The sequence below is a fragment of the Pseudopipra pipra genome, chromosome Z (assembly GCF_036250125.1).
Source record: "Pseudopipra pipra isolate bDixPip1 chromosome Z, bDixPip1.hap1, whole genome shotgun sequence".
In the NCBI taxonomy this organism is placed as follows: Eukaryota; Metazoa; Chordata; class Aves; order Passeriformes; family Pipridae; genus Pseudopipra; species Pseudopipra pipra.
Genome location: NC_087581.1, coordinates 11,658,308 through 11,946,665, shown reverse-complemented (window position 1 = coordinate 11,946,665; position 288,358 = coordinate 11,658,308). Strand labels below are relative to the sequence as shown.

Genomic DNA, 288,358 nt, shown 5'->3' with positions numbered 1-288,358 from the left:
CTGACTCTCCAACAGAAAATAAATATTGTTTCATATCATCTTCTTTCCTATGCTGGAAAATGTCCTGTGAAGTATTACTGCATTCTCTTTCTCACTTTCCCAGCCCCCCTCTCTTTGCTTCTTCTCCCTTTGTATGATACCAAAACCAGTTTTAATGAAGATGCTGCTGCTAGTAAAATGGTGGCAATATTTGTTTAATGAGCCTGCTCCAATGTCTCATTTAATTGTTCCAGCATTTCCTTTGTCAGTCACTGGATAACAAAGTTATTGGTATCTGACTAATTTTTCATGCTTGAATTAAAATATATCGGTAAATAAAATGTCAGCTGCAAAGAAGAACTATCAGCAAACCATGGGGATTTGGGGACTTCGGGTTTGCGTTGTTTTTTTTTTCCCTTTCCCTAAGCAGTAATTACTGAGGTAAGTGAAACTTCTGGGACTAGTATTTCAAATTGAATTTTAACTACTTGCTTCCTAGAAGGGAAGACATGAGTAAAGCATAAATAAGAATAAATATGGAGGTACTTAGTGGAGGACTCACAGGGAAGGTAGATATTGAGATGTTAATGCTAAATGTTATGCCCTTACATTTAGGTAAGGGGCCGCCTGGTGGTCTAGTGGTTAGGATGCAGTGCTCTCACCGCTGCAGCCTGGGTTCGATTCCCCGTCAGGGAACCCCTCCAGGCAGATGGAGCTCGTCAGCCCTGTAAGGCCATCCATCCAAGAGAAGGTCACTCTAAACATACCTATGTCCTGAGGACCTCACTGCCACCGTCTGAGCTTCACTTGGCCCCGGCAGATGAACCTCAGGATTAAAGGGTGGGCTCAGTTCAGCGCACACTGTGTCTCACCTGAAAAATCCATTGCACAGGCTCAAAGGGTAATGACCTTTCCCAAATCTTCGTGAAGACTGGCCATACTATACTATACATTTAGGTAACAAAAGTGAAATAACTCAAGTGACTGCAACTGATTTAATATTTTTATCTGGATAATCTCCTTGCCTGAGGAGATACACTCAAAGGACATTTCAGACCCGTTTTCTTATTTTCCTTTCTGAAGAGGAAGGTGTTTATAGCATGACCACTGGGAAGTCAGACTACAAGGCTTCAAGGTGAAAATATACTGCAGTCCCTATTGTCAGCGCTGTAAGGGACAGACTACACACAGCTCCTATAGTATGACTATGGGGGGAGAGGGGAGGAGGAAGGGAAGGAGAAGGGAAGGAAAGTCTGATTAAATTCCACCCTGAGCTTTTCATTGCACCTGAAATGAGTAGCTGTGTAAACAGGTAAGGTCAGAGTGTGACCCAGAGTTATGTCAAACTCAGCAATGGTACTCAGAAAATGAATGGATAAAAAGCAGCTGCAAGCTCTGTTGACATTTTGCAAGAAGATACTGTCACATAGGACTGATTCCAAAATAATTTCAAATTACAAAGAGAGAGTTTCTGTAGACTTTTAGGCTGCAGAAAACAGAGGTTTACCTTCTGCGTTGCCATGCAAGCCCAGGCTTCTAAAACCCCTTGAGACATCCTGTCACTGATTAGCATGGAGCATCAGAAAGTGGGAAACTTGAAAACCTATCTGGGACTGCAACACACCTTCATTATAGAACCTGTGATTGTTGCAGGACAGCATCCATTTTAGCTCATTTCATTTAAACACAGGGCAGCAGAATGTGAGATGAGAGCAAGACACTGGAAGTCTTATTGCCAAAATAAACATTGAGTTACAGAGGAGCCATGAGGTGGGGATTGCAGTGTTCTCTGAGTTAATGTTAAGAAGTGGTTAATAAGGTACAGCTGCCACTTGGGGAGTGTGTTCTTGCATCAGATATTCAGGCACTTTCATCGTGGTTGTTCAGACAAGACTGGAATTCAAGCCTGTAAACTGATGCAACAGTGCTTGTGGAGCTGACAGCAAGGGATTAGTTACCTCTGTGATAGAAAGGAACGAAAGAAAAACTCCAAAACATGTAGTTTAGGCTCCAAATTAGAATACAAGGAGGACCTCCAAAATAAATCAATGCAGCAGAAAAATATGTGAGATAGATGAAATTATATTTACTGTCAAAATGATAAATTCATCTTTTAAAAAAAAGATGAAGAAAAGATAAAATCTAGAAAATGCTAGTATTTTACTGAGGCTTCTACTGGGAAAAGCTCTATGTGGAGAGCTTTAGGAGCTCCTTGCAGCACAGGATGGGAGATCTGGGAGCACAACAAGGCTCAGGTCTTCAAAACAAGTCTCCAAGAGCTTGTATTCTAATGATTTTGTATGCCTGCATTTTTATGTCTCCTGAGCATCTCTTTTGATTACTGTATATGGAATCATGGGATCAAAATATCTTCTTTTAAGTGGAATTATACTAAATTTGTGGGCAGGCATTGTTACATGGCTGTTCAACTACTTAAGGCAGAAAATTTCTAGATTTTAATTCCTGCTTCAAGAGGTGTTCATGTGTTAATGTGCATTAATTGACTGTTTAACATAAATATTTCAGTGTGCATTGAAGTAGAGGCCAGAACACAGCTGTGTATCCAAATCAATGAACAACAGAATGATGATATTTCTAGCTCAAGAAATTAAATTCTTTTTCATGCAGTGGTACAAATTACACTAAGGAAGAGACCATACTCTCCCCATCTATCCTCATTTTGAGGGCTTTTTACAAGGCTAGTGTGGCAGAGCAGCAGTAATTTACATGGATCAGTCTCTTCCACAGAGAGCAGGGTACCTTGTGATCAGGCAGGCTGGGTTACCCTGTGATAAGTTCTTGCAGGAAGGCTGGAAGTGGAAAGTTACATATTGAGTGAAATCTTATCTGAATATTCTTTGAATAGTGTTGAATACTGTAGAAGCTAGTAGAAATTTTGTACTGTTCATAAATGTAACGAGTGTATTAGCTGTCTTAGGCGCTGTCTACAAAATGTAGATTTGTGTGGTGTTAATAATAACTCTTTTCAAGTAGTAATCAAAAACAGCAGGCATAGACTCTGGAGTGATTGAATAGACTTAAATTTTTAAGTTTGCAGGATCAGGGTTTCTGAGATGTGAAGGAGAAGAAAAAATTAAATACTTCAGATGGAGAGCAGATGTATGTATTTGACCAATACACACTGAAACATTTGCTCCACTGGTTATCATACTGAGGCACACCTTGTGTATAACTGTTTGTACAGGGACATGTGTCCCTGTATACTTTTTGCACAACAATACTCAATGTACCAGTTACCATATTTCATTCATGCTTGAAACAGGAATTACCTGATTGCAGGGAAATTGTACTGTAAATTGAAATAAATAAATTCAAATTCATAGTAGTGTTAATATTATTAAATAAACTGGAGAAATCCCAGAAAGATGTAAAATCTATATGCACAACCAGGGTTGCCTCATCCCAGGTGCAGAATCTGGCCCTTGTTAAACTTCATATGGTTGGTGATTGCCCATCTCTCTAATTTGTCAAGGTCTCTCTGCAGGGTCTCTCTGCCCTTGAGGGATTCCTGACTTTCTTGAAATGCTTTTTTGCCGTTGCATAGTTTTTGAACTGATGTGGCCAAAGATGAACAGTGAGGAATTGTTATTCAGCCCATTGGAAAAAAAACCCCACAATTTTCTATTTATCCATTCTTGCAGGGTTTGGACTTTTTTGATATTGGTAGTCCTTAGGTTTGTTTTGAAAAGTGTGGTTGAAAGATATATTGATTCCTTAAATCAGAATAATAAAAAGTAACAATTAAGATACATAAAATCCAAGATGAATTTTCACATATTGCTTGTACTGAGTGCCATGTCTAAAGGAAATACAGTTATTTTAGAAAATCTGTATTTTTAGTACTTTTAAAAATGGGACGATTGTGTAGCATAGTACCATTATTTTCGTGGTATAAAAGCTTTTATATTTTCATGTATAAAAGCTGTTCTTCTTCCACAACATGCTTGTGTAAATGGGAAATATCCATGGCAAGTGATTATCTTGAAAATTGATTGACATCTCTATACTTCTATTTAATTTTTTTGCTTCACCTGAAAGGTGAGCAGAATTAAGATCAAAATGCTGATTTAAATAATTTTCAGGGGAAAATTCTAGAAAAGGTCACAGACCCTCCATCCAAATCAGTTAATTTTCACATTATATGCAGGCTGATTGTATACTATCCAAATGGGAAAGTTGGGGGGAAAGTTCTTCAGAATTGCTCAAAATATTTCTGTTTAGGACCACTAGGTGTCAGGAAGAACAAAGATTTCACCCTACCTGATTCAGGGTGAATTATATCCTGATAAGGAATTACTACATAAACTATGAATCCACTTGAGGAAGGGATGAGGAAACAAGATCCCAGTCCTTGGAGCTGCTTTATCTTCAGTCCTGTAAGTCACATCTCTTGCTCAAGCTTTCTCTGCACTTCTCTGTGTAGTGCATCTGGACAAAAGCACCCTGCTGAAAGGACTTTAAACCTCATTGATTTAGCGCAGCTTATGGATGCAAAATCTCTAGCTTCTAGAAGCTAACAAATTCTTGTTTTAGCTGCTTCTTGCCTCTGCTAGTTTCAAGGCTCACTGCACACTCTCTGAGAGGGATTTCAAGGAGCTCTCTTGCTTAACAGGCAACGCACACAGGTGTTGAAACCCCACCAGTCCTGGCTCCAGAGAGCAAGAGGCAGGAGGGAACACCGAGTAAAGGAGGAGAGAGATGAAAAGGGATGAAAGTCAAATAGATGCTATCCTTAGCACTTTGTTATAAATGTGTGCTTCATTCTGTGATGTCAGCTGAATCTTAGCTGATAGGGCCAATGAATGATGTGCTTGTGATTGGGTTAAACTATGTACAGCCCTAAGGGGAGGAAATCACAAGTCTCGTACTCCCACACACTTGGCCTGCTGGTTAGAATAGAAATATCACGTTATATCTGGATCTTAAGGATTTAGAAGAGTTTATAGCACTTGTATGTATTATAAACTCTCCTCAATAAATGTGTTAGAGGGGTTCAAAATCAACTCATAAGTCTGATTTGCCATGTGATACAAACCTTCAACATACTTACTTTCAGAAGTATTGTTCAACACAATAAAAACTTTAAAAAGCTCAGTATCTTGCAGGAGAGAGCAGGAAAACTTATCAACTTCATAGTATGCTATTTCTAATTATCTCACTGCTAGGTTTTCTAAGTAACAAGCTTTTGATGAAATGCTTTCAAAGATTTGCTATCCAAAGATGAAAATCCATAAAACATTTGCATAACATTTAAATAATAATAATTTGTGTTGAAAAATAATAATAATTTTTAAATTAAAAATTAAAATACTTTCTGTTAAAAACATTTTAAATGGAGCTCTTCAGTGATTGGTGCTGACAGTGCTTCCATTAACAGATGATTAATTACTTCATAAAGTTGCTGTCTTTCTTTATCTATTGTTGTTCTCTCCAACCAAAAGAGTGTAATGAATCTGAAGCAAAGGCTGGTTTCTGGTTTTTTTTTCCACAGTTCCAATAATTTCCCAAGTTCTTTAAGAGAATGTTGCATAAAGTGGCAGAAACATCAGAATAATAAAAGCTGCATTTTGGGAAAGAATGAGTCTCTGTGCTTCAGACTCGGAAATTTGCATGAATGGATTCGCTGGAAAAGCAGAGCACAGCTGTATAATGGTGTGTTGGCACTTACCAGGCTGCTCCACTGGCTGGATTTTCTGAAATTAAGGAAGGTAGCATATCATACACATAAGCACACACACAAGTGGGAAGACAGAAAGCAGTTCTTCCTGAAAGATATTAACTATCAGTTTGCAGCTCCAGGGTGACCACTTCATGCAAGAGACATAACTTGAAGGCATGTGTCAGTGAAGAGGAAGGTCACAGAAGGAATTACTGGTGCCATAGGATACTTATTAGCAGATAACAGAATGAGTCGAGTTGTGTTGCCTAAATGTAAAAATCTGCTAGGTCAGACCAATATTCTGTTAAAACCAGTATTTTCTCATTGCCCTGCTGTGGAGACACAGTTTAGTGAAAGCAATGGAGCTGGCCTCTTCTCTGTGTGACTTCTGTAACTTTCAGAGTTGTTGTATTAAGGGTGCTGGAGGATTTGCCTGTTCTTGAACCTTTACAATCTCCTTTTGAACCTGTTGATACTGTTGCCTCCACTTTGATACTGTCTGCACGTCCTGTGACAATCTAGTTTGAGAGCTCACTATCCACTTTGTAATGCTGTACTCCTTAACTAGTTTAAACTCTCTGTTTTAAAGTATTCTCCCAATAGTGTCATCACCTCTGTGACTGGTGGTGTTGGATATGGTGAATAGCAGTTTTACATTTGCCTTACCCATTGCCTTCTTGGTTTTGTTATTTTTCATCATACAATCTCTGCAGTTAAGGAGTCACAGCCTTTTTGTATCACCTCTTGTGATTATTTCATGTTCATTTCTGCATACCTCTCTTAATTCCTGTACATCCTTCTTCAAACATCCTACAGGGTTCGAGGTATGGCTGCACCAAGGCCTTTAAATAGAAGCAAAATTATGTACTTGGTTCTCCTTATTCTAACTCTCAGCATCTTGCTGCCTTTTTTGGCCAATGCATTGATCCAGTGATGTCAGGAAACAGCAGCAAGTCTTAAGATCCTTTCCTCAGTTCATAAGTACCAGTTTTGAGTTCAGCACTATGTAGTTGCCATTTAGATTGTACATACTACATTGTATTTATCTAAAGGGAACCTTTCACCCATTCAGTTTTGTGAGATCCTTCTGGAATCTGATGCCATTGTCAAGGTATTTAAATACCTTAAAGAGCATAATGTTATTTGCACACTTAAAGAGATTTCACTGCAAACTTTCTTCTCTAAGGAATTGATAAAGGTGTTCAATAAAATTAGTCTCTAAATCATTTTCCATGTGGGCTCATTTTGGACATTTCTTATTACTGAGAAACATTAATTAAGGCCTACCATTTTGTTTCTTATCTTGTAACAGGCTTTAAATCCATTAAGGACCTACCCTCAGTCCATGGTATCTTATTTTCTCTATTAACCTCTAGGTTAATAGATGTAGGTCATTATCCACGGCTTTCTGAAAATCCAGATATCTAGTGCAACTAGTTTCCTTACTAGTGCACTTAAAGAGCTCCAGCAGGTCCATGGGGCAGATTTTCCCTTTGTTGAAATCATATCAGCTCGTTAGCAGTATTCTCCTGTGTTTGCCCATGTCCTGAGTGGGTTTGTGCTTGTATCTCGTTACCATGGCAGAAGTCAGAATTGCCGCTCTGTAGTTCCCAATATCTACCCTGCACCCTCCTACCCTTCCAGTTCTCTCTCTCTTGTTTCACAGCTGAGCTTATATCTGGAGAATGCTTTACCCGCCAGATTAAAGCATATTGTGAGAAGTAATGAATTGAAAGGAAAGAAGGAACAAGCAAAGCTTGATTGTATTTTATTGATTACTGAAACAGAAGAGCTGCTTTGTGTTGGCAGTAAACAAAGTCCAGTCCATGCTCCTGGAATTATATTTATGATTTTAACACTCTTTATATTTTTAGCAGATGGTGAACTTTTTGATAGTGATGGAGTTTCATGGTGGTTTGATTGCTGCTGAACTGTCAAAGACCTATTGTTGTTTAACAAAGATAGTAATTGACAGGAAGGTCAGTATTTGCTGGAGTAACTTTTGAGGAATGTTATTTTAGTGGGATTCAGTATTAGAGATGTAGGATGCAGTATTACAGATGTCTAATATTCAAAATCATGAATCAGACCCTTATAAGATTGATTTAAAACTAAAAATTTTCATCTCTTTTTCTTTGCTTTCTAGTCCTTTATGTCACATCATGTTTTTACACATTGATGAGACTGGAAATGGATTTAAAGATAGTGTAAAATTCTCCCAGTTCTGTCTCAAGGAGTTTGCAATACAATATTCAGTACTACAAGTGTTGGCAGCACTGCTGGTTTGCAAAGGAACAGCTCAGGCCCTGGCCAGATGCCACAGCATTTGCTTCATAGAATCATACAAATATTTAGGTTGGAAAAGACCTCTAAAATAATTGAGTCCAACCATTAACCCAGCACTGCCAAGTCCACCACTAAACCATGTCCGCAAGTGCCACATCTACACAGCTCTAAAAACCTCCAGGAGTACTGACTCCCACAGTTCCCTGGAAGGCCGTTCTAGTGCTTGCCAACCCTTTCCATGAATAATTTTCCCCTAGTATCCAATCTAAGCCTCCTCTAGAGCAACTTGAGGTCATTTCATCTTGTTCTGTCATTTGTTACATGGGAGAAGGGAGCAACCCCCACACAGCTACAACCTCCTTTCAGGTAGTTGTAGAGAGTGATAAGGCCTCCCCTGAGCCTCCTTTGCTCCAAACTAAACACCCCCAGCTCCCTCAGCTGCTCTTCACCATTTTGACATGCATTGTATCAAGGTACAATCTGTATGCATCCACAGAAACACAGTTTGGCAAGTACAGATTCCACATGTGCAAATCTAGCATTTTCACAGAACCTTGGGGCACATCAGATTACCAGAGAGAAACAACTGAGACTGGAAGAGACATCACTCCTGGTGAGACCCTGCTCTCTCAGCAATTAGTGTTAGCAAAATAGCCCATACATCACTATTCGCAGAGTATATAAAATAATGCCTTGGGAACTGTGGCACACATTTTCTACAAGACACTTTCATTTTGCCTGAGAGATGCTCAGATAAAACACAGACAAATGAACAGGAGCACGAAAGAATCAGTACAACAGTGTTCACAGCTGAATATCTTAAAGACAGTACCTTAAAGATAAATTAATATATTCTTTATGTGAATAAATAGAATTATTATACTAACAACATTCTGCGGCTGAAGCAAACATTAAACGTTGTGCTCAATTGTTCATCAGAGGATTTAACCTAATCTTTTTAATTGGATGCAAAATGTTACTTGTAAAAAAACAACTGCCACACGATGGCAGCATAATTCAATGGACAAAGAATTTTGGCAGTCATTTCTGGGAAACACTGCATTTTTTAGGAGGCTGATTGTTACAGAGCCACAGTACATCTGAAAATGAAGCGCTGGCAGCAGCTGAATAGCTCCTTTGCACTGTGGAAGCTAAGTGGCACAGTGGGTTAGTACTGTCGGCTTTTTCTTCTGGAGACTCAACCTTACATCCTGGCTTAGCCTGTAAATGAAAGCAAGTTGGGTGGTCTCATCCCAGTCCCCATTTGTGCATATCACAAAAACACCAGGCAATTTGGCATGGCCAGGAGCTGCTGCCTGGGAGAGGAGCGGGATTCAAATGGGAGAGGGACTGCAGGTCATGAGCAAGGTGAACCGGAAGATCTGTGAAGGGAGGTTTGTGTGGCACCAGCTCAAAGGACAGTCACCATCTGCCACCAGTACTAATGTTATTCTGAATATATTTGCAATGTAGTTTATTCTCTGTGTTTGAAATCCAAGTCAGACCTTTATTCTATCCTCCTCACTTTGCTGTTCGTGGGAGTTTTGCCAGTGAAAGAAGCCAGCAAGCGCTACATGATTTGGCCTGTTTTTATGTACTATTATGATGAACAAATTCATTTAATTTCTGTTTTGAAGAGAGGGTAGCACAAATTCTTAAATACACCCTAAGTATCTAGAGCACAGGAGATAGAAGGACAAAAGTGCTATGCACTAGGGGCAAATCCTCAGGGTTTGAGAGATGCCTGAGATGTGGTCCAGGTGTGCATGTCAGCCCCATTGTACAGGCTCTCCACAATCCTAATTTCTCTAGAAACCCTGGTGCTATTGTCCCCATTTTATTGGTTGGGAACCAGAACTCAAAAAGGCTTAGTCATGATGAAGACGAAGAATACTCCTGAGACCTGTACTGGGGTGTGTGAAGACCTGCTGCAGTAGGGTTCTTGGAGGAGCAGCTGTAAAACTAAGGAGAAAAGCCAAGAGAGCTAGTGGGATAGAGGGATGGAGGTACATGGGACTGCTGAAAATAGGAAACTGCTTAAGGAATCAAAAAAAACCATGATGCAGAAAATGAATACAACTTTAGGAGTCAAAGTAATAATAGTGGACAACTATCAGAAGAGATTTGGGTTTTTATCATTTTTATCAAGTATCAAGAGTTTTAAAAAGCTCTTAAAAAGCCAGCAGTCCAACTAAGAAAAAATCTGATTAATCAGGAAAACTAGAAAAATGTGCAATGTCTAAAGAAAGGAAGTTGTAAAGAACAAAGAAAAAGCATTAATACGAAAATATACTGCTGAAAAATGCAGTTTTTGAGGCAAGTACTTGTGAAGCTGTGCCAACTCTTATAAATACAATTGACTTTAAAGTGAGGAGATATTATAGAAAAGTTAGAATATTTCATTTTGACATTTTCCTAGCAAAATTATTCAATGTCTTATTTTCAAGTTCAGTTAATTTTGCAGCTCAGTTTGTTTTAATTTAAAATAGAGGAAAAGCAATCAAGAAGTGAGATGCAATGTTTCAATAAGTGGAGAATGAAACATGTCATTATACTTGAAAAATACTTTTTTTTTTAAGCAATAAAAAATTGTTTTGATGATGCCCTGGAAGAATTATTCTCCCAAGTCTTTCAGTTCTCTCACTGAAGTGAAAAATCAATTATTTGTGCAGTCCTAGTTGTGTAATGAGGCATGTTAAAGAAAAACTTTGGTTAGAGATGCAGGTGCTCGTCTTCGAATTTTGGAATTTTAGATACCTCTGGGTACCTTAGAGACATCTGAGGACCCAGAGGAGAGAAGACAGAAAGGGCTCATCATGCAGGATTGTATTATCTGACTACTGCTCTCTGTTATCAGAAAGAATCTTGCTGCCTCACTGATGTTGCCAGTCTGAGTTTTCTGTTTTGCACAGGGGTGTAAAAGTCTTTCTCCATCTTATTCTGTGCTTCCAGGATAAACTGATCTCTTCAGAAAAAAGGAAATCCAGAGAGGTGGTGATCTATCAGTTCATCTCAGATTTTTTATCCCGTTCTGGGAAATGGCTATCCCACTAGAGCCTAGACGATGACACACCGTTACCACAACTAGGACACTGGTGTTCACAGTAGAAGCAAGATAAGTTCTGTACCATTTCCATTGTAACTTTATTAAAAAACCTCAAAGGTTAGTTGAAATACAGTTCCTTAAATTTCCTGTCAGTTGTGCCTGCACTGGAACACAAATGTCACTTGTGCAAATTCAATCCTTCAGAAGGGAACACAGAAATACTTTGCTGTGCCAGTAGTTGATTTTCCACATGCATGACCACTTTGCTTTAAACTGGCCACACACTGTTATAGAGACACGAATTCTTGCCTAAGAATGGCAAGGCTGTTTTGTACCCCAACTTCCAAATGAAAACACTGCTGAAAAATTATGGGATACCAGAGATTTTTATTCTGCATGGAGGCACAGAAGAGTAAGCAAGGCCACTGTGCCAGGAATTTCTCCAAGTGAGGAGCTGGAGCAAGTCCTGAGAAGAGCAACGGAGCTAGGGAAAGGTCTAGGTGGTAAGTGGTACAGAGAGCAGCTGAGGGACCTGAGGGTGTTTAGCCTCGAGAAAAAAAGGGGGCTCAGGAGAGACCTTATCACTCTCTACAACTACCTGAAAGGAGATTGTAGCCAAGTGGGAGTCAGCCTCTTCTCCCAGGTAACAAGTGTCAGGACAAAAGGAAAAGGCCTCAGGTTGCACCAGGGGAGGTTCAAGTTGGACATCAAGACAAGTTTCTTCATGGAACGGGTTGTCAAGCATTGGATGGGCTGCCCAGGGAGGTGTTGGAGTCATCATCCCTGGAAGTGTTCAAGAAAATACTGGACATGACACTTACTGCCAAGGTCTAGATGACAAGGTGGGATCAGACAAAGGTTGGACTTGATGATCTTGGAGGTCTTTTCCAACCTAAATGATTCTGTGATATACTCACTCTCTTCCTTTAACTATCCTCATCATGATAGTAGTTCTAGAAACACAAAGATATTGTACTGTGAGAACACACACACAGATAACTAGAAAAAACATTTGGAAAAATTATACTCATGTGCTTTGGAACACCATATCTTCTCTGATTTTTTTAACAATACTGTTTGCATTATATAGTATTTACAGTTAAAACACCACAGAAAAATTCAGAGAGGAAATTGTTTGGTGTTTTGCTGGTATATGTTTAAGAAGGTAGGACTTCTCTCTGTTGTCTCCATTTTCTCCAGCCAACAGAACCTTCTAGATGCAGTGATTCAGCTCGTGTCTTTTATACCTTCTCAGAACTTCTCATGATTCAGTCACTTCCATTAGAAGAGAACTGCTAACTGGAGTTGCTGCCAAGTGAACCCTGACAGCATCACAACCCACTTCCATGAGAAAAACAGTGGATTGTTGAGGATGGCTGTGATGTTACAAAGCTGTAATGGGGCTTTACACCATCTATTTATATGCATCCAAAATGAACCAGCAATTTTGCAGCTGCTGCATCATTGAAAATGTAAATACATTTTTTTTCAGTATTTTGCAGATATCGATATGTGAATTTGAATGAACTTCAGTAGGAAAAACATTGGTTCTTTTAATTCTTAGTGTTCCTCCCTACCATGCTTTACTTCTTTATTTTTGATCACAAAACTGTAAGCGCGTATTTAAAGTAAGGAAGCCCTGCTATATCAAAGTCCTGCTGCATAAAATGGCCTGAAATTCCTGAAATCCCATACTATGAGTTTCTCAGCCTTGAGTTTGTGTAAAGCTTCTATTACAGAGCCTTTGAAAGAAATTCTAAATCACAATAAGAGCAGTAATGTAAAACTATTTTTATTGAAAATACATCTACAAAGTAATGTTTCTCAAACCACTCTGGGTGCATACCAATGCAAAACCAGTGGGGAATGGGGAAGGGAATCTTTCTATAATACCTGATTTCCATAAGAAACAACGTTAGTATAAAAAAAGATCACATTCTTTGTGACACAACTAATTTTTCTCAGCTGATGTCATAGAAAGACAGCCTTTTACATTGTCTTTGCAATGTATTTCCAAACAAAATCTTAACAAAAATTTAAAGTGTTATGCCATAAATTCTACAGTTAATGTTTATACACACATTCTGAATACAGTATCTATATAAAAATATCTCTAATTATATATCAGAAAATGCCAGTCTGTATCCTAGATTTGCATTTTGTTAGCCAAAAAAAAAAAAAAAGAACAACCCATAAACCCATATTTTCTTTCTGTCAGAGATTCATTTAGAGTTTGCTTGGTTTGACTGCTCAATACTCTACATTAAACCCTGCTCAATTCATTCACTAGAGAATTCTTGCTCATATTGTTCAGATTACTTAACTGGAGAAGATGGACAGGAGTTTTCAGTCCTAAAAACCAGTCTTGCCTGGGAAAAGATTTGCCTTCAACCAGCATGATGACATTTTCACTAGTTACTTGTATACCATATTATGGAGTTCTACAGAAGCAACATATTCAGTATTTTTTGAATGGCAGCTCGGACAACGCAAGGGAATCCTTCATTTCTATCATCAGAATTTTTTTGATAAGGAGAGGGAGAAAGAAGACAACAATTTTAATAAAACAGATCACTCAACACTATTATGCCTGTCAATATCTTTGTCTTTCTCCCAACTCTAACTGCATTACAAAACTTTCCAGTTTAATCTCTTTAATAATACAAGGTAAAAAAGAAAAAGTACATAATTTATATTTCTAGAAAGTGCTTCTTAAGGGAATAATCTTGAACTGAACAAAAAAGCCACAGGATTACAAATGCACTGTCTCCCTTTTTTCATTCTTTGCTTATCTACTCCCTGAAGGAAACCTACAGTATTGCATTTTAAAATAATTTCTAATTAAAATTTCAACATTTATTATAGTATTTACTATTTTGCAGTTTATATATTTTTCCTAGTAAAATGTATAAAAGCACCCATTAGTTTTACTTCCTAAGGGTTTGTTTGGTTTTTTTCTTGGATGCTACTGATAAACACTCTAGGAATTCAAAATTTCACACTGAGATAGGGAGTCTTCTCCAGATGGAAAAATGTAAATCCAGTTAATTGCTCTATAATTTATTAGTGGTATGATGGAGAATTTGTGAGATTTCAATCTGAAAACCTCCAGTTAGTCTCAGGGATTTATATTTAGAATCCATCTCATTTAGGATCTGAGCATCTCACCCTTCTGCACCTTCTACAGAAGGCTGGCATTGCCTTCTTATCATTGCTTATTAAGTAGATTTTTTTTTCAAACTGAGATGAAGACACATTTTCTGTCCCAGACTAGGCCTTGCCCCTACAAACACTTCCACACATAGATTGTTCAGCTGGGTTGTGATGTTTAAATTATAGGAGCAAATCCAGACTGGAAGTACATACACGCATATTGTAAATGTTTGAGTCAGTGGGAGCCAACTAGGCTAAATTTTTATAAAGAACAGCTGAATCTAATGTGAAAAACAGTCTAGATAAAATAACTTTCTCAGAAATATTTCAACTCAGCTGGTAAAAGTGCTGATTTGGGGGTATTTCTTTTCTTTATTTATATATCTTCCCCCTTTTTATCCCCTCAATTAATCTCCTGCTTTTTTATTGTCCTGCTAGTATTTGAACAATAATATAACACTAGAGAAAAATAATCAGATAAAAAAGTAAAAGTCCTGTTAATTTACTTAGCTGGATGTAGTTATCAAGTTAGAAGTACTGATTGTGTGTTTAAAGATGTTAGGAATTTTGCAACAGGTATTTAAAAAAATAAAACCATTTTCAGGCTCTGTTATCTGTTTTTACTTTCCAGTTCATAAAAAAAAAAAAAAAAAGATTCACAGGACTGAGTAACATATACACAATCTCTTTTTTTATCCCCAGTTAGCATATGTCTAGCAGGACCACTGTTGTTGCCTGTTAATTTTTAAGTGGGAAGCCAACATATACCATGATCACTGCTAGTTTGGAATATATTTCATTAATTCTTTCCAGTGCGAGCATTAAGGGAGAAATCAAGGAATAGATGAACTTGGTGAATTCAAGATATAAACGGCCGGAAAATTGTGTGCTTTTCCACACTTGCAGTGTTGAACTCACGTTTTCTCTACCCTACATCTTGGTTTCGCTATCTAATGGTTTCTCATTCTCATTTTCTTGGGAGATCAGCTGGTAGGGTTTCTTCATTTCATTCTCCTCTATCACAGAATTACCCATTTCAGCATCCCTGTTCTTCAGCTCATGCCGTGATAAATGTTCAACAATTCCTGCTCCAATGGAGTCTCCCAAGACATTTGTTGTGGTACGGAGACGATCCCTAAGGAAAAAGTAGTGAGTTAGTCTTGATTTCATCACTTGTTCAGGGAAGCATGCAGACTAGCTGTTAAAACTGCCTTTAAACAGTTACTAGATGAGCCACCTGTTATATATATATATTTGCTTACCCAAACTGTTAATGCCATTATTTCTTCTACAGAAATTACCAAATATACTGGGATGTGGAGTCACAAAATGTATTACTACTCTTAGTAATCTGACAGCAAGAAACAGCCATGTGATGAGGATGGCAAAGGGACCACATGGCTTCCTGGAGGCATTTTGGGACTTTGGTGGTTTGGGTTTATATGCTCTGAACATGTAAGCCAATAATAATCTACCTTGTTATTTGTCTCGCGACCATAAACTATGATGAGCAATTTAGGGTGGAATTATGCTGAAATGACTCAAATTAAACTACAACAACTCAGCCCCCTTAGAGGGCTCTGCCCAGCAGATGTAGGACACAGCTTGATGAGGAGGGACTGGCACCATTAGTAGATAAGCATCCACCCAATATCAGGCTGTGGGTTTGTGGTTAGATAATCATTTGAAGACCTTATGTTCTGATAACAACACTGGCAACTTCTTACAAGTGATCAAGGGCTCACTTGAAGAGACTGACGGGTAAAAGGCCCTGGAAACCATGGATAATAGGTGTTAGGTGAGATAGAGGTTGGAGGAAACCTTCCTTTGATTTAGTTCCTGGACCTAAGGGAATTTGTACACTTAGAGGTGTCTGTCAGTCTTCTACAGATAGAGGAATGGAAAAATTTAGGGGCAATACTTTGTGGTGGCTGGATAAAAGAGTTACACAACTATTTTTCATTTCTGTGTCCATGGGGCAGACATATGAACCTTTCCCAGATTACATAGTCAGAAGGGCTGCAATTTGTTAGTTGGATTTGATTCAGTTCTGAGCTTCTGATTGAAGAAAAGGTTTTCATTGCATCCTACAAAAAACAGGCTAAAGCAATTCTTTGCTTCTTTAATTACAGTGTGCCTGTTACTACCCTAATGATAAAGGTTTCTAAGTAAACTTTCTGCATGCAAAAGGAATCATTAAGCAATACCCCTCACCATCTGCTCTATGAAAATACCATAAAAGCAAGAAATTGTGATGTGACTCTTTTTAACGCTTGTTTCCAACTGCTTTCCACAGCAAAAAGATTGCAGTACAGTCAGAATGTCCCTGGCTATTTCACTTCTAAATATTGTCTAAGCCTTTAATGACTCCATAAAAATACTTACAAGAACCAGTCCACTGCAATGATAAGAGTGATATCATCTGTAGGCAGACCTACTGATGTCAGCACAATGACCATGGTGACCAGTCCAGCTTGAGGAATGCCTGCAGCCCCAATACTGGCAGCTGTAGCGGTGATGCTGTGCAGAGAGATGGCAACAGCAATTAATTGACTTCCGCAATAAACTCTCTTTATCATCTGGCAAACTTTAAAACCAGATATGAAGCAAGTAGTAAATAAAGATGAGCCCAGTCCCTTATCTGAACACCTCATAGCTGCAGGGGAGTGTGACTTTTGATCCGAAGTGTTTGCACTAAACCTTTATCCAGAAACCTCGCAACATGACTTTTTTAGCGCTAAATTCCCTACTAGATGCCAAGGGCCAGACAAAACATCATAGCCACATGTCCCAACCCACTGAAAAAACTCAGTCCACAAGCTCAAACATGTTAAAAGGAAAGCTGAGGAGATAATTCTGTCCTGGTAGATCTAAGGCAAGAACTTTTATTCTTTGTCCGTCTCACTATAACTTCATGCCAGGTGAAGTCTCTTTCCTCCAGCAGTTGGTGTTCTGCCATCAGAAAAGCTGCCAGAAACCCTGAATCATACAGTCTAGTGACTTAGGAGAAATATGCTTGTTCACACCTGGTTTAGGAAGAATTTGTTTTGTCAGGTGGTTTGCCAGGGAGCAGTCTAGTACTAATGAATGTGAAACTATTGCCACAGAGTGCGAAGGCAGAGTTTTGCCTTATGTTAATGTGTATTGAAATAAACTGGTGGTTTTTGTAGAGAGAACCACTGTAACTGAACTTTCATTCTTCCTGTGTGATAAATACATGTCTCTTTGTCTTACAGCATCCACCTCTCCCCTTGCTGACATTCCTTTAATCTACACATGTGCCCGTCACCCTTTTCTCTTAAACTATGATAAACATAACGAAATTAATGCAGATCAGTTATCATTGAGTGCTAATCAGTGGGTTGTTTGTTGTTCTATTTCAAACAAGACGACTTGTGTGCTTGAAAACATACCTATCTTCTCTGCTTTTATCTATATTACTGCTCCTTACACAGCTTGCCCCTGCTTGTATCCTGAGACCATCAGGACTAGGAAAACACTACCTCTCCCAGCTTTAACACTGTGATGCTTTTATGCTACAGCTTTGTACATGCTCTATAAGTTACCTGGTACTGATTGTAAGTATATAGCTCCCAAGAGCTGCATGAGTTCTTTAGAAAGAAAAACTTGAAAGTAAATAAGACCTTTCTTGTTGACTTCATCGAGTGCAGTGACAGGTGTCCTGTTACAGTTTTTTGAAGGCTTATCTAAAGGAAAATATGTACTGGGGGCCCTTTCCTGTGCAAAAGATGTAAATAATTACAGGTATTCAGTTACTGTAGCAGTTCCTTGTTTTCAGCTCTAGATGCTAATCCCACATAAACCAGCAAGAAGTCCTCACAAAGGTGCTTTTATGAAATGTAAGTAATAATGGCTTCCATACCTGATTGTGATAATCTGCCCGAAGTTCAGCTCAAAGTTGTTAACCTGTGCAATGAAAATTGCAGCCAAAGCCTCATATAAAGCAGTTCCATCCATGTTAATTGTAGCACCAACCGGCAGCACAAATCTTGTAACTCGTTTGTCCACTCCATTTATTTCTTCTAGACACTTAAAAGTAACAGGTAGTGTTGCAGAACTGAATCAAAAATAAAGAAGGTAATATGTCATATAAATTCTATACAGAGGGAAAGAAAAGACTGTCACACATTATGATTGCAAGAAATGCCTTAATTTTTTTTGTGATCTACCAGAATATTTTTGTTTTTCAAATGCAAAGGCTGGATTTAAGCACTGAATCTAAACGAAAAGTCTGAATTTAGGGTGAAGATTCTCTTAATGCTTTTATAAACTTTTCCCAATGGTTAATAACTGTCTTTTTCTATGCAGTCCCTCGTCTGAATGTGTCTAAGTTCAGTGTTTTGTTACAAGAGCCTTCTGCTAGGCAGAGGAATCGATTTAAAAATTCCTGCTCCTCACTTCTATGTCGTGGAGCTGTGACTGAATCATCCTTAAGCACTGTTTTTTTGAAGTTATACAAATTCATTATTCAATTCTTCAGATTATTCAATCCTTCAGTAAAAACCATTCTTTCTCTTATTTACTTGCTGACTCCTCCGGAAAGGGCATTTTGATCAATGGTTGCATTACTTCACCACTTACAGTTTAACACCAGTAGGTAGCTAAGCACCACACAGCCACTCACTTACTTGCTTCCACACCCTAGCAATAGCTGGAACATCAGTGTAGGATCATTGTGGATTTGGACACAAATCTAAAACATGGAGCAGCTATGGAGAAAGTTAACTCTGATCAAGCCAGGCCTTGTATTTCTACATCTGATCACAACAAAGTAAAGAAGTTTTTCAAGACACAACAATTCAGATTACTCTGTCTCTTCTAGACACTCAAAAGTAACAGATAGTGTTGCAGAACTGAATCAAAAATAAAGAAGGTAATATGTGATATAAATTCTATAAAGAGGGAAAGACTGTCACACACATGAAATCTTTTCACAAGTGAAATCTTCATTGCTAACTACTTAACAGACTGTCAAGTCTTAGAAAACTCAATCAATATTGATAAAATACTGACAAAAAGTAAAGTAAAGAAGGGCTATGAAAGATTCCACTCCAGGTGGAATGTCTAACAAAAACTGGAACATACCCTCTTAACACTGTTACTGTTACCCACCAAAGTTGTAGTTTTATTTTATTTTCTCTTAAACTATGTTGACTAGTGTATGTTTTATTTTATTTTTAAAATAATTTTTAATCAACTTCTCTTTTAGGCATTCCACTTTTAGGCATTCCCAGATTTGCAGGGATTGATATCAAAATGTCAAATGTGAAATCAGTAATTGTCCCTCTCTCCCATTACACGATCAGAATTTTTTAGTCATCAAAAGCTTTTTCAGTGATACAAAACTAAATCAGATTCTACATTAATGGTCACACTTGCTTCTCCTCCAGATGTTCAAAATAATACCAAACACCAGGGACTTGAATTTAGCATTACAGAATATCTAACTTAAAACACCTGTCTTTAGGGGAAACTTTCAAAGTCTTTTAAAATAGAAGGTGTTTTATGAAAGGTCATGTGGCACAGAAATGTACATTTCATTATAGTAATGTTTCCTTTCATCATACATGCAAAAAGGTTTTTTTAATTCATATGGTGTACCTATGACCTCACCAACAGAGCAAAAGTGGCATTTCTATTGCAGGTTCTATATCCATTATTGGTTATCAGGATTATCAGACACCAAGACTTATCAAAGTCACAAGGGTTCTGGCCATACAGTCTGCATCACTGAAGAGATTCATTTAACCTCTAGGAAACAGAGTTTGAGTCAGAATCAGAGAGCAGTAGAACTGAAATACAGTACCCACTGTACACTTTGAATACAGAGTTCACTAAACGTGAGGTAAAATTGTTCCTCAAACCAGTAATACTATAATAAAAATACAGCTTTAAAATATTGTGTTTACCTGGAAGATGTTCCCACAGCTGTGACTAATGCCTGGATTAAGCCTCCAATAAATACCCATGGGTTCTTACGAGTGATCACGAAGTACAGAAGAGGTAGGACAATGACAGCGTGAATTAGCAAACCGATGATGACTGTCACAGTGTACATGGCGAGCTGGCCACCGATCACACCCATATCTTCCATCTCAACAATTTTTCCAGCAATCAAGAAGAGAATTCCAAGTGGAGCATACCTGCAAATAAGAAATCAAATCAGCATTACTGAACAAAGTAATTTACTGAGAAAATTCACTCCCCCAGCCACACTGTGTTTATATGCATGCATGAATGTAGAACTGCACTGCTATGATACTCCCATGCAGGAGCAGTTCAAGAGTTTAACTCTTCAACTTTCAACAGTTCAACCCAGAATAAACCGCAACAGTGAATGTTTCTGGTGGGCTTCAGTGGATTCAAGATCTGGTAAGGATTTCAAGACATATAGCATGCCTACAGACATGTAGGGAGATGAATTCTCTTTGGAATTCAAGAGTAATAAAGTTGGTTTAGCCAATTCTGTTCTAGTTCTGTCTCTGTGAACGAAGGCTCAGCCAGTGTGGTTGCAGTCTATGCCAAGCACCAGTTCTATTTCAGTGCTGTTTCCCATGTTGTTCGGGAAGGAACCCACACAGAAGTCTGATAACCTCTGAAGATTTCAAGCTGCCTCTGGCCATGCTATATTTCATCCATCAGGGCACTGAATAAATACATTCTTCAGCATGAAGACATCTGTATGACAAAGGCTGGCTGTATTATGCAACAGCAACAAAGGAGGTATGAACTGCTTTTCTGTATCAGGAAGCACAGCTAGAGGTGAAGAAAGAGCTAGTGCTGAGCATAAAACTTCAACATAATTCTGCTGCAGTGATACTTTTGGTACAGACTTATTTCTATAAATGTCCACTTGTCTTCTCACACTAAGACATCACAGAACAAAATCTATCCACCGTATCACAATTTCTCTTTAAGACATCAAACCCATTTAGAAATTTATCTGATGTAGCAACGCTCATCCTCTGCTTTGTAATTTTAAGCACGCTGTAAAGGAGAAAAGATTTTTGTTTTGTATAAATGTGATCTGGAAGAACAGAATTTTAGATACTGGAGCAAATATACTTATTTTTAGTTTTGTATCAATACTGCAACACATGTGTGCTCTTGGACAGGCTTCTGGAGTTGATTTGGGGTTCTTTCTGTGGTAAAGAAGGCAACAAGACATAATTTCTTTTCATAATTAACTTTCTACCTGGCAAATAATGAATCTTAATTGTTGAAAAGATTTCACACCTTGAGGGAAAATGTATTTGTTTTATTTACTTAGTGAACACTATAAAGAAAGTAGGAACAGTATGTATATGTGTGAGCAGTGCAGCTGTGATGCAAGGACATCCACATCCACTACACAGCTACGGGAATCAGTTGTGTTGGAAACCGATGATAGCAAGGTCTTGCTGCGTAGAAATAAGATTGTGGGGAAGGTTTGTTGGTTTCCTTTAATGAAGTCAGATCAGGGTATAAGGAAACTTCAACAGCACACTGCTGTGATTGTTACCTTTATGAAGACATAAGATACAAGTGTAGCAACTTCTGACACAGACCCTGATTTTTCTCATGTTGAAAGTGAAACCCTATGAAAGAGTTGGTGTGCCTGGGCAAACCACTGATGTAGAGCATTACAGCTCTTGAGCTCACTTGTGAAAAAAGCTACAAGGTAGATACACCTTACTGTCTGACTTTCTGCCAAGCAGACTCCTGCTACCCAGTGCCTGATTGTGATGAAAAAATATTGTTAGTAACTTAAAAAGGAATTTATCAAAGAGGCACTTACCACATGATTAGAGCTACCAATCTCATGATAGCCTCATTAAGGCTATCAAAGAAGTCTTTCAATGCCTGACCTTGCTCCCTCATGCTTCCAATCACCAGGCCAAAGCTTATTGAGAAAACCACCAAGCCAAGGGCATTCACTCCGTTTACAGAACCTGGAACGGGAACTATTTCCTCTCTCATTCGGGTGAGGGCTTCCATTGCTTCTGACACATTGCTTATTATGGAAGTCACTGTGGATGTGTCATTGGGTGGAATAGCTACTTTGAACTTTCTCTTTTCATAGTTAGTTTTGAACTGTTAAAACAAAATAAAAGAAAGACAGAAATTCTGTGAATCACAGCAGACAAAGGTTGAAATCACAAATTAAATTAACATTTACAGTCGTAGGACATTTCAATTCTTTGCATAACATTTCTAGGTAAAATGTACTGTGATGAAAACCTGGCTTTCCTGAAAGTAACAAAAGTCCATATTAACTTCAAGAGCTAAAACTTCACCTTTAGCTACTAGGACTCATTTTCTCATAAATATGTCACAGTCAAAGATGCAGATTTGTCCTGCTCCTGAGTTTTGTGACAAAGTTATTTATTCTTAGTTTGCATTTTTATAAATTGCTATTTTTCCCTACAACAAAATTCCAGCTGTTAGGTAAATGGGTCTTTTTTTGCACAGCTAGAATATTTTCATGTCCTCTGGGGTTTCTTTATTTGTTCATCTTTTTGAATTTATAATTCAAATAATTAGACCAAAGCTGACTTAAATACAACATGCCTCTTTTTTCCTTTACTATGTCAAAGCCATTAGTTTATTTTGCAGTACAAGTCACCACTTCTCTTAATTAAGAAAAGTATTTCTCTTTAAATGGTTCCATTATGGAACAGACAAATCAATTTCAAAATCTCAAACCCCAAATGTCTGCTTTTAAAAACAGTCTTTCACCCCCTAATATTTTTCCAAAGAGAAATATACATCCTGAGTATTTCTATCTGGGCTCAAAAAGCCCTGCAGGTCTGTGCTGATTAAATTCTGTCGAACACAAACAATGTTAAATTTCACTAGTAAAATATTTCTTATGTGACTCAGGATGTTAATTATCCCATTAAAGCAGCTGGTTATTCTGGAAGGTTATTCAACAACTTTGGATTTTTATTCCTTTGCAACTACCAAAAAAAGACAAATATTAAGAGCTGTTGTATCATTAGTGATATCTGGAGATCGCTGCACACTCCAAAAGTATTTGTGTGAAATGAAGTACTTAGCACTAAGATGGGAAACCTGAATCATCACCTTTTAACACTGATCTCATTTTTTTTCTACACTGGAATAGTTTTATGCACTCCTTCCACGTATCTGATGTATCCCCCTGAATGCTCTGTCTTTCAGAATGTCACATAAAACTGCTTAAAAATGATTTATGAAAAGTTTCTGAATAATATGTAGCAGAACACATCTCCTTGAAGGTCAAATATATTTGAGTTTTGAATGAAATTTACTTAAAATCTTTTAAGATTTGGGCTGTAGTTAGAGAAGTCATCTGAGCTGTTTCAATAGTTGGCTGACAAAGAAAAGCCCAGTTTCACTTCCTCACCCACTCACACCCAACCTGTGATAATTCTTGTTTGATGTCTTAGTGAGCTGATTCTACTTTTTAAATTGGCAGAAATGTTACTAAGCAAAAAAGTGGCCACTTTTCAGGTGAAAGCTATGCAGGTGAATCAGCTCTCACTGACTTCTCACAGAGAAGGAAAAATCACTGAGACTGGAACTACACAGCTGGGGAAGGAGGGCTGGGATTGCCTCTTTAGGTGACAGAGAGGTATTAGGAGTGTAAATGGAAATGTAATATAAGTGCTCAACAAAGTGTTTTTTCTTTGGTCTTGTCATGAATATTAAAATACTGGCTAGCATGCTCCTTTTTCTTTTTATCTACAGGTATGGCAATTGTGTTATATGTGTATTTTTATTACTGTTTTCAGTAGGAAAAAAAAACTTAGGTGCAGATTTATTAATGCAAATATCTGAAGGGTGTAACCATGCTGGACTTGCAGGCATACTAGTTTAGACAAACGTAGAAGAGCAAGCTGTTTAATGAGGTCTGGAACAATGAAGCCTGGAATTAAAGCCTAATCTCCTACGAAATTTCCTACTCATTTCCCACTTTCCCTAGCACATCACAACTACTTTGGTCCTGACTCTTCTCTGTTACCCTCAGGTCCTAATCTCATTCCTACCTATTTGACTAGGTCAAAAGTACATGTGGTGCAGCTGTTCAGCAGCGCTGGATGTGCCTGATTGGCTGCTGCCTGTTGGAACAAGCCACCAGCTATGTCATAAACTGCTTTTCCTTCATTGGAAGCACAGTCTTGATTTGCCTGAGAACTGCTCCCCTCATGCCAAATTATGTTGCAATTGGCCATGGTGCTCAACAATTATGGCAGGGGGCTGAGAAAATGTTGGGCTTTACAGGGGAAAAAGCACAATCACATGAAGTTTCTTACCTTTGAAACATAAGTTAGAAATAATTTTAGGTTGTAACAAGCACACTCGTACATTTTGTGCTCATTCTGGAATTCTGTCACAGAAGGAACATGCTTCTAATTCTTTATTAGTTAAGTCTCTTCAGGTATAATACGGATTTTAGGACCTCACTTAGGAAAGTCCTTTTCCATTTCAGCTACTAGACTGGTACACAGAGATGTAGATCTTATCTGTTAACTCACCTTATTCATCAGACTTAAGTATTCAGAAATATTGCTAGGGAGAAGAGTCTTTCTGGAACCCTTTCCAGAGAAGTGGAGAAACGATCTATTTAGCGTGAGATTCAAAATGGTATCCTAAGCAACAGGAACCAGAGCAACTTTATTTGGTCTGGAATATTTCCTTGAGCTGGTCTTTCTTTCATTATAGCTAAATGAGCTCAAGGAGAACTATGTGGATGTGTCTGTCTTCTTGTGCCCAAACCTGTCTATCAAAAGCCATGAGAAGTTTGCTGGTGAAGGAAAATAAATCAAGGAAAACCAAATACAGGAAACGCAAAGGAGGTATCCACTAAGAAAAAAAGTGTAGATTGAGCTTTACTCTTATTACTGCTTTTTAAAATGACAATAAAGGCAAAACACAAGATTGCTTGACCTTCACAAAACATATTTTCTGTATGTGAAATGGTGGAAAGACCAACTGCTTATAGTAAATGACCGGATAAAAGACCACCTTCAAGATGTCAGAAAATGTTTTGAAATAGATGAGGAAATAGCAGTGTTGACTATTACTGCTCTGCAGAGCAGCTGGTAGCAAAAGATAATTTTGTGAGCTTTTATGACATTCCTACATTCAGCAGATCTTGATCTCAGTGGGAATCAGAGTTATTAGCTGTTCATGTAGCTCAAACTGAGAGTTTAATGTCACATTGTGATTCTGCTGATCCTCGTTCCTTTTCAACATTCAGAAATGGAAGAAATTAGACAAAATAAAACTGCTCATTAAGAGTGTCAGAAGAGAGACTAGAGCTCCACACACTGATAGTATGTGATGGGCTAGACAACATCACTGAAGTCCTGTAATTTCTGAGGATATCTGGTGCATCGTGTCTCCAGTCAGAGATATTTTTTCCTGGTAAGATTTTAGACGCAAAATACTCATGATCTTTCCTTAATTTAATGTATATATAACAACTGAAGAGCAAGATAAATATTATATGAACATATTAATTTGAATACCTCTCTACGAACAACCTTATCTGCAAAAAATAATGCATTTCTGGACTTTTTTTTTGTAAGACGTGGTGGTAATGAACAACTAACAAACAACTTTAAAATTAATTTTAATTAAGTTAGCTCATTAAGAAATAGACAATACATTTTTATTGCATAATCTAATGAATCAGTTGTTTACATTTTGATTATTGTGTTGTTTTCATTAGTGATACAATATAGCCACAGTCATTTGAGTTGGATATATCGAGGGACTTTTGAAGAAGCAACATTGTAACATGACAGTAGCACACTCAAGTGGTTAATTTGCAGTGAAGGTAACTGCACAGGTAGCTGTTCTGAAAACTCATAAATCACTGTAGTAATTTACTTTGAAATAATGTAATTAGCACTGTCTGTGCTAAATCTGTATGATGATGCTATGTTTGGTGAAATAAGATTTTAAAAGCAACAAGTTTTCTTAAATGCAGCCCTAAAAAATTAAAAGAAATTAAAAGAAGGCAGTAGTATTCTGTCTTCCTAATTATTTTTTTCTTTGCTTTCCATATGGATATGTGTGAAAACATTCTAAATTTTCTGCAGAAGAGCTGATGACACAAGTCATCAGCCAAACTTATCATGAGGAATAGACAGCATATATCATTTAGTGTTCATTTCTGAATGTGTGATTAATACTTCCAATACCCTTGATGAGGGCAATTTCAGGAAGGAATATGTAATTAGAAATAGCTCAGAAGAAATGCAGTTATCAGGCAAAGTTCTTCAAGCTTATGACGGCATCAAATCCCACCTATTCACAATAGAATGACTCTCTCCAAATTGTTAGACTTTGTTTCTCTTTAGATCCCAAGTTCACTCATTTTTCTTTCATCTTTTAATAGAGCCCAGAGCACAGCAGGAAGAATAAGCAGTTAAGAAACAGTATCTGCTTAATAAGCAGACTTCTGCCCACTGCTCAGCCCCAAGCTAGACAGCATTTTTGAATTTAGCAAAGAAAGAGAAATGAAGAAAGAATGGACAGAGCTGAAAGATAAATCCAAAGATTTCTTTAGATATCCTTAAACTGGGGGTGAATGCAGGGGCACAGAGGAAACTTTGACCAAAGTAGTCTAGTTTCAGGTAAGTGTGGAATACTTACCTGCAGTCAATCTAACTATATTCTCCTGTTACTGATAAAAATCACAAAATCCTTGCATGATCAGTGCATAGTGAAGATCACAACACATCACATGGAAATAAGCAGCATCAGGAAGTGTGCTGTTTGGATTAACAAAGCTGCTGTTTAACAATCAGCCTGAGAAAGCTTTGTTACTCAAAGAGTTCTTTGCCTTAGTCTTCACTGTTTGGCCATCTGGCTTCCCACATCTCTCAAGTGCCTGAATCTCCAGGTGGAATTTGGAGGAGCAAAGTTCCTCCCAGTGTAAGCAAAGAGAAGTTTTGAAACCACCTGATGAAACTGAACGGGAGCCTATGGGATCTCACAACATTCATTCCAGGGTTTGGAGGGAACTGGCTGGTGTTGCCAAACCACTCTCTATCATGTTTGAAAAGTCATGGCAGTCATGTGAAATCCCTGGTGACTGGAAAAAGTGAAAAATCTTCAGGAAAGAAAATGTTCAAAGAAGGAGAAGGAGAAGAAGAAATAGCAAGGGGAGATAGCTTCGCCTCACAGGCTTGTTAGGAAAGTAAAACCAGGAAAGGGAATCCAAAGGATGAGGAACAGTTGAAAATTTAGGAAGATCTTTCCCAGATATATCCTAAGGTCCCAGTCTTCCTTAATGACTACTCTTCTCCAAGCAGCAATCCTATAAAAGCTTTTCCATCTAGAAGCCCTCTCTACCTTGGTTACTCTCTCCGCACAGTTCCATTTAATTTTGCACATTTCAGTGGGTTCCAGTACAAGTCTCTGACAGGAAATAAACCTGCCCTAAGAATGTTGTAAGACAGAATGTGCACATCTGATCTACCAAAAGATGATTTGAATTCTGAGTGCATATTCCAGACATGGTTTCCAGGTGTGTGAAGCTGTGGATCAGTATTACACCTTTGACTGTGGACAACTGTGAGTGTATATGTACAGTGTGTTTTGTGTTTGGGCCAGCCAACATCTGGTTATAGAACCAGATTAGTGCCAGATGGATCATCCTTCTTCATAAGTCTTCTGAGAAAAATATGAAAAAGTGGATGGAAACTTTTGAAAAGAAAGTTATGGGGTCAGATGTACAAAATCATCTGGATACCTAGCAATCTTACACGTACTTGTAAACTACTTTTTTAGTTTAACAAATCTGCTATAACAAAATAACTTTTACCTAAAAATGTAGGATTTGGTACTGAATTCAAATACATAAAAGTATCAGTATGACAGATTTAAAATCCTGATATTTCAGTAAGTGTAGCTGTTGCTGAATGTCAGTAAAAACTTTCACTAAACATATCCTGGTTTTCAAACTACTTTTTAGAAATCTCCTTAAGCTGTAAAGCACATGAGAAATACAATATACTTAATGTAAACAGAATCTGCAGGACATCTTTAATTAAGAACATAGATTTAGAACTGCTAGTCACCGAGTCAAGTTTCCTGTTGCTGTAGGATACTTTATGAAAAGAATTTTTTTAAGCTGTGTGGTAAAACTGTTGAAGAGCTCCTATGACTCCTAATTGAAGACTTTTCCAGGAACTCACCTTTAAGTAACGGAAGGTTAAAAACCTTACCAATTCCTGCTCTAAATTCAGTAACACAGATTTCTCTTTCTTTTTGCATAAACATTTTTCTTTATCTTACTCAGCTCTGTTGCCAGTTTGGTTTTGTACTTGAATAGTTTCTAAATCAGTATCCTCTTTGCTTTATACGTTCTGTTCTTTCAATAATCCCAATAAAATAATATAATAATAACTCCTCTCTCCATTGTGTTAATTCAATCTATGAATGAAAAAGCTGAAGATATTCAGTATTCTAGATGGTCACATTACTCCAGCTTTAGTTTCTGTCTTGGTGTTCTGTCACCTAATATATCCTACAGCTGAATTAGAGGAGGATTAACTTTTTTTCTTTTTTGTCTTTTTGACGGTAACTTGCTATGTCGAAGTAGAAATTACTGTTAATTTCTAAATGTTTATTTCACATGTGATGGAGAGCTACAAGGAGGTAATCAAACATGCCAATGTCTGCAACAGCTGACTCATTTTGTTGCTTTGACTCCACAGTATTGCAGTGTGCCAGTGAAATGCCACCTTTCGTGGCATTTGTCACATATCTCAATACAAAGTGCTTGGACTTTCTTGTCATCTGTAAATTTAATTGTGTGCATCTTATGGCAATGTCATTCACAAAAATATCAACTGAAGTATGCCCAGTCTTCCAGCAACTTCCATTGCTATCTCCACAAATTTTACAATTCTTACAATACTCTCATCCCCTACTCAACTATTTCACTTTCCTCATATCAAAAACTTTTGTCAGAAGTCTGAAGAAATGTGATACATTACCTTTCTCTGCCACAGAAGAACAAAAAACCAAACCAAAACAAAAAAGGTAAAAGAGAAAACCACAATCAACAAAAAAAAACCAACCAAAAAGCCAACCAACCAAGCAAAAAAAACCTAAGTGAAAACCAAAACCAAATCAAAACAAAGAAAAGAAAAGAGAAATGAGTAATATTATGGAAAAAAGATGGTACAATCTCTGTTTCGGATATCAGTGGGGTTTTTTTGTTGGTTGGGGGTTTTTCTGGTTTTTTTTTGTTTTGTTCTGTTTTGTTTTGTTGTTGTTGGTTTTTTTGTTGGTTTCTTTTTTTTATATCCTTCAGCATAACTGAGATCAAGCTAATGGCTTGTTATCTGCTTAAATCAATTCCCAAATCCTTCCGAAACTGAAATCTGAAAGACACTTTGGTTGCTTTCAAGAGCTATAGATAATAACTTCCCAACTTGAGAGATTTACGAAAAATAGTTGCTGCTAGAGCTGTAACTTAATGCCCTAATTATTTCACTGTTTTGAGATACAGATCATATCATTCCTGTACTTTATTACATTAAATTATTTGAATTTCTTTTCTAGTTTAAATATAAACTTTTGTATCTCCATACTGTTCTTCTGCATCACTCTGCTGAGGCCATCAACATCCTGGCTGAAGACAGAGGCATAGCATTTATTAGTTTTGGACTTGGGTCTGGTTTATCTTTAATCTTTAATCTAGAAATCTTTAATGCAGGCATTCACTGCTTTTTATTGATTTCTGTTTATATAGCCAAAGATAATGTTACAATTTCTTTTCAATTCTTCTGCAAGATGTAACTCAGCTGGACTTTGGAAAGTATCTACTTTATCCTCTTACTTCCTGACCTCCACATTTCAGCTTTTCTTTATTGTTACAGCAGTAACTGGCGAATAACAGTTCAAGGTTGTCTGGGAGGTCAATATGAAGCAATTAGAATATAGAAACACACATTACAGGTTTCACTAAATATATAATGTTGACCTTTAAAAAAAAAGAATGTAGCTGGTTACTACTATTTTCTTTGTAGAAGAGCTAAGGTTAAGGCCAGAATAATGGTGGAATTTAGGAAGCAACATAGAAAAAGCACTCCTATGAACTCCCACCATAGGTGACAGGAAGTCCCCCACATTTGCTTTTGTTTTTAATGTCCATTACATGTTTCTTTCTGTTTTGAATGTATGCATGTTCCTTACATGACATTCTTGAACGTCTTCCAGTCTTTGTGCAGATGGTGCATATCTCAGTATCTCCCAGTTTAACATAACACTGTTTTTGAAAAGCAAATTCTGTACTGACTTTAGTGAACCCTTCTGCAGACTTAAAAATTTGACATTTTGAAAAAACCTATTTTCTGATTTGTCAAGCCAGGTGTGTTTTCTTCACTTCTCATAGCAAGTACTATTGTCTCAATATGACTAAAAACAAAGCACAGATTTGGTTGATTTAGTTTGGGGCTTTTTTGACAGCTGACAGCATACATAAGTTGTGTTTCTGCTCTAAGTACAAGTATGTGATATTCCTAAAACAAATCCTATTACATTTCAGTTTCTTACTTTGTTGTGTTTTCTTTGGAAATAACAACACATTTTTACCTGTTTAAAGCAAGCTTCCACCAGATTTGGAGGGAACATATTTCTGTGAAAAAGAAACAAAATAACATGAGAAGTGATAATACTCCAGTAATATTTTAAGTAAGGGTGCAGCTAATAAATGAATTAAAGAATTGACCAGCTAATTTTTGAAGGAATCCTTAGGCAAATATATAATTATTGTATACGATGGGTAGAGCTTTGTATATAGCATTGGCCTGGCTAGCTTTATCAGGACAAAATGCAGCAGGATTGAATAGATCCTGGCAACTGGAATCTCTGTATCCAGTATTGTATAGCAGGTCTGGTTATGGAGCAGTATATTAGCTAAACTACCAAATGTACAAAGCTCTGTGGGACAGTGATGACTTTTAATTTCATATTTATTAATGCTTTATGAATCCATGGTAATAAATAATTTAATAATATTTAATGCATTTCTAGTTCTCAGTTTTTGCAGTCATGTAGCCTAGTACTTCATGACATTTATCATTCTGTTTAGTCTTGCTGCGATTAAAAAATAAATCTCTCTCAAGTTTGAGTATTCCATAATAACAAAACATACACATATAATTACATATGTGTGCGTACATTTTTTACAGATGGGAGTTTGTTTCTTTACTTTCCAGAATGGTGCATTTCTGAGGCAATTAGAAGCAGCCTAACTGAATAAATCTTGAGAAATCTGAGTGCAAACCTCTTCATGGGTCTTTCTAAAGTCCCCCTTCCTGGCAGCATGACTCTTGGAGGCCTTTCTCCATGTCTCTGGCTTCTCCAAATGGGTTAGTGGAACACAAAATTTTGGTGGCTTTACCTGTGGAAAAGCTCCCGAGTTCAAAACCTCAGCTTCCCTCCTCCCTGTGACATATTAGGTCTATAAAAGAGGTATTGCAGAGTCTCTGAGCAAGGAGAAAACATGATTTTACATCTGTGCCCCTCTATTTCAAGCATGTTACTTGCCTGTTCCTGGAACTTGTTTCCCATTCATACAATTTAACAAGTTGATTAGATGCACCCAGATTGGCAGCTACAATTCAAAATTAAAATTAATAACTAGATCAGGGATTCAAGTGAAGTGAGAAAAATGTCGAAAGCTGGAAGTAAAGAAAAGCGGAGGAATTTGGTAATAGGGATTGTGCTACGGAAGGAGGAAAAAAGACCCATGCAGATAGCAGAACAGAAGTCTTTCTTTTGCGCATGAAAGAAAGAATATTTCTTTGAATATTAAAAGCAGCTTCTTCCCCTGCAACAGTTTGATTTGGAATTAAATCTATTTTGTGGCATTGTAGAGTTGTCATGGGTTAAAAAGGGAGATATTAAAAATGGAGATATTGGTATCACACAGCTGAAAGAAATTTGGCAACTTTATGCAGTCACTATCTAAAATGCTCTACTTTTGTTCTCTGTGAATCTAAATATTACTGTCATTGCTATTGGTACAGAAAATGTGCAATATCATAGGCATACCTGATTAAATCAAGAAAGGCATCTGCTGCTGTCACTTGCACAATTTTGCCTTCTCTGTGCATGTTTTCTTTCGTACCTTTCCCAGGGTGGATGATGACCACAATGATTATACCAATCAGTACAGCAATGATCGTAGTGCTCATGTAGTAGACTACTGCTCGGACTCCCATCTTGCCTGATGCTTTACTATCCAGGGCAGCAATTCCTAGTAAATTTAAGCACAGTGAGATTCACCGGACACAGCCGTGAGCAAAGAGTACAAATTAAGCACGATGAAAACTGTTTTGTGGGAAGAGTTTTGATGACCAGTACATTTAAAGCTACCCATGGCAAGCTGTCTCTCTCAACTGCAGCTCATATAGCCACTGTCTTCCCATCCCACCCCTAATGCCTGTTGTTACATAATTTTTTATTACAAGAGTTACAGCTTTCTGTTCTCTTTCTCTTTCCATCAGATGCAGTTAGTATTCTTCTTCTTAGTATTCTTCTTCTTGAAATGCCCCATTGCTCCTTCTCCTTAAAATTTCCAGTAGTCAGCTACTTCCCCATACGTCATCTGGAGGGATGTGCCATCTGTCTCAAAGCAGTTCTGATACTTCTTGTTGGAATCAAGCTTTCAAAGTGCAGAATGAAAAAAGAGGTCCAAAATGGATCTCTTGGCTTTATTATCTCCTACTCTATGGAACTGCCTAACCCATACTTCCGTGGACTGCCCATACATATACGTAGATGCCATCTTTGAACATATAAAATACAGTGAAAACTGGCCACCTTCTGCTCTGGGTGTCTGTCTCAGAGGAGAAAGCATTTAAAATATATCAAGAGGACTGCAGGAATATAAATAATACAAAAATATAAAACTAGAATCATGACCTGGCAAAACTAAATGTTTTCTCAAACAATTGCAGATATACCATACTGTCTGTCTTCTAAAGGAGGAAACACACGTTACTGGAGTAACAGTGAAAGCACTCTAGTCACTCATGTAACTTAGACCAAGACTGTGTTCCAGGCTCTGGCTGAATCTTCAAAGTATAAAACAATCACGTGCTTCATACTTACCCTTTCATTTCAGCTAGTATTTGCCTGCCCTATTGGCAGAAACCATGAGAGTCAGTAAGATCTGTACCCTCAAAAGGAATTGCAAAGGGAGGTCACTGGGTTCACACCCCAAATTGCTTGGTTTATGTGTGCCATTGCAGTGGAAGAACAAAGTACAGTTACTGGTGTACTGGTAACACTGGTACAGTGTTACTGGTACAGTAAGAAACGGAAAATGGGCATCCAACATTTGAATCACTTGATCCTTCATTTCTCTGCTCAGCTTTTCCATCCGTAAAACCGGATAATAATGTTCATGTTAAGTTAATGTATCTGTTTTGAAATTCTGTGAGGAAAATGGTAAATACTAGCAAGTAATTACTAGTTTTCTTATCTTTACAAACAGGAAGTAAGTCCTGTAGCCCTCTTGTTGGTGGATGGAAGATCAGGGTGTTTTTTAGAGTCCTCAAAATAATGTAAATATAAAATAGTGCAAATATTATTAAGCAGTGCAAAAAATAAAATTACTAATTTTTTGAGAACTTCAGATCTGCTACTGAATTGCACAATATTTACCTCAGACACCATTTGTTACAGATTTTTTTTAAGAGTCAAAATTAAAATGAAATGTAATTTGCAAAATGAAAAAATACTGTTTGCATACTAGTCCAGTCAGTTTCATCTTCATATATTGTAATTGCTTTTTTTGTGTTCTTATTTGCTTTTTCTAAAGTAGCAACATTGGCTTATGTATTTTTTCATTTCAGCTCAGACCAGTTTTAAACTTGTTTTAAACATCCTGAGCATGGAAGGTTAACGTACACAGTTTGGAAGGAATGTTTGGAAACGCACAGATGTTGAATCAGTCAGTTCCCAGTATTCTGCCCTTGACAGATAATTGATTAAGGACCAGAGGCTGAGCACTGTCAGTCTTAGAGGATTCACAAGCACACCGAGCCTTATCTTTTTTCTTTTTTACTCCACACTTGATACTAGGTTGAGTCTCCTATACCCCAAAAATCCTTAGGGGTCAGTGTAGGGCATATCTTGCCAATAAAGATTGCTGTGTTGAAGGATTAGAGCTTGTGATCCTCTTTCTGCCTTGGACTGATTCTGGGACTGAGTGGTGAACCACGTGCAAGTGATGTGTCAGGGAGCAAGAGTCATGCTCTGGTCTTTGTAAGCTGCTTTCCAGCCTGGTTTCCTGTTGTGGACTCTGGCTGTGACTACATGGCTTCTTATTTTAGGTTGCTCAGTCTCACTCCTGCTTTTGCTATCATAGAAATTATTTCTCAGCTTGAACATAAGGAACAGCAATTCCTCTCCTCTTGAGCTGTAACTGCTCATGGCATGTATAGCAGAGAGCATTCAAAGCAGAGGGACAACAGGTCTAAGTATGAACAAAAGGTGTATGAGGAAGAAGCAAATGCCCACCTCTGAGAGCCCTTACTGGGGGGCTGCTGGGCAGCCTTCCCTCCCACTGCAGTTAATGGGAACTCAGGGAACTGCAAAAGACTCCAGCATATTAAAAAAAAGAAGAAAAAAAAAGAAAAAGAATTATCTAAAAAATACTTTTAAATTTGTTTTTAAAACACAAAAAAATGAAATGGGTTGTTTTCTTTGCATTTTAAGATGTTGACAAGATTCCTTAGAACTGAATAGGACTCTGGAAGGGTCCCCAAAGCTTTCATGTGTCACAGAGCATTGTATCCTCAGTGTGTCTTTTCACAGTCAGCCAGCAAAACTCCCATTGTCCCGCGGGAGATGTATGTGCCCCTTTCATCCCGCTCGCTCGCTGCCCTCTCCTCCACACGCTGCTGGCTCCAGCACCTCTGCCTCCTCTCTTCCTCTCCCCTCCCCTTCCCCAGGGGGCCTGGGAAACTTTGCTGTGCCACCGGTCCCCACGCACAGGGATGCCTTGAAGTTGTCAAGGTGATCTGGAGCAGAGCCCCCGTAATTTCTCCCAGCGTGTGCGCTCACACAACATGAATGGGAATGATTTTTTAAGTGTGGATGGGGAGGGGGGGAGGCAGGGAGGAAGGAAGGGAAGAAAAGAAAGAAGGGGGCAGGCATAAGTCTGTAAAACTGCAAACAAACGGAAGCCCTCATCCCTGTCCTCTCCCTTCATCTGCTCTTTCCCGCTCTTGAGAGGTAACACTGTGGATGAAATAAAGACATGACAAGGAGTTTTCCAGCGTGTCAGGGCACAAAGCAAAGCACTACTTTGTTCTCTAACAAAGACGTTAGAGAAGAAATGAAAATACTTTAGGAGGTAGAAAAGGCGAGGAGAAAATAAGTATGTAATTTTAAAAGAAGGAGAAAGAGAGAGAAAGGATGCAGGGAAAAGGAGAAAAAATCTAGTGAAGGCAATGTTAAAAATTCTGAATTGTTAATCTGGTAGTTCTGATTGCTCACCTGACTTGATCACAGTTCTGAAAATTAGTATGAATTAATTATTCTATGAACCTTCATGAATAGCAATTATGACTAGTTTTACCAATCCAGTATTGCTGCTATTGTTTTTAACTTTCCTTACTTTGGATGCATGCTGCACGTCACCTATGTGTGATCTTGGATTATACTAGACCGCACTAACGCAAAGGGATGGTACTGTACTCCTCAGAAAGATCAAAGGCAAAATATACTGAGTATGTTTTCTTTAGATAAAAATTAAGCCAATAACATCTTTGAATTGGCTTGCTCAAGAATAAATTCAAAGGAGTTGTTTTAAAAGCTGAAATGCAGAACCTACCCTAAAAGTCCTGCAACTTCAGAATACTTTCTCCCATTGATCAGCACTACGTCAACTGATTTTTTTGCAGAACAGTCCAACCTCCTCAAGCCAGGAGCTATTTCAGTCTGAGATTTGAGTTTATTCACATGCTTACTTTTGCTGCTGCAGTAGTTAAGAGTTTCTGAGTGTGTTATTTTCTAAAAAAAAAAAAAAAAAAAAAAAGGAGTATACATATTTACACAATTAGATCTAACGGGCTTATTTACCACAACAGTAACTGGTCAGCAGCTGGTATGACTGAGGCTCTATTTCTGTGTGTAAACTCCTATTCAGCAAAGCATTCTTGGGCTTATATTTGGCCAAAACATCAATCACTAACTAACATAGTTTGACAGATGAGAGCCCATAACTAGCAGTTTTTAGATAGGATCCAAAGTAAATAGTATCCCACTGAAGGACTGGGAAAGTAGCAAAATTCATTTTCTTTTGCTTGTCCTAGAAAAACAGTCACTACTTAGGATTGATCCTAGTACCTTCCAAGATTTTTTTATTTCTCGGAGCAAACAAGACTGTCACTGGGGGAAGGGGTGTGGATATCTTACATATGTGTAAGATGTGCATGTGTACAATTTCAGATTGAAAACAGCTGAAATGCTCAGCCACCATTTTTCGTATTTCATTTTCATATTTCCCTGTTTCTGAAATATTTTTGTTGCCCTTTAAAAACTTTTAGAAAAACTAAGTAGCTGATGTGTTTTTTGCCTTCCTGCACTAAAATTCTTGTGTTTGTAACAGAATCTAACATTTTGCCCACAATGTTTTTAACTTTTGGTTTCCTTAAAATTACTTCTGATGCAATGAATGATGAAAATTTTAAATACAGAATAGTTCAGGGGGAAGGGGGAAGAGAAATGCTGATTTCTTCTCCCTAGTATCCAGTGACAGGGCAAGTAGAAACAGTTGAAACTGTACCAGAGGAGGTCCAGTCTGCATCTTTAGAAACATTTCTTTCCAGAGAGGGTGGTTGCACACCTTCCCTAAAACAGGCTTCCTGGAGAGGTGGCTGATGACCCCAGCCTGTCAGTGTTTAAGAGGCCAATGCCCTTAGTAACTTTAATTTTTGATCAGCTCTGAATTGATCAGGCAATTGGACTGGATGGTCTTTGTAGGCACCTTCCCCCTGAACTATTCTGTATTTAAAATTCCTCAGGAAGCTACAGAGAGCAATGAGGTCACCCCTCAGTCTCCTTCTCCTTTGGACAAGCCCAAATTCCCCCCTTACTCCTCACAGGACAGTAGTAATCCTGCTCAGTAGAGAAGGGACTGTGGGTTCAGAACCCTGGTGTACGCACTTGGCTGAGGAGTCACTGCTGCAAGGGTTCCATCTGTGGGCACAGGACTGAACACCTCTAAGTCAGAATTCTGCCAACTTGTGGCATTACATTGATGAAAATGCATATAATGATGAACAGTTCTGAATGTGTCCATTCTTGCCTAGTCATACATATTGACTACCAGAAATAAAACAGAGAGGATTTCTATGATGATGAATTCTTTTCTTATTCAGCTTATTAGAAATGAATTGATGGCACTTCCTTGCCAATGTAGATTTTTATATAAATTCCCTTTAGATGTTTTGTACTAAGTCTTTAAAAACAAGACATCATGAACAGAGCATCTTTTTATTCCTAATTATTTCCCTGTTTACTTTTTATGGTCTCTTCATTAGGAAATTGCAGTTGCTTGTTAAGGACTCCTATGGTGGAACAGCAATAATGGCAACTGTTGACTCAGGAGTGTTGCCCTAATTTTGTTTCTTTAAGGTTGTCTTTCACTCTCCTAATGAAGCAGTCTCAAATGGGCTACTCCCACCCCCTACACCCGCTAAGCACTGTGTGATGAGTAAACTCTCAGTGTGAGACCGTGAGAACAATCCCTTTTGTGTATGTTGATGAGGATTTGTGGAAATGAATAACACTGTGCAAGGTCACGGTAAAATATGCTGACAGAAAATTTGTAAGGAAAAGCAATAGTTAGGTAAAGACAGTGGAAGTATTGCCTAAGATTAATTAGCATGATTAAGCTCTAAAGTTTTATTCTCAGAGCAGCTGAGCATGTCCTGTGTGGTGCTTGGCAATCCCAGAAAACAAAAGTTAAATTTAAGCTTTGACAACTGTGCCCTTCACAATATTAGGTACAAATTTAATCCAAACTCTAGACCACTATTTTTAATAGCACTAGAAGTAAAGTAGTAAAATTACAAAGAAAAAAAGATAATAACATTTTCAAAGGACTATATAAATTGGTGAAGTTAATTAATATTAAATCAATACAGCTAATGACTTCCTGAAGCCACACAAAATACACGTCTGAAATACAGCTCTGTATGCCTTTTTACATGAACTGATGAGACAAGCTGCTCCCAAATCTCAATGTAACTTATCTTTATATGAATAGGAATATTTAGATAATTAATTTTTTTTCTGGTTCCATTAAGAACAATGGTCAAATCTCTCACAGGAAAATTAGCAGTTGTATTTGATCCAAAATTACATGACCGTGAATAAGCCAAGCTGACTAATGAAACCCACGGCTGAGATATAGTAATGCAATTCAAAGAGCCAATTAAATGGCTAAGAATGGCTCCTAAATGACTAGTCTTGCCCCCACAGCTTAATAGTCCTGCCCATCCTTGCTACAAAAAAACTATTACCTTTGGGTTTTGTACGGTTAATTCTTCTGTTTCTCATTTTCAATCATTTCAAAATTCTGTCATGTGAACACCAGAACTTTTACAGGGGAAGCAGAAGGAAACAGTGTCTGGGGCAGAAAACAAACATTTTGGCATTAGTCTGTCATTACTTAAAGTTGGCTGTATTGGTTAAGTCCATCCTCTGCTCTTTGTCAGGAGCACTGCTAAAGCAAGTTAGCATTCTTTAATTCCTCCTGCTTATCTTTAAGCTGCCTTTATTCTCAAATGGTAGCTGAGCAAACATCATCCAGCATCTGATGACAAGAATTTGGTGATGCAAACTGACAATTGGTGGGTGAGAGGCTGGACAAGCGCGAGTAAAAGAGGCATGACCAGCACACTGAGAGAGATGATTTTCCCCTTCTACTCTGCCCTCATGACACCCCACCTGGAGCACTGCATCCAGCTCTGAGGTCCTCAGCACAAGAAAGATGTGAACCTGTCACAGCACATCCAGACAAGGCCACAAAGATATCAGGGGATGGAGCACCTCCCCTATGAGGACAAGCTAAGAGAGTTGGGGTTCTTCAGACTGAAGAAGAGAAGGCTCTGGAGAGACCTTATAGCACCTTCCAGTGTTTAAAGGAGGCCTGTAAGAAAGATAGGGACAGACTTGACTTTAGTAGAGTCTGCTGATTTAGGACAAGGGGTTGTGGTTTTAAAGTAAAAGAGGGTGGATTGAGACTGAATATGAAGAGGAACTTTTTTACAGTGAGGGAGTTGAAACATTGGAACATGTTGGCCAGAGAGGTAGAGGCTGCCCCTCCCTGGAAATATTCAAGGTCAGGCTGAAGGGGGCTCTGAGCAACCTCATCTAGCTGAAGATGTCCCAGCTGACTGCAGGGGGTTGGAAAAGATGACCTTTAAAAGTCCCTTCCAACCCAAACCATTCTATGATTCTTCCCTTAAAATTCTTCTGCTGCTGTGAGTCAGTGAGGGCAGCGAAGAATTTGATAAACCTCCCCAGACTTGAAAGCTCAAAGCTAAAACATTTATAGAAAACAAAGTATAACATTTTCTGGTAAAATGAAATAAGTAAATATTGTACACTTGGATGGTGCATCTACTGAATGTTAGTGATGTTTATGTTACTACATGAAAACTCCTGCACGATTACATTCTACTGTTCTGAGAAGTATAGTTAACGTGCTGTTCAGGTTGGCAATATAACAGGATACATTTGAAGAAACAGTAGAAAGTACATTTCCTGAAACTCACATCTGCCTGAGAAGGACCCTGCTGTGGGGCTGTTGAGATACTCATTTAACTCTTCACATTATTCCATCTTTTGCTCACAGTATTGGAATGTGACAAACAATATGCTTTTTGAAGGGAAACTAGGGAGTAATTTATCTTCTTTATGTGTGCTAAGCAGAGCAGGAGGGAGAGGAAAGCAGGGATTCACAGCAAGCCATGGAGCAATGATTAGTAACAGCTGACAGTCTCAAACCAAGACTCTCTTTCTTTGGTTACCTCATTGTAATAACAGAGTACAAAGAACCGACTGTCTTCAAGCCAAGAATCAGAGACCTAGGGACACAGAAAATAGCAGCTCACAATTTTTTTTGGTAACAAAACACTGCTGCTACCTGCATAGGGCAATTCTAAAAAGACATCCTTTTATGTCCAGACACTTCGACTAAGCTTTCCTGGAAATGGGATTCTTCTGTTGGGCATAAAGCTGATTAGTTTCTGTATAAAGAGTGAAAAAAATAAGTACTTTTGCTTAAGAAAAAGCATAATGTAACATGGTAAATTATTTCAGTTTAACTAGGAAAAAAATTTGGTAGCTGATAAACCAAAGCACATCAAATTAGTTTAAATACTAAAGGATATATTACAAGACTGAAATAAATATGCTTGTAGTTATAAGACTTCAATCCTATTCCCTGAGGATGAAAATATTAATTTTGACTTATTCTGAACATATTGCCAAAAATATCTACTTTAAACATGAAATGTACTGCATCCTATCAATACTCAAGGGCTAAAGATACCTTTGCCTTCTGGATGGTGCTAAGGACATTACTCAGTGCTCCATTAAAAATTTCTTAAAATACATGTGGAAGCTTTTAATCTGCTAAAATGCTGGTCTAAGTTTTGGCAAACTGTGTCTGGAGTTTTTCACAGGCTTGTTTTTGTATGTGCAGCACTTATTAAACAACATTCCACAAACGTACAGTGCTTCTGTTATCTTACTGGCTCTACACCATGTGACAAACATGTAAGCTATTTACTGTGCCAAATCACTCCTTAGGTACTCTTTAGTTGCTACTGAAAAAATAATGTTACATCCCTGAGAATACAGATGTGAGATTGGAGGTATTCATAAGGGAACAGTAGCTAGTAATGCAGTCTAATGTAAAACATAATTTGCTTTTTATCTTGAGTATGTAACACATGCCTGAAGAGACACTTCTACTGAATTGCTAGAAAAATAGATACAATTCTCGTCAGAGAGGTGCAACATTTAAATAATGGAAAATTAAGGTTTCCCCTCTAAAAAAAGACAGACAAAAATATCTATGAGTGTGCAAAAAAAAAAAAAGGGATTTGGGATACGGGACTGTACTGGTTGGTAACTTGTCACAGCTCTACACTGGAAGAATCACTTTCTCACCAAAATGTGATTCACTATTATTGGCAAGCCTGTTTCTTGGCTTCTTCACTACAACTTCCCATAATAGACTTTATTGCGGTGATAGTGTCTTATTTGGATGTTTGTCCACTAGGATCTGATGGTAGTTAAGTTAATTTTATAGAGATCATGCAGCAGCCACCATTTGGAAAGAAGCTTTGCCCAGTTGGATGTGATTCAACACAAGATTTGAACTAATGGTTGAGTGTGACTAATGTATCTGATAACAACCTGGCCTTTGGACTTCTGTTTGGAATTTTAGTTCTAGCACAATTTTTAAAACCTTGAGATCATTCTTCTTTGCTAATTCAGGAATATTAAAGTAATCTAGAAAAGAATGATGTCATATTGCCTTTAGATATGTTCAACAGGACTTGATTTTTTTGAGTAATCTGAAGTTACACTAATAACTAGAATCCTAGTTATTAGTGTAATCCTACATGGGTTTTGTTGTTGCAGTAGCTACTATCTATTCTTGCATCAGGTTTGCTAACAATCAAAATATCTCTGCTTTGTGTTTTGTTGTTTTTGGGTTTTTTTTCAGAAATCTTGTCACAACAGTGTTGTCTTGAGACAACACTGCTTTGTGCATGTGTCCATCTTAGAAGTGCTCAGTGTTCATTTTGCTTTCAAGCTAGCAGTTCATTCAGCTGTTGCTGTTTTATCCATTGATCTTTCAGAGAATTTATCTGAGTTGCTCATGGATCTAGTGCTTTCCTTTTTATCTGTGTTGCACACGTGTGTTTACATGTTCTGGTAATCCTTTTAGTTTATTACATTCCTTCCTATGTGCCATGTGTTTTTTCAGTTGGTAGTGTTTTGCAACAGTGTGTGTGCCTCCATGGGACGTTCTTGATGGACTCACACACTGTTCGGTGACTTCTGTTCTCTCACACTTCAAGTATAATTCTAGCTTCCACCAAGTTGGGGTGCTAACTGCATTCACATGAAGCAATATAAATCACTTTGAATGGAGCTCCACGGTGCTGTTGCTATCCTGCTCCCCATAGTGATATAAAATTAGCTCAGTTATTCACCACAACAGAGTGAAGTCAGCAGTGTTGATATAACATCTTCTCAGATTGGGGAGGTTTATCCTGAAAGACATTATGCCCAAGACTGTACTGACTTTTGTGCACTAATATAGTGGAGTCTCAGTCCCTCTGACAGTTCAGGCACAAATAAGATATATCACTACATTACATCTATTCATGTCAAAAGGAAATGCACAGAGCTCTTTCATGTCTCTAAGTCATTATTTGTACTAAAAACTGCAGAACAGTAACTAGTTTGACAATATAGAGTACTTCTGGATTCTCATTTTTAAAGAATCACACGAACTTGGATTTGATAAGAGAAATTCTGCACATAAAGCTTTATGTGGCAGCAAAAATGAGTCTTGTATTGATAAAGAATCTAGAAACAATCTGAGTCTTCATTTATCTCATATAGTCAAGTCTGTTTAAAGAGTATGGGATCCAAGGAACACATAATTTGAAAAAAAATTTTGTAAGCATTCATAAATTTATGAACTAGTAGGATTTACAAAACAGTACTTACAATCCATAAGTTAATATCTTGATAATAAATTAATAACATGATAGCATTTTTCCTTCTTTTTTTATAGCAGTAAATCGGAACTTAATTACACCCTAAATCCCCCAAGAACTTAATGGGTAACAATCAAATGAAGTTTAGGGGAAAAAATACTTTCTATTTGTGAATTTAAGGTCCTCTGGTAATATGCCATATGAATACTAAGGAGTCATTACTTTAGCTGCAATTAGTCTATTATGGTTTAAATTGTCATTATAATTTGGTGGGTTTTTTTCACAATTCAGTAATGATGTTAAGGTTCTTCTGAGAACTCATTAAGAAAGTGTGGAACTGGAGTTTCATGTGAACAGGCTTTTGTTTTCCTTCTTTTCTCTCTTTTGTTTCAGTGACCTCTTGAACTTCGGGTCAGCCTTGCAACATCAAAGCCGCACATTTTTTTCTTTGTATTTCTTCACCTTACAGACTTGTAGGAGGCAGTGGAAGAAGTTAAGATTTTCTCTGGAATGCCTGACAGTAGCAATCAGTGCTTTTTAATAATATTATTAAGCTCTTTTTCAAGATGTTACAGTGCTAAGTACAGTTGAAATAGGAGTTCTGGCTTCCACAATTCAAATGCTATACTGTTGCCATCTGGGCATCATCTGCTTGCAGGCAGGATTCAGAATATGAATTTCTATGAGAGGTCTCAGGTACCAAAGAAAATACCAGCTGATTTTAAACTAAATGGATGTAAGAGAAGAGGAGGCTTTTAGGTCACTGTTATTACTGGACTGTGATGTTCTGCAGAACAGAAAAGTAGCATATTTACTTTTTAACAAACTATTAATCACCCTATCTTGAATTTGAAAGATTTATTTTCTTAATGGATGTGGGTCCTTTGCACAGGTTCATTAGCCAGGAGACAGATGTTAGCCAGGCTTAGTAAGCACATGTTCTCTGTTTTCAGAGTTCAGGGAGTTAAGGCCTACTGAAACTGTAAATACTGCACAAAGCTGATTTTCAGTGCAAGAATGTATTCACTAATGAAATAGCCATTCATTAGGTGAACTCTTGACCAAATCCTACTTTCTCTCTAGCTCTGAAAAGAAACTATATTCATTGGAGAAGCTCTGATATTATCTAAGTATTCAGAAGTAAGTTAGAAGTGGGTGGTGAAATATCAGAATAAAGTAAGTATTTAGCTTTGCATATAAGTAAAGAGAAAATAAGAGAGCTGTTTATGGAGGAAAGAATCAGCATCAGAATCAGAATCAGCATTTGTGGTGCAAATAATGTACTTCTAGTACTATGCTGAACTTTTTCTAATCAACCACCAATAAGGAGCTAGTGGTATAAATGCCTGTGGAGGAAAAGATGCAATTATCCGAATAAAACATTAATCCTGTTTAAGTATATAATTATAACAAAGTCTGATTCTGAGAATGTGATGAACTGAAGCATCTAAATAAATGTTTGTGTTAAAGTCCAAAAAACTTTTCAAAACTTGTCATACACTTAAAGCCCTTCAAGCTTTTCAGTTAAGTACAGAAGATGAATATTGCTGAAAGATTACTACTAGATTTGATACAGCAGAAACTGCAACTCATGCTCTCCAAATACTGGAATACCATAAACCCCAACATTTTTTCAAACAAGTGCTCTTTGTTGTGCGACTCTTGAGTTTTCAGAATGCAGTTAGGATCTATTTGTGAGCTTTTTTTCACAACCAGGGGGCCAGGAATTTAGTTTGCTTTTATACTGGACTTCAAGATATGGTAGATCATTAAGAACAACAATAAGATCTGAAAGCTTCTGCTGCCACGGAAGTTGAGGTTTGAGTTTTCTTTATTTTCATGTTTCTTCTTCAGTATTAGAATTGAATTAGAATTGCTATTCATTTGTGTGAAACTGTGAAGTAATTTACCTTTTCCTTCCTTGATAGTACTTTTTTTTTCCTCCCAAGACCCTTTGTATCCTAGTAGTTTTTACTTGTCTTTGTAGATCATCATTAGTATATATGTTTTTGACAGACTCCTGCAGAGGAAAAGATACTACTGACAGAAGGAATACACAGAACTTCTGTGTCTGGTGAGCCCAGGAACGAAAATTTAAGAGCTTTCCAACCCAGATGCTTTCCTTGCTAGTTTTCTACATATATCTGTGCTCACAGTAGCAGGAATTGAAGGTTTGGGGTGCACTAAACTGCTTTTTTATTTGCTAAGTGTACAAACCTCCGAGGAATCTGTGTTTGTACTTATTGGACATGTCCCTCCTTCATAGAGAAATGCTATGCTTTACACTTATCCAAGATCAAAAATGGTACCTTACAGAGATACACAGATGGCCTTTTAGGTAAAGAGAATTAGCTTTGTTGTAGTGTCTATTAAGCCAAACCTGGGAAGATCAATTTCTAGAGAGAATCAAAGGAAAAAAGTCTTGTGAAAGGGAAAAATGGGCCATCAGGGAGGCCCAAGCAAAACGCAAAACATCTGATGCAGTGCATAGAAGTGACAGAGCACACCTAGACTTAGCCCAAACTGATGCTTTCTAGAATAAGTCATCACTACAAACCTCCACTCATTTCTGGGACTGGTGTTATGTCACAAGAGTTCTGCTTCAAACTTCAGCAGTGTAACAGCACCCTAGACCCATCTGTGTGAAAAAAAAAGAGAGCTGACCGTGTGAGTCTGAAAAAGTACACACCAAGAGACTTTCAGAGTTCTTAACTCCACCCAGTTAAGAAAGACTGGCAACTCTGTAAGGAGATTCTCAGTTACAGCGACATTTTGACGTGTTCACTCATCTGGAGACAACGTTGCAACAAAAGGAATAAGGAAAAAGCATTTTACCCTGTGCCAGCCACGTCTCTGCAAAGTTATCAACGGTGAAGAGGAGTATGGAAAACAATTTCTATCAATGAGGCCAGCTCTTGTATATTTGCCATAATTATCTTTTGAGAAATTCTCCACACCATCAACAACAGCATTGTTTACATTTTGTTGAATTCATTGCTCAAGGTCTGAACTGGAAGATATAGAATATATTCAGAAACAACCTGTAAGCAAAGAAAAAATGTGCACCAACAGGGGTATCTGGATGAAAGAAGTTGTAGCACACGCAGGAACTGCTTTGTGACTCTCTAACATTCAACATAACATACTGCTGGCCCTTAATTATATCTGTAGTCTCAACAAATTATTAGAGATTTCTGACCTGAGTGTCTCTGTTTTCTCCTTCTTATCCTCCATCACCAGTAAGAGAGTTGTGACATGTGGCTGGATACCGGGATGAACAATTAGCTGGCCAGCTTTCCTGCTTTTCCAGACTATCCAACATCTTACTGGAACCCAGACCCAAGGCTTGAGTCTTGTAGGTCTTGTGGTGGTGCACAGTGGCTCTCCTCCTTCTCCACTGCTCAGAACTCAGGTGGGACCTCCAGCAATGGTACCAAGAGGCTGGGTTTCAGTACCTCTGCTCCAGTAATAATGACAATGATGGATCTGCCTTACAGAAGTTTATAATCCAAACACCTGTCTGAAGGACAGTATGTAGGAGATCCAGCAATTAGCTTTGAGAATTAAATGGAAATAATATGTTATAGGCCAACAGGTGTCCATTAGCAAAAAATGGAAAAAAGAATCAGAGTGAAAGCAGGAGTAGAGCACCTAATGATGGCATTGAAGACCCCTGTTTCTGAAAGAAGACAGCCTTCTGCATGTAGTTTGATTTGCAGTCAGTCCCTCTACAATGATCTGCTTAGCTGATGCAGTCATTCAGAAAGTACTTTGGATCTTGTCACATTTTACAGAATTGATGAAATGACGATGTCTTAGCTCTGCTAGTGTGCAAGTATTCCCTGTATTGTTCCATATGTTCCCAGAATCCAGCCTCAAGAATTTTTCTCATTAGATTCTTCCAGTCTTCACAGACAGCTATTGCAAAAACAAACTGACAAGGAAGCAAATACAATGGGGTTGTGCTATATTCTCATGTAGGAAAAGAGGTTGTGGATCACGACATTCAGGCTAGAGCTAAAGAGGTGAAAGGAGCAGAAAAGAGACGGCATACAAAGCCTGAATGAAACCTTTGTGTACCTAACTATGCTATGCGTTCACAAGTTTTCAGGCTCGTTTTTGTCATATTTTGATAATGCCTAAGGGCACTGTTGTTATCTGTCAACCTCCCAAAGTGGGATGTTTAAGAGCCTCCTATATAGTTGTGCACACTTCTTTCCCTCTTTCTCGACATATGGCTGGCCTTAGCTCCTTTATTTTTAAGTCTAATTTCATGCCAATGGAGTGAGTTTACATCTGTTGAAGGTGAGATGATTTTTAGATCCTGGAACAGTTTTCCCTTCATTTTGAACTGGTTCTTGAAGACCTATGCGTGTTGGAAAGCTGAAACTGTAGATAGTGGTCATTGTCTACAAGCAAATGGTAGGTGAAATCTTAACAAGTGAAAACAGAGACTCCTTCAATCTGATATGAAATTCCATGGAGTGCAAAATCAACATAAACCTGTGGGAAATTAGTTAGTTCAATGGTCAGCCAACCTACTTCTTTGTCTTCACCTTTACCTGATAACAGATTCTTACTGAAAGACTATGAGAAACAGAAAGAGATAGAGTTAATTGCCCTTGCTTGCCCTCCCTACATCTAGGGAGCACTGGCGACCAGAGTCATCCTAAATTGCTCGTCACCAGAATTTAATAGTGAATAATGACTGTATCTGTGAATTTTATTTCATTTTGAAATTATTAACTTCTGGTTTGTGGTGCTGTACAACACAATTTAATTGTGTGCTGTGTGAAATAGTGCTTCCTTTTCTTTATCATAAATGTACTTCCTAGTTATTTCATTGGATACCCTGTATTTCCTTTATTAGGAAAAATTGTTAGGAGATACAATAATAAACAGTTACTTCACCTAAGCCTCTACAAATGTCGTATCTTTTTCAAACCAAGAGGGTGCAGTCCGTTTAATCCCTCCCTGCATTTCACTAGAACTCCATTCCACTAGTAAGCCCTGTCACCCTCTCTGTACTGTTCACTGAGTCTGAGAACTCTTGCCTGTGTTCTAATGCCCATTTGAGAACTTGTGATTAAGTGTGGTACAGGTGTAGCACGTTCCCCTTTCCCAGGTGTATTACTTTGCACTTGGCACCATTCTAGTTCACCCGTCATGTTACCACAGACTCATTCATTATTGAAAACATCACATTGGAGTTTCAGTCTCCAATATCCTGAACAAAATACTTGCTCTCAGTGTCCTAATTCCCAAAATGCTGAGGCTTGGTTTTGCATTTTGGGCATTTTACTGTACAAAATACAAACCCAAGTATTTTCTATTTATGATCTAATGAAGGTGAATTTACACTTTGTAATATTTTTGAGTTTTTAATTTTCAGGTTTGCTGTTTTTCTGTAACCAACTCATAATTGTTTGTATTAAACTCAAAAAGTGTTTTGAGCTTTCTCTAAGACATTTTTAGTCCTTCTGTCCTTGGCTAAAATAGAAATGTTAAGAAAGAGGCAGTGTGGTTTTACAGTGGTCCATCAGTGCTCAGGCATGATGCTTCAACTCCTACATGTTCTTCCAAATAGCTTTTGCTTTTTTGTTTTGACTGTGACTTGCCTGTCAGGAAGCAAAGTCTTGGTGTTATGCATTTGAACTAAAACATAAAATCAAAACCAAGTCTTTGTGGATGGGAGATTGCTCCCTATTATTAATTCAGCTGGAATCCCATACTGAACGCAAACTGAATAAAAGCATAACAACCTGTTATTCAATACTTTGTGAAACAACTAAAAAGTAATGGTCCACTAACAAAAACTATATTTTGCAATGGAATTTCAATCAGCCTTTAATTAAGGGCTACTAGCAAAACTGAATTATTTTAGAGGAGGTTTTTTTGTTTTGCTGTCTTTAATTATTGCAGATTTTGTTCTTGAACACTCTTGGTGTTTGTGCATTGCTGCCTGCAGAGACTTAGACTTCAAAAACCGCAGTGCTGCATACTTTCTGCTTTTGCATGCTCTATATCCTCCTTAGGTTTCCTTTTTCTGTGGTGTAATCAAATTTTATTTTGTACAGATTTTATGCAGGAATTTAATCTCTGCTGCTACTGCATTCTAATTTTTAGTCAGATATGGGTTTATTTAGTTATTCTGTCAGATAGATTTCTGTGTACTGCCTATTGCAAAAATTGTGTCAGAAATGAGTTATAAATTAATTTTATGAACCTTTCTGTAGCTCCTTGCTTTTAGTATTTGCACAGATTAAGAGGTATAGCACTTTTTGAGGAAGGGGTTCCACGCAAGGGTGTATTTGTTGTACAGATATGTATGACATTTCATTATGATTTTCTAAAATCCATGCCTTGCACAAAGCTTTCTGATTTCCAGCTGGGTATGGTTTATTTCCTACTGGATCAACTTCTGTGCAAAAACTTGTTCAGGAAATCATAGTCTGATGGCCAACACACTCTGAATCTGCACACGGTTTGTTCTGTATTTTGACAAGAAAGTCAGTGTTTCTAGGTGCTGAATATTTTCTAAGCTACTTTTTTTTTCCTTATTGATTTTTTTTGAATGTAGCTACTTGCTATTTAAACTCAGTTTTTTAACTTTTAAAATCTTTGTCCAAAATATTTCAGAATTATATGACATCATTATGAAACTTATCTTGCCCACATTCCCTTAAAGACTGTGGAAGGGAACAGTATAAGAAGGTTCCAATTTCTCCATCTTTGAGTGCCTATCTAAATAATGACTAATAAAGACTATGTGCCAGACTTGATAGATTTTTGTTGTTATACATAAATACAAATGTTGAAAAGGTCTTTAAAGTAGTAAGTTGTGTAGTTTCATGGTTGTATATTTTTAGCTGCTACAAGCCTGAATCTTCCATAAAGATGCTCGTTTGAGATGAAATTGTTTCTTAACATGGATCAACATTTGTAGTGTTTCTTCAGTTGTTTCTCTAACTCTACAATATTCCATTTACATGATGAACTGAATCTTTATACACTTAGAACTTGCATACCAGTCTTGGTTTTGGACACACACAAATCAAAGCACAAGTTTTCCTTTACTTGTGGAAAAAAGTATGTGGATGTTCAAATTAAACAGCACTGTCATCCAGTTATGTAAATTGCATATGTAAATACCTATATGAATGCATGAACTGGTGTGTGCATGAAATGCACAAGTGCATAAGATTTATGCTGCCACGCAATTCAGTTTTTACAATGCTGACATGGTTATAAATGTGGGTGTGGGAGAAAGAGGAAAGAGTTGCCTTAAAAAGGAGGTAAGTTACTTTTTAAATAACCTTTTATGCATTAGAAGAAAGGCATAAATGAAAAAGTAACACACTCCTAGGATGTCCATGATTGGTTACTCACAGAAGGCTTACTACTACAGGAGATATCAACAGGATTCCTCTGTAGAAAGATTCCCATACAAACATATAGGCAGGTCAAATGCACTGACAATCCGAAAAGCGCTTCACTCAGAGAGGATCTGCCAATTCTCTTCTTTTCCATATAACCAGAGTCAACTGAGATCAGTGTAAAACTTTTCATTGATTTGGTGGGCATTGATTATTCCGACTTCTAAAATAATTTCTCTAGGACTTGCAAAAATCAGGGAATTTTGGGAAAATCAGAAAATTTCCCAATTTTTAGAATTTGGAAAATGGACTCATTGCTCTGGTGGTCAGTTAAACTGACAAAACACTGCCTAACTGCTTCTCAGTTTTCATGTATGAACTATATGAACTGAATCAGGAATTCTGTACTTTTTTAAACTGAAACACTGAAGTGTTAAGACTGACTTTTGTTAATGCTTTTACCTTTCAGCTTAACTGTGAGTACCCAAGATGTTTCACAGGCACAGGTCTGTTCTGTCACAATGAATTAAAGGGAATTACTGCTGGGCCCCTGGGAGAATGATAATTCTGGCTCCACAGGTCTGTTCTGCCTGAATGAGAGACTTTCCATATGTTGAAACTACCACAAATATTGTGGGTGATATGAGACAGCACCTGGGACCTTGTAGAGGGTGACACATTTTTTTCCACAATACAATTTTCAGCAAGCAGACAGGAGAGCATTGGAACTACTTCAAGGAGTTAGGATGAGCAAATTCAAAATTCTGGCCCTTTATGTTTGCTGCTATTAATTTAATGTGTTAGGAAAGGACACGACAACTGTCAAACGAAAAATGCTGATACTTTACTGGAGGATAGGTGTTTTGATATGATTTAATAACAATTGTACCAGTTACACCTGATGGGCCATTTACTGCCTCATTCCAGTGTTGGAAAGGCAGATATAAAACATAATTTTTTAAATTTAATAACATTGAACTATTTTCTAGAATTATGTCTTTACAGAAGGCTATGTACAGCTGCTATCTGGATGTGGGAGGCTGTGCCATTGTATCACAGTTCCCCGTCATGCAACCTAGTTTGGGTCTATCACACCACATGCTAACTGAATTCAGGAGAACATTTTTTAGCTTCCTGGCTAACACATTCCTGGTAAAGAGTTGTAATCAGTGAAAAAATACGCTTTGCTTATGCATATTTGATTATTGGTGATAGTATCACAGTTAGCTGCAAGCAGTCATGAGGTAACTTGGTTTCTACAGCAGCTCTCAGTGATGGCCCTTATACCATCTTGATGCAGCTACTTGAAGTCTATTGCAATCTCTGCAGCATTACCACTAAAATAGCTACCAAAATACTTTGCATCTGCTGAGCTATGGCAACTTAATCCACATATCTCCATCTTCTTTTCTGCCCCAGTAGCTAATAAAAAACTCCACCAGCCCTATGTCTAGAAAGAAAAAGGAGAGATACAAATGGAAAACATCATTTGCCTAAGGTTATACAATATGTAACAGCATTGATTTTCCACATTTTACATCCGCAAGTTGCTTTGGGCAAAATCTGACTTTTCTGCAGTTGAATCTGTTCATATCCAGATGCTGCAATTTTCTTGACTTATGTAAGGGAGTGGCTTGGAGATTGTGTCAAGTTCAGTTGTTTCTTTGAATATTACCGTTTTTTCACTGTAGTAATTTTAAGCAACTGCAACTACGCTTGGCTGTTACCTGCCAACTCTGTGTGTGCTTTATTACTTGAGTCACTTTGTATACCTTTCTTTTATCTCAATGGAGGGATAGACCATGCTCCTTACTACTTGTTTTTATCAATCACCTTTCATTGCAGTTCTCTGATAGCTGAAATCAAAAGCATCATAGGTATATCTGAAGTTAGCTAAGAAGCATCCACACATGGAAATTCCGGCCTTCTGCTCTTTGTCAACACTTTCTATAGTTTTTTTGTAGTGATAAATACTATGAACATTTTCAAAGTGTGGGGGCAAAACCTTGTGTCTCTGAATCTGTCCAAAAGAAAGTAATTTGTGCCTCCTGCAATAGTCAGTGTTGTAGTCTGTTATTGAAATGCTACATCAGAGGCAGGGAAGTTTCTGTATCTTCCAGAATCCATTAACAACAGTTATGTCATTATTTGAATTAGGGGAGCAAATATAAACAAAGATATATACAAACTAAGTATTAAGATGTTTCTCTTCTTTGATGTATACCTTCTGTACTTGTTCTTTTGAACTGTTTTTCCATACAACCTTCCTTTGTGGAAGTAGATTCACGGTCTTTGTGTTTGTACAGGATCTTGCACACAAAATCCTGGTTTGTGATTAAGATTCATTTGTACCGCACTAGTGTTCCTCCCATTAACAGTTTGGACAAGTGTTATTGTCTCAGGCACAGTGAGTTGTACTCATATTGGGATCTTTGCTTGATTCTGTAATTGCTGACCTGCTGTATCATCTTTGGTGAGCCAGTGGACCTCAATTTCACTGTTTCTACGTTCCCTTTCTTCTTACCCACCTTGACTTATGTTAGTAAATAAACTGTTCTCTTACTGTTGCTGCAATGTGCAGCAAAAATTAGTCTCAGGTCTTGAATTGGGTTTTTATCCCTTGTTATGTTTTACCAGACAATGATATTTGAAAGAACTGTACAGAATTTTAATCCCAGTTCATCTGCATTTAAAAGCAGCGGTCCCTGTATAACTATTCCAAGCTTTCAAAATTTTGGGAGAGGAGAAGCAACCTCTCTATTAAACTGAACTATAATTGAGCAAAATATTTGCAAATAAGCCCTATAAAATTTCTCTAGCTTTAAGATTTGTCACAAATATTATGCTCAAATTACGCTTTTATAAAGACTGGTTATGAATCGTTTTTGTGAAAGACATTTCAGAAATACATATTTTTGTTAAGCAAAGGTACTTCACTCTGACGTCCTTATATTCAGTGAATAACTGAAACATGCATTATGATCTTGCCATATCAGCTTAAAAAAACATTAAGGTATAAAGCTCTTAATGCTCGTGCAATTTTTCCAATCCTTGTCTATTTCATGATGAATTGTTATCATACATATATATTTATTTTATATATATCCTAGTTGTATTAAACCTGTTTCAGAGCCAACAGGAGCACCACAGACATGGTATTTGTTCTCAGACAACTACAAGAGAAGTGTAGGGAACAGAACAAAGGTCTCTAAAGGTCTCTTTGTTGATCTCACCAAGGCTTTCGATACCGTGAGCAGAAAAGGTCTATGGCAGATTTTGGAATGTTTAGGTTGTCCCCCCAAGTTCCTCAAAATGATCATCTTACTTCATGAGGATCAGTATGGCCAAGTCAGATATGGCAATGCACTTTCTGAGCCCTTTCTAATAACCAATGGTGTGAAACAAGGCTGTGTTCTTGCAGCAACCCTATTCACAATCTTTTTCAGCATGATGCTCCAAAGGGCCACGGCAGACTTCGATGATCAGGACGGTATCTACATTCGATATTGTACTGATGGAAGCCTATTCAACCTAAGGCGACTGAAGGCCCACACCAAGACCTTAAACCATCTTGTCCAGGAGCTGCTTTATGCTGACGATGACGCCCTCATCACCCACACAGAAGCAGCTCTGCAGCATTTAACATCCTGCTTTGCAGACGCTGCTGAGCTCTTTGGGCTGGAAATCAGCTTAAAGAAGACAGAAGTTTTCTATCAACCTGCACCTCAGGAAGTCTTCCTTCATCCCCATATGACCACTGGCAAATCAGAGCTCAAATCAGTCCAGCAGTTTAATTACCTAGGTAGCCTCATCTCCTCGGACGGTAAGATTGATGGAGAGATAGACAACAGGTTAGCAAAGGCATATAGAGCTTTTGGAAAATTCCATAAAAGAGTTTGGCAATATAAACACCTGAAGAAAAGCACAAAGATCAGTGTTTACAGAGCCACAGTGCTGTCTACTCTTTTATATGGGTCCGAACTGTGAGTCCTCTACTGCCACCACCTGCGACTCCTAGAACACTTCCATCAACGCTGTCTCCGTACAATCCTAAACATCCACTGGTCAGATTTTGTGACCAATACGTCTGTTCTAGAACAAGCAGCAGTCACAAGTATTGAGGCCATGTTACTGAGAACACAGCTGCACTGGGCAGGGCACGTCTCCAGGATGAAGGACCACCGCCTCCCTAAGATCTTGCTTTATGGTGAACTTGCCACCGGCTGCTGCAAGAAAGGAGCCCTGAAGAGAAGATACAAGGACTCCCTGAAACAACATCTCAGCCTTGGCCATATTGATCAACATAACTGGTCTACTCTGGCCTCCAATTGGGAGGTCTGGAGACACACCATCTATAACGCTGCTGCTTCCTTTGAGAACGCACGCAGGATCACTCTTCAGAAGAAAAGACAACGCAGAAAGAATCGTGCCTTGCAGAATATATCACCTAAGGAGTCTTTCTGCTGTGCCTTTTGCAACCAGATGTGCCTGTCTTGTATTGGCCTTTTTAGCCACCAGCGTGTTCGCAGCAAATGTGGGTAGAGCCCTTCCCAAATCTTCATTCGTAAAGCCTAGCCATGATATATCTTAGGGACAATGCATATTTTAAAATAATTGTGTCAAGCAATTTTCAGGTTGCTTTATGTTGTAACAAAATGAGAGAGTATAAAATATTCTGAACTCCCAAAACTGCAGCAAATTCGAAACAGAAATGGACCAAAGTTGTCAGCTCTGTGTTTCTATAAGAATTCAGGTCAGATTTGGCTGTAATATAAACCAAATGAGAATTTAATTTATTTCTTTGGTTATTTATGCTTCTTCTCATATCCCGTGTTTTAATTTTGCCCTTGACTTTATAAGAGAAACTGACTGGGTATGATGACTTAGGAGTTCTTTCATTTTAAAGACTGTAGACAATAAAGACTAACACATAGTATGCAGTTGAATTTATGTCTAGACCACAAGAGATAAATAATATAGATAAGCACATAATCATATTTTCCTATAAACATGAAAAGATGGTGAATGGTATGCAAATAACCTCTATTTTCTCCCAAGCATATGTTTGTACATGCCTGGTAACATGTACGTCAGAAGATAGAATCTCACGGAGAAAACTGCATACCTGCTTGAACCACGTGCAATAATAGTAAGTCATAAGGCAAATGTGTCTAAAAACCTCTGTATGTGATTCTGCATTGTTTCTTTCATGACAGTACCAAAACATGGGACAGAGAAATATGACTGGGTTGACTTCACCACTGAAAGTTTATTTTTCTGAGGTCTGTGAATAACCATCAGAACTGTTTACCTGTGCAGCAAAAGTCTTGAGTTTCTCAATTTACCTTTTATTTATGGAACATAAATAAAAGCCCATGGCTTCTATAACTATTGCTTTGATTTTATTGTTCTAATTTCTTTGACATTCACAACACTTGCAAAGGAATATAATCATCCCCAGCCTATTTCTAATGTCTCAGAGACTCTATGTTCTGATATTGCCATACAGTTATATTCAGCACATTTTGCATAATTACAAGTGGAAACACAGAACACTATATCTAGGAGACACTGTAATACCTGCAAACATAAAACTATTTATTCAAATAATTGACATTTGGAAAAAGCAAGTATGTTATCAGCGTGAAGACCCTGGAGCAATCTTTTGAGGTTAGTTAAAAGGCATCCACTTTGCTCTGCCAAACAAAACACGGGAAATAAGAGATCTGTTTCATGGATACTGAGTGGTCTTAAGACTGACTTGAGAACCATACGACTTTTATCCAATGAATTATCCTATAGTGTATAAAAAAAGAATTCAAGTGTACTTAAAATTGCACAGTAGCACACTTGTAATGGTTATCATTAATTATGATTTAGATATCCACTAATACCTGTATATTTACTTGTGTATGAGAGTTCTGCAATAAATATGTAAAAGCATCTTTAAAAAAAAACCAAACTTGTATGCTAAAGGAGGTATTGTTCAGTGTAGAAAACAGCTTTTTCCACAGTTTTCAGCAAAAAACTGCGAAATATCTTTAATGTCCATAAAAAAGGACATAGTCTTGCTGTATTGAATGATTTTTAAAAAGAATTAAATCTGTAACTTGTGAGTTGAGTTTTCTTGGATTGCTCCTTGTGCCACTAAAAAAGTTTAAAATGTTGTTATTCACCTTGAAAATTACTGCCTGAACTTCAAAGGGAAGCTCTAAGAATAATCCATTTAACATTGCAAAGCACTTGTATGATAATAGGACAAATCTGCCAGATAGACAAGATTTCTCTTTGCTGAATGCCTTTCTATAATAGAGGAAGTGATTGTTATGAAAAAAGGGCACAAAAAGGATAAAGGCCTCCAGAGATTTTAAAGGTAAAAAAAAACAAACCATCAAAAAGAAGGATATTGTTTGAATCCAGAGAATGAAATGCTTTTCAGAACAGGATTAGTTAGAAACTCATTGTTCTGATATTTCACAAAATCTCTACTGAGACCTGGTGATACAGCCAATGAACTTGTTTTATCAAAAAGCCAGCTCCTTGTGACACTCATGACTCTCTAAGGTGGATTTTCTGATCTTCACTTGAACCAAGTGTTTCTGCTTAGAACACTGAAAATCGATTCAAATCCTTGTATAGGATGATCTGCCTAATTTCTTGTTTTACCTTGAGCTCATTCAGAGAACCAATATGAATGCAGATTAGGAGGACCTGAGAACTGGACAGATAAATCCTCCTGCAATAACTCATCCTGCAAAATAGAGCAGCAGTGCCAGTCTCAGCTAACACTGGAAAAGGGTAAAAGGTAAATCCTTTTCTGCTTTTAATGGTTCTTCTATCAATGTCCCGCCAACCTGGGGAGTTCTACATGTGAAAGGGACAAGAAGACAGGAAGAAGATATGACACGTAACAGGATAAGACACTGGTGGGGAATAAAACCTACCACCATTCCCCTACAAAATTTATAAATTTCTCCCTAGTTTTAGTATTCATTTAATTTTCAGTATCCATATAATATGTGTGTATAGAAACAAGTTTCACTTTCTCCTTGAAATATGAGAAGGTAAATGATTTTGTAACTGTGAAATTGTGGTTTCTGTGAAGATGTGAGTCTGTGTTCATTTGTGTTTGTAAGAGGAGATCTTAATATATTTGAAAATCAATGAAATAGAGAACTTATAGTCTCTGGATCCTCTGACAATCAAGGTAGTGTATTAGGTATTTTAGAGCCTAGGACTGCACAGTGGGTGTTTTTGATTAAGTTCTCCAAGATGTACCACTATTTGTTGATAGCATGAAGTCTACACTTTCTTTTCTTTGAATAATTGGTACAATAAATACATCACAGGTACATCCTGAACATTATTAACAAATTTGAAAGGTCCTTCATGAAACTTAAGAGGAATGTCAAGGCACAAGGCACACATCATCATAAGAAATAAGATATTATATCACTAGGTAAAGGAACAACTTGGAAAGGAGCTTTCAAAGCTTAATACAGTTGCTGACAAGAAACAGAACTGATGGAATGAAGTTTCTTACAAACTATCCAGTCTATTCCATCTATCACCTATGGACACAGACCTATTGGAACAAGTCCAGAGGAAGTCATGAAAATGATCAGAGGACTGCAACACCTCTCCTGTGAGGACAGGCTGAGAGATTTGGGTTTACTCAGTGTGGAGAAGAGAAGGCTTTGGGGAGAACTTAAAGCACCTTCCAGTATCTAAAGGGCCTACAAGAAAGCTGCAGAGTGACTTTTAACATGGGTTTGTAGTGATAGGAGAAGGGAGAATGGCTTAAACTAAAAAAAGGTAGGTTTAGATTAGATATTAGGAAGAAATTCTTGACTGTGAGGGTGGTGAGGCACTGGAACAAGTTGACCAGAGAAACTGTGGATGTCCCATCCCTGGAAGTGTTCGAGGCCAGGTTGGATATGATTCTGAGCAACTTGGTCTAGTGGAAGGTGTCCCTGTCCATGGCAGGAGGTTTGGAATGAGATGCCCTTTTAGGTCCCTTCCAACCCAGGATGGTCCTTTACAGGGTTAAGAGTCGGACTCCATGATCCTTGTGTGTCCCTTCCAATTCAACATATTCTGTGATTCTATGATATGATTCTATTTTTTTCTAATCTGATGCCAAAAGATTACAAGTTAGACAGATGTTTTACATATCCAGGGTTACAAGCATGTGTTACTGCCTACTATCAATGGTTTCAACTTTCTTGGGTTTTGGAACTAGTTTTTTGAGATGCATTATCTTTGATAACAATAGGACATTCTGGAAGAAGTATCTGTTCAGAAAGTAGGATTAGAGTGGAGTAGAGAGTCAGTTTCATAGCACCTACATAGAGTAGCTCATACAGTTAGACTGTCTTGGAATTGAGAAAAGCATCTTTCAGTTTCTCTGTGTATTAATTCAAACCTCTTATTACATTGCCTCTAAAACAGCAATACCAGTGATATCTCTTTCTGCAGGTTATAACACTGCTAGGAGATGGAATGTTCACTTTTTTTGTGTTTTGATGTGTGCATCTTTATGTAACTATTTAAAAGAACAGAAAAAGTGTAGTGTGTTTTGTTTTTACAAGTTTACCTGTGACTAAACTGGAAACAATTAGAGGCAGAACCAGCATTTGCAGCATTCTCATGAGTAGCTCTCCAGGAAACGAAAAGTACTTCACTTCCCGATAGCTCATCTTATATGATCGGAGAGAAAATCCAAGGATTACACCTGAAGAGAGGGAAAAGATATCATTACATACTCTTTTAAAGGAGTAGTAACATCTAAACATGAATATTTATAGAGTACTTACTCAACATATCTGATTGTAACATGCAGTTGTTATTACGCCCCAGATTGCAGTCCCGATTTTCTTTCTCCAGTATCATAGCTACTAATATGAGTAGTCCTACCGAAGCCAGGAAGTTATTGTCATAGTTTAGGAGCGGTATTCCCCAATTTAGTGTTCCCAGCAAAACACTCCAAACCATATGTCTTCACTCACACCCCTGTCCCCTCCCTGCCCCTCCTCTGTGGCGGGATGGAGAGGAGAATCCGAGGCACAAAAAGTAAAGATCACCAGTTGAGATAAGAACAATTTACTGGAGACAGCAACGAAATAAGAAAACGAACAATTTTAATAACGAAGTGTACAAGAGTCAAACAATTCACAAATGATTGCTCACCACCTAGAAACCCCACTGTGCTGCCACACTCTGCAACCCTGCAGAAACCCCTCCTCCTGACCCCAGAAAATGAGGTGGGTGGATACAGAATAATCCCTGGGTCCTGGCCAAGCCCCCTCCTGGATACTGGAAAAATTACCCCTGTTCTGGCCAGAACCAGGACAGGTATTCAGAAGGTTATTTGTGCTGCTGTTTTTTGAAATCTGGGTTACTGTCAAAGGTACATCTTGAGCACTAATGAAAAGGAAACAACTCCTGCTACTACAGCCAAGTGCCTCGAATTCTGGGATTTTGAGTGTAATCACATATGCAATGCGTATACGCACTAGCTACCAGTCTTCAGAAGTCTTGTCCATGCCTGTTTACTCTGTGGGGCCTGATCCTGCAGATGTGTTTCAGATGGGAGGAGATAACCAGGACAGACGTATTTGAGAATTCCCTTGTGGTTTGGTCTTTTCACAGTCAAACATCAGCAGGAGGTAAGTGGTTTTACACACTCCTACCTTCAGAAACACTGGCATTTGCAAAGAAGCAGCTAATCAGGGTTGGAAGGTCCTACTAGAGGATTAAGTGGTAGGTCTCAATGCCTGAGGGACAGGGAATGGGAAAGCCTGGATCCATCTTTCTGTGAACAGATAAATGACACTTGAGATACACTTACAAATGGAAGCCAAAGATGGGCTGATGTGTGGCAACATAAACGTCTCACCTACAACTTTGTAGATTTTGTCCTATACTTGGCTTTATTTGCATATTAGTTAGTTATTTGGTTAATTGATATAACCAATTGCAGTTTGCAATTGTTAAATGGCTTGGTGCCTATCTGATGTACATCTTCTTCCTCCAGTCTAACAACATATGGCTTTATCTGGAACACATTAACCATACAGAGGGTGAAACTCAACTATCCATCCCATTCATGACTCCATGACTCCATGTTATACCCCACCGTCTAGTACTTGTGTTTGGGCTAACTGTGACTGTATAGAAAGCTGGATCAGAAGGTTGGTCCTGCTGCATAAAGAATTTATTTTTACTGGGTTAATTTTTAGCCAGGTCAATTCCCTGAGGCAATTTTTTTGTACAGCTACACAAATGTTGGTAGCCTTACAGAGAGAAATGTGCCTTGAAGAAGAGTGGGATTGCCTTTTCTGGCAGATAGCCAGACTTTAGTTTCCTAAAACTTCCCATGAAACTGCCTCCTCAGTGACATTAGGCAGCAGAGCATTCAAACTCCCTTCTAGATCCTGTTAGAACTTGAGTGCAACCTTAAAATTCGGTACCGCTGAACACTTCTGGAAACTGATAGTTCCAATTCTTAATCACTTCGTGGTTTTGCCCTTCTTTAAAATCAGATTTTTGATTGGTACATCCAGAGAACAGATAATATCTTCATGCCAAATTTTGCTGGTTAAAATATGCTGTTATACCTCCTACTCTAGCTTATTGACATCTGCTGACATAAGGAAACAGCTGTATCTCTCAATTTAGTGACTTCTATCTATCTGATCATGATTTAGGGACTTCAGCAGGTTGTTTAAGCTAGACGAATCCAGAAATATCTTGCATAAAACAGAAAATCTGAATTACAAAATGAGAGAAAAGTGATTAGAGTGCAATTGGCACCAAGCATGGAGATCATGCTATGGAAGAGAGCAGCAGGACTAGAAGGCATCTGTTTTAGTCTCATTCATGTTCTAGTCTCAGGTAGACAAAGTGCATTTTGCATAAATGGTTCTTTTTTAGGTAAAATTACATCATAAAATGCACAGAGGAAAGGCCTCTGAATTAGTCTTTTTTAAAAGACCTGCCTAAGAGTTTCCCTTCTTTTCAATAAGGTTTTAAATTCCACTGCAGCGTTACTCATTATTTTCTTTTCATATGGGAAACACATTTCTCAGATATAAAGAATCCATCTGGACCTTTTGTTTCTGCACTTAATGAGCACTACATTTTGACAACTGGATAACAAGCAAATAGAGCTAGACTAGTTTCTTACTTAGGCCACAGTTCTGCAATTAGTTCCACATGAATTAATCCCTGCACTAGTACAAAGCCTCGCTGAGGTTGGTAAGGGTTTCTGAGGCTGCTATAAGAACTAGTCCTTATGCTATGCTATAAGGGCTTGATTATCTGTTCCACTACTATCCAAGCAGTACGAAATTACCTAAGAGAGAACCAGATGGCCGTCTGAATGAATATTATTGGTAGTGAGAGTGAGATTCTGAACTTTCTATGCAAACCTGTTGAGCCAAAAATTATCGGGTTCTTTTGTGCGTAACTACAGGGTTGCCCAGCGCTACAGTTTACAGAAAGAATTTCTGCAATGTGAAAAAAATGTGCCCTGGTAGTGTATTCTGTTGAAATGGATAAACACCCAATAGTTACTAATTCTTCAGCCTTAATCTTAGCACTGCTATTAATTTGTATGCAATCATGCCTAAGACATGGGAACCTTTCTCTGACTCAGTTTCCCTGCTTGTAACGTATATATGGTAACAGTTATTTCACAGATATTTCTAAAAATTAATTGTGTTCACACAGTGATCTTAGCAGTTCAAGAAGAAATTCAAGCAAATTATTTCCTCATTTTAGCATGTGCTGCTAAAAGCAGAACAGCATGATTTTACCAGTCTCTCTTGATTTTAGATTAAACGAAGATTGGACATTATTTTCTGTTCTGATTTTAAATACCTAGATACTGGGTATTACATCCTGTCTGACAAAGTTTTGTTAACGAAAACTGTGTTCTTGAAACAGAGAAGTCAAACTTGGCAAGGTAGCTTTGTCTTCTTTGAGATAACTTCTTAGAATCAACATTCACAGGCTTAGATAGCAGCACACAATGATGATTTAAAGACAGACACAATGACAAAGCATCAAAATAAAGCCATGAAACAAGACCTGCTAGGAGGTACTAAACCTTTGGAAGGTGTGCAGTATTCCAACAACCATCCCATACTTTGTGTGCAGTAAGAGTTTTACTGCTTAGCACTGTCCATAATCAAGACAGGGAAGATTAAATATTAGAACTGGCCTTTCTCAGTAAAAGTTTCAAATTTCAGGTTAATTCTGAAAATTGTAATGAAACAAAGCCTTGTGTGAAACAAGCTCCCACAACTTGTTGTGCAGGTTTCTGTCTACCCTTTGTAACACAAAGGAACAACTAATCAGCGCTATCAGAGCCTGACTTCTCAAATGGTAAATGGTGTACCATTTCTGCACTGCAGGAAAGAGCAGATTTCTCAACAGAATTTGTTAGGCTTTTTCTGGACAAAAATGAGTAGTGCCTGTTAAAGCTAACAAGCTGAACTGTATAGATGTCTATAGTTTGTATAATAGAACCATACTGCTAAATAATTTATACACTTCATAATGATGAACCAAATCAGATTAAAGTTGTAAAAAGATTCTTGAGGTATTCTTGTCAGTGATACAGTCAAGTTTATGGAAAAATTTATTTGCAGATAATCCTGATGACAATCAGAACAATCCTTAAACTAAACAATTTTATTATATTTTTATACCAGTATACATGTTCAAAGTAAAATCCAATCTGTATGAATACAGTGAAGATTTAAAACTTGAAAGGAGAAGAAGGTGAAAATAATTCTGGAAGTGATGGTAAAGGGATGAAAATGACAAAAATGGTAGATATGATTTGGAATTCCTTATTCCAAAAATAGAATGACTTTAATGAATGGCTTAGGGTCTTCACTTCTAGATGCAGGGTACCAGGAAGGAAACAATAAAGACTTCATATCAGACTTTCAAAACTATGGATATACCTGTAATGGCTAAGAAACATGAAGCCTTCTATATAAAATTTCTTAAATGGATTAACATCAAAATGTGATGAAGTGAGCAATAAAATCAGGATTTGAAGTAGCAAGACAAAAATACTTTTGTAATATTAAGTTTTTAGGAACATGCGTTATGGAGATGGTTTAAAAAAAGAATTATGTAATTTCCTAAATTGAATTTGAAAATGAACTTCAAAATCCTCCGTGGAGAAAATTAAGTTCTTGTGTACAAAAATGCCTTGGTCCCACAATAGTAGTGAGCTGTTTCACATGATTCTTTCTGTTGCATAGATGAAATGGGTTGCACACCTACATGAGTTTAAAACACCACATCAATTAAAAATTAAAAAAAAAGGAATCATAACTCTTAGAAGATGAGAGATGGGGCTTTACCCACATCTAAATGCTCATTCAGGAACTTTAGGGAAGCTTACGTCTATCCTCCTCCTTGGCCCACTCAGAAGAATTAGATAGGAAAATTTAATAAAGAGAGACAATTGCTTTTTCCATTGCTTCGAGTAATTAATTATTTTAAAGTCTAAGTTATTAAAATGAATTCTTACGAGCTTCTGGTCTCTATCTTATTTCAGAATCACACAGGAATTAATACCACACAATTATCTGGAGCTAATATTTTTTACTATGTCCATGCTCTCTGCTGTATTTTCACAAAGAAACTAGGAAAATCTAGCAGTTTTACTTTTTAATTGATCAAACATCACTCGAATATATTTCAAGAGGAAATTACTAGGTGTTATATCAGTGATGGTGCAAGAGGTGCCTTTTCTTTATCAGTGCTTGCCAGTTCAATCAGAACACACTACTGAGAGTTATACACACTTCTTCTTTTTACCGTGAATCTCAAAATACTGATAAATAAGGTACAAAATAATTTTTTCTTTTACAGCAGGAAATAGAAAACTTAAAAAATAACTGGAAAATACCTTAAACTAGGTAGAATAGTGCACTAAAGTAACAGCTGTTAATAGTCCAGTTCCAGAAAACCTTGTAATCAGCAAGCAAGTAACATTTTGTTCTATAACAGAAATTGGGCTACAGCCATCGAGAGAATCAGGCTTGTACCAGTTTAATGGGACATTGTATATTTTTGTTAGCTGCACAGCCATTTCATTCCTATGTTCCTGCAGAGCTCTGGAATGACTGGTTTTGTTCTTTGGGTCATTTTTTTCTGCTTAATTTACCATTTTATTCTGACACCTTTTCTTTTAGCAACCAATTTCAGATAAGTCCACAACTGTATTTACTTGAGACAAAAAGGTAAATGACTTCTCTAGTGATAAGAATTACTTTAAGTTGCCGACAAAACCCCAGTCTTTCCTGATCTTTTTCTTTGCTTGCCACAAGAACCACACAATGCTTAATTTTGATTTTCATAATTTTTGTTCCGTATTTTATATTGAATCCTCACCCTCTAGTGAGGGTTTTAACTGCATGATGCAACTGCAACAGAGAGCTTAAGGAACTGTGCTCCAAGTTGTTCCATTAGACGTCTATGCTGAAGTGGAACATGGGTTAATTTGGACATAAGCAGCTAATTCTCCTTTGCCTGAGAGATATTGCAAGGAGAGTCATGGGAGAAGTACTCTAGAAGAACTAGATATCCTAGCCATGACTTCAATACAGAAAAGATCTGGGACCCGTAAAAAAAAAAATGTATCCAGAGAAAAGCAAAAGTATAGTGAAGTAAGAGTCACATTGATGTCAAAGAGCTGTTGACTGCATTGAAGGAGTCAGTTTGTCACCTCTGTGTAGGGGTCACAAGAGTGCCACGGTGCTCATAGTTCTGCAGAGGAGATACAGAGCCACAGTTAGACTGTGAGTGCAGTCACAGCCCATCAGGAACAACTGCCCCTTGGAACCTGACCCCGAAGGCTTGTTTTGTCCTGCGAGAGATAATTGCCTTCCAAAAAAAACCACACCAGAATTCTAACATCACTATTCCATGACAATCTGCAAAGATCCAGAGGTGTTTTAGAATAAACATTTTTTACAGGCCTTTAGAGCTAGATTAACACTGATAAAGACATACTCAGCTCACAGCTCAAAATTAAGACACTCAAACCCTCTGCCTATCTCTGGAGGAGCCTGAATACCTGAAACACCTTTATAGCTTCACTTGCATATTGCCTTAATTTGCAGACACGGCAGTTCCTCCTTGGATTTTTGTGGACAGAGGGCATACAATTGGAATGGGGAGTCTAAAGCTGTGAGGAAGGACAGATAACTAGAAAATTATTAAAATCATTGTTTTATCAGGTACTGCCTAAACTGGACAGTTCTTACACCAAATCTGAGGATATAACAGCATCTGAGTGGTGCTAAAAAGTTTTGAAAGAAATCATTGAAATCTGTCCCTCACTACTTGTTTGCTCCAATGTTAGACTCATACGCTTTTTTCCTTCATCTCTAGTTGTTTGGCTCAGTCGCCCTTCTTCCCCAATTAGGAAGTAATTTTCTTTTTTTGAGAACATGTCCAAAAGATTATTCCCTTTTTATCCAACTTCTAGTTCTGTTTGCCTTCAAATTTTTTTCTATTTTTTCCCTTGATGTCCTTGAATGGTTTCTGTATTTATTTCTAATTTCTCATCTTTTATTTCCCTCTCACTCTCTTTTTTTTTAATTTTTTTTTTTTTAAGACAAGCAATAGCAGGGCATTTGTAGAGGATTTGGAATGAAGAAGCACTTTCACTGCTGGCACTGAAGCAGACTGTTCTTAATGGAATAGGAACGTTATTCCCAATTGCACCCTGAGATAAGAGACTTCATTGAAAGACAAACTATGCCTAGTTTACGCACTCCTATTAGTCTCTGACCTATAGAAAGAATGGAGTTTTAATGCAAAAAATAGCAAATAATGCCATGAAAATATATGAATAATGTCAGGCATTTATAATATATGTCAGATTATGTTTTATGAAGTATTACTTAGAATTAAGGTACTATTCAGTGCTTTACAAAAGGTACTATTCAGTAATAACTCTTTCTTTCCTGTCTGGCTTTACTTTGCTACTTCACATGCTTGACTAATGTTAATGTATCTACTCCCATAAAATATAGATCCCAACAGATAAGAAAGCTGCTCTCTGAAAGTTTACACAATTCCCTTCCTGCCTTTACATTTCTTTTGTTCCTGTTTTAACTCAACTGGAAACTGACATATTCCTTAACAGCACTGAATTCTGCTTTTCCCTACTACAGTTACAGCTGCCCATCCATATTATTTTGTCTTTTTTACATTATAATATCACAGAGGAATTGTAGTCAATGAGACTGAGATCCCTCAGGGCCAAGAACTTTGTGCAAACATGCACAGAAAACAGAGCTCTACTCTGAGGAACTTCTGCTGTAGAGTAACCGAGAGCCTGAATTTAGACACTGAGATCTGCCTTTGTTTTTTTAAATTCCAGCTTAGACATACACTACAAACAGTTCATTGTAGGCTAGGCTGTCGGATCACGCAGTTTTACACCATCGTTAGCAGGACATTCAAATTATGCATTCTTATCTCTACCGAGCTAGCCCAGCTTTTAATTCCTACAAAAACACCTGTTAATTTAGCTTAGTACTGATATTCCAAATCAGTAACTGACATGTTTGCCACTGAGGATTAAGTATTTTGTTGAATCAAGATATGCCTATGCCAGATCTCTTTGGTTCACAGAACATAACACGTGGCAGACTTTGTTAAAAGATTTTAAAGAATCTTTTCTATCCAGTGTTTTGCTGAGACATGCAAGCAACCTGGGTAGACTGAGAAGCAGCAATTCCTGTTGTAGAACACACGACTTTTGCCATATCAGGTAAAAGCATTACCATAATCCTTTATTTATGTTTGATTTGTTGTTCAGTGAATTCTCTCCACAAGGAAATCAGGCTGAAATTTCATGGCTGAAATTCCTGGAATCATGTTAGCATCTTCTGAAAAGGACAGCTAGGATGCTTCCAACCCCTAGCTATTTGACTTTGCTACTTGAGCCACTTCATCCTAGTATGACACAGAAACTATTCATAACTAGAACCTTCCATATATTTAGTTTATTAGCCAACAGCCTCTTTCAACACATGAATTTCCAGAATTGTTTTATTTCAGTTGATTAAAAAACAGGTATCATGCCTAATTTCTTGTGAGTTAACTCATGACAATTAATTTAGATGTAGCCTCCATGCAGGTAATGGCACCTCTCTTCTTGCTGTTAGATGTTATTCAGAATGGTAGAATTTCCCCGTCTTAAAGGTCACAAAACCAGCACAGGGAAACTTGCACCTGGAACAATACTTAATTACACAGTAAGTGCCTGAGTCCAAACTGCGACCTTTAAAATCCCTCCAGATAAAAAAGCTTAGATCTGGAAATCTATAAAGTTAATGGGCACTTCTCTGTTTGGTTTGGAAGACTCCTCACTTCTCACCATTCTGCTTGTGTTTTTCTCAGAACTGCCATGACCTAAACATCTACTTGCCTAATTCCCAGTTCTGAGGGACTAAAAATTGAACAAAACAGACACACACAGAATCATCTGGACTCAGGATGCCCTGCGTTCCTGTTCTTGCTCAAAGGTTCACTTCACAGCCTGGGGGCTCCCTGTTATTTTAGCCGTCAGGTTAAAACACGATGCTGCCTTTTGCTCTCTTGGCATATGTATTTGTCTTTAGAAGTCTTGAATTTCCTCCTGCCTGACAAAACAGCTTTTAAAGAAATGGTAGAAGTGCATCCTCCTGTAACTTGCCTTTAGGAAGGAAAAGAATAACCCAACTCATCAAGTGCTGCTGACACTATTCTCAAGGTGATGGCTCTTGTGCTTCTGGATCTTCACTGGGTGAAAATATCTGGCATGGTCCTGACTCACTCAGAAAGGTGTGGGAGTAGAAATGCAAGCCTGTTTGTTTGTTTGTCTGTCTGTTTTTCTCCTGGCAAGTTTTAGGCAGTTACATGCTTAGGCTGTGGACTTGTGGAATCACCTTTTAAGTCTTCCAGCTCTAGATCATGCGCTAAAAAGACACACAGCTCTGAGATCTGGATTCCATGTGCAGCTTCCTTTCCTTATATTTTAGGCTTTGAAGGACTAAACTGCACATCCATGTCTGTATGATGTATATATTCCCAAGTCAAAATTATTGTAAAAGACATCAAAATATATGCAGTAGCCTTATTTACCAACTACCTTTGGTTAGTACTCCCAGGAATTCCCTGAGTAACGCCACTGTAATACAAAGGCAATTTTACTCTTTTTCTACATTTAGTCCTTGTGCCTGGTAAAACCAAAGCATTTACTAGAGCCAGTTGGAGGGATCAGATTATGTTCCAGTGTAAATAATGCGTAACATTTGAGCCCAATCTTTCATACATTTTCTTTTAATAAATCAATTTTCAGTTATGGCAAGTTACAGTAAATGGTAAAAAACAAGCACACACTTTGTAACTCTCAAGATGAATTTCATTTATGATCATCTATCCATGCTAATAGAAAATGCATATGCATGTCAAATTTCAAGCAAGATAATGCATTTTTTTCAATGTAGAGAATTGAATGAGAATTCAAAATATAAATATAACTGGTGTTAAAGGAAAGGAGAACAACCATAATATGAGTAGTAGTAACATTTTGTTACGATCCTGATTCTCATGTTATCCTTCTGGTTTTCTTTGCCTCTTTTATGGCTTTTAATTATTTTCCTATTGTACAGTTCACCAGACCTATTATTTCACTCTTTTATTGTAAACAGTCTTATAAAACCTATCATCAAAATAAATTTCTCTTGTATGGATTTTAAAAGGTTACACACCCCGTGGTTTCACTGTGTTGATTGAAAGCACAAACAGTATCTCTACAGCTTCAAGTCTGATGAGTTAACAAAATTAATGGAATAATCCAGCTCTTAGTAAAATTTCTCTGGAATAAATTCCATTTATTCTTTCACTATTTTCCATAGTTTCTTCCCTACTTCATACCATATATTTTCATTGTATCCATGAATAATTTAAAATTTCTTGATGAGGAGCTTAGTTGTTCTCCAAAACACAATGCAGACACCATAGCATATTCTTTCAACAATACAATCACAGGCATTGGTTTGGGAGAAAGAAATCTCTTGGCTTCTTACTGATTTTTTTTTTAATTATCACTTGTATTGCCTTATTGCTCCAAAGCTCCACATTAAACTGAATTGTGGGACAAATATATTACAAAATATGCTAAATCCCAAAGAATCATAGAACCTTAAGGTTGGAAAAGACCTGCAAGATCATCAAGTCCAACCATTAACTCAACACTGCTAACTCGACCACTAAACCATGTCCCCAAGTGCCACATCTACGCATCTTTTAAATACCTCCAGGGATGGTGACTCCACCAGTTCCCTGGGCAGCCTGTTCCAGCGCTTGACAACCCTTTCAGTGAAGCAATTTTTCCTAATATCTAAACCTCCTCTCATGCAACTTGAGGCCTGTTTTCTTGTTCTATTGCTTGTTACCTGGGAGAAGAGGCCGATCCCCACCTGGCTACAACCTCCTCTCGGGTGGTTGTAGGGAGTGATAAGGTCCCCCTGAGCCTCCTTTTCTCTGGACTAAACACACTCAGCTCCGTCAGCTGTGCCTTGTCAGACTTGTGCTCCAGACCCTTCCCCAGCTACATTATCTGACTCTGGACATGCTCCAGCACCTCAATGTCTGGCTTGTTTTAAATTTACTTACTATAAGATTATTGAACTGTAATCTAAAATGGAATTAAATACAAAACCTGAAGGAAATGCACAGTAAAAGAAAAGAATTGGGAGGATGGACAGAGGATATATAACAACTAATGTGACTAAAGGATTATTTTATACAGTTGGTAGTTCCAAAACATCTGATTTTCTTTTAATGAAAATATAAAGAAGTCAGTATGTCTCAGCTACAGCTCTAGAAGTCTATGCTGCAGTATGAATTATGACAATCCTAGCATTTATATCTCACTTTTTTATAGCAATCTTATTAACATCTAGAAGATCTAATGCATTTGTTTAGCTCTTTTTAATTTTGGATTTCTTGTATAGTTTTTTAAATGCCCTTTATCTTGATTCACCTAAAGTATTTTACAAAACCTTTTTTTTAATTTGGTATCATATAATCCCTGGAAACTTTCAGATGCCAGGTTATTTCAAGAAATTGTGTGAGAAGTTTAAGCCAAATGAATGAAAGTTTCAGGAATTCATAAACAACTGAAAATGCCGTCTTCAACCACACCTTCATTGTGGCCAACCCAAAAGCATTTCAGTGCTGATGACAGGTCATGCCAGCTTTACAATAGCTTAAGTGCAGGTGAGAATCTAACAATGTTAAACATTCACTCAGCATACAAACCACTGGCACCTTGCTTATGATTTTGTGCTGCTTTGCAGTCACCATAGCGATTACAGTCCATGCCTACTGAAAAAATGGAAAGGATTGATAAGCCCTAATACTAGTTTATTTCATGATGAAATGTTTTTCTCAGTCCCCTTTGGTGCTCAACACCAAAGTTTTTCTGAGTCTTTGACATGACCACTGTTTCAGCCGTATCATATTTTCTGGCAACAGGATGGCCATACTCTACTGGCATTCAGAGAATTTTCTTGTAAAATCTCTGAGAAACCACATCCTAAGTGTCTTATGCAGTTACTACCCTGCATTTCACCCAGGACAGCCTTCAAACATGATTTGTAAGAAGCAGTATTAAAATAAATAAATTCTAGACAGAATTTCAAGAATCTCCACTGCCTGTTTGCAAGCTGTAAGAAGAGTGCAGTGAATGGATGTTTCTCTGGACCGTTTTATGACCACTCAGACATACTACTTTCGAGCACCACTTAGCAATTTGATAACTTAGAGCAAACGAAAGTACGTCTATACTCAGCACACTTTGCATCTTTTACTGTGCATATATGCACAGCTGCTCTCTCCAGAACACTTAATTGTGATTCTCAAGATAGCCAAGTTTATTGTTGCTATTCTCTGCCATGTATGGCAGTCGAACAATCAGTGCCGTTTCATTTCAGTAACACCAGAGTGAATGGTAAGAAATGTGGATTGTGATAATATATTAACATAATTTAATTTTGCAAGTAACTGTTAAACCAGAGTACTGCTCGTATTTACAGTCTGACTTTTATTACTGGGTTCTTAATAACAGAATTACAGTTCTTTGTATTTCTATGGTTTTTTCCTCCCTTCTGAAAAGAATAATCTCTTTTGAAGTTTTAAGTGTCACTCTGAATTATACAGTGGCTGTTTATGAGGTTTTTCACCCAAATTATAACTACTTTATATTTCAAAAATAAATTAAGGTTTTGATTAGCAACTTTTTCGGAATATTACTTAGGAAGGTTTTGTCACTCAGTGAAAAATCAGTTGTGCTGGGCAGGTTCCTTAGGAGAACATTGGGGCAGAGTCAGCCTCTGAGTTCAGCAAAAAAGAATTAATTTCTCCTTAGCTGTATCCAAACTATCTTGATTTTCTTGCATATATCTCATTGAGTTTTTTTGGTATCACATTTCTCTCTTCATGTTTTAACATACTCTCTCACCCCAAACTCAAGTCCCACAGTTGTTTCTCCTGCAGTGATGGATTTTTGCTTTTTTCTCATGCAAATTTTACCAAGGCTGCCTTAGGCATTATCTCAGTGTTCAATGTCAATGTATAATGGGATCAAATACCTTTCTCTGAGAATGTCAGCTTCAGCCTTCAGTGGATACAGAAGATCTGTCAACAGCAGAAAAGATGTTGCTTCAACACACCAGAGACTGTCCTTTCTGTGGCTGTTATCCAGGATTTTGCCTATCTGTGTATTACAGACTTCTACCTCTTAGGTCCCATTTTAAACTATTGCTCAGACCAGGACTGCTGCTGAGATAGGCTTTATTTAACATTTTACATTTTTCAGGGACAAGGGCAAATGGCAATGCCTTCATATCTCCTGTCTTCTCTCCGTACTTTTAACTAGTTTTTTTTATACAGCCATTGGAAAGCTTTGGACTCTTCCATATGGTTCATGCTATTGCAGAACAGATGTTGTATGGGCCTATCTAATTTCACACGTATTCTGAGATTGCTGGCAATTACAGAAGCCTGGTTTCCATGACACAGCCAGTCCTGCCTTCCCTTCAGTGGACAGGTAGTCAGAAAACAGAACTGGAACCACTTCCATCCCCCTTGAATGTTCCAGCAGACAACTGCGACATAAAACTCTGGCAGTGTAAAGGGTTTTAGCTAACAAATTGGAGCTATAATGGCTTAATAACTGTGCAGAAACTGCTTTTTATAATACTTGCTTCACAGCCTGCCTCTACTTCACTGAGCCCCTCAATTAAAACAGTATTTCTCTGTGAGCAACTTCTGAGGATCTTTGCTCAGCAGCTCTCTGTGTCTCGGTCTTTCCTTCAGTACAAGTTCAGAATCCACAGGAGATTCTTTGGCATTTAGGAGTCCTGCCAGAGTAAAGTCTGGACTCTTGTGGCATTTTTCGGAAAATGGGAGGTAAGTAGCAGAGAATCAACATACTCTGATAATGGAAGGGTATCTGAAAGGAAGGCATTTTGGGGACAGGATGATGATTCTAAGTAGCGTGGGAGAGAGGGCACTGCCTGAGATTTTGCCAGTAATTTGGCTAGCACTTCAAAGACTTCCTGCAGATTTTCCATGAGCCACCATGTTCCCTAGCCTACCTTAAATTGCTGCTGGTCATCGTGATGTTCTGAATTTACCAGTGGCCCACTTCCCAAACATGCCTCACATAATTGTTCTCAACTACCGGGTCTTGACAAGATTGACTGCAGAAAACTAATATCTCTTAAGTGTACCAGAAGAATCTGAAAAATTGCATCATAACTCATTTATTGACTCTACTTTCCTCAAAAGTTTCTCAAAGGTCTTGAAAGAACTTAAATTTCACTAAAAAGGGTAACACTGATTATGACGATGCGCTAGACAGACCCTGCCTATGAAGAAGGTGAAGTCAGAAGGACCTTTTATGAGGTTTTTGGGAAATAGAGACTAGTGCTAAGCAATTCTCAAAATGAATAATAACTCCTCGCATCTTCATCAATAGGTTTTTAAATGACTAATTGACTTGGTACTGTAGCAGGTTAGAATTCAGTTTAGAATCAGAGTAACAGCAGAAATTAGTGTAAATAGCTGTATTTCATCTTATTATGTGAATGCCAGAATAACTCTACTATGTCTGCAAAATATATGTATGTAACACAAAGAACTCCATGTTGTATCTACCCACTTCCTACCAAAGTGCAAGTTTCCACAGATACAAACTCAAGTGCCTATTACAAATTACAGTCCTGAAACTAATCTTATGAACTTAACCTCCACCAGCATCAATCCTGTCCAGCAAAGAAATAGGAAATGCTCTATTAAAAAAGGCTTTTCCATATCAATCACTTGATAAAAGAGATGTGAAAGAAATGTCTTTGAAGAAATGTTGCTCCCTTTAAACTAAAATTTTGCATTTTTTGAGTTCGGTCTCTATGAAAACTCCTAGACTGACAGCCCCAAAAACTGTCATCTGTCTGTTTAGGTTACACAGCATCAAGCATAATTTCTTGTAAATCATTCAACACAGGCCTGAATACAGTTTGATTTCCACCTAGACTCACATCCAGGCATGTCTAATGAGACAGCCAGTAGTGCTAATTGGTAGGTTAATTCTGCAATGTTGATTACTGTCTGCTAGGAAAGGGATCAAGCCCACCATCTGATTTTCCACAGACCACCAAACAACTGAGTGATGATAACAACTTAGTCCTTGCCAAACTAGACAGATGGAGTTCAACCACCGAGTGTTTTCCAAGCTCTTTAGCCAACTGTTCCCTACTTCCGAATATTTTCACAACAGCAAAAAACTCTCAAAAGCCCCAAATCTTACCTTTTAAGAACTATTTATAGTGAACTTACTGTTCTAATCATACACAAGTACTGCAAAACTACACCACAAATAACAAATGTGAGAAAAATTTTGAGCATTCCATCAGAGTAATGAGAAGGCTTTTTTGCCTTGTGTTATGCTGGATATGTCTATAGGTTAATGAGCAGAATTGGAGCAGCTGTCTCATCCTAGGCTGCATGTTTTCTTTAGTTCTCCAATTTGTCTTCCAGCCCTACTGATACTCTGCCATTGCTGTAGGTGGTAGGGGAGCTGTGGGCAGGTTGTCGCTGATCTTCTAAAGCTAATTGGAACATGTAATAACAAGAAAAACACTTGTACAATCTACATTTCATTTCACACATTGACAAATTTATGGGAGCCATACTGAAGGCAGAGTACAGTGAAAAAATTGCAAAAGCATGTTGGGCATATGCAGTATGGAAAGGTGACAATCAAAGGACTGACTTCTTTGAGTTTGGACAGTGTTTCAAAACATGCTTTATTTGCTCTGCCTTTCCTGACCATTGTAGATAAAACAGCTAATTTTTTAAGCCCTGACATTAATAGGCTTTTACATTGAGAAAATTCTCGGGAATTAAAAACACTTATGATCAAATACTGCTGATAAGTATGAAAGACTGACATTACTGTTATAGAAACAAAGTACTTTATTTTTACCAATAGGCACATTAATATAAATGTCTCCCAGAAAAAGACCATCAAATCTGAAATTAATTTAAAATAACACTGCAGATGTGCCATCAAACAACAATAATGGTACAGCCCCAGAATTTGAATTCCTAAAAGAGTCGAAGAAACACAGCAAGATCTATATAGAACAGCATTATGAAGACCTACCTAGGCATATGATATATACCCTTATATTTAGGTGCTAACATTTGCTTTTTCATTATCAGGAGCAGATTCACACTTTTATATTTTAAACTAATGAGAAAATAAAAGTTAATGTAGTACAGTAAAGTCATAAAGTTCTTGTTCACCCTGTAAAGAATGAAACATATGGTGCCATTTAGAAAATCTGTAGTTGGAGAAAAATTCTCAAAAGTGATCATGTTATCATATAAAGGAAAGTAGTTTTAAAAACTGCATGTTTTTCTCAGAAGATTCTCTTTCTAATGTTAGTTGAAAGGATGTAGCAATATTTTAAATTTACATTTTGGTGCATTCCAAATCTAAGTGCTGCTTGATGTTCTGGATTCCTCTCCATATACTCTTAAAAGGCATTTAATCAGATGCTATCTTTCGGTCCTTTGAATAAGTAACATTGCCATTGTTGCCCCAATTACACCTGAAAGACACCTGTGTAAGATTGTGAGTGGCTGAGAGAGAATAAACTTGTACTGAGGTTTAATTCCTTTGCATTTAGTACTTAAGTTTACATTTATCAAGGGAAAACTGAAAAGACTGAAACTCTATCATATTCCTTTGCTTAGAAATGTCTCTTCATTTCATTAATTGAGAATTTTTGTTTGTCATTGCAAAGTGTTAATTCTTTGATAGGTTAGGTAAATAAGTTATATTTTGAGCTTTTTTCTGTAAATGGCTTTGGTAAAAGATACAATTGAAAACGTTCAATTCAGCTTTTGTATCTAATTCTTTAAGAGAAGTATCCATAAAACAGCTGGGGTTTTGTTTTTTCACCAAAATTCTTCATAGGAATAACTAGAATAACTAAATGGCTCTTCCTTAAAACTTCAACATGCAGCTGTCAAAGCCAAAACTCTCCAAGCCAGAACATTCTTATCAGTGAAGAATTTGGGAACTAATTTGTAATGAAAATCGCCCAGGCACATCATCATTGTCAAACGCATTGGAGAACAGAATATTCCTACTGAACAAATTACTCACCAAGAATCACAGCAACAACGGTGAAGAGCACAAAGGCATTCCTCATTAAATAACTTTTAACATCGTCCTTTGTTATGCTCTGCACTTTTTTTTTTGCCAAAAGTGTACGTTTCCTGACTCCTTGCTGAATGCGTTCCATCCTACTTCCAGGTTTTGGATCTTCTCCGTTACCTTTAGTCATCTATCTTGCTGAAAGTTTTCTTTTGCAATTAACTTCTATCAATATCCTTTCAGGAAAGTGGAAGACTCTTTGAAGTGGGAGGTACTGGAGAAACCTGCAAGACAAGAAATATCAAACACTGCAGTAAGACTTTAGAGGAATGATAAGCCATATGTTTACATGGAAGCAAATATTCCTCATGTTTCAGTAAAAGTTGAATTGTTTGTAACATCTAAGCTGTTGATTTGCAGTTTTTGATACAACCAGATAGGTGTCCTGTGTCTTCAGACATTGACATGAATTGCTGCTATGCTGCAAAACCCAGGATTAGCTTCTTTTTCTTGCCATTTTCTAGTGATATACTAATATAAAATCAGTACAATTCAAGAAAACTTAATGTGTTACAGTGTTTAAAACTGTCTTTCAGGCTTGTTTTTAAACTGTTTATCAGGTTTTTTTGAAAAAAATCGAGCTCACCTTCACATTAACCATTGGAGAAAGAAATATTTTGCTCAAATTGGTACATTTAAAATATTCTGCATTTCAGATATTTTTAAATGATTGAATGAATTGGCTCAGTTCCTCTTTTTCACATGGCAAAAGGCAGCAGGAACAGTTTATTTATCCCTCAACCACTATTTAAAAGATAGGACTTTGACAGTTTTATGTTAATAACTTTCATCTTTTAACTCTATTATAAACTACCCCGAGCGCATCTGTAGAACATCAGAGGTAACATACTACTTAACTTGTCGCTTCAGATTCACACTGCAGAGTAAAGTAATGCTTAGCTTGGCCTGACAGCAATTATGGACATATATCACAGAATCAGAGAACAGACTGAGTTGGAAGGGACCCATCAGGATTATCGAATCCAAATACTGGCCCTGTGCAGGACAACCCAAAATTCACACCACGTCTGATTTTAAGAAATCACACACTGAATCAACCTTAAAATGGTTTAATAATAGAAGTTTTTCACTAAGACATTATTTTCTATTTTAAATTGTGCGAGTTTTGGTGGCTGATGGGTATGAATTTGCTTAATAATGGAGCCTGCTCAACAGTATTTTCCACACAGAGAATTCCATTTTCTGAAGTCTTAGTTAATACACTGACACGTTTCTATGAAGAAATTAGAAATTAATAAATGCATTAAGTTAGGTGCTTTTGCTGAAGTCTCTCATCTCTCTCCATGTACAAGCAGTTCCACATCTTACTTTTAATAAATCAATTGCCTAAATACCTTTTTTTTTTTTTAAGGAAGCATTTAAAATATAAATACACAGAGATTTCAATCCGCATGTTTTAAAGAAATTTCATGTCGTAACAAGTTTATTTTGGTGGTATTTGAGCGTTCCTTCTACCATATGTTTCAAGATTGGCACTTCAGTGCAATATTCCTCCCCGAATTTTAACAGAACACTATAAGCTTTGCTTCTTTAGAGAGTGGAAACATTCTGAGAATGAGCTACATATTTAAATCAGTGAGTATTCTACCTTGGACACGACTACTGTGTACAAGCAGGATTTTCTTTTTTTGTTCAGAACAATTACTGTAAATATTTCGTAAATGAGAACAATACAAAAAAAAAATTTAATAATTCCCCAGTCCCTTTTCTTTCCAGGACGTTTAACGCAAGCTAACCTGTCCTGTGTAACTTACACCGAAACCAAGAAAGAACACGGGTACAGCCCAAAGGACCGCTGCATTAAGTAAGATACAAAGGCAGAGAGCGGACTTCCCCCTCAAACCCGCGATGGAGGACGGGGTGGGCTCACCTTCTCGGACCTGCCCGTGCTCCAAGGGCGCGGTGGTGACGGATAAAGCGGGGGCTTCCCAGCGGAGACCACGGAGCTGCGGCGCCCGGCGAGCAGGACAAACAATCTGCACGTGTTGGGGAATACGACAGCTTACTATCACTGTAACTTAAGGAAGGGGAGGAGACTGTGAGCGCAGCGCTTGGGGAGGGGGGGAGGAGGAAAAAAAACCCCACCAACCCAACCCGCACCAAACCACACATCAGCAGAGAGGGGAAAGCGGAGCTCCTGGAATATTGATTAGTCTTGGCACAGTGAAAGCAGGGTCACTTTCTTTGTTTTTCCGTTTAGACCACTTTCACGCTTTGTCGGTTCAGCTTCGTTAGAAATGCAAAATCAGGATCCGGGAAGAATTGAACGATCCCACACACACAGAGCAGGGGAGGCTGGAGCGCTTCTTTATTAGACATTCCAGACTGGATATCTGAAAAGCCTAAACATAATTATATAACACTATTCCTGTGGGGTTTTTTTTAAAAAAAATGGTAAAATATCTAAGCATGCTACTTTGGTCTAGAAAGAGGCACAGTATGAGGTTATCACGTATTTTGTAATTCTTAAAGACAGTTACTCAAGATCTACTCTTCCCAAGGTGGTGAACCAGACCTATCTTTCAGAAGCAAGTGGAGCATTATCAAGGACAGAGAAAAACATGATCTACTATAATTCTTTGTATGTTTCTTGTAGATACTCAAAACACACGATAAGACTTGCCTCCTGTTTGGCAATTTAAACTCACTGATAGCAAGCCCCCATTCAGCCTGTTTCAATGCTAGAGAATGAATGACAAAGGGAAAAGCATAAAACATCCACTTTTGAGAAAGAAATGGCCTTCAGTTTTTCTAGCATTTCAAAGTCCATGGTGTTGAGAAGATATTTGCTGGGGGGAGCCAGGGGAATTCCAAAAGAACTTTACTTTTTAGAGGAACATTTCCCTTTTAAACATTGGTAAAGTCAGGTTAAAATGTTCCATAATTATATTTCAGTGGATCTTTCATGAGATTTTAAGTGTATTTCCTTATAAGAGAAATACTGTAAATCTAAATTTATATAAATTTATGCTAAATATATAATTAATCTATATATATCAATCTATAAAGGTTTGTTTATAGATGATGTTGACTTTTAGCTTCGCTTCCTGAAAAGTCATTTTAAGCGTACAGAAAACCACTTCTGTACTAGACACACAAAGTACAGTTAGACACAAAATAAAATTAAGAGCAGATTTACTTCCACACAGCTACAGTAATGGTTTTGCTAAAGTGTATCCTAATTTGAATATGATTCAAATAATGATGTTGAGTAAAATAATCTTACAATTATTCCAAGCTTTCTCGTGATTAACGTAGTTTTGAGATTTAACTGTGTACCATGGAATCTTGATCTTTGGTATCTAACTTCAGAAAGAAAGTAAACATCTAAATTAAGTTATTAATTAACTTTTAAAAAAAAATCAAGAAAATATGTTGACAGCTTGTGTTGCAAAGACAGAAACACATGCTGTATTTTCTTGCACCTGGCAGCTTAAGTGTCTATCTCCTTTTTTTTTTTTTTGTGGTGCAGTTTTTAAATACTTTCACCATTTTGTCTGTAGATGGGAAATGACCTTTTAACTAACCTTTGGCCTTTAGTGATCTGCTCATTTGATCTTTCTTTTTGGAGTATGGCATGCTTTCTGCAAAGCCTCCCAGATAGGCTCTGCCCTCTGTTCCTATGAATGGTAATGATCCACTTGCCTTAATGGGACAGGGGTCAGGCCCCAAATGAGGTGATCCAAAAGTCTTTCATCATTTAATACTCTCATTAATAAAGGAGTCTATGAGAAATGAGGATAATCTTGTAAGAAGATTACCTATGCAGTGAGGCAAAATGAAAATAGACAATAATCAGTCATACAGCTCTTCTGAATTTCAGTAGTGATACTTTTATCAGCTCTCAGTGAACAACAGGTATTATTACACAGCACTTAGAAAAATAGAATATTAAGAGCTTTAATGGCAATATATTAATTTTTTTCTGCCTTTTTTCCTCCCTTCTTCCTCTCCTCACATTGATTTCTTTTATTGATTATAACTTTGATGGTGATATAGGGAAATTATGCTGTAGGAAAAGTATTATCCCTTATATTATAAAACCCCATGTATTTTAGATATCCCTGGGTAGCGAAAAAAATTAGTCAAATGAGTTCATAGTACAGTGTCACCCTGCAACACATGTAATTAAAATGCACTGGAATTTTCTTTTACATATACAATAGATTTAACTGATTTAGTATGCAGCATTTAATACTAGGACAAAGACACATTTAAAATGTTATTGGTTAAGTACTTCTATCTGTAGTATTTTCAGTAGTATTAATTTCTAGGAAGAGCAACTTAAATGTTACTAGACATATTGTAGACTTTAGTTTGGATCTGCCAACCTTAAAAATATACAAAAACACTGATGGTTTTGTAAGTAACACAGAGCAGCAGTCATTGGTGCAACCACCACTTTTACACAGATAAAATAATTTCTACATTCCTCAGAGTGTTAGGTGTTTTGTTTTTTTTTTTCTCCGTAAAAATTGGCAAGGAATGACCTAAGGCCTGGATGAGTCTGTGATGTCATACTAGCTCAGCACCCTAACCTATGCTTTGGGTTCCAGTTTCAGCACTTCTTTGACAATGCACCAGATGGCTTGCAAAGCAGGGAAATGCAGATATAGGGCAAGGGCTGGTACTAGCTTGAACCTCATCCTCCCAGGCAGCATGGGTTCAGCCAGCTGAAATCACGTGTTGTGGCAAACCCAAGCCCTGTTTGGTTGTGGCTGACAAAGTCAGTCAGTAAATGTACTTTGCATGTCGGCACAGTATCTGAGTGCCTTTGTAAAATAAGTAAAGGTATTAGTGTGGAAGCTGCTGTTCAAACATAAACTATTGTTATTTTCAGCTGACAAGAGCTATCAAACAAAACCCCAGGGAAGTCAGCTGTAGCAAATGGAAGAAGTGGAAATGAAGTAACAAACTGTACAACCATTTAATTTCCCAGATAGCCATAAAGACTGTATGAGAGTGCATGGATCCCAACTGAAAGAAGCTTTTACCATTTGAAGTAACCCAGGTTTCACATTAATAAATCAGCACTATAAATTAATACTGGCTGAATATTGGAAGTTCAGGAGCTCTAGGCAGGAGCTTAGTGAAGTATTGTTGATATCATGGTTGTGAAACAGGAATAAAATTCTTATGAAAGAACATGTTTATTCACAGTAAATGGCATGTCATTATGTCCCCAGACTTAAATGAAGTTGGACAAAATAAGAACATATATGATTCCCTTGCAAGCTCCAATTCAGCTTAGAACTATTTATTACTGTTATACGCTCTTGTATCAGTGAAGAAACTGAGTCTCTAAGAGATCAAAATGAAACCACACCAGTTAGCAAATATTTGTCAGAGCTAAGACACAGCCTTAGGCACCTAAATTCCACAGAACCACGGCATCTTTTTTTTTGTGAGATACTTGCTTGGCTCTTGCTCTTTCCAGCATGCTAAAAGGAGTATGAGAAATTGAGGTTTGTTTTCTGTTTCTTTTCAGATATGTTTCTTAGAGGGGGATTTGATGAATACCTTCATTTTGGCCAGCCGAATATGAAAAATATACTTTATTTTTTATTAAGATTTAATGTCAAGAAAATTCTTATATTGCTCTATTGAAGACACTGGGAGGAAATAATGTGCTGTAATTTATGTACTTCAAAAAAGACATAGGCTATGTTCTGTTAGCAAACATGAAAAGCTGCGGGAAAAGATCTGCAGAACCCTAACTGTTTCTGAATACATGACATTTGCAGAATTTGCACTGCAGCAGTGTTACATTGGGTTACTTCTAATCGTGTTTTGTGGCCCAAACACCTTTTTGCGCTTGGACTGTATGATCTGGTTTTGTTTCTTCTAAAGGAATCCAGTTCACACCTTCTAGGACCACTCCATGAAATTAATCAAAGCATCTTGCTCATGATCGCTCTTAGGAGGAAGCTTCCTCTACTGGGTATGCTGAACCTCAGTTTATCTTTGATAAGTTGCAAATCATTGGTCAAGCTCAGTTATTAAAAAAATAAATAAATGTTTTTAGAAAATGCTACTATTCCATTCAAAGAACATTTCAACAGCAAAGTGTTTTGCCTAAGATTAGGCTGAATGACTAGTAGCACTGGCCAATCTAATCAGCAGGATTTAGATTTTCAGTGATCTTTTTCTACTTTTCTATTTAATGTCCCATTACAGTCCCATTGCTCACTCAAACCAGCCAACAAATCCAGTTGGTCATTTTTATTCCTACATTTTGAGGCCCTGAGCTGTGAGAATAAATGTGATTTTATGCTTTTGAACTCTGTCAGTTGGCAGTCGGAAGTTACTCACAAAAACGTGGCATTCCTTTTCTGCTCTGTGAAAATTCCCAGCAGAGAAACACGAACCTCTAGTATCTCCACTCAGCATCATGGGCTGTCTGGGCCTTAACACACACTGTATGTTTGACTGCAGCTGAATAGACAACCTTGTTTCCTTTCAACGCAGGGAGTCAGATTGCCACTCACTCTTGGGAGAAGGGGGAAGGGAAATGAAGTTATACCAGCAGAGGATGTGGCTCGTGAACTTTTCCCCTAACTGTCTTATCAAGGATGTGAATGTCTGTACGTACAATGGGGCGATTCTCACCGAAGAATAGGCAAGGTTGTCTAGGAAGGATGGGGAATAGGATGGGATTGTGTCATTGTAAGAAATCGAATGGGATCGCCTCGGCAGCTGATAGCATTTCAGATGCAAACGGCTGTATAGTGTGGCTTCACTGGCTTTCCCACAGCCAGTGGCAACCACTTAAATGGGCGCCGAGGGAGAGACAGGTTCATTTGAAAAGTTAATACAGTATTGTGGCCAGTTACAAAAGAGTGTAACATTGGAGCCAGAAATTTGCTACCCCCTGTCGCTCAGGTCCCTCTTGGTTTCCTCTTCCTGATTTCTTTTTTTTTTTTTTTTAAAAAGCCTTTTCTCTGATCAGCTGCTAAACTTCAGTAGCTTGTGAATCAACAGAACTACTGAGAGTGCCCTGTGGAAGCTCTGGCTGAGACTACACATTGTCATAGGTACTTTAAACTATAACCTCCAATCCCTGCCTGTCACGGTGACAACACAACAGTGATCCCACATAGGTCCTGTTTCGGGATAATAGCACCATTTGCGGGTTTTCCACTGACTGAACTGTTCTCTCTCTTAGTTCCCAGACCAGTTGTTGAAGAAGCCCATTTCTTGAATCATTTGTTGTTGTTTATGCTGGCTATTCTGTAACATTTCATAAAACATTGCTTTCATTTGACATCTTTGTCCATAGTTATTTTTATGATGAAACAATGGTTTATCAGCTGTTTAATACATCCTAGTTTGTTGTTAGCATAGCAAGTAAAATAAATACAAAGAAAACCACTCATTTGTATGAAGTTCATTTAAGGAAACTAATTTATTTGGAGCAGTAAGCTAACGTGACTCTTTAAATAGACATTTACTACTATGGAATCATAATTACTGCAATCAAGACACACAAAAATCTTTTGTAAAAATAATTATAATTGAAAAGCATGCAGCTCAAAGTTGCTGCTATAATAACGACTATAATAGCAACTGTTTAGCATTTGGACATTTTTTTGGCAGGAAGGCTTTGCATTGTTTATTGTGAGAAAGAAACAGGCTCTGAGAAAACATGCAAATTTTCAGCAAAGGAAAAAGCAGCATCAGGTCTGCAAAACAGAGTGGCAGAAGGTCGTTTTTGCTCCTATCTCTGTATCCACATAGGATAGGATGATTTAACATAATTAGACTCTTTTGGAGCTTCTCTGTTTGATATACCAAGGAAGATCTCAAAATATCTGTTTCAGAGTATCCCTGGCATCCAGACACTCAGGCTGTGTGGTGGTCAGCATTTATTTTCTTGCTGTGTTTTTCATTCTGAAATTCCATTCTCTGTTAGGATCCATAGTTCACGGAACTCATTGGTAACCGGCAATTTGCTTAAAATAGGAACTGTCCTTTGATATTTATTACTCATTGTTCTTCTTGAAATATGTTCAAATGCCTGTCGTCATATCTATAGAAAAATAAAGCATTAGATAGGGTGAACAAGTGTGTTTCAAAGGAAAGATGGCGTATCACTGATATGATATATTGCTGCAATTTGTTCTGTTCAGGACTGATTTCTTCCCTCAGTTTCTGAGAGGATATGAATATTAATGTTGTACAAAAGAAATTCAGATAATTGTTAAAATTTTTTAAAAATTCAGAAAAAAATATGTTGAATCCATATTTTAAAACTGTCTTTCTGTAAAAAGGCAAAGGATTGATACACTGTACATTGTTTTTATTTAAATCTCTGTGTTGTACAGTCAAAGCTCTTCTGACATACATTATAAATGCATCTGTAGAAAGAAAACAAACAGTAGTCTTTTCATTCAGATGAAAAAGATCTGTAAATCAAATGTTTCATCCACAATTTAGTATCCTATCCCTCATTTATTGATTCATACCGTATATATCAGGTTTGCTTTTTCATGCAGTCACTCCATCCATTCTACTCCTTCTACCCTGAGGGAAGTTAGTTGAATGTCCTTGTCCCCCCTTGTCCTCTTTTCCTTGGTAGACCAACTACTCCCCGTGCTTTTGCAGGTTCACTGCCTCCTTCTCCCTTTATTTCCATTAACTTTATCTCCATTTTCGCTCCTTAGCCCACCACTGCTTTCCTTTGAGTCAGAGAAAAATTATTCGGGACAAGTCTTGTTTTCGTATGAATCAGTGAATCCAGGTTTTGAGGGAAGCTTAGACTTTGGCCCTATTTGATTCTTAGACACCTATTCCAAAACATCCCTTATTTTATGTGCTTTTTCTGGGTCTGTAATACTCTTTTTTCTCTTTGTTTTCTCATGTTGTCTTCTCCCTTCTCTTGTCCTGTTATCTTGTTCTTTTTCTTTAGATCACTCTACCTTCTTTTTCACCCCTAGCTTTTATATTTGTTCTTCTTATACCAACTCTCGGTGATTTGAGAAATGAGATTGAAGGTCTCACTCATGCTGACATGTGTCCATAGAAGAGTTTGTATCACAAATGAGTAGCCGAGAACGTCTCTATCGATACTGAATGTGTACTTGCATATTTATGCTGCAAACTGGTCAGAAATCCCTCCCTCCTTCAACTAAGAAATGCTAGAGTATGGATAATGGAAAAGATTTCCCTTTTAAACTGCAAGGATGTCAGGTTCTTCTGACATAACCCTTCTTGGGGTGTATGTGTGGAGATTCCTCCCTTGGCTGGGGACGCCCTCCAAGGTTACTCCTGGAGGTTGAGAGAAAGAGATCTCCCCACGAGCGTTGGTATGGGTAAGTTATATCAGATCTCTACTTAATAATGATTTCTTTTTGCTAACTTTAATCTAACTGCTTCAATAATTGCTTTGTTACAGTGCACTTTACTACTTTATGCTATATGATAGTCTACTAATAGATTTTAAGTGTTTATATTGTGTAGTAAATAGTTCTGATTAAGATCTTTTGTCTGATCATTTGTATAAAATGAATTATTCATTTTATATAGAGATTCTCATTTAGACAATCATTAAAACCTGCGGGACAAAAGGTGTTCAATCATACGTCTATAATTCCTTAAATTTAAACTATTAACATAATCCGAGACTAAGACTGAGTTTAGCCGCACCTAGACTCCTCTGTGAGAAGGGGTTTAGAAAGCAAGGGAGTCCTTTCTGCACCTCGAAATTCACCAGCAAGGCTTTGCTTTTTAACAACTTTGTCTAAGCCTTCCACTCCCACCCTCAACAATTGATGTAGTTGAAACAGAATGATGGCAATTTTGAGAGACAAAAAGCTTAACAGAATTTTTACCGAGGCACAATATTACTGAAAAAATCAGAAACCTGGTAAAAGAAAAAAAGTCTGGTAAGGAAAAAGCTTCTGCAACTGACTTGCCAGAGGCTACGGCTGAAGCCTTAAAGAAAGGTGATAACGAGCTCGTTAAGTCTTTTGTCCAGTTGGCTAAACCTTTGACTGAAAACTTGAGAAGCCGGTTCAACAGGTTTTTCAAAAGAGAAAGCAAATTGCATTTGCAAACTGCCTGTCTCATCGGGGAGACAGGGAGAGAAACAGTGTGTGAGATGGAGTTTTCCAGCCTCTCACAAAATCTGGAGAGGGAGACAGACTCCCGACCTGATCTCGTTTTATGACCAGGTGACTCACCTGGTGGATGAGGGGTAGGCTGAGGATGTGTCTACCTGGACTTCAGCAAAGCCTTTGACACCGTCTCCCACAGCATTCTCCTGGAAAAGCTGGCAGCCCATGGCTTGGACAGGGGCACTCTGTGCTGGGTTAGGAACTGGCTGGAGGGCCGGGCCCAGAGAGTGGTGGTGAACGGTGCTGCATCCAGTTGGCAGCTGGTCACTAGTGGTGTCCCCCAGGGATCAGTGTTGGGCCCAGTTCTGTTTAATATCTTTATTGATGATCTGGATGAGGGGATTGAGTCCACCATCAGCAAATTTGTAGATGACACCAAGTTGGGAGGAGGGTTGGTCTGCTGGAAGGCAGGAGGGCTCTGCAGAGGGACTCGGACAAGCTGGAGAGATGGTCTGATTCCAACGGGATGAGGTTCAACAAGGCCCAGTTCCGGATCCTGCACTTTGGCCACAGCAACCTCATGAAGTGCTAGAGGCTGGGGACAGAGTGGCTGGAGAGCAGCCAGGCAGAAAGGGACCTGGGAGTTTGGATTGACAGGAAGCTGAACATGAGCCAGCAGTGTGCCCAGGTGGCCAAGAAGGCCAATGGCATCCTGGCCTGGATCAGGAACAGTGTGGCCAGCAGGTCCAGGGAAGTGATTCTTGCCCTGTAATCAGCACTGGTGAGGCCACACTTCGAGTGCTGTGTCCAGTTCTGGGCCCCTCAGTTCAGGAAGGACATTGAGGTGCTGGAGCAGGTCCAGAGAAGAGCAATGAGGCTGGTGAAGGGACTGGAGCACAAGTCCTATAAGGAGAGGCTGAGGGAGCTGGGATTGTTTAGTCTGGAGAAGAGGAGGTTCAGGGGAGACCTCATCACTCTCTACAACTACCTGAAAAGAGGTTGTAGCCAGGTGGGGGTTGGTCTCTTCTCCCAGGCAAGCAGCAGTAGGACAAGAGGGCATGCCTTAAGCTGTGCCAGGGGAGGTTTAGGTTGGATATTAGGAAGAAATTTTTTACAGAGAGGGTAATCAGCCATTGGAATGGGCTGCCCAGGGAGGATGGGTTCTCCGTCCCTGGAGGATTTTAAGATGCAACTGGATGTGGCACTTAGTGCCATGGTCTAGTAACCACGGTGGTGTTGGATCAAGGGTTGGACTTGATGATCTTAGAGGTCTTTTCCAACCTGTTTGATTCTATGATTCTATGAGCATGATGTAAAAACACACTCTGAACTCTGCCTGCTTGTAAAAGCTGACCAGGGAGAGCAGGGGGAGCCCTTCTCTACTCCTCTGGTGTTAACTGGTTTCACCGAGGGGGTGCAGAAGGCAGCTTGCCTCCAGTTTTTACACTGGAAGCATCTTGTACTCTCTCAGCTCTCTCCTGTGTTGTTTGCTAATCCAGATAGAGTGAACCCCCTAATTAGAGGAATGCAGTTGCAAGATCAGTTTAGAGCTGCTTGCATGGGTGAAACACAAGTAAGATCCGGTCTTGCATAGTGAGAAATAGCAGAGCAGTTGGTAACTCATGACAAATGGGTAGTATTTCTTATGAATGAAGTGAAACACCAAATAGCCATCAGAAGAATTGCCTGGAGAGACAAACCTCTCCCGTTCAAAGACTGGAACCAACTAAGTAAACTCCTGGCACTGCTCCCAAATATGCGAGCTGGAGATGACGAATGGAAATATCTTAAAAGGCTTGCTAGAGATATAGTAGAAACTTTTCTTCTTGGTCCCTTGCAGTCACAAGCCACCTTTTCAGTCAACACAGGGTTCCAGATATCTCCTCTGAATCAGGAAACTGCAAAAGGATGTGGGATAATACCTGACAAAAAATGGATATATGTTGCTGGATGCTCTAAGCTGCTGTGTTTAGCTTGAGTAATATGTTGATTGCCTGGTAATAATCACCCTACCAAGGCCATGATGATGTTGGAGTCTTTCCCTTTGAATGTTATGGGTTTGGACCTCCTGAAAGCAAAAGCCTAAGTGAATTCTAAGGGGAATGAATTGAAATCCAGTTCCCATGTGTTCTCAGTAAGGCTTTACAAACTGCCCCTGCAGTACCACCTACTGGGGCTAGTGAATATGGAGCCTTGCCCTTTGCTACTGGTGATCAGAGATGGAATGGGAGAAGTCATCTACCATTGTATAACTTTGCTGTTTTAGCCTTGCTAATAACCTTGAATGTCCAAGTTTATCTGGACAGGAAATGATGAGCCACTCGAACTGGAAAGGACTGCTTCCAGTTCTTGTGATTACCCACACTGCTGCAAAAATCACAAGCAGAAACTCCTAGACCCACTATATGTGAATAAAGACAGCTCCAGACACAGAAGAACAGTACCATAACCAGTAAATCTATAGTAAGCCCACTGCAGATAAAACTGCAATGGAATAAAAAATTAACATTAAATGGTTTATCTTTTTGTGTTTGCAGAATTTGGTTTCTGGTATTACAACATGGTTATTTGTACCTGGGTTAGTCAACCATCCTCTCAGGACCTTGCAACTAGCAATCATAATAGCAAATATGGCTTCAAATACCCAAGGGGTAAGTAGGCAAAAAGGAAAAGAGAGTGATGTCCTTTTCCCTACAAACCACTCTAACATGCCCAAAACCCCATGGATCCACAAATAACAGAATGTGTGAGTCTGACAAAAACCATTTTATCTAATATTGAAAAGGTCCCAAAAGGGTGAGTGACTGCTCTAACTTGAGTTTGTTTACATAGTTAAAAATATTGAGAAATATTGTTAAGGTACTAGACAATTTGAAATAAGTTTTATTAATAATGATTATTGCATTTTAGTGTCTTCTAAGTTTCGTTTCACAAATTGCTACTGTTAGTTTTATTATTAGATCATCGTCAGATGGATAGTTCCCTCTTTTTAAAACAGGTCCAAGTGGGACTGAGTTTTCCCCTTCCGCAGGTGTTCCATAAGAAGATGAAGTAGCAACAAAACTGAAAACTTGCACTGTTCTTTGCTGCATCAATTGTTTGTATTCGTTTTTATCTTGCTAATTTTTCAGTGTTTATATTTGTGTATGTTTTGTCTTAATAGCTTTGCAGTATGTATGTGAGTTTTCTCCAAGCACTGCTTTGGAACGTTTGTGTCTTCTCTTGCCACAGTAAGTTAAAGAAAAAAAGATTTCTCCCTGAATTTAGCTTGGGAGTTCACACAGAGTTTCATATGGTTATGAAATCAAATTTGTATACCTCTCTGTACCTCCTCAGAGCAAAGTATAAAATGACTATACTGAAGGAAATTTATGTAGTAATAGTAAGAAATGTATGAAGTGTGACTGTGCAAAAGAAGGGAATGTTAAACTTTTGGTAGCCCTTAGAGAGAAGGGAGAAAAAGAATGACAGAGAAGCTGATGCAGCAGCTAGGAAGTTTTCTTCAGCTCTAGGCAAAGAAGGCATAAGTGGTTAAACTGACAGAAAGAATAAAAAAAAGATTTTGGGTTTGGAAGCCAATGAAAGGTTTAGTAAAGATAGAAGGTATTTAGTCCAAACTTAAGACCATGACTGGGATAATATGCTGAGTAGGTAAGAATTGCTTGAGTTTCATTATACCTTTGATTCTCTTGAAGCAACCTGATTATATGTAGTAAAATTTTTACTGAATGTTACTCTCCCATGATGCACCCTGACCATTCCCCTGAAGCCTGGTTGGTGGGAGGGATAAGAGTGGTAATCTGGGACATGTATGTTTGTTTGGGTTATGTATTTGTTTGGGTTGTGTATTTGTTTGTGTTACAACAGTATCTGGAACTGTAAAATTGCCAACTCTGAAATGTAAGGTGGCCTAGCTGCTGAAAATTGGCCTATCCTAAAAGTTGTACAAGGAGTGCAATTGCACTGGAATATCAATGGGCAATAGAGAATCTTAAATTAAGCTCACTATGCCATTTTGGAGTTCAGTTTACTAGTCCAATAAGTATCAAAAATGTTATATAAAATTGACTAATGCTTGATATGTTGATCAAGGTATATGTGAAATGCTGAACTGCACCAAAGAAGAATGCTGTATTAAGAAGCACGAGTGAAAGTGAAAGAAGTTACTGACTAAACTGTGGAACTCTTTAAATCACTGCAACTGAATGACTGGTTTTATGATCTCTTCCCCCACGATCCTGGTTTGCATCGCAACTTTCCTGCTATTTTTGAGACTCAGGGGGTAGAGAACATCCTGACCTATTCAAACTGGTAACATCACTGGTGGAATGATTTGTTTGAAATGCTCCCAACTGCCATAACACTCTGCCTTTAATGTTATATCTTGTTATTATAATACTGTTATTTTTTTGATATTCATTATGTACACATGTATGTATATGACTGTAATACCTAACCCAACATGAGAACACTAGCCACTCCAAAAAATGCATACATTGAAATAATAACACTGTTTTCTTCCTAAAATCGACAGTTAATTCCATATTAACTAATTTTTATAACAATTTTATATATAATGGTATAATGTGTCATTATAACATAACCAACAACTTTTAAACTACATGAGTTAAATAAAACAGTAAAACTTTAGAGACTGATGTATCTCAATATACTGAACAATAATATACACAAATATAGTAGTAGCTTTTATGGCGTGGAGACAAGAGGTACCTGCTCCACCACTTCATGAAAGTAATGATTGACTGTAGTCAAGGGGTGGACTGTGGCAGGAGAGCCTACCCCTGATAAGACCTAAAATCCAACACCATGCAAGCTATGAACTGCTGGGCCAGGGTGCTGTCGTGGTGATAAAGTGTGCTAAGACCATCCTGTGCTAAGACCATCCTGGCTCACCCAACTTCAAATATACATCCTGCTATTGAAACAGGATTTGACAGATAAGCTAGTGTGCTGGCTTGTAGGTCTGTGACTAGCAGTCAGTCACTTTATACTATAAAAGTTCAGTCCCCTCGCATACAGGCAGGTTCCTCTGACATAACCCTTCTTGGGGTGTATGTGTGGAGATTCCTCCCTTGGCTGGGGACGCCCTCCAAGGTTACTCCTGGAGGTTGAGAGAAAGAGATCTCCCCACGAGCGTTGATATGGATGAGTTACATCAGATCTCTACTTAATAATGATTTCTTTTTGCTAGCTTTAATCTAACTGCTTCGATAATTGCTTTGTTACAGTGCACTTTACTACTTTATGCTATATGATAGATTACTAATAGATTTTTAGTGTTTATATTGTGTAGTAAATAGTTCTGATTAAGATCTTTTGTCTGATCATTTGTATAAAATGAATTATTCATTTTATATAGAGATTCTCATTTAGACAATCATTAAAACCTGCGGGACAAAAGTTGTTCAATCATACGTCTATAATTCCTTAAATTTAAACCATTAAGATAATCCGAGACTAAGACTGAGTTTAGCCGCACCTAGACTCCTCTGTGAGAAGGGGTTTAGAAAGCAAGGGAGTCCTTTCTGTACCTCAAAACTCACCAGCAAGGCTTTGCTTTTTAATAACTTCGTCTAAGCCTTCCACTCCCAGCTGCGACAGCCTCCAAATTATTCTTCTTTGTCATTGTTATTATGTAGATTACAGTAAAAAGCCCTGTTTGACTAGGCACACAGGAGATCTTTTAACTTCCTCTTGAATTTTCTATTTTTAAAAAATTTATTTCTAAACTGCTTTCCAGAGGAAAGTTGCAGCTCTGGATTCCCAAGCACTGTTAGAATCATTCATAGTTCTATTCATTTTCCAGGTGCTTCAGGTAAGAGTTCTGGACAAGGAACATATTTAATTCCTGCAATAGGGCATCAGGTCATGATAATACAGATAAGAGTTCTGGAGAAGGAACATACTAAGTTCCTGCGGTACGGCATTAGGTCATGATAATACCTTGTCCCAGTCTCACTATCTCAGAACTGTTCTCTTAATTCTGGTGCTTTTAACACAGTACAATATAATAGGATACTCATACATCACAGATGAGGTCTCTGAGAATAAATAGCAATCTTCAAGCAGCAAGATAATCTCTGCTACAACCTGTCTCTTTTTTTTTATTTTTTTTAAATAAAAAATGAACATAAACTTTCAGTTATTTTTAATTATTTAATTATGACTTCCACCAGATGCCAAACTAACTCTGAGAGTTGGAATGTTCTGAGGTAATTTTTAGTCACCATAAAAAATAGCAGAAACTGACCATTCTTTTAGTATACATGAATCAACATCTTTCTACATTCTAATGTGTAGATTCCTTGTAGATAAAAGCTTATGACTTTAGTTGGCATTAGTACAAGTCAGCTATGTTGAAAGCTAGGTGTTTTTAAAAGGTGTCATTGTGGAGGCTTTTGTGAAAATTCTGCCTAGTAGCTGATTTTTATCTTGTTCAGAAGATATTCTTCAATCTGAGATAACATGTTAAGGTATCCACCAATTGCTTTGGATATTTCTTAAGAAAAGATCCTTTAAAAAGACTTCTACCTTCATGAATATTCTATAGATGGCCATTTGATCACATTATTTGCCAGGAACAGTTCATAGAAGAGGGGTCTTTCCTGACATCTGTATTCGCCTTTTATAAGCCTGCAAAACATTCAATTTTGTATTAAGAGTTATATGTGGCTTTTGAATGAATCCTTGACCAACAAGTGAGATTACTGGAATATAAATTGGGCTACAAAGTCATCTACAAATTGTTTAGGAACTTTCTGATTTCAAAACTCCTTGTTCCTTCGTAATTTCGACCAAATCACGAAAGGAACCAATAAGTCTCAGGTAACAATAAAAGACAAGAAGGTGCAGCTGGTAGTAGAAAGGTGGTTAGAGTTGAAGGAAGATGACCCTTTGGAAGAGCTGTGGTCTTTGGTGGTCTAAGTCATAGGATATACGAATATATCCAGAGAAGCAAAGGAGGGCTCTGCATGTTTACTTGCCCCTCTTTACCATTATCAACAGATCAAATACCTCCCGAGAAATATCTGTAAAATGCTGACACTGAGTGAGCAAAAACATGATTCTAAAACTCGACTTGAATATTCAAATAGGCTATATGTTCTAATCTTAAAACTATTCTCCTCATGGTGAGATCTTTGAAGTCTTTCACTCTCTGGACAAAAATGTTAGTTCTACCACGGGGCAGAGAAAGCAGACGCAGTTTTACTTGGAATTAATGAGAGCAGCCAGACCGGAGGAGTTTACATCCTGTCCACCTTGCTATACTAATAATATCCTTCTGTTCCTGAATTTGTTCACAAATAGCCTGGCCTTGCAGACATGAAAACATTAACTTCTCCCTGTAGGTATGCCTGCATTTTGGCACTGTAAATTCTAGTAAGACTGAAACAATAATGTTATTAGAAAAGCTTAATATTGAAATATTTTTGCCATAGATACACTAAGAAAATTTTGGGAGAGACTGTCCAAATAGCTACAGCACCACTTTTAGACCAGGTGTTCTCCTGAGTTCAGAAAAGATTTCAAACCTTTCACTTCCAGTGTGTTAATCTGTCACTGATTATATTACACATTTGAAACTTGTGGGAAAAATCTCTCAACTGCATTTTTGCAATCTCATTAATGTCATTCTGCCTTTCCTCTTTGTGCTTGCCTTTCCCTTTTGTTCACAAACATGATAATGAGTGAAATCTTCTTGGTATGAATGTACAATGACTTTTCATAGTTAAATAGTTTTGTTTTCCTATTATTCATTGTTTTCTTGATAAATATGCGCTTTGATCTTGAAGCTGCCACTCGTTCTGGTGGTGCCTGTGGATTCCTTGTGAATGAAGAGTAAAAAGTTGAGTCTCTAAGCACATGAAAATGTGAGAGTTCTGATTCAGATGAAGTATAGAAATTTGCTTTTTTTTATACTCAGAAAAACATGCATCCTCTGGGCAAATTCAGAGAAAAAAGATTACATTTCACACAGCTTGCAGTAAGAGGTATGAATTCCTTCCAAGGGCTATTGTGAAGAAATTTCATATAAAATTTAGGTGCAGGTTAACTGAAAGATTGAAACTGGATTAAAACAGTTGTCCCAGTGTTTTTCATCATTTTGATATCTTCTATAAAAATTTTTAAATGAGGCAATAAAAACAACTTTAGAAAAATATTTTTTTCCTCATATCCGTTCAAATTAAAATTCTAATTAAATTATAACAGTGAAAACAGACAGTTCAAATTATTACAATGTCTTTTGTCACAGATGTTTTATGTGAAATTTTATTCCTATAGAATGCACCTTGTCTGTAAACCACTCAATGGCAGAGAGTTGGTGATTGGAGTCTGGGAGAGCTGTTTTCCATAAATACTGCATTATAAGGGTATGCTTTGGGTTCACTTTGATAATGTACAGTGATTTGAAATACACCATAATAAGAAAAATAAAAACTGAAAAGGCACTAAGGAAAAAGTAGACATTCTTAAACTGGATTTCTCCTCATAGGATCTTTTTCAACTTGAAAAAATAGTCCCGTCAGCTGTTGTGGATTTAGAAATGTCTAATTTTTGAGGGAAAAGGCAGTAGAACCCCCACAAAGACTCTTTTATTCAGAGCATTTGCACTAGAATAATAAATATGACACGTACCTATGGCATGATATGGTCATGCTGCTTCTTATTTTTCATTCCATATTTGTGTTTACAAAGGTTGATATGTTGGCACAGTGGGAATCTTATGTTTGCCCTCCAGCCATATATACTTCTGTGTCATACAGGCAGCCACACTGGGAGCTCCCTGGTACCCTGCCAAAAACCTCAACCCTGCGATCAAAAGCAATATTTTCTTCACGGACAAGAGGTAATTCAGTCTCTGCGCGTGTTTGGTTTGCTCCTAGTGTGATGAGCAATTCAGAAAACGCTCTTTGTATTTGCATGGTGATTTCGTGGAGTCAAAAAGCTCACAGGGATTTGTGTTCCAGGTACTTGTCACTCTGACCATGGTATCTGCAAGTTCTGCATGTTCAAAAATCTATATTTGACTGTGTATATTGGGAGGTTTGGTTTCTGACTATAGGGCCAGCTTATATTAGCAGGCAACTACAGAGTTCTGGGTGTGGTGAATTGTGTGCACAAATTCAGATAGTGTAAGGGATGGATTCATTGTGCTTAGACTGACACACAGAGAGACTAAGGACAAGGAGGTTTTTTTAAAAGAAAAAAAAGAAAGGTACCTTCATTTGTATATGGATTTAATGTCTGATGACAAATGTTGAAGAGCCTCAGTAAACTAAGCCCAGCCTGATGAAGCCTTGTTGGGATAGCCTAATAATGGTGGGAGATAAAGCATTTCTGAGAATCCAGACAGCACATAGGTCCCCAGGGAGGGTTGGGCCTTTTGTGTCTTCTAAGCACAGAAAAGAGACAGACTGTGCCCTGAAGGGCTTTCTGTCTGAAGACACAGAATAAGGTAGGTTTTACCAAGCAAATAATTTTTTGGGGGAATTGGCTCTGCTGTCGCATTTGTAAGGAATGCACTCTCTTTCTTTTCCTCTGAGCCTGGAGATGGGGAGGAAGCAACTATAAAAGGAATACAGGGATGGGAAACGGCCACAAAATCTTTATAGCTGGAAATTTGCCAGGAGCTTGAGGCCTTACGAAGGGATTTGGTGGAAGATAAAGATATGTCTGATTATTTATTGCAGTTTTAAGAGACAGATTCTTCAAACCACAGTATCATGATAGAAGGAATTTTAATTGTGTTTAGGATTTTGGTGATAAAAGGAAAAAAGAAGAGAATATAAAGTTCTTATAGCAACAGGTATTATTTATGATGTCATTACTTTCTCATTTTCTTTTACTGCAAATTAGCCTGGGCGCACACTGCTTTGAACTGTCAGAATTTATTCAGGAACCAGATACACATGTAAGTTTCCCACTGAATCCTGTGAATTTGACTCAGTTTGACTGACATATTTTAGGAGGTGCTTGTAGAAAAGCTCTGCTGGCAGGAAAGAAAGTGTGGTAAACACCACAAGGGGTGCACCAGTGAGTAGCCAAAGATGAACAGCAGTTGCAGGGATTTGAACTGGCACAGCTGCAGCCAGAAAGGATGCATAGCCCATGTGTGCCCTAAAATATATTCTGCTACTATAGGGGCAGGCACCTCTGGTGGAGCATGCCAGGTCAGCAGGGAACATGAGCAAAAAGAAACAGCAAAAGAGCAGAACAATCTCATCGCCTGCCCAGTGGTTCAAATGACAAAGCTTGGCTCAGATGTAAACTGATCCTGTCCCTTTCTCTTCCAGGTAGGGTTCAGTATCTTCGTATAGTCATATAGTCTAAAAAGCTGGGGGGATCTGGCTGGCATTTGTACTGTGCAAGAATTTAAGATCATGTGGTAAATGATCTTTTCTGGATTCTGCTATGTTAAACAAGTAGAATAAAGTACACCCTCCCTGTTTTTTGGAGAGATATATTTCAAGTACAGTTTACCAATCTATGAGACTCAACAGGGTTGGAGATAAATGGAGTGCTAATAACTTTTTTTTAACTCTTTGGATTTTTGATGTCTTTTTTATATGATGGAGAAAGTACTTTTCTGCAGTATTTGCGACATTGTCTTTTATTTTTAGTATTAAAAATAATTTCATTTTCTTTTGCTTGGCTCCTGCTCTACAAATACAGTAACTTTTACGTTTTATGATGGTGATTGTAAAAAATGCATGTAAAGTGTCCTCATCTTTGTTAAGCAGTCACAGTTGAGTGTCATCATTCTTTCTTTTTTCACAGCTGTGACTTTTGGACAGCTGCAGACCATTTTTTGGTTCTATGATAGGTTTGCACACCATCTCCACCTGCATTAGCCTCCAGGGCTGACTGTAAAATGCTTATATACAGCAATTAAGCAGGCAGGGCATGCAAAAGCCTCAATAATAAACTCTGCTGACCTTTCTGGATGGTGCATCTTTGATCATTTTATCTTGATTTTCTCAACAGCTCTTTTTCTCAGGGTTGTTTTTTCTTGGCTTTTCTCTTGGCAGAACAGCTGCTTCTCTCTGACCATTGGGTATAGCCTTATTTTATTTATTCTTGCCTTTAACTTTTGTAAGGCAGCCAGATACATGGGGATGGGTGTTATATAACAAATACAATAAATAAATAAAGCCCAATTTGCAACGTTTTTGCTGTGCACAGTGAAAGCTGTGGTCATGGAGAAAGGAGTTCGTTACACAAAAATGCCCTGTTTGATCCTGTTGGGGCAAATGGCTAAAAAAAATAGGAGGGGTAGTTTGAACACTAAATGTGAAAGCTGAAAAGCAAAATTAACAGAAAATCAATTGGTTTAGGAACAACTGCTAGACTTGTTGAGTGATTTTGTTAAAAAAATAAATTCGAAACCTAGAATGTCTCTTTAGGACAAACAAGTCACTGAATTTAGATTTAAATTCTTAATCCTTCCAAAATTTAAAATGGTTGAAACTCAGGTTGCTGCTGGCACTGGCCACTGAGAAGCAATGCCAGAGTCTCAGTGTTCTGTGGAAAGTTGATTATGCAGAGCCAAAAGACTGATCAAGGATTCACGCACTGCAAGCAGTCACTGAGTTTATTGAAACACTAGGATAGATTTTATAGTGTTTAGAACTTTAAAAGGGTTTGAAAGAGGAGGTCAGCAGGGTCTGTTTTTGCAGTAGGCTCTAGGGCTTGAGAAGAGGCCTTTGCTAGTGTTGCCAGACTTTCCAGATGCTTTTAAAGACTAAAGGCTATTTCTTCCCAGCTTTCACCTCTACAATAATTCTCTTGCCCTTTCCCCTACCATTTCCCATTTTGCCCTTTCATTAGTCCCTCTTTCTTTCTTCCCATGTCATTACTCCTCCTTGCTCCTTCTCATTACATCTTGTCCCTTGAACCATTTCTTCCTATTGCACTGTTTAGTCTTTAGGATCAAATACCATTTGTATTATTTTTCCCTTAGGAACTAAGAACTAAGTTGCCATCTTGAACAGAGGATGTTTCCTAAGGTGGAAGGTAAACTATAAGGGACGCATAATTGTTTTGTTTGAAATTGAAATAAGGGAGGCCCGATGATACATTTAAGCATACAGACCAAACAGAGCCTTTGTTGTTGATGGCCTTGTAACTCAGTGTCAGTGCATAGATATCTTTGTCTCTGTTAGGAGTAGTATATTTTCACAGATATGTTACTGGGCCCTTGCAGAAGGCAAACCACATTAGCACGATAACTTTAGAGTGTAGCCAGTAGGCTGAGGGAGCCTATTTTTCTCCTTTTCTTGGCACTCGTTGTACCTCAGTTTGACTACTGTGTCAAGTCTTGGACTTCCAAGTACAAGAAAGACATTGACTGGAACTAGTCAGGGAGCTGTGAAACTGATCATGGGGCTGGAGCATATGGGACAGATGAAGAGGAAACTGAGGTTGTTCTGCCTTTAAAAGAGAAGACAAAAAGAGGCAGATCTTACTGCCGTCCTGGGGGGAGGGGGGGAACAGTTTTCCCCCTGCAGTTATAAAATGGTAAAATCCCAGGAGGCGGTGACCCTTGAAGTTTTGAAATTTTACCCAATGAGCGCTTCTGCAAAATATAAACATATCACACTCAGAACGGAAGAGAAGGTAGTTGTAGTTTGGTTGTAGAAGAAGTAGCCATGTTGTGAAAGCCACAAGGAGTGAGGACAGGAGCCCCCTGGGGGGCTCTGGCCCCCCAGCCCCCAGCTGGGGCTGCAGGGACTTGGAACAGTGTTAAGCTGGACTATGTATCTGTAGCTATAAGCCGGGGGATGTTTCTCCACTGTGAGCCGCAGCAAGAGATACGGAAAAGCGGCGTCAGAACTGCACTGACCGAAGAAATGATGGCAGAGAGCCAGGAGAGATAAGACCAGGCAGCAACAACCGGCAGGCAGCACACAGAGAGAACTCCTGGAAGGAGAGAGAGAGAGAGCCGAGAGAGAGAGAGCAGCAGAGAGAGTAAACCTAAGCTCTACAGACAGAGTTTTGGGGTAAGAACTGAAACTAAAACCCCCAAACTCCTTGGAGACCCTTCACGTCCTAGAAGGGAGGGGTGAAGTGCAGGATGCACTACAGAGAGGAGCTGGAAAGCTCCGAGAAGAATGCGGAGAGGGTGACTTTGGCCCCCTCGCTGCTTGAGACAGAGCACAGGAGTTCTGGTAGAACTCTTGAGGCAAAGGCTTCCAACTGAAAGCTGCCTGAGATGTTCTGACTCAGGGATGAATCCCCTGAGGAAGGGACCTTCATGGGGGTCTTACACCCCATGATATGACCGTAGTGAAGCGAGTTTTGTCCCTGCTATGCAGTACATGGAAGAGAAGACCCTTGCTTGAAGACGACGGGCCACGAGGTCTTGGTACCCCCTCGTGTGTACTGGCAGAGATCCAGTCACAGCTGCTGCATGCATGAGAAGAAGAAAGCCTGCTACCTTAGAAACTGCTGCTCTGAGAGTGAAAAGGATCTTTCCTTCTTCCCTCCTGGACTTTTATTTGGAGGGGAGAAGAGATTTGATCCATTGTAAATACTTATGTCATGGTAGAGATAGCTAAGATTGTGTATAATGTATTGTAGTATTTATTTGTACAGTCATTATAATATATATTCCCTTTCCACCATTTTGAGTCTCGTGTGGTTGTCTGGAAACCATCTCACATTGGGTTGAGATGTGGGAGGGGGCTTAGACTAGGGAATTGGATTTTGGGGCTCTCAAACCATGACACGTCTTCAAACATTTCAGATGTGGGAGGATGTAGAAGATGGACACAGACTCTTCTCAGAGGTGCACAGTGGAAGAACAAGAGGGCAGTGGACACAAGTTGGAAGAAGGGACTTCACATGAGAGTATTTTTTATAACTCAAGGGTGATAGACTTTGGAAGGGAAGACTAGAGAGGTTGCGGACTCCTCATCAGTGGAGGAGATATTCAAAATTTAACTGTATGAGGTCCTGTGTAGCAAGGCCTTTAATCACACAAATCTGTAACTCTCTTGACATACTGTTGACCTTGCACAATGTCATTGTGTTGAGTGCATTACCTTGAAAGACATAGTAAGATGTAATTTTGGCAACAGGATGCTGCAGATAAAAACCACGAGCCAGCTAATAGTAAAAGGGATCAAAACTGTCTTGAACTACTGAATTTGTTTATGTTTTGCTGAAGTGAATGTAATGCTATTTAAACTTGGCCTGAGATGTGCATTGTCATAAAACAGACTCTGTCTTGAATTACAGTGGGGCAGACTGAGACATTAGGGTGTACCCCACAGGAAATGTGTTTGTGCTGGAAGTCAATTTCTTGCACAGCCACGCAGTCCTTTTGGGAAATATGAAAAGCAACAATACAAGGAATATATGAAGCAAAGCCTTCATTGCTAAGACAGGGAGTAAACATACTGAGATCATCCAGGACACTGGTGTGTTAGTTCTTGCATTCCAGATGTTCATTTCTCCACCAATATAACTGTAAGTCAGTCACTATAACAGTATTTCTTCACTGTGTTAGTAAATTTAAACCAATGCAAGTATATGATGAAGAAAATTAGTAAGTGAGTTTGGATATGAGGTATCAAAGAAGAGGTTTGGAGTAGGACATGTAATTCATAAACATCAGAATTGGGTTTGCATAATTAAAAATGTATACAGAGACAAATCTAAATATACACTGAACTGATGCTCTGAACAAGACGAGTTTCAACAGGATTTAATTAGAAAACTTTTGTGACCGTATTTCCTTTATGGTTCCTGTAAAATATTTATCTTTAGGAGATGGAATTAGAGAGAGTGTTCTATTCTGGTTTTGTAATTGTATAAACTTATACTTTATTATGGAACAACTCAAGAATTCTTAAGTCTGATCTTATGAATAAAAGCTAGGAAACTAGTCATGCCAGCTACAGGAATAATTTGGTGTTAAGATATCATAATTCAGTGGGTTAGAAGGAATTCAAATTACTGGGTAAATACGAGATAAGAATGAGGTTTATGCTACATAAACCCTCAGGACAAATTCTTCTCTTCACTCAGAATTTCCATCTCAGAGCAAATATTAGCTCCACTTTCTCTACTGCAGAGCACACCTCTTTTCCCCTCTCCCCCAACCTTTTTCCCTTTCTTTGGATGTAAGGCACAGGGATGCCTTGCTGTGGGTTCCAAGCGGCCTTAGGTGAGAGGTGAACAGCTGACAGTGCATCTGGAATGCAGAGCATGTCAAGTTTAGACAGGGAAATAATTTTGGTTTAAAATGTTTGATACTACAGATGTTACTTATCACAAGTATAAGCCTTCAAATTCTGCATAAATTAGTCTTTGAGTGCCTAAATTCTACTTTTGATTTTGCCAAAGATGGTGACTAAGAACAGAAGAGATTTAAATATGTTTTACTAGCCTTGCCCCAACATTATTAAGGCTACAATTCTTTTCCTGCAGCCACACTTAGAGTCATGACAGATGCAAAAAAGAAAACAGGGCTTATTTAATTAAGCTCATCCTACTATGCTGCTTCTTCTTCTGAAGGGGTAATATGTGAAGTCATAGATACTGTGACTTTTGTATTTGCATAACATGATTAAAATATTAAGTCTCTACACACTGTAATTCTACTTAGACATAAATTGTTTCAGTTGAGGGATGTGTGAAAAAGCAGGAAATGCCCTTACTAGAAATCATATTCTCAGTGAAATTTGGAGAATCTTGAACAAATAATTCTTTTCCTGTTTTTCCTTTGGTCAGAAGTTTTCCTCTAGCAACATGAAAAACAGGTTCTTTTATCTTGCATTTGTTAGCACTTGGATGTCTCTAAAGGCTCCTAACAATAAGTAGGCAATGGACTGAATGCCTTAAAACCCGGAGAAACTTTTTAGGACTGACTAACGTTGCATATTAAGTTCAGAAATGGAGGGAAAATGAAAAAGATGATGCTATTGTGTACTATCAAGGCATTCGTGTATCCAAATTAAAGTAAGAGCCCAAAGAACAGGAAGATAAGATCATAGCTATACTGCATGGAGTGGACAGAGCCTAAAAAAAAATCCATTTAAATATATCTTGCATTTAGACAGACTGTATCTCTAGACAGAACAAACATTAAAACATTATGGAAAGCAATGCAAAGTGAATTCATTTTATAGAAGGAGCTTTTATCTTTGCAAGATTAACTGCATATACATTTAAAAACGTCTGATTTCTTGTTTCCACATGATTTTGTCATTACCTCATTTACCTTCTGATGAACAGCAGAATGCTTTATGCAGATATCTTTACTGACTCTGTGAAGACCAAAATACTCCAAAATAAATGTTTCATTTGCTTTTGTTTCACAATTGTCTTTCATGTGTGATGTAAGACCAAAACTAAAAAAAAAAAAAAACCACCAAAAATCTCACAGACATAGAACACAATCAGCATTTTCCAATGACAAGGAAAGTGTTCAAACCACTGGACTGCCATGCCAAAAATAAAACTACCAGTCCTTACTTACTTTATTTTACACTATTAGGAGAAAACAATGACCTGTGTGTCAGCACTCAAATTCATGACTTTGTTTTTTCTGTTAACAGCTGATGTGATCTAGCCTCTTCATCAAACAGTTCTGACCATTCAGCAGCTAGTCCAACCTGTCTCTGCTTTGTTCCCCATGTCCTGCCCTCCCCTCACTTCTCTGACTCCCATTGTACTCCACGTGCTTTGCATAAGTGAGTGGATGCAGAGACAGTGGTAAGATCTAATGGGAATGCAGCTTTTCTCTCCTCATGATGTTAGTTTAAGTTAGCTTAGCTTCATGGCCCAGATCACTGAAGTGCCAAAGAAGAACCATGGCAAATGCAAGGGAAGCAGCAAACACTGACAGGGCCAAGGAGAGAGCTGTTCTGCCTGTTAGCAGCATTCAGCTATTAGGTGCTCTTAGCTGTACCATTATACCATATCCTTAAGCTGCAGCTCCTTGATTTCTGTAAGCTTTTGCTCAAGTTGCTGCCCAGAGTCTTATTTGCCAGAATGAATTCTAGCCAAGCTAAACAGTTGGCCAGTCCGAGAGACAGATCTGACTGAGAATTAACTCGTGACATCAAAAACAAAATTGCAAATTTTCAGCTCAGTCACCTCCTTGATTGGGAAGTGTCTCCTCAGGCAAAGCTAAAGTATCAGTGGTAAGTGAGGTCTGGGCTCTGAAGTTTCACAACTGCAGCTCTTGGACAGGCAAGGGACAGAATTCTGGGATTTTTTACTTTAGTATTTCTGACCACCTGGATTAAATATTGCCTTCTTAGTAGACTGGCTGCTACCCAGATGTAACTCCCTCCAATTCACTGTATAGGGAATTTATCAGCACCTTGGATTTTTACGTATAGGCACTGACGCATTAAGCATCTCAATACCAAGCTCATTTTTTGGATCTCGTCTGCTGAATAAGATTAGAATACAACTCAGCAAAGATTGCAGAAAGTATCTCAAAGATTTAGTGACTTACTTTATTGAGGGCAAAGCAGTGGAGAAAAGGAATGGAATATTTCTGTTTCATTACTTTTGTCTGTAAAGAAATTCAGATAACTTGTATCATGTCAGCTCAGACCTGATGCCACTTAAAGATGTTTTTCAGACTACAGTTCTTGAAATAAGCCTACGTTTTGGAACAATGCTAACTGATACCAGAATGTGGCATCATCTGATACAATACAGTCTTTATACATAATATATTAAAAAAACTATTTGATTTTCCTTGCTAAATATATTATTTACTCAATTAGATTTTTTTGGTTGATTTGTTTACTAACAGCATTTTATAATTCTATGTGGAATAAATTGCTTCCATGAGTCTTGGACATAAATCCTGAATTTAGACTCCTATTTACAAAGATACTAATATAAAAATTACCAAATTTGGTGTAATTAACTTTCACCTGCATTGTATGTAAATTAAGCATTCCAAAAACCTGGATATAAAGAGATGGATTTTCCCTTTCATACCAGCACTCCTTGGAAAGTTATCTTACTGATGTGAAGATGAAAGATATGCTACTGTATTTGCCACTGGTAGTTATTGATAGGAAACAATATGGGCATAACAACTGTTCAGAGGCAGAAGGTGGACAGTAACAACTGTCTTCTCTGTCTGCCTTTTGCACCATGATGGAATCAATTCTGTCACAGGTACTTTCCCAATTTCAGTTATTATTTTGCCCACTGATGTCTTGTCTTCCTGGGGTTAATGTCAAGTATTACAAAACAACAGGTTCTTTTATTTTATGAGAGTTTCTAAAAGGCGGAAAGACACAAACTTTCTTTTGAGAGCATTGCAATGTGTGTATTTAGGGGTGGTGGTTATCTTACTAATGCAACTAAAATATATCAAAGTAGTAGATGGGGGTTGAACCATGAAAATAATATATTAACAAAACAGGCATTCTTCATAGTTGCATACAGTACTTCTAGAAACAGCTCTGTGATACTCCTGTGCTGCTTGTTCTGCAAGCCAGAGAGAGATTTACTGAAAATGGTTATGAGAAGAAAATAAGTTGCCACTTCTTGGTTTTCTGTTTGGCAGATCAAAAAACCTCCACTGTATTTGTATCAAAGAGAGATCATAAATTGCTAACTCTCTGGGAGAGAGTTTCAGAGTTTATGTGGTATCCCTGCTGTCACACTGATGTTTAAGAACCTCTGGTCTACTCACCTAAAGGTCTCCCTTTCATGTATTACAGCCTACCTTTTAAGCATTACAAAAGACTTGCCCATGCAGGCAGCTGAAGTATCTCATTACCTCAGGACACCCTTAAGATGTTCACAGAGATACTGTGTGCTCTCAGAAGCCTTCCAGTTATCGTGTGGTGCCCTGTCCTCAAACTGTCTTCTTACTCAGACTTAATCTGCACCCTTCACTTCTTCAGTTAGGATTTCTGCAAAGATAACTTAGTAAGGGTGTTGACCACCTTTGGGAAAGTTCACCACTTCTACCTAATGTATAAAAATCTAAAGCCAGCAATACCTATTTCGGTTGAAAAATCTTCATTACAAGCAACAGACAGAGCCCACTAAGAGCTGTCAATTTTTTAAATGAGGAGAATAGCATTTTCCACCCTGTGAGCTGGAATTTAATTTGAAACTTAAATTGAAACTTAGAACATTTATAAATTTGGTCATGCTGGTAACTGTTCATTATATGAACAAAAATAACATATACAGGTTGTTTTGAGCCTTCTGAGACTGAATGCAGTAGTGATGAAATATTCCTGTGATAGATTAGGTTTCTATGACTTTTAAATTAGGATTTAAGATAGCATGATGTGTCTCATAGAGCATTTCTGAACTAAAAGGCCATGCTTTTAATTCACACTTGCCATGGCTAGGAGCAAGCATAAGGTGATATCATGCTTTTGCTCTCAACTGCAGTTCGTTACACTATATGCACTAAGTCAAGTGTCTGATATTTTACTTTTTCTGTATCTCAGTCTTCCCTCTTCAAAATGTTTGCCCAGCTCATTAGAGTGCTTGTACAAGAGTTCTTTGAAACTAAATACACTAAGAATTATCTGGTACTTATGACTTGAATGATTCATATAACTTGTAAAAACAGTGATGGTGGCTGATTTTAAATTAAGGTCTATTAAAAGAAGCTTTCTTTTGTCATAAATATGGTGAGAATTAAGAAGAGCTCTGCAAAAGTGGGAAACTTAACCTCATGGGGTAAATTAGGATAGTCTGATTCTTTCTGTTAGCTTTCTTCTGCTTAATCAGTGTTGTGCCTTAACTCATTGAGTGAGAAAGGGGAATGGAATCTGGTCCTGCAACAAGTGAGATGAAGTAAAAATGTTTTATCTTCCTGCAGTTTCATGCAAGATGTGCTTTCTTTGATTCCTTTTCTCTTCTCTTTTCTTTTCATTTCTTTTATCTTTTCTTTTCTAGTGTCAGTTTATTAAGTGTTGCTGTAGCTGTCAGTGTTGTCATAGTAATGGTAAACAAATTAATTATGTGACCAAAAGTTGAAAGAGGTAGAGCATACAAACAGCAACCTTCTGGATAGTTCCTGTCACTACCAGAGAGTGAAGAAAGCATTTTAAAAAACCCCCAAAACCAGGAGTGTTTATGTGCCTTAAGTGGCACATAAAAATGATAAATAGAGGTTTCCATTAAAGTATCAGGATTCAGTTACAAGTGATGGGTCTCGGTCATTGTGGTACAGTCAAAACTGCCATCATTGCACAGATCCCCCATGCTTTTTGCTATTGCCTTTTTCTGGGATTACATTCAGGTTTGTAATGTGTCAGTGCACAGGGAAAAATAATATTTATTAGAACCTACTTCATGGTTTTGCTCTTCATTTTTGCTCTGTGACAGGGTAGCATAGGCCCTTGAATGATATTGCTTTCATGAATGATATTTCCAAATTTTTTATCTCTTCCTAGGCATTCTGAAGTTCACATTTAGAAGCTGCAATTTTTATTAATACAAAAACCTGTTAAAAAGGTCTAGCATTTTCTTGGTCGTTTAGCTGCACTTCACACCTGGTGTTTTATTATATGAAAGACATAATGTGCTATAATAACTTTTAGCATGAAACAAGCAGTGTTCAGCTGAATCAAAAAAAAAAACCTAACCCAATCAATTACAAGAGATCACCTTAAAACATTCAGACACAATGCATCCTCTCACAGCTTCCTGACCTGCTGGGGCTGGAGGAGATCTGCACTCACTTTGGATAGCCTTTGTGGAATGGAAGAGCTGTGTGATCCGGGCAATCCTCCTTGTGGATTCTTGCACTTGCTTTACCAGCAAAAATGCAAAGTATGTCTGCATGGTAATGTGTTTTAAAAGGAACCACAAATCATTGTACTATGCCAGGAACAAGAGCTACCACTTTCAGAATTAAATGCCATCAATAACAGGGAAGCTACCTCTAACATTTTCACAAATCTGAATATTAAGATCAAATGCTAGTGCTACATATGGACATTGGTTCTGTCTCAGATTTTTTCCTACTGCTTAAATGAAGATCTTAAATATGAAGTTTTTAAGGGGAAAAGCCATATGGCTGACGTTGCACAGAAATTTGCAGAATACTACAGTGAAGTTACAGTTGAAAAAGTCAGGACTTAAATGGGAGGCATGCTCTGACTTGTCAGTACTAATAGTTTTATGAAGAGAAATTTGGAGAATTCAAATGCAGGTAAAACTTTCCACAGCTAGTTCTATCTGAGAGACTTTTGAAACCTTAATGAATTTAATTTTGAAACCAAGATCTCAGAAAAAGCCCAGTTATTTAAAAGAGAAACTGCCACATGAAAATCATCAGTTTTAATAAGGTGAAACAGATGTAGTTCTATAAAAATAATGTCAAAAAAAGTAAACACAAGGATAAGACTTATCTGTTTTTTTCAACTCTATTTTTTGGTCTAATAAAGACCAACTTCCTCTTTTTACATACCTTGCTTGCTCATTTTTTCATCCATTTATAGCCAAGCTTTCAAGGCCTCTTACAAGAATATAAAATTCTGTAAAACTTTCGCATCAAAGTGGTGCCCAAAATGCACACCTGTGACTTACTTATACTCAATACAACACATAAAAGTATAATCTCTGACTACTTACGTAAACTAATAGTCAGTAGGTGTAAATTATTGATTTTCTATTGCTGGAGGACACAAATTCTGCTAACTCTTGTCACTATTGTTCATTTCCTAAAATGTTAGTGAAGCAAAGTTTACTGGAGGATATCCCCACCCTTCTGTTGGTATTTGTTGTACTTCAGAGCATAAAAGGAAGATACATACTTTTCTTATTTTTCTCTTTACTTCTGCCTGACTTTTATGGGTTTCCAGTTGTGTTTAGAAGCTGTAGGCAACCCTGCTTTATTGGCTGAATTCCTGCAGTAATTTTATATAATATGTTAGTCTGTCGTAGAGGAGCTTTGACTGTATGTTTAGGTTTGTTCTCAAACTTCACAGTCCACTACTAAATTAGATGGCAGAGGAATGCAGCCTTGCACGAAAAAAATATAACAAAATGTGAAGCAGATAATAATATTGAAGGTGGTTTTTATATTTTTCATGAAGCACTGCTTGCTTGGACAGGCACATGAAACATATTTTTGATCTTTCATCACAAAAATTCTGAAAAAAAGACAGTAATGAGAGGATTCATATCAGTTTATTTTTTTCCCAGTATATGTCCCAGAATAGCCATGAAGCTTGCTAAAATCATTTGTGTAGAGCAGATATCCATCCAGAAATGATTCCACGTGAGTTTGTCTACCGACCAATAATAAAACCATTCTAGTGAAGAAATATTAGAAGGATGTGGAATATCAGTGAAATCTGTAATTTTATAAACACCTAAGCAGTTAATATCTGAAACCACAAACAAGTCTGTTACTATCTTATCATTCATAGGTAATTCTTACAGGAAATGCTTGAATTGTGTTGTGTTTTTTGCTGTAGGTTCTTCATGTACCTGGTCAGAAATATTGTGTTCTCAAATGGAAAAAAGTCTTCTTGATCTGCAGAAAGAACACAGCATGTTAATCATGTTAATCCAAAGCATTTCATGAAATAAATCTAAATTTAACTGTAATCTGAATCTGCAATTGAATCTGAATCTGGAATGAGGTTTAATGTTATTTGTAGTTTCTCATTTGATTTAAAGGAACAGTTTATGTGCGTTCAGACGAAAGTACATTCGGCGAATTTATAGAATGGCATGAAAAATGCTTAAGGCAAGGGTGGTGGTTTTGACATCTTTTAAGAGATGGAATGGAGGAAACCTAGTGATTGAATTACAATATTTTGATTTATATTTTGGTTTCAGATGTGATCCTGAGGGAGCATACCTGCACAGTAGCCAACTACTTGAAACCTGCAACAAAGCCACAGCTGTGTCTTTATAGAATTTATAGCTTCCAGTTGCAGTAAAGGGTATGGAATGTTTCTGTTTTATTCACTGATTTGTTGGGCCACACTTTCACGTACACTGTCCATGGATTAGTGTCAACCTGGTGGAAAGAATTAGGCAAGAGAATGGACTGCAAATTACTTATAACCAAAGTGATACTTCATTTCTTTTGTCCAGATTAGGTAAAATCAAGACACCAAAGCAAAATGCTAAAACTAAAAATAGTAAGAAAATGTATTATGGAAGATGTTCACAACCTGAAGAATGACAATATGCTAAAATGAATAAATATTCATAAATTAACATTCATACAAAGAGATAATACAGCTTTGTTTTATATTCTGCTATAGAGGTTAATATTACTCATTTCACTGCTGAAGCATGCAGTGTTTTATTCTACAAGTCAGACATGAAAGCAGATTACTTCTAGAAAAAGGTACGTGGAACTAAATAAAGAGTTTTGACATCTCAACAGTGGAAAAACATATAAAAAGAGTTTTCCTGGAATGTTAGGAAGTTAAGTTCAGTTAAACCCAGGTCTACTAGAAGGCAACATTATCTATGGAAATCTGGAAATTTTTTTTTGGGCCCTCATTTTCAATTCTTAAGGCCAAGAGTGATGTCAGGGAACACGAGTACAGTGAAAAAGTATATGTGTGTTGCAGGCATTATCCAGATTATCATAAACATTTTCCTAAGGTTTCAAATTTTTAGGCATGTCTTTTCAGACTGTCTAATGTTTTTCATCCCCCATCCAGAATCCTCTCTCCTATTAGAGTCTGAAAAGAAGGTGCTGTCACCTCAGTTTGTCGAATACTCACTTACTGTACAGCTGCTTGGATGGACTGTACTGTAAAAGGATATATTAAAGCAAATGTTTATTTACACTTACCTGCATCTCTATAAGGGTGTCTAAATTAGCAAGAGTTTTGTGTGTAAGCTGGTTCTCCAAAACTTAGATTTTACTCTCTATTACTAATATCAGTTACAATAACAAATACCTTGTTCCTGTATAGAGATTCCCATCTGCAGATTTGAAAGTATTTCACAAAGTAACTCAATATCTTTTCCTTATTTTACAGGTGGAGAAACCATAGTGATGACGTGAGGTAGGACCTAGGGTTGATTATTTCTTAGCATTTCTGTATGTTATCTACCATAGGTGGCTTCAGTTATTTTATGTCACAAATATTTTGCTGTGCAAACTGAAGAACAACTTTCAACTTAGCAAATATTACAAATAGTATTTATACAGAGCGGAGAATTATGGAAACAAGGCATTCCTCTTTTAAAATTATTATATCAGTAAATAGAGAGTAAGAGGGTGTGTATGCTTACAGTGCTGGTGAGCTACCTTTGGTGCTAAATTGAGTAAAAATTTAGATGTATGTGTGGGGTAGTGAAAGGATGGGACTGAAACAGAGATCTCTAGAGAGCTTAGCTCCCTTCCTGTTTCTTTGTAACGTGTGTTTATCCAAGTTACACTGCATTTTTGGGATCTCTGGAATGATAATGAACAGATTTTAAATCATATGTCAGTTAATACTTTGAATACACAGCATAACCAAAATTTAAATTTGAATTTTTGTTAAATAAAGATGCTTTGTTTGAGTTGAGCCTTTCAAACCGAATAATCAAAGAACCACACAGATACAGAAAGGACTAGATATCTATGGAATTGTTAACCTCTAAAACTCTCATAACCCAGAAGTTAATGGAATTCTTTGAAACTTCTTAAGTTGCTACCCCCTGATTAAAGACATCCCTACAGAATTTCAGATGTCTAGTATGGAGGTACAGGCTTTTCAATAAGAAAAATTGAGTATTACATAGCTTTTAAGCTATAACATTCTTGTATGTCTATAAATAGCTTGTTTTTTTCTGAAATAGAAGCTATACCTATAATACAAATAATTATATAGTTTAAGAACCAACAGGACCCTTATAAGGGGGAACAGTTTTAAACTAAAAGAGGAGAGATTTAGATGTTAGGAAGAAATTCTTGACTGTCAGGATGGTGAGACACTGGCATAGGTTACCCAGCCTTGCGAGTGTTCAAGGCCTGGTTGGATGGGGCTCTGAGCACCTGATCTCATGTGTGGCATCCCTGCCTATGGTAAGGGGATTGGAACTAGATAGTCTTTTAGGTCCCTTCCAACCCAAACCATTTGGTAATTCAATGATTTTGTGATATGACTCCAGAGTTCTATTTAGATAACCAATGCCTGCATATTTATTTGTACTTAGATAGACAAAGACACATATAGAGTCAGTGTTTATATTTCTGGACTTTCTTCTCTATGTGCATCTTCCATATGTATTCCAGGATGAATACATGATACCCCCTGAAATCTACCAGTGTTGGTTGGGTAAGTTAGAGAGTCAATTTTCCATTGTAAAATTCTCTTACTCACAGAGAATCTTTTTTATTTCTTTCTATGACATATGGACTCATGCCATCATCACTTGGTGCGCTAACATAAATAGGAGCCAGATGCCTTCCTGTTAATGTTATTTCAGACCACTTTCAAATGCATTATTAAAAGTACCATATTCATAGACTTGGCTTTATCTCTGGCTTGAAAAAAGAGATATGAAAGTTTATCCTTTAGTAAATGTCTGGTAAGAAGTAGCAGTGTAAGATAATTCTAGGGCAGGAATCATACTCAGAAGAGTTATGTCCTTACACTGAGCACTTCACAGAACTCCTGTGTATTTTTTGAGACACCGTTTAGCTCAAATTTTCCAAAAGTACCTACCATTTTTATACATCATTTGAGAGAGGTGCTTCTTTGATTTCCAAGAGGACCAACAGTCTACTGTTACCACTCAGAAAAAGCAAAGAGATAGAGGCTCTGAATTAGGTTCTCACTATAAACATATCAAGTGATTTTTTTTTCTGAAAAATGAAACATTCACATCTATTTGGGAAGGTTTTAAAAATGCAGTCTTTCTGTGCCTTATTGTTCAACAAAATAGAAGTGAAAAGTCTTCTTCACCTCAGTTCAGAGTTTTTTGAATAGCACTTAGTTTTCCTCCACTGAGAAGTGACAGATAAATGTATATTATTCTAGATTAAAAAGACAGAAATCTCTTTCACGTAACTTAGACACATGAATTATTAGCAAGTAATCCAAACAGTAGCTTAATTACCTCAAAGGTTTTCCGACTAAAGGTAAGAAACACTGAACAGAAAAAGTGACAACACCATCAAAATATAAATACATATATGTATATGTACCAGAGCAATAATCTAACCTTTTGTTCTTGAATCTGCAGAACAGGCTTACAAAGGGTACAATTCTTGACAGACGATGTACAATATGATACACAGATATGACCTTTAAAACTAAGCACTCATATACAAAAATCTGTCTTTCAATCGGGTTGAATAACTGTATCCCTATTCCAGGCTTTTTTCCTCGCTTTTAGTTACACACAATACACATTAAACATAGGGAAAGAATCATAGGTCAGTGTTTACAATTCAGTTCAGCTCTAGCTATATGCATAAAGCCTCTGTCACATGACAGTATCACATTTCTGAAGACAAATAACCAAGGATCTTGAAAACTTAAAGTTCAGTAAAGTTTAAATACTCTGTTTATATTTGTCAGGGTTCATAAATAATGATGGTTTAATTGTTTGTGTTTTGAAAGAAGAGTAGTAGGAAGAATGATTAATACATTTTTTCAAGCCTGATACTGATTTCCCAATACCACAATTTAAAGTTGTCCTCTTGCAGCTGCTCAGACTTTTCTAACTGAAGAAAATACTGTAGATGTTACACAGACTAACCACATTATATGTCAGTCTGTAATCTAAACAGGCCTCTCAAATTATTCTGATCGGTTCAACAGTAGTATGCCACAGCCTGAAAAAAGCGTTTGCTGGTGCCACGTTAGCATTTCAGCTCACAGTAGTTTCTCTGCACTCCAGATTATCTTACATACAATCTCAGCAATGTGATGGAACACTGGCTGCTGGTACTACTTGAATGAAATAAGACATCAAGTCTTTGCCCTCATCTGAATAGTGAAAATATTTACGTCAGTATTCTTAAAAATAGGGTTATTACCTTTGTGTCTTTGCCAAGGTTAAAAGGGAAAAAAATGAAAAGACAATCCAGACTGGTTACTATCTGTTGAAACAACCCTGCCATTTTTTTGCACTCTTCATTGGGTTGTTGCATCTCATGAATCAACTGCAGCATGCCTCTTTGCAGGGCAGGGGGCTGAGGAGGAGGTCTGCCCTTCTGCAGTGGGAACTTTCATTCAAGAAAACAGCAGCGATTTTGACATGTTTGGGGAGGATTTCTGTTCTCGGAGTTAAAAAGCAGAGTGTACTTCAGCTTACATATTCCACAGAGAATTTTAAATCAACTGCTTATCACATATTAAAACTGCATCAAAGAATTTTGTTAAAATAGCCTCCTAAAATATTTTGTAATAAATTTTTAACTGTACAAGTGGCACTTGCAACCAGGATTTTACTTTTATGATCTGAGTTTGAGATACAATTTTGTTGTTTTGGTTTGGTTTTGTTTGTTGTTTTTTTTTCCCCCAGCATTATATTTTGTGTCTATGTTTTCATTTTGTTCATTTGTTTATTCCAAGCACTTTAAACTACTTCATTACTGTTACGATATTCCATGGCTGAGGACTGTACTCCATGGGATGGAAACATAACTGTTTGACATTCTGAGAAGAACTCAAGCTTACTTGGCAAGGTTGATTACTAAGAAGCCCGAATAATTACTCACGCATAACCAAAAGTTGACTGTATGGCTGCCATAGTTCTCACTGCATTTTTCTGACCTTGCTGTCCCACAGCATTAGAAATTATACTTTCATTATGGGCAACTGCACATCTGGTAAATGTATTGAAAGGGAAGAACTCTGTCAACTCTGCCTGGTCAGTATTTTGAAGTGGAAAAATGAAGCCAGACTCTGGAAGAGTAGACATGCAGTCCTGTGGGCTGTAGAAGAGATCTTGTTTCTGAGTTATGTGCCAACTCCTGTATTTTGTGTAGGTCAAGATGATCTTCAATTTTTACTGAAAAAAAATATGGTCTTGTTATTGGACCACAGAATAGAAATGACTGATAGAGTGTTTGCTCCCAGTTTTGTAAGCGGGGCTTAGCGTGACCCAGGATATGTTACCTATAATCTTTAAATCTGAGGTTTTCTTCACCTACAAATATTGGCTAAGGAGAGACATTTCTTTCTAGATCTGTAAAATGCTCTGAGATCCAGGAACAGAAGCTAGCTATTATTATTTCAGTGTCTTTCAGTAAGACATATCCCAAAATAATTAGCAAGCCATGTAGTTTGAATTCACTTCCTCCAAGTCGAAATGACTTCATAGAAGATATGGACTAGACTGTACCAGAGGAACATCCACATCTGTGGTTAGGCATGGTGGACTCCATATTCCTTGCCAGCCCTCAGCTCTGCTCCACAGCCACCATGACAAGATATGCTTTAAAATACCAACTGAAGCCATGTGATGAATTTTGCTAAATAAGTCAGATTTTCCAAAATGGAATTTGTCAGAATACTTGGGCCTATTTTTTCAAGAAGTGCTAAAAGAGGAGATTCTCAAATGCCCAAGGCAATGACAGAGATATGCCTGTGATTAAATTCTGGCAGCTTTTGAAAATGCTTTCTTCGACCACCACTCCATTTCTAGTACATACTATAAAGCTTTCCTAGGAAAATAATGATAAGCTTAAGCCATTAAAATAACTAAAATGCCAAAAGACAATTTTCTGTGAGAAAGCCTTACTTCTCTGAGCATAAATCTAATTCTCTGATAAAATAAACAGTTTTTTAAAATAACCATACTTCATGGAAGTGCGTGTTTAGAGTCCTAAGTGCTGTTTGATTTTGTACTAGCAATTTAAAGTACAATTAGGAGTAAAATAGCCAGTTGTTAAGGCCACCAATAAATTAAAGCCAGAAAACAATGGTGACTTGTGCTTAGTATGCAGATCATATAAACCCCAACTGCAGAGCCCAGCATTAGGATTCTGGACACCTGGTCTGCTCTGGCGGGGAATAAAGAGCAGGGCTGAATGTTGGGCTTCAGTTGTACACTTCTAGTACTTAATCCTCTTTGTAATGGTCGATTTACATGTTAGAAGATCTAAAAGACAGGAAGTACAGTGTCTGGCTTTGAATCTTGGTTCAAGAGCTTTCTGTTCATCTTCCTATGGCAGGAATTGCAATTTATTACCCACTATTTTGTAGCTCGCTTTGAAAAATTTTCATACGTTGCACAGTGATTTAGCAATCAACAACCATGAATACAGTTCAGATTGTTTGTGTGTTGTGCTTTCTACAACTGAAAATAAGGTTGTTCATAGTATATTTTAGAAACTGAATATTATCTATAAAGTGTAACAGCATTATTGAATGTGACTCATATGTGGAAAAAAAGTGTTTAGGTGGATGAGTGTTCAGGGGGATCACAAGCCACTTCATCCATAATACACTTCATGCCTGAATGAAGTTATTCCCTTTTTCATATTTTTGTAAATATTACTAAACCATTTATAAAACCTGCTTGAAATACAACAGTCAGTCACCATGGGTCAGACGACAGCCAAGAATTCATTAGGGTAACACAAACCCGTGAACGTACCTCCATGTCTCAGAGGGTCCACACTCCTGAAATGAAGCCTGTTGACAAAAAAAGTATAAACCTCGGTGTCCCCATGATCAGCAAATGCCTCCCTGGGACCCCGTGCTGTCCTGACCGGCCTTTACAGCAGGGGGGTTGAAACTAGATGATCACATGGTTCTGTGATCTGTGATTCTTAGAGTTTTCTTCTGGATCACACTCTGCCCTGATGAAAGACAGGGAGGTTGTCTGAGAAACCATCATGCTGATCAGCCCACTCCTCTCTCGTGCTGTGCCATGGCTTCTGCACAATGGGCAAGTAGTGACACTTGCTAATATTCAACAACATGTCTATGGCTGAACATGCTGTAGTATGTGAGCCCATTTCAAATGTCAATTTGGTCTCAGACAGACAAACAAACTGGTGCTTAAATCTTGATGGTCATTCTTTTTCTCCCCAGATGCTCTGTGACCCTCTGGGTCTCTCTTTCTCATAGCAGGTTCCTTGGCAAGCACTTTAATTACTTACATCATTAATTACAGCATTTCTGTCAGGTATTTCCTGTGACTCCTATCTTTTCCAATACAGCCAAATACATGGTTGGGATTTTGTTTGTAGTTCATTAGTGACAAAATATGGCATGTTATGCTAGATGTTTAATGGCTGCTAGTAAGTGCATTTTTGATCCGGGGAGTCTTCAGACTGCACTCAAGCTGATAGGTATGTTAGCTGCTGCCCACCCAGTCAAAAATGTGGAAACAAGTACCTTTATTGTTCTTTGACTGATGGCTAAAACAGTGAGACATCATCCAAACACAAAACCTGGGGAATGATTTGGATTCATCTGTAAACAAGGCCACTCTGTTTTCCCCAATTAGGAAAGAAACCTTTGCCAGAAATTTTTGAAGCATAAATGCTGCTAACATATGATACAGACTCCAGCTTCCCTTGCTTTTCCTCAGTGATACTGAACTTTGCAGTGTGAGCAGATGAAGGATGATGACCGAGTGCCTTTTTAGTATCTAAAGGCTAAGTTGTTTGTAGATCACTGTCTGAGATTTTGGGTACTTGCTTTGTCTTGTAGATTATCTATGAAAGGGAGGATAAGGACATAGGTGTGTATATGTATTAAAAATATCTAAAGAGCAAAGGGAAGGTGGAAACATTCACACACTGTGATACAAGCAAGCAGAGAACATAAGAGGTTTTTTTTTTCTGTGTGCTGGTTGGGGCGACAATCTTGGGCTTATGAGCAAAGAATTGCTTGATGTAGTTTGATCTTGCCACGGTCAATAAAATGAGACTTCTTATCAGCTCTGTTTAAAAAAAAATATAAGAACCAAACAAGCCAGCAACATTAGAGGTATCTCATTCCATCATGTTTTTTTTTTTTTTTAATAGGAATTCAAAAGAATCTGGACAGTGTTTATATTCTGGCCACAATGGCTAATGCTATTTTTCCCTGTTAATGAAGTGTAGAGCACACAAATACTTCTGTAATTTTCACAGGAAAAAGATAAGATTGTTTATATCTGCTTATTTTCTGATCAAATTAGTGACCAACAACATTGCAGGGATACAAGTTTTGGTTTTATCACCAAAAAAAATCGAATTCAGCCAAAATAGTGCTGTCTACTTTTCAGAACCAATGTCTACTGCTGTTGATCTTTGCTAACTTTCTTCTTTCATCATGTATTTTTTGAGAGATATTCAGAACTAAGGTAATCAATGTAAGAAAAGTTTTAACAGTAATTTTGTGTATTTGGGGATTTTCTTGTTTTTGTTTGCTATTTTGGACTACATCTACTGTGAAAAAATAATCTCAGGTAAAACTTGTCCAACCCAATAAATAATTTCAGGGATTTTGAAAACAAAATACAGATTTTTATAAGTGCATTTCATATATTTGTTATTGCTTCAAAATCTCTCACTTTTCTACATTTAATGGAAAAAAGCAAACTATCTGAAAGCAAGGAGTAGCCTTTTATTTTAGCCAACAAATTATCCAGTTCTTTATCCAGTGAACTGGGGGATCAGTCGTTCACTCAGTTCCAGAGACTGACTTCATGCCATGCTGGTGTACAGCTCTACCAGAGTGGTAAGGGAAAAATCATTCAGGAGTGAAAACAATTTGGCACAGATTTTCAAAATTAGTCAGTATTGGCCTTAACTAATATTGCTTCCACTTGTGTCATCCAAAGCTGTAGAGATCTGTCAGTGGAATCCTCCTTTCATTTATGCTCATTTATGCAAAAAACATTGTCATTGGTGTCTAGGTTCCATGAACTCCATCTACAAGGATGAACAAACTTTATTAACAACATGTTCAAAAGTGAGGTAACCATTCTCATAGCTAGGCTGGTTTTCTAAGTCATATTGAAGGCCAGCTATTAAAAATTGGAGGAAGGTCTGATTTTCAGGAAGTATAAACTCCTTTAGACTAGATTTCTTTAGCAGAAAATGAGCCTTTTGAGTACATATATTATAGACCCTTATAGTTTCCAAAGCAGTTAATGAAATATTTCTAGTTCACTGTCTGACTGCACTACTTACCTTTTGGAATAACATCATTAGCTAACTTCCCCTCATCTACAGTTCTTTTCCTTGCATTTCAGACCCTTGATAATTTCATAATCACAACAACTCCCTATGTGTCTGCACATCTATATCATATTGTCCTGTTAAAAGGACTGAGGATCTTGACTGAATTTAATTGTTTCTTAAAACATCATGACTGTTGTTTGGGTTATGGGTTTTTTTGGTGTTTCTGTTGCTTTTTTTTATACTTTGTGCGAATGTAGAATCATAGAATCAGATGGGTTGAAAAGGACCTCTGAGATCATCAAGTCCAACCCTTGATCCACTACCACCACAGTTGCTAGACCACGGCACTAAGTGCCACGTCCAGCCTCATCTTAAAAACGTCCAGGGACGGAGAATCCACCACTTCCCTGGACAGCCCATTCCAATGGCTGATTACCCTCTCTGTAAAGAATTTCTTTCTAATATCTAACCTAAACCTCTCCTGGCACAGCTTAAGGCATGCCCTCTTGTCCTACTGCTGCTTGCCTGGGAGAAGAGACCAACCCCCACCTGGCTACAACCTCTTTTCAGGTAGTTGTAGAGAGCGATGAGGTCTCCCCTGAGCCTCATCTTCTCCAGGCTAAACAACTCCAGCTCCCTCAGCCTCTCCTCATAGGACTTGTGTTCAAGTCCCTTCACCAGCCTCATTGCCCTTCTCTGGACCTGCTCCAGCACCTCAATATCCTTCCTGAACTGAGGGGCCCAGAACTGGACGCAGTACTCCAGGTGAGGCCTCACCAGCGCTGAGTACTGCTTAAACTAATTCCTATGGAATTATTTTCTCCTATCTGATAATTCCACTAGACCCACTTCCTTGAACTTGCAAGAAATAGGCTGTAACTTGCATAAACTTGCAGGAAAACACACAGACCTGTAGCTGTAATGTATACAACAATAATTATAGGTAGGGCTGGTAGCCCTTTCTTTTATGAAAGTGAACTGATATTTTTATTAAGAATCTGCTATTGGTTGCTTATAACTTTTCCAAGCTTTTACTCACATTTCAGACTGAATGTCTGTCATAAATTGAACATTTGGAGAAATGCTTTTGTATGCAATGCTGCCATTCAGATAGAAGAAATCTTTTATCTTTCAACTTAAGAAAGATATCCATCAACCTCTTCTTTGAAAAGTTCTGCCATCCCTTTACTATGGTATTTGCAGTTTGGCAGAGTGCTTATAGCTATTCCAATGGAGCACCACCCACACAAGCCAAGTTACAGCTTTGAATTAGCTCACTTGGAATGTGCTGCAAGACCTATGAAGAGTTCAACACCTTAATATCAAGACTGATGGAGAGGCCTCTCATGCTGGCCAGGCTGTACACGTCACTCTGAAAACACAGCTGTGCATGCTGTGTAGTAGCCAAGACACAAAACCTCTCTCTGCACAGTTACTCCCAGCTGCCTGTGGGCCAGTTCCAGGCAAGCAGATGATGGGAACAGCAGGGTCCAGCCTGCACCTTGCTGTGCAGATAGTGCTGGCACAGGAGATACTTGGCTGGAATGCCATAGAGATAAGGACTGACCCAGGGAACAGTGTGGGGACCTGAGTGTTGGCTTGCAGGGTGCAGATGGGCAAGGGGAATGGAGTACAGAATTGGGAGTTGGGGGGTGGGACACACACACGGCACAGCATTATGGCAGGGAGATAACAAGAGGTGAGACTGGAAAATACTTAAGTAGACAGATATGAAGAAGATTTAGGCTGCAGTTCCTTATGAGGGTGAGGAAATCAAGATGGAGATCATCTTTGCTACATTGCTTAATGCACACTCCCTTCCTGCTCCTCCCCCTTCCCCTTCCTACACTGGGTATGTTATCCTATTCCTTGCCTTGACACTGATAATGCTGTCCTTAGCTGCCTCAAGTAACAAAGTTGCTTAAGGAAACTGAAGGGACCGTTCGAGGAGTCCAACAGGTGCCAATTCCAACATGAAGTGGATGGGAGGAGGATGTAGCCCATAGCACTGAAGGGAGAAGAATAAATTTCAGTCATGGAGAAAGTCTCTCTTTTCAAGGCAGTTCATTCAGTGTAATTTGCGGAACTGAGTTCCCAGAGGGAATTGATGGATGCCTAAAATGGCAGATAATGATGGGGGCATGGGTTGCAGGTCCAGGGATAGAAATCTGACAAGATTCAATATGGAAGCAACAGGGGTTTGACGGGAACAAGATGAGTGATAATGTCTGAAAATGGATTTGATCGATACACAGGAATGTTGCTGGTAATGGTTAAGTAAATGATAAACCAAGAGGATGAATTTACTTCCTTTTAGTTTTTATCACTGTATATTTACTGACTGTGAATCAAAACATGGATAAAGTGAAAAGGGGAGAACAAGAGATAACCCCACTCATTTTGTGGTAGACTGAGTAGGCAAAAGGAATGGGACTGGAATTAAGAACTGTAGCCCCCCACAAGAGGTGGATGCAACGTAGATTAATTAACAGTGTTAAACAGTGTAGGAAGACTGGTGAATGTCAATAGATAACAGCATTCAGTTTGCACCCTTAAAACATATGGTGAAAACAGGAGAAGATGTGAAAAAGAGTACATTAAAGAACATTCATGTCCCAGTTTTCTGTGTTTCACTGCTCCTCTCTGAACTAGTATCTAGGTGTTTGGCCAAGTAGCAATTCATCCTCCTACCTCTCAGGCCTTGCTAAGGACAGCAATTGCTAACTCCTTTAGTTGCTGTACTGTAAGTCTAAAATTCTTCTTTTCTTGGTTTAAAAAACATAAAAGAACAAGTTAACTAACAACGACAACAAAAAACAAACAAACAAAAACCAAAGATAGGATGGAGAGAAAAAAAGGGGGAACCCCATGACAAAACGTGGGGGGTTTTTTTGTTGTTTGGTTGTTTCTCATTTGCTTTCAGAGAAAGCGTAGGAAATAATGCACACTTCAGAGTAATTGCCTAGAATTAGTAAGCAACAACTAATATAGATACAACTGTTCTATCTGTAAGGTGCTATGTTGCCCCTTCATTTCATGAGTGTCATAGAAGTCAAAGTAGAAGAACGAACAACTTATATACTATATTAACAAATGTCAGAGAAAAACACACAAGGAAAGCAAAATCTTTTTGTTGTTGGACAGGATTTTAATAGTATGTAGTGAATTTTTAGAGCTACTTCTAGGTAAGCAACTTTCCCATTATCATTTGAAGGAACATAATTTTTTTGTGATATGTAAACAATGTATGTGAGAAATGCTTGTTGCAAATAAAATTGTTACCATTAATATCATTAAGAGGAAGGAAAAAATGCCAAGTTTGTCATATCAGTGATGGCATTAGGGACTTGTTGGCTTAACATTATTCCCTCCCACAAAGCACTGTTTTGCAGTTTAGGCAATAGCCTGAGATCCTGGTGATCTGGGATCACATCTTGGCTAAGTTGCAGACGTTATATGAGACTACAGTTAATTCACATAGACTTAGTGCCCTTAGTTTCATCTACTTTATTTTCTCTTTTACATAGTAATTTCAGACTATGAACTCAAGACAAGAACCTCTATAATGCCTGTATGCACTGCCATGAGGTTGGAAGGCACTGGTGTTAATTATGGTCATAGAGATTTGAATGATCTTGAGACTGGAGTAATAGAAATGTGATAGTATGAAGCGTAAGGCAATGTTTTTCCAGATAATTGAAAACATTCCTAGGATCTTAAACCGTTGGTAAAGATGTTTCCAAGAGATGAAAAAGGATTTAATGTGCTACTCTGACAGATGTGGTGAATCCAGAATTACAGGCATGGTTGCAATAGAACTGTACAGAATGTAGATGGGCCTTTTTTGCTTAACGTGAGCTTACTTGGGTATATGCACTTCAAAATGTATTGGGTTTTTAGCCATATTTCTTTGCACACTCACGGCTTATTGGTTGTGATGCCAAAATATTGGCACTTTTATATTTGTTGCCACTGTTTCTCAGTCCTCTTTAAGTTTTTCCTGCATTTGTGTGTATAGGACTATGTTTACATGTATTTCTGTGTGTTTGTATAGATGGTATGTAACAATGCTATGTGTATGAGATGCTGAATCGCTTCCACAGTGCATTAGATTTTATTTTCCCCAAGTAGATCTTGTTTTGCTGTTTCATGTTTATACTTCTGTTTTTTCAGTGTTCCTGCCCTTTGTTTGTTTGCCACCTTTGATATTTGAATATCTTGCAAAATACAATATCCCAGTTCATTCTCTTCCTCTGTGAGTTAATAAAGTTTGGTGAGGGGCACTTTGCTCCACTCTTTACATGAGACTGGGTGGGGCATTTAAGCTTCAAAATATTAGTTTTATAGCACAGGGATTGCTTTCTACTCTAGCTTTGGACACAAATAAGATTTGCCATTGTTCAATAAAAACTCTAATAAGGATATGTTTTAGAAATTAATGGAATTATTATATTGTACAGGAAAATGCAGAAATGGGGTACTGATCAGTTATTGTCCCTATTTAACAAATGTACGTATTCAAGTATACATTTGTGCAATCAATGCACAGATAAAATAAGCAGAAATCCTACTGTCTAGATAAAGGGGTCATTTTGACTATACTAGTTCAGTTTCATGTTAACATTAAGCAAAAAGAAAGTATAGTCCACTGACATATCAATTACCAAATTAGCCAAACCCACTCACTAATTAACTTCAAATTCTGCTGTTTAGTCTTCATGTTTTATATCCCTGTTTTTCACTCCACAATGTTGTTAAAGACAAGTACTTTCATTACCATAGCAACCACAGAAATGTGGTACTGTACATATGACACATCTTTTAAAGTACACAGCACCATGGGAACCAAGCTCTGGACTCTTTGGGAGCAGCAAATGTTTGCAATGAAAGCAATTCAAATACATCATTCAAAGAAATGGTAGGTGTCTCACACTAGAGATGCAGGACAAAGACTGAGGATCTGTGCTGCTGATATTTCCTTTTATTGCTTGTGGGCTGGAAATTTTAGGCATTCTAGTCAGGAGATGGAAGACTATGATCCTTTTGCACTCAAAAATAATTTTCTAAATCTGCCAGTAATCCAGGCTTTGTGACGATATTCCTTTTACAATACTTGCCTTTCTAAAGCTTCCTGTAGTCTTCTGTTTCCAACGTTATGCTCTTTAATTTATTTTTATTACACATCTCTGATTTGGACATTATGTAGTATGTTAATGCAGATAGCTTTGTATATCTATCTGCAGATACATCTCATGTTTATTCCAATGACTATGTAGATGAAGAGAGCAAATGTTTCAGAAGCCTCTGCAGAAGAAAGTCGGTATGTAATCCACGTGTTTGGGAACTATTGAGATCTTTTTACTTAGGATTAATTTGTAGTTCACCCTTCTTTAATTATAGCTATTTTTCTATCTTATGCTCAGTTTGTAGAAGCCTAGAATAAGGGAGCAAATGTGTATGTCTCAAACACAGATAGCCAGAGAGTTGTTGGTAATACCAGGCAAGGATTGTTTATAAGAACACACTGTGAGAAAGAACAGGATTGGTTGGAGAAGGGGCCATACAAAGGTAGGGCAGCACTTTTCTGGGATAAACGTACTTGTTCTGGCTCCTGGAGGGAGGCACAACACAGCACAGTAAGTACACACAAGTGCAAGATTGAGGTTGAGAAGTGGGCATGGACTGCAGCCCCCCAGCCCAATTCCAGAAAAGCCTGAAAGAATGGACTGCTCATGAAAACTAATTTGCATAGAAAGCAAGAAGCTTATCTCCAGGGCAGGCAAAACTTATCTTTGAAAAGGTACCTGCATGAACCCCAGATACACACGGACACCAGGGCCCTGGACACCTCATAAGCTGGATCAGTGCTGGAGCCAGGACTAGTGATCTCTTTTTCTCTCTCTTTCTTCATCTCTCTCTCGCTGTCTAATTCATCTCCCTTTATCCAAAACCCACCTCTGTATAGGAGATCGGGGACTAACTTGTACCAATTTCTGTGCCAAGCATGTAATTTACTAATAAAACTGTGTAAGATTTTGCAGACTCTTGCACTTTTGTTGTTCCTTTTGGCCACAAACATCTATGGATATTGGGTGCTCCCTTTCCTTGAAGGGTGGTATGCCACACTGCTGTGCAGCAAAAGTATGTTGCTGAAATGACACCACAGATAAAATAACAATCCTCTGTGCAGCGCAGACTTTTTAGCTTGTTGCCATAACAAGTTAGGTTTGAAAGGCGAAAATACAGTAGAAGCAAACACTAGCTGAACATCTGTTTTTGTCATAATGCCATGAAGTGATTTAAGTCTCCCAGAGATGTATTCTGATATTTTTTACAGACTGGGATTTGAGACTACTCAAAGTTAACACAGCTAAGGCAACATCAAATGTCTCAGAGTCCATCTGACAAACTGAACTTAGTCACATCAATCATTCCTTGTTCCTGAACGGAAGGAATCCCCACATCAGAATATGAGAATGGCCGTTCTGTGCCACACCAAAAGTGTCTGTCAAGCTCTTGTCTCTGGTCATAAAATAAATCCAGGAGAAGGGAAAGAGCAGGCAAATGTTACCTCTACCATCATTCAGCCCTTTTCATCTCTGAGACCGTTGCTCAGAGACTTGTTGTGTCTGTTGGGGTGTTATGAGGACAGTTGAAGGGAAATATTTGTGTATAAGAATTCTATCAATAAAATGAAGTGTTTCTTTTCCCCAAAAATATGCTCAGTGGGTAAAGTAAGATCTGTGGACTAAGGAAATAGTGTGTGTATTCATTCACCAAAACAGGGGGAAAATTCTAAATAGAATATGAACTCCAACTGTACTTTTTCAATCAGTAAATGCACACTAGAGCTACCTTCACAAACAACTGAAATTACCTTACCAGCATGAATAGCTGGTCTCACTGAATCAATCGACCTCACAGGAACTGTGATTTGACCTCAAAAAAGCTATTTCCTTCCTTTTTAGATGAATTGCTTAAACTGCCTGCTTTCATTGCCAGCCTTATCATCTGATGTTTTGTAAGGCCTTTTGAATCATAGAAATGTAACACTGCAACATCCTAGTTACCTGTAAATAAATCTTACATCTATTATTTAATCCTTCTAGCCTCCTGAAGGTGGCTTAAGGGGTGTCCTTCTTCAGGGGACTGCCTGCATTGATGCTGAGACAGGGAATAGGAGCCCTGCAGGGTCACTCTGAGGACAGAAATATGACCAGCTCACTGGAACTAGTGCTGCTACTGTGATCCTCCTGAATTAAACTTCAAATGAGCCCTGCTTTCTCTGCAATTACTGTTGATGAGAAATAGCTACTGTTTGTTCTCATGTCTGAAGGAAAACATGATCTTTTTTATCAGGACCTGCTTCATAGCAGGTATGTGATTTTACCCTTTTCTTAGACTATCAATAAATATGTTCTTAAAAAAAAGCAGTTGAGCATACAGTAACTGCCTTCACATTTAAACCAAATGCTAATTAGAGACCACCCAAATTAGAAATCTCCAAAACAAGGGAGAAAGCATAAGCCTTCAGTCATTTGCAAGTTGTAGCATTGCTAGGGCACTTCCGAGTGACTCACCATGAAAGAGAGAGCAGTACTCTGAGAAAGGAAGCACTTTGAAATGAAGAAGAAAAGATAGTACAATCCCTCACAAAAAAAAAAAAAGTGAACACTGCATTATGCAGATTGCAGCGTGATAAAAGTCCCACTGGTCTAAATTGAACAAAAACAACAAAAAAGATTATATCATATGCAGTAAGAATATAAGTGTCACCACAAAAATCAAGTTGTCTGGATGAAACTTACAGTACAAGTTTATGTTAGGGATTGTTCACAAATATTTTTAAAATTGCAAATTATACCTTCGCATATTTTAACAGTATTGTAACTGCTAGAATGGCACAAAGTTTCTCTACTATTTCTGCCAGTCTGGAAAAGTTGTATATGTCTGTCTGTGCCTGCAGCTCTGTGTATGTTACATAATTGTTATTCTGCTAAAATTTTATAAAATCTTCTGCTCAGAATTTTTTCACAACTTTAAGTGTCCTAGACTGGAATTTCCTGTAGGAGTATCAGCTTGGCTGTTGATAGAAGAAGCTATCTTTTTCTCACATTGCATTACAAAAACTCAAAACCTTTTGGGTTCGGAAGGTGCCATTTGTTGGAGCAGAATATTCAGTGTGTAAATACTGTGAACTTGTGAAAGCCGATGTTGCAAAAATTAGGGGATCTCCTAATTTTTCAGTGCTTGATTTTTGCAATGTCAGTGAAGTTTTCATAGCTGTTTTCTAAATACAGAACTATCTAACCAGTTGGCTTATTGTTTAGGTATTGTCTGCAAGTATTGGAAGCCCCTTGTCCTCAAGAACACAGGATATGCACTCGTGAAATAAACAGGGCTCTCTCATGGCCTTGTACCTGTAGAATTGCACTCGTACTTGCCCTTATATGCGCTCTCACACTTCTATCTTGTGAAAGGCTGAGTTTTTACTATCTGCTGGTAACAACAGAAAGAGTAGCAGTTTATATAACATTTGAAAACTTAGATTCTTCTCTAACACCTGGTTGAACATCTGTTAACTAAATCTTCAAAATGTGGTAGCAGTGGAGACTAATGAGTCTTGGTTTCTTATCATGACAATAAATGAGTAACACTTTAAAAAACAGATATAAAAAAATCATTTACACAGTTTGCAAATCCATGTCAGATTCTAGGATTGGCATTTTAAGGAGGAAAGAATTTAGCCTTAGTGGGCAAAACACAGTTTTCATTCTGTATTTTTTTTTCTGAAATAGGAACCATTTTTTGATTTATGAAATATGAACCATTTCTGACCATAGTATTTCAAAGGAGAAATTAATCTGCTTCTTTCCAAGAATTTTTTTCTATGCATCCAGCATGTAATGTACAACTGTTTCACAGTCAGTCCAGCAGTTTTGGAAACCAAAGTAATCCAGCTTTTAAGATTGCAAGAGTGTTATCTTTCTGATACAGATTTTTCTCTCATTCCTTTGTGGAAAAAAAACAAAACCTGACACTTAGACTTATTCCTATCAAGAAATTCAGTGGTATTTGCACACTGAGATACAAAAGGGCCTTCAACCTTAAGATGCATTCTGTTTTGCACAGGTGATCTACTTGACTAGGTGTTTTATTGAATTTATTTTATTGTTGTGAATTTTCTCCATTTTTCACTTCTGTTTTAGTTGATCAGATTTATTTAAGAAAGTGGATCTTAGGCAGTGACCAAGAAACCCTCACTCTTAATTTTTTATGGGATGTTTCAAGAGAACTTTCCGAGTGTGTGTAAGAGAGGTTATTTAAGCTATCCAGCTGGCATTTTTGGTCACTGTTGTGGAGAAGAGAGGAATATGAGATGAAGCTAGAAAGAAGAGCATTAATAAGTTTTGGGTGATGTGCTGCCTTAAAAGGAAAGTGAAGAAGCATTAAATAACCACAAGGAATTTGGGAACAATATTTGTATATGTATTACATTTTGCTTCAGCTGGGGAAGGCAACAGTTCTGAGTTGGAGCTGAGCATGAAGGTATGAGTATATGTAGCATGGTATGTTCGCTACAGTAATGAAAGCTTACTTGCAACTTCAATTTGTCTTTTGCAACATTTTTTTAAAATGTCTGATCAGAACCACAGGAATGTGCCTAAGATTTTAGTGCATACGTACACAGAAAAATGAGTCCATCAGCTGATGCAGTCACATGCAGGTAGAGAAAACCAATCTATTTTTCTTTACAGAAACATTTACGTTCTTGACTATTATGACATTTCTTTTCAGTCTTCTTTTGTTTATGCTTAAGTTATGCTTTCAAGATGTCTGAAAATCCTATGGTTCTATTAGAGCCTGCCCAGAGGATCTAAGTCTTTCTTGAGGGGCAGTGCCTCACACTGGATGCCCTATTCTCTGTACTCTCTGGTTTTATCAGTGCTGATCAGACTAAACAGACTACGTCACTTGTTCTGTGGTATATATTCTGTTTATATAACCTAGTCTGAGTTTTTTCTTCTTCTGTAACAGAAAACCAGTCCTGGCTCACATTCAGCTTGTGATTTACCCCTAGTTCCTCCTTAGCCAGCTGTTCTGTCTATGGTACAGTTGGTTGATTACTTCTGCTTTCATATAGTACTTTCATGCATGCGTGCTGAGCTTCATTCAGATCATGGCACCACTCAATACTTCCTTCCATTTTGACAGCTAAATATAAATAAGTACACTCTGGGTATGGATTCCCAACAAATTATGCATCCATTCTATGTCAGGAGAGTCAAAAAAACTTCAATAAAATGGTCATGAGGATGTCTTAAGCAACAGTCATCTAAAGCCTCAGTACTGTTTGGAGACATGCTATTTATCTTCTACATCCTCAGGTGCAAGTGCTGTTACTTTATAAAAAAAGATTTGACATGATTTCATAGAATATCTTGAGTTGGAAACCTTATTGAGTTGGAAACATTATTCTTGACAATGTTTGCAAGTTGTTTATTTGTTAGTGGCATTTTCCTGGTAATTGAACACTTGATCCTTCTTTCTATCTCCCTCCTCTCCTATTAAAGTTATGTATTGTATTTTCCCTCTGCAGAGGCTTCTTATCTCTGTTTTCTTTCACAAGTACTCAGAGGATCGCTTAGGCCCCGAGGTTATACCGGACATTATGCTAAATAAATTCTGATGGTGGGTTAAACCAATATGAAAGTTATTTTGAGTTGTTTTCACATAGGACATATTATAAAATTGCCCATCTTGTTCTTGCCTTATTTTAAGGTCAAGCCATATGTTTTATCACTCAATGAAGTGTGCTAACCTCCTGTTCTCAAGTGTTCTCTATAGTGATTTCTGAAGCCTATAACTTTGCCTCTGTCCTACAGAGCAGAGCTCTATTGTTCTTACCTTGCTTATTGTTACTAATGTAATTATTACTTATATATTTCTTACTTGTTCCTCTTTGTCTTCCTTGCTAATTGCAGCTGTTTGTGTCTTGGCCTGAGTTTTGTGTCTTCTGAAAAATACTTGTCCCCAGCAGTCTAGCCTAATTTCTACTTTCTCTGTGCTCTCTTCCTGTGTTTAGGGCTAATAACAAGCTCATGACTTAGCCAGGCCGGTCTCTTTCTACGCTTTCCATCCTTCCTCTGTATTGGGCCAGTTTGTACTTGTGCCTCAATACCATTTCTTTGAGGAATTGCCAGGTCTCTTTAAATCCTTTCCCCCATGAACTTGCTTGCCATAAATTCTTAACTAATGTTTCCCTGAGTTTACTGGAATCTACCTTCCTGAAGTTTATTGTTTTTATTTTGCCTTCCTCTCTTTGGTTTCACCGCTCTTCACTGTTATTCTCATAACAGATTTTTCTGTGGTAAGAAGCCTTGATACTCTGGGGAAGCAGTGCAAGGCTTCTGAATGTTTAGAAGTGCACAAAATCACATCCAGAATCCAAGATTTGTCCAAGAACCCTTCCCATGCTCTTACAGCACTGCGTGGTTCCTTCAGTTTTATTTGCTGAGACCATTAATGGGAAAGTATTTAATACATCTTTTTAGTGTCTTTTATTTCTGTTTACGAGGTTACAGCCAGCACCATGTGACAAGCCAGCTCTCCGTGGATGACTGCAAACAATAGTTTGAGAACTACTGATTTAGAGTACAGCAGTTGCTCTATTGGAGCAGGCCCTTGGCCCATTCAAAACAAGGTGGAAAAAAACACTTAATGACTTAGAATGCAATGCACGCATGTGAAAATTACTAAGGATAAAGTTCAAGAAAGAATTAGAGGGAAAGCATAATTGCACAAAATATTCTAAAGATTGACTCAGCCCTTAAAATTCAAGCACTTCATTTGCCAGTCTAATCCAAGTTTTATAACCAAAAGAAAATGAACATTCCCACTGAGCACTTAATGTTATTAGAATAGGCAGGTTTTCTTTTCTCAGCTCAACTTTTCTTTGAATTAGCTTTGTTTCATTTTCTCCTCAAGCACATGAATTCCCTGAAAGTCCTTTCCTCCTCAAAGAAGTCTCCTGCATCAAACGGTCTGTTTTTGAAAGGTTAATCCATTTTGTCTGAGCTCAAGTTGTAATTTCAGAAAAACTTATGATTTTGCCTGTCCTGATTAACCAGTCCTTTCTCTCTTTTAACTCTTTGTTCATCTTTCTTACCGCCTCAATACTTGTTGTGTTAATAGAGCAAGCAGCTGTCCGGGCAGTGACCATGCAGGCCACACTTCCTAGGAAATTTTTGGAAAGAAATACCTACGATTTGGTTATTGAAGGATTTTCAGGCACCATATGGAAGCGTGGGATGAGAGGCAGAGGTACCTCCCTGACAGAGATATTGGACTGACTGCTTGGAACAAGAAGTATTTCAGTGAGTGCTGGACCTAGTGAAGCCTGGTTTCCTGTATGCACTGGTTGAGCAAATCATCATGGCCAGTCTTCGCAAGCAAAGATTTGGGAAAGGTCATAACCCTTCGAGCCTGCGCAGTGGATTTTTTAGGTGAGACACAGTGTGCGCTGAACTGAGCCCACCCTTTAATCCTAAGGTTCATCTACCGGGGCCGAGCGAGCTTGGATGGTGGCAGCGAGGTCCTCAGGACGTAGGTTTGTTTAGAGTGACCTTCTCTTAGATGGATGGCCTTACAGGGCTGACGAGCTCCATCTGCCTGGAGGGGTTCCCTGACCGGGAATCGAACCCGAGCTGTGGCGGTGAGAGCGCCGCATCCTAACCACTAGACCACCAGGGGGCCCCGGTTGAGTAAAAGTGTTTAATAAAAACATGGTGAGATGATGCTTTCAGCCCAGTCTTACCAGAGATCTGAAAAATGAGAGGAAAATACTAGGAATGTCTGTTCTGTGGTAAAAGGTTCAACTGAAATTTTTATTGTGTGAGGTTCTAGAGAGCCAAAACAGAAGAGAACCCTTGGGTCACAAAGACTTCTATAAAGAGAGTTGAGATCTCTTTGGAGCCTTGTTTTCTCAAGAGTTCAGGCCAAAAAATCTAGAGCAGCTATTGAGACTGGGTTCTTCTGTAGGGAGCCTCATGTCATTCTTCTGAGGAGGGCAAACACCGTGCAGTTGCAACTGCGCAAGATATCATGTTTCTGAACTCCACAGAGAACAGATGAAAGGGAAGGAAAAGAATATCCTACTGAGGAAGGGGCAAAGTCTAGAGACATGTAATTCAGACTTTATGTGATTTAAGCTCTACCAAAAGAAATAAAGTTAATTCCAGGAAACAAACCAAAGTGAGGACAGCTCCGATAGATTCAATTTTCCTTCTTCAGCAGCATACTCTTTTCTCCTTTGCTCTTCTACCAAACTAGATTTGAAAATAACTCCCTCATTGCTCATGCATTTACAACGAATAATATAGGGCTGAAAACCCTATTTATTTTGCACACTCAGTCTTTTTCCAGTTCAAAGATTGGAGTCCACTGCCACATAATGCCCAGTTCCTCTCAATAGGATCAATGCCTACTCAGCTGGTAACCAAGCAGTGGAAATAAGTAGCAGAACAGTGCTGTCTGTGGTTGTTGTTTTCTGCTTCCCTGCCACAGATTAGGATAGCACATTTGAATTGTTTGAGGATATTTTTCTTTTCTTATTTTTTCCTGTAAGGGACCAAATGTGGTCCAGCTGTCAGCACCCTGAGTGAAAATATTGCATCCACAGTCACTGGATGTGCATGCAAATGAAATGGAGGTGACATCCTGCTTTTCCCTTGGCCTAGGGCAGAATTTACTATCTCTGGCTGTTGGTCACCTTCAGCAGCAAGTCAAAGTATCTTCTAACGGTAAAATTTTCAAAATAGGCACAGAATGTACTTAAACGGGAGGCAAATGTGAATCTGAGGAGAGGGATAGAGGTTCATGAACACACACTTGTCAGGATAATGGATTGGGCAGTTTCTGACTGAAGAATCAACCCATAGCTGGTTTAAGTATCTTCAAGAAAACAGAACTTCAGTTCCATTTTGTTTAAAGTAGCTCTGGAGACAACCTGACTCAGATTCCCCATCCCTGATCCTAACGGAGATAAGCCTCAAGGGCCCTGAATTTTGGCTAACTTTTGGACTCAATAGTGTGACAACACGTAGTGGTGTGACACTGATGGTCTCTGTCAAAAAAGAAGATAGTGTAATGAACATTCAAATCTGAATACTGAAATTGATCGTCCATTTCCCTTTAGTAGTAATTCTGATTTTTAATTTTTTTTAACTGTTAGATTAGTTCAGGTTCACATATCATATCATAGAGCATATGTCATATCATAGAGCATAAGATACAGACAGACACTACTCTAACAAGATTCTCCAGTCAAGTAACTGCCTGGTTCATCACAGAGTTACCAATCAACCTATAGACTCTAAATTAAATGCCTTTATCCAGTAGAGAACTTGAGCAAGGCACAGAGGTCTGTATTGAAGGCTACATGCTTATGGAGCATTAACCAAGTCATAGGGCCAGGAAAAACCATGGTGGCTGTAGCACTGCTGTGCATCACGGTGTTTTAGATACCAGAATAGTTTGTGTTTCACCATGGATGCTGTGCTCTGGGCTAGCAGAGAACCTCTGGAGGCACAGACAGAACAGAAGAGCAGTTTCTGGTCTCTTGTGCCTTCAGTCCTCTGTGAAAGAGATTGTGTGTTTCCAACGGTCTAAGCAAAGTTTCAGACCAAGACGGGTAAGTTTTCAACTACTTACAAGCAACTGATAACAGAAGGAAAAAGGATACAATCCTCACCTCTCCAAATTACCTTTCTAACTAGAACTTCTGAAAATCTAAATATTATGTACCAAAGCCTCTAAAATAATTTCTGTGTTCCTGTTGGATGAAAGGTACTGCGTAAATGAAAATGGTGGTTTTTTTAAAAGAAAGTGGTTTCTTCATAGATTCTTTTCACACCCAAACACTTCACGGTTTACTCAAAGAAACCCTTTTGAGCTTGTTTTTGAGAACATATTTTAATCTTCTTTTTTTTGGCTTTAAAAAACATTTTCTTAATCCATAATAGTAAAAATCAGTTATCAAAACTGCAGCTTCTCAATAGGAATTTATTAGTACAAAATTAAATCATTCATACTTAAAACACCTTACATGTTCTTGCCTTGTAAAAGGAAATATAAATTATTTCTCATTGTTTTGGGCATAGGCCAATGCTTGACAGCAGCAAAAACCTATTTCTCTGTCAGTCTCCATGTAAAATGAAATGAGAGCACATTTTAGAGAACTTGGAAAAGTCATTCCTGTGAAGAAATACACCGGTTCCTTATCTTGACGGTTCAGTCAAGTCTTCAAAACGAAGCACAGAAATCATGAATGATTGTTTATTTTCTGTTCTACCGTGTAGGAAACTTGCCTGAAATAGAACTGCTTTGTCGTTTTCATTTAGTGGCACATAAGCACCATCTTCTGGAGAAAGCCAGTATTTCCCAGAGTTTATGGGGATAAAGCACATCCCGTTTGTTTATTATTGAAAGGATGTATAATTCATTGCTCTATGATATTGTCAGTTTTTACACTGTAGCAAGATGAATAGCATAAAGAAATGTATTTATATTAATAATAATAATAAAAATCTTTGTAATAACTACTGTTATCTAGTTACTCACATTACCTCAGAGAACAATAACAGCATTACTTTAGTTCCAATAAACCTAATTCATGGACCATTCATTTGGGTCAAAAATCTAGTAGTGACACTAGAAACCATCATATAAGCACAAGGGGACATTAAGATAGCATTGGTCTGCATGATAAGCAAACCACAAACTGAATTATCATGCTTTTGTAGGCAGTCTAATGAAGAGTGATTTAGAGTGTTGTTTATAAGCAACCGGGATATTTCAGAAGAAGGAATTTGATGGAATATTGAAGTCAGTATCTCAGTAAAAATGGGAAATAGTTAGAGCTGTGGGCCCAAAAGTCTTCGAGATGAGGAAGGTCAGTGGCTTGTGTTTTCTAGAGAAAAAGAAAAAAGTGTCAGTTAAAAAACTGCCTGGAAGATTGTATCAGGACCAAAATAACAGGTTGAAAAACATTTTCTTCTTCATAAGTATTAGCAGAAGAACATATCTGTCAAAGACAGAAAAGCCCTAATAGAAATGTGAAAATAAAGCTCAAAGATTTTGTTATGCAACTGAATAGGGACCTCTGCTTCTCAGAAAAAAAGTGGCAACCAAGTATAACATCAGTGTGAGACTGTGAAACCTTCCTGAACAAAGTGTGAATTCAGTGCAATGCCCGGGTAACACAGTAATTCAGATGTGCTGAACTTGCCACCAGACAGGGGCTAGAGGGGGAGGAATGAATGGGCTTTTCAACCTTGTCTGTTGTTTCATCCCAGGGAAGGGGCAAAATCACTGTTCATGATATTGCTCCAGTCTATAGCTCTGTGTGCAGGTGGCAATTGCTTCTGGGAAAAAGCTACACTGATCCTGAGTTTAGAAAACTCAGATAAGGGAAATGTTTTAATGTACACAACAAGAACATGCTGTTTCTGCACTGCCAAATACCCAACACCGCAAAAAGGAAACAGGTCATATTAGACATGAAGACTATCAATGAGATAAAGGCAAACCCGTGTGTTTCTGGGATACATTTTCTGAGAAATATCTGGCATACTCAGGGCAAGATAAAATAATAAACAATTATAATTGCTAGTGTGATAAAAATGCTGTGTTTTGCATGGCATGTGTTTGAACCATGAGCAAGGAGAGTAGCACTGGCAAGACAAAACAGACTTCAGAACTTCAGCAAAGAACTGCGCAACAGGGAGTAGTTTTTAAAGGCACCAGCCATGAAAGAATTGGGCAACTTGTCAGACTGCTTCAAGATTATACTGTTAGACAGCATTTTTATTACAAAGCTTTTAATTTGTTTTTTTTTTTTTTCAGATTTGCTCACTAAGAGCAGATGTTTTAAATTATTGGGTGTTGTTTATTCAGTTAATATTTTGCAGGTGGTAATAATTCTTCAGCCTTTGAAAAGAAGCATATCAGAGAAAGTAGAAAACCCTCCTTTTCCAAGTGTACCACTAGGGGAACATGCGAGAAAGCCTCTAGATCAGTTCAGGGTGTAATTGAATCAATCATTGGAATTCTCTGTAGATTGTTACGTTATGCTTTATTAACACACAAGATAGTAAGGTCCCTGTTTAGAGGAATATATGATGTGAATTAAATAATAGAATTGTTGAATAGCGCGGGTTGGAAGGGACCTCTAGAAACTTTCTAGCCCAACCTCCCTGCTCAGAGCAGGGGCAGCTGGGGCAGGCTGCCCTGTACTGGGTCCATTCATGTTTTGGATGTTGCCATGGATGGAGACTCTATAACTTCTCCAGGTAATCCGTTTGTGTTCAATCACTTTTACATTAGAAAGATTTCTCCTTCTGTGTAAACAGTGTTTACTGTATTTTGGTTTCTTCACATTACCCCTTGTCCTGCCACTGGGCACCACTGAGCAGAGTCTGACTCCATCCATTGTTTTGAGCCTGGCAGTACAGCCAGGTTTCCCTCCATCTCTCTGTCTGCTTACCTGGTCTGTACTTCACCAGTTTGCCTATAAGGATGTTTTGGATCAAAAGCCTTATTGAAATTGAAATAAACACCACTCACTGCTTTCCCCTCATCTGCCAAGCCCTCTAGTTGTGTAGTAAACAACAAAACATATAAAGTGAGTAGTTTATGAGAGGTGGTTGCAGTCACTTCATATGTTAAATTAACCAAAAGATTATACTATGTGGCCGCCATTCTTTTATAGAAAGGTTTGAAACATGTTTAGTTTGAAGGTGTGTGATCATATCAGAAATTTAAGGATATCAATGCTATAGAAACAAACCTTGAACAATCACCACAGTGAGGACAGGGCCAGATTCTAAAGTATTTAAGCAACTTTTGTAATTGTTTGAGGTAAATCAGATGCTTGTATCCCTACAAAAATGATGAATCTAAGGTGTAGTCTTTAAAGGCTTTTTTGTATTGACTTATTTTAAGTCTATCGATTCAAAAAGTCTAATCCAAAGTAACCATATTGGTCAGTATATCCAAGCATATCTTTCTCATTACCACAAGCAGTGTAATGCTTCTAATATGCCCTAGCTCCAGATATCCTGTTGCTTCTGGTTTTTCAATAACCCCGAATCTTTCACTGCACATCTAAGATCTGCATTTTTACAATTAATTCAAATCTTTGTTTCTGAGAGGGACTTTTTTTTTTTTCTGATTGTTAACTGCATAGTTCTTACAAACATTTTCCACGTCCTTAGTTATATTTATTACAGTAGGAGCTGTTTTTTAAAAAACTCAGTTCAGAAGAAGATACTGTAAAAGGCTGACTGCCTCACATTCACATTCAAGGTGAAAGGTGCAATGTGTCTAAAGCTTCCAGACACCAGCAACTTATAACAAATTCTTGGTTCTTGTCTCAATTTCAGAAATATTTAAGTATCATTTTTATGTAACTGTAACTGATATCAGCAATGTTACTTTTCAAATAATTCTGTGTTTCTTCATCTGACATCTGAAATATGATGTGAAATCCAGTGCTGTCTTCCGACTTCCGTTTTCATCAGTTCAGAAAAGTTTTTATGATTTAATAGTAGCATTCACCACTAAAACATATTTTTTACTTTTTGCTGCATTTCTGCCTTGTTTTTCTTAACATAACTGATACTCAAGTGACTGGAAGAGGGGTTGAAATCTCATTAGTAGAAGCAGAAGGCTTAATGTGTTACTTTATAAAAAGTTCACTAAACTCTAGAAAAGCTGCAGGACCACAGTTTTCTTAAGAAATCCAATGGTGGCATTGCTGTCTCTCAGCAGAAACCTTGTTGTGCCTGGGTGGTTCTGTTTGCAAAAGTAGGGTGGTGTGGGAATTTTGATGCAGTACTTCCAAGGGGAATAACTTGCGTGTGTCATGGAGTAACAGCACTTAGAAGGTCCCCTTTACCTGCTGCTTTATTTCTTCATTGTGGCAATGCAGTCCTTACCGTCTGGCTAAGCAAGATTGCTACCAACTCTATTAAAGAAATATGTTTCCCTATCTCCTGTTAGAAGAACTAAAGCCAAGCAGAAGATTTATACCCTTTCCAAGTTAAATAGTTGTCCGCCCAATTTCCTTTGAAATTTGACTTCAGCAGAGGTCATTTGGTCTGTTTATGTCCTGACTGTGTGTCTTGGGTGTGACTGTTGCATAATTTTAATTTCTTCCAGGCTAAATTATAGGCTTCCTGTGTCTTACTGTGCTCTTCTACCCATATTGATGTGTGTCATCTGGGATGACATGTCACAGCAGGGACATATCAGACTACACAGGGAACACCTCTCCACCACTTGTGAACATTTAATTTCAACCCCAGCAGTATGATCTTTTGTTCACTGAGCTATGGCAGCTTCATGATCCCATAATGTGTTGGGATTTTGTATGCTCTTCCTCTTGAACCCCACTTTGATTATAGTAAGCTTTCTATTTCTTAGCTTACATTTAAATCATAAGGGGACAAAACAGATTTCACTTATGCTGTCCTTTATTTAACAGTATTAAGGATGCATAACTACTCACCATTAATGAGTAGTTATTTATCATTTTAACATTGTTTTTAGTAGCCATCAACAGCTTCAACACACCCACTTAGATGGAACCAAAAGTCATTTAGTTTGAAATTAGTGAAAGTTGTTTAAAGACATATCCATGAACGTTTTGTTAGATACAGCATATAGATATTCTGGCATGTTGATCAAGACTTCATAATTTGTTGCTATTGACACAAAGCTGGTTTAAAATATTTCTCACTATTCCATTAGATTTGATTCCAAATGAAATTTATTGCTCCCCTTAACATATTAGGCACCTTCAGGTAGCATGGGGAATCACTGCTGCCTACAAACATAATTTCACGGAGGAATGATATTTTCCCCTCAAACGCATACTTGGAGCCTTATCCACTTGACATTCTGAATTACTGCTTTACCTATTGCAGTCCAGGCTTCTTCTATGACCAAACTGGATTTTTACCAAGATATCATGTAGCTGTGGACTTTGCTTCTCTTTATTTTTGCACTGACTTATCTCCTTAAAGAAGCAAAAAAAATTCATTGGCAGACATTAAGTTTCAAATTTAAAGAATAATAATAAAAAGCTTCAAAAGAAAAAAATCAAACCTTTTTTTTAATTATTATTAAACAAGCTACTCTGCCTGCTGCCATTTTGCCTTATTACATTTTGCAATTTCTTTTCCCTAAAATAATTTAGATGTGTAAATGTATATCCTGAGAGTGAATTAGAGATGTACATATGGTCAGGTCTTTATGTTTTTTTTTATCTTGAGAAATGAGCTTACGCCTATTGAATAGATGTTCATTCTACAAACTGCATGACCAAATGCTGTACGAAGATCTGAGATAATTACCTTTATATTGCTCTAGGTCAGTTCAAAAGTCCATCTAGTCCAAGAATCTGCCCTTGCCAATGGCCAAAAGTAGGTGCTCAGGGGAAGAGTTTGCAAGCAACACAGGAACATAGCGGTGTTTCCTTTGATGTATCCTTCTAGCCTGAGGCAATATGTGACTTGTGAATAGAATTTTTAAATGTGGGTTTGTGTTTAGAGGCTTTTACTCGATTTCTTCCATTATTTTGTCTAATTGATTTTCAGATTCCATTTATAGTGTTTATATTCAGAGAATACTGTGACAGTGAGTTCCACCATTCGATTATTCACTAAATGGAAAATTTTCACCAGGTACACTTCTGCCTGACAATGTAGTTTGATCCCTTGCAATTTTTAATTTTTTTTTGTTTTGTAATAGATGAAATTTGGAGCAGTCATTCAAAGTCATTACACTTTGAAGCTTTATGGTGACAATAGGATTGAGCTTTTGTAGATAAGAAGTGGGGTAATGCCAACAAGGCAGGTATCCTGGTGGAAGTGAAGAGGCAGATGAAATATTCTATAAGAAGTGAGAGGTAGTCTCGTGATCACCAGCCTTTGTTCTTGAGGGCGACTTCAGCTTACCAGATATCTGCTGGAAATACAATACAGTGGTGAGGAAACAGTCTAGGAGTTTCCTGGAGTGTGTGAAAGTGCTACAAGTGCCATTGCCAGGTCATGTTAAGATTCTCATCTGCCAACATCCCCAAGTCCTTCTCCTCAGGACTGCCCTCAATCCATTTGGGCCAGCCAGAAGTGACCACAGCACTTTGAGCCCTGTTGTTCATTCACTTATATTAAAACTCTCTTGGTTTCACAGATTTTAGGTGTTGGTATTAGGTTATTGTTAAATGTAGTGTTGGATGTTTAGAGTAAGGAACATTTATTTGTCATGCTTGGACACCCCAATGTTTTGTCTCATCTCAGAGTTTTGATTCTAATGTGGCTCCACAGTAGGTCCTTGTGGAAGGCTCAGTGAGAGAAAACTTGCACTCTGCTTGGGCATCCTTTGCCTACTTATTTCCTGAGTCAGCAGCAGAAGAGCTTCACTACTAGTCATTGAATTCACTGCACTTTGTCACTTTTCTTTTGAATCTCTTAAAATACTGATTACCACAACACTTTACAGCAAGAAATACCTCAGTGAACTGTGTTACTCTGAAAAAATATTTTGTCTTGATATTATCAGATCTTCTGATGGGTGATTTCATTGGTGCCCTCTAGTGTTTAAGGTGAGATAAATATTTAATAAGTATTTTCTTAGAAGGGGTAGTAGACAGCCAGTCTGGCCTGTCAGTCATCAATGTAAGTGAGCTAATTGGTGACATTAAGAGTGGAAGCTGCTTGGGCTGCAGTGGTCATGCACTGGTGAAGTTTGCAGTCCTTCAGTTTGGAAATTTGGAGTCCTTCCTTTAGTTTGCAGGGCTATGGGTCAGGTGAAGAGTAGAGTCAGGACCCCAAATTTTAAGAAAGCAATCTTTGAGCTGTTCCAGGAGTTTGCCAACAGTGCCCCCTGGGAAACTTCCTTTAGAGACAAAGGAGTGAAGAAGAGCTGGCAGATCTTTAGGGTGCGTTACACAGAACACAAGAGCTCTTTATCCCCATGAGTAAGAAATCAAGAAAGGGAAGAGCATGGCTGAGCCATGACCTGCTGGTCAAACTAAAATGCAAGAAGGAAATGCACAGGAAGTGGAAGCAGGGGTAGGTATCCTGGGAAGACTATAGGGACACTACCCAGTTGTGTATGGAGGAGTCAGGATGGCCAAGAATTAATTGCAGTTTAACTTGACAACGGATGCAAAGAATAAGAGGAAGGGCTTCTGTGAAAGGGAAGGTCAAAGAAAGTATACACCCCAACGAACGTGACTGGCAAATTGGTAACAGTGAATGAGGAGATAGCTGAGGTACCCAACAATTTTTTCCTCAGTCTTCATGGGTGGTCTCCCCACACCTCTTGAGTGGATGGAACCCAAGGCAGGGATTAGGGGAGCAAAGTCCCTCCCACTGTAAGAGAAAATCAGTTTCAAGGCTTCTGAAGAACCTGAACATATGGAATTCTATGGGACCTGACAAAATGCATCCCAGAGTCCTGAGGGAATTGGCTGATGTAGTTCCCAAGCCACTCTCCACAATATTTGAAAAGTCAGAGCAGTCACGTGAAGTCTCAGGTGACTAGAAAAAGGGAAACATTGTACCTATCTTTAAAAAGTGAAGAAAAGAGGATCCTGTGAACTATGGACCTGTCAGCCTCACCTCTGGGCCTGAGAAGATCATGGAAAAGATCCTCCTAGAAGATGTGCTAAGACACATGGAGGAGAGGGAAGTGATTTGGGACAGCCAGCACGGCTTCACCAAGGGCAAGTCCTGCCTGACCAACCCAGTGACCTTCTGTGATGGAGTGACTGCATCAGTGGACAAGGGAAGGGCTACAGATGTCATTTATCTCAGGTCCTGTAAAGCCTTTGCCATGGTCCCCCACAGCAGCCTTGTCTCTAAATTGGAGAGATGGATTTGATGGGTGGACTGTTCAATGGATAAAGAATTGGTTGGATGGTCATATCTAGAGGGTAGTGGTCAACAGTTCAGAGTCCCATTGGACATCAGTGACAAGTGGTGTCCCTCAGGGGTCCATACTGGGACCAGTGTATTTAGTATCTTCATTAATGACACAGGTTAAGGGATTGAATGCACCCTTAGCAAATTTGCAGATGACACCAAGGTTAGTGGTGAGTGTGACATGCCTGAGGGATGGGATGCCATCCAGAGGGACCTGGACAAACTTAAGGAGTGGGCCCATGGAAACCCCATGAGCTTCAGCAAGGCCAAATGCCAGGTACTGCATGAGGGTCAGGTCAACCCCTGACATCAACACAAGCTGGGGGATGAACAGATTGGAAGCAGCCCTGCTGAGGACTTGGGGGTGCTGGTGGATGAGAGACTGGACATGACCTGGCCATGTGCACTCACAGCCCAAAAAGCCAAGTGTATCCTTGGCTGCATCCAAAGCAGTGTGGGTAGCAGGTGAGGGAGGGGATTCTCCCCATCTACTACACTCTCTGAAGACCCCACCTGGAGTGCTGCATTCAGCTCTGGGGTCCTCAGCAGAGGAAGGACATGGACCTGTTGGACCAGGTCCAGAGGAGCATCACAAAGATGATCAGGAGCACCTCTCCTACAAAGCAAGGCTGGGAGAGCTGGGGTTGTTCAGGCTGAAGAAGGCTACGGGGACACCTTATTGTGGCCTTTCAGTACTTAAAAGGGGCCTATAAGAAAGACAACGACAGGCTTTTTATCAGAGCATGTTGCAATAGGACAAGGGGTAAGGGTTTTAGACTGAAAGAGGGTATATTGAGACTAGAGGTAGGGAACAATTTTTTTACTGTGAGGGTGGCGAGATACTGGAACAAGTAGCCTCAAGAGGTGATGGAAACACTCAAGATCAGGCTAGACAGGGCTCTGAGCAACCTGATCTACTTGAGGATGTTGCTTCTCATTGGGTCATATATTAGCTGGACATGACCTACACAAACCCCCTCCCCATTCTCCCCCAAGTCATTAGCAGAATAAGCACATCCAGCCTTTGCAAGGCTTTCAGATCAAAACCAAAGAAATCTATATTTCTGATCACCTTTCATTTGCTATAGGGGAAATGCTTTAATATTTTTTTTCTTTAGAAAGGTATATGTTAACATATGGTCCAAGTGATGGGAATGACTGGAGGGTTCTTCATGAGTTCTAAACTTTCATCTAGTTACAAGATCAAAGAATCACAGAATATTCTGAGCTGGAAGGGACCTTGGGAGATGCTGCTTCATTATACAAGGCCTTTTACAAATAACTAGTAAATAAATCAAATATCTCAGGTTCCAATACTAAGCTTCTTTTGACTTTCTAGGTAACTTCTCTCCAAGTATTCCTAATTTCCTTCTTGTATCCTCTAACCAACTACTAGTTTAGAAGTACAGTAACTACCATTTTACAGACAGAACAGTTTTTGTCCCCCAAACCTTATACTTTTCCCCATATCCATATTTATGTCTTTGTTTGCTGTAGAGAATTTTTTAAAAGGCAGAGTTATATTCAATAATAAAAAAGGGTGACTGAGGGAATGGGTGACAGAGATTGGAGAATATTACGAAGTACAATCTGTCATTATGAGAAAACAGTAGAGCAGGCTAAAATACGATCCTGCAGTTTATCCTTAAGGAAATGTCCCACAGATTTTAGTGGATCTGTGTGCATTGTGATCCCACAAAACTCAGGAGAACCAAAACCAGAAACTGGTCAGAAAGCTGGAAGGAAGAGTAGCGTGACAAAGCATTCTGATATGTTTATGAAGAGACCACACCCCCAGCCCCCCTTAGCATGGGTATGGCTCATTCCTCTCTCAATAAAGCATGCAGTGGAAATTTCCACTGCAAGTTACAGCACATTTCCACCCTTTAACCCTACACACACTGAAGTTTTGCAATTCTTTATGGTAGTTGAAATGTATAACCTTTACTTTACTGAAGATAACCAATCTGCTTTTTTTAACCTAACCTAATCTTATCTTTCTTGTTTAATGCTAAAAATGCATTTTTACAATGCTAGTGAGAAATACAAGGATAAAGTAATTCAAACGATGAGCAGACATGTTACCAAAATCATAAATATTTGTTTGAATTTTAAATAATTTCATGTGGGTCAGCATTTTTGTAGATGAAAACAGTATTTATATGTATGGCAAATAAGGTGGTTTTTTTGTTTTAATATTTAATAGTTACCAATATGTAAAAAGAGATTTGTTTTATTGACAGCAAATCATTTCCATCCTGAGCATGCTGACTAGCAGGATGCTTTGTGATCAGAAGCCAGCTCCTTTGCTGCTTGATGAGCACAGCTTTTTTTTAAGCCTGTGCAGTTCAGTAGTGCCATCTAAATGAATGCCCATATACCTAAATGTGCATTTGTGAACCATTCAATAAGATCATTTTCTTATCCTAAAAAGCTTATTATTTAAAGCATGTAGAATGAAAAGAATGTAGCAGATGAGCACAGAAGAGGCAAGGAGAAATAACCAGTAAAACAGCAGGAAATGTTTCCAGGAAAATGTTTTTTAAGGCAAAATTTTGAGAAATAAGAGAACAAAAGACCTAGAAATGAGAGTAATAAGGAAAATAATGGTATCCTGAAGTTGCTAAGCACAAAGAAAAAAATTATATATAGTTTGGACATATGAGACAAGGGAAAAGGAAAGAAGGGCTTGTTTTCAAGATACAGTGGATGAGTGACAAAATTTCCCCAAATTCCTTCAGTTACACTGTGCATTACCTACTGCAACATCATTTGCTTGAGTTGGTCCTTTAAAAATGCTGACTCTGAAACACATATTCCTGTCCCTCTATTTGACCATGGTCTTCCCATATTTGCAAACTTTCCACCTGCCATCTCATTCAATTCAAGCTTCCTATCCTTTATTATTTCTTACATTTCTTCATTCTTTTTTCTAGTGTGAAGAGCTTTCCCTATTTCCCCATGTCAGGAAGAACATTCAGGCACAAGGAATTGAATGACCCATTTGAATCTCAACTCTTGCAGAGTTTTAGTGGATCTGTGTGCATTGTGATTAAAATCTCTCTGAACCTAGCGAGATTGTTCCTGTTCTTTTTGAGCATATAGAGAATAAGGGGACTTTTTGTGTACCACTGTTACTATCAGGCTGCAATAATCTGTGTTACTGTTTGCAGGTTTCTATATTAAATGTCAGATGGCATAATACCAAAATTGTAATGCAAGGCTGTGTCTGGAATTGATCTGTGCTGATTAGTTTTCCAATGCCCAGCAGCTGAAAGAATGATTTTCACTAGATGACTTAATGTATAGATTGTAAGATGAGAAAGTGCCCATTGTGGTAACGTAATTTGATATAGAATCTCATGATTGGATGTCTTGAATGCTGTTTGAGCATATCCATTTTAGTAAACAACCTCATTATGTACCAGTGACCCGTCTGTATCACTGCTTACCAGTTCTCCAAACTGTGTCATCTACACATTTTAGCAATGATAATTTTACCTTTTCTTCCAGATAACTGATAAGAGGTAACAGTACAGAGTCAGTTGTCGTACAGAAGAGTGAGAAAGAGTACTCCTGTCTTGGCATCTTAGCAAAAAAGGGTCAGTTGGGTTGTCAGGCCCTATTTCCATTATCTTTATATTGATGGATGTAGTTTTAGTACCATTTTGAAATTCTCAATTTATCTGTATTAGTGATTGAGTTTGTTATAATCAATCTCAAGTGGATAAATATGGAGTTATCTGGACTGCCCACCTTTTAAATACATGTTCTCAGCATTAGTTTTCTTTCCAGCTTTCTGGAATTTTTCAGTGTTCCAACAGTTACTGAAAATCAACAGTTATGGTTCAAATAACTGAACTCTCTGGCTTGCTAAAACTTTAAATGCAAATTACATTGACCTACTGACTTCCCCCAAACCCTCCAGTACTTATATGATATCCTCGCTCAGTTTTTGCATGGAAATTGTGCAATTATCTTCCTGGAATAAATAAATAATCTGCCTTTTTTTTTCTTCTGCAGATACAGACCAGAAATAATAGTAGTATGCTGCCTTTTACTAATGTTTTACCATATCTGTGTGGCCATGGTCTTTATCCAATATTAGCAACCTCTTAATTGGTCCTAATATATGGAAAATCTTGTTACTGTCCTTATCCTTACAGGTTTCTTAAAATTTCTTCTTAAAGCCATTAATTTCTTTACTAGTTTTCTAAACTTCTCAGATTTAAGTTTATTTTTCTTGCTGACAGTATCCTGCTTTTTCCATTTGAGTATATATTTTTGTATATAGATAGTTGTACATACAGAATCTTGCTGCTGCCACATTCATCAGAAAATTGTTTTGTTTTCCAAATTTTTCATGATATCCTTAAAATGCTTTCTACTACCAGTCACATTTTTCTCTCAGGTAGCTGATTCATTGATTTTTGGCAATATAAACTTAGCCTCTAAAAAATACTGATAGATGTATAAATACATGCATATTACTAATTTCAGTTTTCTTCTGTTTGCCTACAAGATCCGCTCCAATTACAGTTCATTGCTACTTAACCAAAGCTACTTTTTCTTTAAATGTCCACATCTTCTTTACCTGTGCAGTGGCTTTAGAGTTACAAATTTGTAGTTGATAATTATTGTTACCACTATTTCATTAATGATACTTTGAAATTAAAAAGTTGAAAGAATGAGCATAGACACATTCTGTTCACATGATGAATGATTATACTCCATTACCTGTTTTTAGATTTCATGCCATTATTTATATGTTTGTCAGGTTGAGAGACCTATAATAATACAGCTTTCTAGCCTATACATTATACATCACTGGTTCTTACAGTGATGATCTCATGTTCATTAGTGTGATAGGTATCAAGCCCCACACAATATTTTGCTTTGTTCATTCTTTAGGACACTGATTTGTAAACATTCAAGAACTCCATTTCTAACTTCTCAGTGACTTGTAAAAAGGCAATGCCATTTTTGATATAGACTGAGACTCTCCTTTCATATTTTGCCCACTCAATTCTTCCCAAGTAGTTGAGACTGAGTGTGAAGTGGAAAGTTACAGGTATGCCTGAGAGTAAATCTTCCAAATTACAGGCTGAGGTCAGGCAAACTGTGAGCAGTATCCTAACAGTTCTTTCAAATGAGAGCAAACAAAGCTTCAGACCTTGTAAAATATTTAAAGCTGTGTGAAACTCAGCAGTTTTTGCTGGCAAGAGTTCTGACTTTGGTCTGGCTGCAGTTTGCATAAGGTTTGCATACACTGATAATTCAAACAAAAATGTAAGAAGAAACTCAGCTAAAACCATCACGTTTTTGATAAAAACTTCAAAGCAAATAATCTTAATGACTTTCACTAAAAATCCAATTATGGTATAAAAGTTATTCACACCTTGGTTCAGGTTTATCAGAAAGGTTAGAGTTTTGTTTTCCCTGTCACAGATGTAATGTCAAAATTCAAGTTATAAGGAAAACAGATGAATCCTATTGAATTGTATTAATATAGAAAATTTGACACCTCTGAAAATACTGTTGTTATTTCCTTTGAAAACTGGCATTTCCTGATCATCCTCTGTACCATTTTGGAGATTCTTCAGTCTCATATTAGCTCTTTGTTTGGTCTGTAGGAAACAGAATCATAATATTAAATTATTCTAAAAGTGAATACATCTGGCTGTGCAAAGGAATAGAGAAAAGAATACCACCTTCCTCCAACTCCTCAGCACAACAGAATAATGATTATCACCTTCATAATGACAAGTCTAGGAGCAATACAGATTACCTACTCTGCCTGTTCCAGTTGATGTCACAGTCGAAATCCCACTGACTTCAGTGGGACATAACCATAGATTCATAGAAAGGTTTGCGATGAAAGGAACTTTAAAGATCATCTAATTCAAACCCCCCTCCCATGAGCAGGGCCACCTTCCACTAAACCAGGTTGCTCAAAGCCCAATCCAACCTGTGCAAGTGGCCTCTGACGCTTCCAGGGATGGGGCATCCATACTTCTCTGGGCAACCTGTTCCAGTGGCTCACCACCATCACAGTCAAGAATTTCTTCCTAATATCTAGTCTAAACCTGCCCTATTTCAGTTCAAGGCCATTCCCCCCTTGGTTTATCACTTTACACCGTTGTAAAACATCCCTCTCCAGCTTTCTTGTAGGCCCCATTTTGGTACTGAAAAGCAGCTCTAAGGCTCTCCCCAGAGCCTTCTCTTCTCCACGCTGAACAACCTCAACACCATACCTGTCTCCATACCAGAGGTGCTCCAGTGCCCTGACCATCTTCATGGCTTCTTCTGGAGTCATTCCAAGTCCCCCATATGTTGGGAGCCTCAGAGCTGAACACAGTGCTCCAGGTGAGGTCTCAGAATAGTGGAGAAGAGGGGGGAAATATAAATCTTTAAACTAAAAAAATAAATGTCTTGGAATCTTTCAGCAAAACTTTTGAATGCTCAGACATTTTATAACATATGAGTATATTACTAGGAGGAAAAATTTAAAGGAATTTAAATAACGGTTATGGAGTGGATATGGTGCCATTGTTTTTTCAAGTTGGTGAGGGGATGGATACCAATCTCTTTTCTGTTTTGTAATTAAATTATTGTTAAGGCTGATTAGAAAAGCTCCAATGTGACTGTATAACAGCAAAATGTCCCTTCCTGTATGGCAGATAAATTCTTCATTATTAAAAAAGTTTTCATATAAATTAGGAAAATGTCCACAACTTTGAGATTAAAAGAGTGTTCTGTTTATAAACCACTGCATCCTCAACTTCCTGAAAGAAAACTGAATGGGAAATCCAGGATGTTTTTCATACAAGATTGACTTCTTAATGTCAAGTGAAAGACCCTTAATATTACGTTTGTCCCTTCTGGAACCTGTTAACATTAAAACAAACCAGTTTCTGTCATCAAACAGTTAAAATTCCAATAGTCCCTCGCTTCATTTATGGTTTTTCTGCCCAGTTTACATTCTGTAAGTAACCTGGACTTCATCTGTAAATTTTAGGAAATATATGTAGAAGTTAAAGTAACATCTGTTAAAAGAATACTGTAAAAACCTGAACTTTCTCTAAAAAGTGAAGCTTACAGTTTTCTAGCAGCTTGTAATTTCTTCTTTAAAACACTTTAAGATTTTACAGGACAAGATTATTGTTAGATAAGCATGGAAAATCAGATGGATTAAAGTATTGTAATTAGAAAAGCTGTTAAGAATCTTGCAGTAATTACAAAAGAGTTTAATTTTTGTAAGGCTTGAAATAGTATATAAAGGGAGTATTTTATAAATGTTCTTGAGCTTTTTCATTTTTAAGTATTTTTTTAAAAAATTGTAATTAGTGATGCTGTAAAATCCCAGAAGATAAGTGGGTTAATGTGTATGTATTAAACACTGATATTTGGAAAGCTGTGGAGCCAACCAAAGACTGCTAGTAATAATACATTGTGAGAAAGTCGCTGAGACTAACTTCATGAAGTATGGTTTCATCCGAAAATACTCAGTTAGGAGGTTTATACTTAAAAACTGTGGTTCTGGTGCAAAGTTGACTTCATTCTGACTTCTTATTTTACACTTATCAGAAATTCTCCTTGAAGGTATGAAGTACTGACTGTCTTCTGAATACTGGCTGCATGTTATCTACTTCTCTCCTTTCTCAGCTTTAAAGGACAAAGGCACCAGAGAACTGGTCTTTTTTACAGAGCCATGTTGAGATTTCTGTATTTATCATAGTTACTGTAGAAAGGTTCTCCCTTCTCTTCTCCATAAAAGTGCAGCTGATCTTCACCAGATTTTTCTTGCTTCTGGCATCATCTCCTGTGTAGATGTGAGGTTTCCCTTGGGTATGTGCTCAATTGTACCCTCTCACTGTATCTGTCCATGGTTCAGGAGTCCTAGGTCCCATGATTGCATCTTGAAGTCTTTTGTCACCCCTTTTGTAACTCTCTTGCCTACTGCTCAGCGACCACAGATTTCTTGCACATTTCTCGTTTCCACACCTTCAGTCTGTTGAAACCACTCTTCCCTCCATCCAGAGCGTTCAAGTCCCTTTTCTTCTCTTTTCCTGATGCCAATGTATGGTTTGTTTTCCAAATTGCTTTAGCTGATTTAAGCTGGGTTTTAGGCTCAAAGTTGATTTTCTGCTCATTTCTGTATTTGAATAAGTACGAATGGTATCAATCCAAGCAGTTAAGCTGTGTATTCTCCATGCAGGGCTTCGAAAGAAGAATTTAGCTTTCATCTAAGCAGAGATCAAACTTTTTAAATGTTCTTCTGGTCTGAGTGGAATTTTTAGGCAAATATTAATTTACAACCATCTATATAAGAGAATCACAGAGTCATAGAATCAACCAGGTTGGAAAAGACCTCCAAGATCATTAAGTCCAACCCTTGATCCCACACTGCTGCAGTTACTAGGAGCTATATAGAACTATTGTTTTAAATTGTTTAGACAAATTATTTCACAAATCTTGTTGGAGCGCATAGTGTGTTTTGAAATTTGTGGAAAGGAAAAATGTACAAAAAGAAAACCAATTGTGCATATTTCTGACAGCTGGTGGTGTCAGTCATAAGCTGAAGTTGAAAGTTCTGACTGTATTGAAAGTGGAGATTTATTGGAAGTCTGATTTTTTTAAATTCCATTTAAAATGAATCTAATTAAAGAGCAGACAGGAAATATCCAAGCTGATAAATACAAATTCACTTTTGAATTTTAAATATCAAATACAACAGGCTGTAGAAGATCAAAATAAACAACTTGACCCCATTGTAGCATTAGATTAGATTAGCAAGTATATTTTTGGAAAATATTTTTCAAAGTTTCTATGTGAATGTGATGAGGTCAATTTCCCTGTATTTCAAATTCTTCCCTGTTTAAGGGGATGTAATATTGGGTTCTTGCTTCTTTGTGTCCTTTACTTTCAGATCCCCACCTGAAAGAACTTAGGTGAATTGAAGCAATGGAATAAAAATCACAATTCTGAACGATTAAAGTAGAAAAAAACGCACTTATCAGTAACACATAGGGAAGATGTAGAAAATAAGTATGCATGTGTACTCTGAGCTTTGAACTTTCTATTTACATGATTTGCACTGGGTATATAATAAACAAGAAGCTCAGTTTTTAGATGGATTAATGGATGTGACTTTATTAATTTACAGGAGAATTCCCCCAGCAACATACATAACATGTGAGGTATGAGTATTAGAAAATACAGCTGGATCAAAAAAACTTGCACCATTACTGTCTATCTTGCACATTGTAGCAGAGTACGAAGAGTACTTTGAAACTTTGTACCAAAGAAACTTCGGTTGAAAATTCTCAACTAATATTGGGGATTTAACAGAAAGAAATTAGATTTCTATCCAGTCACTCAGGACCTCATGGTTTGTAATTTTATAAAGTTTTTTGATCAGTTAGAATTGTTAACTTTTTTCCTTATGTCATTATTCTCTATATTGCTGTTAGCAACAAACCCTCTCACAACTTAGTCACAAGTGTCAGCACAAAATTATGTGACTACTACCTTTAAGGATGAACTTTGGAACTCAAATTGATGAGGAAAGCTGAAATTATAATGTCAATTACTTTATATCATCCTAGTTTTTGGCCTTACACATCAGCTATCCTGGGGCTGTAATTCAGTAAAGAACTTAAGCATATGTTTAAGTCTTATTCAAATAAATGTGATTTAAGCATGAGTTTATGCTATGTATATAGATACATATGCATTGAAAAGCTTTGTCACATAGAGATGATTTGCTGAACTAGAACTAAATCAGCATTCTTTATCTCATGTTTTCCAAGTTTTCCTTTAAACTACATTTTTTTCTGACTTACATTGTAGAAATTATTTTTATGACGGACATTCTGCTAGCAATAAGAGTTAGAATCTGATGTCTTTACTTGCACTGAATAGTATCTTTCCTGTGTTGTTTATTTTACATATTTAAGATGAAAAATTGAAAGTCTGCCCGGATTAGAAATACTTTTGTATGGTTTAAGGATGCTGTATATATATCCAAATTAACTGTATGATTGTCTTTCAAAAAAACCCTGTACAGCCTATGCAAAATGATATGTCATATTAACATATTACATGCAGAGTAAGAATTCATATTTCCCATTTTGTTAGGAAAAAAATACGAATGCTTGTAAGAGTGGAAATACATGGCAATTAATCTTCAGTAATTTAGTAATGCAGACTGCTTCCATCTGTGTTCAGAAGGCATTTCATGAGGGCATGGACATATCTTGTTTAGGTCTATGACTTTTGCTGATGTTAACAGATCGTGTAAACTTACATATTTGAGGGTGAGAAGGGGAGTAAGCATCAAATATTTACACATATAAGATTTCCTGTGTTTAGTATTATTTGTGTAAGAAAGGTTTCTGATTCTGTATACCCTGAAGCTGGATTTTAAGAACAGAATACAGTCCCGATAAATGAGAAACCTCTTTTCATTCCACAATGACATTAGAGCTCTGATTGTTAATATTAAAACTGATATTTGTAACACATCAGACTAAATTTTTGCATTAGTCTGTATAAATAAAATGTTTTCATCAAATTTGCATTTGCCTGCATGGTAGATGTGCTGAGTATTATGCACCTGTCTGGAAAAAAACTTCAGAAATTTGATATGGAGCCAAAATATGCATGGAGACAAGTAAATTGCCAATTGTAACATTTTTTGCCAGCAGCTTCCTTAGTCAAGCAAATCAAGTACCATTCTATCAGCACTAAAATCAGACAGCTTGAGACTGCTACCATTTTAAAACTTTCCCTTAGCAAAGATAGTGTAGTGGAAAATCCCCAGCTCGGAGGTGGGGATAGAGAAAATGTAATCATTTACCTGTCACTATGTGTGCCTGTAAGCAGGACCAACTTTCCAGGTATTCCAGTCCCCTGTTACAGGACTCAAGCATGGAAAAGGATCAGAAATACATGAAATAGATTAGAAATGAGAATGTTTTTCATAAAAGCACCCTCAATAAACAAGATTGGTTAATTTTTGTGCAAGCAGGGAACGATGATGTTACTGCGTGTTTTCCTTTCATTCTCCTCTCTAATGGAGCCTTCGGGCCCTCTGAAGCAGTTGAGACAGAGAGAAAAAACTTTCAGACAAAAGTCATAGGGTACAGTCAGGGCAGATCTCTGTGGTGCATTACTGTGACTTTGTACTCTCAATACTTTAAAGACACATATGTCGTACAGATAGCCACCCCATGTTCCCAAGTATGTAGTTTCCACCTGGTGATATACCTCAGGTCAATTAGTCTCTATGCTCTACTAAAAAATGATAATAGACAACAAAAAGGGATCCTTGAGGGAAATTTTTTTGTATCATCATGGTCTTCATTATTTCCAGAAGCTAAATCCCGACGTGTATTTTTTGAGTGACATTTTGCCTCACTGGGTTTATCTTCACTGCACAGTTCATTTGACTCATAACGTGCGTCATTCCTGCCTTAAAATCGTTCACCCAGAAATCCCAACTCTTCTTTCAACTCAGATTGGCTTTTTACTGTGGAGTGAACTGGCCTATAGCTCAAACCAGCACAACTCAGCAGCAGCTAAGATGGCCATTCTGAGGAAGAGCCACTGCCTCATTCCATTGACCATTGCTAGAACACGTGAGATCTTCCATGGCTCTCCAGGAAGGATTGTGATGAGTGATTTGGTTAGCTGTGGTGACATATTGGGAGTTGTTTCTAGAAGGGTAATTTCTATACAACAAACATTAGTACCGGCCCAGATAGAGCAGCTCAAGGCTTCCAACAAGAGTCACACTCGGATCTGGCAGCTGAAGTGATTGGGATTGGAACTGTTTCATTTGTTTCTTAGCTACACCACTCCATAGGCCACTGCATTAAAACCAACTATCAGTGACAATTCTGCATTAATGTGAGAGCTCTAGGCTGTGGTTGCCATGTTCAAATACCTGTTGGTGGCTTCCTGCACAAGAACTGGGCTGCTAGAAGCGAGTGTTAACCATGCCTGCTAAATCCATCTGCAGTTTCCTGCAGCACACCTGAGGTAAATCTGTCATTGATTTTAATTTGTTGTAGAGCACTGTTCTGATAAGTCAGCTGTTTTATGGAACAGCTGTTTCATGAACAAGTTCAGCCACCACTGTATCAGGAATGGGCCAAACTGAAGACAGAGATAACTTTGTCAGCTGTCTTTGTTTATTGATTTGGGACCCAAGGTAGACAAGCTAACATGAGAAGATAATCTCATTCTTTTAATCACCCTTAGTAAAACAGACATAGCGATTGTGTCTGTAATTGACCTTCTAAAAATATGGCCCCTATTAGCTGCATGAATTTGCAGACTTGATTACAATGCTGAAGACGGCAAAAATTTCCCAAGTTTCTCAGGCACAACCAACAGAGTGGTCCTGTGATAAAAAAAAAAGGCATACAGAAATCATACAGAAAAAGAGAAGCTTTAGGAGCTTTAGGAATGTTTTGTCAGTTTAGCAGTACACAGTAGAATAGCATGCATTTGAATTATGTATGCCCCCTGGAATCCCTGTTACTCTAGTAAAGACTGTGTTGGTATGGGAAACATGTCTAAGGCAAGTTGACAATAGAAGATTGCACATGAGAAGCATGAATATATAAAAAATAAAATTGTTACAGAATTAATATTAGATTTTTTTCAATTGCTTTTAAGTTTTAGTTAGAACTGGGCACATTTCTATGGCTCTCGTGTAGTTCAAGCAAATGTTTAAGTTTTGGTGCAGAAATTGGCAAGTGCCATAATAATTTTTATGGCCATTTTACAGCATGGCTGGCTATATTATTATAATCATACTGTAAGCATTATGATTCTGTGAAGCTAACAAAGACTTTCCACCCTTTCTTAAAATGGCAGTTTGACTATGAAATTATATAAAGAAGGTACATCAGCATTTTAAGCTATATATTGCTATTTCAGATATATAGGTTGTGAATTATCTTGTGTCAGCATCATACATACCCTCTCCTTTGTGGAAATCTCCATGAAAACATTGTTTATAGCTTTAAACAGCATTATAAAACTCTATTTCCACCTGGTCCTGGCTCTTATTCTGGAGACAAATGAAGACTTCAGCGGGCAGAATGAAGTGCTGAAGTAGACATCATTTTTCTAAAGATACCGAATGACAAAAACGTCCACAAAAGCAAGACATTCAGCATTTTCAAGATGCTAAGATTTCAGATGGGAGTGCCAAACCCGCACAATCTACTATGATGTCTTCAGCACGACATGCAGGTGACACAACCATAAGTATATTAGAATGAAACAGCACAAATAATCCATTGTTCCTAGTAGTGTATATTTTACAATTTAGATGTATCAAGAGTCTTGTATTTCTTTGCTTCTCTGTCTTTGACCACATGATTTATTAAAGGAAAACATGGTAGAAGCTAGAAAGAGAATTGAGCCTGCCAATTCTCAGTTCTTTGCAAAATAGTAGTAAAAGAACATTATTTTAAAATGCTTTAAAAATATACTTTTTGAGTTGAATACATTAGGATATCATGTACCCACAGTTATGTAATAATCTTGTTGTGAAACAGTGGATCATCCTGAATTCAAATAAGACTTGCAAGAAGCAGAAGAAAGTAAATCTGGCATCAGTTTCTCTCTGTCACTCAAGCATCTATACTTGCGAAAATGAGCAGCAGCCCAGAAGGAAATAGGAAAACCTTGAAGATCTTTCCTTGGCTTTCTTTATGACTGACATTCTCTGGAGTATACAAAGACACTGGAACCACTGATATGAATAATATATATATATACATATATAAAATTCACATTTATTAAGCAGTCCAGGACTGAAATCTCTTTGGTCAAAAAAGTGAGATATTCTTGGTAAATTTCTAATTGATAATTTATATTCGGCCTTATAATTAAACTTGAGCAATACTGACAGGCAACATTGATGCCCTTTAGAAAGAAAGCATAAAGAGAAGGAGAATGTATCCTAAGGTGGCTTGGTCTATCTGTGAGAGTTGCTACTGAAGAACCTAAATGGTCTGGTAATGATTATAACTTGACTGCTATAAACACTCAGGAACAACCACAAACCCACAGATGAAACACAAAGAGTAAATTTAATTTTGTTACTTCACCAATGAGGGTATCTCCAACACAGCCCCTGTGCAGAGGCACACAAGCTGGAACAGAGGCTGTTTTCACCTGTATTTCAGGGACTCATGCAGATGTAGTTTACCACTCAGCTTGGCTCTTTCCCATAGTAGGGTAGAATTCTTGAGCATGTTTGATAGGCTGCCTCCAGCTCTACCACAGGCTTATGTTATCGAAACACGGATGTTCTACTAGAAAGAAAGAGAAAAAGAGAGAGAAAGAAAGAGAGAAAAAGAGAAAGAGAGAAAGATAGAGAGGAGAAAGAGAGAAAGTGGGACGTCCAGCAGAAGATCATTTCCTTTTATTAGCTAATAGATTTTGATTCAGGACCAAAGCTCCAAGAAATATATTTTTTAGATTTTATTTAATGAAGTTTACATTAAGATGAACAAACTATCAGTTACTTTAAGAACACTAGAGGAAAGATGTCTCATGCTTGTATATTCGTCACTGGCATAAGCATAATCTCATTTCCAATTCCCAGAAGTAAAATACATGCCCGTTATAAGCCAAGTTGTAACTATGTCTGAATTCAAGACTAGGGAACTCCTGAGAAGAATAAAACTCACGAAGATTTAATTACCAATTAGCTTTAATTACCAATTATTATTAGCTTTAGTTACCAATAAATATCTTTTCACCTTGGGTCTCCTTAGACTTTGTATCAGCTTACTACAAACTCCAAGACTGAGCAGTAGATGGTTAAGTATTTCTGCAAAGAGCAGTTTTAGTCAGCCTTTCAGAATGTAAGGCTAGGATTTCAAAGGAGCCTAACCTACTTAAGTACTCATCACCCAGTGGATGTCAAAGGGTCCTAAATCCCTTAAGAATTCCTGAAGCAAAGTAGGAACAGTAGGTTTTTTTGATACAGTAGAAACAAGAAGAGTCTTATTCCAGGCAGATTTACAAACACAAAATATTTACTTGTCACCAGTGGCAGGTTTTCTGCTAAAACTGCAAGAGTAATGAATCTGATTCTTTTGATATTTTACTGGGGAGCTAGGAAATTGCTTGCAGGCAACAAAGAGCTGTCTATCCATCCTTAAAAACATCCATGTGAAAACAGTTTGAAATCTTTTAACTCAATAAATAAGCAAAACAAAATGCACAACACTCCAGAAAATTAAATTAGATCTTTCCTGACCTTTCAGAGAAAAGGACAACAGAGATTATAAAATACAGCACAGAACTGAATAAATATTTGTTTCTCTGCTTATCAGAAATTCTTAACCTGAACTAAAATAAATTAATTCAGAAAAAACCACACAATTTTAAACCAAAGATTCAAAAGAGTGTAAGCCTTTTGTTTCTTCTGCTGAAATTCTGTTTTGCCTGGGTTATGTAGCAGAGTTTCTGGTCTCCTTTGGCAGCATTCTGCTTTTGTGCAGTGTTGAATTTTCTCATGGAAAGACTATGCACTTCTGGAAGGCTGCAATACGCTTCTGTCATACCATAAACGAAGACCACCTTTCCAGATTTACTCTTCTACTTCCCCTTTTGATCCACAGAGGTGTACAAATTTTTTTAAAGCTAAGACCAGAAAAAGCTAAAAGAGAAAGGATGCTGAGGGCACTTTCAAAAATCTCAGATTATTTTAAGAGTTCCTTTTGGTTTTGGCAGTGAAGTTGGCAATACTAATTTGACTTTCCCAGCTCACAGCAATTGGAAGAAAGATACAAGAAATGCTAGTTTATTGCCTGTCTGGGAAACTGCCAGTTCTTCTTCCCTTTTCTTGTGTTCCTGACTGTCCAGTTATTTGTGCTAGGACAAAAACTGTATAATTTATATTTATAGGCAATTAATTTTCAATGGAAAGAAGATAGCAGTTGATTAGATTACAGCATGGGAGAAGTTGGTAATTTTGAATGAAAATGCTTCTCTTGCTATGGAAATGTTTTGTATCATTAACATTGATAGAATGAATGAAGTAAGACACTCTAGAGATACCAAAGCAAATTCTAAGCTAGGACATCTCTGTAATAAAAGCAGTTCAGCCATATTATAGATCCTTGCTCTTATGGCCCTCTCACTGGAATATATGGCAATATACTCCAAATTTCCATGTAGAGACTCTCACAGAAGGTTCACAAAGCCAGTGGTTGGCTGTTACCTTGAAGAAGATGAATCTTGATGAAGATTCCTACAGTAACAGCAGTTACTTTTTTTCTATTAAAAAATCCTAAACACAAATTATGATGTTGAAAGGACAGTCAACAATGTGGCATAAAGAATAGTACAAAAGATACTTCTTGGAATATAGGTTTTTAATATCCTAAAGGAGGTGGCTTGAATGATTCCATGTCTGTAAGTACTACAAGCCATTTTGCTTTCCATTATACAGCTGGTTCTGCTTCAACACCTGTGACTTTGCACATGTTGCCTTTGGTTAGCATTCCCTTGGACTGCCTTAGGTGTTGGCCAGCTTTTGACTAGCGCTGTGACAGATTGTGAGATACCAAATCCCTGTTTTTCTTAGAACTCATTACACTGCTGACTTTAGTCTTCTGTTGATAAATATTTCCATGGGCTCATCCTTGCTGCATAGCATGTGTCATATTTGTTCTGAACAGTCTTCCAGACTAACAGCTGTGACTTTTCCATAATGTAGCTATGAACAGACAGTGCACATTTACAGCACGTGCAACACTACAGAGTGAGCTCTTTATTTAACCTAGGTTTGTAATCTCTGGTCCAGATGTGAAATTGAAAGTCAATCTTACTTTCTTTGAGGAAGTAAGCCTTTGAGCTCTGAGTACATGTCTACTTCTGCCTCGGAGGAGACGTGAAAAATGACAGAGAGGGACCCAGGCAAGAATTAAGTTCATATTCTAGTCCCAGTGAGGAACCAAAGTTGTAGCCTCAAAAGAGGAAGAGGGTGCACACCTAAAGAGACATAGTAAAAGAGTACAATTTATTTGAACAACAGAGATGAAGAAAGTACCTGCCTGTGTTATTATCAGGGTTGTGTATGTACTCTTTTCAAAGGGTTAGATGTGATTGCTACATAAACCCCTGGAAATCCTAAAGTCCCATTTATTTCTCTGGAAATCTTGCCAGTTGATGGAGTACAAAATTCAGGGCTTTTACATTATGGGACACTGTTCCTTAATGTAGCAAAGAAGAAGTGACCCCTAGTAGTTGAGATTTCCATCCCTGCCCTTGACCTGGATCCTTTGCCTTATAAACCTCTAGTTTTCATTGTTATGTCTTGAATTGGGGATTTTTATTTCCTCGAAATCCTTTATTTATTTAAGTACCCTCTTCCTTTTTCCCGGCCCACATGTGTGAATCACTTTTAAGAAGGAATGTATGTGCAGATGTGAACTGATGATTTCATCAGTTGTTTGGCTTCTCCCTTCTCTTCCCAAACTACCTTCTTATTTTATCTTTTTACCTAATTACTATCAGAGTATACTCAGGTCTTTAGTAAAAGTCACCTGATAAATCAAGTCAGGAAATAAATATTAACAAAATCATGGTATCAGAAGATTCATTATTTGATAGGAAGCAGAAACAGTTTCTTTGAGGAAAGACACTGTGTGACTAAGAAGTTACAGTTCTTAACAACCTGTAGGGAAGTGACACAGCTCTCCAAATCAAAAGAAGCCCAACGTTTCACAGAAGGCTTCACACCAATCTAAATGCAAGACTTCAGAAAGACAGATCCTGCTTTAAGGCTATCATGTTTAGACATATTTGAGATAAATGGTTTGTCATTCTGTCCATGAAAGTAGCTTGAGTGAACTTCAGAGGAATGTGCAATTCCATAGTACCTCAATTGGATATTTCTTTCCACCTCTTGTAAATACACTGGTGGTTCATGCCTTGGGTCATGAGAATTTATCCCTTACTCATCTATTTGTCTATATAATTGCTATCCTACATATTCGTTTTACACTCTTGCTAAAAGGATGTCTTGCAGAAGAGAGTTCAAAGTTCTGTTTAACCAATTTGTAAAAAATGGGTTTTCTCAGTTTTAGCGTTTTTATTGTGCAGTTTCAGGATAAGCAGCTGTTATCTGAGCTAGGGCTTGGCGCAGGAACACTCAGCTCTCTATTATACACAGATGTAGTTATTCTCAGGACACATATCCCTTTGGTTGGACAGTAAATGGTTCGCTGAATTGCTTTAATTGTTGTGCAATAGGGTATAACATTGGCTGGTTCTGATTTCTCAGCAATTTTACACAACTAAAGTGTCTCAAACTTAATTTTCAATGAAGCTGTGTACAGTTATGGAGAAGCAAAGGCATTTTAATTACTTATGCTCTGATGGTATGGAAACATGTTTTATTTTATAGGCCAGACACAAAGGGATATATCTGTCATTACATTTCCTGAGGGAAAACCCCCACAATAATATACTTTACAATGCTGTCTTTTACCTTTTATTATTTATCCTCAATTGCTAGGGGTTCTCTAATTTTCATTTCCCTGGCAATTTGTGTCCAGTCACATTGAGGAGCTCTGCAATCACTATTAAAGGATGAAACCTTTCTGGACTATAATGAAATCTATCATTATCCATTATTCTTGTTATTATTACCTCCAGGTAACAAAGGAGGAAACTGACAAAGCATCTGTGACAAAACTGCTTGAGTTTACATGCTGGATTTGTTCTGTCTGGTTTCCTCCCAAAAGAACATAAATGCTTCTCTTTCTCTCTGATTTTCTTTTCACTTGCTGATCTATTACACAAAATCACAATCTCTCAATCTTTACATTTGCCACAGTCCCAGTAACTCATATCAGGCTTTCAACTTTAACCTTGAAGAGTGGTTTTCGGTTCCAGCCCTTCCTTTTTGTATTAGCCTGCTTGGCTTTCTGATTTTCTTGGAATAAAGTATAATAAAAAGCCAGCATTTGTTGTGTAGTTCCTGTTTATGTTTTTCTAATGATGAGAAACTGATCTGATAATAAGTTGATACTTTCCACCGTAGCAATGTTAATTATAATAACTTTAATTTACTGTATAACAAGCTATCACAGTTAGCTACTTGATCAACTATGCATATGTACACACAAAGGTAAAGTAACATAAAGATGTTGACACTAAAAACCAAAACAAATTACTCATGGATTGGGAGATTATATCAGCACAGTAGCTTTTGTGGGGCTTGATGAATTTTCCCTGCCCAGTTAAAGTTAGTTTATCAAGAGGAAGTTCAGAACAACAAAATGCAGCTTTGCCAGATCCATGCCAGCAAGTCCTCCAGCCATTGCAGGATGTGGAAAGTGCCCTTCTTTCTCTCCTTTGTGCTGAACATCGAGAAATCATTCACAGACAGGCAGAGGAGCCGGGCTTGAAAACCGACAGCCCTGCAGTACACCAGGCAGCCGCATGAGAGGGTCTGCAAAGGAAGGAAGCCTTCTCGTGTCAAAGGAAGGAAGCCAGCGTGGTGCGGCAGTGGCTGAAATCCAGTTTTCTTTTTCTGGGACCTGCCTATGAGTTTACTGTACAAACTCCCCTAGCACACAACATGCTCTTGAAATTGAGCCAAAGCAGGAGGCAAATGAAGGAGATTTCAGTGTTTATCAGAGATGTGCAAAACATGACACTTGCATTCCATGAGGCTTTTTCAGGCTCTTTTTAGAATTTCACTCGATGCAGGCTTAAACAACCAAAGTTTTGCTTTGAGTATCAACTTCAAATGAACTCCTAAGGGTTCAGAGTCCAAAAGCATTAAAATATGAATTCCATATATGGAAATCTAGTTCACAGGATAAGCCTAGGGAATTTAATGCCACAGGAACTCACCAAAAATCAGTGTCTGGATTATGTATATATGTTTTACTTTAAAAGGACTAGACAATTAATCTCTATTTAAGCAAGGTGAAAGACTGATATAAATAAAACCTCGTGTTTCATATCACATGGTTGCCTGCCGCAAGGAAGTAGAGTTTAGTAAGTTTAATAGGATTTAATAAAGGTTTGAACTGACTCTTGCTGAAATTGAAAGTGTTTCCCTGACTTTCATACAACTTATATGGTTCTGGCTCTTGGGGGCCTCAGGTTTGAGCCAAAATTTCTGTGAAACATCAGCTGTTGACCATGGCCAGCTACCTGATTTCATATACTGTGTTATTGACAGACAATTCCTATGCTTTAAAAAAATTACTAAGGAATCACCTTGGAAGTGGGGATGTGTTTTGCCAGCACTCTTAGAGAAATACTGTTTCATTTATTTGTCTGTTTCATTGTATTGTAGAACTCAGGCTCTGTTTATAGCCAGGTTTTGTAACAAAGCATCACATTTGGTCAAGAACACTGTATACTTTTGATCATATCCAAGTTTGACTTCTTCCAGAAGAAAGGTACCTTAGAGTTTTATTCCTCTTCCCGTTCTAAGGTAAATGAGAATTCAGTTGAAGAATGTGATTTCCTTCCCACCAGGGGAAAACCACTACTTTTAGCTATTTGAATAGTTATAGTAATAAACTTTTGCACTCAGAAAACAACTAAGGGATTTCCTCTGCATGTCTCCAGAAGCAAAAGAAGTGAGAAGAGATTGTTCTGCATATGCTAAAATACTAATGAATCCTAAAACCTGAAGCAGCTTTTGCTGTTCATTGATTTACAGATTAATATGTGATATTGCTAAAAGGAATCATTCTGAACATTTCATGACCTCCTGCACAGTGCAGGCAAAAATTTCAGTTATTCTTGCCCAGTGCTCCAGGAGGTCACTTTGTACGTGCAAGTAACCAAAAGAAAACATATAAAAATGCACAAAGGAATGAAATTATTCTTGCATTTCAGTCATTTAATTTGCAATTTTTCAAAATAAAAAAACCAAAACAACTGGTAATAAAACCTAGCTTTGCCTGAAGTCTGAAGGGATCATCAGAAGTGTCTGTTCCATTGCATGATAACCTGCTGATGGTTCTTGGTAGCTGAATTGACATGTAGAAACCCTTCCAGGCCTACAAAGGGCTCCAGCCCACTTTTTTTTTTCCAACAAACACGAAGAGTGTACTTGTCTTCCAGTTCATGGATAGGATTCTTTGGGGAAAATGCTCTTCTGACATAACAAGATAGCAGAGTGGAAAACAATATTTTAATCAAATTCATCCATTTGCTCATGTCCTGACAGATAATGGAGGTAATAGGGATCCTACTCTCCACATTCTTTTACATAAAATATCTACATTTCAAGGCATAAGTTTATTAGTAGCAAATCTTCATCAATTATTAACCAGCATTGTTTTATGTGATGCTAAACTAAGTTTAAAATTAGTAAATGCTAAGTTGCCATTTAGCATTTACTCAAATGGACATCCATACTTTAAAGACGTTCATGGAAGCCAGGCATCCAGCTGCCTTTCACTTTACTCCTGAATTCTTTCAATCAGCTCTGGAAATAATTTTTTTCTAGAGTTAGGTTATACAAATAGCAATACAATCACTCACTAGCTTGAAAGAAAAATCTCCCAGCTGAGTGAAGTGTACAAAAATACTCGAGGAAGCTTTAACCTTTAGAGGAGTAGTATATATTTGCCTATATAGAAATATGTATTCTTGGAACTGAAATACTTCCCTACAGCTGAACTATTAAGAACTAGTTGTGTTTATTTGCATCATACTACAGAATACAATGCATGCAATTGTTATTGTTCAGTAGTAACACTCCTGAAGTTACACATGATCCGATGTGCTCCTTACATCAGTAAACTGTAGCACAGGCATTGCATTTCATTAAAAATTAAACTTTCCATTTATAACTGATTTTCAGAAGCAGTAACAGTTAGATATGGATTACCTGTGAAACTTTCCATTTGCAGAGAAATGAGTAACAAACACATCTTATACAACCCTCCAAAACGTGGAGAGATATGGATTTGATGAATGGGCTCTTTAGTGTACAAGGAATTGGATGGATGGTCATACCCAGAGATGCCTCAGTTTCCAGGTGGTGATTGTCCCTTGGGGATTCATATGTGACCTAGCACTGTTTAGTATCTTCATCAATGACACAGACAGCGGGATCAAGTGCACCCTCAACAACTTTGCAGATGACACTAAGCACAGTCTTTTACAGTAAGTTGGAAGGACTTAAGCTTCTGTGCACTACTAGACTTAATGGCATATTTATTTAGATTTAATCCTTTTTAATCAGTATTCTCTTGGATTCCTAGATGTTTCTTCTTCATTTCTTTTGATTCTTTCAGTTCCATCTCTGGACTAGCTTGTACAGAAATCTTTGAGGTGGCTGTTAACATGTCTTGGAGTCAGCTGACAGAGCAGAGAGAGGACTTTTTCCAGTCCTGTTCTTCCCTGGAAGAGCAAACAAGACAGGCTATGGTCTGATCCTGTCCTGTTGAGCACAGCAGGAGTTTTATCTTCTAATTCTCCTTGACTTTTCTTTCAATAATTGCTGGAGGTATGTTGATTAAAACCAAACCTGTTGTACATAGCATTAAGTAATGTTAACAATGTCCCATAATGTTCATTACAGAAAGACTGGAAATTCGCCAGGATGTTGAATCAAGTTAATTTTCTGTGTCCCTTAGAGCAGAACAAGCAGTATTGAAAGAGCAACAATGCAGCACAGTATCAGACAGTCTGATTTTACATTTGGTAATGCCATAATGCTGTTAATATAATGTGAAATATGTCAGTTGGATGAGGTAGGTAGCCGAAGAATAGTGAGAAATTATTTTTTATAACTTATCTTTGCACACAAAGCTATTCCAGTGGTAAATGACTAACAAATAAAATAAAACTCTAAAAAGAAGGCTTATCTAGTATCATCTACCTTATTTTATAGTAAATGATAGTAAGTATGGTAATGCATATAAAAAGGATGTATGATTCTACACATATTTAAAACTCTTGGCTTTTTGTTTATGTTGTCTTTATGTTTATGCATAAGCTATAGTAAAATGTTCCACAGAGTTCAGAGGGACAGTTGCTTCAGTGTGGACTAATCAAGAAACTCTTCATCTCCCTTTGAACCTGTTTGAAGGAAAACCTTGAGAGTCTATGCTTCTTCCACAGTTAGTGGATTGACAGTGTCTATCCAGAGGCAGTTCAGATCACTGAAATAAATCACTGTAGTGAAACATTTGGACCTTGCAGTTAAGTTTACTCAGACACTTTGTTCAGAAACTTTCTCCAGGCACACCCGGACACACACACACACTCATCCCTCCCCAGCTTGATGCTGCCAAACTTCTGGAATCCTCCAGAAAACAGAGTGCACATGCTCAGAACTCCTGGAGGAGGTATTGGGGCGTTTACTGGAAGAACAAGGGTTACAAAAACTCAATTTTCAATGTGTACATGGGCCCCACCCCCAACAGGTCAGGACTACGTATCCCAACCACAGACCATGGTCACTCAGGCATTGCTGGAGCCACGGGTGGTGGTATCTTTCTATCTCTTCTCCTGTCTATCTTTCTCTATTTTTCTCTTCCAAATTTTCCTCTCTTAGGGTGATCATATACTCCAGAATGGCTATACACTCCTTTTCTAATGTGTTATGGGTTTTTCCACTTACAGTTTCAAAGCAGTTATTCTAATAAAATCAGTTTATTAGATATCAGTTATATCAGTTATTTAGTGTCATTTCTCTTTAATCCACCCCTAAATACCTGTTAACAATGAACATGCTTGCCCTGCCTCAGGGGTGGGTCCCAATAATCACCTTCTGTGAGGTACAGTGTAGATGTAGAGTAATGTGGCTCTTAGTTTAGATGCCTTACTTAAGTTCCTACTATTAGATAGGTGTAACTTCAGGCAATAGGGATTTGGATACAGAGAACTGGAATGTGCTTTCCTCAAGGCATTAACATATCTTACAGTATTAGTCAACAATTCTTTTCTTGATTCCCATTTGAAACCCAGAAATGCCTGAAGTATTTTGCTAGGTTTTCTACTGTACTGAGTCATTTGTTGGATACTTACTCATGACACACTCTAAAATGTTAGATCAAAGTAATTATTGTTGTCTTGCAAGTTGTCATGAGTGATTTAAAATAAAGGTCCAAATATTTCAACTTTATTCATAAAAATAGGCTCTGGAGTAAAAGTTGTTCCATACATCTGTGCCTAGATTAATGATATTGCCCTTATATATTTTCAAATAAAGTTTTGCAAGACTTGATTTAGTACTGCATCATGTCCTTATTAGAAAGCTTTACTCTACAATTCATTCACATTGAATGAATTAAAAATTGACTGGTGTTGCTCAAAAAGTAGCTGTCTTTGTGGAATGACCATTGAAATGTTTGGGTTTTTCTAAAGATTGGAAGCGTGCAGCTGTTCTACATTTACATCAACACTGTATGGATGGCTTCATGATTTTGGAGTGGATTGTCTAGTTGGCTTTGTAACTTGGGCTTATTTAAAGAACAAATGCTTTAATATTGCAAAATATGAAGTTAGAACTCTAGCAGTGGGGATGTGTGCATCTGCACAGAGGAGAGAAACATACTGGGAACAGCTCTGTCTCTGGGAGGTCTAGGTCTGCACTTGTGCGTGGTATTAAAGCAGCCCTGCCCTCCTGCCCTGCATTCAGAAGATGTCCTGGAGGGAGCTACAGGTCTGTGTCTGCTTAGATTTTCCTGGTATGAAAATAGAGCATATAGGAGGTAGAGAGCGGGAAGAAAGGCATTTAAAACAATCAAGCATGGTCAACATGAGTTCACGAAGGGAAAGTCATGTTCAACTAATTTGATATCTTTCTATGATAAGGTCACCTATGAGGTGGGTGAAGGGAAGGCATTTTTTCTGGGCTTTAGTAGTACTTTTGATACTGTCCCTCACAGCATCCTCCTGGGCAAGTTGTCCAGCTGTGGGATGAGCAGGTTCACGGTGCACTGGGTGAAGAACTGGTTCAAATGGGGCTACATCTGACTCGTGATCATATACCAGCAGTGTTCCTTAGGGGTCAATTCTAGGGTCAATTCTGTTCCATGTAGTAACAATCTGGATGCAGGAGGTGAATGCACTGTTAGAAAATTTGCTAATGATCCAAACTGGAAGGTGCCATGGACTCTCTTGAGGCACAAGAGGCCTTGCAGAGCTATCTAGATAGATTGAAGCATTGGACGATCATTAATAGGATGGAATTTAACAAATCCAAATGCTGGATTCTGCACCTGCAACTGAGTAACACCGGGCACAGGTGTAAAGTGGGAGAGGGATGTGAGGGCCCGGCTGGTGCTGAGCTCAGTGTGGGTCAGCAGAGTGTGGCCCGGCAGCCCAGGGGGAAAACACATCCTGAGATCCTTCGAACACAGCACAACCACCCGGCCCAGAGAGGGGATGATCCCGCTGTGCTCAGCCTTGTGCGGCCTCACCGTATGTAGTGCTGGGCCCTGCAGGTGGAGCAGGATGTGAAGGTCTCACAGAGGCCAACAAATCTGATGGAGCACCTGAGGACTTTGGGTTTGTCCAGTTTGGAGAAAAGGAGACTTTTTTGAATGTCCTTCCTATTTAAAGACCAAACATATTGCAACCCCAGCTCTTGGCCGTGCCTTTGGTACAGGTGAAAGGAGAACATGCTGTGAGCATTAATAGGGATGTACTCAGCTACCTCACTGAGCTCCCCTCTGTTCAGCTGTACCACAGAGCTGAACAGACAGGCAGACCAGAAAGTCTGTCACACAGACAGCATTTGAAATGGTCTGAGAAAAGAAGTGTGGGAAGGGGTTAAAATGACAGCAGGACACATGCAGGCATTTTCAGGACTTTTAGTGAATGCTAATTGCAAACACTTGCTTTTGTTTTTTACAATTGAGTGTTCACAAAACTGCTAGACTCATAATTAGATTATAATGACTTTGGTCTAGGGTTCATTGTTACTTTGCCTACAAAAGAACCTTGCACCATATGGAGGCCTGAAGAAATAAAGAATTTATCTTGTGACTAATCAAGAATAGACCCAGCCAACTCCTCTGCTTTTTACTGTTCTCTCTCTTAATCCAAAATTAATTTCACCATGATGTGATGAAAAACTACTTATGGAGAAGCTAACTCTTGGTTAATTTCCATTTTCATAAATGAAATGCTAAAAGTAAGGATATATGTCAATTATTTAGACACTTCTTAAGTCTAAAGAAGAGTGTTCTTGAATTTGAGGCTTGAAAACTGTAACAGAAGCAGAAGCAATTCTCAGAGCAATAATGATCAAAAAATTTTAAAGAGTTTATCCTAGAAGGTGACTAGAATATGTGATATAAGTATAAAACATTAAAATGTTGTTCAGAAGCTAGAATAGGACTGTTGTAGATAATACTAATCTGTTGCAGATAATACTAATCTGTTGAAGATAATACTAATCAGGCAGCATTCAACTTAAGTTGGAAATTTGGAAAATAAAAACTGGCAAACTTCATGCAGTACGATGACTGTGGAATGTTCTGACAGAATGCACACATCAAGTCAAAGGCTTAGTAGGGTTTAGATAGAGGCTGCACATATAATTGAAGTTCCCCAAAATACCCAATACTAACATTTAAGGCTGATGGTTCTGCACCTCAAATGCTATATTTTGGAACCCTTCCTACAAGAAAGACATTGAGGGGCTGGAATGTGTCCATACAAGGGCAATGAAGCCGGGGAAGGGTCTAAAGCACAAGTCTGATGAGTGGGGATGTTTAACCTGGAGAAAAGGAAGATCAGGGGAGACCTTATCACTCTCCACAACTACCTGAAAGGAAGTAGTAGCCAGCTGGGGGTCAGCCTCTTCTATCAGGTAACAAGCAATAGGACAAGAGAAAGTGGCTTCAAGTTGATCTAGGAGATTGAATATTAGGAAAAATTGCTTCACCGAAAGGGTCGTCACCACAGGCTGCTGAGGAAAGTGGTGGAGTCACCATTCCTGGGGGAATTTGAAAGATGTGTAGTTGTGGCACTTGGGGACATGGTTTAGTGGCGGACTTGTCAGTGATGGGTTAAGGGTTGGACTTGATGATCTTAGAGGTCTTTTTCACGTAAAAGTTTTTACGTGATCCTTTTGCAGCGGGGGTAAAATGGCACACTTCAGAGCAATAATGATCAAAAAATTTTAAAGAGTTTATCCTAGGTGACTAGAATATGTGATATAAGTATAAAACATCAAAACTTCAGAAGTTATGACACACACTGGGTATCATAATTATGGAAAATCACTGAGCATCTGCCTGTTCTAGGACTTCTTACATCTTTTTCTGTGAAACATCTGATAGTGGCTGTGTGGAGAACCTAGATTTGACTGTACATATGATTCTGATGAACTTTTAGCAAATGCCTACCTTTTTTTCTTTAACTGTTACGATTACAGACAGTTTGACACCAGGCCTGCAAAATAAAATGGCCTGAAATTGCTCCCACATGAAGAATTTGGGGCTGTTGTCATTTAAGAGAGCAGCAGGAGGCACGGGTGAGGCTTTGAACTCGCAGGACATGTGGAAGGAGGGGACCGCAACACCTATTTCTGCTGACGCTGCACTTGGTTCACGTCAGCACGGGAACAATCACAGCGCTCGGCTGCCTTGCTTGATATTTCATCTCCTTTTGGAAAACAAAGAGCCCAGTAAAATCAATACCAGGCACAGCACCCGTTGGGAGCCTCTCACGCCCCGCTCCGCGGCTGAACCCCGGCGCCCTCAGCATCTCCCGGCAAACGCCGTTCGCGCCGCTCCCCATCCCGCCCTCTCTCCCTCCCCACGTCCATGTGCCTGGCTTTACATGTCCCCTCCCAGGGCCCGCCCCGTGGGCGAGGAGCCGGCCCCGAGCCCGAGCTGTCACCGCTCTCCGGCCGCAGCGCCCGCAGTCCCCGCCGGCCGCCGCCGCCGCTCCTTCCATCCCTCCTTCCCTCCCGGGAAGTGCTTGCCCGGAATGCGCGTCCGGGGCCTCGCTGACTAGTTTGAAGGGTGGCTGGCCTGGGGAACAGCTGATGAGGGCAAATACAGATTTCTAGACCCAACTACGGCTTATATACAGATATATATATATATATATAAAATATACACGATTACGTGTATCCGTAAAAGGATATTTATGCTGACCTCACAATGAGAAATGAGCCCATTCCTGCTTGCAAAGGCAAGCGACATTCCTGTGCTAGCTGTGACTTCTCAGTCAGACCTGGGCAGACTGAGAAGGCTAAGCCTGACCCACCCGAAAGAATAGACCGGCCCGGTGGTCCCCGGGCTCTGCACCAAGCTGCTCACTTGAAAGAAGAGACCGTCCCCAGGCCCTGCCGTGGCTCCTGCAGCAGCACGTTGGATCCCCAGGAGGAATGCTGTACAGGTAGGTTTTGTCAACTAACGTCTTTTGCATGTCTCTCATTTTCCTCCAGAGTTTTCTGGGGAATGGGATAAACACAAAGAATGTGCCTGGTTGGTAACAGTGTTGTGCATAACAGAAAATAAGAGCTTGGCTGGCTGTGCTTTCTTTATTGCAAGTTTCTAGTGATAATCTGTCAGAAATCTCCAATTTGTATTTTAGTTGAGGAAAGGACACTACTAGATAGTGTGTGTGGCCTTTCCATGCTTCTGACAGTGTTGGCTCCCCCGCCATTTAAGCTTTCTGCAGCTTTCCAAAATACTGGGCCTGGCAATGGGTGGGAACAGCACTTGCATCCCGGCCATACCTGAGAGCAGTGCTTGTTTTCCTGGCCATTCCTGCCCTGACCTGCCATGCACAGCGAGAACAAAACTCTCCTGTTCTAGTTCCTCAGACAGATGTCTGACTACAGAGGTAAGCAGCAAAATCTTTTGTCATTGAGGTAGTGAGGAAGGCCATGAATTGAGAATGGTTTACCTGAAATTTTAGTAGTATCAGTTTTTAAGAGGATGCATAAAGAAACGGGCACTAATATTAAGGATTTTTTGCAGATGATGCCACCAACCATTTTTTACCACACAGGTTGATGAATGAACCCAAATTAGGAAGAGGAAGTGGGCACTTTCAAAGTCTAAACCTGGTGCTACAACTGACATAGTTTAGAGCGCTTGAGCTAATTTATCAGTTGATCAGCCTTTCAGTTTTTGCTTAATGTTGAGCACACCGTCCAATTTACTAACTGAAATTTAAGGATGTGCGAGTGTTGTTCAGTCATGGCCTTATTACCTGTATAGTTCAATTTCTGCACAAAACCCCTGAGTGTTACTTCTATGCTACTTCGTAGGGATGTACAAAATTTAATGTTGGTACAATGCCCTGAAATTGGTAACACTTTATATGCCTATGAATTTTATTGCCCTTGCATTGAGTATTTTACAGGCTTTTATGATAGATTAAAAATGCTGAGCGCTTGGATGTCAGAAATTTCAGTGTTTCTAAAACAATTTTTGGTTACATGCTTTGGCGCAGTCTCACTGGTCTAGTGACACAGTTACTTCTGGCATTGCATCACTGCTAGAATTTCTCCGTAGTGGTGAGACTCCCAAAAATGTTTTCTTCACTCTAATGTTTTGAAATAAAGCCAACTGGATTTCATTTATCTCAGAAATTACATTAAAGTATTGCTGAAATAGGGTGAATTTTATTGGTTTTTTAATGCCTGTTTATGTTTTGCCCATATAAAGATGAGGACTGTGCTCTACAGAGATGAGTGGGTGTGACATATGCTGTATTTATAAACACTTTTGCAAGCTGTCATCTGAGTTTTCATGGCTGAAGAGAACTATGTTAATTTTAAATCTCGTATTGTATGTTATAAACCACAGTGGGAGCTAGGAGTATTAGATGGAATTGTTTGAATAAAAGAACCCTTTCCACCCTGATCCATATCTATGTTTAGAATCTGTAGCATTGAGAAGAGCAACTTAAGAGAGGATGAATATGTCCTCAAAAGTTGAGTCTGACTATGCACAACTGTGCCTGTATGAAGAATCCTTGCTCTCATAACTGGTGTCACTGATGACAGGGAAATTATTTATGTGGGTTATGAACTATTTCTACAACAAAGAGTGTGCAAGATTGGAGTCCTAACAATGCAGTAAAGTTGTCCCAGGAAAAATTCTTTCAGAAATTTTATTTTGCAATAGTCAGTTGGATGAACTTTCCCTTTCTTCTTTCTGAGTGGTGGAAACAGAAACTGACTTCTTTGATGATGTACCCTCTGTTGATCCAAACAGGGATGTGTGAAGTTATTTATCAGTTCCCCAAACTGTATTTTGAGGATGATGTCTGAACCCAAGATAAGCAATGTGCACTTCATATTTAACACTGAGCGAACAGCACACAGTGCTGTATTCAGCAGTCTCTTTGTGGGCCACTGCAGTACAGTCACTTCTATAGCAAGGCCAAATATCTCTGGTATATGTTTAAGTTCTCTAGAAATAAAATTCTCAGCAACGTTCTTTTTAAAATAGTAAAAGACTTTGTCCAAAATTTCATCCCAATATGTTTGAAGTACTTTATTTTAACAATACTGAGACTACTTTTTCACATAAAACATTTCAACGTGGTTTTGGACCAATTAATTAGAACAATTTCTATTGAATATTTTTGGAAAATTGGGATTCATGAGAAATTGTTCCAAATTTATTACTTCACTGACACTCAGAAGGGTATTATAGAAGAAAAAAATTCCATTAGCATACAAGTCTGGAATTATGAGTAAGATACTGAACCTGGATGTTACTCTATAGCAACATGCAATCTCTGGTACCTTTGTGTATGGAAAATTCTTCTGATTAGCATTGGAGATTTGACCAGATTAGAATTTCATTTGATTTATGACCCTGTTTTATTTTCCCATTTTGGTTTTAGTGTTTACAGATTAAATAAAGCCCATTATGTACATGGAATGGATAAATGTAATAGATAGATTATAGGTGTAGTTTTCTATATTTTTGCAGCATATTGAACAAAAATTAGTTGTATAAGTACACAGTTTAACTCTGATACTCTTGAGGCCAAGTGTTAATGGACAGATGATTGTCTAGAATAGATAAAATAATTTCTTTTTTTGAGTGGAACTATATAAATTTCTGGATCCATGTCTCCCCCTTAAATGCTAGTAGATAGTTGCTTTTTCTTCATGTATATTGCCACAAAATACCACCAATTTTGTCTGAGTGTTTTTTCAAGTAACAGTTTTAAACAACGTATATTCATAAGTGACAGAGTCAGAGCTTTTCCTTGTGGTTTTTATTTAGTATTTTAGTAATACAAAACTATCTCTGGGGCTGTAGAAACTAAAGTCACAGTAAATCTACTTGTCTTCCCAACATCTTCCCAAATTACATGATCCCATTGACCTAATTTATATGTGAAACCAGGAAAGTGGCAATGTTATGTGCAAGAATTTGTTATTATTGATTAACTGTTCTTGGTTTGAGTTCTGTGACTTGGGTACCAGCAGTCTAAGCTATAACATCAAAACACAGTAGTGTTTCTGCTTTTAATTTTGCGAATTATCGCAGTAATGCGCAAAGCTATTAAAATTCATGCTATAGCATATCAGAGCACAGAAACTTGTTAACACTACGTCAGAGTCATCATATGATAGGATAAAATTATAATCTGATTATAAATTTTCGTGTCGTAGTTTTTGCATGTTGTGTAATGCTTACTAGGATGTTGTGAAGGAAAGCTGAATGCAGGTAAAGGTTTTGTAGGTCAGTGCCATTATTTAAAGATTTTACAATTTTCCAGTGTCATATGCCATTTGAGAAAAATGATTTTTCATCAGGAGGGGTGGATTTTTTGTTTTGATTTGTTTTGTTATTTACTGTTGTGGTATGTTGATGCTGGCTGGATGCCAGATACTCGCCAAAGCCACTCTATCACTCCCCTTCTCAGCTGGACAGGGGGAAGAACATAACAGAAGGTTTGTGGGTCAAGATAGGAGAGATCACTCAGCATTTACTGTCACAGGTGAAACAGACTAGACTTTGGGAAATTAATTTAGTTTATTACCAATCAAATCAGAGTAGGGTAATGAGAAATAAACCCAAATCTTAAAAAACCCCAAACATTCCCACTCACTCTTCCCCCCTTCACAGCACTAACCTCACTCCTGATTTCTCTATCTGCTCTCACTGAGTGGAGCAGGGGGATGGGGAATGGGGGTTTTGTTCAGTTCATCACACGTTGTCTCTGCTTCTCCTTCTTCATCATGGGGAGGGCTTCTCACACTCTTCCCCTGTTCCAGCGTGGGGCCCTGCCCAAAGGAGACAGTCTTCCAAGAACTTCTCCAACAGGAGTCCCTCCAAAAGGTTGTGGTTCTTCACAAACTGCTCCAGTGTGTGTGTCCCTCCCACAGGGTGCAGTCCTTAGGAACAGGCTGTTCCAGTGTGACTCCCCCATGGGCTCCTGGGGGTCCTGTCAGCAAACCTGCTCCAGTAGGCTCCTCTCTCCATGGGACCACGTGTTCTGGCAGGAGACTGCTCAAGCGTGGGCTTCCCATGTGGTCACAACCTCCTCTGGACATCCACCTGGTCCTGTGTGGGGTCCTCCATGGGCTGCAGGTGGATCTCTGCTCCCCTGTGGATCCCCATGGGCTGCATGGGCACAGCTGCCTCACCATGCTCTGCACCTCTGCTCCAGTGCCTGGAGCACCTCCTTGCCTTCCTTCTTCGCTGACCTTGTGTCTGCAGGGCTGCTCCTCTCATGCATTCCCACTCCTCTCTCCCAGCTGCATTTGCTCTTGTGTAGTAATTTTTCCCCCTTCTTAAATCCATTATTCCAGAGGCGCTGTCACTGTTGGCTGGTGGGCTTGGCCTTGGCCAGCAGCAGGTCCATCTTTAGACATAAAAATGTGGAAGTATGTGGTATGAATATGAATTAAAATATTTTCAGACTTCTGTCAAGTTTGGTAATGGTGAAGATGCAACTGATTTTTAAAAATTTTTTCCTTTAATCTGAAAATGTAAAAACATAAAAATTAATGGTTTCAAAGTCAGAAATTAAAAACCTTTATTGAGATAACAATTGCCATCTTAGCTTCTTAAAGATTTTAGGGGTTTTTTGCATTTCTTTGGGAGGAATAGAATTCTCACCACTTTTCACATATGATTTCAGGCATAGGACTGTCTGAAAATTAAACAGATATGGCCTTATATTCTCTCCACTATGTCCTTAGCCCTCAAAAATTAAGGATCATTTATCTGTGTTTAGGGCAAGATGGAACAATAATAATAACTCTAAAAATTTTAAACCCATCAGTGTCCTACCTACTTTAATGTATATATTTTGTGAAGTCTCAAGAGCTTTAGAAAAAGCAATAGCAGTGGAAGTGAGGAGTAGAATGTCACAGCTAAAACGGAGATACCCTTACATCTCATGGACAATTCTGGCTTTTGGGATACAAGCAAAGCTGGTAAAAGCAATTTTACATTATTTCTTATATGTCATTCTGGCAGTGCTTCTTAGGCAGCAGTCAACAACTTTTCCCAAAATGACTCTTTCAAATGGAACTTTATAAATGCAGGCTCCATCCTGTGACCTGGGTGACTTCCATGTCACCAGTAGCTCAGGTTGGAGCACACTTGACAGTGCTTCTGTGCAGGACAGGAGGCTTGAGCCAGGAGGCCATCCAGGTGAGATTTTAAGCAGAGGGATTGGACACTTTAATGCATCTTACAGGCAAGGGCCTATGTTGAACTTTGAATACAGGAAACGTTAGGCCAAGACCTTTCTAATTCAACAGCTTCAGGGAACCTGTAGCAAGGGAAAGAGAGCCCAGTCTGTGGTGATTATACATGGGCAAACAGATAGGTTCTGTGTCTGGGCTGTTGGCTGAGGCTGGTGGATTATTCCGGTCCCTGCAGCCAAAGGCAGCTCATTTGGCATGTTCTTCTGGTAACTTTTCCATCAGGCTCTTCTATGCGCAAGTGCCGAGCTGCTGAGGACCAGAGTGGCCCAGTCCTAACCTGGCACTAGCCAGTCTGTGTCTGTCTGTGTCTTGTTGGTGATGACGAGTGGGATGGCTCCAGCCCACCCCATCCCTGTTCCTCTGCATCTGCTTGTACCCAGCCTTTGCTGCTGCCTATTCCCTGGGGCAGAGTCTGGCACTGTCTGGCTGGGTGCCCCCAGTGCTGCCAAGAGCAGAGGGTGCAGAAAGACTTTTCTTCCTCCCGGCACAGCCATCCACCTTGGCAGCATCAGACTTAGTGCAGAAAATGAAGGGGAGAAGTGCAGATGTACTCACCAGTGTTAAAATTATCATGTGGACACAATTCTGGTAACTCCTTGATGCCCTCATGTTACATCCACAAGAAATTCTGCCTCTCTTTTTCTGTGGGGGTCAGCTGCAAATATTTCATGCTTGAATATCTAAGAAGTTGAAAATGTAATTGGAAATTTATGCTTTGTAGGCATACATGGTTAACACAAATGTATGTTTAAAACCCTGTTATGAATAGCCTGATTGAAGAGTGAAGGTCTTACTGATGAGTAAAATCGGTAGAGTACTCTTCTTGTGGAGTACTCTTCAGGAATTATGAAAAGGTTTTCTTGATTTGTGTAGAAGCAATATAGAACTGTAACAACTACAAATAACTGTGGCAACCCCAGCATCCTCTGACTAAATCTACAGGCAACCCTTTGGCTCAAGAGCAGTTGATGGGACATATCCTTTATATTTACTTCAACATTAAAATATGTCTATTTATCTTATGAGATACCATTATTTGGTAGCTTCACATGATTTTGTTGGTAATCAACCAGTTATAATTTTCTCTTCAGGAACTTCTGGGTTTTAAACTACTATTGGAATGTTGTTGTTTAAAACGTAATGAACTTTCCTGATTCCTTCAAACTCCCTACAGCCTTTTAGCTCCATCAAAAGTTCACTCTGTGATAGAAAGTCAATTCCTTTTTCACAGTAATTCACTCTTTGCTAACTCTGTTATTTGGAGTAGAAAATGTACCTTTAAAAATATTGCAAGCTTTTGAGCTTTGAGAAGTAAAGTGGAGAATATGAAAGTTTCTATAGTCAAGCTTTAATTTTTGTATTTTCCCTTAATTCAATAAGAATACCAGCGTTGCTTGTTTGTTTGCTTGTTTCTTTTTTAAGGGGACAGGAAAAAGCCTATTTTCTTTTAAAAAAATCATATTTCAGTGAAATACTGTTGTTTATGTATGCCACTCCCCTCTAGTGAATAAAAGTGGAATTGCTCCATCTCATGCCGTGCCGTGGACCCCAGATACAACTGGATTATGGAATTTTTCTTCAACTTTGAGTGACAGAGAGTTATCTTTTTTTCAGAGGAACAGTGTGAACTTTTTTCTGCTTTTTCTTTAAGGACCAACTAGACCTGCATTGCTAAGCATGTCAAGTTTGCTAAAATCTGTCTTTTACACACACATAATGCCCCAGTAAATATAAAATGAACTTTAACAACAGCAAAACTGTATTAGTTATTACTCCTGTGTCTGTATATCTTTGGTTTAGAGTAATAGTTTCATGCTTCTTGCCCCTGTTTACATAAATGAAGCATTTATTTTAACAATGTTTACTTTTTTCTTGATTATTGAAAATATTTTTATGTAGTAATATTAACTCCTCCATGATAGGTTGATTTTTGCTTTATTAAACCCTTAAGTAATTGATATCAATGCTAGAGTGGTTTCGTCACAGATGGGTGTGCAAGCCAAGATAAAAATATGTTTTCACTTGGACATTTTTGATGAAGAGGTAACAGAGGAAGCTAGTGTTATAAATATGTGGTGTACATGATAAATATTCTGTCAAATGTCACTTAAAAAGGTAACAAGTGTGGAATTTCTCTGGCCAGAAGCCAGTCAAATAGTTCAGTGGTCATACAAGTCTGTCTTTATCAGCCATGGAGAGAAATGCACGCACTTACGTTCCAATTAAACATCTGAAGTACACAGCTAAAACATGCTCATACTCAGAAGCTGATTGTTCCTATTGACTGCACATTACAGATACCTCAGGCTAGCATGAGATAAATCCTGAATGTGGTAGTCTCTAAAAAATCTATTTGTGTCTGCTTCTTTGCTCATTATTTATTCAATTTATTTGAATAATAAATGTGCCACTAATCAGTGGTGCTGGTGAAAACCCCTTCTTCTTTTAACCTGACAACCAAATTTAGTCCACTAGGGTTGCACAGGCTGTGCAGATCACAAGCCTAGAAAAGTAAGTAGCCTCAAGAAGTTGTATAAGATGTAGAAGTGGTGAACCCTGAATCAACACAAAATCTGATGTGAGGCAAATGTGTGGTGAAAAATGTTTCATAGGAAAAAAGAACATGGGTCCAAAATTTTTTTCAGTCATGATTAAGAAATGCAGAGGTATGCTGAGAGTAGAATTTGCTTTACAGAGCTTCCTATGTTTATATATCATACCCACACATTAAAACTAACACCAAGCATTCACCTCTCTGAAGCCTAAAGAGTGGGATGTGTGAATATAGCTGAGAGGCCAAGTGTAACACATTTCCTTGTTTTCTTTCCTTTAGGGATATTTTACATGTCACATCTTTGCACTTTTCTGACACCCAAAGATGCAGTTCACTCTAGTTCTTAAAGGATGGCAGATGTTGTTTGTAAAGGCTACAAGCACATTTTTTTTCTTTTTCATTAAAAGAATTGTTAAAATATATGAGGTCAAATCCCACGGCATCTGGTTAGGCAAAACTCACACTCAGATTTGAGGACTATAGCTTTTTTAAAAAAATTGATGTACTGTGCTGTACATCACTGCAGCTCTGTATTTTCTTCCTTTGTCTCAAAAGGATAAACTGCTGTTTGTTATTGCACAGCATTTTCAAAACTGTGGTTGAGAAGTACTATTACAGAACTATTATTAAAAATGATCTCTTTTCCAGAGAAATCAGTGCTTGCCCAGCCAACATTTGTTTTTGAAAAGAAGGATCGTCTTTTGAAGGTGAAAAGCTTTTTTTTTACTTTATTGATAAAAATTGCTAAGAAATGGGGTTTCTATAGAAATTATCCTAGTAGTAGTAAAAGATTTTAGCCCAGGCTAAGACTTGTAATAAGTGATCTCAAAATAGAATAGGGAAGAGTAGAAAGTACAAACAAGGCTGGTTTTAATGCATATGTGCTGAATTGGTATATTTTGTGTCTTGGTCTAGAAAATGACTGTTCTTTTTTCCTTGACCTTTCCATACCTTTTTTTTTTCCCCCAGCGTCCTGCAGAAGACCCAGTTTGCAAAGCTGAAAATGGTAATAAACTCTTTATACACTTCATGTATAATACACAATGGGTTATTCATAGGTCTGACTGTTGCCTGGGAAAACAGTGTTTGCACCCGTACTTTGTAGGAGCAGGGGCAAATGCCTGTCAGTGGACTAAGACCCTGTGGGTTGTAAAGCAACCTATGTCCTTATATACATGTCCCTGTCTTACCTCAAGAATTCCTCCGTCCTAACTCTCATATTTACCAGAAAGACCAACTCCAGAAGCCCTGAAAATTGACCAAACATATTCATGAGCTTCTCACTGCCTTTTCTATTTGTTTAGGCAGCATTATAGGATAACTTCTCATTCTTAATGTCTTCTGGGCTATGAACTGATTCTGAGGGCTTGCTTTGAGTTCCCTGAACTTAGTAGAAATAAAGAAGACTCCCTAGGGCTTTGTGGCAGGTGTTGACTGAGATTCCAAAGACCTCTTGCTCTTAGGTATTGCCTTAAAGCTGTTCTGTAACTCAGTCCTAGAATTTATTGTGTTCAGGTTTTAATTCTATATCATAAGATTGTGCTGAAATCTCCTACCAACCTGTCTCTGCATAACATTATATTTCCTGTTCTCTAGATTTCATTAGTTGTTCCAGAAAACGTGCAAGATCATCATCTTTTACTTTCCAAAAGTCTGGCACTCAGCCTAACATTGGTATGACATTTAGCTCCTGTCATGTTCTAATTCCTGTAGTTCCGTATTCTTATCTGGTGAAGAAGAGAATAAATTTTTCTGTCTAAGAAATGTTTTTGCACTATAGGCATACTGAAAGTCATGAAAATTAAACACTGATATACTCACTGGTAATTTCCAATAAATACCTTTTTAAGTAAAAATATGTTCTTTTTCCATACTTATATAATATTACACAAAGTTGAAAAATCTATATATTTCATATAATTTTCTAGAGTTGCTCACACAGTCAAGGGAGGAGGAAAGCTGGAAAGGAGCGATATTCCCTGGCTTCTGAAAGAGATCAGCATTTTTTCCCTGGGCAATCCTTAAAAATGTAAAGCAGTTTCCAAAAGGGCTCCTCCTTCTGTCCAGCAAACAGCTAACTGGCAAGGCCCTTTAAGGACTGTATGTTGCTTCCATGGGAAATGCAGACAAATCACTGAGTGCAGAAGGACTGATCTGTTTTTTACAATGTTTATGTAACATATGGATGGGACCAGAAAGGTACTTCTGAATTTAGGCGTTAATATGTTCTAATTATTAATATAAATTAATAATTCATTAATACACATAGTGTACACTAAATGTATTAATACATTATAGTGTACACTATTTTTTGTTTTATATAGTTCTGTGACACACCCGAATGTAGCTCAGAGGATTTAAGATATGCTAAGCTTGGTTTAGTCTGAAAATTATACCGAGATCATACAAAAAAAAAAAAATCACATATATGGTAGAAATTGTAGGGTATTCCTACGATAACATGGGGTGCAGAAGGAAACTTGAGTATTTGACCTCTTGATTGCCCACACTGTTAAAGTAATAGCTCACTCCTTGGTTCTGTTTTGGATCTCTCCAGCTGGAGGTCTCCAGGACAGAATTCCAGTTACAGAGGGGATTAGCTGTGTGCCTGAGCCAGGCTGTGCCCTCAGCCTCAGAGACCTCCCCGAATAAGCAGTATAGACATTACCTAACAGTTTACTTCATAAAGCTTGTAGATAGCAGATAATAATTTACTCTACCGCCACTGAAGGCATGACATCAACCTGGCTAATTGATCTTTCTGATCTTTCCTGTTCTCCAAACAGATGATAATTTCAGTCTCTTATTCTTTCAGATACAGCTCTCACACAGAAAAGAGGGAGATCATCTTCCTTTACCATCCCTCCTACTTTCCCTCCCTCCCAGACAGGTAATTAAAAATAAACATTTATGTAGAAAAGCAGGTATTAGCTACAATAAAGAGGTTTACAGAAATGCTTTTTCAGCAGGAGATAGCTGAAGTGCATTGGACTAGTCTGGTATTTAGACAGAAAAAAGGAATGTTTTAGGAGGAGGACTGGCACTTCAATAGAAGACATGTTTTTTGCATCCTGCAGGGTTGGGGTGGAATCTTTGAATAATTTGCAAATAGGCAATTACAGACTGTGGTACAAATTATATTTGAAAAAAACTAGAATGTACTTACAGTAATTACATCAATAGTTTGCTTGCAATTTAATGGTGATGGAATATAGGAATATAATTTTCTATTCAGTCTTCCACCTAACCAGTGACCCAGGGAGTATTCTCCCACTTAGCACTAACAGGAACAATGAAGTGGTCTTGAATCCTAGTTTATGTCTCTTACCAGAGTCAGGTCCTTGACAGACAGTGGCATAAAGGATTTCTAAACAATTATAAAAGGACACAGCACTGCAAAAGCAACAAACCACACTGTTTCTGCAATGAAAAAGTAGTGATTGTATTTAGTGTATCAGTTGTGCCATTTGAGGACAAGTATGATGTCCTTAAGGGGAAGGGAGCACCTAAGATTCAGAGATGCTTGTGGTGGAAAAGAAAGACGGTCCAAAAAAGGTTACAAGTTTTATTAGTAAATAACATACTTGGCATGGAAATTGGTACAAGTTAGTCCCTGATCTCCTAGTATGAGCAGTGGGTTTTGGATAAAGGGGTAGGGTGAAAGGAAAGAGAGAGATGAATTAGACAGTGAGAGAGAGAGATAAAGAAAGAGAGAAAAAGAGATCACTAGTCCTAGCTTCAGCTGATGGGGTGTCCAGGGCCCTGGTGTGCACATGCACCTGGTACCTTTTTATAGAGAAGTTTTTCCCACCCTGTTATAAGTTTCTCACTTTCTATGCAAATCATTTACCATTAGCAGTCTGTTCTTCAAGTCTTTCTGGAAATGAGTTGGAGGCTTTGGGTGTCTTGGGTGGTCTTGATCCCCCCTACAGTCCATCCCCACTTCTCAGCCTCATTCCTGTGATTGCACTGTGCTGTGTTGTGCTTATCTCCAGGAGCCAGAACAAGGACTTTCGTCCCCCAAAAATGCTGCCCTACCTCCATATGGCCACTTCTCCAGGCATATCCTGTACTTTCACACAGCATGTTATTACCAACAATCCTTGGCTGGCTCCACAGCTATCCACATGTTGGTGACAGACACAATAACCTGCTTATCTTCTAGGCTTTGACAACATAGTTGTCATCACTTTTTTTACTGGCGTTTCATATCTTTATTAAAACAGTGAAAGCATCAATAGTGCATTGCAATCATTATTACAGTAATTCTGAAGCTCTTTTTAGCAGAATAGGACAGGGTACATTTACTTATGCCGAAATGCTTGGGCCTCGTTTATTCATCTGAATAATGCCCAAAACTCAACTAGATGGCATTGCCATTTCAAAGACTTATACAAAACAGCAGCACCCAGTCTCCAAAGCTGAAAAAAAATCTGAGTTTAAAACATTCAATAATATCCAAAACACTTCTGTCTCTGACATAGCCAGGAAAGCTATGGTGCTTTCTGTGCCTAAGTCTACCCACTTGTAAAACTGAGATAGAAAACTTCATTAGATGGATAGGTTAGAATATTGTTCAGATACCTCCAAAACAGGGAGGGGTTACAGAAACATGAATTAATGATTAAAATTTGTTATTATTAATTATTGAAGTTTAATTTCCTTTTCTGTAGTAAAGAAGAATAACATATTCATGACTGCAGCTCTTCTTCGAAGAAACCCTGACTCCATAAAAAGTACAAAAGAAGGTAACTGTCGTTGTAAGAGTTTCTCATTGTAGTTGCACAAAGACATTCTTAACAGATCTAGAAGACATAAAAATATCAGCTATTTTCCATAATGAGTGATAGGCTAAGTGTCTTTATGCAATTTATAGGTTATTCATTTGACAGTGCAAATGTCCTATGAACTCTGGTCTGAGTATCGCTCTGACTACTTATTTCCTGAGTGGACTGAATATAACTGAATAGAATTGAATATACCCTTGAATAGTGAAATTCCATGTTTCTGAGTACTTCTACTCCCAGAGAAGGCAATGAAAAACCCTATTGGTATCTGCAGAGGAGGGATTAAATCTGAAATGCCAGAAGACAGATCTAAAACAAAGCAGTAAATACAAGTATGAATATAAATATATATTTAAATATATAAATAGAAATATATTTTATAAACACAAATATATATGTTTATGTATATAACAAATTACTTTTTTATCCTGATAGGGTAACAGGGGTTGGTTTCACTGCAGAGTCATGTGTTTCAGAAAGCATTACAATTTTTCAGAATATGTAGCAAGTAAACAACAATAAATATTATTTTGAAATGTTTTGAAACTTTCAGTTAAAGAGGCAAGACATACAGGTATAGATTAGGTGTGAAGAAAAAGTTTCTGTTTAAATATTTTGTGTTTGTATTTTGCAAGGATCCTTGTCACCAAGTCAATTGCGGAATGTCATTAGACCTGCCATTTTACAACCCCCACAAGCCATGACCTGTCCTGAAAATCCTGTAGTATCTCTAGTGACTAAGAAAGAAGCATGTGTTCAGGTAAAAAGAAAAATAATTTTCCTGGCTAATGTATGTTTGGAGCTCAAATTAAAAACACACACACACACCCCAAACAAATAAAAAAACCCCACCAAACAAAACAGTGCTGTTTTAAAACAAGTTATTTCACTTTATGATTTTCAAGAAAGTTCCCATACAAGTCTCAGTGGAATTGTTGGATTACTGACTTGATATGGTGTTAAGCTCATGGTGAATGTCTTTGATCCCCATATCACCATTGGCCAATCAGAGCTCAAATCAGTCCAGCAGTTTAATTACCTAGGTAGCCTCATCTCCTCGGACAGTAAGATTGATGGAGAGATAGACAACAGGTTAGCAAAGGCATACAGTGCCTTTGGAAAGCTTCATAAAAGAGTTTGGTGAAATAAACACTTGAAGTACCAAGATCAGTGTTTACAGAGCCACTGTGCTGTCTACTCTCTTATATGGATCCGAATCATGGGTCATCTACCGCCACCACCTGCGACTCCTAGAACGCTTCCATCAATGCTGCCTCTGTACAATCCTAAACATCCACTGGTCAGATTATGTGACCAATACATCTGTTCTAGAACAAGCAGCAGTCACAAGTATTGAGGCCATGTTGCTGAGAACACAGCTGCGCTGGGCAGGGCACGTCTCCAGGATGAAGGACCACCACCTCCTTAAGATCTTGCTTTATGGTGAACTTGCCACCGGCTGTCGCAAGAGAGGAGCCCCAAAGAGAAGATACAAGGACTCCCTGAAACAACATCTCAGCCTTGACGATATTGATCATCATAACTTGTCTATTCTGGCCTCCAGTCAGGAGGTCTGGAGACACACCATCTATAACGCAGCTGATGCTTTTGAGAACACACGCAGGATCACTCTCGAGGAGAAAAGACAATGCAGAAAGAATCGTGCCTTGCAGAATTTACCACCTAAGGAGTCTTTCTGCTGTGCCTTTTGCAACCGGACGTGCCTGTCTCGTACTGGCCTTTTTAGCCACCAGTGCGCTTGTAACAAACGTGGGTAGAGCCCTTCCCAAAGACATGATGAATGTCTTTGAAAAACCATGTCTTCTCTGCGGGCTGTCCCACCTTTCTGATGTGAGGGTTCTGTGGGCAAATCAGCTTTGGGTCTTCTGGATTTTGTTTTTTTAGAAAGTGAGATTTTAACATTTTAATTCAGGGCACTGGCTGGAGGAAGCTCTGCCAACTACCACATATCTACCTGTAACTACCTGTATCTATAGTTGTCTGTCTATCTATATATCAGTGCCTGGATTCTAGAAAATCTGTTTAAGCAGAAAATACACAAGGTCTAATTACTCCATTTGGTTTTATTATTCCTAGCTATCTGAAGACAGCTCTTATTCCTCAGCTGAGTATTCAGCAAGTTCCAAAACAGCAGCGAGGTCATCTACTACCAGAAATCTTTCTATCTCTCAAACAACACAGTAAGTTTTTATTTATTATAATTCTACATAATTTTATCACTTGGCTGATGGCATGCCCTTTCATCCTTCATGTCTAACATAGTACTAAACCAATGTTATCCACACCCACACAGAGTTCAGTGGTGTTTGTGTGTGGTGCCAATGTTTGCATGTGCTAACATGAGCTTCACATGCCATAAAAATGGACTCCAGACTGGAATTAACCTCTGTGGGACAGTTTGCTTCTCACTAGCAACCACCAAGCCAGAGACTATTCGGTTTGCCATCTCTCTTCTGATTGCATATCTGCTACATCTCATAAAAAGGTGTAAAGAAACTCAGGAAGTTTCAGTCTTTTGAGAAACTACTAAAATATGTCAGCATATTGGACCCAAGAGGCATAGAGAAAAACATATAAGATTGATTTGGAAGACCAAATTCAATTGACGCTCTACTTCTGCTCACAGAATATTGTGCTTCTGGCACAAATAGCAAGCTGTGATGACTGTGATAGGCTGGCGTTTCTGTGAAGCGCAGACTTTACAATTTCTGTGTGGGGAAGATGACTTCCTTGGACTAGGATGTTACCCCACCCTCTTGACACTGTATGGGAACGAAAAAGCTCATACTGTTGCAAAAGTGGGCTATTGCCTCTTTCTGAAGACTGGCTTGTGAGAATATTAGGTCTGTGGTTAGCCAGTTTAGTGTCAGCAGGTGATCTTGTGAGTATTAATACTGCTTGCTGATGGTTGATGAGGGTTAATTTACATGGAAGCTGTGAGCATCAGGAATCCCTCTGATATCAGTTGTGATGACAGAATGACTTTTTAAAATTCCTAGGGCCACAGATAACAGATTTGTGATGTTGCCTAATTGTCCTTCCCACCTAAAGAAGGGGGAAAATATGTTAATTGCAAAGGAGGCTGTGCCAGTCTTCTACAGGGCTGGATGGGCCACAGATAAAAGGTTGAGATGCACAATGCCAGGGTTCTAAGGAGAAAAGGGATTTTTAGATGTACAAACAACTTTCATTCTTAATGCTTATCCATGAAAAGAACATCATGAGAGGGCGGATGCTCACTGTGATTTTGGAAGAGCCAGCCTGTCCCTTTTTATTATAATTAACGCTGTGATGATGCCCTGTGAGGACAACATGGAGCCACAGAGTACACTGGATTTTTAGCAGATTCAGAATGATGGTAATGCACATATTGGAAAAGATAAATCAGTTTGTATTGATACTTTTGATCTACTTACCTTCTGTCACCTGCACATTACCTAGGTAAAGATAGGTAACTTTCTCTTCTGAAGTAGATAGAGAAATGCAGTGCAGTGTTTCAGTGTTGACAAGTTAAAGGTGCTTTTCTTTTTTTTAAAAGAGAAATTGGTAATCTGTGGTGTTTGAGCCTCATTAATTCTGTATATCGCCATTGGGGTAAATGTCAGTTTATTTGACAGTTGAAAACTAATTTAATTACAACCAGTGCTTACTGCTCTTCTGAGATTGCAGGAGGGTGTAAATGCCATTCTTCTGATTTGTATTAAGTCACTAATGCTTTAAAATTCTTAAGTAAAATCTTTCTAGCAGAGCTGTTTTCTCATAAATAACAAACAATTTTATTAAACTCCACATGCTAAACTCCACTTTACATGCTAAACAGTAGTGAACACTGCAAGCAGATCATTGCTAAGAAAATATCTTTTTAGGTTTGTTTTTGATTTTCAATCAAGGCGTAACTACTGACATTTGTTTACAAAATAAAACGCAGAGACATATAACAGCAGGGATTGCTGCTGCCTGCAGACATCTCTCTCACTTTCTCTCCTCTTCCGCTTGTTCTCTATATGATATGGTTCTGTGGAGAGACAGAAATGGCTTGTAAGCCCTCTGCAGTTGCTGCAGCTGTCCAGGTCCCAGGAAACCACCACCAGTTTTATTTCCTGGGCTGGCTGTAGTAATGAGCTGAAAAAGAGAAATTTGCAGTTGCTTGATTCGGATTAAAAGTTTGGAAATCTTGTGTCACAAGTGACAGAAATACAGTGCTGGGAAAACAGCCTTCTGGTCATGTATTCAGCTTTGCACAAGGATTTGCTTGGAAAATGAGAGGGTTCAAGGCTAGCACTGTACATTGTTCCTTGTTAGTGATCATGCCTTGAATTCAGTGACTTTATTTTGCATCTCCATGGTAATGTCATCCCTGGTACACTTAGTTCTTGGTATGCAGCAGCATAAGGGTATTGAGCTTTTAATAACATTTTAAGGCTGGTCCTTCCAGTTAACTGTCTCAAAAAATAAAGATTCTGCACTGATTAATTTTTTCTTACATTTCTGAAAATAATCAAGATCCATTTCCCGCATTATTTCTTTGAAACAAGCCTCTAGTTCCTGTTTTTTGGCTCCTTTGGTGTGCTGTCCTTAAGAAGTTGCTACCGGAGCAGCACAGAAGTAGCAGATGAAACTTCAGGATGGAAACCGATCAAAATTCACTGAATTTTAGAGAGGGGTGTGTTTAAGGATAAGAAACTCATTAATTTAAGTACACTTCAGATTCCCTCTTCATGGCCCAAAACATGTATAGGACACTTCAAGGACGAAAAGAGATGTATTTTCTGATTTCTCTCTTTAATTTTTGCTCTTAGTCTTAGTCATGCTCACATCAAGCATGAGAGTATTAAGGAACATTTTTTTCATTAAGTGTAAAATGGAGATAGGTAGTGTTTGGTAAGCCCTTTATACTTGAAGAGATTTCAAGCACACTGCAGTCGTGAACACAGAAACTATGTTTTAGAGGTAATTGTCAAAGTTCTATCAACAAAGCCCAGCTTATTAACAGGAATATCCTCTGAATGACATATGTGCTGTTAAATCCTGCCAAGAATTATAAACAGTGTGAAAGAGAAGTAAGTGGTGCTGAAGTATGTGGTTTGTGACGCAATATCAGATTGTCTTCCTGCCAAGTCATCCTTCTGGAACAGAATGTGACCAAAAAACAAAAAAGCAAAAGCAAAAGCAAACCAGCATCAGAGACAACTTCTACATAAAGAAGTTTACAAGGACTTTTCTAGTGACTTTTACAAAAAATGGACCATGTTAATGTTAAAGTGGGTTTGTAATTAGCAGGTCAAATCACATCTCCATTTATATTAGAATATTCTTGAATTTAATCTCAAAACTACAGTTGTCCAGTACCAAAGGATTGCAAGTATTCTCTTCCCTTTCCTTCCCTTCCCTTCCCTTCCCTGCTCTGCCCTGCCCTGCCCTGCCCCCCCCCCCTCCCATCCGCTTCCCTAACCTTCCCAAACCTTCCCTTCCCTAACCTTCCCAAACCCTCCCAAACCTTCCCACAAAGGGAAAGCTGGAAGCAAAAGTAACTCATTAAAGTTTCTGGGGTAAGACACTTCCCTGAGGAGGAAAAGGCATGTTGTTTTGCTTTTTGTTCTTTGCTTTTAAGGAACATCCTCAATAATCTTCATGAAATGCAGCGGATACTCTCTGTTCCTTTTGTGAAGTGTTACCTAGAGAATATTCTCAGATTCTCTTAACGAATCTCATTGCTTACACAGTCATTTTTTGTCTTTAATGTTAGGTGTGGGAAATCTTTAAAAAGCTTTAAATTATCCTAAATAGCATTCTTATGCTATTTTGTTCCCACAGAAGTCAGTTGCTTGAAGAAAGAAGTGTAAAAACCAGCAGCAGTTCTGATTTTGTGTTTGGGGAAAACATGGTCGAAAGAGTTTTGGTAAGATCTGTAAATGCCAGCAGACTTTTTATCAAGCTTAATGTAATTAAGCGTATAAATTTTTCAGATATTGATTATTTTTAGCTGCTCCTGTTCTTTTAAAGATGGACCAATATGCATTTCTATTTTGCTCGGTTTTTGACCTGAAAAGGATTTTTATAGATATTTAGGTTTTTAGATATTCCATGTAAAACACACACAACATGAAATAAAGGAATGTGGTCCCTACCACTGTATAATTAATTTGCATCATAACTCTGAAGAGATAGGATACCTGAAGGGAACCTGCAAGAGAGATGGAGAGAGGCTATTTACAAGGGCTTGTAGTGACAGGACAAGGAGGGATGGTTTATATTAGATATTAGGAAAAAATTCTTTACTCTGAGGATGGTCAGGCCGTGGCACAGGTTGCCCAGAGAAGCTGTGGCTTCCCCATCCCTGGAAGTGTTCAAGACCAGGTTGGATGGGGCTTTGAGCAACCTGTTCTTGTAAAAGGTGCCCCTGTCCATGGCAGGGGGTTGGAATGAAATGATCTTTAAGGTCCCTTCCAACTCAGACCATTCTATGATCCTGTGATAAATAAGTATGAGCGAAAAATTGGACACCCATCCTAGACAGTGTCATTGCTAAAGCATATTGGGCACACTTGTGAGACAGCTTAATGGATCGAGTCCTGAAGGGCACTAGGACTAAAAGGTGGTTCCCAAGCTGAAGACTGCACCATTGAAAATGGAATTGAAATTCAGTTTCCAATAGAAGTAGAATGAAAACAGTATGCATATCTGCCAGTGCAAAATGTTGGCAACCATAGGTCTGGGTCATGACTTCTGAAATGATAGGAATAGTAGGAATCGAACCACTGAGCACTGTCAGGAGACAGAAGTATTTATTTAGACATGCCTAAGAACCTTTATCTGCAAAACCTGAAAGTGATGGAAAAGTTAAGTTTGTCTGGGAGTTTTAAACTACTCTTTTGGGACTTAAGTGCTTGAACTGGAAATTAGGTGGTACTTCAACATTCTAGTTCTTCAGTGAATTTAAATCCTAGTCCAGGATCCATAGAGAAAGGCCATTCTTCTTGGTAGAGGTACTGATTTTATGATAATAAAATTACTTCCTCTAGAGACTGAAATTGTATCATCTCCATCAGTTTTTACTCTGATGATATTAAAAGTGCAGTTTAGCATGCATTAAATGATTCAATGTTCTATTTGGTATAAAGTAACATACCCATTTTATTTAAATAGGAATTCTTATTTCCACCATGTTTTTCCAGAGTCCTGGGAAGCATCCCAAGCTGTGTAATGAAGCTGATTTATACAAAGGAGAAATAACATCCATGTACATAGGATCTTCTTATGTTAGTCCACAAACAAGTAAGCATACTCAGCAAACAAGTACAGTTAGTTTTATTCTCATGTTTCACTGTATTTTAGAGGATGTCAAATGAGCAGTGGTCAATAATGTTCATCTATTCTCCAGCTTGCAGTATGTGCCAAAATCTGTGTTCAGAAAGCAGCTATATTTTATGTCATGCAAACTGGCCTAAGTTCAGAATGCATGATCTAAGTTACTTAGAAAATTATAGAGTTTTACAGATTATCATTATTTAGTACAGATTATTATTTATTTTTTGAAAAAAAAATGCAGTGAACTTTAAGAATACCTTATGGACCACCTTTTTGAACTTCAGTTTTAAGCTGTCTCCTGCTTGTATTTTGCAACTGCTCACATAAATTACCTCATTATGTTGGATTCTACTTTTAGGACTGAAAGTCCTGTACAGACAGATTTCAGGGGTTGTTTGTGACTCTGATGTGAGATTTTCTACTAGGGAAGCCATGTAAATCTAGGCTGTGAGGGAATCCCAAGGAGACCCTATCTTGAGCCCTCTTGCAAATTTTTGTACCCCTCTTTACTAATGGTTGCACTGGATCCTCTGGTTTCATGTATTCTTACAAGTTAAAAAAAATCCTATGGAAAATGTGTATAGATTATGCAAACAGACAAAATTTTTCAACAATGTTGTTCCTGTCAAATCTTGTCCTTCTGTGTTCCTGTCAAATATTTGTTGCATACATATTACTATTCTGAATATTGGGATGTGTCTTTCCTTCTGTATTAATCTGCAAAGCAATATAACAGATACAATATTTCCAATATTTTGGAAAATCATCTTCTCGTTATTTAGGCCTTGTTTCTGCTTGTTTCCCTATGGACAAACTTCTGCAATTGCAGACAGCCCTGTTCAATTGAGAAAGAGCCTGTTTTGTGAGGCATTTTGTATTCCAGCCTTCTTCTTTTTCTCTTCTGTTTATTGCTTTGGCCAAAAACTTATTAGTAACACTAAATAATGTCCGACAACACAGGTATTATGGAGGTCACAGGGCATCCTGTGTGCTAGTTTTGTTATCCTAAAATATTCCCCGTACAGAAAGGATTTCCTTTTTTTTTTCCCCCTACAGAAAGAGCTTTGTTGAGAAATGCAACACTAATTGAATCAGCAGCTGCTTTTATTTCCAAGCCAATGGAGAAAATCCTGTTAGATAAAGTTGAAGTTATAACTGGAGAAGAAGCAGAACACAATGTATTGCAGGTGTGTATTACATAAAGCCTTGATGGTGAGCAGTTTCGTTGTTCAAAAGAACATCTAGATCTATTACAGATTGAAACAATCTGAAAATAACTTCATCTTATATTTTAATTTTTCACCTTTTCTGAGGTATGCCTCAGGTTATCCATTTTCCTGTAGGCTGGTATTTTCATTTTCATATTATATTTCTTCATTTTATAGTCCCTTTCAGTAAGTGACTTCTTCAGAATTTCATTCTATAGTGGTATTTTACAAGCATCCACACAGTATACCAACAGTAACTAAAGCTTCAAAATTGGAAGTGATTTGAGTAAAGATGAGTTCTATAACAAAACTTTTTTTGGGAAAAAAAGCAATGTGTTTTTAAACTAATTTGTTTTATAGTTCATCTAAAATATCAATTATTTTTCCAACCTGGCAGGACATATCTTCCTAATCTTCAAAATGGTATTTTCTCAAAAAAGAGCAATGGTGCATATGATTTAAAAAATCTTAGCATCATTTTATCTTTGGATAATTCTTCTGTCTTGCCAGAATATGAAAGTTTTACTCTCTTTGGAACAGTATGCTTCTAGTAGTGGTACTGGTATTCCAGGTCGCATAATGTTTGTATTGATTGAGGGAATCAGACTGTAGAACACCTGCACCAAATTCAGCTGTGTTGGTGGATATTACAGATGAAAAATTAATGAAGATGAAATAATTGAAAAAGTAAACTGGAATTCATGCTGAATGCTTTCCATGGTGAGCAAAGTATTTAGCACAGATTTAGGAGACATTTCATTTTAGGTAACAATCGTGATATATCTATTTGTTTATCTTTGTATACATGCATATGGATGTATCAAAAGCCATATCAAAAGTTTAAAACCATAAAGTTTTGGAACCAATAAAACCAGTATTGGCTGGCAATTTTCATCAAGTATTTCTCTTTCAGATCAACTGCAAACTGTTTGTATTTAATAAGCTTTCTTTAACCTGGACTGAAAGAGGCAGGGGATCCCTGAGGCTTAATGACACTTCAAGCAGCAAACATGGAATGTTGCAGTCAAGGCTAAGTAAGAATGAAATAACAAGTACCCCGTACACAAAACACCAAGTAACTTGTACTAATGTTGGCCAGAATATGCTTATTTCAGATCATTTAAAACTGAGAAGCTAGTTTTATTTAAGTCAAGTTGCTGAGAATCTTTTTACCTGATAATGTTTGCTGTGTTGCAGACTGAGGCACTGGGCATTTTTCACTTGGTTTACACAACCACACTCACATATGTTGTTAGGTTGTGTGCACTTCTGCTGCAATGTGTCTTCAGCTCAGTCACCAGTCTGACAGTTTGCTCTTTGTTGATTCTGCTTTTCCAGGAACACTTTTCAAGACACTTCTGGATTGTTGTTTTTACTGCACTGTCATTACACAGTTTCAGCAGATTATTTATTTCCTTTGTGTGGCAGTGTATTGAAAGAAACTGATATATCTGGGTATTTAAAAAAATAAAAAAAATAAATCTCACCAGGGTTTTAGACCAAATTAAAAAGAATAATAGATGAAAATATTACTTGTACACAAGTGTTAGAAAAAAGTGCTGCAGTAAAATTTAAGATTGTTCCAATATCTTATCATATAAACCTTCTTATTTCAGTTATGCGAAATCAAGGCAGCTTGAGACTGATTCTCAACACCCGACTCTGGGAACAAATGGTTATAAAAAGAGCAAACAGAAAAAGCCTGTGCTTCACTGCAACAGACCAAGAGGACCACTCTGTTCAAGTGTTTCTAACTCAGGTAAGTAGGACATAAAAACTCCACCCAAATCCACTGTTCATCTAGGATTCTGAAGTCTTGCTGAAGGCTGGTTTTAACAAATGGCCTTCATGCTGTGCTTAGGTTAGCTATTACATGGCTTTTATTACGGAATGTGTTAGAAGTGCTCTCCTTTGGTATTTTGAAAAACTAGGTGTGCTGATGGGATATGGCCTTAGGACAGACATGTCCAGACTAGCTCACATAGCAACTAATGCAATGGATATCATTCCAGTAATATGCATCAATTACTCTTTTATACGAAAGCAATACTGTAAGAATTTCGACACAAGTAGTTACTTGTTTCTAAGTTACTCTGGTAAAAGGCAGCAGTTTTCTGCCATGGTTCTCAGCACAGTGCTTGCAATAATCCATCTGGTGTAGGACCTCCATTTCTTAACTGAGAAGAACACAGAGTTTGCAAGTCACCTTATGTAAGACAGTAGTCTTGGGAACCCTGGTTTTGTTCAGCAAGGGCTAAGCTGGGGATGGAAATGTGGTGGACTTATTTACAAATAAATAGCATATATGTCCTAGATTGGAAAGTGAGAACATCCACATGATTTCAGTGCTTTCTTACTTCTAGAATCATACTCAGGAATCATTTGGAATATCAAGTACTCCATGCAAACTGAGCCATTTTTCAGGGAAAATAATTTTTAAACTTATTTTTCTTGTAACTATAGAGAAAATAATCAACAGCTACATATTATAAAACTCAGGCTATTTACAGAAACTTGACGTTATCTGTATTGAAATTTATATCTGGATATTAATTATTAGTGTGAATCTAAAATGGATGGTTGATTAAAAAGGACAAAATACAACTCTTTCATTATTTTTTTAAACTTCTCAGTCAGATCTTCTGTGAAAAATAGAGATTTTTCTCAGTTAGTTTGGACTGTATGCATTTTATATTCTGCAGGCAGGCTCAAAAGATACTGAAGACCTGTATGCAGCAATACATCATCGCCTTGTGGCATTGAGAAGCTTTGCTGAGCAAGAGCCAGATGCTAATCAAGCAGATGCAGAGTCAGAAATAGCTTTTCAGCCATTAAATTGTGATAGTGATGATGAAGATGATGAAAAAATAAATCCAGTGAGCAGCAGTGGATCTGGTAAGCAGAAGTTTTCCTGGAGATGCTGTAATCCTTTCAGGGTATTTCCTTAAAAGAATGAAAATCAGGCCTTTTGTTTTTCATGCTGACTATAACTTTCATCTGTTACAGATAACCCTTTTTCAGTTAGAATGGGATAATTCCTTTTGGTATTTTGACTTACTGTTATTAGAATGACAGCTCAAGTATCCACATATTTATAGCAGTGGAATACTCTTTTAACAAAAGGCTGAGGTTTATGAAATTTAATATTATCAAATTTTACCTAAATGTTTCTTCAGTATAGTTCAGTAGAAATGACTAGAGATATTGAGTATCAGTTTTGCCTTGAGTAAGTGAAGGGTGAGTCCATTCACATCAGTGCTTAGATTGTTACTTATAGCCTGAAGCACAATATATTTTTTAAGGTATTTATTATGTAGTGATTAACTTCATTTAAAACACTGATTATTGATCAGCTGAAACAACCACCTCCCTAGGAAATTTGCAGGATTTACACACTAGTTTTGCTGGCTTTCTTCAACATGACAAAAATGTAGGTTCCTCAAAAGGAAAAATAACAATAAAACAAGATATAAAAGATAAGATATAAGATATTAATGACTTAATCCTTCTGTTAATACAGCTCACAACAGAGCTGGGGTCACATTTGCAGAAAGCAAGGCAGAAACAGCTGTTAGACTTAAAAGCTCTTCTATTTTAGCAAAAGACAGGTCACGTTTCTGGAGCAAATTCACTTGCTTGTGTCAAATTGCTACAGTGGATACAGGAAGCTGCCAATTATGTTTTATTTTCTAACAGATGGGCTACATCAGGCATGTTTGAGCTGTAGGTCACAGCTTAGTTTCCCTCTGCACCTAGGTAACATATTGTCCTTATATTTGAAACCTTCCTTTCAACAGCTATTCAACAACAATCAGGTCATGGACAGTAATGGCTATAAGTACTGTTTTCCTCAAGGAAATTAATTTTTTTTCCTTTATCATAGAATCATGGAATGTCCTGAGTTGGAAGGGACCCCCTAAATATTATTGAGTCCAACTGCTGTCCCTGCATAGAACAACCAAAGAGTCCCACCATGTGCATGTGAGCATTGGTGAGCGTCCAAATGCTTCTTGAACTCTGTCAGGCTTGGTGCTGTGACCGCTGCCCTGGGGAGCCTGTTCCAGTGCCCGAACATCCTCTGGGGGAAGAACCTTTTCCTGATATCCAACCTAAACCTCCCCTGACACAACTTCATACTATTCCCTCAGGTCCTGTCACTAGTCACGAGAGAGAAGAGATCAGTGCCTGCCTCTCCTCTTCCCCTCAAAGGAAGTCGTAACTGTAATGACGTCTCCCCTCAGCATCCTCTTCTCCAGGCTGAACAGACCAAGTGGCCTCAGCTGCTTCTCATAAGGCTTTTCCTCAAGACCTTTCTTCACCTTGGTTGGCCTCCTCCTGATACACTCTCTAATATTTTTATATGTTTTTTATATTGTGGTGCCCCAAACTGCACACAATATTCCAGATGAGGCCTCCCCAGGACAGAGCAGAGCAGGACAATCCCCTCCCTCGCCCAGCTGGTGATGCTTTGCCTGATGCCCCCCAGGACATGGTTGGCCCTCCTGGCTGCCAGGGCACTGCTCACTCATATTCAACTTGCCATTGACCAGGACCCCCGGGTCCCTTTCTGCAATCTATTTCGTCAAATAGACTGCAGTTTACTGTGCTTGTTCCCATTATTGATTGTTGTCTAACTACATTTCAGTAGCATTCAGTGCTCTAAACAAAGCATGATGCTCTTACACACACCATTCTCTCAAAAATACCTTTTCTCTGTTTAGGAAATGGGAAAATTGTTGGCTCAGAGAACTCCTTGGATTGCTCCCAGATAATCAGGCATTCCCTCTGTAATTTCTAAATAGCCTGTACCGCCTTTTTACAAAGAGTTTCTGGTAACTTGGAAACTCTGGAGTGAGCTTGATTCCTTTCCAGGATTATTGATGATAAGAACTCTTTGTTCTTTTAGGGGAAAAAAAAAAGAGGGGAAAGGGAATGTCAAAGCAGTGTAGGAACACAGATTTACAAGTTAAATATTTATTTTGATTTGCAGAGACTTCTGATAGGAATATTCAGATCACAGCTAGCAAACAGGTTCTGAAATGTGTGGGGTACTGTTTATTCTTGACCTTTTAGTTTAAGCATCTGTCTTTCATTTATGTTCTGTTACTGACAGAAGTTCTAGCAATCCCTTTCAAGTGCTTTTTTAATGGCTTCTAGCATTTCCTGCTTATCTTAATCTCTTCTATTATTTTCAGAGCCACAAGGTTTTAATTTTGCATACATTTCAGTTACTAGTACCCAAGACACTTTACCTTCAGACATTCACATCTTACATATGCCTGTCCCTGGAACTCTCATTTCCAAAAGAAACATAAGAAGGAAAATAAGCCTCATGGGTTTTGGACAGGATGAGGTCAGTTTTAAATATCAGCATAGAAATGTCCATTTAGGTGCAAGAGATCAGATCCTGTATATTTAAGAGCACTTGCTTAAATCTTTAGTTTTCATGCTTTGATTTTCATTGAAGGGTGTTATGAATAAGTAATTTTTTTATTGATATAACTCAGTTCAGAGATTACTTCTCCTTAACAGTATATGTCGTAAGAAGAATAAGTCCTCAGTGATTGTTTCTTTGCATATTTCTTACAAATACAAGAATTCAGAAAGAATGTCTGCATTTTATTTCATTCCATTCTATCTTTGTCTCAAAATCCCCAATGACAGTTTTCTTAATATAGCAATTTCTTTTTTATTAAACTGAACTCAGAGTACCCTAGATGATGCTATGTATTTCAGGACACTATAAAAGACATGAAAAATTAGATAATTATATTATCTTTATAATAATTAGCGCTTGAGAGTGAAGAAGAAAGCAAATATGATGTACATAATAAGTGAAGCACTGTAGACATTGAAGTGATTCTGTATGTTTGCAAGACTTTGCTGTAAGATTTTTTTACACAGAATTCTTTAACATCTACAAGATGTTAATGTTAGAGCAATGTGTAAGATAGTAGAGATATTTCTATGATTTAACAAATTCAGTATAGATATTTATTCCAGTATTTTTTAAATTCTTAGTTGAATTGCTTTACTTTCAAGTAGAGATACTAATTTCATGAAGTTCATAAAGAATAAGTTGCCGTGCCTGATATTTTTATACATTCAGTTGCAGCTTGAATATTTTTGCGAACAAATTGCTCTGTAAATCTAAGTGGAGAGAAACGGAACAATTAATCTTTAAATAGATTTTGAGAGTGGATGGGATCAATAACTCTGGAAAGTATTTGTCTTTTCCCTCTGACTACAAAGTGAGTGGAAATGAATTTAGACTAGACAGTAAACTTCTAGGCTGACCAAAGTCAAGTAAATCTCTTCTTGTTCTATTTCTTTCATTGTTAACTAGTTTCTTTGCTAGTTAGTGTAACTATGTTTGCCTCCAGTAGTCTTCATAATATCTCGCTGAGGAGAAATCAGCAGAATTCTTTATTCCATGTTTGAATTTTTTTTCACTATTTAATTTAACAAATAAAACTATGAAAAATGCTGACATGACAATGTGTGAATGACTGGACCAAGAGTGGTCCCTTCCCTTCTGAGGGAAATGCCAGAAAGGAAATCTCCCCTTTAGTTTTTTCTGGTTTTGGACACTCTTTGCTGTCTGGAAGATCCACTTCAACAAACAAAATAGAGAAATACCCTTAGCCAGACATATGGAATAACCTAGTAAGGGAGCATGTTCTCCTCGTAGGCAAGCAGTGGTACCTACACCTGTGGATAAAGAGGACCTACCAGCTCTGTGTCCCGGGTGTGTTCTGCAACGAGGAGCATAATGTCAGACTTGTCACTGCTTCCGCCAGCTTTGTTACTGTATCTGAACCATCAATGTGGGTCTTCTCTGTACGTTGGCAGACTCCTGTCAGTGAGCTGTACAAAATCTTCTGACTCCTGTTTTCTAAGCACCATGACTTCAGGCAGCTACACATTCAGTCTGTAGGACCACTGAGTTGCACTGTTAACATGTGTAAATTCCTTATACAGTTACTGGATAGACAGCTCTGCAATGCAGACACTGTGCAACCCTCACAGGGTGCTCATCTCTTTCCACTGGCAGCACAAAAAAACAAGGAACCTATGTCAGGCTCCAAAAATCATCCTGTCAGAACACGGATCTGTTAGGGCCACAACATCTAAGCTTGCCAGAGATCAGAAGCTACACCTAAGTAGCAGGGATCAGAAGTCAATACTTAGATCCATAAGTGACTAAGATGTCTCTGAAACTCTTACTCATTGCTTCTGACACTCTGACACATTTTTTCCATGTTCTCTTCACAAACATGAGGAGATTCTGTCCTTGCTACAAAGGAATGCACTTTGTTTACATTTAGAAACAGGTCCATGGTGTTCATCAAAATTAGCAGAAGGCCCTTAAAGTCTAACTACATTAGTATTTAGAAAGAAAAATTACTACTTGAGAGACATAAGGCATTTCTTTTGTAGGGGAGTATGAAATGTCACTCACAGCAGTAGAATAGCGTGGGGCTATAGGTAGGAGTGGTTCCTATGTTTTCCGTTCTTTTTATTTTCTGATTATGTACAAATTTGATTGTATCCCAGAGTGGGAACAAAGAAATAGGGAAAGTACACGTGAGGCACAAGGATGACAGTGTCACTAGGCAAACAAAAGTTTTATGCATTACTCCTTATACTGCACCTCACCAATCCTAAATCTTCTCCTGACTTAATTCTGATTGAGGGATCCTCTCTTAGAAACTATTAGACTGAATTCAAAGACTGTGGAATCTAGGACTAGGTAAGTCCCAAGATGTCCCTCCATATGTAGCCAGAGACCTTGAGAGAAAATCACAGTGTGCAAAGACATAGAGCATGTCCCAAGTGCATCCACAAAGAATTGCATGGATTTTGGAGACTAGTGGTGTTGAGAGCCTGTAGTCTCTCAACACCAGTAGTGTCTTGGTCTGAGAGCCAGACAGTATCGTACCATAGAAATGCAAATGCATTTGCAGAAATGCAAAATGTTTTTTTAGAGACATTTTCTAGTCCACTATACATGCACTTCCCAATCTCAGCTTCATTAGGACTCTGCTGGGTTATCTGCTGGGGTTTAACAAGATTTAAAATGTTACAAGATCTTTCTTTTTATTTTTGAGTAAAACACTTGTAGAGTTCTTAAGGGAAAAGTGTTCAACACCACAGTAACTCCTGGAAAACGGCTATCTTTGACATTTCTTGTCAATTTAATTTAAATTCTTTTTGATTGCTAAGGTTTCCAGATCATAAATCTAACACACACAAACCTGATAATGATTAAAACTGAGGAAAAGTTAAGAATTAACTTCTTTGTTGGAGTTTCTATTTTCTTTTCAGCAGGTATCAGTAACACCTAAAGCAGAGAAGAAAAGACAACTCTGTGATTGGTTTTAAATACTGCCATATCAGGAGAGAGAAGGGAGGAAATCAGATGCAATGTTCTGACAAACATAGGCTTTCATTTCACCTATAAGAGGTTTAAAGCTCTTAGTAAATATTTAGGGGTGGCCAGATGGCAGCAGCAATTTTTAAAAAGATACTGGGATAGTGATGTTAAGTGTCTGCATTAGTCAGCTCTATCTACTTTCTGCAGATGCAAAACAAGTTTGGTGATAAATCATAGAGATCAGGCACCAATACCACTTGGTCATAACCAATGAGTTATTTTAAGATATATTGTATTTCTCACAGTTTTCTGAGCATCTGTAATGAAGTCTTAAGACAGTGTTCCCTGTACAGAGCGAGATGATTTGCATGCCAGGCACACTGCCCTACCTAGACATCAGATTTCTTAGTCCTTATGTGCTTGTCTTTATTGATGTGGAGGGTCACAGGTTTCATTCACTATTCACATGGTCAAATATTTGTGAATAATCCTGTGTTATCTAGTTAGCTATTTACCTAAACCAGGAACTGATCATATCCAAACTTTAACCTACTGCTTTGGTATTATGAAATGCTGGATTGTTTCAAAACATGAATATGCTCAAATAAGCAAGATCTTTTTTTTTTAATTCTTTTTCAGATCATTCTGGATGGAACCGCAGGCAGCCCGTTGTCTGCTCATGACATCTCCCAGAGGTTACAACAGCTCAGCTGGGAATTCATCTTCCCATGATGTCTAAGCTGACTCATCAGCCCCTGGAGGGAGGAACTCAGATGTGTTCTACTTTATGGCTTTTAAGTAAGGATTAATTTTAGGCACAGCTTAAGTTAACATATTAAGAAAGAACTTGAGATGCACTATTGGGGATTATAAACAGCCTGCTTTGCACTGGGATGTGAATGGCTTCCGGTAGTCAAGAACGGTTATAAATACTTCTGATTTTAGAATTAAATATATTTAGATGCATTATTAAAGTAAGGAATTTTATAGGGAATAAATGTTTATTCATCATATTGATGGATAATATCATATAAGCATGAACTAATAATATATGTGAACTGCTTCTTACTTTTCATCTGCTATTTAAAAGATACATTTGGAAAGCTTTAAATTGGGCTTCACTGAAAACATTTATTTAAAATTGTATGGGAACATTCAGTATCCCATTTGTAAGCACATACAAGCAAAACTGGGAGTGGCAGTTTAGCATGACCAAGGCCTATAGAAACCAGTCTTCATATAAGAGGTTTTTTTCAATGTGTGTTTTGAAGATATCTGGAATTGTATATTGGCTGTAGAATTTTGTCTAAGGGCAAAAACCACGATCTGCCTTTACAGCCATAAGCACCAGAAAAATTCACCATGAAGAACTGCAAGCCAGTTCTAGGGGGCATGTGAACTTTAAAATGTAACAGTGTATGTGCTTGCACTCATGAACACCTTTCTAGTTGCACAAAACAAGCACTTGCACTATTAATTGTGAATTTGATATACACAAATAAATTCATGCACAGTACAACTGAGTATCTGCAAAAAAAAATAAATTCCCTTAAACGAGTAAGATTATGTGAGATTACTTCTGCCTTAGCTGTAGCTATCCCTAAACATCATCATTCATTGATATAGATGAGTATGTTACACATCCTAATGTGTGCAATTATCCCAACAGTGCTCAATACACAGTTGCTCTGTAAAAGTGATTCCACAAACTACTGCCTTCTACCTAACCATTCACATGAGGAATTAGATAAAAACAGTTCCCCCTAATGTCATCTGTGAATTAAGATTTACAGGATCATTCATAAGCCTGTGCACAGTAAGAGACAACACTTATGCTCTGTGTTTTCATTCTGTTAAAAGATAAAGAAAATATGTCTATAATGTCTCTGCTGCAGCTCCCTGATGCCTTTTGTATTGTTTGTCATCCTCAGAGCTAAAACAGTGCTCTGAAGTATCTCAAGTCCTTTTAATTAAGGTAATTGTAAGGATTTCTACATCTAAAAAGCTTCATCACACTTGAAGAGTCAAATTACAATTTAGTCTTCTCATCTGAACATATGAATGTATGAAGCTGGAACAATACTAATTTCTTTCTGAATTCTCAGTGCTCTGTCAAGATTGGCATCCAGATGAAACCAAACTAGCATCTGGATTACACCGAATCCTAAATGTCCTGCCAAAATTAGCACTTGTTTGACATTGATTTAGCATCTGGATGACAGTAAACTTAAATGGAACTTGATTTTTGCCTTCAGGAACAGGGGAGTGCTTCACAACAGAGCACCTGTGTCTAATAGTGAAGCTCAGTCTGCCAATAACAAAACCGGTTTTTTCCATAACTAGCTGTACATTGTGTCCTTTTTTATCAGCCTCACTCCTGACCATGACAATATTTACATCACTGACCTTCATATTTCATTGCTGCAACTCATCCTCAGGAACAAAGCTCTGTTATAAAAACTCATGCAGTTGTAAAACACTGCAGTCCTATGTATTTAGCAACAGGTCACAGTGATAACTTTGCCCTGGAGTTCAGCTGGCTGTGCACAGAATGCAGAGTTTGATTTCAAAGTCTGTCCTGATAATCAAAGCCGCCTGTGAAACAGGATTTAAGCATGTGAATGTTATGATATCCAAGTTCTACTACAGCTGTAAAATCCTTGGCAAATGAAGGAGTGGCCCAAGGCAGGCATAACAGAACTTCTGCAGACATGGGAGTTAAACTTTGTAATATGCTCCCGCAGGACTTATAAATAAACTCTCTTTAGATCTGCCTCTTCCCAAGATCATTCCATATATACACAAGCATACACGCAAACACACACGCTCATGTGCACACACACTCAAACACAAAGCTACATCTCCTAAAAGCTGAGAAGGAAGAGATGTCTAACTATTTTTAAAAGATTGGATACTTAATAGAGAACAAATTTTTGCTCTAGACATCCTAATAATTTATTCTCTTTAGTGTCACTGCACTAAAATTCATTGTTTCTCAAAACTGAAGGTGTGCTATTATGTAATATATTAACTTGGTTTTAAAAATGTAAATTTGTCACTTTGTGACAGCTGGAGCAGTTTCTATGACTGACAAATAAACAATTTTCTTACTGCTTTAATTTCCATGTAACTAGTAGTCTTATTTACAGCCCAATTAGAGCTTCCTACAGACAGTTCCTTCCATGCTGCAGAATCTCTAGCCTGCTTTCCTAAGGAAGCAAGATTTAAGCATGTGTCAGACCCACATTGAGCACATAGTTCAGTTTCAGAAAAATTGGACAGGAGCTAGAAAGCTCTATGACAATTTAACTCCTTAATGAAAATTGGGAGTTGCTGAGTGACAGAAATCAGAGAAAGGCACTCTTTGAGGAAAAAGTTTCAGAGTATTTTCTGTGATGCTTGTGAGGCTGAGTGGTGCATTCCTGCTTCTGAACAAGCTGCAGCATATTCTGGGAAGGAGGAGAAATAAACCATGGACGGATGGGACCTGGGATTACTGTGGCCTGAAGAGGGGTGTAGGGATTTGACCCAAATCCATATGAAACTAGATATCATTAATTTTTTTTCCCTAGATAAATGTTATTTATTTATTTCTAACAGACCCTAGGGATTAATTTATATACGTAAGGTATGCAGAGCTGGAAGATATTATGTATTCATGCAATAATAATTTTCAAAGGAAGGAAAAACTAACAATTCCCAATAATAATTATACATATGCAGATATTTGCTACTAAGATTATGAATTTCTAGCAAAATCTGCTCTAATGGAATAGCCCGAATGTCTTACTTTGTGTTCTGGAGGCATTTGTATCTCTTGATAAATCTTGTCCCTCAAGTTTATATGTCATGCTCTTTAGTGACCTCTGAACTAGTTTTGGCAAAGTGTATGAAGTCAAGAGTTTTGCAATGTGTCTACTGAATGAATGAGTACAGGGAAAATCTTTAGCACATTTGATATCGTTTTCAGTGCTAGTGACAGCTGGTACAACGTGGACAGGGAGGGAAAGAGCATCCTCTTTTTCCTAGCTGGGTTTTAGAGCGCTTACCACTGGGGAATGCTGGCAGGAAAATCTAGAAAGGCTCACTCTACAGCAGTTGTCTGTCTAAAAAGTGGAGATTCCTGAGCTGTCTTTTACAAACACTAAAGTTATTCTTACAAAACAATGTTTTTGCAGCACTTTGAGCATATTCAAATTGCTTTTGAAATGTTGAAGTCAATTGTATTAGTCCAATTCAGCGATGGAGTAGTTTGTTTTGCATAAGCAAAGAGTGGGAAGAAAAGCAGGAAAGTAAATCTATGCTAATTAAAACATCTTCTAATGAAAGTGTGGACAAGAAAACTTGCTCCTCTCATTGGTTTTGTGTAAAAAAATTCTGTAATTTGAATTAATAATAATAGCTGCATTTACGTTGTTTTTTTGCTTTTTCTGAAGCTTCTTTGTTGATTTTGTAATTTCGAATTTATGAACCAAATTACATAACTCAACTATGTAATCACTGATGAGGGTATACACGTTGCAAGCAAAATGCAAGTGCACATAGATAGAATCTGGGATCAGAAATTCAGTCAGACTACACCTGCTAATGTGTTCATCTACATGCCTTGTAAGGCTCTGACGTGTCACGAGTGACATGTTCTCTAAGCATTAGTCTGGACTTTTTCTCTGGATTATTAGAATTAACAGCTGTTGTCAGCTGGGCTCAAAATCTGAGGACTGGTTTTATGAAACATTATGGTGATGGTGTGTTTACCTCCTCCTGTATGAATGCAGCTGATAGCATTGCCATTTTAAACACAAAGGCACTAGTATCATTTTCAGGTACCAGTAGCACTTAGGGTCGGATAAAGAAAGTCTAGAAAATGTAAATAATTGGATCAGTTAAGTCTATACTGCTTATTAATTAAACTCTCACAAGAAGGCATTATTCATAGCCTTCAATAAGGAGTGAATATGTTCAACAAAATGAACAGTTGTCCTAGACTGCAAGTGCACTATAAACAATATGTACATCCTTTTGGGTAGAAAAAGGCTACTTTATAAAACTGCTAGTACAGTTGTGCATTGCCAGTTTTGCAACTAGTGAAATAACTTAAGGAATCATTTAGTGTTTATGTAGAAATTTTCCCAGTTACTTTGTAACACAGAATATTTTAAGTGTATTACATAGGAGTTTTTTAAAGTCCTCTATATAACTTAAAAAATGTAGAGCTAAGGATGCCTGGTTTTCTACGGATTTGCATCTTGAAATTTACCTCATGTATTATATAACTCCTTCCTGTCTGAAATGGGCATTACTCCACAACATTTTTTTCTAACTGCAGGCATATGTTTCTATGAAGAATTTTTAAGTGCCCTGCGCCCAAATCAAAATTGGTTGTGGTGGGCCAGGGATTTAAAAAGTTATTACAGTGGAAATTCAATTCTACTACATACTTGTATCCTATAAGGATACCAGGCTAAAATGTCTGTATTTATTAATTTAATTTTGTATGAATGAATCTGTACCTTAATCCCCTGGATATACTGTTCTGAAGTCACTAAAAATGGGGCTTGAAGACATGTCATATGCCACAAACTGAATATATGTCAAAATAAGCAAAGTGTCATTTGACAGATATTTGTGTCTTCCTGTATATCAGGTAAAAATTCAAATCAAGAATTGTAGTAAGGGTGGGGTTAGTGTCTAATGACTATTTTCTAAGTAGATCCATTTACAAAGTAAGATGCAAACTGTAAGTAACGCTCCACAAACTTTATTTTATATGTTACAAAAGTTTAAACCCTTTTCCATGTAGACAATGGGGTATCAGACAATCTGACAGCTAGTCTGTCAGACACTTCCTTCTGGGAACCGTGGATGAATCACTTCATGCTCTGTGCCTCAGCATTGTTTCCAGAACTTTAGGATATCATCTACTGATTTGAATTCACATTTTAAAATACATATATCATATTTTATGCTTATAAGCTTGCTGTGGGCATTAATTCAAATGACCATAACATGATAACTGCATGATCTCAGCGTCGAATACTGTTCCATATTCAAGCGTGCCTTAGTAGTTTAAGTTGATTTGTTTTTCAAAGATCAAAACAGTGAAATATAAATAGATAATACATGAAGTACAGAATCCTAGAGGAGCAGCTCAATGGTCAAAGAAGTTATAAAATAGATACCATTCAGATCAGAGTAATAAATTTTCAAAACCTCCTATATCCTTTGAGCCTCCAGGATCTTGTATTACTTACGGCTTTGTACAATCCAAAAGTTAATTGTTATACTGAATGAGGTATTTTTTGGTTAGCAAAGGAATTAGTTATGTTTAATTACTCTCCTGGCAATCTGGTTTGTGATAGTTTCCTTCAAGGCTAAGCTAATCAGTAGATAGAAAATCCTCGTACCCATCAGTAAAGACTGAAGAGAGCCTTTGTATTGTTACACAAGAGCAGGGAAAGGCTGACTGGCTCTGGCTACTCTCATTTCCTAATATCTCTGTATAGATAGTGATAGTGTATAGAAGAGTGCTGCACTGACAGGCAAGAGCTCCTGCTTCAATCTCTACCTGCAGCCAGAGGCTGTGACTTCCCCAGGGGAAGATCACGAACAAGGTGAGTAATGAGAAATACGTGCCTAAGTGAGGCCTCCCTCCGGTGCAGAAGTACTGGCTGCCTGTGGCAGTCGATGCCTGGGCAGGCAGTTACTAATAATGATACAAACCCCTAACAGCATTTCTGGAGCACCTGCTTACAATATTAAAAAGTAACTCAGGATCAATCATTTAATTTCTTTTTTTTTTTTTTACGTGGCACTCACAGCGAGCGCTGCTCTCAGATCCTCCCCCGTGGGAGCTGCGTCTGCCTCTTCCTGCCCTTCCTCACACACTGTGATCAAACACCAGAACAGTCAGAGATAAGAGTCAGAGGTTTCAAACTACGTGTTTCTCGCCAGATTCTCACCAGATGTGCTATTTAGTTCTTTAAAACAAAACACCTGTTGTGTTTTTCCAACTTTCGGAGACCTCTTCCTCAGGCAAGTTTCACAGGGAAGCAGGCTGGTCTCCCAGGCAGGCAATCCCACTTCGGGATTTCCACAGACTGCTTGGCACCGACCTCTGAAGCCACCTGCTGAAACAGGGGACACCACAGTCATTGTTTCACAAATAATGGGGGCACTGTCGCCGTCCCGCGTGTGGGAGATCGGGGGGGGGGGGGCGCACTGTTTTTTAATCTCAGAATTCCTGTATATTGCCCCAGCCTATCTTAAGTTTCGCTGAAATCCTACTACTGGTTCGTATGCACCTTTCTGCCGTACTGTAATACCATCATAAAAACAGAGAATCGGAGCAGCAACACGAGAACGTGAGGTTTCCGCGCACGCGGTTCAAGACCACGTAATTGTTTTCCTCTTTGACATCTCTTTAACAATGTCACCGGGGGGGCTGTCGCTGTGCCTCGTGAGCACTAGGGGCACTGGAGGCACTGTCGCCATCCCCCGGGGGTACTGGAGGCACTGGGGACACTGGAGGCAATGGAAGCACTGGAAGTCCTGTCGCCGTCCCCTCAGGATGCCCCGCGCGCCGCGTACGTGCCTCTCGCCCCGTCCCGCGCGCCAGGGGCCCCCAGCAGGCGGGGCGGTGCCACGGCGGGGGCGGGCAGGGGAGCGGCCGCGCCCTCGGGGCGCATGCGCAGCCCGCGCTCCCCAGGGGCGCGGGGGCGGGGCGCTCTCCCGCCGCGCGCTGAGCCCCGGTTGGCCGGGAAGGGCGCACGCGCTGGGGCGCGCCCTCGGCCCCGCCCCCGCGCGGGGCGGGTGCCCGGCGGCGCCGCCCGCGATTGGCGGGGGCGGTGGGTGCGCGCGCGGTGGGCGGTGCGGTGGGCGTGGCCAGGCCATGTGTGCCGGGCGCCGCCGCAGAGCGGCCGCAGCCGCCGCCGGCAGCGCCGTGCCCGCCCCGCCTGCCCGCCCCGGGGAGCGGCGCAGCGAGCCCGGGCGATGTTCGCCGCACGGGGCTTCCCCTGCGCCCGCCTCCGTCTCGCCGGCCGGCCGGCCGCTCGCCGCTCCGCCCTGCTCTGCCACGGGGCGGCGGCGGCGGCTCCCCCCGCCCCGCCGGGGCTGCCGCTGCTCGGCGGCGCCCGCCGACGCCTGCTCGCCCTCGGCGGGCTGAGCCCCTCCGCGGCGGCGGCGGGGCGGGGGGCGGCGGGAGCCGCGCCATGCGAGCCGCGGCGGCGGGAGCGCGGCGGGCCGGGGGCGGCGGGCGGCGGGTTCCGGCCGTCGCGGGTGGCCGTAGTGGTGAAGACGACGCGGTACGAGTTCGAGCAGCAGCGGTACCGCTACGCCGGGCTCTCCGAGGAGGACCTCAAGCAGCTGGTGAGCGGCGGGGGGGATGCAGTCACGGCCTCCGCGGGCGCTGCCGCTGGGGCCGCGGCAGGGTCGGGGGGCGGGAGGGTCACCAGGGGGATGCGCGGCCCAGGGGGTCACTGGGCCTCTGTGTTCGAGTGTTCCCGGGGTTTCCCCGGGGCGGTTCGCTATTCCCTCACTGTACCTCTCCCCCTGCTGCCTCCCCGGGCCCCCGATCCCGATGGACAGAGCGGTGCGAGCCGCGCCGCTGGACCGCCCTTCATTCATCGCTCGCAACCTGTCGAGGGATTTGTGTAGTAAGCGTGTTTGGGTTTTACCCTCGGAGGGATTCCAGCAGCCCTCAGCAAGCTGCAGGTTTTTCCTTGCAGCGTGTAAAGATTAGAGAAGTGCATACTGAGGAAAGCACAGTGTTGCAAAAAATCTCCTCTGAGGCTTAGAGAGGACTCATTCACATTTCCTCCTTTCCTTGCTCCGCATCTTTGCTTCATCCTTATGTATTTTCCTAAGAACTCCTCCCAGACAGCCAAATCTCACCTTTGCATATGTTCTTCTTGTTAAAGTTTTTAGAAAACCCTTTTTCTTTAGTCTCTAAGAAACATTCAGTATAAAGGTCCATTCCTGAAGTTGTACTAAGGAAAGCAGGTGTCTCTAAGAGTTCATATGTGCACCCAGCAGCTTGTGTCTTCATCTCCCCGAAGCTCAGTTCTCCATTTACCCTGTGTCTGTCTCCTTCCATTGTTCATCTGCCACTGGTGGGCCAGAGAATGGTACCTGCTGGAGTTGGTGTGGCTGCCAGCAGGCCAGGTCATGAGCTCATATTACTGTCTTTATTTCACATAAGACCATTAATTTGTGTCTGTCTTGTCTTTGGTCTCTTACATATTTTAGACCTCTGTTAATTTGTAGTGTTTGGATTAAACTTGTACATATGCTTAACTTATTGTGCAGGGACAAATGGTATGGTTGCATAGCCTTGCGTCATAGAGAACTGGGATAAAAAGTACACTATCTAAAGCAAGATAGTTCTAACATCTTTCTGCATGCTTCAGTTGTTCATCCATCTCCTGTGGAATTCCCATCCAAACATTTTTACATGTTTTGTGTACCTCTCTAGTCATATTTCATATATCAACAGGTTTAATGTGGAAACATCATTCTGTGTTGATTCCCATGTGGGTTCCTGTTGCTAAGATGTCCTTGTACTTCCTTTCAAATGGTGGTTATGGAAAAAAAATGGCTCTCACAGCTCATCTGTAAGACTGTTTTTCTTTTCATTTAAGCTTCTGTTGAGGAGGCATTTCTTGTTTAGTATAGAGGTTGTCCTCAGCGTGGAGCTAAAACCAAGAAAAACAAAAGGGTGTTTGGTTACTTTTCCTTAACCACTGTGTACAGGTAGGAATGGGACAGTGAATCAGTTAGTGAGCAGTGTCATTAGTGTTGCACATCCCTTGACTAAATGTAGTGGTAGCTGCAGTTTCTTTTCTCACAGGAATTCATGTTTTGTGTGATTGGTAACCTGTGTCATTCTGAAGATTCATTTTAAAAAAAGTAATTGTGAACTCAGTGACTGATTGTAGTAGTTGGAGAAACACCTTAGGATTTGTCCTTTTGGAGAAACTTACATGTATAAGACAATTTTGCACATTTGGGAGAATTCTAGAATTTTAGTTGTAAGACTGGTGCTTTTTTTTAAAAACCTTTCCCCTGAAAATACCTCCTTGTGAGCAATTGCAGCAATAAATCACAGTGTCGCCAGGTAGACAAAGCCTAACTTGCCTAACTCTGTGTGTAGCAATACTGAGTTAAGCTCTTGTTGTATGGGCAGGAATACAAAGATTTGTGCAAGAACACACTGAAAAGCTCTTCTAGAATTGAAAAGCTCTTCTAGAATTCTATTTTTGAAATAGAAAATAAGAGAGTGAAAGAATTATCTTTACTGCTAGTTTCTTAAATTTTTTAGCTGACCTGTAAAAATTTCTGTATTTGCATTTTGCTGTGACTCTGGTCTCAGATTGTTTTTCCTCCAGCTGAGTTAATGGCAGCCTTAGTGAAAATGTTAGCTGAAGTTCAGGAGACTCTTAGCCTCTCTGTTGTGGAAAGAGACCACTTCATAGCAGAGTGATTGCTGCAAAGTGTCCTTCCCTGCAGTGCCATGTCCTTTGTGGGCAGCATGGCAATATGATGCATTTTGCTTCCTGAAGCTAGCTGCACTCTGCTCTCCCTGTTTCTCCTGGGGAGGCTTCAGAAGCTGCTCCCAAGGCAACTGATCTCAGAAATGAGCCCAGACCTACTTCCTTCGGATTTGCAGCTCAGTGGTGCTGAAGGGCCAAATAGAGGGTAGGGTGAGAGCTGAGGCTCATATGAAAGCCTCACGTTGGGTAGAGACAAAGAGTGAAAGCAAAGGAGCGTAGGAGAGGTTTGGTTTACCTGGTGCTTGGAGCTGTTGGCTAACCCAGACATGTTGGTGGTGGGGATTGTGTTACATTGCAGGGCCTCAAGCTTGAGTGACCCCGGACCTGGCTTGTGGTGTGGCAGCATCACGGTGTGAGGGAGTCTAAGGAGGAAGCACAATGCTGTCATCATCTGTCACAGACCTTCAGTTGTCCAGGTGCTGACTATCTGAAGTACAGAAATTCAACTTCAAGGCATTGTTCCAGGGTTAGATTTGACCAACTGCACCTCGGCTCGTTGGCCTACCAGTTGTGGGCAGAAGAAATGTTTGCAAGTTTCTAGAAGATAACCTATGTCTCTACTTGGAAGCTTCAGATTTTCGTATAGCACAAGTAATGATAATTGTGGGCTTAAACAGTTCTACCTGATCACTGAGAAAGGAGAGGAGTCCTGAATTTAGCTGTTGCAGTCAGTGCATTTATGTATTAAGACTGAAGCTGCAGTCACTTAATGCAGAAATGGTGGTGCATTTGGGCACACGTCCTAATGAGGTGGGATTTGTTCCATATTTAAGGAGGCTGAAGATGAATCATTGACATATACAAATACATATTAAAATATGATACAGATCATAGTATGTATCATTTATATGATATATCCAGTAAAAATCACAGTATACTTCAAGAAGCAGAGTATGGGTATCAAGGCAGACTGGCTGACACTTCTGATAACCCATAGAGGCCCTGAGCACCTGTGGCTTAAATCCTTCTGTGGCCTTTCCTTTGGACCCCAAGTGAGTTGTATTATACAAACACTATAAAATGTTGCAAAGTCAAAGCTGCAAGGTCGCAATTCCTGAATTCTTTCTTTGTGTAAACAGAGATAGGAGAGGTGAAGAAGCAGTCCAGACAGCAGAAAAACAAAACAGATGCCGGAGAGATGGAGAGCAAGGGCAAGCACTCTTTGGAGTGTTTAGCAGATCTGTGAAAGATTAATTCTTCCATTGCATTTCTGCATGCATGCTGTGCATGCCTGCTCCAGGCAATTGTTTTTACCTGTCTTGTGGCAGATACTATTACATGCTTACAAACAAGTCTTTTACATCTATTTATAGGTGTACACAAACACACCTGACTATCATAATTAGTAGTCTAATTCTGAGGATTATGTAAAGTATAATTAAATGTTTTGGATGCTGTTTTACTGGAGAGGTTTTCAGAGTCTTTACTTCCGAAGAGAGATTAGAGATCTATAAAAGTGAGATTTCTCTTCTAATACCACAAAAGGAAAATGCCTCCAAATGATCCAGCACTTAAAAAAAAGTGCTGCATCAGTAAATTTTGTGCATCATATCATGCAAGGAATATTTTTCTTTGCCTTCATGAAATTTGAAGGGGCTACTGGATTTCTAAAACTTGCAGTTACCATCTTTAAGTTAGATGAAAATACTAATATTTTTCCCAAGTCCCTACAGACAGTTTGCTTACCAGGAGTGACAGCAGTTTGCATTTCTTCTGACCTGTTTATTTGGATTAGCATCTAAATATGACTGGTTACAAAAGTAAATGATCCAGTCAACTAATACTGAAGGCTACTGTATATCCTGGCTGTTTATTTCATTCTCAGTAAATCCATGCAGAACAAGCACTGCTGTTGTCCTTATGTAAACTAAGAGAATTTAATACCCCAGTAATAGAGAAAACTAATTTCCTGAGTTCTGTTCTTTGTTTTGTTTGATAGTGCAGATGCGATGTAGCTGCTGACTTCTCATGCCTGGAAGGTATTTAGGAAAGATGAACAATTTAGCTGTCCAAACACAGTTCATATACAGTTTTAATCACCTTTGAAAATGTCATATGAAAAGTTAGGTTTGTTTTGGTCTTAATTGGAAGGGAATGGTTCAGTGTGGACCACAGCTGATACTCTGCTGTGGCTGGTTTACAGTCATCATTTGGAGCAGGGAGGGAGAGCACAGACTTAGAGCTGTTTGGAACAAGTTTTGGCTCATTTGGACCACTGCAACAGATTGGTAGGGGTGCTCATCTCAGTGATGTGAAGTTCATAGGGCTTTATTGAGAACTGGTTTTTCGTTAGAGAAGAGGTAGCGTGTTAGCAGGATATTTCCTCCCCTGAAAGAGGCACATAAGTGATGCATAGGGCACCACCAATAACATATAGAGCTGGGGTAGTCAGGAAGGAAGAAAGGAGTGTTGCCCAGCAGGTAGGAGAGCTTCAGTTGAAGCTCCTGTGTTGTGCACTAGAACAGCCCCACAGAAGTGTGGAGGGTGTGTGTGTGTGTGTAGAAGAACACTACCCTGCCATTCTCCTGAATTCCTAATTAAGATGTGATAGCACCAGTTGTTACCAGCCTGCACGTTTTCATGTCTCTTAAGAAAATTCTCTCTTGGGGGAAATGTACTGTTTTACTTATAACTTGATAGCTGATTGATTTTTGGTTTTAATTACGGAAATTAAAATATCTTTTACATTAAATGGTGAAAGTATCACTTTAGTATCACTTTTTAATTACCTTTTCTGGGTACTAGTGTTACAGGTGTGTAAATCTCACATTGCCACCTGAAGATAGGCTTTTGGAAACCAGTCAGGTATTTCATTCTTAGATTTCTGATTTAGAGGACTGCACTTCAATACAGATGCCTGTGATCCACTGCAATTATTTAGTACGTAAATATTTTCAAAACACTGGAATTTTTACAGATGCGAGGAAGGTAGCAGAAGGAAAAAGTAATGTGCAAACTTCAAAGTTCAACTGAGTTCTAATTTTAAAATGAAATGAGATAATTTAGCAAGTAATTAAAAAAAAAGTTGCTCCTCTAAAAAGCACTAAGTATTCAGACATTTATGTTTGTGTCCTCTTGTAGATCCAGATATACAGGGGTACATTTGAAGTCGTATCTTTAAATAGAAACTTACCGAATGATGTCATAGTTTGAAGCTTTTCATTGTTTTGTCGCGTTCAGACTACCCATCTCTGCTTATTTTGTAATGTGAATTATTTCAGTAGCTGTTTTTTCAGGGAGCAGTTTAAAAACTGCTAGGACTGTACTATGTACTTTACCTTGCCTTAAAAAGAGGGGGGAAATATCAACTCAGTTTAGTGAATTTCAAGCATACAGAATTCAAGACACAGGTTATAGTGCACCAGGACTGTATAAAGCTAAAACCAGGGTTTTTTTCAGAAATAAAATTTTCGAGCTAGTCCACTGGAAACTGAGATGGGTGTAGATGTTTTTCAAATTACACAACCATAGCGTACATTTGTTTATCTTTACCTTTGCAATTTGATATACTTGCATCAGTGTTAAGTAACTTCAGCTTGCATCTGCTTTATTAAAAAGTTCCTTCCATATTGTTGCTCTGTCATAAGAAGAGTCTGGAAAATGACGGAAACAATTAAATAGGATATAGTAATTATTTTTTTCCATAGCATTTGTTTTTCCCGTACACCATTCAAGTATACTTAGTCATATATAACAAATACATATAAAATAGAGAGCATTTCAGTGTACCTAAATTAAACTTCATGGATTATATCACCAAGCATCTGATACTGTATACAGCTGAAAAAGGCTGCTTTTTGGAAGTTACTTTAATATTGGTTTTAAGTACTTCAGTAGTTGTGATTTACGATGTTATGTTGGTGTTGTGCTGAATTAATGAGAACTGAGTGATTGTATTGCATGCATTGCACAGGATTCTAGAAACCTGTCAGTGCAGAAAGCAGTTACTCTTCTGTTTATAGTTAACACAACAATTTGCTCTGCATTAGCCTTTGAATTGCAAAAAACTCTGTGTATTCCTCAGATGTGGTTAAAATGACAATAATGCTTTAATGTGGTGGATGATGAAAAATTAGAAAATAGTTTATGGCATTTTTACTTTTGTTTATGTATGGATCAAACTCTTGCCCTAAAGCAGCATTTCTATAAAGCTTCAGGAACATAATGTTGCTAGTGAAGTCAGCTACTACAGAAGTAAAGGCATATAAAATGCTACAATATGCAAAACACTTCATAATCATCAGTCTGTAGCAGATACAAAGGCATCATTTGAAAAGCTGTTGTGACGATGTTAATAAAAGTAAGTAGTCTAAGTGATTGAAGAAAAACTAAGGAAAGTATAGGGGAAAAAAAATTCCTACCTAAAGCAGCCTACTGAACTTCTACAGTATGAGGGGCATGTAGCAAAACAGTAGAAACCTAACAGGTTTACAGGAACAATATTAGGAACAATTCTGAGCAACTGACAGCTAGTCAGTACATCAGTCAGTAGTGCTGGTCAGGTAACACCAGCCTTCTTATCTTTCTAGTGTGGTAAGTACTGCATCAGTTAACCTAGCACACTTTTATAAAAGCAAACAGCCTGTATAATAAATAATAACCCAGACTGGGAAGTGGGGGAAACTGGGCTTAATGCCTATGGCTTGCAACTCAGCAGTAGTTTTGAATGGAAAACTTAATTCATATTTAAAGCTTTATAGAGAACTTAAACCCGAGCCTGGCTACTGCTGATTCTGAGTAGGAGTTTGTTTTAGGAGTCTGTGTGGTTTCTCTGCTACTTTCAGCTAAGGCAGATACTCACTATTAAAGCCATGCTGTAAACAATGCATTGACTTTGTGGATTGGATTCTTAGCTGTTACATTAGCAGAAGCCAGTGCATTTTAAGTTCACCCAGGACCTGCAGCTGCTTACTGCCACTGGTTCTCAGGTTCACTTCAGAGTGCTTGTGCTAGTCTGAATGAGCTGGAGTGCAGGTCCTTGAAAGAGCTGGGTGTCCCAAAATGGGTCAATCCATTAGTACCACAAACATGATCCTGCTGAAACCCTCCCTATTGTTAGCAACAGGTTGAATGTATTGGATTTGCGTGGCCAGAGTTTGGTAGCAGGGGGAATACAGGAGGTGGCTTCTGTGAGAAACTACCAGAAGCTTCCCCCATATCTGACAGAGCCAGTGCCAGATGGATCCAAGACAGTCTGGCTGCTGGCCAAGGCCGAGCCAATTGGAGGTGGTAGTAACACCTCTGTGATAACATATTTAAGAAGGAAAAAAAAAAATTACTGTGTGGATGTAATTGCTTGCAGAGAAGAAAGGAGTGAGAATGTGTGAGAGGAACAGCTCTGCAGATACCAAGGTCAGTGAAGGAGGAGGGGGAGGAGTTGCTTCAGGTGTCAGAGCTGAAGTTCCACTGCACCCTGTGGTGCAGACTGTGGGAAGGCAGCTATGCCCCCAGTCCATTGTGGTTCATGGGGATGCAGAGATCCACTTGCAGCCTGTAGGGGAGATCCACACTGGAGCAGGTGGATGCCCAAAGGAGGCTGTGAACCCATGGGAAGCCTGTGCTGGGGCAGACTCCTGGCAGGACCTGTGGCCCACGGAGAGAGGAGCCCACGCTGGAGCGTGTTTGCTGGCAGGACTTTTGACCCTGTGGGAGACCTGTGCTGGAGCAGCCTGTTCCTGAAGGACTGCACCCTGTGGAAGGGACCCAAGCTGCAGTCTGGGCTGTGGTTGTCTTTCTGGGCTGTGAGCACACATTGCTGAGCTATGTCCAGCTGTTATCCACCAACACCTTCAAGTCCTTCTCCACACAGCTACTCTCAATCCATTCATCCCCTAGCTGGTATTAAGACTGGGGCTTGCCCCAACCTGGGTGCAGCACCTTGCACTTGATCTTGTTGAACTTCATGAGATTTGCACAGGCTGCCCCTCTCGAGCCTGTCCAGGTCCCTCTGGATGACATCTCCGCCCTCCAGTGTTGCCCACACTGCACAGCTTGGTGGTGTCAGCAAACTTATTGTCATTAGTGTGAATACAGCACTTGAAGCTCCCAACTGATACTTGTCTTCTGCTATAATTAGAAGAAACTGAGGATCGGTGTGCTGTCCTGTATTTACTGTGAAAGTGGGTGTCATATCCAAACCTGCTATCTGTTGTCTACAGCCACCAAGTTCAGCTCCCCCATCAGTGCCAGTTAATGCTGGAAAAAACATTAAAGTTTCAGAGTTGTGATTCCATCTTGCTATGGCTGTCCTCTAGCAGAGTCTTTTTTGTGGGGCACTTAAATGTGTCTCCAAGGTACAGATTTCTACTGGGCAAGTTCTGCCATGGCTAACTGCTCAGTTTATATTTATCTATTTCATCTTTGGCATTTTATTATCTAAGATTCAGAAGCTGACTCGTGATTTAATCACAAGTATTTGTATGCGGATTATTCTTACATTATGAAATAGGAAAGCTTAATATGTGATTGGAGCTCATAAGAAATCCAAAAGTTCAGTGTGTACTGGCCTCTGAGGAAAACTGTTTTTGGCATGACAGATGGAGATTTGCACTAACTAGTAGTTAACACTAGAACGTGGGAACATTACTTGCACGCAGCTATACATTGCCAGTCTTTGACTTTGGTACTTTAGGAAGTTTTGAGTCAGAGTCAAGTTTTGTCAGGAAAGCTAAAAGAAGTGTAGGGTTTGAAGCATGTGCTATATTCAAAGGTATTTGTAGTTCAAAATGTAATGTATTTAGAAAATTTTTTTTTTCTATATGCCCATCAAAAGATTGTTTCTTTTAAAACTGAGAAAAAAACTGAGGGCACTAAGGTCTATACTTAGGATGTATGGTTAAATCTTGAGAGACAATTTCTGAAAATACTGAACTTTTAAAAGTCCTGTACTTTGCTTAGAAACAGTTAGATTATTTTACCTATAATGTTAATAGCATTTTCTTCTCTAGGTTAAAACTCAAATTTCTGTGTTTAGCTGTTGCTCTTTAAATCCATTTGGATTGTTTGGTGCTTCTTTCTGTAGAACAGAAAGGTAGGTAGATTTGAAAGCAGTGATCTGTTCTTGTTTTCCTGCTTGAGTGCATGTGTGGGCAAGTTCATTGTAGAAATTTGAAAGAGAGCAATTGTTTCTAGATCTGTGCTTTTTTTCTCTCTCTTTTTTTTCCTCCCTTTTTTTTTTTTTTTCTTCTTTGTTGTCAGACATTTAGTTTAACTCTTGACTGAACAACAGTCATAAAACAAGTGACTGGTACACTGAGGCATTAACTCCACCCTGATGCAGTGGCAGTTTAAGGGTATGTGAAGGTTAGTCCAGTTTGGGTAGGGCTTTGAGCAACCTGGTCTGGTAGAAGGTGTCACTATCTGGGGCAGGACTGCCTGGGGCAGGGTAGTTGTAACTAGATGACCAAATAATGTCCCTTGCAACCCAAATAATTCTATGATTCTCTGATCTCAGTGTGCTGGGGTGAGATGTAGAAAGTGCTCAATTGACTGTTTTACTCTGGACAATATTCACGTTACTGTTGAGAGAACATACACTTTTATCCTAATGCTTAGGTTAGCAATGTCGGTAAGACTCACCTATGGCTCTTCTTTCCCTATTCTCTAAATCAAAGGTCATAATCTGCATATGTAGACAACATGAGTATTCACAAGTTGCTTGGCTTCGTGTTGCTTCTGTATTTGTGTCTAGAAGCCACGTCCTTGTGTTGCAGCATTTTCCTGGAGGACCAGCATTACTCAAGGACAACAGACCCACAGTTTAAACTGAGTAAGGTGAGACTTGCCAGAGGTAAGAGCTAAGATTCCAGAAGGAAGACAGTCAAGCAAATGTCCTTTGCCTAAGTGACTGTTTAAGGAACCCTGTGAAAAATTATCCTTTCCTTAAAGAAGGATCAGGCCAGAATATACAAGAAGAGGTATATTTAGACATTCCATCTAGATCCTTTCTCTTTCAGTCTTCCAAGGAAAAGTATCTCCATCATAGAACATGTTCTGTTCCCCTGAGTGTGTTTTCCAGTGCAAGCTCTACTGGAAGCCTGCTTTGCATTGCATTTCTGCTGTGAGGTTTAAGACAACTACTGAAGTTATGCGTGAATGTATTTGTGTCCAGTTTGTCTCTGTTTTTCATGCACGTTTCGCTGTAACAGCTCTCATATTATTATGCATGTTTATAATGCATTTTATTTTGCAATCTTGCAGGGTATTGAGGTCACATTAATAGGCCTAATTGTAAATCAAAGCTTCCTCCAAAGGAAGAAGAATTTGCAAGTTATCTTCATGCAGAAGCTAACACCTTTTGTGCCTTTTTGAGGAGTCAGTTGGTAAGACCCAAGCCTGTCATGGGTTTGGGGGTCTGTCTGATCAGGGGGCTCAGGAGCCAGGCTGTCCTGCAGTCTTGGGTTTTCTGTACATCCCCAGTTCCTGCCAGGCTCTTCGGGGAGATGATCACGCACACAGTAACTGGACTGCCTGATCTTTGCCTTCAGCTCTTTCAAAGTAAAAACTATATGGTGGTCTCAATTTATCTTACTCTTTATCCTCAGTGGGAAGCTCTTTTGAGAAGCAGTATTTGTCACAGTTTTAGTGTGTTATTCATGTTGTGGATATGAGGCAGGAGCAGAGGCAGCGAGCACAGGCTGAAATACAAGTATATCTGTCTGAACACTGGGAGATGCTTTTTCACTGTGAGGATGACTGAGCACTGGCACAGTTTGCCCAGTGATGTGATAGAGGCTCCATCTGTGAAGAAGATCTTCTAAAGCCATCTGGACATGGTTCTGGAAAGGCAGCTCCGGGTGGCCCTGCTTAAGCTAGGGTTGGACCAGTTGACCTCCAGAGGTCCCTTCCAGTTCAACCACTCTGATTCTGTGGCCTCTGACCACAAGAACTGTAGGCACTTCTCCAGTTCTTGGGAGTAGTTAAGTGAGAGGCAGCTGACAATTAGCACTCCTATTTGATATACTTGACTGTGGTTAGGCTCAGACAGGCTGTCCCTTTGTGAGTTCTTAGATGAATGAACTTGTGAGTTAGTTATCTGTGAACTAGAGGGATGAATCTGGAGATGAATGGACTGTTGTAATCTCTGTAGCTTTTTGCAAATTAGGTCAATTTGTTAGCTCCATAGATGTAGTTTAGCCATTTAAACTCCGGGCCCTAATGTTTCATTTATCTTGTTGCTTAGTGATACTTGCTTATTTGTTCTAGAGCTAAATTCAAAGAGGAGACCTACATATTCTGTACCTGTTCTGCAGTGCTGCTGAAATTGTTCATCCAATTGTCAAGATACTGGTAGCTTATTTGCTGAGCAGCCTCTTCTGCTTTCTGAAGCTGTTGATGAAATAATTTAACACAGCTCTGGTAGATGTAAGTTACAGAACAGACTCTCTTCCATAGCACTGGCACTACCTGTACCTTTCCTTGCTGGTGTTGCAATGAAATGTTAGCTGTAGGCTCACCACTGATGTTGGTGGCTCAAAAATACTACAGTGATCACACAGAGATTTATTACACTGTCATTCTGAAATAAAAGCTCTTTTCCAGCAAGTTAAAAGATAGCATGCTGACAAATAAGCCAAATAAACGAGGTACATAAAATTGCAAGATGCAGTTTGTGGTTTCTGTGTTGTGTGGAACTAACAAAAGCCTGGAAAACGTGTGCTGCTGCAGCAGTCTGCTTGTCAGGTGCTTGTGTTTCATTTGCAGCAGATATTTCTAAAGGAAGCATGAATGGGGACCCTGATTTTAGTAACACAGTTGGTGTTTTCTAGAGATTATTTGCTTGTGGATTTCTTCTTCCTTTGGTGATAAAGCAAGATCAGTTTGTGCTTCAAACATGCAATTGAAAGTTCTTCTAACAAATTAGACCTATGGTGCTCAGCAGCTGATGTCTGTGGGAGGCAAATACCTTATTTTCTCCTTTCCACTTTCTCCTTTCCCCTCCCAGTGGATCATGAGAGTCTGGCAGCAGACCCAGCAATGAGCAGTGCTGTAACTACTGTAACTTGTGTACTCGTGTACTCTTTCCGTCCCCAGAGCCCACAGTGGCACCATTCAAGTTCCGATGGACCCTGGAGGAGCAAGAGGTGTATGGAGTGCACAAGCATTATAGTTCAGGAGTAGAAACAAAGGGTTTAAGTGTGTGACGCAATTAATGGGACATAACACCCTGTACCCCAGTAAGCCAGTACCAGCAAGCTTTATGAAGATGACTTGAAATATTTAGCTGGCTATTTTCTGATCATCCACATTATGATCATGTCTGTGTGTGATCATGTTGATGGCATCCAGGCAGCCTGGGAGTCTCTGTTGGAAGTGGTTTCCTGATCCCAGCTGTAAGACCGCCTGAAGATTCTGTTCCTGCAAGTTAATCGCCAGTTGTAAACACACTGAGGGGGACAGCAATGCAGTTCTGGAGCAGCTAGTTCCATTATTTTCTGTAATTTCTTCAGTGCTGAGTCTGTCTTTGTGCTTAGCTCGTGGTTGGATTTCTTGACAACAACGGGTGTCCGATGAATAAAGATTGCATTTTTGGGTATTGGATTGCAGTTGACTTTGGTTGTCATATCCTGCTGGTCCTGTCCCCTTCACTGGGGAGTTCTGTAGAGTGTGAGTCTGTGAAAATGGGATTAGGCGAGGCTGTCTGGCATCACTTTCTCTTGGAATGTTATAAAACTTTGAGTAAAGGCACTTGAATAAATTGCTGGAAGTGCCTGTTCAGAGCTTCTGGCGCAGATAAATTTCTTTACACAAACTCTAGAAGAAGTTCTGTTTCTGTGCTGATAAATTGGTTTTAACTGGTCAGGGAAAAGGAAGCAGTGACAGTATAATTGGAGATTAATTCAGGCTAGAAGGAGCCTCAGGAGCCTGCTGCTCGAAGTAGGATCACTTTCATTATGAATGTATTTATAAACACCTTTTTCTTAACATCCTTTTCATTCTCTCTCTTTCACTTGCTTAATCTCCATTCAAAGGCAAATTTGGCAGTACCAGCCCCAAATGAGCACTCTAAATAAGGTGAAAAACGAATGCAAACAGATAGTGACTGAATTACTCGCACAGAAACCTGTTGCAAAACTAATCTTCAGTTAGCAGTCTCACCTGCCTGCTTGTAAGAATCTGTCTGTATAAACTGCAAAGTGTTTCCATGGTCTAAAAAGTGTGTCAACATTAAGTATTCCAATTCTCCAGCTTCCAAGAAGGATGAGGCTAGAATGCACCTGCACTGTCTGTCTTGTTATTGATATCAACTTGTTTGAAAAACTGGGATATAATCCAGGGAACAGTACCAAAGGCAGTAGGTAGATTGTCCTTAAGGTTTTTTTCATGCAGAGAAAATGTCACCTTTGTGAGCACTTGGCAGTCTTCCATCTTAGCTCAAATACAATTTAAAGGGTAATGCTCTAGGTATTTCAGACTCCCCTTTTCTTAATTATCATTCCTATTGCTTTTTCTATTGTCTGCTTTCTCTACAGCACAATGATTCTAATTTTTATGGTAATAACCTAACTGTCTGGGTGCTTTTAGGACATGATAGAACTATACCTAGTATAACTATGCATTTATGTAGAGCAAAGTGTCTGAAGTTGCATGGAAGTCAGTGTAGTATGCTTGTTTGCATATTTGTGTAGAGTCTGTGATTCTTGGCTGCTGTGGCCATGGGATTCATTTAATGAACTAGTCAATATAAGCTGACTGCTGTGTATATAGAGATGTAATTAATGGAATGCTTATAAAAGCACGTGTCTGTGCTGAGATAAAATACATGCTTTTTTTATAGCTGCTATTTGCATTACTCAAGTGCACTTACTGTAGTGATTAACTTCTGCAAAAACAATTTGTGTCTTACAGCTTGCCTTGAAAGGATCTAACTATGCTGGTCTGCTGGAGCGGCATCGCATCCATACAAAAAATGTGGAGCATGTTGTAGACAGTTTAAGGTAAGAATGTATGGATGCTGAGCATTTCAGACACAGTGAAATACCCATAGATAGTGTAAAATAACAAAGGGAAGCTTTGTGCTACAAGCTCTAATAAAATAGAAGTACTCAAAAGAGTGCAGATGAGCAGTTGTTCCTGAAAAAATCATAATGTGAACTAGCTCAGTTCAGTTAACTAACACGCTGTTATCATCTTGAAAACAAATGAGCAAGGTGTAAAGGATTTGTATGTCAGGTGATTATAATCTAAATATGCCTGTAATTACTCCTTAGTTACTACTATTACTCCTTAGTTAGTGTCAGCTTTTCAGAAGGATGTGACAATGAGCAATATAGGACAGAATTCAGGCTTTTTTTGAACTTTATAGGAATGAGAGGATCGAAGTTCGCCTTGTTAAACGTCGAGAATATAATGAAGAGACAGTTCGGTGGGCAGATGCTGTTATATCTGCAGGAGGTATGACTATTGAAGGGAAGCGTTTGTTTCAGTATGTTTTCATGGATACGTTTTTCAAAAATACTTTGCAACATGTGAAACAACTTGAGGTATGCACATTTTGAAAGCAAATTGCTAATTCAATTGTCAGAAAATATTACCAAATGCAGTGGTTGCGTCCATCTTGTCTACCTCTGGTATCTAAAACTGTAGCACCAGGAAGTGAATCCCAGTGTATGGCCACGTTGAAAAAGTTTAATTGTCCTGTGTAAAACAGTATAAACTGTGAAATTTACTATAGTTTTCAAATAAATAGGATAAATTCCTTGCTGTCAGGTGATTATATGTAGCCCTAAACCCAGCTCTTTTTTTGGTGGATGTGAGATGTAGACTAACATACTACCACTTGGTCCCCTTGTTCAAACTGTCTTTCTTGATTTCACACTTAATTCCAGTGACTGGCATATCAGGTTGGATGGTACAGGCAAAAATATGCAAATGCTGAGAAGCTCGTGCCACTGATTAGTGGTTTTTAGATGAACGAACAGAACAACTATCCTGATTGTGTATTTTTAATATGGGATTGCATCAGTTCATTCAGTGTTGTTCTTTGGGGATTTGCTGCAGTGTATTGCTGGGCTCTAACATAATGTTCAATCATCTGTGGAAATTAGACTTGACTGTGGCTTTGTCTCTTCTTAGTAGTCCACTTTGCCCTTAGCTACTGATCACCATGCAGAGTGGGGAGAAAGGGATATCTGTACACTCGTGAAGCATCCTAATACACTCTTGTAGATTTCAAAGAACTACTCTAGGCTGGAGACTAAAGTGCCAGTTTAGGGCAAAATTTGTCATAGTCAAGGCAAGCAGCTGGGAAGTGATACCTCATCTAAGGTTTTCAGAGCTTATATCTAGCTGCAAAGACTGACTGAGGTTATAGTTGCCTTGCTGTTTAACAGCCAGGAAAAAATACTAATATCTGGAAAAACGAGTACATTTAAGGATTTCTGCTTTCAAGATTTCTACTTACCTAAGACTTCTTTTCCAAGTGTGCCTATTTGGGGCCAAATAAGGTCTTTAAATTGTGCCTTCTAGGAGGACAACTGGAATGAAACTAAAGTAATGGTTTTTATTTGATTTGCAGTAAAATTTTGGTTTTGTTTCCTGTCTCCTGTGGCTTTGTTTAGCAATACTTTCTAAATTTACTTTCATTAAAGAATTTCTCTTACCTGCTGATAAACATAGAGAAATTTCAATAAATCCTTTAAAGCTTGCTTCTGTCAAATTCAGTTGCCTGGGCATGTATAGCTGTCAGATAACTTGTGCTTTTTCCAGTCACATTTGCCATCTTGAACTCAGTTGTCACTGCTCTGCTTTGAATGATGTCAGTAGTTTTGCAGTCCCATTTTATTTTTGTCCAGCTTACGTAATTGGTTGTTGATATAAAAGCACAGAGTGGTAATGCTGAAGTACCTATGGGGACTGTTTTGTTTGGGTACTAGAATGTGAAGTGATACTAACTTTTGGTTTGCTTTTTCTGTAGGTGATGGTACAATGTTGTTGGCAGCCAGTAAGGTTTTTGATAAATTTAAACCAGTCATTGGAGTAAATACTGATCCTGAAAGGTAAAAACATATTTGGGAAAAAGTGCTTTATTTAATATCAGGCACAGTGTGCATTTGAGGCATGCCTGTAGTATTTGGCAGTGTAAATGTCTGTTTTAGTGGGCTCTAGATTTCAGGCTAACATGTTATTTTTTTAGAAAAGTTTCCACGATGAGTTACCCTGTCTCATCTGAGAAGACATTAAGCAGTATTGGATAAGCATGACTGTGTTAAGCTGAACTGTTTTCATGCACCAGTGTAACAGCACTTGCAGCTGGTTTACTTGTATTACTAACCAGAAGTTTGAGTCCAGGGATGGCAGTATAGAACCCAGACAGGAAGAGGGACTTCATAAAAGCAGCTAAGTGTGGTGCCTGAACAGAAGCTTTGTCTCTTTATGAAGCAGGTGGATCTGGTAGAGCCTCAGATGAAGAAGTTTGCTGTAGTTTCTTCATGTAAACCATGTCATACCTCAGAGGACACAGTCTCCTCAGCCAATTATTGGCACTTAGTTGTCCTATTATAAACTCCACACAAGTTGCATCCACCTGCCCAAATCAGTCTTACAGTTAGGTGGATGCAGTGTGTTAGTAATGACTGGTTGGTATAAGCTTCAAATGAATGGCAAATAAAACTCAGAATTCTCCAAGGGTCTGTCTGCTGGGAAGTCCAGATTTAGATTTCTACTTTTGATATTAACAGTTAATTTATTCTGCATTATCAAGCCTGAATAGCAGGGTTCAAATAACAAGTGCCTTCAAGTTATCAAATATCACTCATGAAAGGGGAGCAGTGGTTAGTCTTCTGGTTTTGACCAGAGAGATTCTTTTGATCTTAGGCATGTTGCTTACCTGTTTCGTATCAACTAAGTTGTGTAAAGGGAGGAAATTTACTTTCTCACTTGCCAGGTTTATTAAGCTTGAATTTCTTGCCCAGAGTGATGACAGGAACTATACATGTATTTATATATTCCTGCAGGATTACTAGATGAACAGACAGTTTTTAGGGGAAATGTAGGAGAAACAACCTTATTTTTAAAAGGTACCAAATCTTAACCGATATACTGTGTCGTTTTTTGTTACTAGATCTGAGGGTCACTTGTGCTTGCCTGTGAGATACACACGTTCATTTCCCGAAGCACTACAGAAGCTTTATCGTGGTGAGTTCAGGTAGGATTCACTGATCTTTGGTTTTCAAAAGCATAGTGGGATTGGAATAAAATACTTAATGAAGCATGTGCAATGCCTAAGGAGTAGGTGAAGCTTAGTAAAATCTTAATGCTTCAAATTGTGAATTTGGTGTACGTGTTTATTTACCATGTTGAAAATGAGTTTGTGGTCAAGACTGAGACTAGAATACAAAGGATATTGTATTCTCCAGCGAAAAGCGAAAAGTCTTCTGTTATGGCCTGCGGTAATTGATTTTCTTTTCTGACTTAGCAAATTCATAAATGAGGAACTGCATGCCTGTAAAGGGTACATTAGTTTACATGTTTTAAGACTGAAAAGCATATGTAGTACAGTGATGGTCATTAGAAGCTAATGAAACATATGCACTTAGGAAATGGTCAGTGTGTTGCATCTGGAGTTTTGGTGACTGAGGTAGAGTGGCTAAACTTTTGTTAACAGATGAGTGTAAGCCAAAGCTTTTCTTCATGCTGAAGAGAGCTTGATGTTTTCAATACTAGATATTCTTCAAATAGAAGAATCTCACTGGAATTAGGAAGAAACAAGCTGGATTTTAAAGGACAGACTAGGGAAGAGTTTTTTAATAATTATTTTAAGAGAGACATTGTTCTGTGGGGTAATAACTTTCCGGAATACTTTTAGGATGACAAACCATCAAACAGAAATCAGTCACCTGAAAATATATAGCAGTTGAGTTTTGCTTATACTTCTATCATATTAAATTTGTAGCTTGAAGTGTAACTATATTTTTTTTCATTGAAAAGTCTGAAATGAGGTGAATGCAGTCACCAGGACTGACAAATAACTGAAGAGGTTTCAATAGGTATTGCTAAATGAAAAGATACTTTCAAATAGCATATTCTGAGACTTAGAATACAGAAGCTTTTTACTCTCCATTATTCTAAGTCGCTTAAGTAAAACTCGTGCTCATGCAGATAACCCCCCCGATAATCTAGGCAATTTTGATGTTTTCTTGGAAGCAAAGTTATATTTTTATTGCCGACACTCCTGGTTTTGCCCATTATGGAGCTGAAGCCGCACCAATGTGAAAGAGAAAGGACCTTCCTAGTTCTTTTTCTGAAATAATATGAACTGTTATTCCTAAGAAAGAACCCAAGCAGGGGTTTCATTTGACGGCTCTCAGATTTATTTGGCCCCAGGAAAGTCTGGGTAGGTTACCAGGTGGGTAACTGAATCAGCTTGTCTGGAAGGACTTTTGGTGGCTTACAGTTGTATATGGATGGTGAAGTGCCAGAGACTGGAAAAGGGCAATTGTCTTTTCTTCTTACCCTTGAGGTGTCAGTCAGTGTAACAATCCATGTAAGCACTGACCTTGTAGTCCCATTAAAAAAGCAACATTATTGATTTATAAAGGACAAACCATATCAGATCACCCATGTTTCTTTTCTTGATGGTCAGTGGTGTAATAGGTTCTCAGAATAGGGGTGTAATAGGAATACAGTCCCATTTTCTAATTTTGTAGGGGATGTGACGTGTTCTAGTGTGAGCATTTTAAGGAGGCCAGTATAGTGATACTTACTGCAAGCTATCTGCCTGACTGCCTAAAACCGTTGATGCCTTAAGCCCCTAATGTTGTTTATTTTTCTAATATTTGTAAGACTTGTAAGTTTTATAAGTAACGGAAGTAGATTTTAAAAGCAGCAACCCCCCCCTCCTTTGTCCCTTGTCCCTTTCCCTTTCTCTAGCACCCTTGTTTACACATTCCTTAACCCTCTTACCCCATTCTATGCTCCCTATATCAATCCTACCCCTGAATATAGCAGAAATGTTTAGTCTTTTGTCAAGGCAAGGCCTAGATTGTTGGCAGAACAGCATATCAGGGCCTAAACCACAGAATACGGTCAAGAATTAGGTAACTATGTACCCTTTGTGCTCTGATGAAGAGGAAGGTGGGATGAACACGGGGTCCCAAAACCCCCAGACCCATTTCTCAGGGGGTGGACCCGGGGCAGACCAGAGTAAAGGCCACAGGGTGGACACATCTGGGATTGGATGGATGGTATTATAAAATGTAACATCTCAGGCACGGCCTGCGGGCCTCTTGTAACATCTTAGCCTTGGCAAAATAAACCCTTTCTTATCTCACCCCTAATTAACTGCTCTGGAGATTTTTTCAGCACCAAAATTTCACAGCAACACCATGCTTGGAATTTAAGGGCAGATAGGATGTGTTGAGTGAGGCTTTACAAAGATGACAGTGAGGAAAAACTACTCGTGTAGTCATATAAAGCATAAGTCTTCCATGTTGTAATTTCAGGAAAAGCTGGTGACTGTCCCCTGGATATCAAAAGTATGAATGGGGAAAAGATGTGCTCATAAAAATTCTTCTTGATTTGCTTTCTTAATCAAAACTATTACTATTTTGTTTTATGAAATCTCTAAACTGTAAGAGGAAAAAGGAATTGATATCTCTAAGGAAAAATAAAAAGATCTGAATGTTGTATCATGACTTTTATACTCTTCTCTTGCTTCAACTATATTCCTCTGAAGCATCCTAAATTCCTAGGCTAGGGGAGATAGTTAAAATAGCTTGTGGCCCTTATGTATAAAGGGGTGGATAGAGCTGCTTTTCTGGACATCTACAAACAAAATACATTAAAAATATGGCACATATTACTCTATACTTGAGAGCTATTTTATTCTCAAAATCCATGTGTCAGTCAGTCATTCAATCACAGGTTAGAATCACATGCCTAAAAAGATTTGTCATGTATATGTTTTTTTAGACTACTTTTGACCAATGTCCTTTTTACACATGCAAAAAACATTAGGTAGCAACTCGGGAAGTGTAAAGTGTTTACAGTTTAGTATGATTAACTTTCTAAATTTAGGAGTCGTGGTGGAAGCTATAAAATTTGAAATGTGACTGAATAATTCTCATTCTGTAATGAATTTTTCAGCTATTGATACCAACTTCTTTCTCCTGTCATAGGTGGCAGTGGCGGCAAAGAATCCGATTGTATCTCGAAGGAACTGGTATTAACCCAACCCCTGTAGATTTACATGAACAGCAGCTGAGCCAAGAGCAACACAGCAGGGCTCACATAAATGAAAGATTCCAGGATCAAGGTAGGTTAAAATCTTACAAGAATATAATCACTTTGCTATGATAACTTGAAAATACAGATTTGTAAGAGTTCAAGTATTTGAAATCTGGGTGCTGCATTTGAGAGACAGCTCTGATTAGCTGAAGACCCAGATTAATGTTTTTTAGAAGGGAGTATTTTTTTTGTAGATTCTGGACTGTACAATTAGAACCAGTTTTCAGTACCCACAGTTAATTTATGTAATGTCAAAATACCTGATCTTTTTTAAAATGCTGTCTCTTAGAATTACTATAACCACTTGAGTGTGTGTGTGTTTGTACACATGTACTCTTAACTTATTACTTCACAATAGAAAAAGCTGGTCTCAGTCTATCAGCAAGCAAATGAGAAGTTAGAAGTGAGATTCTTTTCCTGGGTAATTCCTTGGTTGTCAAACACCTTCAACTGTTTTTTTCATGATGGTTTGAGATGCATAATTGTCTGATTAACCTGTGTCCAGTACTGCATTTGCTCACTTAGAAGTCCTTGTCAACACAAAAATTTGTTAATCCCCCTTAATTAACTTACGATATGAAGTCTAATTCTTTGAACTTTATCAGAAATAGCTGTTAAGTCACTGTAACTTCTTGGCTGGAAGAGTAACTGACAGAAGAGAAGAATTCATTCTGTCTGGTTGCCCATGAGTTTTCAGGGAAAGCAATGTCTGAACCTAAAAGTCATTGCCTCACTGACCTTGGTTCAAATATTTGTTGTATCCAGTAAAGGACAGTGACTGGCTACAGCCTAAATCAATGAAAAATTGAGTCCTTGAAGACAGTGGAGCATTAGGTCTACAATACAAACCCATGCAGCAGAGTCTGTCCTCCAATGAGATGTGAATTTTTTCTAAAAATTTGGGTTGTAAACCTGTGATCCAAACTGTATTCAATATCTGCAGGATCTGACATTTCTGGTCCACATCTTTTACCCGTGAGAGCACTCAATGAAGTCTTCATTGGGGAATCTCTTTCATCCAGGTATGTTTAATTGTTTGTTGTTACAGCAAGGCACAATTGACTTAATTTCTTTTTATGAAATTGCACTGGACAACCAGTGATGGGATTTTACTGTCAAATTTCAGTTCTAGTCTATAGATATTTAACACTGATTGTATTATTGCAGATTACGAAGTGTATTTTCAGAGATGTAAATGCAGTGATGTTAATTTCTGGTTTTCTACCTCCTGTCTGGACATTCTTTAATTTTTCCTGGCTGTTTTCTTTCCCCTTTATTGAAGATTTAAATACCTATCCTTAAACTGCCTCCTCTCCCACATCTCTTGTAAAATATCTTTTGGTAAGCTTTTAGCATGACTAAGCAGAAATAGCTTTTAGCATGACCAAGTACTCTTTTTCCTGCCTTTCTATTCTTATAAGCAAAGCTATCAGCCTGCCTTTGGCAGAAGCTTTGTTATTGGGGGAAAACACTTATTCCTTGTGTTAAGAAACAAGTTTGTATCAGTTTGTGGTGCTGCCCTATCCAGGATAAATTTCACTGTCCTTTCTGTGCTGAAGATCAATGCATTTTTGGCAGCCAAACAAGAAGAAGGATATGGGTAACATGAGTGGGGGTCATGATAAAATAGATAAAACATTATCCTTGGTCAGGATTTGGCCAAACTTTCACTTGTATTTTATATCCCTTTTCCATTTATTGTTTATCTTAAAAAAAACCCCAAACAACAACAACAGAAAAACTGCTTTAGAGTGTAACAACTTCTTGTGTTGGTAAAGTGCCTGGGACACTGATTGCTGCGGGAAACAGTATAAGTGTTCCAGGAGTTCTTTATCTTTCATCCAGACTGCAGCCTCTGTCTGGCAGAAGGAATTAGTCTCAAGGAGATACAAATCTTGCTTTCTACTAAATCAAACCTAATTTTTTCAAGATTCTGAAAAGTTTCTTTAACAGACAGTGATAGAGGAACAAAAAGCTGTTTTCCAACACTTGGAGTGTCACAAGTAGTACATTGTGGTCTTTGGTTCCAGTGTTTTTGAGAACCATTGTGGGGAACACAATGCCTGTAGGAACTAATCTCTAGAAAGAAATACTGTGTTAATAGGACCTTACACTTGACGACTTAAATAATGATGTCACAGAGATGAGTCTTCTGTAAGGTTCAAATACACAGGTTTGCTGTTTATTAGGACAAAATGACTGGCAGCTTCTTCTAAGGTCTTATTCTGCATGTCCGTGAAGAAAACAAGGAAATAGAAGAAAAAAAAACAAACAGAAAACCTTTCATACCCACCTTGCAAAAATTATCTTAAACTGAATCAAACTGTACACCTGTGTTGATAATTTACTTCCAGTTCTTTCATCTCCCCATCTTCTCAAGAGTGATTACACAAAATACCCTTAGTTACTAAGAGGATAAACTGTTTGACATCAAACAGTCAACAGTTGTATTCCTAATGGATCCAGACCAAAATATTCTTCACCTAAAATAGCTCAGTAAGGTCCATTTACTAAGAAAGGTGAAAGTCAGTCGTGCACGACACAGTAAATGTGGTGTTTTTGTAAGAGGGTCCTACTAATCTGAAGAGTGTATCATACCATTTGCATTAGGCACTGTTTACATCAGCAACTTTAGTTCATAAATAAACTCTTGAATGTTCTGAAGCTTACAGAGAGAAACCCTCTGGCCCCTCTAGACCCAATACGAGCAATCCCCTGATACACGAACAGTAACATGCAGGACATGATTGTACCCCAAGACATAGTACATTTCTGTTTTAGGAAGAATTTGCCCTAGAGAGAAATATAAGCCTACTGATGGTTTTAAGCTGTTCCTGAACGAATGGATTTTTAATTATTGAAGTGAACAAGAATTCAGCTTCAAACCATGCTGTTACTTATATTGTAGTGCCTTACATCTTAGTGTTCCCTGACATAATTTAATGAGACCTAATGGTAGCATAAGCACAGTTTTTCAGTAGTGCAACAATTATGCAAGGAAGGTAATTATTTACAGTTTTATTTGTAAGTCCAGCAAATCCTACTTCTGTATACAAAGTGATTCCTAGATGAACCAAAACCATGAGGTGGTTTTATGCATAAATTAATATGAGAAGTGAATCAGTGAATCAGAAGTAGCTGTCAAATTGGAAACACTGTGCAAAGTCTGTGAAATTGTCATCCAGATTTGAAACTAGCCCCTCTAAACTGTTATGTGCCTGATAAGGCTGTGTGTTCTGTCTTATTCAGGGAGAACTTTAAGTCCTGCAAACCCAGTTTTAAATTCTCGCTTCATAGGGCCTCCTATTATGAAATATCAGTTGATGATGGTCCTTGGGAAAAACAGAAGAGTTCAGGGCTTAATGTGTGTACTGGAACAGGATCAAAAGCATGGTAAGTACATGTTGCTGCTTTGATATATCATTTCAGATAAGCTAGATGGACCTATTTTGCTTACGCATTTTGTCTGTGCTGGGACTGTTGGGCTGGGGGTAAGTCAGTGAATATCAAATATTCTCACTGTCAATATGGTTCAAATCTGTCTCGGCTTATCAGTACAGTAGAGCTCACATTACTTGTAGGTATGGAGAGAAGCACTGAAAGGGTGAGGAGCTGCAGCACTGACAGAAGTTTACCGTAGGTGTAATTTTGGTGAAAGATGTTGAATGCCACATGTGAAGATGAGTGATTGGGAGTGGTGAGGGAAGGAGATTCTGTTCTGACTTGCAGAGCATACTGGGATGATCTGTGAACTACTCTTGTTGACTAAAATGGAAATGCTTAGATGATGTAGCTTGGTAAACTTATAAAAATCTAAGCTCTAAGAAGAATGGGAAAACATGTAGTTGGAAGCAGTGTTAAGTTGTCTCTGGCACATCTACTGTCCATTCTCCTTTCGAGCCTCGTTTCTTTCATATTTAATTGACAGGGCACAATCTCTTTGCCAAAGTACTCTCCTTAAACAAAGATGACAATATCTACACAGAACTGTGCTAGCTTAATCAAAGGGGTAAATTATTTTAATTTCAGCTTAAACAAGCTGCAGTACTGCATGTAAGGCTAATCAACTTAGTTTTGAGATGTGAGAGACATGTACAGTGAAAGCTTTGAAATCTATTTGTGCTCATAGTTTAAAGTTGTACAATAGGCCCTGGATTTATGTGGCAGCTTAAGATGAACTACAACAGAAGCTTTTAATGAAATTCGAAAATGAATATTCATGCTGTAACCATGGTTACTGGGTTTTACTCTTCATTGTAATTCAGAATTTTGTATTCAGTCAGCATAACTTAGTCCTGGAGCCTGCCAAGAATGAAATTGGCAGACTGCTAAGGAAACTTTCCTAGTGTTCAGTACCTTGGGAAAGTACAGTCTTAATTCAATGCTGTTCTTAAGCATTTCATTTGCTTATACACTCTGTACTGAGCAATCTCAGAACCAGGGACCAAACTCTAGGATTGCTCCTGTCCATTGCTGCGTTGCTGGACTTCTCTAAACTGAGGCCAAGCCTCAGTGGAGTGATATCTTCCTTAGCCTGTGGTTTGGGGGCTCTCCTGGAATTTCAGGCCCCCTTGGACTGAGAGACATTTAAATGTCCAAGTGCTGTCTTTAGCTGCCGAAACTTGTGTAAAAGGACATCTAGTTGAGAGAGAGAAAAATTTCGAACTGTGCATCTCAGTTTCTTGCCAGCATCTGATCAGGCTTGCAGGTAGGCAGTACGTGTAAGAGAAGGAGCCTTGGACAGCCACGCTCAGCAGCTCTGCAGTCTGATAGGCTTTATGCTGACTTTTTCATCCAAATGTGTCAAATGCAGAAGTGTCTGATCTGACTGTCCCTTTTCTATATGCACCAGTTCCTATGAGATTCAAGCCCACACTTTAGGGTACAAACCAAGAGGCATAATATTTGTGAAGAAATGTTCGGTTCATAAATGAAAACTAACAGAGAGGATTAATTTGCAAGAGTTGGATATATGGGATAAGAACACACTGAATCTGTAGAACTGTCATGCTTCAGTTTTTTTAATGCAGACTTAAATCAGCAGTTACTGGGTTAAGGCAGGAGGATTACTGGTAAAGAGACTACACCCCATGTATCATGCTCTTTCCTGAAGACTTCAGGTAGTGGATTTTTAAGGTTTGCAAAGCCACAGGTAGATGCCAAACCAAGAGTTAATTTAAGACTTTTTTTTGGAAGAAACTGATATCACACTTAATCTCATTGTTTGTTTGTTTTTCCCAAATGTTGAACATAGTTCTTTGTCTGTATGCAAAATTTTTAGGGTTTTTTTGCTTTGTTTTTCTCCCAAGTTGTACTGCTCAGCAAACAAGACTTCTACTTCTCTGTCTAGGTCCTATAATATTAACAAGGTTGCACATCAAGCTGTTGAAGAGATCCTTAAGATCGGTGAGTGAATAGTGTGGCATTATTAGCCAAGTTTATATAAACATACTCTTACCTAATTGGGGCTCTTGCTCTTGACTCAACAGCAAAAAAGCGTGGAAGTTTGGATATGCCATTGAACACGGACTTAGTGCAAAAAGGTCAGTGAAAAAGGCAAGATTTCTTTAAAGTGTCTTAACTTTCACCAGTTCATTTTGTTTGTACTCTTAATACTGAGCACTGCTTTCAGTATTCTAGCGCTCCTTCAATAAGAATATTCTTTTTTGCAAACATTATTTAGGCACATTTGGCAAAAAATTTCTTACTTGATATGAAAACACTTATTTAGGTTTCTGTATATATAGAGATCTTCACGAGAATTTCAGTTCTCCTAAGATTTGAAACACTTTATTTAATACACATATTGAAACACAACCTGAAGAGGGCTGTTAAGTGTTCATCATGCAGCAGAACTGAAAGGAATATTCTGTAAAAGTAGGGGGTTTTCTGCCTGTGAAGACTATTAAACATCTGTCAAGACTCAATATTCCCTTTTAGTAGAGAAGCCACTCTTTCCTGGAGGAGTGGGTGTTTCTGAGAGTAACTAATTTTCCCTGGAAAACCTAATGGCTGATTTCTCTGTTTACAGTAACAAATGATTTCAATGAGTCTCTGCTCTACAGTCCAGAGGAACCAAAGATGTTTTTCAGTGTTCGAGAACCTATTGTAAACAGGGTTTTTTCAAGTAGCCGTCAGCGTGGCTTCTCTTCAAAGTAAGTATTGGCTGCAGCATTGAAGAGTTATTTCATTCTGTGTATGTCAAAAAGTATGAGTAATCCAGGACTTTCCCTTGGAAGTGTTTCAACATCCAGTTTGTGTTTTGAGTGGCTTGAGCATTGTTCTCATAACAGCAGGAGGAAAATGTTTCCTAGTTGTGTTATGCCTATTTAATGTTTGATCCATCCACAGTCTTACAGAATAAAAGGACTTTGCTGTGCTCAGTTTTGAGTGTGTGCCATTTCCCTCACTATGAGACACAGGCACTGACAAACAGGAGTGATTTCAGGAAAGGGCCACTGAGAGAATGAGGAGGCCAGAACACACCATGTGTGTGTAAAGGAGAGACTCAAAGGGTGCTTTTGTGTGGCCTGGAGGAGGCAAGACTGAGCCAGGAGGAGCCAGTGGCTGTCTTCAGCTGCCAGAGGATGGTTACAGAGGAGACTGAGTTAAACTCTTTTCAGAGCAGAATGTGAGGCAACAGTCATGATTTTATAGGATGTAAGATTCTGATAAAAAAAGAAGAAATAATTTTCACAGAGCGAATAGTCAGGTGATAGAACAGGTTGTCCAGAAGTTGTGCTATCACTGTCCCTGGAGACACTCAAAACTTGACTGGGCAAGGCCCTAAGCAACCTAACCTGTCTTTGAAGTAAAGCCTGCTTTGAGTAGAAGGTTGCCCTTCCAAACTGAATTATTTGATAATGAATCATTTTAACTAAGGGCACTTGTGCCAGTGGAGGTTTAGATTGAATATTAGGAAAATTTTCTTCACAGAAAGGGCTGTCAAGCACTGGAAATTAGTACAGTGAAGTAGCTGCCCAGTGAAGTAGTGGAATCATCTTCCCTGGAAGGGGATCATCATCCCTGGAATTATTTAAAAAACACTTAGGGCCATATTTTTAGTGGTGGGCTTGGTAGTGTTAGTTTAATGCTTGGACTTAATAATTTTACATGTCTTTGCCAATCTAAAGATTCTATGATTTTTGTGAAGCTTGCCACAATTAAATACAAAAATGTACAACTGTTAGTTTTATGTTCAGAATAACTGAACATATAAACAATAACACAAACAATTGAAACCAATACAGTATTTCAGTATTAATTAAATATTAATTCAACCTTTTATATCAAAACAAATGTCTAAAGGAGCTCTGACCCGATGGGGACCCAAATTCTTCTCTTTTTGAGCCAGTGTTACAACAACATTGTATGACCAAGTCATAAAGGTATTCATATTTCTGGAAGATGTGTCTTCCTGAAAATCTAAGTCACTGCATAATTGTTGATTAAACTTTGGATATCAGAACATTGTACAGACCAAGAACTCATTACTTGATAGTGTTCTTTTTTTCTGTATGAAGGGATAAATTTCAATGGTTAATTTTCCTTTAAAGGTAGGTGATGACAAAGGTGGTTAGTAGCTTTATTCTATCTTGTCTGGTTCTGAGAGAGGCCTTAAATTTTATAAGCTTAAATTTCTTAGCTTTAAGGTAGTGTAGTCAGACTAATATTGACAGCAGTATGCTGCAATACCTATTCATGAAGTTGTCTGACAAGCATTCTGACCTTCACCTTTTGTCTTTGAAATTACTTTCCCTTTTCTCTGAATGATTCATGTAACAAAACAGACTATATTAACTGACTATCAAGCATTGCTAGTTGAAACTGTATGTTTCACTTAACATGAAGACAATGCGTTAGAATCATAAATTAATTGAAAAGTTTTCTGTGAAGATTAAAGTAGATCATGATTAAATGGGATCATCAGTAGCTTTCTTTTAAAAAAATATACCTAAACTGCAGCTTTCAACACCAAATATTAAGTTATAGGCTGTTCTCAGACTCTGGGAGCAATTATTTGAACAAGTCTTTCAGTTCTCCCTGGACTCTTTGCTACATCCACACAAAGCAGAGATAACTGGGGGTGGTTCTAGTGCTTGGTACCGTGCTAAATGGTTCTCTAAGTATGTGATTAAGCATTTACTGGCCCACACAAAAGAAGGGCCAAAAACCAGTCTTATTATTGAGTGCTTCTGTGAAATACTTAAATATTTGAGCTGTTTTGTGAAAACTGAATTGTTGGGTTTTTGCAGAGTCTGTGTCCGTTCCCGCTGTTGGGATGCCTGTATGGTTGTGGATGGAGGAACATCTTTTGAGTTTAATGATGGGGCGATAGCGTCGATACTGATTGACACACAGGATGCACTGTGCACTGTTCTGCTGGAAGAATGAAGGACCCTCGTGTCTTCTGCTGAAACATTTATGGATCCATAGAGGGAAACCATGGGGATATCACAATGCTGCATTATACTGGATGTTGGCTTTTTCAGATGCAAGAGCATTTAGAGGAAGCTTGAAATGCTTTTCATTCCTTTGGGTTGGGGAAACATTAGCCTGATATTTAAGCTGTTTTTGCATCTGGTGTAAAAGAAATGTATCTGAAGTGTTACCTCTAACTTCAGTGAAAATTGACATTTTAACCTGTAAGGCAAACATGAAAGAACAGCCTTTTAAACACAGGTAGTTGGGTTCAAGTATTAAGTCAGTAGCATTAAATATTCAGATGTACAGTTTTTTAGTAACAGTCTGGGACTGAAACTAAGTACCTTCATACATACACTTTTGTAGAAAAGTTGACTGTTGATCTAGCAATTTGATGCAAGGATATATAGGTTTTGGTAAACCATGATGTTGATGTAATAGAAATGGAAACACAAACCTTTTGTATGCTTTTCAAAAATTGTACAACTTTGTAGTTTCATACAATTTGTGGCAATTTTTTTTTTTTGTTCTTCCAGTATTTTTTCTACTTTGTAGGCTTACATCAGAAGTAAAAGTCTGAATCTTGAATGAGGTAGCTTTTACTTTTTCTGTCTGGCTAGAGAGGGACTTGAAACCCAGAGGTTTTCTTAAGCCCTTCAACGGGAATTTACAAATTATAGAAATCATGTTGAAGTAAGATAGATTCCTTCACTGAGTGGATTAACTGGCAAACAGGTGTTCAGTCACACTAGTGCATGTAGGTGGCTATCATTAAGAAAGATATTTGGCCTTATTAAGTTAAATAGTTTGAAATATTAGGTTATGAATTTCTTATAATGGAAGAAGAATGAGATATCCTGTGTACTAGGAGTTGGAGCACAAGTTAATACCTATGTCTTCCAGTTTTCTCACCATATGTTTTTACCTTCCTCAGAAAGTTCCAATCCTGTGCTGAATTCTACTGATATTTAACTGGCAACAAATGAATTTTACATGTACTCTGCTCATGTTAGGTAAGCAAGTTGATAATAGAAAAACAAAGTTCTGATTATAGAAGAGGAAGTGACTTTTTGAATAATGTTTTGGAGAAACTGTAAACTGTGACTGCCTTTTAAATCTGTGCTGATAATTGCATAGAAGAGAGGGCAGAATTTGACAAAGTTAATATTCCTACAGCATGAACTCTTCTACTACATGACTTGAAAAAAGTATGTTTTGTCCTGTCTACTACAGATTAGCTTCCAAAAGTGAGTTTTCTTTAAACTGCTTTTGAACGGAGAGACTTCTGTAACAGATGTTCTCAGGTCTAATGGAAATGTTCTCCATTGTGGCCAATCAGTATATTTACTGCCACTTGCAAAACGTGAACTGCTCTTTATAGGTGGAGGAAGTAGATAAAGGATTTTTTCTTCTATGACTTGAGTGAATACAAAATGAAAACATACTTTAGAGGAAATTGATTTGACCATTCAGTTCTAGGAAAATGTGATACTGATGGAGATTTCTGAATAAGCTATCACTGTTTGTGTACATTTTACCTTTTAAGTGTGTTGCAAAGTGAGTTATTTACACTGTTTGGCTATCATGATTGCACAGCCAGAGGGGAAAAAAAAGTAGCCAAATAAGTTTTCAAAACTTGGTAAGTTCAGGAGCTATCAGAATAAAGCCTTTAATGTCTAAAAAAAATCTGCAAAACTTGTCTAAAGGTAAAGATGCAAAAGACTAATCTTTCTAAGGTTGTGTGCACACAAACTAGGGCGTTTTAGTTGTCACTCCATCAGTAACCAGTTAAGGATGGTTTATGTGCCTCTACCTAGTACACCAGTCAATATTCTGTTAAACCCCCAAACCCACCAATGCCATTAATGCTAATTTATTACTTCCTACGACTTTGCCACTGTTAGATCAGATTTAGGTATTGAACACCTGCATAGACAAATTATGTCAGAAATGTCATCCCCTGCTTATTTAGGTATTTGTGTGCTGTAATGTTTTAATGGAGACTGATTAGTCTGATCAGTAAGCATACCTCTTAAACACGCCTGCCATTCCTTATTATGAATGTCAAGACTAAAAGACAATGTTTTCAGGCCTGACAGATCCAACTTATGATCTGGTTTAGGACTTAGTAAGTTTTCACAAATTCCTAACTTAGTGAAATGGAAGCCTGACTTACTCATGAGTGGCCTCTACTGGTTTTGTCTATAATTTAATTGCACTTCTGTTGAAGCATTTACTGGTGAATGCTTAAGTTAATTAGGATAATTCAGAAATTTATAATAAATGAGAAGCAGCTACCTTTTTTATTGAAGAACTGTAGAATACTTTTTAAGGATCCTTTATTGCAAGGGATTACAGTACAATTTACCTGGCAGACAGTATTCCATGACAGGACAGAGTATTGGTTTAACACTGATTTAATCTGCATGGACTGGCGGTGATCTTTGCACCTCTTCTACCTGCTGAGTCAAATCCATGGTCTTTTCATTTAGTGCCAGTCCACATGGTGTTCTGCTAAACTAGACCTGTCATTCTTTGCCTTTTTTTTTTCTTCTCTCCACGTGGTGTTTATACATTATGTAATAAAAATGAAAAGGTTAATTGATAAATGAAGCTCTCCTGTGCCTTATTTCGACTTTCAAAAGTGTTTCATGCACTCAGCTTCTTCTGTTATTGTTCAGGTTCTTTTAGTGGTTTGTAAGCCTTCATGCTTTTAGGTATAATGCAGAGACTGCTATGTAGTAGTTTTTGGTATGAATTGCACAAGAGAGAAAATAAATTAATAAGAGGTCAGTGGTGCACCTTAACCCCAGGGACTTCCACTGTGTGTCTGCTACAGCTGCCACCGTAACCAACAGATGGGTGACAGTCCAACACTGAACCTGGTAGCTGAAAGTAGTTCAGGACTATTCCATCTAGCTAAACCCATACTCCTGTCCCAATTCTGTAGATGGTTTTAAAGCACAGTCTAGTAAATGCTAAATGTATTCATGATAACACCATGTTTACACATTGGTTGGGTAAATTCCCCTCTTTGTAACCCTTTACACAAAGTTGGGGGGAAATTAGGGAAAGCATTCTCCCATTAATCAGTCATTTTGTACAACATAGCAATTTCTTAGATCTTTATTAAATGCAACAGAAGGTGCATGGAGTTACATTGTGCACAGGGAGAAGTATTTATGGTAGTGCTAAGCTGCATAGATTAACTTTTTTCCTTGAAGTAATTTAAGGCTTAAAACTAAGGCAGTAAATGGTGAAGCAGTAGAATATCCAAATCCCCTTACTTCTCCAGTTTTCACAAGGTATGTTGCCCATTAACATCTTTGTAAGGGACACAAGCCCATTAAAGAATCAACTGTTACTTACCTTAAACTGAATAAAAACCAAAACAAAACAGATTAGCATGATAATGTGTTTTATTTACTGTACTCTAGAAAGTCAAATTAAATATCAAATTCTAGTACTCATACAATCTTCCCACAGTAAGTAAGGTGTTCTGCATCACCAGATAATTAATACCTGAATGCTTTTCTTCAGACTGCAGTAGGAAAAACTGTACCTACGCAACAGCCCTGCAGTAATGCCGTAGGCTACTCTTAAACATCCATTAATAAATTCACCTGCTTGCTGACTGCATTCATGTGAAAAAAACCAGCATATTTATGCCCTACACAGAGGGTCCAAGTTTTGTCCTAGAACTTATCAGATAGAACACCTTTTGGAACATTCTAGCCTGAAGCACAAGGACCCTAATAATAGATGCAGATGAAAGTTTCAGTTAAGGTCATTACTTGTCCCTATCCTTTTATTTGGTTTGGTTTTTTTAAATTTTTTTGGACAGTTACTCAGCTTTTTCTGTGACTTTAAAAAAAAAAAATCCACACTAGACAACAGTGGTTAGTGATACAGATACAAAAAGTGAAGTGCTACTACAAACATAAACTATTACAAAAGAAAATTGATGTTTCTTGCTAGCACCAAAGCATCTCTTCCCTCCAGCATTCTTATGCTGCAGTTCCATGTTTTGGTTTTTTGGTCATATCTAGAACCATTTGGGCCCTCCTCCTGCAATATTTTTACCACTGTATCAGTTGCAGTTGAAAGATCTTGTTCTTTGGAGGAAATTTTATCTGAGATCAGACTCACAGAAGCTACACTAAGGTTCTGTAACATTTAATCAGAAAACCTAGCACTACCACATCAAACCAGCATGGATAACCAACATCTATTTTTACAGATGCTAATTCTGAATGGGCTTCTCAGACTGTATTTTGCTAGCGGTGCACAATACTGAAGACAAAAGTATCATTTGTGGCCTGCTAAGTAAAAACTTTACTGTAGCTCCTTTATGCTGCCTCCTAACTTGTACGGTATTGAGCTCTCTTAGCTGCTTTAGTGTAGACATCCCCAAGTTACTGTTTTCAAGTTTGATTAATTCAGACTCAGTCCTCTGTTATGCTCAGAGCTTCTCATCTTACTGTGCATTTTGTTCAATTAAGTAGTTGAATAGGTTTAATATCTTATTCACTTTGAGCTCTGCAAATTCCTTTATAAACCTTATTAAGATACCTAGCACCTCTGCAAGCTGTTCCAGGAGTTAAGGAACAGCTTGCAAAGGTTATCTAAGAGGAATTAACTCTTCCAGGAGTTAACTGGAAGTTTTTCAAAGATCCCCTGTATAAAGAAAAAAAAAAAAGCCTGAAAAATTCTACAATTGCTCACAGATCATCAGATCTCTAAAGGCCTGAAGTACAAACAATGCTAAAAAATACTATGAAACATCATTAAGGTGTAAGACCAAATTAGAATGCTTTTTACAATAACAGTACTATGATTAAAGGTGCTCCAGCACTTTGTTTCTTAAGGAGCTTCAATGCACAGTGTGTCCATTGCATCCAGTGCACTGTACATATCATAAGAAATTAGGATTTCTCAGTGTCAATCTGCATTTGATTCCCCAAATCTCATGGTCCTTTTTGCTGCCAACAGTTGGCCTTGCAATGGGTGTAAAGTGTGAACGATTGATCTTCACTGCAGGCAGTGCCTCCTCTAGGAGCTGCAGGGAGCTGTCAGTCACTATCCCAAACACCTGAAGAGTCTTCAACGTTTGAATTTCACCAAGTTCTCTAGAAAAATATGAAATTAATCATGAAACTAAAAACATTTTTTTTCTTTTTTTCAGTCTGTACCCAAGCTAGAGAACACCATTTCTGCTAATTTTTAGAAGAGGGTAACTACTTAAACACATTTAATTGAAACTAGTTCTCTGTCCTGATACTTCATGAAACTGGATGAATATATTATTTTTTGCTGATCTCTCTCTCACAGATTGAAAACCAACTGGTTCTTCCCCTTTTATTTCCTTGGACTTAACAATTTAGAACAAGTGGAAGAAATTGCCCCAGATGAAGTTTCAGGGTATGGTTCAGAGGAAATAAAGCCCCTAGGTACTATCAGTTTCCAATTTGTGGCAATGTTTTGGTACGTATCCAGCCCTGGCTTGATTGCTTTACATTTTCCCTATCATTATATGAACTGTGTATCTTACTGGACAAAGTCAAAAGGCTCAGGCACACGCTGCTACAGGAAAGGTTCTTCAGATGCATATTTTTAATAGTCTTGTTCCACTCACAATCTTTTTTCTTGTTGTTGACCATCCTTTGGATTGACATCCTTCCTTAAAGTATTGAGATTGAAAGCTTCCATGCTAATAAAAGGCAGGAAAACCCCCACAAACAAGTAACTAAGTGTTTCAGCTGCAATCAATAACTAATAAAGGTGCTCACAAAAATATACAGAGGTTAGCTAGTCAACAGGTACTGTCAACTCTGCCAGCTTTTCCAAATCTTGCTGCATAGTCGGAAGTCCAGGACTGACATCAATACTGGTCACTGGCAGGACTGGAAACTCCAGTTCCAGTAATGAGTAACATTGGTAGAATGCCACTAATGCATGCATGGAGCAGCCAGTTCCATGAGTGCAGACTGATATCACTGAGAGATTATCTCAGACACCTTTGTTTCCAGTCTGGATTCTCAAAAGGTACATGCTCTAGCAGACCTAGAGCTATAGCAGCTATCCATGCTATAGCAGCTTATTTTATCTCAGTTTTATTCACAATTCCTCACACCAGTAAGCTTTTCAAAACAGTACGTGCAATTCTAAACCTAAAATAAAGCAAGTTTAAATGAACTTACCCTCTGCATGAGTAGCAAACCAAAACTATTCGGAGATTACTTACATCAAGGCAGCAGGTGATATCTGATAACATCGACTAAGACAAAGATGTTGGAGGAACATGAGTCGCCGAAAATACTGGAAGCACTCAGGCTTTAACATCATGCTGTCACTGTACAGAAGAGCACATTAAATAAAGGCTGAGGTATAAAGCAGCAGTAAATTTGGTATTTCCAAAATTCAGGCCAAGAAATTTAATAAACATCAACTTCTATCACTAAAGTATGTTTTTGCTCAATATAGAAGCAACCCATCTCTAGTGTATACGTGCTGTGAGGGGAGGAATTTTGATTATCACTGAAGGGCAAGTGAAGCAGAAGTTTCTCTTCACACAGATACTCTGCAGAAGAACTCCTGCCAAGAATAGACAAGTTCTTCACAGAGAGATTTCAAAATACTGTCATTGACTAGGTCAAAACCAAAATACACCCTTCTTTTTACTGTTATGTAGCCAAGTAACTAATTTATATCAGAGAAGAATTAAACTCTCTCTAGGATGCTTGGCTCATAAACTGTAGGCATCTAAATGCTTTCCTCCATTCCACCTATCAACTACCCTCACTTGCTAGTTAATAAATCCTGTAGGTATATAATATTTATGATGAGATAGCAAAGAAATCTTCAAGTTAGTTACCTACTCCAGATTAGGTCATGCCAGATAGCAAATCTTTTGTAGTTTTAGCCTAGGTAGTATTTTCTGGTTGTGCAGTGCTGTGCAATCACATATTACTGCTAATCCCCTGAGCCATAAGGATGTAAGGACTAGCTGCACAGATCTTACCTGAGATCTAAATGGACAAGAAAAGGACATCTTTCCACCAGTGTTTTCACATCTGAAAAGAATCACACAGAGTCAGTCCACCTTTCAGTAACAAGATGAACACGCTTTATACAGCCTACTCACTTCCATTTATGTTCATTTGTATCTTCTCTACTAGAACCCCACAACTAAAGCTCAACTTTTTGTTTAAAAGATTCGTGCTTAATACAGCATACAGACTGCCTATCAAGATACCTTACATGGACTTCTTTTAATCCTCAGCAAAGCAGACACATTTAGTTCAATGAAGTGTCCCTAAAAGTCAGTTGCACCACCAACTCAGCAAGGGAGTAATTAAAGTGATATTTCTGTGAAATCTACCAAGACATAGTAATGGTGAGATGCTGGAAATAATTACATGTAGTGAAAAAGTAACAGAAATTTTCCACACATCAAATACCCTTTCAGAGCATCAAGTTTAGGCATCCTTATTTTTACCTACAGAAAGTTCTTTCCTCATGACAAAATTATAGTTTTCCTGATTGTAGTGGTTTGAATTTTGTTTTCCCCCAGAAGCTAAGAAAAAGTGGTAGACCCCAAGGGGTGGAAACCCCTGGAAGTTTTGCCCAACGGGCGCTCCTGCAGAAATGTAAACATTCCACAACCAGACCGGAAGAGATGAGTTGTAGTTTTGCTTGTTGAGGAGTAGTGGCCATGTTGTAGAGCCACGAGGAAGGGGCTCTGAGCCCCACAGGGGGGCTTTGGCCCCCAGCCCCCAGCGGGGGCCTGCGGGGACCTGGAACAGCATAAAGCTGGGCTAGGTGCCTGTAGTTATGCCGGGAGATGTTTTCTCCATGAGCACAGAGCAGCAGCCGGCAATGACCAGAGAAACGGTGGCAGAGAGCCAGAGATAAGAACCTGAACTGGAGGAGCAGCAGAAGCAACATGCAGCACCAGAGAAAGGACTCCTGGAAGGAGAGCCGGGAAAAAGAGAGCCAGCAGCCTGAGAGACAGAGTTCTGGGGGTAAGACTGTACCAGCCCCCCAAAACTCCTTTGAGACCTCCAAGAAAGGAGGAGTAGATGGACTCCTATTTTAGAGGAGCCTTGGAGTACAGCAGCACCGGAGAGAGAGAGGAGCCGAGAAGCTCAGAGCGTCCCGGAGCTGGACCGGGACGGCCAGATGGAATGCAGGGGGAGTTGACCTTGGCTCCCCCCCTCACACTGCTGCCACGGTGGCAGCCTGAAGGCAGGGCACAGAGGCCCTGCAAGAGATACCAGACCGTCACGAAGACCCCCCTGTGTCTTCGTGATATGACGTGGTGAAACGACCTTGTCTGGGGTTACGAAGCCCACGGAAGACCCCTCGGTTGTGAGGCGATGGGGCCGAGAGAAAGGCTTGGATACCTCCCTCGTGGGTGCTGGCAGAAAGCCAGCCACAGCTGCTGCATGCATGAGATGAGGAGAAACCTGCTGCTGTAGAAGATCCTGCTGTTCAGAGATTGGAAGGGATCTGTCCTTCTTTCCCTCCTGGACTTTTATTTGGAGGAGAGAAGAGATCTGATCCATTGTAAATACTATATGTCATGGTAGAGATAGTTGTGATCGTGTGTATAATGTGATATGGTATTTATTTGTACAGTCATTGTAATATATTCCCTTTTCCCCACTTTGAGTCTGGTGTGTTTTGTCTCGAAAAACCCATCTCACATTAGGTTGAGATGTGGGAGGGGGGAATGGAGCTAGGAAATTGGATTTTGGGACTATCTCAAACCATGACACTGATTTAAACTGTAAATTCTTGAGACCTTTTCATTGTGTGCAAATAGCATTTACTCACCTGTGGCTCAGATATCACCTAAAAGCCACTGTTATTAGCAAGGTGCTAAACAACATGCAAGAAAGCTTTGGTATTTAAGAATTCATGTGCAAAAACTAAAGAAAACAATACCTAAATGATGATGATTAATGTGCTATTCAAGTCTTATGGCATATCTATTGCACTGAAACAGAGTAAAGTCACTCAGTGTTTGGCAAATAGAAGAGGTTGGCATGTTGTCTCTAATGGTCCAATCAACAGAAGGTTTAAATTCTTGATGTGAAGGAGATTATGTAGCATATTTGTTTGTGGGTTTGGGATTGAGATAAGATTTGCATATTTCCTCACAAGGAGAATACATATCGAGGTCTGTGTGATGTTAAAAGAGAAATAAGAGAGGTTACCACTGACATTTCAGCTAGTGCCCTACTGTCAAATTCATTCATTGAGAAAATTAATTTCTCTTTAGCACCAAAGCAATATCAGTCCTTATGTACGCTCTTGTTAGTTTTGTTGTACCCTCTCCCCAAAACTAGATTTATCTGCATTTTTTATTACTCTCCAACTTTACACAACTATTCCTCCAAGAACCATTAGCAAGCAAATAGTTAAATATTGATTATTGAGATTATTTGCCTTTCAATTAACTGACATCTGTATGTCAGTCTCAAACTCAAGCAGTTACTGTGACTTTTCTCCTTTGGAAGATGCCTTCAGCAGCCACAACAGTAGAAGCCTTAAGAAAGCTCCAGGAACAGTATCTGGAAGGCCAATTCACAGCGAAATACCAAGTCCAGCTTCCAGGACTTACTTCAGAAGTAAGGGCTATACCTTTAAACTGAAGATGAAATGAGCTTTCACCTGATTCTTTTTAAATTCAGAAGAAAAATCATCTCACCCTTCTTGTCTGAGCTAGAAATTATGAGTAAGATTATGATATCAACAACTTCATGGTATACAGAGCATAAAATCAGTGTTAGTACATGATTTTTCTATACACAGAGTGGATGCCAACCAGAAGAAAATATAAAGCCTGCTGCTTTATCCCACAATGGGATAAAGATTTCTCATGCTGCTATTTACCTGCTATTTGTAGATTCTCTCTGTATCCACTTAAATTTAATTGGGTGACTTCTGAAGTAACATGACTGACTGCTGCTTTGACATGTGTGGCTGTGAAGGCACACCAGGACAAGTTCAGCTCCTCCAGCCTATTTACAAATGAACAAAGAGTTGTTAACAAGAATGAAATGCAGTTCAAGTTTTGATATTTTCTATTACAGTTGATACTTTTAAAGAAAATACTTGTAACACGCCTACTACCAAGTTCCTGTATTCATGAGTAGAAATTCTGCTATGACAATGATTAAGCACTAATTAATGGAGCAGGTTACCCAGCAGAATGTGTCTTTGGATATTTTCAAGATCCAACCAGAGAAAGTCCTCATCAACCTGGCCAGTGCTAATTTTAGATCCTGATCTGGGCAAGGGGTTAGAGTGACTTCCCAAAGCCAGTTCCATCTGGAATGATTCACTATCTTAGGAAGTGGAGTCTCTCTCCAAGGACTGCCACAGGGAGACACTGTCTTTTCATCAGAGTTTGTGACCTGAATCTGTTACTACCGAACAGATGGTCACATTGAAAGGAAAAAACACTATCCATCATTAGCACTGGTCAGATGACCAATTAATCCTAATTAGCACAAAATACTTTATAGTTTTATATAAACATTGGTCATGCTGTGAGCTTAACTCTCTTTATGTGCTTGATTACCTATAGTTTATCACCATGGGGCTGGATGAAGTATTGTTCTGTGTGCAGGTGGTGTAGCTGTAACCAGAGGACAAAGACATGAGGAATGCACAAGTACACCATTTAGCTGGCAATCTCTACATAAATGAAAAAACAGTTAAATTGCCACTAGCATTCCCAGGATCAGGTTTGCCATCTGTTATTCACTGTGCACTGCACAGACTGCCATCCTCTAAAGAGCTCATGATCCAAGTAACCAGACCAAGCAACAAGAAAGATTAAGGCTTTGGCTGTCCACTAACTTGCAATTTGATTAAAAAACATGCTTTTGCAGAAGGAAAGATTAAGTACGTTGTCTCGCATGTCACAGGAAGTCAGCAGAAAGATTGGGATATAAATCCCAGACTCACTGGGGCTCAGTTCAATGACTTCCTGCCAGCAGATGGTTTAATCTCTGAAGAGCTGTAAATCTGAACACAGTGCTTCATGAACTAGAAGGTTACTGAAGGATTATTCTACCATGGAAAGGCACAGTCTTCTCTGGCATTCATGCTGTACTCTGATTGCAAAGAGAGCTCCGGGTTTCCACTTTCCAGTTTCAAAACACACACTTTCACTTTGTGAGAATCGCATACTGTTTTTGTTAAGAAAATCAAATTTACAGGATATGAAAGGGACATAAGTGGGGTTTATCCACCAACAAGGATGATTAAGGAAAAACTACCAAAATGCATCTTTGCTATTACAGAAGAAAATAGCTTGATGGAAAGAAACTACCTGACTATTCCGCTATTCAACTGTTAGGCATTTAGGAACAGAAAGAAGCACATAAAAAAAAGAAAAGGTGTTAGATACAAGTATAACTGGGAGGCCCAAGGAAAAAAGTAAAAAGTATTCTTTTTCTCAGGAATAGCAGTAAGCAGGAACAGCAAAAACTGGTTTTGTCTTACACAGAGCAGCTGCTCAACATCATCTCCAAGGCTTCTGCAGAGAACCCTGAGCACCCACAAAGGTTTAGTCGTATCAAATTGGGATTCCTAGCAATGCTCCTGGGGAGGGAAAAAAAAAAGTCTGATAAAATTTAAATGTTGGAACATCGCTGGCATTGCTAGGATGTGCGATTATTTTTAAGAGCTAGGATCCCAGGCACTAGTGACTCACTAAACAAGCAGTACTGCATCTTTAATCAACTGACAAACCTGAGTCACTAAGGGTCTCAACTCTATACTTGCGAAATCAAAGCACAACATTGAAAGAGATAACTGTCTATTTAGTTGACGTTCCTGACAAGTCTGCATGTTTATAAACTACCAAGTTTACAAGGAAAAGATTTCTTTTCACCACCTTCTGTTGTATGCCAATAAACACATACCATAGCTTATCAGAAATGACTATGCCTCAACAAAAGACAAAGCAACAGTCATCCCTCTGCAAGACGGAGGTCATTCTACAACAAAACATGTCCAAATAGCATCCCCTGAACACATTTGTTTGCAAGACTACAGCAGACATGCATTTGGCAAAACCTGGAAAAACTCACGTGCAGTATCTACGTTTGTACATAAGGCAGTAAAATTCCATCATTAATGCTTGATGAGTATGCAGTTTTCACATAGTTTTCACCTGGTATCAAAAGCCAAACTATATTGATTTGTGTCTGGTTCCCCCTCTCTGGAGTGAGGAAGGCATCAGAAAGCAGGACAGCCAGAATCTCTGCCATCTGACCTATGGTCCTGGCAACCTCCACAATCACCTAATGTGACTGAACAGGAGACTGACTGCACACCCAAGAGTGTCTCTTCAGTACAACCAAAAAAAACAGTTCACCTGCTTGACAGAATCTGTAATTTTCCACGACCTCAGAGTGAAGTTCAACAAAGAAGTGAGCAATAGCGCAGAAGCACAATGAGCATCTGGTGGTAGAGCCACCCAGAGCCCTTAAAATAGAAGAGAACCTGCATACCAAACACACAGTTCTCTTGGGAGCACAAAAATGGGAAAATAAAAGTAGTTCTGCTGTGCAGCTTGGATGTGGGAACAGCCAATGGACACAAACCCTAGAGAGATGAGCAGTTTCTCCAACCTCCTCCTACTCTGGGGAATTTTTGGAAAAAAAATGGCACCAAGACACACTTTTCTATAGGGGTGTTTCATCTTCACCTCATCTCTTGGAAGGTAGGAACAGGCAGCTCATCTAGCCTGGCAGCTTGCTCTGTTAGGTGCTTAAAACTGGCCATTTCAATAGACTTCACAAGGAACAACTCTCCACTGCATTCTTTCATTAGGCTGCACAAAACGATGGCACAAAACAGAAGGTATTTCCAGAATATTTCCAAACATGTCACTCACTTGATGATGTTGTCAGAAAGCACTAGTCCCTCCAAGCTGAGGTTCTGCAGTCTTTCACACAGACAAAGAATACTCTGGAGATCTGCAACAGACATTGTGCAGTTTGACAAATCCAGGTACTGCAGTCTGAGAAGTCTAAAAAAAAAAAAAAAAAAAGGAAAAGGTCAAGTTATTAAAATTGCATTAAAACAGGTTTCACAAATATATCCCACACACTAAAACCATACAAACTTGCACAAACTAGTTCTACTGTTGTGTTCAGCTGCACATTGAATATATGACTAAGCTCACTGGGCCTACTGCTAAGCTACCAGACAAAATTGCACAACTCATATTCCAGGCATTCACAATTCCTCATAACACCTGAAGGTCTACCCTGCTGCAGTTAAATAATTTTTTTTGGGTGTCGTGTCCCATATAAAATGCTAGAGATGGTGACAATTCTTGGTTCTACAAGAAATGAACCAAGAAATGGTTCTGCAAGTGCCTTATAGCACTCAATACTCTCAAAAAATCACATTGGGTTGGTTTTAAATAGCTGACAGGTGAATGCAGATTCTCCTGTTCCAAAACATGTCTAACCACTGATCAGCACTTCCACAAGCCACAGACAGCAGAAATACTGCTACTGGTTGCTACTACCTTAAAACCAAAACTACACAGAAAAACTGTGAATATTTGAAACAGGGTTTCAGGATCCAGAACATGCAGAAAAGGTCTTACTCGGTTGTTTTAAACAATGGATTTCCAATACAGGCTCTTGGGCAGCGGAATACAGTAACACCTGCGGGCAGCAAGTGTCCAAGCACTCCTGGCAGCAGATTCCCACCAGTCAGATCAAGAGTCTGCCAGAGAGATTCATCGAACCTGAGGCATAGAATTTTACTTGTTAGTGAGTTCAAAAGGGTCACAACAACCACAGGAAGTTTTCAGTGTCAAAAAGAAGACTGAGAGGAGGGAAAACTATTTAATAGACTATAGTAATGTTAAAATATGTGAAGCATCTTTTGATTATACATCCATATAACCCACCTATGGCATAAACTGAATTATACATGAATAAACAAGGTTACAACCATATCATTTAACAGTCCATGGAAATGACTAAATTATGAGAAATAATACTTACGAAAGACGATGCCATCTCTTGCAAATCACTGAAACTTTTAGCAAGTCCTTTAGGGGCAAATATGCAAAGATTGCCAAAAGTAATTCATCTGGAAGCGCATCCAGAGAAACACCTTTAGGGAAAGAGCAAAACACACTCTGGTTAAAGCTGGTTCATTCTCGCCTGCTGATCAGATGCCTTGTTTGGTTTGGCTGTTAAAAGCACTTCTACAACCTCTTTAGGCTATACAGACATCAGCCCACTATTTGTCCCCCTTTCAGCTCTTCAGTGTAGGAAGATATTATTACCATCTCTGCATAGTCATGCCTGGTAAATGCAAAAGTTCCCATAATATCAACTCTCTATATGTACTAAAGCCATGGAAAAACAATTTTACTGATAAAAATGACAATAATCATTATTCACATACTCATTTGGGAAACAAGAGCACATCTTAGTTACTGCTTTTCTATTCTAAGGCTTGTGTGATCCTCTTTTATTTTTTTCCCTTCTGAAATGCCCACTCTTCCTATGCATGCAAGGGTCCCAGAAGGGAGCTCAAGGTGAGCTATGCTTTTGTGTGATACACAGAAAAAATCAGGTACTACAAACTGCTCCCCTAAAACAGGCATGCTATCTCCACCCCAAGAATTATCTGAAAGGATATCTCAGCTTCTCACAAGTAGATACAGGGCTCCAGAAGGTGTTGCAATTCACATCAGAAATTTCTGGGTGGTAAAGCTCAGCTACAGCTGCCTATGAGCCAGCACTCAGTTTTATTTAAAAACAGGGTTGTCTGAGGCTGTTCCCACCTTCCATATGATAGCCTAGTGTCTGGAGAGAGCTGCTTATTTATTTTGCATCCCATATTCACTCATACTGAAAACACATTTTGACACCAGCGAAAGGAACCCAGCATCTTATAACCCCTTAAAGTGTCCAAGGTCTTCAGGTTATAGTCCTGCTCTTTTCCCTGCCAGTCCCTTTATGGCCCAACAGCCAGTTCCTAACCCAGCAGAGAGTGCCCCTGTCCAAGCCGTGGGCTGCAGCTTTTCCAGGAGAATGCCACAGGAGATGGTGTCAAAGGCTTTGCTGAAGTCCAGGTAGACACATCCACAGCCTTCCCCTCATCTACCAGGTGGGTCACCGGATCATAAAAGGAGATCAGGTTGGTCAGATGGGACCTGTCCTTCCTAAACCCCTGCTGGCTGGGTCTGATCCCTTGTCCATCCTGTAGCTGCTGTGGGACTGCACTCAGGACGATCTGCTCCATAACCTTTCCAGGCACTGAGGTCAGGCTGATGGGCCTGCAGTTTCCTGGGTCCTCCTTGCAGCCCTTTTGTGGATTGGTGTGACATTCACCAACTTCCAATCATCTGGGACCTCCCCAGCGAGCCAGGACTGTTGGTAGATGATGGAGAGCGGCTTGGCGAGCTCTTCTGCCAGCTCCCTTATCACCCTTGGTGGATCCCATCTGGTCCCGTAGACTTGTGAGGATCCAAGTGGCTCAGCAGGTCGCTAAATGTTCCCTCCTGGATTAAAGGGGGGTTATTCGGCTTCCTGTCTCTGTCTACCAGTTCTGGAAGCCAGTTGTGCTGAGGACAACCTGTCTTACTGTTGAAAACTGAGGCAAAGGTGGTGTTAAATACCTCAGCCTTTTCCTTATCTTTGGTGACTATGTTCCCCCCCACGTCAAACAAAGAATGGAGGTTTTCCTTGCCCCTCCTTTTGTTATTGATGTATCTGCAAAAGCATTTCTTTTTATCCCTAACAGAAGTGGCTAGATTGAGTTCAAATTGTGCCTTTGTCTCTCTAATTTTCTTTCTACATGACCTAACTATATTCCTAAACTCTTCCTGAGTAGCCAGCCCTTTTTTCCATAGTCGGTAAGCTCTCTTTTTCCCCCTAAATTCCTTCAAAATCTCCCTATTCAGCCAGACGGGTCATCTTCCCTGCTGGCTTGCCTTTCGGCACACTGGGACAGCCTGCTCCTGTGTGTTCAAGACTTGCTTCTTGAAGCATGTCCATCCCTCCTGGACCCCTTTGTTTTCAAGGGCTGTTTCCCAAGGTACCCTCTGAACCAGTCTTCTGAGTAGGCTGAAATCTGCCCTCCAGAAGTCCAGCATAGAGGTTTTACTGATGGCCCTCCTTGCATCCCTGAGTATTGAAAACTCTATTATTTCATGGTCACTGTGCCCCAGATAGCCTCCCACCACTACATCTCCCACCAGCCCCTCTCTGTTTGTGAACAGGAGGTCTAGAGGGGCCCCAGCCCTGGTAGGCTCATTTACCAGCTGGAGCAGGAAATTATCCTCTATACACTCTAGGAATCTCCTAGACTGCCTCCTTTCCACTGTGTGGAGTTCCCAGCAGACATCCAGCAGGTTAAAGTCACCCACGAGAACAAGGACTGGCGATTTTGAGACATCCACCAGCTGCTTGTAGAATAATTCATCACCCTCATCATCCTGGTTGGGTGGTCTGTAACAGACTCCCACTAGGATGTCAGGCTGGTTGGCCTTCTCCTTGATTCTGATCCACAGGCACTAAACCTTATTGTTACTGACTTCAAGTTAGAGAGCCAAGAGACTCTCTAACACATAGAGCCACCCCTCCACCTCTCCTACCCTGCCTGTCCCTTCTGAAGAGCTTGTAGGCACCCATGGCAGCACTCCAGTCACACGAGTCATCCCACCACGTTTCCGTGATGGCAACTACATCACAGCTTTCCTGCTGCACGATGGCTTCCAGCTCCTCTTGTTTGTTACCCATGCTGCGTGCATTGGTCTACATGCACTTCAGCTGAGCTGCTGATTTCACTTCTAACTCTGACTTTCCACCCTTAGACTCATCTCTGGAGAGCCTGGTTTCAACCCTTTCCCCCTTGAAACCTAGTTTAAAGCCCTCCTGATCACCCAGACAACTTACGGGCTAGAGTCCTTCTGCCCTTGCTAGACAGAAGCCCATCTGACTCTGGCAGACTAGGTACATAGAATTTGCCCCATGGTCAAATAAAAACAAAATTCTGCTGGCGGCACCAATCCTTTATCAATAAGATGGGTTTTCCTACTCCTCTCCTCATTCATTCCTGCTACTGCAGGAACACCACTTGTGCTCCTGTTTCTTTTGAGGTCTCCTGGACCACAGCAGGCTGTGACCAGAACCTCCCTCTGAGGGGGGGGCCTCTCAAAGCCAGCAAACTCTCAAATTTGCTATACTTGGAGGACCACTAAACGATAATGACAGATCCTGGGCTGATACATGCAGTATTTGAGGCTCAACTCTTTGCCCATTGAGAAGATGCAAAGGCATCTGACATGTGTCCTTCACTGAACTCAAGGGGAATTTTTCACAGGTGGATACTATATATACCTTGTATATACAGTATATACCTTGTATATACTCTTTCAGGTCTGTGTGCCTCTGAGAGTGAACAAGCTAAAGCAAATGTACTATGAATCTTGCTCTCTTAGATTCTCAAATACTTTAGATCTGTAAGTTATGCCTATAAGTGAGTTACTGCTGTGCCTATTGTAAATTCTGTATGAATCCTTTGTTAAATTAACTGAAGCTATCAATTAAGTGCTTTTAAGTACTGTTAAACTTTTAGGCCTAAACTGTTGGTCAGTTCCGGGACTCAAGTTTAGCCAGGGGGTCTACTCAATCTTGTGCCTCAACATAGCTATTTTTTGGGCTGACTTTGATTTTTGAGTGATTGATTTTAGATCTTACTGCTTTTTCTCTGTGTGCTTTAACCATCTAGTAAGCAGTAGAGTGAACAATGCCAATGAACTTCGTTGTGCTTTCACTTTTATATGAAATCTGCTTTTGCTGATACCTTTGCCAGTGATTCTTCAAGCAACCTTAAAACATTCATTTGCAACAGGCCCTGCTGGGCCAAGGTGCCACCCATGTCCCACACAGAAAGAGCAGATAGACACAGGGACATGCAGCACAAATCCCCAGCACACAGACAGGAGCTGTCAGGACTAGGCAGGAGAGATCCATGCTTTTCATTGGCCACAGTTCTGGAGCCAGATACACCACCCTTGTTTAAAGGCTTACATAAAACAGGGTTTATCAACCCAGGCCTGAAAGCCACCAGATCTGAAAGTGACATTCTGCTGGGTAAGAGCAAAAAAAGTAAACAATAAGGCAGTGGCAACTTGTGATGCCCACTCTCCACCTCTACTGAAGCGTGAGCAGAACCTGGACCAGGGTGATCGTACCTGGCTCTGCCTCTCGGAGCAGCCACGGGCGGCGCACAATAACAAACCCCTTCTGCCGTTTTGGAGCAGGACAGCCTGATGACACCAGCAGGTCTTGCGGCATGTTTTCATTGCCCAGCTTGTCTTTCTTAAGGACGGACACTCCCATGCTCGACAGGAACTCCGAGGTCTTGCTGGAGTCCCAGTCCAAGCTGGTGGAAACATTAGTGCTGGAGGATGGGATCTCCTGGAGGTGTTTCCTGCAGACAGAGCAAAACCCACAGGCTCTGAGGGTACCGCCAGACCGACCGAACACACGACGGGGACGGCCGCACGGCAGCATTTCAAACTCACACGTAGCCCACATCCACACGGGGGGCGATCAAAACGGGGGATCTGTGGGCGCTGGAAGCACCAGCAACGGCCATAAGCAGGCGTGTGCTCGGTCTGGCACGTTCGGGGTGAGATCCCGCCAGGGACTGAGGGCGCCCCGCTCCCCGATGGGGCGGGCGAGGGGACTGACGGAGGCGGCGGGCACGGCTCGACCCCCGCGGCGGCCCCACAGCCCCCAAAACCGGGTCAGGCCGGGACCCCCGCACGGGCAGCGGGGCGGGATGGACGGGGGGAACGGCGGGCGTTCGATCCCGACTGCCGCCCGCTGAGGGCGGGAGAGAAGCGGCCCGGGGATCCCGCGCACGTCCCGCACCCCGGGGGCGCGCACACACACGTGTGACCCCGCACCGCGTCCGCGCTCAGGAACCCACTCCCGCTCTCCCGGGACCCACTCCCGCTCCCCTGGGGTCCCATTCCCGCTCCCAGCGCCCGGGGTCTCCCCGCACAGCCCGCCACCCCTAAGCAGCGGGGGGGACCCACGCCCTCCCTCCGCGAGGGCTCACGCGCAGCCCGCCAGCGAGACCCCTGTCCCCGTGTCTCCGTATCCCGGTATCCCTGTATGTCCGTGTCCCGATACCTGTACATGGCTCTAACAGGCCCGCGCGCGCCGCCGCGCGCCCCGCGCCTTTTAGCACCGCGCCATCCCCGGGCCCGCCGGAAGCCGCGGGGGGAGGGGGGAGCGGCCGCGGAGGCCGCCGGGAGCTGTAGTTCCTCAGCCCCCTCCGTGCCCGCCCCGGGGCGGGGCCGAGCAGCGAATGGCGGCGACCCGGACGCGGCAGGAGCCGGGAGCGGCCGGAGGTGCCTGCGCGACGCCCTGAGCCCGGTGCCAGCCGCGATGGAGGGCAGCGGAGCCCCGCGGGGGGCGCGGTGCTGAGCGCGGGCTCGACCGCGGTGAGGTGGCGGCGGGCGGGACGCGGGGCCGGGCGGAGCGGGGCCGCAGTGCCGAGTCACGGCAGAGGGACGAGCCACGGCCCCAGGTGGGGCGCGGGGAGAGCCCGGGCACGTCCCTGTGGCGAGGGAAGGGTGGGAGCGGGGCAGTGCTGGGAGCAGCGGGGGGGTCGGTGTTCGTTCTTGCCTCGAGTGCTTCCCTCCCTCGGGGGCCCCGGACACGTCCGTGCCGGTGCCGCGTGTGAGCCCGGTCTGTGCCGCACAGGCCTGTGCACACCCGGCCCTGGCAGGGATGGCCTGGCGTGGAGCGCCGGGATCGCGCATCTCCACTCGAAGGGTGTTCTCTGGAAGGACCTGGAGCTGCCCGTATTCGCTGGTCCCGTCCCCAACCACGCGCGTTTAAATCCCGCAGCCTTTATACCAGCCTGTCTTTCGGCAGTGCAGCGCTTCCGAAACTACTTGTTTTGAAATTGATGGGGATGGAAGACTAATCCTAAACGCCCGCTCTTAGGGGTGCTTGCAAATACTGTCCTTTGTTTACTGCATAACGATGGAGAGACGTGCCGGTAAAATTGGGGATGGCGGTACAACCCGTGGCGAATAGTACACAGCTATTAAGTCGGATACAGAGGATGATGTGTCTCAAATTGACATTAATATAATCTTAAAAAAATTACTTTTTTAGCCGTTTCCAGTTTTAGCTGAAGTCACGGAACAGTTGTTCAAAGGTTATTGAAGCAGATAACCAAATGAAAAAGAGGTGGGGTTTTATTAAAAAAAAAAAAAAAAAGGCAGCTGTATTTATTTCACGTTTCCTGCAGCCTCTTTTTTCTGTGTGAATCACGTCACTTTTCTCCGTTAATGTCTGGGAAATCGAAAGATGGTTTTGCTGAAAGGGATAAAATGCAATTATTTTTTACAACCTCGGAGTTACCAGACAGTCTGTTTGCCTGACTGCAGCGTTGGAGCAGTAGTCATGTGACTGCCTTACTGACACCTGCTTTGTGTGAGTGCATTAGCGTGGTAGCCCAGGTAGCGATTTCTATTCTTTTTTTAGATTCTGATTGCATCTGCACAGCGTTTGTGTCTGATTCTATTTTAGTTCCTCTGATAAGCAAGTTATTTTCTTCAGTGTGTTATTTGCAGAGTACTTCCCTAAACCCTTTAAAAGCATCAGTCTCTGTGGTACTTAATATATTAAAGGTTGGACTCGATGATCTTGGAGGTCTTTTCCAACCTTAGTGATCCTTTAGTAGAGGGCAGGACAGTGCTATGTAAAGTAAATAAGCTTCCCATGGTTTTATGCTGATGGTCCCTGCTTGCATTTGAACACAAAAATCTTAATGTTCTTTGGTCAAGAATTTGTCTTTTATTTAGTGCTTCTGTGGAGAATCTGGTCTCCCACCGTACCAGAAATTAGCACTATTTTGAGTGGTATCAGCACAGCATTTTATTATTTTTTTTCTTCTCAGAGGATAGAAAACTTTTTTCCCTAAATATTGATACACTGTCAATTAACTGTTTAGTCAGTTTAAATTTTTGCTTCGTTACAAGCTAGTTAAACTGACAGGTACTAATAAAATACCGGTCAGTATTTTATTAGACCGACTGACTAGAGTTTCTTGGAAGAACAAAGCCATGCAAATTGCATTCTTGATTAATCTCAGAGGTTGTTTTTCTGAAATAATGCAAGCAGATAAGTTCTTTGGTCAGTTTTCTTAGGCAGTTTGTGGCTATTTTGTTTCTTTAGACAGTTTTCTCACTGGGCTGAGATAAAGCAGCTCTTTGACTGTTGTCTGCTTATAAATAAATACTTACTATTTCCTCAAGCTGCAAGGGCCAATGTGTAATAATGAAATAAACAAAAAACACTCAAAAAACTACAAACCCAACCTCCCCCAAACCTGAAACCAAACAAAAAAGAAGTCCCCATAGCACACTAAGTAGACTTGGATATGAAAATGGCTGAAGAGATTATTTTTATTTTGAGTCCTGAAATGTGAAGTCCTGAAATTAGCCCACTTTGTTGTTTAAAGATGGAAGTGTCAGGGGCTCTTAGTGTGGGGCAGTTCTATCAGTCCCAAAGGTTTAATCATGTCTGTAAAGTGAAGTCTTTCTTTACAGTTCTTAACAGCATCATTTTGCAGAGTAGGGCAGGCTTCCAAACACAGGTGTTGGGCATCCTGCTTTTCTTTTGCCAAGTGAAATGTGCTGGTAGAGACTCGATAAGATCTAGTAGATTATTCCCTGACAGAAAGGCAAAAGGTCATCTCTGAGCTGGTCATTGATATATTGCTGGAGATGGCAGCTTTCACTTTATACTTGCGGCTGAGTTGTGAATTCAGCTTGAGGTGGCAGATGCTGTTGCACAGATGCTTGTTTCTGTGTGCTGAGACTCTCAGTTTTGTTTATTGCTGTCTCTGATATCTCTTGCATAGTTTGGCAACTTTCATGGGAACAGATTTTTTTCAGATGCAATTATGGTGTTTAAAATACAGAGTAAGGCTGCTTGGTTTTTTCAGGTGTTTAAACTGAAATATCCAGGATGTCTAGAAATGTAACTTTTCCAGATCTGTTTGAGCTCTACTTGACAATACTTCAAGAAAAAAAGTCTGTAGTAGTCTAGAAATGGCTGAGGTACCAAAGATAAGAAAACCAGAAGCGTGGTGGATGTCCTTATTACTAATATTTGAAGGACAGAGAGAGCTATAGATGGCAGACTCCTCTGCTGCTTTTTGAATTCCTGAAAAAAAATCTGTTACAAAAGCTATTTGTAAGCATCTAGAATGTAATAGCTGAGTGAAAGTCAGCATCAGTTTGTCAATTATTGAAATTATCTAATTTATTTCAGCGATGACTGATAGACCTACTGTCAGTGAGAGGATCAGTTGATGTCTTACATTTGGCTTAATAGGACTTTTGATTCTGTTCCTTAGGATGTTTTTGCTTGGGAAGGAAAGCTGGGAAGAGCTACTGTTGTGACTAAGAAGGCCAGTCCCTTGTCACCTACTCTTCATGGTTTTCGAAGTTTTCCTAATGAAATAGTGTGATGATTAAAACTTAAGGCGGCACAAAACTAGGAGAAATTTTCAAGTCTTTTTGAGTGTGGTAATGGAAATCAAAATGCCTTAAAGATTCAGAAACTTGTGAGAAGGGAATGGGTGCAAATGAGCGGAGTTTTGTGTTTGTGCTTAAGCAGGAGCAATCAGCTACAGAAATACATGATAGAGAACAGTTTCTTGGAGGAAAAGAATAATAAGCTGAATCTGTGAAGGGAATATCACTCAGGTTTTAGTTCTATTTATGCTTCTCAGTAAGACATGTGAAGCAATATTTGCCCTCAGTTCAGGCCTTCTCAGGCATTAGCTGGGAGACTGAGGGGGGGGGGAGGCAGTTCCTGATCCTTGTAGAAGGCAGTGGGGAAGCGGGGGAGAGTGTCAAGGGCAGCAGTGAGAAATTTGCAGAAAGTGTGATAGTAGGCTGACTGGGAAGGATTGAAGCACCAATTACATTGGTCTACAAAAGGAACAGTCTGCTGGTAAAATGTTTTCCTGCGAAGTTTGAAAAAACCCAAACAACTGAGGTACAATCTGGTCTGGAATTTCTGACTAAAGGGGTATTGGAATCCACTTTTGTGGGACCAACGTCCTTTCGTCACAGATATGCTCTTCTCTTTTTAGCCCTTCTTTAAGAATATAATATTGGAGTGTCTTTGATAAATTTGGTGCTATGTAAAAGCTGTAAGAAAGTGTGGGTTTCTTCATTCTCTGGGGTTTCATTCAGTAACTTGAGTATTTCTGTACCAGGCAGAGTAGTTAGTTCATTTGTAATGTAGATGGTCATGAGTGTGGTTAGTCTTGAGGTTGACAGAGTAATTTAATACTGTCGGTAGGGAGTCTCCAAGGGAATTAAGTCTGAACTGAGCCCTTCCCAATGCTTGCAAAGAGTTATTAGCTGAGTAAAATTAAAAACTTTACTGATTTGGTCTGTGTCTGAAATGAAGCAAGAAAACCACCAACACAAGAGCATGTCCTTGTCTTTTTTTGGTTAAGGTGCACTTCCAGTACCAGAGTTTCAGCCTTTGGTCTTATCTGTATTAATATGTAGTTGCCTGGTTCTTTGGAAACGGAGTGTGCCAATAAATACTCCTTCATTCATAGTGAGGGATTGTGTTACTTTGTCATTACTTTAATAGGAGCATCTTCTAAGTCATTTAAGGTTGTGCAATACAAGAGAATTCTTCTGAAAATAGTTATTTGTCTCAGGAGAACATTTTTTAGAGATTCAGGAATTTCAGCTAGAGGGTTACTAGGGAGCTGTGTGCTAACAGTGAGAAGGCTGTCTAAATTAAGTGAAGAAACAGAATGATGGGTAAGGAGCTTACCTTTCTTTAGCTAACAATCAGGTTCAGAGGCAAATGCTACTTTCCACAGGAAGACATGGCTTTATAGCCTACAATACTGTATTTTAAGGTCTGATTCTAGTAGCACAGGTCCTGAATGTGTCTGCTCTGTTACACTGGATTTAGTTCACAGGAAGAGTTACTCTCAAGCATTACGTTTCTCATTTTGTGGACTTTTTTCCATTTAATCTATTTGTGTGGAGAGCTAGTTTTAAGTTGTTTCTATCTAAAAATTTAAACTGTTTGTGTTTACATTAATTCAAAATAACTGTTACTAATCACACTCTTGTAAAAAAAATAGGCCTTTCATTTTGTGTTTTTAGATCAAAATCACAAAGACAAACATGAAGATGTAGTTTACTGATAACTGTAAATCCACTTCTGTCTTTGAAAGCAAGTTAAGTTGTGGTAGGACTCAATTCCCTCTTTGTTTTAGCTTATCCAGTGCATTTTTATAGTACTTCTGGAAGTTCCCTCGTGGTAGTAGCCAAGTGCAGCATCTTGCACAAACACTTTTCACCCTCTGTTTTGATAGCAGCTTTTTAGGTGTCACTGTAGTAAAACTTCATGACTAATAAAGTGTATGCCGTATAATTCTTTTGTTTACGTAGCAAAGGTGTGGCTATAATGGGCACCCAAAGCTACATGTCAGATAGCACTGCCTTAATGAAGTTGATACATAATTGCTTTGTATTTTTATTTTTGTAGAATTTGCTGCAATACTATAAATACAGAAGACTGTTTTCTGAGGAAACAAGAATGGTACGATAGAATAGATAAGGACTTGCTTAGAATAAGTGATTGAGAAATAGATTAGATATCTTGGGTTCGTGATTTACAAAATATCTAGCCAAAATGTAGTACAGAGAGGTAGTAAGGGGATGCTTTGGACTGATAGAAATGTCAATAATTTGATAAACATGTTTGATGAAAGGCAGAAAATAAAAAGTGTGTGTATCTTTGACGAAAAACAGAAGGATTACTTGAGTTATTTTCAGAATATGAGATCCTCTGTGTGCTGATATGGAGGAAACAGACTGCTCTTACTGTTTAAAATTCAAATGTGAAAGTAGAAAATGTGAAGAAACAAATTCTTTGGGGAAAACAAAATCACGGAGTAATTGTCCTGTGTGTCCTCAAGGAAGTAATGGCATCACAAAGTTTGGAATTTTTTTAGTGCAAATAGGACAGTTTTCACTGTCTGGTACCCTCATGCATAACAAATCTGCTTGAGCAGTATACTGAGAAATTAGTAAAAGAAATGGTTCACTTTACCAAAATATGAAGGTATTTAAAAGTAAATCAAGGGAAATTTTAGCAGTGGCATTTCTTTTAAATATCCAGAAAAGTGAAAGTACTGAAAGTCTAACAGTGGGGAAGCCATTTCAAAAACTATTTCCCTTAAATCAAACCAGCTGAAATGGTAATCTTGATGGAGAAGAAAGACTGACCACAGTAATAAACTTTTTTTTTTTTTAATAATGTTTGAGATGCCTGTGGTAAAATGATGCTTATTAAAAAGGTCTAAAGCAGTTTGACTAATGAGGTAACAAGTCAGTGAAATGTTCTGTAATAGATTTGTGCAGCTCACTGTCCCTTTGATAATAGCATGTCTGTATGGAAATGTATAAAGTTTTTAGGCACTCTTAGCAGTCCAGACTGTAACAGGGGAGCTAAACATAGAAAGATGAGCAAAGCAAAAATGTATCGTGGCAGGACTAATACCAAGTGAGTTGACACCTTTGTTTTTCTGAAGATGAACAAAAGAGGTCTAGGAAGGTGAATTGAAGTCTTGACATTTCAAACCTAAAAGAGGTACGTCACAAGTAAGCTAACACATAATTTGCTGCATTTTTATGCTCTGTTAACTCTGACCTAAAGAATTTAAATGTGTAGTTGAGGTATGGTTCATTAAAAAAGTTGTTCATTAGCTTTTCAGAAACATTTAATTTAAATGTTTAACCCTTTGTCCAAGTTAGTTGATTACTTCTAAAGGGGAGAAAAAGAGCAGAATAAGTTTTCCTCTTGAAATTTATACTGGACTTAAAGATAGGCTAGTAGTCTGTTCAAGGACAGAGATTTGACTTCTGGATCTGTTATATATCAAGATGATAAACAGGAGTTCTCCTGATACATTGCTATTTTGGTTTCTGTGGAGGACTTCAGAGCACCTTGCTGAAAATCTTGACCTACATCTGACCAGAGTTCCAGTCATGCGAAATACAAAAATTCTGCTGATATGTTTTAAAATATCCACCGAGCAACTCTTTTCTGCCTAAGTTTATTCCAGAGATTTTAATGTAGTTCCATGTCTTTTTGTCTTGCAGTTCTGATCTCCTTTCTCCAGTGAGCTGCGCAGTGTGGCTGGAGCAGTCGTTCAACAATGAGTGGTGCAGCGCTGGGCCTTGAGATAGTGTTTGTCTTTTTTCTGGCCTTATTCCTACTTCATCGGTATGGGGACTTCAAGAAACAGCATAGGCTTGTGATCATAGCAACGTTGTTGGCGTGGTATCTCTGCTTCCTTATTGTATTTATACTGCCTCTGGATGTCAGTACGGTAAGAAACATGAAAGACTTTCTGCCTAGTTGCATAAAATGTGTATGGTATTTTTTCTAAATTACTATTTCCAAAAGACAATCTCTTAAACAGCAAAGAAATTTTCTGTGTAGTATCTTATTAAATTAAACATTTGTTATCTTTATGCGTGACAGTGTCTGTGGTTACAATTAATTTTACTGTTTGTTGATCTCATCAGATAAAAAAAATCTATTTCAAACATATTAAAATTTTGTTATTTGTTAATAACAAATTTTTTTATCTGTGTAGGCAGCATAAAGGCACTTTCAGCTTTTTACTTACATGCAGATTGCATGTTGTTTTGAGTATTTATTAGTATAATTGCTTCCAAATATAAACCTGGAATACATGGAATGTCTTTAAAAATGGGACTTGTTATTTTTAAAAAATTGCTGTACCTTTTTGCTCATTAATGCAAAATGAATTGTCTTTTAGACTATTTATAATCGATGCAAACTTGCTGTTAACTCCAGTCCTGCAGAAAGTAATGGCTCTTACGTTACTCTTGCTCCAAGGTATGAGCTACCTGTTTTTTTCTTCAGACTGTTTTTAAATAAGTATTTTATGATTTTCTTTTTTTAATTGATTGGAGTGTATTGGGTTTTTAAGACTAATAAACAAGTGTTATCTGGGTGATGCAACATTTGAAGGTTGTAAGCATACAGGAAGGTGAGGAAAGAGGTGCAGAAAAGTGCATCTGTGTATGTTGGGAGTAATTATATAGTAGTTCTGACTGATTACCCAACTATTGTTTTTTTATCACACTAGATTTCTTTTTTTTTTCTTTTTGTTAAAGCAATAGAACTAAGCATTTTGAGCAGTCTTGCTTATGAGGAGACACGTTGGTGAATGCTTATCTATCCTTCAGTCTTAGACTTTAAACCCGAAAAATGTAATTTTATGCCTTGTGAATGAAATTAACAGACTTGTCTGATACGTAAGCAGCATATCTAGTTGGTTATTATAATTACATATATATATATAGTAATCGGAGTTATCTGAAATTCACTGTATTCTACCAAAGTAATGATAACCTGCTTTGTTGTCTTCGCGCAGGAAAAAAGTAATCCCCAAAACATGGTGAATGTAGATGAATGTGGGCTCGCTCTTTCCGTGGCCACTAATTCTTCAGCCTCCACTGGCTATTTCCCCACGCTGTAGATGTGTGCAGTGTAGTTATCTGAGATGATCAGAGCCTTTAAGATGTCAGTTGATATGTCCATGCAAAGTATCTCCAGGTTTGTTACCCCAAAGCGGAGGCTGTCTGGATGTTGTATATCCATGGAAGAACAGTGAAATGATAGACTCACTGGCACAATATTGCAATATTTATTTACGACCACCCAGTGTATGTTAATTAAACATAGCTAAGCAAATACCCAACTTGAAAACTATTCAGTAACCTTTCAATTTAACTGTAGCTTCAGACAAACCTTTTTCATAGAATCATAGAGTGCTTTTGAAGGGACCTTAAAGATCAGTTCTAACCTCCTCACTGTGGACACCTTCCACTAGACCAGGTTGCTTAAAGCCCCATCCAGTGCACCCTTGAACACTTCCAGGTATGGGGCATCCACAGGTTCTGTGGGCAACCTGTGACAGTGTCTCACCACTCTTACAGTAAGGAATTTCTTCCTAGTATCTAATTTAAACCTGACCTCTCTCAGTTTAAAACCATTGCCTCTTGTCCTGTCACTCTCTGCCCATATAAAAGGTCCCTCTCCCTCCTTTTTATAACCCCCCTTTAGTTAGTGGAAGGTGCTATAAAGTCTCCCTGGAGCCTTCTCTTCGCCAGGCTGAACAACCCCAGCTCTCTCAGCCTGTCTTCAGGGGACAGGTGGAGAAACCTTTAGTCATACTACCTGTCATTCTATCATAATTTGATAGTTTTGAAAATATTTAGGCTGTGCCCATAAAATTTTACAACTCAGGCTTAACTAGTTTGACTCTGGAAAACACCAATTATTTATCATTAGGCAGTTCTGTCTTAATTGACTTTATTGCTCCTTGACTCATCATTCCTTAATTACCCAGACAAGTGTGTGAAAAGTGTCGTAATGCAGAGGGATACTTTAGCTTTTTTTCTTTTTTTTTTTGTTAATAAAAAGGCTCCTGTGGCTTTTCTGGTCTTCTGAAGCAAATACTACCTGTTAGAAAACTCCTGGCTTAACAAATCAAAATCTGTGTAAAACTGACTGAACCCAGCTGGGTAGCAGAAGAAACAACTAATACACTTTTTGTACCACAGAATGCTCTAGGTGATGAGGTCCTTAGATATTTTTTAAAAACCTGCAGAGCTAACTAAATTGAATGGTCTTCTGTCTTCAGAAATGTTTTTGATTTACCTGAAGTAATTTCTGCCCAAAAAGAAAAATTGTAACCTTATAAATTGCTTGATCGAATATTCCTCTGCAATCTTTGAGCTTCTGTTGTTTTCTCTAAGAAAGCTTTCTTGTCCAGATAGGTTATTTGGAGTTAGGAAAACAATATTTATTTTTAACTGGTGATTCATTTTATTTCTTTTTGAGGTAGTTAATCATTAACTCCTTATTCAAATAGTATTGCATTATTTTTCTGCTATTTTCAGAGACCTTTCTAGATAGGGAATTCATAGAAAATGTTTTTATACTCTTGGCTCTACAATTAACAATTTGCTTTGTTACATTGTTACAGCAAACAAAAATGTTTCAAACCTTGGAGTTATATTCCTGATGGAATTATGCCAATTTTCTGGCGTGTTGTGTATTGGACGTCTCAGTTTCTAACTTGGTAAGTAAGGCAAAAGAATATGAATAAGACCGTGATACAGTTATAATTTCTAAATGCAACATCTTAACAGTCATAGCATATTCTTTACCAATGTGTATCACTATTGCAAAGAGCTCTTAAATCATATATTATTTGCTAGCACTGCAATTTCCATAATTACAGTACTAAATTGAGCATACTCTTTTTTTCCTTGCTGTCGTAGAAGCAAATTTCAGGTGGTAGCCATTTACTTTTGGTTCGCTTTTGTAGTTGAAACTGAGAAATTTACACATAGATGTGTTTATGGATAGGTTGTCTGAAAAAAAAGTTTTAAGGCAACCAGATACCAAAACAATTTCATGAATAAACCAGGTAATTTGTAAGTAATATTGTAAATTATTTTGTTTTATTGGATATACTATATAAAGCTGTAGGTACAGCTACAGAAAAAAGACTGTCTGTGCTTTCAAGTTAGATTAATTTGTGCTTACTATTCAACTTGTCACTAAATAATTATTTTTGTAGTTCTGTCAAGAATATCAGGGCTGGTAGTCAGTTCTTAGTTATTACAGGTTTTTTGTAGTAAAGCTGACTATTGCTTTTATCTGCATCTTGGTTAAGATTTGCCATCAGACAGGTACCTCTAGAATGAAAACATATAATAGCTAATTTCTTAGAAGCTTGGGAGCCTTAAGCTTTAACACCCCTGTCTCAGCATCCTCACACTGCTGTAGTACTTTTGGGGATGGGGGTTGGTTTATTGTTTTAGTTGGGTTTTTTGTTTTGTTATTGGTGGTGGTGGTTTTCTGTTTGGTTGGGGGGTTTGGTTTGGGTTTTTTTTTTTTGTCTGTTTGGCTGATGTGGTTTGATTTTGTTTGCTTTTCTCCCAGGATTCTGCTACCTTTCATGCAGTCATACGCAAGATCAGGAGGGTTCTCCATTACTGGAAAGATTAAAACTGCGTTGATTGAGAATGCAATATATTATGGCACTTACTTGCTGATTTTTGGGGCATTTTTAATATATGTGGCTGTAAACCCAAACTTCAATTTACAATGGTAAGATAATGTTGTAAGCTCTTGCATGAGTTCTTACATAATTGTCATTGATAACCTCTTCTGTAGGTAAAATTAAATTTTTTTTAAAAAAACAGTTTTAGTTGATTTGATTTTTTGCTAGGCAGTTGGAAAGTTAAATTTTTATATGACAAGTGCTTTTTTGACTATTTATAGAAATTTGTCTTCTGGTTTTCCAATTTTGATATGTACAGCAGAGGAATCCTCTTGCATTTGCAATGGGGTTTTTTTCTCCTTACAAACACATTCGCACAGTTAGTGCAGAAACAATCAGTGTTTTCAGAATAACATATTTCAAAAGTCAGTATTTTCTGTGTAGCACTTCTGTCTGCTGTGGACTATTTAAAGTTGGTAAGGAAGGTTAAAATAACTGGCATTTATAACATTGCTAGTGGTCTTCTATACTAGATGGAATACAAATTTCTGAATACAATATTCTGAATACAAATCGCAGGTCCTGAGGCTGTTTCCCATAGTGACTGTCATTGTGGTGTTTTGACCTCATTTTCAATATTTTGTGAAGTTCGTGTTGTTTCCTAAACTAACATATTCCATTGAGAACAAGCATTTTTTATTTCCTTCCTGAGGGGAGTCAGAAACATGTGAGATACAGAAAAATTATGGGAACTTTAAATATGACTAAACAGCAGATGGGCTCTAGGCAAAAGTTATAGGTGATACTAAGTCTATGGCTGTAAACTTGAAAGCTATATTGGTTGGTTTGGGTTGGGTTGAGGGTTTTTTGTTGTTGTTTGGTTTAAATTGTTTTGTTATTTTTTTTCCTTAGGAACCAACTTCAGACTATTGGGATAGCTGCTGCAAACACATGGGGTCTCTTTCTTCTTGTGTTGCTCTTGGGTTATGGTTTGGTGGAAATCCCCCGTTCTCACTGGAATGGGGCTAAGAGGGGTTATCTGCTCATGAAGACTTATTTCAAAGCTGCCAAACTGATGACTGAAAAAGCAGACGCAGAGGAGAATTTAGAGGACATTATGGAGGTAAGTAACTAGCTTTCACTATGAAATAAGTGAAGGCTGCTGTTAATACGCTCTGAATTTCCTGGTGTTGGACACTTGTGGCAATAGAAAACAATCCCCCATACATTTGTAATGTTTGCACACTAGCATTTTGGGTTTTTTTTAAAAAAATACATATGTGTTGTTCATAAATACTTCCTTATCTTTTATTAGATCTAGTAAAGCTATGGCTTTTACAGAGCTGTATTTTTTTTTAAACTTTGATGGCTGTCTTTTCCATTGGGAGGGCTGCAACTCTTATTTGACCATTTAAAAATTTATTTTATTTAAATTTTTAATTTAATACAATTACACTACTCTGTATTTTTTTTCCTCAATAGGAAGTTCGTAAAGTAAGTGAGAGTATCAAATATAACCACCCCTTGAGAAAATGTGTTGATACAATACTGAAAAAGGTAACAAATTGCTCATCTTCAGCTGTAATTGTTCAATTAGGAGCTCATGCTTCCTGCATGTACTTGTACATTATTTTCTTTCTCTCTTAATATAAAATCTCTATTTGGCATCTTCTGAGTTTCTTTGTGAAATCCTTTCTTATGACGTACGTAATTATTAGTTGTATTTTGATGCACATAGTATTTTAGAAAGAGAAAAGTGTATGCTTAGAGTGAGCTTTTCAGTTGCATGAAGAAATGCCCCAAACATTTACTAATAATTAACAAAGAGCACTTGCTACTCATCTTCCAGTTCATTTTCCCTTTTCCTTCCAGTGTCCTACTGAGTACCAGGAAAGAATGGGTAGGAACATGGATGATTATGAAGATTTTGATGAAAGACAGAACAGTTATCCAAGTGAGAAAAGTCTGGTCAAACTTCACAAGCAGGTATATTAATAAATGAGAGAATACCTCACTTACCCTGATGTAATGAGAGTAAACGATAGCCAGACAAAGATTTTCAATGCACTTTACCTGAATTGCTAAGTGTAGTGGGTTTTGGGAATGCTACTTAACAGAAACTTTTCTTGGTGAAAGAAAACACAAAAGTTTAATATCCCAAGTGATCAAAGTTCTGGATGATTTAAAAAGTGTGCTTTTTGTGTTTTATCTTGATAGTGTTTTAGCTGTCTGTGAGTAAGCCTTGTAATGACTTTGCAAGTGATTGACAGTGCATTCTGAAAAAGAAATTATAGTAAAAACTTGATACATACTACTAAAATGCAAAAATAAAGTCATATGTTGGAAAAAGTAGGCTGTTTCTGCCACAGATGGATTGTGATAAAAGTACTGCAGAACTCAGGACTCCAGTATGTAGTTCTTCTGTGATTTATGTATTTAGAGAATTAACTGCCCACTTTTGTGAATATACCAAGTTAGTCTTTGTAATTCTGCAGTGTACACATTTTTGAGGGATTTTTTCTGCAGTGTACACATTTTTGAGGGATTTTGCAAGGCTCTTTTCTCATTTCTTGAAACGAGTATGTTGTAACCCTAATTTCCTGCAATTTATTGTAGGTGATCTATTCAGTACAGAGACACCGTCGTACACAGGTCCAGTGGCAAATTCTTTTAGAGCAAGCATTTTACCTAGAAGATGTGGCAAAAAATGAAACAAGTGCTACACGACAGTTTGTTCATACCTTTCATTCCCAGGAACCAGAGAATAAAATTATTCAGTATTTCTACACACCAACTGTTGGTAAGTGCTGGCTTGCAGATTTTGAGTCTGTCAAGGCATAACTGATACTGTTTTGTAAGAAGAACCAATTGTTTTATGTTAAAAGTTCAGCTGCAGTAGAGGGAAATAAGTGTACAATCTTAATGCATTTATGTAATGGAATAGCTACTAATTTATGCTCTTGACCATAAACTTAAATTTTATTTACACATTTAGTAGCGGTTACATGTTGTAATAAAGCAATAGCAAACTGTAAAGCCTTAGGAGAAGAAAGAAAATAGCAACTCTAAACAATTGCATGGTGGCTACCTTCTAGATTTCTATTTATCTATTGAGGTGGCACTGCTCTTCCAGTAAAGCAGAGGAAAAGACTTTTCATCTGTCATGGACCAAATATTAGCACCTATGGCTGCTTGTGCATCTTTTCAGAAAGTATCTTCTCCTAATCATGTTTTAACATATAATTTGTTGCACTAGCAGTGAGTTATTTCCAGGGCAGGACAATAAAATTTTCTAGCCTAAGCTCTGTTTCTGAGAGAGTAACAGATAAACAAACAAGACGTGAATTACTGATAGTATCTGGGCCAAAACTGGAAAGTTGTTCTACATACCCCACACCCCTCAATCTGTTTGCAAAATTTCCCTCCCCAAATCTCACCCTGTTTTCCTCAGCTGGGCATAGGATTCCTTAGTGCTGAAGCAGATCTCTGGACTGGAAAAGCCCTGAAATTAAATGTGTGACCCCATAGATTCCAGCCTTGATTTTAAGGGTGGGCATGCAAGAAGTTCAGAACATCTCTTGTGAGGGAGTTCCATTTCTGGGTTTATAATTTTCATTAACCCATTCCGGATATTGTGTGTGTGTTTGTTTTTTCCAGAGTGGTACTGGGAATGTCTTCTACGACCATGGTTTTACAGGGTGCTTGCAGTTGTGCTGGCTACATTCTCTGTAATTGTTGTGTGGTCAGAGTGCACATTTTTCAGCACAAAACCAGTTCTATCGCTATTTGCAGTTTTCATACAGCTGGCAGAAAAGACATATAATTATATATACATAGAGGTAAGTTGGAGACAATCACTTGACAAAAATATTTTCAGATGGATGGTTATGGTAACAAAGACTGTCAGAGAGATTTAGCAGTAATCTGTCAACTTTCAGAAGGTCTCTACATATATTGTACCAAACTTTGTTTCTATGGAGGAAGTCTGCCTTTTGCCACTTCTTAAAGCTCTCCAATACCAGGTCAAGGTATGACCCAGCTAGGCTGAATATCATGTGTAGAGTAATTTCTGAATCATTAACTTGGAGCTTAGGTGCTAATTAGACTTTGTGTCTAATCAACTGTGTGTGATCTCTCTTTCCTAAACAGGAATTTGCTGATGACCAGGAATCTAGTCACAGATGTGGCTACCATATGTGTGCACAAACTTATCAGTAAAGGAACTGAGCTAAAAAATTCTAGTATACTTACATAAGGTTGATTTGAAAACACTTGGTTTTATCCCATTTTTGTGAGAAGAAATGTCAAATCAATCATAGTAACTACTGAGGCAATTACAGAAATTTTATTTACATAACAAGAAGCAGAATAAATGTTCCTAGGGTCATCAGTTTTAGCTTATAGGGAGAATGTTACAATTCTCCATTTAAGTTAGTCAGAAAAACTCCTGATACTCTTCTCAGACCTGGTGGTATTGTCTCATCTCAAAATTAAAAATTGAGACTGGAGATAGCCTGTTGCATGCACAGACTGCGTGCTGAACGCATTAAAACCTTCAGTAGAGTTCTATATTCAAACAACAACTTTTTTTTTTCCCCTAGATGGCCTGTTTTCTTACCATCTTTTTCCTAAGTATCTGTGTTTACTCTACTGTCTTCAGGATCCGTGTATTTAACTATTATTACTTAGCTTCACATCATCAGACAGATGCATACAGTCTCCTTTTCAGTGGCATGTGAGTATGTGCCACTTTTTTTTATATATTTTGCAGATTTCCGATCAAATACACAATTGAAAAGGTCCATGTAACTTTATGTTCTTTAATTTATAATTATATGGGTATAAATCCTAATGAGTATATCATTATTCAGTGATAGATTCAGTTATGCTTTTGCAGTTAATGTAAGAAATTCTTTCAAATGCTGTTGCCTCTTGCATTTGTGCAGGTTATTTTGCCGTCTTACTCCACCATTGTGCTTGAACTTTTTGGGCTTGACCCATATGGATGCAACAATCTCTCACAAAAAAACTCAGCCAACTGCTTATACATCTGTAAGTACAGGAAATGTGGTGTAGAGCCTTCAATATGGTTTTGAGAAGAGGCAAAGTATTTTTAAATACTTCTTATAGTAAGGTTCAGATACTCAAGTATCTTTTTACTTGAGTATTAAACGGCATAAAAATACTTGGTTGTGGACCAGGAGTTTGGTAATGATTTCCAGGAGTCATAAATAGGTAATTTTTTCAGGTTTTGTCTCTTTATCATAAGAAAGTAAAATATTATACTTTAGAGTTCAGACTGTTCTTCACTTCCTAGTAGCTTTAGCTTCCATTGGATTTAGCATATAGGACTTCTCTATAGATTGGGAGCAAACCTAACTTGCTACTGAAAACCAGTGAGTTTGTTTTTATTGGACAACTGGTTTCTGTTGCAACATCTGACATCTTACATCTTGTTGCTACTTACTAGATTCTTAGTGTTGTATTAAGACTTCTTTCACAGCAAATGAAAAAATCCATCAGATTTGCACTTGTTCTGAACTAGGTGAGACTTATAAAATCTAGCACCCTAGAAACCTCAGAATGGATACACTGTTGGAGGTGGCCTTTATATCTGCTGACTCTGGATCAACTGTCTGAATCATATCTGTGATGATAATACATGCCTATGTTTCAGTAACTGTAAAGGATTGTGTGTTTGTGTGAGATGGCACAATCTTTATGGGCATACATAGAATGTAGCTAATTAAAGCTTGTTCTTTTGGATTTTCTTCCCTAGATAATGGGATCCATGAGAGTGCTATCCTTCATTGCAGATGGATTCTATATATACTACCCAATGCTTGTTGTCATTCTCTGTATTGCCACATACTTTAGGTAAGTGATTTGCAATTTAGATTCTCCACATTTCTTTAATAAGATTAGTTTCATCAGTCAGAAAGACATTCAATACTCCTTTTCCAGCAGTTGACTTGTGTAATATTAATTAAAATGCAAAACCTAAATCATTAAATTGCTATTTATATAGGTGAAGTGTGTAGATTTTAAGAATATAGATTGTGTTAAACCACAGCTGAGTTTTGAGGGGTTTTCCCCCCATTAAACTTCATTCCTAGATTTTGAGGGGTGATCTTTTAGAACTTTGGAGCCTGGGGGCATCTAGATTCTGCTTGAGATTAAAATTACCATGAGGAAGCTGTGTTTTCAGCAAGGTTTTCTAATGAACTAAAAAACATTAGCAGAAATTTTAGGTGTTGAACTTCCTAGCAGACTTGTAAAAAATTCCTGTGTTACCAGACTTTCGTTTGAAAGCATACTGGTTTAAATAATTTGATCTTGTTTCCTTAAGCCGCAGTTTGTTGGAGGGTGGAAGGGTAATTGTAGAAAACACTGTTACATGCTAGCTTTATCCTTATATTTCAAAATGTCTGGTTTGACCACGGAAGGGACAGGATACTTTCTGTCTGACCTTGCTCAGATACTTTTATGTTAATTTCTTCAATTTTGCATTACCTTTTCAGTCAGAAGCAAGGTATATGTTTTTAGTCATATACAATGTAGGTGAATGCCTCAAATTCCCATTAATACTGTGTGTGCATCCAGATATGCATATAGATAGTAAGATAACAAGGACCTGGGCTTTTCGTGCTTACTTTTTGGTTGAGTGACAGAAGTGGTGGTGAAGGAAAAGTGAACATCAAAACAAAACAAAAAATCGAACCAGAAAGCCAATGACGAGAAAAGTGTTTGTGTGACTTCTTGTCCATGATGATGCTGGATCTTGAATGCCACGGTGAAAAGGAAGAACAGAAATTAAAGGAGGGGAAGTTGCTTTAGTGACCTCTGCTAATTCAGATACATGCAAAAGGTTTAATTAAATAAAGATTTAATTAAAATCTATCAAGGAAAGCTTGAAGTAAGCTCTGTTTAATCCAGCAGTCTTAAAGTTCAGATAGTATAAGAAAAAAACTTCAGCATAAATATACAATGAGGCCAATTTGGAGCATGACATTGATATTCCACTTTGGAGAAAGGAAAATAATAATGAAAACAGCAGTTGTGTTCTCTGGTGTGAAGCTGAAAAGGTGAAAGTGGTTTCCTGCTATCTAGTTCCAGGACTAGCTTAAAAAAGGTGGAGCAAGCTTATTATCTGACTGCTGCCAAAGTGGCAGCCAGCATCCCTACAGCTTAAGAGTATGGCACACATTTATTCTAAGTGAAACCTGAGGTGAAGGAGACTTTCCTTTGTTATTAGTGTTTCAAAAATACAGAAATCACAGTAAGCAGAATTTTTATAGTAATTGTCTTCTGGCAAAGAAGAGTCAATGACGTATCATAAATTCTGTTATGTCTGAGAACACCTAAGCAATTGACTTATGTGAAATCATTTGCACTACTCTCTGACTATATACATTTTTATCTCTCTATTTGGATAGGATTATTTTCAGTTGGATTTAGGAATGTGTCACTGTTCTGAATTTTCTGGTTTCTCAGCTAGTGTAAGAATCCATCTTTTCTTCTGTGTTGCTTTTTTACTTGTATTGTCCATAATTTTCTGAATAATTTGTTTTACATCTTGCATTGTAATATATCTAAACTGTTCATTGTAAATTAACAAAGGAAATTAATTACTTCTCCTTCTTGTTTTATCAGCTTAGGAACTCGTTGTTTGAATCTTTTGGGATTCCAGCAGTTCATGGGGGATAGTGAAATGACTTCTGATTTGATTGATGAAGGAAAAGAGCTAATCAGAAGAGGTAAATTAGGTCCTCTATCATAGTCTTCCTACAAAATCATAGAACCATTGAATCATCAAGGTTGGAAAAACCTCGAAGATCATTGAGTCCAACTGTGAACCCAGCACTTGCCAAGTTCACCACTAAGCCATGTCCCCAAGTGCTACACGTCTTTTAAATATCTCTGGGGATGGTGACCACCACTTCCTGCAGCAATCTGTTCCAATGCTTGACAACCCGTTCAGTGAAGAATTTTTTCCTAGTATCCAAACTAAACATCCCCTGGCACAACTTGAGGCCATTTCCTCTTGTCTTGTTATTTGTTACTTGGAAGGAGCGACTGACCCCCAACTCACTACACTCTCCTTTCAGGTAGTTGTAGAGAGCTATAAGGTCACGATCCCTGAGCCTCGTTTTCTCCAGGCTAAACACACCCAGCTCCCTGAGTGTCTTCTCATTAGACATTTGCTCCAGACCTTTCCCCAGCTCCATTGCCCTTCTCTGGACCTGCTCCACCACCTCAACATCCTTTCTAAACTGAGGGGCCCAGAACTGGACACAACACTCAAGGTGCAGCCTCACCAGTAGCAAGTACAGGGGAGGAATCACTTCCCTGGTCCTGCTGGCCATTCAGTTCCTGATACAGGCCAGGATGCCAGTGGCCTTCTTGCCCACTTGGGCACACTCTGGCCCGTGTTCAGCTGCTGTCGACCAGCACCCTCAGGTCCCTTTCCACTGGGCCTCTTCTCTTTCCAGCCACCCTGCCCCAGTCCTGTAGTGTTGAAGGGGGTTGTTGTGACCAGTGAAAATTGAAAGGAAGGTGACTTGGTGACCACTTCCACCAGCTCCCTCAGTGCCCTTGGATGGATCCCATCTGGCCCCATAGACCTGTGTGTGTCTAAGCAGTGTAGCTGCTTAGTAGTAGCACTGGTCACTGACCATTTCCCTTGGATTCTGGGGGCTTTATTCTGCTCCCCATCCCTGTCTTTCACCACAGGGGACTTGGTACCCAGGCAACACCTGATCTAACTCTTAAAGACTGAGGCAAAAATGGCATTAAAGTTTACCTTGACCTTTTCCTCATCACGTTATATGTTCTTGGATTGAATTTGTCTGAAACCTTGCAAAAAAAAAAAAAAGCTTGTCATTATTTTGACATTATTTTGCTGTACTGAGGCAGTCCACAATACAAAATGCAATAGACCTACAGGACTGTGGTTGCTATGGACTTCATTGATATCTAAAGTGAAGTACCAGTTTTATTCATCCAGTATCTGAATTTTAGGCATTTCTAAATATTTTACAGTATGTTACTGCTCTAAGCAGATGCTTGTTTCATAAAGGATGGTTAACATCTAAATTGTGTTTATCATCAACAAACTCGTTTTAATCTTTGTTTGTGTGTGTTGATAGAGCTGCATGAGTTCAGTCATTTCCTTAAGTGTTTTTTGCTGTGTGAACTAACTGTGTTTTATCAGAGAAAGCATGTTGTTACAGAGCTGTAATTATCTGCTGGTTTAGAAAGCTTTTTATTTTAAGTTAATTTTTATTGAAAGGGTTTCTTGAAAATTGTTAAAAGCTATTGTGTTTCTTGAGTAAATACTTAGAAATTAAAATTTCAAGATACAGTGTTATATTATGGAATACTTTTATTCTGATAGTTTATGCAAAATGAAACCTGGATTTACTTAGAGTAGTAGTATTTCTCTTTTTTTGGAGAAAGATGAATGTTCCTCATTCTTCTAAACAATAGGTTATGATTGCTTCGATACTGTGATGTTCTACTTTCAAATTCATAGCAGATATGACCACAAAGTATTGGGGTCATACTTTGGCCCTCGCAGAGCTTCAGCAAGATCTTAAGTCAACACCGCTCAAGTTTTTTATAATGTCATACTTTTCCCAGCTACTTCTAGAGGTTTTTTTTTTTTGCTTTGCCAGCTGGTATCCAAATATTGTGCTGTGACCCAAGACACCATCATCACAAATTCATTTTAATTGGAAACGCTATAATGATAGACAAGCAGCTTTTTGTTTTGTTTTTGTTTAGTTGTATGAGTTGTCTATTTCAATAAGAACCTGCTAGTTAACTTTGGATTTTCACTGTTTCTTTAAAAAAAAATATTGCTAATGATTTTTCTTGTATGGAGCTCAGACAAATTATGTTATTTTATTTATAGAGAAAAGAAAACGACAGAGGCAGGAAGAAGGTGAAAACAGAAGAAGGGTATGAGATTGTTTTAGCTAATAATAATAATAATATTATACTGCAATATCTGATAGGATTTGCCATGACTATTTAATTCAGCATAATCTCTTCCACAAAAAAGGTAGTCCCAAATAATTGATGGGATCAGTTGAATCTTGCTTAATAGTCTTGGTTGGGGGTTAATTAAAGAAGATGATTTAGATACTTTTGTTACTCAGTGTGCTATGGTGTATGCCAATAGGTGTAACAAGCATTAAAAAGGTGCTTGAATTCTAGGATGCCAAATAATCTGAAATGGCTTATTATCAATGTCTTACATTGATACTGCTCTGCTTGAAAGAGCTGCAGTTGCAGTGTCATCATGTTCACTAAAATGGGGACTGTGTGCTCCTCCCAAACTTACCTTGTTGTTTTACGTGCTTATTGGAAAGTAACTGTCACAGGTTTTTTCCAGAGGAGTAATTACATTGGAGACAGAAATAATACTGTTACTGCTGAACAAAAAACCAGAATGTTTGTTTCAAATCATATTTTGTGTGCAGACCGAACTGAAAGATTTGTGAAGCTTTAGGTTTTCATTAATTTATAACATTTGGAATCTAGCATGGAAAGTCACAGAGACAAATAGAAAGGATGCATGCAAGATAATACTGGAACTAAAACCTCTTGGCTTTTCAAGCTCAGGTATACTTTGATCCTTGATGACAGTCAGTACTGCACAGACCTTTCTTCTGATCCTCTGCCCCCATCTCATAATTTTAGAACCTGAATTTGTTGTGAAACAAAGTAGTAGTGAGTGCATGATATATTTAGTATACACTAAAATGATCTGATGTCAACAATTTTAGTTAAACAGCAAGCTCAAGTTTCAGATGTTACCTGTTATTTTGAGTTTTGCATTAAATACTGTAGCATATAAATAATGTAGCATATTCATTTTTTGGAGCTTTTGAGAGTGTAATGTTGTACTGGATCTTGATTAAGTGTTTAATCCTTCTGGAGTTTAGAATTGTAACATATGACATAACTTTTGAGTTATACCAGGTTTTTTTTTTATATCAGTAACTTTTGAGTATACCAGTTCTTACCAGACTGTAGTCTGGGATCTAAATATGGGACTGAAACATATAAAAGAGCAATTAGAAACATTTCTATTGAGACATGAAGTTGTCTCCTAAAAAAAGCACAAGATGTTTTCTTCTTTAGTATTTCTTTATACTTCATACTAAAATGTCTACAATGTAAAGGGTGTCAGAACGGAAACAACAGAACAGCAAGCTTAATAAACATGGCCTGTCCAAATGTTTGGGGTTTTGTGTGCTGTTCTGTTTCCATTTTACCACTAGATGGAAGTAGTAAACAACAAAAGCAGCAGTGCCCACCATAACTTAAAGGAGTTGAGTGGACTTTGAGTGCAGATTTGAGATGCAGTTTGTTTTCTGCAGATCTTTTTTCTGAAGAACAGTTATGGTTACTGGCTTAGTGAAGAGACATATCTTGAGTTTAAAATGAAGCAAAAATTCTTCCTGTATCAAGATACTGAACAAGAACATTTTGAAAATATTGCTTTGATAATCTGTTGTGATTAATTTAGCTCTAAATTATGAACCTTGGGTATTCCTTGATCCCACATATGCTTTGTTGTGTTGCTTTATCCTCACAACTTATGTTTTCTTTTGTTGTCTTTTTCCAGGAATGGAAGGAGCGATATGGAAATAGAGACGATTCCACTAGAAACAGAGCTGTCCACACAGACCAAAAAGAATCCAGCTTCACAGAGACCAATGCCAATAGACGTAAGCTTTGTGGGTTTGGGGGGAGGTTGGTTTTGTTTTGTTTTCTTTTACTATCTTGTCTGCACAACACTGGCTATGTGACTAGTTTCAAATATATTCCTTTTTGTGTTAGGTGATGTGCTGATACATCCACTTCTGTGGCACAGTGCCATCTTGCCATTAAGACTGAAAAGAGTGCTGTGTTTCTTTCCATCTCCAACACTTCAACTAGTTGAGATTGGAGATTCTGGCTCTACTCTAAGACCAATAACTTGGTCTTATGGGATATATAATGATTGCAGTTAGAGTAGCAGTTGTCAGGAAAGAAAATAATTATGTTGTGAAGTTGGGTGTTGTAAATCACAAAATTTATCTCTTCTACTTGGAAATTGCTATCTCACACTGGAATAACAGAGCAATCAGTTGACCAGTTTATGTGAAACCAATAACATACCACGCAAGTGGGTACATTTTTGTTTAATAATGTCTGTTAGCAAAATACTTATTTTTGGAAGTTTAAAGCATCACAAAAGTTTATTTGTGAGAGTATTAGTGGGGGTTTTGTGCATTTTTGATCTTTTTTTGTACTCCTGTAAGCTAACAATAAGTAAAATGAAACTGAAGAAAAAGGAAGAAAAAGGGGAGGAGGAGACAAGCTTTGAATATGCTTTTGAGACAACGCTGGTAGATTCCCCCTCCTCTTTACAAAGTTGGAAACGCAGATTTTTAGTGGTAGACTAACCAAAATTATATTTTAATATGAATATGTAGCATTCCAACACCAAAACCAGCCATAGGTACTTGCTTAGTGAAGGTTGCAGAGTGAACTGCAAAACAAATATATTTCATTAATTCATGAGATTGTCTCTTTAAAAACAAAGAAAAGTTAATAAAAAAACTCCTCCAGCTAGCTTACTTAAAGCCTGAAGCTGTGAAGATGAATGGATGATTGTTTGATTTAAAAAGTAAAGTTTGCATGTAGTTTCTCATTTTCATTGTGTCTTTGCAAGGCAGATCTCATCCTATTTGAGGGGCAGGAGAAAAGTTGTAGTTGCATGTGTTCTATGGAGGTACAAAACTGAAATACTATAAATTTGAGCAACTTTGGTTTAATATTGAATCTGCTCTAAATTATGGCACTTTCACTTTGGATGAGATATTTATTAATATAGTCTTTTAAATTTGATGTCTCCAAGCTGTTCACAGGGCAAATGAGTTCTTTCTTTCCGTTTACTTATTCAGCACTATCAAAGTATACCCGATCAAATGGCAGGACTGAAAGAGATAGAATAGAACTCCTCCAGGATGCAGAACCTTTGGATTTTAATGCAGACTCTGTTAACGATGACCCTCTTGAATCAGACTCGGGAAGGTGAGGAATCTTCCGTGTTATTTACAATTAAAAGATACAAATGTCTTGTGTCCTCTGACCTATGACAACTGCGTCAAATGTTTTCATAATAATAGTTTGGTAAACTAAATTTATCATTTCACCTAACTCTTCTCCTTTCTTCCTTCTGCCCCATGGTACAGGAATTGTTTTAGAACCTATTAAAATCTAAAGGTTCTTCAGGTTCTTAGAAATATCAGAGTAAGATTTGAATATAACTTTGTACAGTGGTGTAATCTAAAAAATACTTCATATAAAACTGACAAAGGACCAGTTTGTTAAGGAAACTTCTCATGACTATTCAGGAGGCACTCTGGCAATCACACTCTCACCACCCCAGACTTTCACTGCTGGGACTGAAGCCCCTTCACAGCCTGTGGCTCCAGTGACTCTACGGGTGCCCTGTTTCACTCCCTGCACACCCCGCTCCCACACAGTCCGAGAAGTTTTAAGTTTCCCTTTCCAGCTCAGCCACAAGTTTCCTGTACCAGAGTTCCAGATGTCTGGTTCCTTTAAGTAATTTAATCATGGTGCAGCGACAGAATAGCTCAAGTTTGTACCTCCGGGGAGGGGCCCCAAACTAAGGAATCCCTGAGCTTTTATACCCTCACAGGCTGTGCCCCCGATACTCAGCGGTCTTCCAGCTCGGTCCTCGGCTCCCGCAGAGTCTCCGAGTGTCCGGTCACCTGGCTGGTGCCACAGGTCCCCGTGCAAAGGGTTGAGTCATGGCCTCTTGCCTGGGGCTCCTCCCATTTCCTGCCATCCAGGACACAACCTGCAGCTGCGCACAGAGCTACCTGCACTAGGTGTATTCCTCAACAGACATAGGTACAACATAAGGTTTTCTGTAATTTCCTGCAAGGCTTCAGAAAGCACTTGATTCTCCTGTATAAAATCCATTATAAAAGGCTGCAAGAAAGAAAACTGGGTATTACAGGACCCGTTGCAAGAATACAGCTGGGGATCAGATCTTGGAACTACTGGACTAAATTAAACTGTGAACTTCCTGAACAGAAAGTACAAGACTGCACTATGTAGCTCTCTGTAATAGAGAATTTTTAGATTCTGTGGGTGTGACCGCAACAGCAAATTTCCTCACTGATAGAGTGTCTTATATAACTGCTTAGCTCTGCTCATACTTAAGAAACAAATAAAATATTGCATGGGTGCTTTTTTTAATCCAGGTCATTCTGGTGTAGAACCATTTAATATAAATAATTTAAAATTCCCATATAAAAACTTATAATTTATTATTTTTCAGCTAAAACTACCATACCCAATCAAAAAAAAGCCACAAATTGTTTTAGTAGACTTCTGTTTATAAGCACACAAACTACTTTTTGGATGCCATTGTTTGGTTGGGGTTTTTTATGTTTTGGGTTTTTGTTGTTTGTTTAGTTGTTGGTTTAGTTGGGTTTTTTTAAGAAGAAAGTCCTGTTCAACCAAAACATCTAACTTTTTTCCTTTGGATCAGGAAAAAAAGTTCTTTAAGACTCTCTCTTTAACTATTCATATCACTGTTTTTCTTGGTCACATGATGTTTAATTTAATGACTGTCTATCGAATTCTCATGGAAACAATAATTCAGAACTTCAGGTCCTTAATTCACTGACAGTTAAGGAGTAAGATTGTAGTGAGAGTTATTGGATTTCATGGGTCTTTATTTTTTTGTTTCCTGTGATATTTTTTCATATTTAAAATTGATTCTGCAGGTACCAGCCTGGTGGAAGATACCTGTCAATGTCTCGAAGCAAAATATTTGATGATGTCTAAGCTCCTCAATGCTAAAGAAAATTCAGTGGAAGTCTAGCTCCTCCTCATTGCTTGGAAAATACTGTATTTGTGATATATCACTGAACCATCAAAGACTGTTTCTGTTTAAAAAAAATATGAAGGAACAATTTTGGAAATGCACGTGTATGATAAGTTCACCACTTATGATAAGAACATGCTTCTTCTATTGTAGATACTGTTGTGCATCAGTGTGGGCTTTTGTGTCATGATGAAAAGAAGACTATTAATTTAATAAATTGTATATACCTGGAACTGTATATCCAATTTGAACTGTAACATTCTCAGTTCTAGGAAGAGATTTTCTGGAAGGATTTTTGTTGGGTTTTTTTTTTGTTCTTTAACTGATGCTGTGAGAGCATCTTAATGCATCCAAAGTGCAGTTATATCAATTACCATAATAAACACTTCCTATAATTTTTCTATTTGAACTTTAGTTCAAAATCTACTGAATAAAATTAAGGCTGCTTTTGCCTTCAGTGGTGTTGAATCAGACTCATATAAGGAAAAAGATTGAGTGGCAGGCTGTTCCTCATAAAACCATAAAAATACACGTTCCAGTATTTAAAGAGTGGCTACAAAGAAGATGGAGACTCCCTTTTTACAAGGAGTCAAATAGAAAAGATGAGGGGTCATGGGTACAAGATAATCCTGAGGAGATTCCAGCTGGACGCAATTGGAAATTTTTGCACAATGAAAACAATCATCCATTGGAATAATCTCCCCAGAGAAGTGGTGGATTCCCTAAGATTGGACACTTTTAAGATTTGGCTGGGCAAGGTGCTGGGTTGTCTTGTCTAGACTGTGCTTTTGCTGAGAAAGGTTGGACAATAGAATCACAGAGTCACAGAATGGTTTGGGTTGGAAGGGACCTTAAAGATCATGTAGTCTCAACTCCCCTGCCCTGAGCAGGGACACCTTCCACTAGACCAGGTTGCTCAGAGCCCCATCCAACCTGTCCTTGAACACTTCCAGGATGGGGCATCCATACCTTGTCTGGGCAACCTGTGCCAGTGCCCTCACAGGCAAGAATTTCTTCCTATTGTCTAATCTAAACCTACTCTCTTTAACTTTGAAGCACTTCCCCCTTGTCCTATCACTACAGTTTCTTTGTTGTAGGCCCCTTCAGATACTGGAAAGTTGCTATGAGGTCCTCTTGCAACCTTCTGTTCTCCAGGCTGAACAGTCCCAGCTCCCTCAGCCTGTCCTCATAGGGGAGGTGCTCCAGACCCCTTTTCTTTCATGGCCCTCCTCTGGACTCCCTCCATTAGGTCACTGTCCTTCCTGTGCTGAGACCCCAGAGCTGGATGCAGTGCTCCAGGTGGGGTCTCACCAGACCAGAGCTGAGGGGCAGAATCCCCTCCCTCGACCTTGCCCACCCTGCTTTGGATGCAGCCCAGGACACATTTGGCTTTCTGGGCTGTGAGTGCACATGGCCGGGTCATATGCAGCCTCTCACCCACCAGCACCCCCAAATCCTACTCCAGAGGGGCTGCTCTCAATCACTTCTCTGCCCAGCCTGTAGGTGTGTCTGGGTTTGCCATGGTCTGGGTGTAGGACCTTGCACTTCACTTTGTTGAACTTCATGAGGTTTGTACAGACCCACCTCTCAAGCCAGACCAGGTCCTTCTGGATGGCATCCGCACCCTCCAGGGTTTTGACTGCACCACACAGCCTGGTGTTGACAGGTAATCCTTGAGGTCCCTTCTAGCCTGGTATTCTGTGATTCTGTGAAATTTGGTGGCGTAAATTTTGGAGCAATGTGTGTTGGTGAAGAAAGGCTGTATTTTTTCTTTTCCAACATTATAAGCAGATAAATGATTTTAGCATGTGTAAGTAGTTGAAATTGAATATGGACCAGTTTCACTGTCTTAAGAGCATGTGTGCAATAGCAAGAATACATTATCAAAGATACAGTGTCTGCTTAAGATCTTTACAGTCGTAATGATTCAAAATTTTGGCACACTAGTGTTTTTGTAACTGTTAAAGAAATATACTATGAAAATTGAGTTAAATACTGAAACATGATAATTTGCACGCACCTCAGGCACGGCTTCAAACTGTAGAGTATTTCTTTAAAAGAAGGGAAATACATAGCATGACTAGATAATGGCAAACACTTTTAATATCTTGAATACCCTGGTTGCATTATGTATCAGTTTTTCAGGTGCCTGTATTTTGCAGTAAGTTGTTGCAGAAGGAATAATACTTATTCATTTGTATGCCATTCAAAAATGCCAATTATTGACAGTGTAGAAAAGCTTCACATTAATTTTATTGGTGTAGATACATTTTTAAACCGTAGTTACTTGAATGCAGTTTCAAATGTAATCATAAGGTAAAAGATGTGGTCAAATTCATGATAACTTTGGTAATTTGAATAACTTAAAATATTGCTTTTTTGCAGTTTGTCTGAAGTCTTTACCACTTGGGAGTTTTCTTATGTGCTTATTGCAGAGATATGTTGAAAACTGAAATAGAACATGTTTCTATCAAATATTCTTTATCATGCTTCAAAAAAAGATGTCTCATAAAGCAGCTACAAATGAGTTGTTCAGAAAAGTAAGTTTTCATGAATGACATATTCTACTAATTTTTAAAAATAGTCTGTGTTTTCTGAAGTTTATTGTTAATGGGGATCTAACTCTACCTCCTGTGATTTAGTACGTGTTCTAACAGTAGTGGTATTTGTAATATATTGATCTGCCTGTTTTAAAACGCTGAATTGTTACTATGAAGAAGAAAAAAATCTCTATTTGTATAGAAATAACTATATTAATAAATTGGCAGACGTACAATAATTGTCAGTTTTATTCTTAGGTGAATACACTGAATGTCAGCCATGCCCACATGTATTCAAGCTCATGCAATTTCCAGATTGCTTATATGAGGGCACTTTTTTAGTTTGGGTATTTTGTGTTTGTAAAAGCTTGTTCCAAATCTTATGGCTGTATCAGGGACTGGAAGTTGAGAAAATGAGTCTTTATTCAGAGTCTTTTCTTTAGCATCTCTATGTTAGCACCTATTTAATTTATTTTAGTTCTACTTAAAAGTGCTATCCTGAATTCAGCCTTATGTGAAAGGCTTTGCATATGTGTTTGGACATCCATCCACATGAATGCTCTTCGACTTGATATTTCTATTTTAAGAATTTATATCGCATTTAATTGCCCAAAAGTTTATTTATAAAAATCTTGGAATGAAATAAGATTCAAGTTCTTTGCTTAACCCTTGAAATGTCACTGCAAAAGGGATCTAATTCAGTGCTAATGGCAAAACTATAGGAGTGTTTGTTTTTCTACGTCTGTGAAGTATCCTTACCTAGTCCTTCGTAACTTCAGAGACTTGGATCGAGGCTTCTTGGGGCCTGGTTTTTCCTTTCTCAGTGAAATGGCTGCAAACAGAATTTTCAGGGGAAACATGGTCAGGATTTTATATACAAAAGATAACTAGTCCCTGGTGTAAGCCTTCTGTGCAGTTTCACTGGAATACAATAATTTGAGGAGTTGACTGTATAAATTAATGGCAGTGGGATTTCAGATTCTAACATGGACATTCTGAGCTCGTGGGGATGGGAATCTGCTGACCTTTTTTGATGTTGCAGTGGAGTAAGGGAGTAACCAGTGAGTGCTTTTTGAGCTCTGAAGATCTCTAAAGATTTCCTGGATTGCGCTTGGCAATCCCTGGAGTGTCACACCCTCCCTGGATGCTGTTTAAGTAAGGAGTTGATAAGTAAAGTCGTGTTTCATCTGTAATGTGCATTGCTGACCAGCAAATTACTCTTACTCTGATTATGTGCAATTTGTCGGCCAATTAATCTAAAGTGTGTTGTGAAAACTAGTTATGGGTTCATATCACTAAATCTGGAAGACTTCCAATAAAGAAATAGAGAGTACAACTATAAAAGAACATTGTAGAAATAAGGGATATGCCTGCACAGCATTTGCTCTCTGCTTGAGCTAGTTTTAAACTCGTTTGCTTACTGTTCATACCAATAATACAGAACTTGCCTGGGGGCTCTGTGCCTAAGGATTTACCCCTCTCCTGAGAGGTGGTGGATGACCCATCCCTGGAAACATTCAGGGCCAGGCTGGACAGGGCTCTGAGCACTCAGATTAGTTGAAGATGTCCTGGCTGATTGCAGTGGGGGGTTGGACTAGATGGCCTTTACAGGTCCCTTCCAACCCAAACCATTCTGTGACTCTGTAGTGCTTTCCAGCCAGACTGTGGCAACTCTTGATGGGTTCTACACTGCTGTAGCTTGAGTCCCAGCAGTGCTGCAGCTGAACCAAGTTAAAACTCTCTTTGATATATGGAGCAGTGACTATACTGTAGGCTAATGGTATTCCTGCATCCCATTTGAAGTTCCAGATTAGGTGATTTTTGATACAACTCCCTTGCAAACTGTGCTTTTGGGAACTGAGAGTTAATGTATTTTCCCATCTGTACATATAGTCATATTTATTTGCATCTGAAGAATGTCAGTTATGTATTTCTTTGTTATTTCACCTCTGAATTACCAAGCAGTGTGTGTGTACATTTCACCATCATTCCTGCAGTTTTCTCTTTGTCTGTAAACACCAAAAAAACTCCCCAAACACCAAAAATCCTACCCAAGTTAAGTACAAATGTTTGAATGTCTTCATGTCAAAGATTTAAACGAGTGAAAAGAATGCATTCAAGTCACAATGAGCTTCAAAAAGTGGAGTGAAAACTGTAGCTGCTTTGGTACTCTGTCAGTGTTGGAGTTCTTAAAAAGTATGGATAGCAAAAAGCTCTTGTCAAACTTAATACTCCTACATTAGATTTGTAGTTCTCTTTTTTCATGTGTTTAAAAACATACCTATTTTTATATGTATGTTGGGAAATAAGTCCTCTGCTGAAGAGAAGTGCATCTCAGCGGTGAAGTGAGGGAGTCTTTTTGTGAGGGAAGGTAAAGGGTATGTAACTTCTAATCTGTGCTAATTGTGACACTTTGGGCAAACGACAATGTAGCTTATTATTTAGGTAAAGTAACCTGTAATAGTAAGAAAAACTTCATACTACTGTAAATTAGCACTGCTGGAAAAACTATGATATATAATCTGCCTTTATTTTGCAATCAAGCACTTGTAAAATAGCCATTAGCAGAATTAATAGGAATGGTGGAAAGCTGCTGTCTTTTCAATATTTATGCTTGCGGTTTTAAAATATTAACATGACAACAATTTTTACATATGAAGTATTAAAAAAGTGATTATTATGATTTTCTGTGATTATGATAGTTTGTATTTTATTAAATTTATCTTGGAATACTGTAAATGTTGTGTGAAAAATACTACATATTGTTTCAGTTTTCATTATTGCTGTAATTATTTGAAATATGGGGGCATTCACAATACCAAATAGAGATCACCTTATGAAGGAGAACTTTTTATGAGGCTTCTTAAAGAAATCTAACTTGTTCATTACAGAAAAATATGTGCATCTTAATTATTAACAAGAACACTACTAAGGGGATATATTGTGTCCTAGCTTTTATTTTTTCTTTGAAATTCAGAAAATTGTTACTTTTTTCAGAGCAGCTTACTTTGTGAATCTTGTAAACTTTTTGAAACTTTTACATTCCTTTTCCCTAACGGGCTCTGCAGGAATATGTACTGCTTCATGGCAGTTATCTAATACTAGCTGTGCCTCTAAGTAGTCTAGTCTGAAGCTGAGACACTCCTACACCATTTGATTATGTTAACAGAAACTCGGCATTCCTAGCAAAAAAAAGCACGTTGAACTAGATCCCTTTTTAATACATTAATCGCTGTCATTGATTTTATTGCATTATATTTGGTACCTTCTTTTTGGGTCATATGGTAAACCCAGTTTGGTTTATTCTTTGTTTCTCTTAGAATGCATTGGAATGTGTTCCTCAGCATGCTTTTGTGTGCACGCATGTGTTTTAGTTGTAATTGACAGGCAATAATAATATGCAGCTTCAGTTATTTCATCAGGATAATGTTGCTATATCTGACATATTCCTGTGAACTATAGTAATTTTATAGTGGTAACTTAGCTGTCACCATAGAAATTAGTTATTTTCTATAGAAATACATTGTGTTTCTGTAGAGGTATCTGGAAGAGAAGGGAATTCATTTGTAAGCCTAGGTTTAGTAATAGATCTTCATTCTCCAGTGTATATCAAGATAGGCTGTAGGAGTGCTGCTTATGGATAGACTATCTTCTTTTGCCTTATGATACAAGTATGAATGCATAAATACCTTGTTTTGAAATTCAGAGTTACAAATTTTTCTTTGTAGTGTTCTAAATTATTGTTGTACTGGATATATTTTTGAAATGTGTGTTATAATATATAGTCAAAGAGTTATGTTGGCATGAAATAAATAATTTCTGCAATACATTTTCCCTGGTGTATTTTAGATATTCATACTTCTCCAAAATGTTTTTGAAAGTGATCTTTTAGAGAAATTAGACCTATTTCTTTTTTTCCAGGTGGAAATCGTGCTTACTTTGCAAAACAATCCGGCCTTGTTTAGGTCATCTTTTTGCATTTTCTTTTAAGCAGATTAAAAAGGGAAACTGAGAAGATTCTTTTGTACCTGGACATGTTCTCAGAGTCTGAGAAGGAGACTCTGTCCCTTTACTGACACTCCCCCCAGCTGCAGAAGGCCAAGCAGCGTCTGCGAGTGCCGGGAGACAAGAGGTGCAGCCTGGCTGGCGGAGGCTGGGAGTGTCCTGCAGCACCTGGGGGAAGCCTGTGAGGGCCCTGTGTGCTCCTGGGACTGACTGGGCAGTGGGTATTACTGTGGGGTGAAAGGTGAGGTCCCTGCACCTCACCCTCTCCTCTGTAAGCACTCACAAGTAGGAC

At 38.6% G+C, this 288,358-nt stretch overlaps 5 protein-coding genes and 2 long non-coding RNA genes across 14 annotated transcripts; 3 read left to right on the top strand and 4 right to left on the bottom strand.

The window, feature by feature from the left end:
- Positions 1-12,767: 12,767 nt before the first annotated feature.
- On the bottom strand, positions 12,768-78,160 carry SLC1A3 (solute carrier family 1 member 3). The gene is made up of 10 exons (XM_064641857.1): positions 78,015-78,160; positions 76,073-76,347; positions 58,898-59,035; positions 32,211-32,415; positions 30,747-30,789; positions 21,943-22,238; positions 20,075-20,308; positions 18,028-18,222; positions 16,530-16,664; positions 12,768-15,279 (listed from the first exon to the last, which is right to left on the bottom strand). The coding sequence occupies exons 2-10, from the start codon at positions 76,251-76,253 to the stop codon at positions 15,075-15,077; spliced, it is 1,632 nt and encodes a 543-aa protein (XP_064497927.1). The 5' UTR covers positions 76,254-76,347; positions 78,015-78,160; the 3' UTR covers positions 12,768-15,074.
- A 5,553-nt stretch (positions 78,161-83,713) lies between these two features.
- LOC135406804 (uncharacterized) lies at positions 83,714-109,191 on the bottom strand. The gene is made up of 3 exons (XR_010426482.1): positions 108,620-109,191; positions 92,752-92,853; positions 83,714-84,173 (listed from the first exon to the last, which is right to left on the bottom strand). It is a non-coding gene; the product is annotated as an uncharacterized LOC135406804 (long non-coding RNA).
- Positions 109,192-117,696: 8,505 nt separating this feature from the next.
- LOC135407877 (uncharacterized) lies at positions 117,697-118,433 on the bottom strand. The gene is made up of 2 exons (XR_010427061.1): positions 118,286-118,433; positions 117,697-118,024 (listed from the first exon to the last, which is right to left on the bottom strand). It is a non-coding gene; the product is annotated as an uncharacterized LOC135407877 (long non-coding RNA).
- Positions 118,434-169,157: 50,724 nt separating this feature from the next.
- On the top strand, positions 169,158-202,326 carry RANBP3L (RAN binding protein 3 like). Of its 2 annotated transcripts, XM_064642926.1 has the most exons (15): positions 169,158-169,653; positions 178,155-178,213; positions 178,476-178,512; positions 179,103-179,180; positions 180,322-180,396; positions 182,180-182,254; positions 182,929-183,053; positions 184,391-184,494; positions 188,129-188,213; positions 189,490-189,589; positions 190,679-190,809; positions 191,744-191,864; positions 192,447-192,589; positions 193,533-193,725; positions 199,847-202,326. In XM_064642926.1, the coding sequence occupies exons 1-15, from the start codon at positions 169,416-169,418 to the stop codon at positions 199,888-199,890; spliced, it is 1,608 nt and encodes a 535-aa protein (XP_064498996.1). In that variant the 5' UTR covers positions 169,158-169,415; the 3' UTR covers positions 199,891-202,326. The 2 variants fall into 2 exon arrangements, with proteins under 2 accessions (XP_064498996.1, XP_064498997.1); XM_064642927.1 differs by lacking the exon at positions 179,103-179,180.
- A 4,775-nt stretch (positions 202,327-207,101) lies between these two features.
- Positions 207,102-239,012, top strand: NADK2 (NAD kinase 2, mitochondrial). Of its 2 annotated transcripts, none has more exons than XM_064642746.1 (12): positions 207,102-207,571; positions 221,602-221,690; positions 222,059-222,147; positions 223,670-223,751; positions 224,816-224,899; positions 227,871-228,007; positions 228,923-229,001; positions 231,277-231,372; positions 233,330-233,385; positions 233,469-233,522; positions 234,011-234,134; positions 236,235-239,012. In XM_064642746.1, exons 1-12 carry the CDS (start codon positions 207,197-207,199, stop codon positions 236,371-236,373), a joined length of 1,404 nt encoding a protein of 467 aa, XP_064498816.1. In that variant the 5' UTR covers positions 207,102-207,196; the 3' UTR covers positions 236,374-239,012. The 2 variants fall into 2 exon arrangements, with proteins under 2 accessions (XP_064498816.1, XP_064498817.1); XM_064642747.1 differs by having other exon boundaries at positions 231,229-231,372.
- SKP2 (S-phase kinase associated protein 2) lies at positions 211,768-256,267 on the bottom strand. 2 transcript variants are annotated; one of them, XM_064642745.1, is made up of 10 exons: positions 255,609-256,267; positions 254,660-254,898; positions 250,452-250,563; positions 250,046-250,189; positions 249,323-249,457; positions 247,924-248,022; positions 246,304-246,431; positions 243,425-243,476; positions 242,648-242,755; positions 211,768-213,347 (listed from the first exon to the last, which is right to left on the bottom strand). In XM_064642745.1, exons 1-10 carry the CDS (start codon positions 256,241-256,243, stop codon positions 213,335-213,337), a joined length of 1,665 nt encoding a protein of 554 aa, XP_064498815.1. In that variant the 5' UTR covers positions 256,244-256,267; the 3' UTR covers positions 211,768-213,334. The 2 variants fall into 2 exon arrangements, with proteins under 2 accessions (XP_064498815.1, XP_064498814.1); XM_064642744.1 differs by lacking the exon at positions 211,768-213,347 and adding an exon at positions 239,514-241,532 and having other exon boundaries at positions 255,609-256,264.
- Positions 255,789-287,890, top strand: LMBRD2 (LMBR1 domain containing 2). Of its 5 annotated transcripts, none has more exons than XM_064642739.1 (18): positions 255,789-255,922; positions 262,649-262,878; positions 263,335-263,414; positions 265,573-265,668; positions 266,538-266,705; positions 267,511-267,721; positions 268,081-268,155; positions 268,471-268,584; positions 269,215-269,398; positions 270,256-270,437; positions 271,200-271,333; positions 271,545-271,650; positions 272,378-272,475; positions 274,252-274,355; positions 276,515-276,561; positions 278,237-278,339; positions 279,561-279,690; positions 281,421-287,890. In XM_064642739.1, exons 2-18 carry the CDS (start codon positions 262,705-262,707, stop codon positions 281,479-281,481), a joined length of 2,067 nt encoding a protein of 688 aa, XP_064498809.1. In that variant the 5' UTR covers positions 255,789-255,922; positions 262,649-262,704; the 3' UTR covers positions 281,482-287,890. The 5 variants fall into 5 exon arrangements, with proteins under 5 accessions (XP_064498809.1, XP_064498812.1, XP_064498808.1 ...); XM_064642742.1 differs by having other exon boundaries at positions 255,805-255,927; XM_064642738.1 differs by having other exon boundaries at positions 255,901-256,008.
- Positions 287,891-288,358: the final 468 nt, after the last annotated feature.

What these genes read in the sequence shown, in the direction of transcription:
- SLC1A3 (XM_064641857.1), bottom strand. Translation starts at nt 76,253, where the DNA reads ATGACTAAAGGTAACGGAGAAGATCCAAAACCTGGAAGTAGGATGGAA. An exon ending in TGTTTCCAGTTTAGTCACAG is followed by an intron (nt 32,416 to 58,897) that starts GTAAACTTGTAA and finishes TAAATTTACTAG; the next exon opens with GAATTGCTGCCCTGGATAGT. An exon ending in ATTGCAGTGGACTGGTTCTT is followed by an intron (nt 15,280 to 16,529) that starts GTAAGTATTTTT and finishes CTTTTTCCTTAG; the next exon opens with GGATCGTCTCCGTACCACAA.
- NADK2 (XM_064642747.1), top strand. Translation starts at nt 207,197, where the DNA reads ATGTTCGCCGCACGGGGCTTCCCCTGCGCCCGCCTCCGTCTCGCCGGC. An exon ending in TGAAAGATTCCAGGATCAAG is followed by an intron (nt 228,008 to 228,922) that starts GTAGGTTAAAAT and finishes CAATATCTGCAG; the next exon opens with GATCTGACATTTCTGGTCCA. An exon ending in TGAAGAGATCCTTAAGATCG is followed by an intron (nt 233,386 to 233,468) that starts GTGAGTGAATAG and finishes TTGACTCAACAG; the next exon opens with CAAAAAAGCGTGGAAGTTTG.
- SKP2 (XM_064642744.1), bottom strand. Translation starts at nt 256,243, where the DNA reads ATGCGCGATCCCGGCGCTCCACGCCAGGCCATCCCTGCCAGGGCCGGG. An exon ending in CCTGTTAGAGCCATGTACAG is followed by an intron (nt 254,899 to 255,608) that starts GTATCGGGACAC and finishes CTCTGTCTGCAG; the next exon opens with GAAACACCTCCAGGAGATCC. An exon ending in CTTTCTGACAACATCATCAA is followed by an intron (nt 248,023 to 249,322) that starts GTGAGTGACATG and finishes TTCCCTCCCCAG; the next exon opens with GAGCATTGCTAGGAATCCCA.
- LMBRD2 (XM_064642739.1), top strand. Translation starts at nt 262,705, where the DNA reads ATGAGTGGTGCAGCGCTGGGCCTTGAGATAGTGTTTGTCTTTTTTCTG. An exon ending in TGCCTCTGGATGTCAGTACG is followed by an intron (nt 262,879 to 263,334) that starts GTAAGAAACATG and finishes ATTGTCTTTTAG; the next exon opens with ACTATTTATAATCGATGCAA. An exon ending in ATTTAGAGGACATTATGGAG is followed by an intron (nt 267,722 to 268,080) that starts GTAAGTAACTAG and finishes TTTCCTCAATAG; the next exon opens with GAAGTTCGTAAAGTAAGTGA.
- RANBP3L (XM_064642926.1), top strand. Translation starts at nt 169,416, where the DNA reads ATGAGAAATGAGCCCATTCCTGCTTGCAAAGGCAAGCGACATTCCTGT. An exon ending in AGTTTGCAAAGCTGAAAATG is followed by an intron (nt 178,513 to 179,102) that starts GTAATAAACTCT and finishes CCTGTTCTCTAG; the next exon opens with ATTTCATTAGTTGTTCCAGA. An exon ending in TTCAAGTGTTTCTAACTCAG is followed by an intron (nt 192,590 to 193,532) that starts GTAAGTAGGACA and finishes TATATTCTGCAG; the next exon opens with GCAGGCTCAAAAGATACTGA.